The sequence below is a fragment of the Capricornis sumatraensis genome, chromosome 8 (assembly GCF_032405125.1).
Source record: "Capricornis sumatraensis isolate serow.1 chromosome 8, serow.2, whole genome shotgun sequence".
In the NCBI taxonomy this organism is placed as follows: domain Eukaryota; kingdom Metazoa; phylum Chordata; class Mammalia; order Artiodactyla; family Bovidae; genus Capricornis; species Capricornis sumatraensis.
Window position 1 is genome coordinate 10,621,124 of NC_091076.1, and position 283,067 is coordinate 10,904,190.

Consider the following 283,067-nt stretch of genomic DNA (forward strand, 5'->3'; position numbering starts at 1 on the left):
TCCAGTATCTCCACATTGTGCTCGCTGTCCACACTGGCGCCCTCCTGCAGCCTCCCTGGGGGAACCCCAGCCTGCGGCTCCTCAGGGCTCCAAAGCCCGTAATCAGTGGATCTTAGAAAAGAATTGTGGAACCTCTGATGTGCTTCCTTGTGTTCGGCGCCATGGTGGGGAGAGGACGGAGGGGGACGCCGTGGTGGGGAGAGTGGGGACGCGAGGACTTGGTTCTGGCCCTGAACTCAGAAATCTCGCAATTGGGAAGAAATACTATGGAAACAATACAGGACCTCATACGATGAACTGTTCAGTGCTGTTATACAGACTCCGGGAGATAAAGATGGGGATATCAAAAGAATGGTCCTGTGCAGGCCCCCAGCGCCAATGGACCAAGCTGCTTGGGATTAGTGCCCTAGGGAAAGGATTGCCTGGCTTAGAAAGCTGAATTCCTCTACCCTCCCAGGTTTTTGCCTAGTCTAATAACTAAAATGATATAAGATAATATCAGGAGAAAAACAAGCATTTAACAATATGTATACCTCCTGTAGGGCTTGCCTGAAGGCTCAGATGATAAAGAATCTGCCTGCAATGCAGGAGACCCAGTTCTGATCCTTGGGTCCAGCGAGATCCCCTGGAGAAATGAACGACAACCCACTCCAGTATTATTGCCTAAAGAATTCCATGGACAGAGGAGTCTGGTGGGCTACAGTCCATGGGTCACAAAGAGTCAGACAGGACTGAAGGACTAACACTTTCACTTTTTCATACCTCCTGTATACATGTGAGATACTCAGAAAAACTGAGTAACTCCCTGAAAATTGCATGGTGGAAGCTCTTCACCCTGAATACCATCTTCAGTAAAAAAAAAAAAAAAAAAAAAAAGATGCGGGACTTCCCTGGTGGTCCAGTGGTTAAGAATCCACCTGCCAATGCAGAGAACACTGGTTCGATTCCTGGTTGGGGAAGATCCTGCATGCCTCAGAGCGGCTAAGCCTGTGTGCCGCAAGTACTGAAACCCTTGTGCCCAGGGCAGGTGCTCTGCAACAAGAGAAAGCGCTGCAGTGAGAAGCTGGCACACTAGAAGGAGGAGTGGCCCCCACTTGCCGCAACTAGAGAAAGCTCATGAGTAACAACCAAAGGGCCAGTGCAGCCAAAAGTAAATACATATATATTTAAAGCAGAAGATGTAGGATTTCCCTGGTGGTCCAGTGGCTAAGACTCCGCTCTTCCATGAAGGGAGCCAGATTCCATTCCTGGTCTGGATCCCACGTGCCAAAGCTGAGTTCACATGCCACAGCTAAGTCCCTGCCCAGCCAAATAAATAAATAAAAATAAATATTTAAAACAACAAACAAAAGACGTTGGGGGTGGAGACCTATGGAAGGTCACCAGGAAAAGCACAGTAAACAAGGTTAGGTTTTGTGTGGATTTGAGGCTTTCTCTTCTGCACTGGACATGAGTTTGAGTAAACTTCGGGAGTTGTTGATGGACAGGCAGGCCTGGTGTGCTGCAGTCCATGGAGCTGCAAAGAGTCGGACACGACTGAGCGACTGAACTGAACTGAACTGAACTCTTGCACTGGTAAGTGTTTCTAGAAATAAGGTCATCTTTCTCTTCCCGATACACTGAGGGAGATACCCTTACAGATGGAGATTTCCCCTGTACATGTGAATGCCTCTTACAAAAGAGTAACTTCTACTCAGTTTTCAGAGCTTCTCATGGTCTGCAGTTTCTTAAAAGTAATCAGCCTGAAATAGCCCTATGCCAAAGAGTTAAATTCTGTGGTGGCAAATTTTGTTCCCGTATAGCAGAAAATTCCTTTGAAAATTTTCCAAGATGTCTCACAGCCCAGTAACTATTGGTCTGTACCACGTTGAACCAGTTTCCAATGGTGAGAATAGATCAGTTCAGTTAGAGTTATATACCTCATTTCAGGAGGTAAGTGATGCAACTGGGTCCCCAAAGTTAGCCCTATATTGTGCAGGAAATCAGGTATTTAATAAGAGGAATTTCTTTTTCTTTTTTAACTTTTAATTTTGTATTGGGGTATAGACGATTAACAATGTTGTGATAGTTTCAAGTGAGGGACTCAGCCATACACATATATGTATCCATTCTCCCCAAAATCCTCTCCCATCTAGGCTGCCACATAACACTGAGTAGAATCCATGTACTATACAGGAGGTTCTTGCTGGTTATCCAGTTTAAATCCAGCATCGTGTACAAGCAACCATACATTCGTTCTCCAAGTTTGTGAGTCTTAATAAGAGGAATTTCTAAGGAAACAAAGTGAATGATTGGAGCAAGTTATAACCCAATGTCTGAGTCCTGAGAACCGCCAGTGAGAGCTGACATCAGTTCTAGATGTCAGGCTGAAAGCATCTTCAGATGGAGGGCAAGTGGTGGCAATCAGATTCTCCTGATTCACAGTTTGAATGTCTGATGATAATCATCAACCATACTGGGGGCCCATCGAATTTTTCTGAATGGCCCAGACAACAACAAACACAAAGAAGATTGCCTAAACATGAGCTATTGTGGCAATTTCTCTGAAGTTTATATCAAGTCATTCAGTCTGTAGGGTTTCAAGGAAAAGAGCAGCTTTTGTTCTTAGTGATTCCAAGTCAGAAGGGTGAGAGAAAATTGGAAAGTTTAGTTTGGAGCATCATAACCAGATATTGAAGGAAACTAGTAGAATTCAGGATCCAGTTCAGTTCACAAGTAAATAACAAAATCTCAAAGACAATGAACAGCACTAGAGTCTGATATCTACAAAGGTGTGCTGTTGAAACAATTTTTCTCTTTAAAATCACCCTGTTCAGTTACTAAGCTGTGTCTGACTCTTTGCAACCCCTTAGACTATAGCACACTAGGCTTCCTTGTCCTTCACCATCTCCTGGAGTTTGTTCAAACCCATATCCATTGAGTCGGTGATGCCATCCAATCATCTCATCCTCTGTTGCCCCCTTCTGTTCTCAATCTTTCCCAGCATCAGGGACTTTTCCAATGAGTCAGCCCCTCGCGTCAGGTGGCCAAAGTATTGGAGCTTCAGCATCAGTCTTTCCAATGAATATTCAAGGTTGATCTCCTTTAGAATTGACTGGTTTGATCTCTGCTGTCCAAGAGACTCTCAAGAGTCTTCTCTAGCACCACAGTTCAAAAGCATCAATTCTTTGGCACTCAGCCTTCTTTATGGTCCTACTCTCACATCCATACAAGACTACTGGAAAACCATAGTTATACGGACCTTTGTCGGCAAAGTAATGTCTCTCCTTTTTAAGATGATGTGTAGGTTTGACATTGCCTTTTTTTCCAAGGAGCAGTTGTCTTTTAATTTCATGGTTGCAGTCACCATCCACAGTGATTTTGTAGCCCCCCAAAATAAAAGCTGTCACTGTTATTGCTTTTTCCTCATTTATCGTCCATGAAGTGATGGGACTGGATGCCATGATCTTAGTTTTTGGAATGTTGGGTTTTAAGCCATCTTAAAATCATCTTAATTTCTACCAAAGATAGACAAATTAAGACCAGTTTGTTTGCAAAGGAAATATAGCCTCATCAGACTTGGCCAGATTATCTACATAAGTGCAGCAAGAATAGTGATTGATCATGTAGGCTGTCTAAAACCTGGTTTGAGGGAACTTTACATAAGGAATCTTCAGAGGGAAATTTTCACAGCTTCTTGAGGTCAAGAAGCCAAGCCAAGGACCAGCCATTGTGAAAATTAATTAACAGAAACCTCATTTAAGATGGAGCTGGGAGGTCAGAAGAGGGAGCTCCCATGCTCTACCATTCAATGTCAATTGCAAACCCGATATAAAGCACTTTGACTGTATGTATAGTCCATGGGGTCGCCGAGTCAGACACGACTGAGCGACTTGCACTTTGCATCTCCAGTGGAAGAAGGTTACTACTTGGCGCCCAGCAGGAGGAAGGAAGAACGTCTCCTTGCCCTGCAACAGCCCAGCCAACGAGAGACTGACAACTCGGCCAATGAAAAGCCACCACATTTCAAACTTCCTGTTTCTTCCAATGGACTCTTTGTTTATATCAGCCCCTCCCAGCTTCCCTTTCTTTTCTATCAAAGAATGATTTTGAAACTGCTAGGTGGCATTCAGCAAGAGGCAAAGTGATAGCTAAGAAGTGATTTATCAGATTAGGACACTTGTGGTGCTTACAAGTAGGTAGGAGAGAGGATGCTGTGCCCCGAGAACTTAGTGGGCTACAGTTTTATAATCAAAGGAAAAGTGTGTGTGTGTGTGTGTAGGGGGGGAGACCACTTTATTCCTCATTCTTGAGTAGACGTCACGATTGTATCATCAGCTCCTCCTCCACGTTGGACAGTGGAGTTTTCATATCCCTACATGGTCAAGCTGGGACTGTCGTGGCACTTTGGAAAAGTAATTTCAGGTCTCAGTACAATGAGGAGCTTTCACTTTGAAGTGTCACCTTTCTAGAAATTATTGTTTTTCATGTGTGCAGAGAGCATGACCTGGAGGTCATTAACTCACTGAGCTCACTGGGCAGAGTGTGGGTCTCATGCCATTATTGTTTTATTGTTTTGAGGCATGTCTCATGCCTCTGTTTCATGGTTTTATAGTTGAGCAAACCTGCTTTCTTGAGTGATCATTAACTTACTGAGGTCTCCCAAAGCCCCCTAAAGTTCCCTCTCTAATTGCCTAATGGGATTTCTGAGCTAACTATTTGATTATCCTACGCTGTCCCTATTGGTTCTCCGCTTTGTTCTTCAGATTTGCTTGTGATTTGCCATAGGTTGTATGTACCAAATTGCAGTTCTTTGCTGTTCCCATATACACCCATTTTGCTGGTAAAATAACTGACTGTTTCGTTTTAGGTCAACACCATCAGACTCTCCTGAAATCCCTATAGCTTTGAGTGAGTCCTCTATTTTTTGAGGTTCCCCCAAATACCATGAGATTCCTGCCCCTGCCAGGAAGTGACAGATGAAGGCCTTATTCATCTGATAAACTTGCTGGTAATCTTGTAAGTAAGGTGCCAGGCCAGCTCTGTGAAGAGGCTTTATTGGCTCCATAAAGTCAATCTGAGTTCTTTAAAGCTGTCTGGTCAAATCTGAGTCTCTGCACATCTCTCAAATATGGCATTCCAGTCAAAGGTTTGGTAATATAACCAATGTTTCTCGTTGTGTCCTATTATAAGGAGAACAGATTCTTAGAAACTAAGAGTTTCTGAATTCTGGAGGGATCTTGTAGAGAGAAGACATAAATGTTTCATCTTTGTTCACAAGATATATTTTACTAAGTTACTGTAAGCTTAAGAGAAAGAAGTTTCCTTAAGTGTGGAGAGAGTGAATTTGTGTGCATGCATGCTCAGTCGTGCCCAAATCTTTGCAACCCCAGGCAGGCAGATTCTTTACCACTGCACCACCTGGGATGACTGAGTGTGAAAAGACAAAACCTTAAAGAACCTTAAAGCAATAAAACAAAGTCACAAAAATTATAGTCATTCTTATCAGTTTATTCAATTCCATATTATTAATTCTTGATCTTTTGTTAGCAATTTTATGAATCCAGTTTTTCCTTAGGGTTCTGTTAATTCTTGCCCAGTTCAGTTTTATGGTCTTAAGGTTATCAGAAATGTGTATTTGTCAGAATTCTTTTCCTTGAATCTCCTTGATTCTGCATACATTGGAGTGTTTTCCTTTTCCTCTGGCTCCATTTAGTTTAGGAAAAATTCCTGCTGGATCTGAATATCAGCTGTAATGAGTTCAGCCAGACTGGTGGCCTCTCACCTTATTTTCTTTCTGTTTGTTATCGAACCGTTAATCTCAGGAGGTAATCCACAAAAACTTTTGAGAATCCTTCCTGCATTTAAGGCATTCTTTAACTATGGCCCTTAGCTTGGCCTTTGACCGAGAAGTGAAAGGTATCTAAGACTGTCTGCAACCTCAAGTGGTTTTATTTTCAAAAATAATTGTCTAATAGTCTCTTCAGAGTGGAAAGGGAGTTCAGGCAAAGGATTACTACGATAAGCACTCAAAGGAGGACAGAGGGGAGCCGTAGGAGTTAAGTTAATCTCATGCTTGTTTTTTTTTTCCTTCTGTAAATTATCTTTTAGTTTAAATTTCTTGCGTTTGTTTGTCTGTTTTAAATTTATTTAGTTATTTTAGTTTTGGTTGTTCTGGGTCTTCATTGCTGCACGTGGGTTGTCTCTAGCTGCGGCGAGCAGGGGCTACTCTTCATTGCGGAGTGCGAGCTTCTCACTGCAGTGGCTTCTCTTGTTGCAGAGCACGGGCTCCAGCAGCTGCAGCACGCAGGCTCCGTCTCTCTGCAGCACGTGGAATCGTCCTGGACCTGGGATCAAACCCATGTCCCCTGCATTGCCCGGCGGACTCCAATCCACTGTGCCACCGGGGAAGTCCTAACCTTTTGTTGGGATACTTCTTGTATCTTTATTTTTCATTAGCCTTTTACAACAAATCTTTCAAGAGGCTATTTTGGAACCTTTGGGAGGCTTCCACATACCAATTAAAATAGGTATCCCTCTAACTGATTTCAGAAGCCCTTGCTTGTAAGTGTACTTCCTAAATGGTCTTATCTAATCAGAATATTCCCCACTTTGGTCATGGTAGTTCTAGGCTGTAATTTCTCTGAGGGCTGGCAGCAACTGGGTCGGAACCTAGCCACAAATGAAATGTAAGCCACATTTTCTGTCTAGCCAGGTGTGCTAAGTCACTTCAGTCATGTCGGACTTTGTGACCTCATGGACTGTAGCCCACCATGCTCCTCTGTCCATGGGGATTTTCCAACAAGAATATGGGAGTGGGTTACCATGCCCTCCTCCAGGGGATCATCCTAGGGATAGAACCCACACCTCTTATGTCTCCTGCATTGGCAGGCGGGTTCTTTACCACTAGCGCCACCTGGGAAGCCCTAATCAGCTTTACCTCGATACAAAAGGAAAAGTTAAAAAAAAAAAAAAAAGAAATGATTAAATATACAAACTAAAAAAGAAGAGGGCTGTGGCCCAATTCTTGGAAATCCCCAACACTTCCCCCAAAGAGTTGGAATAATCCTCCCACCCTTTAGCTTAGGAAATTACCCATCCTTATAAAGAGTGACAACGCTGTGCCCTGATGCCTCTCTCGCCTTCTGAGATGGGCCTCACTCTGTCTACAGAGTGTTTCTCCCTCAACGAACCTTCTTTCGCTCTACCATGACTTGCTCTTGAATTGTTTCTTGTGCAAAGCCAAGAACCCACACTTGGCAGCCATCCCAGGGACTTGCCTGAGACCTGGGACCTGACCATCTTCTTGAGCCTTCCTTTCTTTCCTGCAAGAGGCATCCCCAAGAGAGTGAAAAACATCCAGCCATCACATGATCCAGAAAGTTCACTCTCAAAGACAGCCTAAGAAGTAAAACCCTTTGTTGATACAGGTGGTAAGACTGATGCTGTGAAAATGTATCTCCAGTTTCCCATTAGCGAGCCAACTGATAATCTTTGACACCTGGCAGGTGCTCCCAGCATGGATTTTTTTTTTTTTAGCACTAACAAAGTAACAGAAGTTGACAAGACAAAGGCCTCTTATGGACAAGGACACCTTATGACAAAGTCGCGTAAGAGCTGGCAAGGATGAACAGAGATTGTGGAGAGCCCAGTTGTAAGCCCAGGTCATTACCTGAGCATCTGACTAACTGGCTGATTGGATCCATAGCTTATATGGTGTCCATTAGATGCACACTGGGACGTGCACCTCCCTGCTGGCAAGAGACTGGACAGGACATTCTCACTGGGCATAAAGTCCAGCGCGCAGGACGTGGATGACAGAGACAAAAGAGTAATCCTCCCTGGAAAGAAAGGGGTCAACAGAAAATTCATAACATTCTTAGCAAAATCCGGGAGTGCCAAGGAACTAATTCCACGGATATTTTCTCCTGCTAATCTAAATTTACACAAAGAAAAGGACTCACCTTTCTTATTTCCATCAGATCCTGCAGGCAGAGATCCAGGAGACTGATGTGATAAGAATTCTTAATTTCTGCCAGCTTTTGCCTGAGGCCCCAGGTTCTCTCAGCTGCAGCAGCCGGTTACACAGATTAAACTACCGGGGAGGCATTTTTTTCTTTTACCCTTCTAGGGTCTTGGACTAGTCTAATAATTTAACTGATGTAGGACAGATTACCCTGGTGGGTCAGATAGTAAAGAACCTGCCTGCCAATACAGGAGACCTGGGTTCAATCACTGGGTCAGGAAGATTCCCTGGAGAAGGAAATGGCAACCCACTCCAGTATTCTTGCCTGGAGAATTCGATGGACAGAGGAACCTGGCAGGCTACAGTTCACTGGGTCGCAAACAGTTGGACATGACTGAGTGATGAACACACACCGAGACAGATTAATGGGCTTCCCAGGTGATGCTAGTGGTAAAGAACTCAGCTGCCAATGCAGGAGACATAAAATAAGTGGATTTGATTCCTGGGTTGGGAAGATCCCCTAGAGGAGGGCATGGCAACCCATTCCAGTATTCTTGCCTGGAGAATCCATGGACAGAGGAGCCAGGTGGGCTACAGTTCATAGGGTTGCAAAGTCACACACGACTGAAGCGACTTAGCATGCAAGCACACAAGACAGATTAACAGGAGAAAAGCAAACCAAAAACAGCTTAAGAACATGTATACCTCCTGTGTGGGTCTTCCCTGGCCGCTCACTGGTAAAGAATCAGCCTGTCAATGCAGGAGATGTGAATTCAGTTCCTGGGTTGAGAAGATCCCCTGGAGAAGGAAATGGTGACTTACACCAGTATTTTTGTCTGGAAAACCCCATGGACAGGGGAACCTGGCAGGCTACAGTCCCTGGGGTCACAAAGAGTCAGACATGACTTAGTAACTAAAAGACAGCAACACCTCTTGTATACGTGGAAGATCCCCTGGAAAAATAAGTAACTCCCAAAATGGCAGAAATCCTCATCTTAAACATCATCTTCAGCTGAAGACAAAAGGAGTTGGGGGAAAAAGAATTTGAAAAAGATAATTCCCAGGTGATCCAGTGGTTAAGACTGTGCCTCCACTGCAAGGGGAATGTTCGATCCCTGGTCTGGGAACTAAGATCCTTCTTGCCCTGGGTGGCAGCTAAGACAAAAAAAAATAGAGGTGCTGGTGGTGAAGAATCAATTTGGGAGGTCACCAGGAAAAGCACAGTGAACAAAGGTTGGATTTTTCAGTAGATTGAATTCTCCTCTTCTGCACTGATAAGAATTTCTAGAGGTAAGGTCATCGTCCTCTTCCCAGAACACAGAGGGAGATACCCTTATAAATGGAGATTTCCCTTATACACATGTATGTCTCTTATCAAAGGGTAACTTCTACTCAGTTTTCAGAGCTCCTATGTCTGCAATTTCTTAAAATAATCAGCCAAAGAGATATATTTTGGGGTGGCAACTTTTGCTCCCCCATAGTAGCAAGACTGGGGATGAAGGGAGGACAGCTTAGGGACTGAATTAGGAGTGAGTAAGTGGTCCTCATATTTCAATGGGGTGATTTCGAAGTCCCTGAGTTGTGGTACCCTCAGATGGTAAAGAATCTGCCTGCCAATGCAGGAGACCTGGGTTCAATCCCTGGGTCAGGAATGTTCCCTGGAGAAGGAAATGGCAACCCACTCCAGTATTCTTGCCTGGAGAATTCGATGGATAGAGGAACCTGGCAGGCTACAGTCCATGGGGTCGCAAAGAGTCAGACATGACTAACACACACACACACTCATTAGCATCTCCTCCCAACCCTGTAAGGTGGTCAGGATCCACCCTGTTATAGCTACTTAAACATGGAGGGACTGCAGTTTAAGAAAGACGAAAAGTGGCATGGACCTCACACTGCCTCTCTCCTAATGGGCTGTGGGAGGAGCCATTGTGGAAACTGCTGGGTGCAGCCTGATGCAGTGAGAAGCTACGAAGGTGACTCTGGACAACAGGTGGGAGGGCGGGGCAATGGGGGAGCCACAGCGGGCCCTTTGCATGCCATCCCTGCAGTGGTCAGCCTCCTCTAGCAACGTCATGTCATGCTGGTCTCAGTTCCAGATGGCGAGAATGGACTTCTCTGGCATTGAAGACTGGGCATAGACATTCACGCCTAAAGCCTTGGTCACAAGGTAAGAGAGGATGAGGCAAACACTTGGGAAGAGTACACTGACTTTTATGCCTGTGCAAAGAAATAGAGGAAAAGAACAGAATGGGAAAGACTAGAGATCTCTTCAAGAAAATTAGAGATACCAAGGGAACATTTCATGCAAAGATGGGCTCGATAAAGGACAGAAATGGTATGGACCTAACAGAAGCAGAAGATATTAACAAGAGGTGGCAAGAATACACAGAAGAACTGTACAAAAAAGATCTTCACAACCAAGATAATCATGATGGTGTGATCACTCACCTAGAGCCAGACATTCTGGAATGTGAAGTCAAGTGGGTCTTAGAAAGCATCACTATGAACAAAGCTAGTGGAGGTGATGGAATTCCAGTTGAGCTGTTTCAAATCCTGAAAGATGATGCTGTGAAAGTGCTGCACTCAATATGCCAGCAAATTTGGAAAACTCAGCAGTGGCCACAGGACTGGAAAAGGTCAGTTTTCATTCCAATTCCAAAGAAAGGCAATGCCAAAGAATGTTCAAACTACCGCACAATTGGCAGTCATCTCACATGCTAGTAAAGTAATGCTCAAAATTCTCCAAGCCAGGCTTCAGCAATACTTGAACCGTGAACTCCCTGATGTTCAAGCTGGTTTTAGAAAAGGCAGAGGAACCAGAGATCAAATTGCCAACATCTGCTGGATCATGGAAAAAGCAAGAGAGTTCCAGAAAAACATCTATTTCTGCTTTATTGACTATGCCAAAGCCTTTGACTGTGTGGATCACAATAAACTGTGGAAAATTCTGAAAGAAGGGAATACCAGACCACCTGACCTGCCTCTTGAGAAATCTGTATGCAGGTCAGGAAGCAACAGTTAGAACTGGACATGGAACAACAGACTGGTTCCAAATAGGAAAAGGAGTCCATCAAGGCTGTATATTGTCACCCTGCTTATTTAACGTATATGCAGAGTACTTCATGAGAAACGCTGGACTGGAAGAAGCACGAGCTGGAATCAAGATTGCCGGGAGAAATCTCAATAACCTCAGATATGCAGATGACACCACCCTTATGGCAGAAAGTGAAGAGGAACTAAAAAGCCTCTTGATGAAAGTGAAAGAGAAGAGTGAAGAAGTTGGCTTAAAGCTCAACATTCAGAAAACGAAGATTATGGCATCCGGTCCCATCACTTCATGGGAAATAGATGGGGAAATAGTGGAAATAGTGTCAGACTTCATTTTTGGGGGGCTCCAAAATCACTGCAGATGGTGATTGCAGCCATGAAATTAAAAGACGCTTACTCCTTGGAAGAAAAGTTATGACCAACCTAGATAGTATATTCAAAGGCAGAGACATTACTTTGCCGATTAAGGTCCATCTAGTCAAGGCTATGGTTTTTCCTGTGGTCATGTATGGATGTGAGAGTTGGACTGTGAAGAAGGCTGAGCACCGAAGAATTGATGCTTTTGAACTGTGGTGTTGGAGAAGGCTCTTGAGAGTCCCTTGGACTGCAAGGAGATCCAACCAGTCCATTCTGAAGGAGATCAACCCCGGGATTTCTTTGGAAGGACTGATGCTAAAGCTGAAACTCCAGTACTTTGGCCACCTCATGCGAAGAGTTGACTCATGGGAAAAGACTCTGATGCTGGGAGGGATTGGGGGCAGGAGGAGAAGGGGACGACAGAGGATGAGATGGCTGGATGGCATCACGGACTGGATGGACGTGAGTCTGAGTAAACTCTGGGAGTTGGTGATGGACAGGGAGGCCTGGTGTGCTGCGATTCATGGGGTCGCAAAGAGTCGGACAGGACTGAGTGACTGAACTGAACTGAACTGAAAGGTTTTCTGGGACTTCCCTGGTGGTCCAATGGTTAAGAATCCACCTGCCAGTGCAGGGGATGTAGGTTCAATCCCTGGTTGGGAAGATCCCATATGCCGTGGAGCAACTACACCCAAGCACCGTAGAGTCCATATACAGCAATGAAAGATCCCAAGTGCTGCAAATCAGCCAAACAAACAGATTAATTTTAAAATATATTTTTTAAAAAGTTTACTGAAACAGTAACCAATATTGTTGATTTTTGAAAGGGGGATTAACACAATACATGGGGAAGAGGAATGAAAATGTTAAAAAGGTCCTGGAGCTCAGAGGAAGGAGTGCTAAATGAAGACCCAGGGTCATCTCATGGGGGAGCTTCACAGGCTGAGAAAGGGGCATATGAGAAGGTGCTGAAGCCCTAAAAGGCAGCCAGCACCTTTGGGGTGAGCAAGAAGGATGGATCGGCCAGGGGGTGGGGCTCCCAGCAGATTTCTGGGAACCACTACCCAGAGTAGACCCTGAAAATCATCTGATGAAGACACGAATGAATGAGTGAATATAAGAAGAGTGAGAAATGGCTCCAGGAGGGTTCTGGTAAGAACTGCTCTGTGTAGGGTTCAAACTGGGAAAAGCCTGGCAGGGTGCTGGAAGGATGGCAAGACTGTATCATGGAGGAAGCAGGGAAACTCCTAAAGTAGGAGTGTGCTAGACCTATGATCTATGATAGGTCTTTTTTAAGGTCATAGGTCTTTTTTAAAAATATATTTTTAAATTAATCTGTTTGGCTGATTTGCAGCACTTGGGATCCTTCATTGCTGTATATGGACTCTACGGTGCTTGGGTTTAGTTGCTCCACGGCATGTGGGATCTTCCCAACCAGGGACTGAACCTGCCTCCCCTGCACTGGCAGGTGGATTCTTAACCACTGACCACCAGGGAAGTCCCAGCAAACCTTTAGATCACAGACCCAGATCTATGATGTAGAAAGAGACTTTGGGGGACAAGTTGGAGCTGGGGTGGAATATAGAGGAGACATCCTACGAGAAGTAAGATCCGTTCAGAGGCACTGCAGCATCCCAGCAGAGAGAAGGGGAAGGAGTCGACTAAGGGAGAACTCTATTTTATTTTATTATTTTTGCCACATCACACAGCTTGTGGGATCTTAGTTCTGTGACCAGGGACTGAACCCAGAGCCATGACAAAAAAAACTGAAACACAAGGGAACGGGGCAGACACAACCTTTAAAAGAAGGACATAGACATTGTTGTTTAGTCACTCAGGAGTGTCTGACTCTTTTGCAACCCCATGGGCTGTAGCCCACCAGGCTCCTCTGTCCACGGGATGTTCCAGGCAAGAACACTAGAGTGGGTTGCCGTATCCTTCTGTGGGGGGTTTTGCTGACCCAGAGACTGAACTCATGTCTCCTGCATTGGCAAGTGGATTCTTTATCACTGAGCCACGTGGGAAACCCAAGGTAACATAGCCATATGACATGACAGACCCTGGTTAGAACCAACCAGGTTCAAGATAGCAGGTGAGCTGATTTCCAGTAGACTTCCAGCCTCATTAAACTCTCATTGTAATATATTAGCATATGCTGAATGACACGCCTACCAGGGTCATGGTGCTCTGTGCCCAACCGTAAGAGGTCAGAAAGGGAGAGGTGGCCCAATTCCTGGAAATCTCCATCCCATACTCCAAACAATTGGAAATAGCCGTTCCCTTCTGAAGGGGATCTTCCCAACCCAGGGAGAGAACTCAGGTCTCCTGCATTGCAAACAGATTCTTTACCATCTGAGCCACCAGGGAAGTCCAAGAATACTGGAGTGTGTAGCCTATCCCTTCTCCAGTGGATCTTCCCAACCCAGGAATTGAACTGGGGTCTCCTGCATTGCAGGCAGATTCTTTACCAGCTGGGCTACCAGGGAAGCTTCCCAGTCATTAGCTTATGAAATTACCCACCCCTATAAAAATTGACAACCCATACACCTTCTGAGATAACCCTCACTCTGTCTGTGGCTTGTGTTGCTCTCTATGCTCTGAATAAATCCACGTCTTACCTATCACTTTTTCACTGAATTCTTTCTGTGATGAGACATCAAGAGTCTGAGCTTTACTAAGTCCTGAAACGAAGTGTGTGATTGCAATTGAAAGACTGTGGGTTGAAGTCCTAACCTCGGGGCCACTAGGGAACTCCCCTAAGGGGGAGTTTTAGAAGGTGAAGCCTGCAGCATCACTGCCTTGCCCCTACCTACCTCCTCCTCTATTTTTCATTACTCTCACTGCTTGGATGGACTGCTGAGACTGTCCCCTTAGAGAAAATCCCCAGTTTTCCAACTGACTACAGCGTCCTTCAGGAATTAGGGTGATTTCAGAGAGGGATGAGCTTGCCATGGCATCCTCCAGCCCCACAGAACCCTACCCTGGCATACAGCAGTACCAAGGACCACAGTTCTTGGGGATCTTGTCAGGAATTCTTTGTGGTCTTTGCACTTTATCAGGGACAAACAGACCAGCATGGGTGGCTTGGAGCTGAGGTCGTCTCAGCCAGCCAAGTGGTTGAAAGGGTGGGCAGGGTGGGGCGGTTGCCCAGTAAGACAGAGCCTGAAAGGATGGAGCCCATGCCACCAGTCCCCGCAGAACTGGTGAGCGGGGTTTTCCGTCCTGTCCTCACCAGGAGTCTCTGAAGTCTGCGGCAGACTGGCGGAGTCCAGGTAGCCAAGAGACTGGTTAATCAGAGGGAGGGTGAAAGTCAAAGACAGCCACAGGGATCAGGCCCTGGGGCAGTGACAGGGCATGTGATGAGACATGGAGCACCTCACAGGCAGAGGACCAGCTGGCCCAAGCCAAAAGCTCTTTCTGGCCACTTTCGTCTCTTCCCTCCTTTCTGGGTCTACCTTCTGTCTCCTATTCATTTCTCAGATTGCTATAATCTTCTCCAGTTCTGAGAGTGGTGGTAACCATCCCTCCATTCTGTCTAGCATGTTCAGTTCAGTTGCTCAGTCGTGTCCGACTCTTTGCGACCCCATGGATGGCAGCATGCCAGGCTTCCCTGTCCAGCACACCAGGCTTCCCAGTCCAGCACCAACTCCTGAAGCTTACTCAAACTCATGTCCATCGAGTTGGTGATGCCATCCAACCATCTCATCCTCTGTCCTCCCCTTCTGCTCCTGCCTTCAATCTTGCCCAGCATCAGGGTCTTTTCAAATGAGTCAGTTCTTCCCATCAGGTGGCCAAAGTATTGTGCTTCACCTTCAGCATCAGTCCTTCCAATGAATATTCAGGACTGATTTCCTTTAGGCTGGACTGGTTGGATCTCCTTGCAGTCCAAGGGACTCTCTAGAGTCTTCTCCAACACCACAGTTCAAAAGCATCAGTGACCTCTATCAGGTTAGGGCATGCAAAGGGCTCTCAAGTGCACAAAAGCCCTTAGTCCAGTGCCTTCCTCCTCCTCCTCCTCCTCCTCCTCCTCCTCCTCACTCCTAAGGTAGCTACTGTGACTCCATCTTTGCAGAAGAGGACTCCAACGCTCAGGAAGATGACAGACTCTCAACCAGCAGATACTAAACAGAGTCAGCCCCCACCCAACGCTTCTAAAATCTGATCTGAAAAGTCACCAGCAAGTGTGGTCACCCCTTCTCGGCCCTCTGAGAGGCATCTGGCAGGCTGACATCCCTTCCCTTTCGCCAGGCCATGTCCCTTGGCTCTTGGACAAGACGCGGTCCTGATTATACTATTGAACCACCCCTTCTTTTACCTCTTCCATTTATTTCTCCTGCTCTTCCTCCCCACCAAATGTTCTTGGTCCTTGGCTCACTCAGTATTTTCACTTTCAAGTATTTTCACTTTTTACATCTATATCCATGTAACTCCCAAGGCATGCAGATCTAACCATCCCACTACCCCAGGTAACCTCCCTGAGTCCAGAGACAGGCCTGCCCGGGTGTGTTCCCTGGGTGTACTCAGGTCTAAACTTCACTGTTTCTGGTATAAGCCTGAATTTGTCCTCTTCCGTTCCCAAAGCCCTTCCTTTGAACACATCCGTTTCTCTTAATGGTACCACTCCTCTTCCTGTCATTCCATCAGAATTCTAGAGTGACTTTCACTTCTCTTGCTCCCCACTCTTGCAAAAAAGTTGTGTTTGGGGATCTCCCTGGTGGTTCGGTAGTTAAGACTCCCTGGTGCCAATGCAAGGGGTTTGGGTTGGATCCCTAGTCAAGGAACTAAGATCCCACATACCCTAAGGCACAGCCAAAAGATTTTAAAAAAAGAAAAAAGTTGTGTTCTACAGATTCTGCCTCCATCAGTGTTTCGCATCAGCCCCTCTTGTTCTGATGCCCCTGCTGCTGCTCCCACTGAAGGTCCTCTGAAACCCCCAGCTATGGATGCAGTGCTGCAGTGCCCTCCGCCTCAGCCTGGCTCTTCCTGGGACTTCTGCCAGAACACTTTCCATGGTTTCACAATGCCCTGCCCAGTGAATCAGCCAGGGATGAGGCAAGGAAGGAAAGGACATAAATGGCAGTAATGTTTCCTGAACATGTTGGTCTTGCCCAGACCTCCAGCTCAAAAGGCTAAAAAAATATAGGATGTCATCAGTGATGAGGGGAAATGACCTTATCTTTGTGCCAAATCACAGTAGAAACATCCTCTGTCATTCTGATCATGAGGCCAACTAATGACTAAGGAGGTGGGTGTCTTACTGCAAAAAAGATGCTCCTTGTTAACCTGCAGATTGAAAGAGGAGGAACAAAAAATAATAAAGGTTGGGCTAAGGGGAAGCACTAAGTCCTAGAATAAGAACAAAAATAGGAGGGGCCTCCTGGAGACCTAAAGAGGAGATCGAACACAATATATATGTACAAAAACAAGGGTGACTCTACCTGGTGGGGAACCAGGGTGAGAACGAAGGGGTGATGCTCAGTCTAGAATACCTGGGAATCTAGTATCCTTACTGCTCATTCTAACATCAGATATAAACACGCGTTTTTACAGAGCGTCGGAGTTAGGGAAGGACAGTGACATGAGCCATGGATCAGACCCCAGAGAATACCCGTATTACAAAGCCCAGATTCTAGCACAAGCGCTGGCCCCTATTGGCTGTGTGACCCTCCTTGACCAGGTTTCTTTATTCCTCTGAGCCTGTCTCTTCATCTGTTAAATGTAGGTAATACCTACCTCACAGGATCATGAAGATATAATCAGACAAATACAATAAAAACTAAAAACACTTGACCATCTATTAAGTAATATACACGATATAAGGGACATATGACCCTTGTTCTTTCTACTGTTTCGTCTCAGTGGTGCTGGAGCTCGTGTGCTCTTGCCATTGTTTGTTTCTTTGACTGTCAGGACCAATAAGGAACATTTCTTGAACATTTCCTGTGCACAAAACTCTGCTAAATTCTTTAAACCCAGGATTCATTTTACTCTTCATAGCAGTCCTACAAGGACCACTGAGGACACTAAGGCTTAGATAGGTTAAGTAGCTTGCCGAAGGTTCCACAAGCAGGGATGGAATATATCTGATTCTGTAGCCCATGCCCTTCCTATCAACATGCACTCCTTGGTGAGTGTCTAAATACTAAAGGGTAAAACCTAAAACCATTCAGTCATTCATTCATGCAACAGCTGTTGATCGAGGGCCCACTCACACCAGGCTCAAGAGAAACAAGGTGGCCAAAGTCAGTGGACAGAGCAGTCCTCAGGGGAGGAAGAGCTGCTCTGGGAACCTTGGGCTTGCAGCCAAATGTGCTAACTTCAAGTGCATTTGCTCATTTCTTTATTTTCCAGAAAAGAACCATTTTTTCCCCAGTATTTATTTGGATGTGCGAGATCTTAGTTATGGCACGTGAGATTTTTAGTTTGGGCAAGTGAACTCTTATTTGCAGCATGTAGGATCCAGTTCCCTGACCAGGGATCCCACTTGGGTCCCTTGCATCAGGAGAGTAGAGTCTTAGCCACTGGACCACCAGGGAAGTTCATACATTTGGTCATTTCAGAATGTCACAGATTTTAGAGCTCGGACAACCTCATTAGATCACCAAGACGGCTAAGGCCCAGCAAGCCTGAAGGCCTTGAACCAAGGTTGTGTGGCAAACTAGTGGAAAAATAAAGACTGGAAGCTCAGGTTTTCTGAAAGATCAAAGCTCTTTCATCAGCGATCTAGTTATGGACAGCAAACAAGACAGATTCCCATGGCAAGACTTCAACCAACATGACAAAACATATATGTGTGTTTGAACAGGAGGCTGATAGGGTCTCAGAGCTCCAAAGGGTCTCAGAGCCTGGATCCTGAAGGTTCCTCCTGCCTTGCCCTTGGCCACATCTCTGTCCTCTCTTCTCACCTTGTAGAGACCCAGGGTTCATAGGCTCCAATCTGCTGGGACTTACAGGCCCTGGCAGGCTAGTCTCCAGCCACCATCCCCACTCATAGTCTTTGGTTTGCCAGACAGCTGACTCCCATGCTTGTGCCCAAACATAGGGTGACCTTTGGAGGGAACGTCCTGAGAACTGAACATGCCCTTACTGTCTCCATTTTACAGTTGGGGGAATCAGAACTCAGTGAAGTTAAGTAATCCATATAAGTGGGATTTGACCTTTAGGTCTAATTATAAAGTACAGGCTCTTTCCAAACTAACAATTGATTAACCCTTTGGACACTCTGTTTAAAGAGAGGAAAAGGAAAAGATAGATACCATTAGATATCACTTATATGTAGAATCTAAAATATGGCACAAATAAACTTATCTACAAAACAGAAACTAGACACAGAGAACAGACTTGCGGTTACCAAGGGGGCACAGAATGTGGGGGAGGGTTGGATTGGAAGTTTGGGGTTAGCAGACGCAAACTATTGTATATCGAATGAATAAACAGCAAGGTCCTACTGTGCACCACAGGGAACTCTGCTCAATGCCATGTGGCAGCCTGGATGGGAGGGGAGTTTGGGGGAGAAGGATACATATGTATGTATGGCTGGATCACTTTGCTGTGTGCCTAAAACTATCACAATATTGTCAATCAGCTATATTACAAAATAAGACGAAAAGCTTTTTTAGAAATTCTAGATCTAAATAGGAGGAGCTTTCTGGAGATGTGAAGAGGAGACCAAACATAATGTATATAAAAACAAGGCTGGACTACCCTGGTGGTCCAGTAGACAAGAATCCAGCTGCCAAGGCAGAGGACGTGGGTTCGATCCAGGCCAGGAAAATATCACTGCTGCAGAGCAACTAAGCCTGTGCACCACAAGTACTGAGCATGTGCTCTAGAGCCTCTGCTCCGAGACAAGGGAAGCCATCGCAGTGAGAAGCTCGAATAGCCCCTGCTCGCCGGAACTACAGAAAGCCCACTTGCAGCAGCAAAGAAGACCCAGAGCAGCTAAAAAGAAAATAAATGTGTTTTTAACAAAACCAAACAAGTGTGACTATCTGGTGGGGAACCAGCGTAAGAACAGGGTTCATAGGCTTCAGTCTGCTGGGACTTACAGGCCCCGGCAGGCTAGTCTCCAGCCAATACCCCTACCCGTAGTCTTTGGTTTGCCAGGCAGTTGACTCCCATGCTTGTGCCCAAACTTGGGGTGACCTAAGGGAGAGAACATCCTGAGAACTGAACACGCCCTTACTGTCCCCATTTTACAGTTGCAGAAATTGGAGCTCTGTGAAGTTGAGTAATTCACATAACTGGGATTTGAACATTAGGTCTAATTGCAAAGTATAAGTTCTTTCCAAACTAGCAACTGATTAACCGTTTGGATGCTTGGCTTTCCCATTTGTAAAAACAGAGATTTGACAAACCTAGACACTGTATTAAGAAGCAGAGACATCACTTTGCAGACAAAGGTCCGTATAGTCAAAGCTATGGTTTTTCCAGTAGTCTTATATGGATGTGAAAGTTGGATGCTTTTGAACTGTGGTGTTGGAAAAGGTTCTTGAGAGTCCCTTGGACAGCAAGGAGATCAAACCAGACAATCCTAAAAGGAAATCAGCCTGAATACTCATTGGAAGGACTGATGCTGAAACTGGAACACCAATACTTTGGCCACCTGATATAAAGATCCAATTCATTGGGAAAGACCCTGACGCTGGGAAAGATTGAAGACCAAAGAGTAACCGGGTGTCAGAGGATGACATAGTTAGACAGCATCACCGAGTTCAATGGACATGAATCTGAGCAAACTCTGGGAGATAGTGAAGGACAGGGGAGACTGGTGTGAGCAGTCCATGGGCTCACAAACAGGCAGACACCACTTGGTGACTAAACAGAAACAAACAGAAAACAAAGATACATACACATAGCGCTCACTTCCAAGGGCTGCCCTTAATGAATAGAAAAGCACTTTTAAATTGTTTCAGAAGCTAATGAGATGATGCCGAAGCATATCTGTGTATGTGAAGTGAAGTGAAAGTCACTCACTCGTGTCCGACTCTTTGAGACCCCATGGACTTAGACCATGGAATTCTCCAGGCCAGATTACCAGAGTGGGTAGCCTTTCCCTTCTCCAGGGGATCTTCCCAACCCAGGGATCTAACCCAGGTCTCCCACATTGCAGGCGGATTCTTTACCAGCTGACCCACAAGGTATAGATAGGATGTTTATACCTATCTGTAAGGTTGGAGGCAATTCAGCATCATTAATAATATAACTGGGAGGTTGCTGAACCAGGACTACAATTTAGATATTTGGCTTCTAATCCAAGGGCTCCTTGCCAAAGAGACCAGCAGAACTGGGCAGAAATGTTGCCACTGTTCTCCAGGGCTCTCTTCCCATGACTGCTGTCAGGTTTGATAGATGGCCTCACAGTTCAGCTTCTGAGTGACCAGCTCTGAGAGGCTTCAGTTCAGTTCAGTTCAGTTCAGTCGCTCAGTTGTGTCCGACTCTTTGCGACCCCGTGAATCACAGCACGCCAGGCTTAGAAGGTGCCAAAGAAGCACTGGAGGAAGAGAGCCACAGGCACTGCAGGAACAGAGCTGAAACACAGGAGGTATGTGGGCCTGGGCTCTGGCATGAGATTCCCCCTGGGCTATCAGGCCAGGGTGTAGGCCAAGATGCCACAGGGTGGGAACTGTAACTTGGGCTGGAAAGGAGCCTTTTCTCACCTTATAAGAGAGGAAACAGGCCCAGCGATTGAGAAATCTGAGAGGTTCCTGTTCCTGATAGCAGTCTAAGCATCTGGATCTAGCCTGAATGAAATTAAAAATCTTGGATGAAATATATAAATATCACTAAAATGCAGCCACCACCAATTGATCCTCAGCTGTGCAGAGGCTTGCCAGACCTCAGGTGCCCCGTCCGTGTGTTGATGGACCACATCCTCACTCTGGGTCCTGTCCCCGGGGGAGTCGACACCCAGCCCTGGCAGCACCACGTGCTGTCCTTGGTCACCTCTGTCTGAAGGCTACGCGAGGCAGGGGACAAGCAGCCAACTGGGCTTCTGTAAGGGAGATACGACACCAGTGGGGGCGGAACAGGCCCAAGATCATTGGCCTCCCTGAGCTCTCTGGCTCTCTCCTTCCTTATAAGGAACGGATCGTCTCTAAGTTCTCTCCTAACCTCTGATTCTGCTTTAGAGACATATGATGCTTCCTGGTGAAGGCACCACTTGTGCTGCCTCAAGGAGGCTGAGCTGAAGAGGCAATCGGGCAATGTGAGCTGGGGCCAGCCGAGTCCCCATGCTGGCTGCCGAGAGGAGTCACCCACCAGCTTGAGTCACCTGGGAGTCCTGTTTGAACCGGCGATATTAAGGGAGAATATGCCAGGAGGAGAGGTCCATCCCGAGGCAAACGAGGCAGCTAGCCTGCCTCTCCTCACCTCCCACCCTAGCTCCTGATGCTGGGTGTGGCAGAGGACGCATCCTCCCTAGAGGCCACTTTTATGAGCCCCTACATGCAAACCCGCACCTTCTTACGCCCTCATAGTGATCCCACGTCCACCGAGCTCTACCTCTGATTATCTCCGAAGTGTATTTCCCCCCCAGCCCCCAAGGCACTACCGATGTCCAGGCATTCTCATCTTCCTGCCAGGGTTCTGAAGTCAGCGTGGAAGACCCTCCCTCACTTTTCTGGCTTGTTTCCTGTCATCCTGCCCTGCAGCCCAGGGAAGCGCTCCGTGTTCCCCCAGGATGGCCGTGCGTGACCTGCAGTCTTCCTGGTCCCTGCTCCTCTCCTGGACGGACTGCCACCACCCACCCCCAGCCTTGTGGGTGGGTTAGTCGCTCAGTCGTGTCAGCGTCTGGCCCAGTGCTGGGCTGGGCAGCCAGGGCCCCCTTCAGAAGTGAGTGTGGTAGAGGGGAGAGCCCTGCCCTCTGCTAGGACACATTCCTGAATGGCCTTTCAGTTGCCTGCTATGTGCCCCTGGACAAGTCACTTCTTTCTTTCATTCAGCATTTCCAGGTGTGGTGGGACTTTGGCGCATGACACCTTAGCTAAGGCAAACTGCCTTTCCTGGAATTCCCCTCCCTGTGGGGCAGCCAGGAGAGACAGATGTGCAGGACTTGAGGGCGCAGGGGAAGTGCAGCCCTTTTGTATTCTGAGGATGGAGCAGGGAGGACAGAGGCGGGGCGGCTCAGGCACACTTGTCAGTGGTGGGGCAGCCCCTGAGCCCACAGCCCCTGCACCCTGGGCTGGGAGTATGCGCCTCTGGGGTGTGGGGCCCCAGCTGGTCCCGAGGGTCTCCACAACATGGGCATCACACGTGGTGAGAGCTCTTCCAGTCTGCCCCTCATCCTCCCACTCCGTGTCCATCTTCCCTCCCGAGCTGGCCCCGCTGAGATGCAGAGAGGACCTTACCCAGACAGCAGAACCAGGCCACCAGTGCGGGAGCTCGGACCCCAGGTCAGACCCCGACTCTGGTTCTTAGCGTATTCTGTGACAGGTACCCTTCCAGACAATGGAAATAGGAAAACAAATGTCAGCCCCATTTACGGTCCGGATCCCCCATTGGTACGATGAGGAGAGGTTAAATGATCTTTAAGATCTCAGCTAGAGAAGGAAATGGCACCCCACTCCAGTATTCTTGTCTGGAGAATCCCATGGACAGAGGAGCCTGGCGGGCTACATGGGGGCTACATGGGGGCTACATGGGGTCACAAAGAGTCGAACACGACTGAAGCGACTGAGAATGCAAGATCCCAACTGTTCCACCAAATCTCTGATCAGAAGAGCCCCCAGTGAAGGTACTTGCAACCACTCACTGTACATCCCATGGACTTATGGAGCCATTCCCCTGGGACAGGGCTCGGTAGATGGAGAAGCACCCGGGAGTCAATCTTTATGTTGCTAAGGTTATGTCTGCCCAAGGCTGAAAGAAAGACCTTTGAGCTCTGTCCACTGTTAGCTCAGCCAATCAACCACATGTTAATTTTTCTTTAATCCTGAGGTCAAAGGCCTTCCACGCTGTGTGTGGGAGGTGGGAGGCACAAATCCAACTATTAATGGTGAAGGACTAGCGTTTCAAAATGAATTTCTAATCCATCACAGATCTATGCTTTCATAAAATACAATAAAAATGAATCATTAGAGTAATGAAATCCAAACCACCCAGTATCCAGGAGGAGAATGCTTTAGAATTAGAGATAGTAGGCACAAAATTCTTCCATCAAATTGCTATAAACATCTATAAGTTGTTGCTGTTCTTGTTTAGTTGCTAAGTTGTGTCCGCCTCTTTTGCAACTCCGTGGACTGTAGCCCACCAGGTACCTCCATCCATGGGATTTCCCAAGCAAGAATACTGGAGCAGGTTGCCATTTCCTTCTCAGGGGATTGTCCTGACCCAGAGATCGGACCCAAGTCTCCTGCGTTTCCTACCCTGGCAGGCGGGTTCTTTACCGCAGAGCCACCAGGGAAGCCCAAGCATTTCTAAATGCCAGGGCATGGACAGGCATCAAACCAAATCATGGCTGGTGAGGCTCCGGAGAGACCCGGGGTGCATGACCAGTTCCCCGGTTCTCCTGGGTAGAGGTTCTTAGGGGAGGCTCCCTGCGCATCCGGTGCAGAACAAGGAAAGGAAGCCTTGCAATCATCACTCTGCGAAGCCTTGCAATCATCACTCTGCGAAGCCTTGCAATCATCACTCTGTGACCTTGCTTCCAGTAGGACCTGTCTGGTCTCTGGTTTCTCACCTGTAAGATGGAACGCTGTCAGAATCGTAAAGGCTAACTGTGCAGACCAGCTGAGCCCAACTGGGATTTGGCTGCGGCTGCTGCTGTACCGCTGCTTTTACTGATGAGTCAGTGAAAGGGCTCATTAAAGAATGTATCTGGGGAGGCTTGAGGGCAGCACATAACTGGGGGTGTCTTGCTCAACCTGGGCTCACTTGGCTGAAGAATTTTTTTTGGCTGTACCAAGTGGCATGTGGGATCCTGTTTCCCAACCAGGGACTGAACGAGTGCCCCCTGCATTGCGAGCACAAAGTCTTAATCACTGGACTACCAGGGAATTCCCTGAAGGATGTTTTCATGGGATCTCTCTGGGATTTAAGGTGGCCATGCAGCCACCAGCCAGGGGACACAGAGGGGTGAAAAGTGGTGAAGCATGCACCTCCTTTCCGTGAGACATCAGCACCCTTTGGGGCCATCAGGTCCAGCTACTTTGGGAGCATGGGAAGGTGACCTTGGGAAGCACAGGGTCTTCTGCAACACTTGGTGGCCACCAGGCAAGTTCTTTCAAGAAGCCAAAGTGTGCAGGTCAGAGAGTCACAGGAGCTACTCTCTCTGGTCCTGTAATAAATGAGGAGGCTTTGATCTCAGCAGGGCAGGATCACTGCAAGGAGACAAAAATTGCCTTCTTAGGGGCTGAAAAAAAATCTTACTCTTTCTATATACAAACACAGATAGACAAGCGCAGGGAACTCTGCTCCATACCCCACAGCAGTCTGGATGGGGGGGAAGTCTGTGGGAGAATGGCTACGTGTATATGTTTGGTTGGGTCCCTTTCCTGTTCGCCCGAAACCATCACAACATTGTTAAACAGCTATTCTCCAACATAAAAAAATTAAAAGACAAACAAAAATAAATATAGATATACAAACAATAAGTGGACAGTCATCTATGGTATTAAACTTTCTAGATGGGATATGATTTGGGGATAACTGTCTAAAACGGATCCTTAGGGGCATGAGAATTAAAAAAGGGTTTGCACATACTAACCTGGAGAGTCCAAAGTCCTGCTATCATGTAGACCGATGCAGTGAGTCGTGGACTCCACTTAGATCTACACACCCAGGTCCCACTACTCATAACAAGAAACCCCAAACTTCTGAGCACCCCGCAAACAGGACCATCCCAGGAGCCTTCCCAGGCTGTTCCCATGTCCGCCACCCTTGAGCAAAGCCTTTGCAAAGGCCTCATGCAAAGCTTTGATTCATCTACCAGCCACTCTGGCTCGCAGAGGCCTTGAGGTTTCTTGCATTGTAAGAAGCTGCCAGCTCACCCCCGGAGCCCTGCAGGAGAAGATTTAGGAGGTCTGGCACAGGCTGGTTGTTTCTCACAAGTGAAGTCCCTGCTCTAATGCCAGCTTCCAGCAGGATGTTCCAGACACATTAGCTGAATGGGGAACTCTTCCCTGCCCCCACGCTCTCCCCAGAATCCTGTCCCATGGAGAGCCTGTCTGTAGCTGCAGCACCTCCAGACGCCCTCTCGCTCCCCAGCAGAGCCTCCTGACCCCTCACTGCTCCACTCAACTTGAACCACCTTAAAATACACCCCGGGTCCTGTCACCCGCCTGCTTGAGACCTTTCCCATTGCACTTAGAGTTGTCCAAACACCCCACTTCAAGCCTGCTTGCTGGTTTTGAAAAGTCAGGTTCTTTCCCCAAGTGTTCCTCCTCTCTCCCCACCCACGTCTGGCCCAAGTCATAGCTCAGCGGGATTCTCGCCAACCTCCCCTGCGCACCATCACCACCCCCCATCGCCCCTTAGCCTCGACCGCCCTGTTTCCTTCTTAGCAGCTGTCACGCTTCATTGACTGGGTTATTGCCTTTCTTCCCACTAGACTGGGAGCTTCCTGAGAGCGGGGACCAGGTCCTTTGGCCCCTCTACTGTGTGTGTCCCCCCTCTCAGAGTGCCCAGCGCGTCATAGGCCTCAGTGATTCTTGAGCGAGTGAACGCGTGGACAGGCGACCACCAGGCTGTAAGAAGCAGGTTGGGGTGAACACACACTGGAAGAATGTCTCCCTCTGGGACGCCCGCCCACACTCACGCCCAGCACTGCTATTAAGGACTCACATGGGCAGGTGACTGAAGAAGAGGCTAAAGCCAGAGACGGTGCTGCACAATATTGCCTGGGGGATAGGGCCTGGATTGAAACAGGAGGGAGGAGAGCAGCGCACAAGCTTTGAAAGAAGGACATAACCAAGGACATGGCATAAGCAGATTAGAATCAAATGTGTCCAAGATGGCAGACAAGTCAACTTCAACTAGACCTTGACCCTCAGTGCACACCCATTGTAACACATCAGCAAGGTAAATGGCACACCCACAGGCACCATGACAGTTCCAAGGCTGACCGTCAAAGACCAAAATGAGAGGCGGCCTAGTTCCTGGAAATCTTCACCCCTTCCCTAAGATAGTTGGAGTAATTTTCCCACTCTTTAGTTTTTGAAAGTTCCCGTCCACTAAAACGAACATCACCATATTTCAGAGCTCTATCACCTTCTGAGGTGGCCCACAGTCTGTCTGTGGAATGTGTTTCTCTCTAAATATATCCACGTCTTACCCACCCAAAGCAGGAATACTTTGTCTCTCTCTGAATTCTTTCTGCAATTAGACATCAAGATCCAGGGCTTCATTAAGTCCTGACACCAGGTGTGTGATTTCATTTGGAAGACCGTGGGTTTGGGCTAGATTCAAGTCCTGGCTGTGGGGGTTCAAGTCTCAGTCAGCGTTTTGGCTGGGTTTGAGTCCCAATTTGAGGTACGTGGTTTTAGAATGACCCTGGGAGAGATCACCCTGCTGATCAATCACAAAGCCTATTGATAATTAACCTAAGAGATAAATTACAAATTCTTACCTTCTCCCCAGGAGACCTGGTTGATAAGCTGGTAGGAAAGTGATTCCTCTTCTGTCTGTTCCAGTGAAAGTGTCCCCAGAACTGGACAGGGAAGGAAGAGGAGGCTGGGTCACCTTGCTTCTTCCAGCACCGGCAATGTTATGTTAGCAATGCCCACAGCCTGCAGTGTCCTCTTTCAAGACATTGTCTTACCTTTCACGACATTGTCACAACTTTTGCCCCATCTCCATGGACAATATCCCCCCAACCTGACCACGTGCATGCATGCTCAGTCATGTCTGACACTTTGCGACCCTGCTAGACTCGTATGTCCATGGAATTTTCCAGACAGGAATACTGGAGCAGGTTGTCATTTCCTATTCCAGGGGAGCATCCTGACCCAGGGATCGAACCCGAGTCTCCTGCGTCTCCTGCATTGGCGGGCGGGTTCTTTACCACAGCACTACCTGCGAAGCCCCCAACCTGATTCCGCCATGCTAACTCATTGTGCTCTTAGCAATACCGGTGGGTTTCTATTTTCAAGGAATGTTCATGTCTTTGATCTCCCTGATTCAGCCAACCTAATGCTATGATGAGCCAAACTGATCATCTACGCAGCACTCTGGAAGGAACTAGAAGAACAGCCAATAGTTAGTATACACTAGAACTATGCTGGGTGCCTTCCATGTATTATTTCACAAATGAGTCACTACCTGTGAAGTAGGTTTTTAAATTTACACTTTATAGAGGAGGAAGTGTAGACTCGGAGGCAATAGATAATGTCCTCCAAACCACAAAGGCACTAACTGAAAACCCATTAAGAGGTCTTCATCAGACTGTGTGGTTCAATCCTAAGGATATGTGATAAGGATCTGTATAAATTTAGACTTCCTCTGTGTAATCCATGATCAGGTGAGATTTCACTAGAGAGGATTCAATGTTAAAGTTAAATAGCATCTGTTTATCAGCCAGCAAATCTGCCTTGGGAGGCCTTGGGTGAGGGGGATTAGAGGAATTTCAGAGGCCTGGAATGAAACTCAGGAGGCCTGAGTTCTGGTTCAGTCTTATTTTACACAAATAGTGTGCCTTTAAACCAGTGCCTCTCCTCTCTGGGCCTCTGTTTTCCCCAAAATAAAACAAAGAGCTAAACACTATATACTACTTATAACATCCCTTCTGTTAATAGTACGAATGTTCTAGGAGTGAATCATTCATCATGTCTAAGACTCACTTTAACCTCCTTGGATACGCCAATTTCTTTCCCAAATTCTTTTCTGCCCAGTATTATCATACTTCCGGGCTCCCAGTGACAAAACACATGATCCCCATTGCCCTCTCTCTTCCTTCCTCAATATTCTTTCTTTCATGTTATTCAGATTTCATTGATTCCCATTCATTCCTGCCACCACCATCCTGCTTCTGGTTACAGTTGCTTTCTGGCTGGCTCCTTCCTCAGCCTCGGTTTATCTGGTCCAGCTACCACACTGATCTTAAGAGGCCACAGAACTGATTTCTCTGCTATAATCTTCAGTGATTCCCCTAAAGCCACAGCCTGCCAAGCTCCAGGGGCTGATCCCAATCTCTTTGCTTCTTAACTAATTCTGTGGACATAGAACTTCTTAAGGTCTCTCTCCTATAAAACACAGAGAGTGGATACTGTCCTGCTCAAAGTGCTTTTCAAGTCAAAAGTGCCCTGATTCTAGAGTCAGAATGACTTTTCTATTGCCTCTAGTGTTTTCTGGACCCCAGGCTGCCAGGTCACTATTCTGTCCAAATGTCTCAGGAGTCACTGGAGGTCTGCTTGGTGGCGAGAGTGGGAGGGTCTAGGGTCATGATCAGTGACAGCAGGTGTAGCATTTCACTCCCTGAACCTGCTCCTCACCTAAAAAAACCCAGAAAGTCATTCTTCTCCTCCCTCCCTACAGATCCACTGAGAAGATGAAATGAAGGAATGACTCTAGAAACAACCCTTCCTTCCTTCCTTCTTTTTTACTTCCTCCTTCCCTCCTTCCTTCATAAAATAGCAATAAAATGCCAGACGTTTGCCTTGGCATTGGGTATATGGTGGTAAAACAGACCTGTTTGGTTCCCACTCTCAGGAAGGATCTTACAGTGGAGACCAGCACTGTTCAGCAGTATTTTCTAGGCTGATGGAAATACAGGAGCCGCTAATCACATGCGGCTACTGGGCACTTGACATGTAGCTAATGTGACTAAGGATCTGAATCTTTCATTTTATTTAATGCTAACTAATCTAAATTTTTATTTTTGCATTTCTTTTCCATGGGGATGGTCTTGACCCCTGTCTCCTGTACAGCATCACGAACCTCCGTCCATAGTTCATCAGGCATTCTATCAGATCTAGTCCCTTAAATCTATTTCCCACTTCCACTGTATAATCATAAGGGATTGATTTAGGTTATACCTGAATGGTCTAGTGGTTTTCCCTACTTTCTTCAATTTAAGTTTGAATTTGGCAATAAGACAGCTCCCGGTCTTGTTTTTGGTGACGGTATAGAGCTTCTCCATCTTTGGCTGCAAATAATATTATCAATCTGATTTTGGTGTTGACCATCTGGTGATGTCCATGTGTAGAGTCTTCTCTTGTGTTGTTGGAAGAGGGTGTTTGCTATGACCAGTGCGTTTTCTTGGCAAAACTCTATTAGCCTTTGCCCTGCTTCATTCTGTACTCCAAGGCCAAATTTGCCCATTACTCCAGGTGTTTCTTGACTTCCTACTTTTACATTCCAGTCCCCTATAATGAAAAGGACATCTTTTTGGGGTATTAGTTCTAGAAGGTCTTGTAGGTCTTCATAGAACCGTTCACCTTCAACTTCTTCAGCATTACTGGTTGGGGCATAGGCTTGGATTACTGTGATATTGAATGGTTTGCCTTGGAAATGAACAGAGATCATTCTGTCATTTTTGAGATTGCATCCAAGTACTGCATTTCGACCTCTCTTGTTGAGTATCATGGCTACTCCATTTCTCCTGAGGGATTCCTGCCCACAGTAGTAGATATAATGGTCATCTGAGTTAAATTCACCCATTCCAGTCCATTTTAGTTCACTGATTCCTAGAATGTCGACGTTCACTCTTGCCGTCTCCTGTTTGACCACTTCCAATTTGCCTTGATTCATGGACCTAACATTCCAGGTTCCTATGCAACATTGCTCTTTACAGCATCAGACCTTGGTTCTATCACCAGTCACATCCACAAGTGAGTATTGTTTTTGCTTTGGCTCCATCCCTTCATTCTTTCTGGAGTTATCTCTCCACTGATCTCCAGTAGCATATTGGGCACCTACTGACCTGTTCAGTGTCCTATCATTTTGCCTTTTCATACAGTTCATGGGGTTCTCAAGACAAGAATACTGAGGTGGTTTGCCATTCCCTTCTCCAGTGGACCACATTCTGTCAGACCTCTCCACCATGACCCGTCCATCTTGGGTGGCCCCACATGGCATGGCTTAGTTTCATTGAGTTGGACAAGGCTGTGATCCATGTGATCAGATTGGCTAGATTTCTGTGAGTATGGTTTCAGTGTGTCTGCCCTCTGATGCCCTCTTGCAACACCTACCATCTTACTTGGGTTTCTCTTACCTTGGACGTGGGGTATCTCTTCACGGCTGCTCCAGCAAAGCACAGCTGCTGCTCCTCACATTGGATGAGGGGTAGCTCCTCACGGCTGCCCCTCCCAACCTTGAACGTGGAGTAGCTCCTCTCGGCCCTCCTGCACCCGCATAGCCACCGCTCCTTGGAAATGCAAAAAAGCAAAATGGCTATCTGAGGAGGCCTTACAAATAGCTGTGAAAAGAAGAGAAGCAAAAAGCAAAGGAGAAAAGAAAAGATATAAGCATCTGATTGCAGAGTTTCAAAGAATAGCAAGGAGAGAGAGATAAGAAAGCCTTCCTTGGTGATCAGTGCAAAGAAATAGAGGAAAACAACAGAATGGGAAAGACTAGAGATCTCTTCAAGAAAATTAGAGATACCAAGGGAACATTTCATGCAAAGGTGGGCTTGATAAAGGACAGAAATCGTATGGACCTAACAGAAGCAGAAGATATTAAGAAGAGGTGGCAAGAATACACAGAACTGTACAAAAAAGAGCTTCACGACCCAGATAATCACTCACCTAGAGCCAGACATCCTGGAATGTGAAGTCAAGTGGGCCTTAGAAGATATCACTATGAACAAAGCTAATGGAAGTGATGGAATTCCAGTTGAGCTATTTCAAATCCTGAAAGATGATGCTGTGAAAGTGCTGCACTCAATATGCCAGCAAATTTGGAAAACTCAGCAGTTTTCCAGGCCACAGGACTGGAAAAGGTCAGATTTCATTCCAATCCCAAAGAAAGGCAATGCCAAAGAATGCTTAACTACGGCACAATTGCACTCATCTCACACGCTAGTAAAGTAATGCTCAAAATTTTCCAAGCCAGCTTCAGCAATATGTGAACCGTGAACTTCCAGATGTTTAAGCTGGTTTTAGAAAAGGAAGAGGAACCAGAGATCAACTTGCCAACATCTGCTGGATCGTGGAAAAAGCAAGAGAGTTCCAGAAAAACATCTATTTCTGCTTTATTGACTATGCCAAAGCCTTTGACTGTGTGGATTACAATAAACTGTGGAAAATTCTGAAAGAGATGGGAATACCAGACCACCTGACCTGCCTCTTGAGAAATCTGTATGCAGATCAGGAAGCAACAGTTAGAACTAGACATGGAACAACAGACTGGTTCCAAATAGGAAAAGGAGTACATCAAGGCTGTATACTGTCACCCTGCTTATTTAACTTATATGCAGAGTACATCATGAGAAACACTGGACTGGAAGAAGCACAAGCTGGAATCAAGATTGCCGGGAGAAATATCAATAACCTCAGATATGCAGATGATACCACCCTTATGGCAGAAAGTTTACCACCTTTATGGCAGAAAGTTTAAGAGGCACTAAAAAGCCTCCAGATGAAATTGAAAGAGGAGAGTCAAAAAGTTCGCTTAAAGCTCAACTTTCAGAAAACGAAGATCATAGCATCTGGTCCCATCACTTCATGGGAAATATATGGGGAAACAGTGGAAACAGTGTCAGACTTTATTTTGGGGGGCTCCAAAATCACTGCAGATGGTGATTGCAGCCATGAAATTAAAAGACACTTACTCCTTGGAAGGAAAGTTATGACCAACCTAGATAGCGTATTCAAAAGCAGAGACATTACTTTATCAACAAAGGTCCATCTAGTCAAGGCTATGGTTTTTCCTGTGGTCATGTATGGATGTGAGAGATGGACTGTGAAGAAAGCTGAGCACTGAAGAACTGATGCTTTTGAACTGTGGTGTTGGAGAAGACTCTTGAGAGTGCCTTGGACTGCAAGGAGATCCAACCAGTCCATTCCAAAGGAGATCAGTCCTGGGTGTTCTTTGGAAGGACTGATGTTAAAGCTGAAACTCCAGTACTTTGGCCACCTCACGTGAAGAGTTGACTCATTAGAAAAGACCCTGATGCCGGGAGGGATTGAGGGCAGGAGGAGAAGGGGACGACAGAGGATGAGATGGCTGGATGGCATCACCGACTCAATGGACATGAGTTTGAGTAAACTCTGGGAGCTGGTGATGGACAGGGAGGCTTGGCGTGCTGCAATTCATGGGGTTGCAGAGTCGGACACGACTGAACGACTGAATTGAACTGAGTCTAAATTTAAGTAACTGATGGGGCTGGGGGCTACTGTATTGGGCAGTGTAGGTCTAGACATTTATGGGCAAGGAAGACATCAAAAGTAAATTGATTTTTCAAAAACTTGAGCATAATAGATAAGCAACAAGGACCTACTATAAAACACGGGGAGCTATGCTCAATATCTTATCAGTCAGTCAGTTCAGTCGCTCAGTTGTGTCCAACTCTTTGCGACCCCAGGGACTGCAGCACGCCAGGCCTCCCTGTCCATCACTAACTCCCGGAGCTTGCTCAAACTCATGTCCGTTGAGTCAGTGATGCCATCCAACCATCTCATTCTCTGTAATCCCCTTCTCCTCCTGCCTTCAATCTTTCCCAGTATCAGGGTCTTTTTCATTGAGTCAGTTCTTCGCATCAGGTGGCCAAAGTATTCGAGTTTCAGCTTCAGCATCAGTCCTTCCAATGAATATTCAGGACTGATTTCCTTTAGGGTTGACTGGTTTAACTAGTTTAGGATTGATCTCCTTACAGTCCAAGGGACTCTCAAGAGTCTTCTCCAACACCACAGTTCAAAAGCATTAGTTCTTCTGTGCTCAGCTTTCTTTATGGTCCAACTCTCATATCCATACATGACTACTGGAAAAACCATAGCTTTGACTAGATGAACTATTGTCAGCAAAGTAATGTCTCTGTTTTTTAATACCCTGTTTAGGCTGGTCATAGTTTTTCTTCCAAGGAGCAAGCATCTTTTAATTTCATGGCTGCAGTCACCATCTGCAGTGATTTTGGAGCCCAAGAAAATAAAGTCTCAGTCTTTCCATTGTTTCCCCATCTATTTGCCATAAAGTGATGGGACCGGATGCCATGATCTTAGTTTTTTGAATTTTTTTTTTTTTTAAGGTTCTGAAAACCCAGTCACCTGCTTTATTTCTAGATAAGGGTAAAGGGAAACAAGGAAATATTCACTTGAATTTGAGGGGCAGCTAAACTGAAAGCAATAATAGCAACAACTTTAGGCCTCTAAGGTTACTCTGATCCATATGTTAAAATTTCCTTGTTTGGAGATTTAAGGGTTTAATTTTCCTTTAAAGCAAGATCATTCACTTTGCCTGGGATAAAAGAACAAAGAACAGCAAACTCAGTAGCACCAAATGGGGTTTAACACAGAAAATCTGGCCAGGTTTCTCCTTTCAAATGCAAAAGTTTACATTAAAATATATTTATAAATATTAGTTGTTTTTCCTCCTGATTCAATCCTTCTCCTTCTTGTAGCAGGAGCCCCAGAAACCTAAACAGCATGTGCATTACTGACTAGAAATACAATCCAGCTGCCCCTTCCAAACTGGAATCTGATTACAAATGGACTGGCCTCGCTCAGAGCTGCCCTCAGTGACAGAAGTAATATCTACGCTCTCAGAGAAGACGGATACTGAGGATGCCACCAGTCAAAAAGTTGAACTCTGTGCACTGGGTCCAGGATGACTTGCACACCCTATTCACTGCGCAGTTTCTGACCACCACGGACAGGATAATCTTGGAACACCAGTCTCACTCAATGATGCTGCATGTCCGTGCTCACACTGATAGTAAACAGGGTAAATAGCATTCCCATGACAATTGGAATAAAGATGAAATTGAGGGTGGTGACCTGCAGTAGGCAGCAGTCGTGGTCTGGGTTGTTATGAACATCTTTGTACTGAATGGGAGGCTGCAGTCCTTCCATACACTTGCTCTTTAATCTTGGGGACTGTTTTTTGAACTTGAAGTTGGATTCCCACATTGGTTCCTGTCTGTTCCCAACAATCTTTCTGCACCAGAAAAGTAAGCATTTGGAATTCTTTAATATACTAGAAGTGCTTTTTGGAATGGCTGGATTCTTGGAGATTTGCGCAGCAGATGGCTCATACATGTGGTCCAGAGACCGGATCACACATGCCTGAAGACAGTGCAGCGTCTCCACTGACTCAGGTCACAGGTGCAAAGGCAGAGAGGCATCCAGTGTGCAGTGTCTTCCGTACAACCTTGTCCAAAAGGTAGCAGTGCAAATGAGAGTCCAGGCATTCTTACAAATCAGGGAAAAATTCACAGCGTTCTCAGGACAGATACAGGGGGCCAGCAATAGCCAAATATCGATGGGATGCTCTTCTCCTCCAGTCCCATCCAGTCTTCTCTTGTGCCTCTTGCTCTTCTTTTTTCTGGAGATAGTTCTCTCATGGATGCTTTCCCTCCTGGGCATCAGTCTCACCACTGCTATTTATGATGTCACAGGGCTCACCAGCTCCAGAAAGAGCTTCCACTGAAGGAAGCTGGGAGGCTTCCTGCTGAACGGCATTGGCGACAGCTTTCTTGACCCTTCCAGACCTCACGACGGCTGGATCTGAGTTGGCAGAATCCACCACGGTCACTCCGCCTGAGCAGGCATCTTAGGCCTGGCACTTGAGTCGCTTTCCTCTCTTGGGCATGGCGACAGTGTTGGGGCGAGACTGGGTTAGAGGGCCAGGACCCCAGGCCATGTTTCGGGCCAGAGAGTGGGATCTGTCAGCCTAGGGCCAACTCTGGCTGGTTCCGCTGCCATCCCACTCCCGGATGTTGAGTTTTAAGCCAACTTTTCCACTCTTCTCTTTCATCTTCATCAAGGGGCTCTTTAGTTCTTCTTCATTTTCTGTCATAAGGGTGGTGTCATCTGCCTATCTGAGGTTATTGATATTTCTCCTGGCAATCTTGATTCCAGCTTGTGCTTCATCCAGCCTGGCATTTTGCATGATGTACTCTGCATAGAAGTTAAATAAACAGAGTGATGATATACAGCTTTGATGTACTTTCCCAATTTGGGACCAGTACATTGTTCCATGTCCAGTTTTAACTATTGCTTCTTGTCATGCATTCTGGTTTCACAGGAGGCAGGTACGGTGGTCTGGTGTTTCCATCTCTTGAAGAACTTTCCACACTTTGCTGTGATCCACACAAAGGCTTTAGCGTAGTCAATGAAGCAGAAGTAGATTTTTTTTTTTACCAGCTGAGCCACAAGGGAAGCCCTGAAGTAGATGTTTTTCTGGAATTTTCTTGCTTTTTCTATGATCCAGAGGATGTTGGCAATTTGATCTCTGGTTCCTCTGCCTTTTCTAAATCCAGCTGGAACATCTGGAAGTTCTCAGTTCCCATTCTGGTGAGGCCTTGCTTAGAGAATTTTGAGCATTACTTTGCTAGCATGTGAGATGAGTGCGATTATGCAGTAGTTTGAACATTCTTTGGCATTGCTTTTCTTTAGGATTGGAATGAAAACGGACCTTCTCCAGTTCCCTGACCAGCGACCTTGGGATACCTATTTGCTTGCTCTGCCTGCAGCTTTGCATTTCAAGCCACAGGAAACGATCCAGATTTCTATAGCTGCTTTGGCAGAATCAAGCACCACTGGCCTTGTTGAGAGCATCAGCAGGCAGCTCGGAAGCAGGAGCATGTGAGGTGGGACCAGAGGCAGCCCAGCCAAGCCCTGATTGTTGGCTCTGAAAGGTCAGTTCAGGAAGCATCTATGTCTAGAGGGTTTTGACATCTAATCTTTCCAAGATCAAGGACAGCCTGTCCATCTAGGAAACTCCGACAACTGAAGATAGTCATTCCTCCTGCCCCTTCCCCACCACTCTAGCATGAGTGGAAAATGCTTTTTGAGAGAGGAAGTCTTTTCCTTTTGGGTGAGTTGGAGTGGTCTCTAGGAGGTGTTGGAGAAGAACCAATAGAAAGATCTTGGAGTCGGAGAGTTTGGCGACCTGGGTCCTAACCCTCATTGGATGACCCTGAAGCAAGTCAATTTCTGGGGCTTATCTTTTATATATATATATAATATTCATTGATTTATTTAGGTTGTGCCGGGTCTTAGTTGTGGCTCGAAGGATCTTATTGAATGCAGGATCTAGTTCCCTAACCAGGGTTAGACACCAGGCCTCCTGCATTGGGAGTGTGGAGTCTTACCCACTAGACCACCAGGGAAGTCCTTCTGGAGTTTATCTTGTAAAGTGAGGAGGAAGCCTGTTGGCCTGGCTGACCCACAAGTGATTGTAAAAATCAGGTGGGACTCAGAGGAAGAGAGTTGCACAGTGTGAAGCCTGATCCAGATGGCTGGGAACACAATGCCCTCCACACTGGCTTGTTGACAGTCACCTTCTATCCCTCCTGCCTGGCTCCTCTGCCAGTCCTCCTGGGCCTTAGCTCTTGCTGGCCCACCACACAGAGCACTGGGCGCACTGGGGAAATAGGGAAGGGGCGGAGCAGGACCCCCAAACCTAATATGTACAACAGAGCTTGAGCTTTCTTCTAGCTCCGCTGCTTCTTTTAAAAAGGTATTTGCTTATTTTATTTTTTGCTGGTGGGGTTTCTTTTTCCTGCACGTGGGCTTTCTCTACCTGGGGCGAGCAGGGGCCACGCTTCCTTGTGGTGTGCGGGCTTCTCGTTGTAGTGTGTGGCAGAGCAGAGGCTCCAGGTGCACGGGCTTCGGCAGTTGCCGTTGGTGGACTCTAGAGCAAGGCTCAGTATTTGTGGGGCACAGCTTAGTTACTCCTCGGCATGTGGGATCTTCCCGGACCAGGGATCGAACCCGTGTCCCTTGCATTGCGAGGCTGATTCTTAACTCCTGGACCACCAGGGGAGCCCCAGGTGTGCTGCTTGTGTGTCTTCTCTAATTCCACTGGGGAGCCACAAGAACCAGGACATTGTGCTCGTAGATTCTGAGGTCATAGCTCACTTTTCCCTCCATGGGAGCAGCAGGCAGTGAGCTGAGCAGAGAGTCTTAGATTTTCAGATGACTCCCCAAGATGAAGAGTTTGCAAGAAAGGAACTCTGCAAGATGTGGCTTCAATCCCTGTGTTGGGAAGATCCCTTGGAGAAGGAAATGGCAACCCACTCCAGTATTCTTGCCTGGGAAGTTCCATGGACAGAGGAGTCTGCAGGGTTACAGTCCACGGGGTCTTAAAGAGTCAGACAGGACTTGGCAACAAAGCAACAGCAACAGAATATGTAAAATCGTGTGCAGCCGTCACCTCCATCTAATTCCAAAAGATTTTCATCATCTCAAAAGGAAACCCCATACTGATCAAGCAGTCGCTCCCTGGTCCCCTTCCTCTCGGTGCCTGGCTACCGCCAGCCTGCTTTCCGTCTCTGTGAATTTTCCTTCCTGGCCATTTCATGTAAACAGAATCGCACAATATGTGCCCTTCTGGGTCTGGCTTCTTTTACTCAGCGTGATGCTATCGAGGTTCATGGGTCTGGCAGCGTGCATCAGTGCTCCACTCCTGCATATGGCTGAACACTTGCTCATCGTGCGGCCGTCCTGCATCCTGTCCTCCATTCATGGACATTTGAGCTGTTTCCACCTTTTGCTGCTTTGAACATTCATGGACAAGTATTTGTTTGAATACCTATTGTCAGTTTTGAGGTGCATATACCTAGGACTGAATTATTGGGTCATATAGGAAGTCTTGGCTTCCCTGGTGGCTCAGACAGTAAAGAATCTTCCTGCAATGCACAAGACCTGGGTTTGATCCCTGGGTCAGGAAGATCACTTGGAAAAGGGAATGACAACCCACTCCACTATTATTGCTTGGAGGATTCCATGGACAGAGGAGCCTGGTGGGCTACAGTCCTCGGGGTCAGAAAGAGTTGGATATGACTGAGCAACTAACACTGTACTATAACCCTATGGGAATTCAATGTTTAACTTTTTAAAAAAAATTTTATTGAAGTATAGTTGATTTACAATGTTGTGTTAGTTTCAGGTGTACAGCAAAGTGATTCAGTTACACACACACATATTCTTTTTCAGATTCTTTTCCATTATAAGTTATTAAAGAAGAGAAGTGAAAGGCAAAGGATAAAAGGAAAGATATATCCATCTGAATGCAGAGTTCCAAAAAATATTAAGGAGAGATAAGAAAGCCTTCCTCAGTGATCAATGCAAAGAAATAGAGGAAAACAATAGAATGGGAAAGACTAGAGATCCCTTCAAGAAAATTAGAGACACCAAGGGAAAATTTCATGCAAAGATGGGCTTGATAAAGGACAGAAATGGTATGGACCTAACAGAAGCAGAAGATATTAACAAGAGGTGGCAAGAATACACAGAAAAACTATTAAAAAAAAGATCTTAATGACCTAGATAACCATGATGGTGTGATCACTCACCTAGAGCCAGACATCCTGGTGTGCAAAGTCAAGTGGGCCTTAGGAAGCATCACTATGAACAAAGCTAGTGGAGGTGATGGAGTTCCAGCTGAGCTATTTCAAATCTTAAAAGATGATGCTGTTAAAGTGCTGCACTCACTCAACATGCCAGCAGACTTGGAAAACTCAGTAGTGGCCACAGGACTGGAAAAGGTCAGTTTTCATTCCAATCCCAAAGAAAGGCAATGCCAAAGAATGTTCAAACTACCTCACAATTGCACTCATTTCACACACTAGCAAAGTAATGCTCAAAATTCTCCAAGCTAGGCTTCAACAATATGTGAACCAAGAACTTCCAGATGTTCCAGCTGGATTTAGAAAAGGCAGAGGAACCAGAGATCAAATTGCCAGCATCAAAGGTCAACAAAGGTCACTGGGGTCCAGCAGAGCAACACAGAGGGCAGCAAAATGATGCCAGAAAAATAGACAGTCTTTGACCTGAGGTAGATCCTAGATCCCTTCAATGAACCCTGCAGCTGAGCCTTTGGCCCTGCCCTCAGCTGGCACAGAAAGTGCCAACCTGGAAAAAGCACCACAGGTCCCCACTGTTTGCTTGTCTGAATGTTACCAAAGTCTACTTTGTGGCATGAAAGGGATCAGAGGAGAGGTCAGGGGTTCATTTGGTCAGAGGCTCCAGGTCCCACAGATATAGGGCCTACCTCCCTTCAGCTGCAGGGCACAGAGCCTCTGGGGAAGAATGTTCACCCTCCCCGAACCCCGTCTTGTGCTGGCCCTCAGTCAGACTTGAGTTCAGTGAGGGGGTCTCTGGCAACCACACCCGGGCACTAATTTGCTATGTGACCTCACGCAAGCCTTTTCTTTTTGAACCTCTAGGTCCTTACCTGAGCGATGAGTTCTCCAAGATTTCTGCCATCCTGCTGGTCCACATTTCAGGGCAGTGAGCACTGGGCCATCCTCCAGGCTTGGACACCTGGGAAGTATGTCAGCATCCCACATCCTGGGGGAGTGTGGTACCCATGCCCAGGCACTCACACCTCTGCTTTTTCCTGCGGGACCACCGTGGTAGCAGAGCAGACGTAATACCGATGGCCCAGAGGACCCAAACCAGGTAGACTTGGCCAGTATTGTCTGGGCATCTGGCCTCAAGGCCTGGGCTACCACCCCAATACACAGAGGTCTCCTCCAGGGGCTTTATGATTAGCACAGGCAGGGGGTCTATAGCCCCTGGGTCCACAAGCAGGGGCAGCCGGCCAACAGACACCTTCACAACATTGTCCCATCAAAATTCTATGAGAGGTTTTACTGTATCTAATTTGATCACGTGGAGAAATAGCGATGAAAAGTGTGAACTGAGCAGCGTGAGGTCACACAGCTAGTGCTTGGTAGCCCTACATCTAAGGCTTAGCTGTCCATCTCCTGTCAGTGCTCCTGATCTATGCTGGTGACCGACAACACCTGTGCTTGCATCTCTGCCAGACTGGCTGCACTGAGAATCAAGAGCTTGCTTCTGGAGATGCTGATTCAAACGCACAGGAGTCTGGGGGCCTGGGTTTAATCTCTGGTTGAGGAGCTAAGATCCCATAGGTGGTGTGGTGCAGCCAAAAAAAAAAAAAAAACAAAGAGGTGGAACTTGGAGAAAAGGGGACTGCAGTGGGGTCCTGGCGCCAGCATTCCACGTTCCTGAGTACATTTCTTAACCTCTGAGTGTCTGAGTTTTCATCTACGAATAAAGATAATAATAAACACTTGCGGAATCGGTAACCGAAAGGGGACATGCTTCCCTGCACTGATTCCTAACCTCTCTGACCCCACCTGGGCTCTGGGCTGCCCCAGGCCTCCTGGGCTTAGGCTGTGCTGCAGCCATCTGCTCTCTGCCTGGGAAGGGGGGTGACAATGAGGCCCCAAAGGGAGGGACTTTCCAGGCTGGGCAGCCCTCAGCCAGCACCACTGGACTGATCATCCCTTCACTCTGCCCGTACACAACTGCTGAAGCCGAATACAATATTTTTTATTTACAGAGCCAGGTTTACGCTTTCTGACGAGCAAAGATTAGGTGATTCTCTAAGTCACTCCGGGTAGTACACCAGAGCGGGTCCTGTTAACCCACTGTACTTAAGCAGCAAACCGTGGTTGCAGGGGGAAGTGTCACCAAGAAGCCACTGGCAGGGCTGGGGCTTATTGATTTCCACCCTCTCTGGCTGCTTTGGTTTGCGTAGAGGGGTTGTGCTTCTGCTGGGAGGCTGTGTTGCCTGGGAGCCATCAAGCCGATGACTGTAAGAGAAAAGGTCTCTGAAGAATTTCCAGTCTGATTCCAGGGATGCTATGGTGGGTCTGTGCATAAAGTGCTCCCGAGGCTTCCAGTGCAGAAGAAAGAAGGTGGCATCCCAGACAGAGCCTGAGGGCTACGAGGGCTGCGGGCGCTGAGCCGGCAAGCATCTCCCCACCTGACTCCGCGGGACTCCTGCCCCCTCCACCTCCTGGCTCTGATTTGTCAGCTCTGGTGGCACCATGAGCCGAGCGCCTCAGGAGCCCCGCTGTCACCCAGGCTGCTGATTCGTCCCTTGGCTTCCTGCTCATCAGGGCTGAGTCCCCAAAACTCAAAGTCCTTCTAGAGGTCGGAAGAGACACTGACCTGAGCCGAGCGAGCCTGTCCGCAGCTCAGATGATGTGAACTTCTTCGCCTACATTAAGTCACTCATTAAGCTGCGGGGCCAGGACCAGATAAACAGCCAGGGAGGTCAGTGAAAGGCCGACCTTGGAAACAGCTGCATGGCCTTGCTCCAGGCTGTGGGAATTGGGCAAGCTGACCTCTCCCCAGTCTTGGGGGTTCTTAAGGTCATTGACTGTCAGCCTTTCCAGAGAGAAATGACCTTGTCAGGCACACGTGCTTCTCACCATGTCACAAATATTCTTACAGTGCCTTCTGGGGCCTCAGCATTCATGGCCAGGACAAATCCCTACAAAGCCTTCCCTTAAGAGACAAATCACAAGCCAGCCAATCGATTCCTAGATGGAATACACAAGAGACACGGGCGCACATGCCCGTCAGAAAAACGCAAGAATGATCAGGGCAGCTTTACAGCCTTACTCACAGTAGCCCAAACTGGAAGCACACCGAAGGTCCAGCAACAGTGGAAAGGATGAAGAAATTGTGCTGTGATCACGCAAGCAGTTGCATACATGTGTGCCCAGGTGCTTCAGTCGTGTCCAACTCTTTTCGACCCTAGGACTGTAGCCCACCAGGCCCTTCTGTCCATGGGACTCTCCAGGCAACAATGCTGCCATGGGTTGCCATGCCCTCTCCAGGGGATCTTCCCGACCTAGGGACTGAACCCACGTCACCTGCATTGCAGGTGGATTCTTTACCGCTGAGCCACCAGGGAAGCCCACAGCAGGCTACTACTGAGCAATTAAAAAGAACAAGCTCCTGCTATTTCCAGGAACTTGAGGGGACCTCGCAGGTATATGATGACTAAAAGAAGGCAGACATGAAATACTACACTCTGTGTGATTCCATCTTAGATGAAGATCAAGAATAGGAAAAACTAATAGCTGGTGAACAGGTCAGAACACTGATTACCTGTTAGATAGTGCTTGGAAAGGAGCTTAAGGAAATTCCAGGGTGTTGGGAAAGCTCCTTGTCTGTGTGGTAGTTACAGAAGTGTGTATATGTATATGTGTGTGAATTTTTCAAGTTGTATACTTAAGATTTGTGCATTGTACATGAAAAGATGCTCAGCATTGCTAGTTATCGTTCTTGTTTAGTTACTAAGTTGGGTCTGAGTCTTTGCGACCCCATGCACTGCAGCCCGTGAAGCTCCCCAGTCCTTCACTATCACCCAGAGTTTGCTCAAACTCATGTCCACTGAGTCTGTGAGGCTATCTAACCATCTCACCCTCTGCCACCCTCTTCTCCTGCCTTCAGTCTTTCCCAGAATCATGGTCTTTTCCAGTGACTTGGCTCTTCATATCAAGTGGCCAAAGTATTGGAGCTTCAGCTTCAGCATCAGTCCTTCCAATGAATATTCAGAGTTGATTTCCTTTTAGGATTGACTGGTTTGATCTCCTTGAGGACCAAGGAACTCTCAAGAGTCTTCTCCAACACCACAGTTCAAAAGCATCCAACTTTCACATCCATACATGACTATTGGAAAAACCATACCTTTGACTGTGCAGGCCTTTGTCTCTGCTTTTTAATATGCTGTCTAGGTTTGTCATAGCTTTCCTTCCCAGGAGCAAGTGTCTTTTAATTTTGTGGCTGCAGTCACCATCTGCAGTGATTTTGGAGCCCCCAAGATAGAATCTGTCACTGCTTCCAGTGTTTCCCATCTATTTGCCATGAAATGATTGAAGAGGATGCTTTTTTTTTTTAATCTTTATTTTTACTTTATTTTGCTTTACAATACTGTATTGGTTTTGCCATATATTGACATGAATCAGCCACGGGTGTACATGAGTTCCCAATCCTGAACCCCGCTCCCACCTCCCACCCCTGCTATGATATTATTTACAGTTTTTTAATGCTGAATTTTAAGCCAACTTTTTCAGTCGTCTCTTTTACCCTCATCAAGAAACTCTTAAGTTTCTCTTCACTTTCTGCCATTAGGGAGGTATCATGTACCTATCTTAGGTTGTTGATATTTCTCCTGGCAATCTTGACTCCAGCTTGTGATTCATCTAGCCCAGCATTTCACATGATGTACTCTGTTTGAAATAATAGATTTATCAGTGCTAACAAAGCAACAAAAGCATTTTTATTGTTAAGGAGCTACATTCAAGTATGTAATAAGATAAGCATGCTCAAGACCAGTGTTGTCTGAGTCTGCCATCTTTGTTAACTGTATTTGAAATTGAGACTTAGCTACATTGTAAAAACCTCTTAATTCAGTAAATAACCCTGTCAATCTTGTATTTAATACCCAAATGAAGAACAATATTAATGATGTAATATTTTAAGTGTAGACATCTTAATATAGATATTTATGTTTTAATGACTGAAAAATGATTCTTGAAAGACATTTATAATATAAAGTCATGCACTGATTACCATGTAACTTGGTTGTGAGGTAAGTTGGATTCTAGTGTTAAGTGTATCTGAAAAAATTAGTAAGCTAGTTTTATGAACCCTATGAGGGCCTGAGTTGTGACAGGTCTTTCTTGTGTATAGGTTTGTAGTACTATACATTGCCTACCCCCTTCCCCCCAATTATAAAGGAGAAAGTAATAGAGTTATTATTACGGAGATTATAGACAAGGCTAGGCGAAGGCAGTGGCACCCCAGTCTGGTACTCTTGCCTGGAAAATCCCATGGACAGAGGAGCCTGGTAGGCTGCAGTCCACAGGGTTGCTAAGAGTCGGACACGACTGAGCAACTTCACTTTCACTCTGCATATGAGGGCTTCCCTGGTGGCTCAGCCAGTAAAGAATCTGCCTGCAATGAGGGAGATGCAGGTTCGATCCCTGGCCGGGAAGATCCCCTGCAGAAGAGCATGACAACACACTCCAGTATTCTTGCCCAGAGAATTCCATGGATAGAGGAGCCTGGTGGGCTCCTCTTATCTTATCTCACAGGAATATGAAGATACAATCAGGCATATACAATAAAAACAAAAAACGCTTGACCGTCTGTGAAGCACTATACACAATATAAGGGACTTACGATTATTGCTGTTTCTACCTTTTTGTGTAAGCAGTGCCGGGCTTTGGCGCTCTTGCCACTGTTTATCTCTTTGGCTGTCAGGACTGATGAGGAGTAGTGTGAGCATTTCCTATGCGCCAAACACTATGTTAAATTCTTTATACCCATTATCCATTCTAATCTTCAGAGTAATCCTACAAGGACTAATAAAGACATCAAGACTCAGAGAGATTAAGTAGCTTGCCCAAGGTCCCAAGTCTATAAGCAGAGTTGGAATATGTCTGCTTCTGTGCTTTCCACCAAAATGCACTCCTTGGCTAGAGTGGTGTCTAAATGCTAAATGGTAAAGCCTAAAATCATTCAGCCATCCATTCATTTATGCAACAGCTATTGAGTGCCCACTCATGCCATGCTCAGCAGGAACAAGGCAGCCAAAGTCAGCAGTCCTCCTGGAAGAGCTGCTCTGGGGACCTTGGTTTGCTGTCAAGTTTACTAAGTTCAAGTGCAAGCTCAGTGTCATAGTTTTTAGAGCTGGGAGGATCTCATTGTATCACCAAGATGGATAAGGCTCAGCAGGGCTGGAGAGTTTGACCAAGACTGTGTGGCAAACTAGTGGCAAAAGAAAGATTGGAAGCTCAAGTTCTGACTCAAAGGTCATAGCTCATTCATCGGTGATCTAGTTATGGACAGCAAACAAGACAGATTCACGTGGCAAGACCTCATCCGACGTGACAAAACATACATGTGTGTTTGAGCAGGAGGCTGATGGGGTCTCAGAGCTCCAAAGGGTCTCAGAGCCTGGATCCTGAAGGGCTCCTCCTGCTTCATCCTTGGCCACATCTGGGTCTTCTCCTCTCACCTCGCAGAGATCCGGGCTTCAGAATCTCCAATCTGCTGGGACTTACAGGCCTTGGCAGACTAGTCTCAGTTACCACCCCTACACTCAGCCTTTGGTTTGCCAGGTAGCTCTCACGCTTGTGATCAAACGTGGGGTGACCTATGGGAGGAAATGTACTGAGAAGTAGATGTGCCCTTACTGTTCCCATTTTACAGTTGGAGGAATTAACTCAATGAAGCTAAGTGATTCATGCAACTGGGATTTGACATTTTAGGTCTAATTGCAAAGTGCAAGTTCTTTCCACACTAGCAGTTGATTAACGCTTTGAATGCTCAGTTAAAGAGACAGAAAGGTGAATATCATATAGTATCACTTATACGCGGAATCTAAACCATGACACAACAGAAGTTATACACATTATAGAAACAGTCTGGACTTCCTTGGTGCAGTGGATAAGAATCCACCTGCCAACACAGGGGACACGGGCTTGATCCGTGGTCCGGGAAGATTTCACGTGCCACAGAGCAACTTAGCCCCTCCACAACTAGAGTCCCCGAACCACAAGTATTGAGCCTGTGTGCTGCAGCTTTTGAAGTCTGCGCACCCTAGAGCTCGCATGCTGGAACTCCTGAGCCCGTGTAGTGCAGCTATCAAAGAGCAAGCACCTGCAGCCTGTGCTCCATAACAAAAGAAGCCACCACAGGGAGAAACCCATGCACGGAAACCAGAGAGTGCCCATCGCTCTCTGCAACTAGAGAAAGCCCATGCATAGCAACAAAAGACCCAGTGGAACCGAAAATCAATTAATAATTAAAAATAGAACAGATTCACAGACCTAGAGAATAGACGTGGTTGCCATGTGGGAGGGTGGTTGGTGGGGAGGCTTGGATTGGGAAAAGAGTATCAAAAAGAGTAAGAGAAAGAATGTGTGTGTATCGTGTATGGATCTATATATACATGTGTATATAAATGAATCACTTTGCTGTACAGTAGAAATTAACACAACATCATAAATCAACTGTAGTTCAATAAAATAAATTTTAAAAATATTTGTACATTTTACTGTATGTGTGTTATACCTCACTTTTAAAAAATAAATGGCTAAATATATTCAAAATTTGTCCTATGAGATATATACTCTGACTCTCTTTCCCACCAGGGGAAGCACCGCAGAAGTTCTTCTATTTGTCAACTGGATGCTGAGTTGGCCAGGTCCATAAATGATTATTCTGAGATTTTTCTCTGAAGCAGGTGATGCTCTGACAAAAGCTGCTCTTTCTCTTGCCTTCAGTCCCTTAAACCTCTGTCTGCCGGTGTAGAGTATCAACGGAAAAAGAAGGGAAAGATGGGGCCTGAGACAAGGGAAGCCTCCATGAAGGGAAGATTTGAGCAGGGCTATGGCAGAAAAAGGTTCTGGGACGATGTCTGCTACACTGGTAACTCTAGAATCGCAAGGAGAACATTTCACATTTTACTCCACATATTTCTACAATAGGGGCTTCCCAGTGGCTCAGTGGTAAACAATCTGCCTGCCAGTGTAGGAGACGCAGGAGACTCGGGTTTGATCCCTGGGTCAGAAGATCCCCAGGAGGAGGAAATGGCAACCCACTCCAGTATTCTCGCCTGGGAAATCCCATGGGGAGAGGGACCTGGAGATGGGATCGCGAAGAGTAGGACACGACTGAGTGACAGAGCATGCACCTTCTTTCTGCAATGGCTGAAGTTTTAAAATGAACACGAATTATCTCTGCATTTAAAAGTAATAATAGTACATAATCACACAACTTTCTCAGTTGACCAATAATGAAGGTGCAGGTGTTTTGCCTGAGATGACACCACTGCCCCCACAGCAGGCCAGGGCTGGTCATCAGACCTTCACTCGTGTCTCACTCTTGGGAACCTGTTTTGTACAAGACCTGGCCTGGAATCACAGTTGAATGCTCTTGGTTGCTAAGGACTTCATTTGTTTTTCTTACTCAGATTTTCTTGGGGGAAGGCCAGTGCATCTTGCAGGCTACATAATATATTAATCAGCTTGGACTGCCATAACAAAATACCATAGGCAGTGTGGCTTAGACAGCAGAAATGTGTTTTCTCACAGTTCTGGAGATGGGAGGTCTGGGGTCGGGATGCTACATGATGGGTTTCTGGCGAGAGATCTCTTCCTGGCTTGCAGACAGCGCCATCTCCTTGCTGTGTGCCTACAAGGCCTTTCCTTGGTGCGTGTGCAGAGAGAGGGAAAGCAAGCTCTCAGGTGTCTCTTCTGAAAAGGGCACAATTCTCATCAGACCAGAGCTCCACCAATTGACCCAATTACCTCCCCCAAAGCCCCATCTCCAAATACTGTAACAATGGGGGTTGGGGCTTCAACAGATGAATTTAGGGAGATGGGGGACACAGATATTCAGTCTATAACACACAATTATTTCTCCCTGATGCATAATGTGATTTTGAATCCCTTTTCCATCTTGAGCTTTCTTTTGGCTGTTTTAATTTACTCAACAAATATTTATAGGGCACTTACAGTGTTTTGAGCTTTTGAACAAAAAAGACCAAGATCCCTGCCCTCGTGGATTCTCTTTTAATGTGCAAGTGTCCTATGCCTCAGTCCTCGGTTCTCCTTCTCTTGTTTGACTCTACTTTTGTTGCAGAGAAGAAGCCAGTTCTGATTCCATATTGGAAATTGTTTCTTTCTCTAGCTTTTTGTTGCTTTTGTCATTATAATCAGGGCTTCCCTGATAGCTCAGTTGGTAAAGAATCTGCCTGCAATACAGGAGACCCTTGTTCGATTCCTGGGTCGGGAAGATCTGCTGGAGAAGGGGTAGCCACCCACTCCAGTATTCTGGCCTGGAGAATTCCGTGAACTGTATAGTCCACGGGGTCACAAAGAGTCTGACAGGACTGCGCGACGTTCACTTTCATTATAATCACATGTAATAGCCTGCCTCAGAGGACCCTGATGGGCACTGCCCAACTGTAAACTAAAATGCCTTTGTTCGGCTCATAGAGATATATTCTGACCCTGCCCACCCATGAAGAGCTACAACAAAAAGAAGAGATTATCACAGCCCTTCCAAAGGCCAGCCATTTCCTTTGGAGATGTTTTGGGAGGCTGAAGACCCTTTCACTTTACTTCCCCACTGCCTTTCCCTCTCTGTTCTGCCTTCTGATTTTAATTCCTCATTGCTTCTCTCTCTCTGACTCTATAAAAGAACTTGGCATCCAGACTCTGACAAGATGGTTACTCTGAAGCGTTAGTCTGCCATCTTCTCAGTCAGCCAGCTTTCTGAGAAAGGTCACATTCCTTGCCTCAACACCTCGTCTCTCTGATTCATTAGCCTGTCCTGTGGTGAGCAGAGCAAGCTTGGACTCAGTAACACTTTCACTCTCTTGTTGCTCTTATCCAGTCTCGTGACCTCAGATAACATCTTTAGCACAAAGACTTTTACCTTTGTGTTTCCAGCCCTAGGTATCTCTCCCAGCTTCAGACTTGTTGAATCACCTGCCTACCCAGCATCACTCGGTTGTCCTATCTGTAGTGGATGCTGTGAGATGCAGCTTGTATTTTCCCCCTTCAGGTTCCAGGCACTCATTTCCCCAGCTAAGCCCTTCCTCAGGAGCTGAAGGAAGCTGTCTCACCCAAGGTTAAGCCCTCTCCTTGGGGCAGTATGAATCTAGTGGCTGGTTGAGGCCGTAAGACAGAGGTCCAGACCTCTTGCTTCAACTTAAGTCAACTCTGAGGAGTTCTACCATTTCAAGTACGCAGTATGCAGCCATTAATAATGCTGACTGAGTTCTTTTCTATCCTTTCTAGAAGAAGGACTGGAAATTATTTACATTCACCAGAGCTGGACAGTAGCTTAGGGGATGGTTTTGCCCCTGGGCTGTGTTAGTTCTCTTTTTCTGTCCTGTGTGTGTATGTGTGTGTGTGCTCACTCACACAGTCGCGTCTGGCTCTTTTCGACCCCATGGACTGTAGCCTGCCAGTCTCTTCCATTCACGGGATTTTCCCAGCAAGAATACTGGAGTGGGTTGCCATTTCCTCTTCGAGTGGATCCTCCCAACCCAGGACCAAACCCCACTCTTCTGAGTCTCCTGCACTGGCAAGTGGATTTTTTTTTTTTTAACCACTGAGCCAGCTGGGAAGCCTTCCTCTGTCTTAGGATAGACTGAAAGGATCTGAGCCATTGGACATTCTGCAGACTATTTCATGGATCCACTACATCAGTGAACAAATGTGGAAAGTATTTAGGAAGCCTTGACCAGACCTATTTGTTTCAAAGGATGGGAGATAAATCCTATGAAGAGTAAAAGCCCAGCTGAAAATGTATCAGCAGTAAAAGCCCAGCATAAAAACCTGCATGCAGACGTTTATAGCAGCTTTATTCATAATTTCCAAAACTTGGAAGCATCTAGCATGTCCTTCTACAGATGAATGGATAAACATCCAGACATGGAATATTATTCAGCAATAAAGATAAATGAGATACAATGCATGGAGGAAGCTTAAATGTATTTGACTAAGTGAAAGAAGCCAATTGGAAAGGCTACATAGTGTGTGATTCCAACTTGATGGCATTCTGGAAAAGGCAAAACTATGGAGACAGTAAAAAAAATCAGTAATTTCCAGGGCCTATGGGGAAGGCAGGAATAAATAGGCAGAACACAGAGGATTTTAAGGCAGTGAAGCTATTCTGTCCCATACGATAAGGGTACATGTCACTATACATTGTCCAAACCCTTAGAATGCATATCACCAAGAGGGGACCTAATGTAAACTATGGACTTTGGGTGATGGTGTGGTGTTAAAGTAGGTTCATGGATCATAGCAATTGTGTCCCTCTGGTTGGGCACGTTGATAATGGGGGAAGCTATGCGTGTGTGGTGTAGGGGTCATATGGGAAATTTCTGTAACTTTTGCTTAATTTTGCTGTGAACCTAAAACTTAAGTAAAAAATAAAATCTAGGGACTTCCCTGGTGGTCGAGTAGTTAAGAATCTGCCTTCCAATGCAGGGGATGTGGGTTTGATCCCTGCCTGGGGAACTAAGATCCCTCATGTTGCTGAGTAACTAAGCCCTTGAGCTGAAATTAGGGAGGCTGTGAGCTGCATCTACTGAGACCGCATGCTCTAGAGCCCTGCTCCCCAACTGCAGAAGCCCGCTCACCACAGTGAAGAGCCTGTGTACTGCAGTGAAGACCGAGTGGAACCGAAACAAATAAATAAAACAGAGTCTACTTTGGAGGGAAGTTCCCTGGTAGCCTAGAGATTAGGATTCCAGGTCTTTGCTGCCTGGGCCCGGGTTCAATCCCTGGTTGGGAAACTGAGATCCCACAAGGAATGAGGTGTGGCCCCCAAAAAAGTTCATTTAAAAAAAAACAAGGCCCACTGCATTGGGTTTCCTTGGTGGCTCAGATGATAAAGAATCTGCCTGCAATGCGGGAGACCTAGATTCAATCCTTGGGTCAGGAAGTTCCCCTGGAGGAGGAAATGGCAACCCACTCCAGTATTCTTGCCTGGAGAATCCCATGGAGAGAGGAGCCTGGCACGAGCATGGAATTGCAAAGAGTAGGACACAACTGAGCAACTAACATTTTCCACTGCATTGGTGAAATTTTTAGGGATTCTAGGGCAATTTAGGACATTTTTTTCCGAGTAAAGGACAAAGAAAAGAACAAATTGTACTCTCCATTAAGAAGGAAGCAAAATACCCAGTAGTGTTAGTGGAAACGCTGACTGAAACCACTCTCCCTGACCAGGAAAGGTGGCAGCCACTTGCACAAGCTATCATACTGCAGAAGGTTCTCTTCAGGAATGTGGAACTAGTAAGCTGCCACCAACTGGAAGGATTCAGGAAAGGCCAAAAGGAGAAAGGAGAGGCCAGTCCTTATGTCCATATGGCCTGTCAACCTCCCAGGATTCTTTTTGCTGGAATCCATCTTGGGTGAACAAACAGGTGTGCTACCAGGAAGGACCCTGTGTCAGAGCGATTGGTCAGAGACAACCTGGAAATTTACCCCATCATCCTAAAACCTAAGATTGAGCCACATGGCAGAGCAATCCTCCAGGTTCCCTTAACCTCCTGCTCTCTGCCCAGGTGTCCCTTCCCAGTAAAGTCTCCTGCTTTGTCAGCACATGTATCTCCTCAAACAACTCACTTCCCAGTCTTAGACAAGAGCCCCCTCTTGGCCCCTGGAAGGGGGCTCCCTTGCTGCAACAGTAAGATTCTGCAGGTTCCGTAAGCTGCAGAGTCTGCACTTGGGAACACCACTCTGACCCATCTACTGATGACATAGGAGGATGGTTAGTTTTGATGGGGCTTAGTAGAGGGAAATATTTCTGCAGTAGATCCAGGCTGAAGGAAGAGAAGCAGTAGTTAACTCATGGGTAGTAGTGAATGGCTTGGCTAATTGGTCATGGGGCCTGGGGTGGAAATATTGGAAGAGCAGGGATAAAGAGGTCAGGGGAAGAAGCATGTGGGAAAGCCTGCGATGGTGAGCAAGGGGTGCAAATATCTCTATCTCATGTTGTCCCCCTCCAGAGTGCATCCACGGTGTAGGAGGTGTCAGACACTCAAGGGGTCAGAACGACTCACCTGGGTGATATGAGGTGCCTCCATCACCAGTCCTTCCAGGTCTAACACAGTGGTGCATGCCCAGTGTAGCCATGCTGGCCAAGATGGAGCAGGCACAGGGGTTGCACCTGTGGCCTCAACTTTCACTCTCCACTGCCATGGCTGAATATCCAACCTGCCGGCAGAGACTGTCCTGTGCTGGAGCCAGGCTGTACTAGCATGGAAGAGTCAACTGTTCACTTCCCAAGACATTGCTGTGTCAGTTGACATCATGTTGGTTGCTTGAAACTGGCTATGGTGGGAGTGTTTACAACATAGAGATCTTCAGATGCTATACAATTCAGAGTCCCCACTTGCTCAGCGATCAGATTGTTAGTTACCAGCATACTCCTGAATAGAGGACAGAACTGAGCCCTGCTGTGGTGCTACACCAATGAGCCCCTTGTAGGCAAGTTGATTACATTGGACGTTTTCCACCTGAAAAAGTGTTAGTCACTCAGTCGTGTTCGACTCTGTGTGATCCCACGGACTGCAGCCTGCCAGGCTCCTCTGTCCATGGAATTCTCCAGGCAAGAATACTGGAGGGTAAGCAATTTATCTGACTGTAACTAACACATACTGGAGACTCCTGCCCATGGGGCCACATCCAGCAACGTTATCTGATGACTTACAGGTTCAAGCCACAAGACCCTACAGCATCTGGTACAGGACTAAGGAATATACATTAGAGCAAAGGAGCACTGGGCACGTGACCATGGAATCCACTGGCCCTGTCACACAGAGTAGCACCTAGAAGCCAGGAGCCTGAAGGAGTGATGGAGCAGACTTTTGAAGGGACAACCAAGTTGCTATTTGCAAGCAATACCTTACAAGAATGGGGTGCCATCTGCCAAAAGGCAATATAAACTCTAAATTAATGACCTTTATAAGGTGCTATGTTCCCAAAAGGTGGAATTCCATGAGTCGAAGAATCAGGGGTAGAAGTGAGAGGCCCTGCTTAACCGCCAGTGACTCAACTTGGGGAATTTATGCATCCAAATCCCTCAGCTATGAGGAATGTGGGTTTAGATCCTGGTTTCCAGAAGCAGAGCTGCCAGCAGGAGACTTAACTAGAGTCTCATTAAGCTGTAAAGCTATGGTGTGTTCCTGATCACTTTGGGATCCTTATGCCCACAGATAAGCAAGAAAAGAGTCACTACCTCCATATATCACAGAGAGACAGGACTTTTGTTATACAATAAAGGCAGGGAAAATGTGTTTGGGACCTAGATAATCCACAGAGGGCATCTTTCATAATCCCTTGCCCAATTTTCTGGGTAGGCTTTATTGAGGTAAAACTTATGTACATACTGGGGCTTCCCAGCTGATGCTAGTGGTAAAGAACCTGTCTTCCAATGCAGATGTAAGAGACACAGGTTTGATTCTTGGATTGGGAAGATCCCCTTGAGGAGAATATAGCAACCGACTCCAGTATTCTAGCCTGGAGACTCCCATGGACAGAGGAGCCTAATGGGTTACCTTTGATTTGTCTAAGAAAGATCTAAAGCTCAAGTGAAGCTCAGTTTGTTGCTTTTCACTGCTGAATAGTATGCCACTGTGTAGACAGATCACAGTTAGCTTCTCCATTCACCAGAGGCTGGGTATTTGTATTGTTTCCAGTTTTTGCCTCTTATGAACATTATGTACAAGTCTTTGTTGTCGTTGTACAGTCACTAAGTTATGTCTGACTTTTTCAACCTCATGGACTGCAGCACATCAAGCTTCCTTGTCATTCACCATCTTCCAGAGTTTGCTCAAACTCATGTCCATTGAGTTGGTGGCACCATCCAACAATTTAATCCTCTGTTGACACCCCCTTCTACTCCTGCCCTCAGTCTTTCCCAGCACTGGGGTCTTTTCCAGTGAGTCAGTTCTTCACGTCAAGTGGCCAAAGTATTGGAGCTTCAGCTTCAGCATCAGCCCTTCCAATGAACATTCAGGGTTGATCTCCTTTAGGATTGCCTGGTTTGACCTCCTTGCAGTCCAAGGGACAGTCAAGAGTCTTCTCCAACACCACAGTTCAAAAGCATCAATTCTTTGGTGCTCAGTTTTCTTTATGGTCCAACTCTCACATCCATATATGACTATAGGAAAAACCATAGCTTTGACTAGACAGACCTTTGTCAGCAAAGTGATGTCTTTGCTTTTTAATACGCTATCTAGGTTTGTCAATGTTTTTCTTCCAAGGAGCAAGTGTCTTAATTTCATACAAGTCTTTGTATGAACTTTCTTTCTTGGGAAAATGCCCAGGAGTGGATTTGCTGGGTCATATAGTAAATCTATGCTTAACTTTATAAGGACCTCCTGTTTCCTGAAGTGCCGGGACCATTTTGCACTCCCACTAGCAGAGCAAAAGGGTTTCAGTTGCTCCATATTCCTGTCAATGCTTGGTATTCTCAATATTTTCAATTTTAATCATTCAGGTGGGTGCAGTGGCATCTCATTGTTTTAATTTGCATATCCCCAATGACTAATGATTTTATTTACTCTTCACCAAATATATATGATTCATATAAATGACTTTTGGGGAAGGTCTTATTTGCCACTTATATATGGCTTCCCTCGTGGCTCAAACAGTAAAGAATCCACCTGCAACGTGAGAGACCTGGGTTCGGTCCCTGGGTCAGGAAAATCCCCTGGAGAAGGGAATGGCAACCCACTCCAGTACTCTTGCCTGGAGAATTCTATGGACAGAGAAACCTGGCAGGCTACAGTCCATGGGTCACAAAGAATTGGACATGACTGAGCGACTTTCTCTTTTCATTTGTTTTTTGTTGAAGTATCTGTTGGAATATTTTGCCAACTTTCCTTAGGTTGTTATCTTCCTATAAATGAGTTTTGAGAGTTCCTTACTATTATGTATACAAGTCCTTTGACGAATATACATCTCACAAATATTTTCTCTCAGTCTGTGTCTTGATATCTCATTTTATTTTTGGTGTCATTTGAAGACAAAACATTTATAACTTTAACCTAATCCAACTTATTAATTTTTTCTTTTAGAGTTCATGCAATTTTGTGTAGTCAAGAAATCTGTTCCTATCTCAAACTCCCTTAGATTTTCTCCTATGTTTGTTCAATTCTTACACTTAGGTTAATGATTCTTTTACAGTTTGTTTATATATACTCAGATGGTAAAGAATCTGCCTGCCATGTGGGAGACTTGGGTTGGATCCCCGGGTCAGGAAGATTCTCTGGCAAAGGAAATGGTCACCCACTTTAGTGCTCTTGCCTGGAGAATTCCATAGACAGAGGAGCCTGGCGGGCTACAGTCCATGAGGTTACAAAAGAGTCAGACGTGACCTAGTGACTAAACAACAATAGTTTATTTATACAAATGAAAGTGTTTCCTCATCTTCTATTTTCTGGAATATTTTGTGTAGAACTGGCATTGTTTTTTCCTTACATGTGAGGTAGAATGTACTAGTAAAGCCATTTATGCCCAGAGTTATTTTATGGGACAGCTTAAAAAAAAGTCTATACTTTATTCAGAGTCCTTTGGTTTTAAGGTAACATCCATTTTCTGTTCCAGAATCTTATCTCCGATATCATGTTACATTTCGTCATCCCTTCTGCTTAGGCTCTTCTTGGCTAAAACAGTTTCTCAGACTTTCCTTATTTTGATGACCTTGACAGTTTTGAGAAGTACTGAACAGATATTTTGTAGAACATCCCTCACATGAGATTTATCTGGTGTTTTTCTCATGATTGGTATAGTGGTTTTCTCCACTTTCTTCAATTTCAGTCTGAATTTGTCAATAAGGAGTTCATGATCTGAGCCACAGTCAGCTCCTGGTCTTGTTTTTGCTGACTGTATAGAGCTTCTCCATCTTTGGCTGCAAAGAATACCATTCAGGTATGACCTAAATCAAATCCCTTATGACTATACAGTGGAAGTGAGAAATAGATTTAAGGGACTAGATCTGACAGACAGAGTGCTGATGAACTATGGATGGAGGTTCGTGACATTGTACAGGAGACAGGAATCAAGACCATCCCGAAGAAAAAGAAATGCAAAAAAGCAAAATGGCTGCCTGAGGAGGCCTCACAAATAGCTCTGAAAAGAAAGGAAGCAAAAAGCAAAGGAGAAAAGGAAAGATATACCCATTTGAATGCAGAATTCCAAAGAATAGCAAGGAGAGATAAGAAAGCCTTCCTCGGTGATCAGTGCAAAGAAATAGAGGAAAACAACAGAATGGGAAAGACTAGAGATTTCTTCAAGAAAATTAGAGATACCAAGGGAACATTTCATGCAAAGATGGGCTCAGTAAAAGACAGAAATGGTATGGACCTAACAGAAGCAGAAGATATTAAGAAGAGGTGGCAAGAATACACAGAGATGTACAAAAAAGATCTTCACGACCAAGATAACCACGATGGTGTGATCACTCACCTAGAACCAGACATTCTGGAATGTAAAGTCAAGTGGGCCTTAGAAAGCATCACTACAAACAAAGCTAGTGGAGGTGATGGAATTCCAGTTGAGCTATTTCAAATCCTGGAAAATGATGCTGTGAAAGTGCTTTGCTCAATATGCCAGGAAATTTGGAAAACTCAGCAGTGGCCACAGGACTGGAAAAGGTCAGTTTTCATTCCAATCCCAAAGAAAGGCAATGCAAAAGAATGCTTAAATTACCACACAATTGCATTCATCTCACATGCTAGTAAAGTAATGCTCAAAATTCTCCAAGCCAGGCTTCAGCAATATGTGAACTGTGAAATTCCAGATGTTCAAGCTGGTTTTAGAAAAGGAAGAGGAACCAGAGATCAAATTGCCAACATCCGCTGGATCATGGAAAAAGCAAGAGAGTTCCAGAAAAACATCTATTTCTGCTTTATTGACTATGCCAAAGCCTTTGACTGTGTGGATCACAATAAACTGTAGAAAATTCTGAGAGAGATGGGAATACCAGACCACCTGACCTGCCTCTTGAGAAATCTGTATGCAGGTCAGGAAACAACAGTTAGAACTGGACATGGAACAACAGACTGGTTCCAAATAGGAAAAGGAGTACATCAAGGCTGTATATTGTCACCCTGCTTATTTAACTTACATGCAGAGTACATCATGAGACATGCTAGGCTGGAGAAATCACAAGCTGGAATCAAGATTGCCAGGAGAAATATCAATAACCTCAGATATGCAGATGACACCACCCTTATGGCAGAAAGTGAAGAAGAACTAAAGAGCCTCTTGATGAAAGTGAAAGAGGAGAGTGAAAAAGTTGGCTTAAAGCTCAACATTCAGAACACTAAGATCATGGCATCTGGTCCCATCACTTCATGAAAAATAGATGGGGAAACAGTGGCTGACTTTATTTTTCTGGTCTCCAAAATCACTGCAGATGGTGATTGCAGCCATGAAATTAAAAGACGCTTACTCCTTGGAAGGAAAGTTATGACCAACCTAGACAGCATATTAAAAAGCAAAGACATTATTTTGTCAACAAAGTTGTGTCTAGTCAAAGCTATGGTTTATCCAGTAGTCATGTATGGATGTGAGAGTCAGACTATAAAGAAAGCTGAGCGCTGAAGAATTGATGTGGTGTTGGAGAAGACTCTTGAGAGTGACTTGGACTGCAAGGAGATCCAACCAGTCATCCTAAAGGAGATCAGTCCTGGGTGTTCATTGGTAGGACTGACGTTGAAGCTGAAACTCCAGTACTTTGGCCACCTAATGGGAAGAGCTGACTCATTTGAAAAGACCATGATGCAGGGAGGGATTGGGGGCAGGAGGACACGAGGACAACAGAGGATGAGATGGCTTTGGCATCACTGACTCAATGGACATGGGTTTGGGTGGACTCTGGGAGTTGGTGATGAACAGGGAGGCCTGGCATGCTGTGGTTCATGGGGTCTCAAAGAGTTGGACGCGACTGAGTGACTGAACTGAACTGAACTTTCTCATGATTAGACTAGGGTTGTGGGCTCGGGGTAGGAAAATCACAAATTGATCAGTTTAGGCAATAGTCATCAATGGTTTATGCTCCCACAGTGAAGAGATTCACAATGGGGGAGAAACAACACCCAAACTATACGGTGCTTACAGTGAAGTGAAGTGAAAGTCGCTCAGTCCTGTCCGACTCTTTGCGACCCCATGGACTATACAGTCTACGGAATTCTCCAGGCCAGAATACTGGAGTGGATAGCTGCTTACAGGAGACCCACCTAAAACAAAATGACCCCAAGAGGTTAAAAATTAATGGGATGGCAAATGCAAAGTAAAAAAAAATTAAAAAGCAACGTTAATATCAAAGCAGAGGGAATTCCCTGGCAGGAAGCATGGGTTCTATCCCTGATGAGGGAACTAAGATCCCACATGCCTCAGGCCCCACATCCCACCCTCACCTCCCCCCCTCCACAAAAGAATTAAAGCAGAAATCTTTATTTGATGGCAAAGATACTGTCCATTTAGAGGTATTCAAACTCCACTTCTCTACCCCTCCGAGGCCAGAACTTTTGTGGAAGTGAAAGGGCTGAGGCAGGACTGCCTGTCCCCCAGGTCATGCAAGTGGCAGGGCAGAGTCAAGGGCACACTCTGAGGGGATCATTGGTGCCCTCTTTTCATGCTCGCTTTGGCTGGCTTCCTATTGTCCACAAAGTTCTAACCCTTCTAACTCTGGCTGAATCCCTGAACTTCCTGTCCATGAACAAATGACTCAGTTGCTTTGGTCCTCCATTTCTCTACCTGACAAATAACACTTACCTTTCCCTACCTTGGTTATACAGGCAAACAAAAGGCCAGCTAAAAATACTTTGAAAGTTTAAGACATAAAGCTATACTCTTTTTTGTACATAAAGCTTTTCCTTTATTTAAGGTTCTTTAAAATAATATTATGTGTCCTTAGTCACTCAGTCGTATCCGACTCTTTGTGACCCCATGGACTGTAGCCCTCTAGGTTCCTCTGTTCGTGGGGATTCTCCAGGCAAGAATACTGGAGTGGGTTGCCATGCTCTCCTCCAGGGGATCTTCCCAACCCAGGAATCGAACTCAAGTCTCCCACATTGCAGGCGAATTCTTTACCATCTGAGCCACCAAGGAAGCTGAGTCAAGGGAAAAAAAATTATTACCATATCTCAAATAATTTTTTTTATTTAAGTATAGTTGATATACAATGGTGTGTTAATTTCAGGTGTATTATTCAGTTCTACATACATATGTATGTATTATATATATATTCAGTTACATAGTTATTCAGCTATACATATGCATATTTCTATTTTTTTCACATTCTTTTTCCCTTAGAGGTTATTACAAAATGTTGAGCGTAGTTCCCTGTGCTATATAGTAGGTCTTTGCTGGTTATCTATTTTATATATCAGTTCAGTTCAGTTCAGTCGCTCGGTCGTGTCCGACTCTTTGGGACCCCATGAATCACAGCACGCCAGGCCTCCCTGTTCATCACCATCTCCCGGAGTTCACTCAGACTCGTGTCCGTCGAGTCAGTGATGCCATCCAGCCATCTCATCCTCTGTCGTCCCCTTCTTCTCTTGCCCCCAATCCCTCCCAGCATCAGTCTTTTCCAATAAGTCAACTCTTCTCATGAGGTGGCCAAAGTACTGGAGTTTCAGCTTTAGCATCATTCCTTCCAAAGAAATCCCAGGGCTGATCTCTTTCAGAATGGACTGGTTGGCTCTCCTTGCAGTCCAAGGGACTCTCAAGAGTCTTCTCCAACACCACAGTTCAAAAGCATCAGTTCTTCGGCGCTCAGCCTATATAGTAGTTTGTTAATCCCAGACTTCTACTTTATCCCTCCCCCTGCCCTTTGGTAACTCTAAGTTTGTTTTCTATGTCTGTGGGTCTATTTCTGTGACACAAAACTACTTTTAAAAAATTTATTTTTTTTAGGGACATCCCTGGCGGTCCAAAGGCTAAGACTCTCCACTATCAATGCAGGGGGCCCAGGTTCAACTCCTGGTCAGGGAACTAGATCCTACATATTGCAATGAAGACTGAAGATCCTGTTTGCTGCAACTATGATCCTGCACAGCCAAATAAATAAATACATATTCTAAAAAACCTTTTTTTAAAAAAAAAAAAGCAAATAAAGCCCTTCTATAAATACAATCAATGTTATTTATCTGAGGCAAATACTCCTATCTCTATGTGTAAGTAACTACTGGGCTATGGGAAAGTTAACTGTCTTGCCTGAGGTCTTGCACAGCTAATTGTTTTCTGTTGTTGTTGTTTTAAAAAAAGAACTCCCTACTTCTTATCCTATGTTTTATCCACATAAAAATTGTCTTCTCCTGCCGTTAAATTTTTTTAGGTGTGATAATTGTCTTGGGCTTTTTAAAAAAATCTTTACGAGATACATAATGAAATGCTTACAGATGATGAAATTGTATGATGCTTGAGAGTTGCTTCAAAATTCTACCGAGGAGAAACGTGTGGTTGATTAAATGAAAACTGACCATAAAGTAAAAACCGTTGAAACGGGACAATGGGTACGTGGAGGTACATTGTGTATTTTTCCTCTACTATTGTATAGATTTTCTATTTTTCATAATAAACAATAAAATTAAAACTATCCTTTTTCTCTTCTGCTACACACTAATCGCTGACATCTCTCCCCGCCTCCCAGTAACAGGGATCACGTTTTCTGACATCTAATCTAGGTCTATAATCCAAGCACTGGGGTCACTGAAGGACAAGGGGAAGAAGAGCAAGAACAGAAAGCAATGTTGAGAATAGCCAAGTGGCAACAAGGGTACCTGATAAGTGACACCCATCATCTCTTAAGCCCTTGGAGAATTAAGCCATAGTGGGTACATGAGGGTTTGTGACACTATTTTCTCTAGACAGGGTCTAAAATGCTGGGCCTTCCCCAGGGGCGGTTGAGCACAGGTTGGGACTTGGCCTGTGCTTTGGGAACATTTCTGCTCTCCCTAAAATCATCACCAATGGTCCCATGTTGCAAAACCCAATGGACTCTGTTCACAGCTTCTTGGAAGCACTAAACATTGTTGCCCGCTTCCTCCTTTTGGAAACATGCTCTTGCCCAGGCTGCCAGGCCCCTGTGCTCTCCTGGTTCTCCTTCCATCCCAGCTTTGTCTTCTCATTCTCCTCTGCTTGCTGTCGGCCCAGCTCCTCATGTGGGTCTTCCCCTGGCCTCCTCCTCACTCTCACAGTGTCCCCGAGGTCGCTCAGTTGTTCCTCCATTCCACTCACCCACCAGGGGCCCACAGCGCCAAGATCTATGTCCCTAAACAGAGCTCCCTCTCCAACTGCTGACCAGACCATCTTGCCTGGGTGTCACACTGTTGCAGAAACCAGTATTCGAGAAACCAAGCACCACACTTTGAGAGTTGGAGAACTCAGGTTTATTATGCCGGTGGGCCCAGAGGAGTTAACATTCCTAGCTCTGAGCCCCAGCGAAGGGGTTACAGAGTTTTTACAGACAGACTCTAGTGCGCAACACTAGCTGCTAATAGGCTGGTTTAAACTAAGGGGTTTCACGCGCATGGGAACAGCAGTCAAGATGGGGAGAGGGATGCCTGACCTTTACACGGACAGGCATGATTAAGCAGGTTCGCAGGGGCTGGGCAATTGCAAAGAGCAGGACAAGGGTGAATGAGATGAGCTCCAGTTCCTGGTATTTTAAGTCCTCACTTTCTGAGACTATGTGACTTACGTGATCCAGAATTTGCAAGCAGCAAGCTGAGCTACAGAGGCAGAAGGAGCAGGAAGTTATGTAAAATGTTAACTTTTCCTCTTCAACACAAGTGTCTCATACTCAGAATATCCAAACCTATACTTCTCATATACCCTTGGCTCCGCTGAATATCCAGTTCCAGAGGGGGCCGCCTCCCCTTCTAAGATCTCAGGTGTCCTCTCCATCCACCCACGTGGCACTGTGCATCTTCTTTCACCACCTTCCTGCTCTCCAAAAGGTGGGTCTCAAGCCTGCAGGGAAAACTACTAGAACCAAGGCCAAGGCGGACCCTTCCCTGGATGAACAAAGCAAATGAACACCCTCATGTTTCTCCAGAAATCTTCTGACAGAGAAAAAGGAGAGACAGGGAGAAACATGTCTTTACTAGCAGACAGTCTACCTTTTTTTTTTTTTTTCACATAGGTGATCAAACTGAGGCCCATTGGTCATCAGGGCTTCTGGCACCCCTTTCCTTCTGGAGGTGGTCTCCAAGGATCAGCTAAGGCTTGGAAAGAGTTCCACGGCCCCTGATGGCACCCATGCCCTGCATTCATTCTGTAATGCTAAAAGCCTCTCAGGAAGACTCATGTTGGTGCCTTACCCAGTGTTCTGGTTAAAGAGCTATCAGTGGGACCCTGTCTTACCTGCCACCAAACAGTGAGGAGGTTGTTACTGAATTTTGACAAGATTTGGGGGAGCTCTAATAAAAGAAGAGCTCCAAAACCCACACTGGAAATTCCGTGACCCTGGATCTGGCCAAGCCTCCAGCACCCCCACCTCCCAATCCCTAAGAAACCCAGGCCTATTCTCCCCAAAACTCTGAAGTCCAGCAAACCATGTCTTCTGAATATGTCACAACTCTGTGACCCTGGAGCCTTCCCCAGGGCCCAGAACTACATTCTGGGGACTTCACCGGCATCACAGAAACAGACTCCAGCTCATCCCAGCTCTAGGGACTTCTCCTCTCGCTAGCACTGCCTTCAACAGGGCGGGTTATGTCTGACCACCGGCACTGGAAACAACTGTCTTGTCTGATTGCAGGACCAGATCTGATCACTCCCAGAAGTTTGAGATCCACAGGTCCTTTGCTTGGCTCTGCTATGCCCAGTAGGGTCTTTTTCTTTCCTTTCTTTCTTTTTCTTTTTTACTTTCCTTTTTAATATTTGTTTATTTGGGTGCACTGGATCTTAGTTGCTATACTTGGGATATTTAGTTGCAGCATGTAAACTCATAGTTGCAGCATGTGGGATCTAGTTCCCTGATCAGGGATGGAACCTGGGACCCCTGCACTGGGAGCAAAGAGTCTTAGCCACTGCTCCACCCAGGAAGTTCCCCAGTAGGCTCTTGAAGAAAGGCCAGCTCTGCATTCACCTTCGGACTCCAGAGCTTGTTGAGACTGCATTGCTAAGCTTTCTCTGCAGTTGCTCACCTCCCAAGAACCCAACGCTATGGTTTTTCGAGTAGTCACGTATGGATGTGAGAGTTAGACTATAAAGAAAACTGAGCCCCGAAGAATTGACGCTTTTGAACTGTGGTGTTGGAGAAGACTCTTGAGAGTCCCTTGGACTGCAAGGACATCCAACCAGTCCATCCTAAAGGAGATCAGTCCTGGATGTTCATTGGAAGGACTGATGTTGAAGCTGAAACTCCAATATTTTGGCCACCTGATGTGAAGAGCTGACTCATTTGAAAAGACCTTGATGCTGGGAAAGATTGAGGGCAGGAGGAGAAGGGGACGACAGAGGATGAGATGGTTGGATGGCATCAATGACACAATGGACATGGGTTTGGGTGGACTCTGGAAGTTGGTGATAGACAGGGAGGCCTGGTGTGCTGTGGTTCATGGGGTCGCAAAGAGTTGGGCATGACTGAGTGACTGAACTGAACTAAACAAGAACCCAAAGCCCCTGTCAGTTTGCTCCTTCAGCCTAAAAGCCCAGACCAGATCATCTCCAACCTTCAGAATTCACTTACGGACTCACAGACCAGAACCTAGGAAAGCTTGGAACCCACGTGACCGATAGTGATGAGTGCACATTGTGAGGGCCCTGAGAAGACGGGGGAGAGTCTTCCTTCCCATCGGGGAAGAGCAAGGAGCCCAGTGACTATGCCACAGCTGCACCTCTTAGACTGGGTGTCAGTGCCTCTGAGGGCACACAAGGCCATGGGACAACCATGATCCATGCCCAGGGTTCCCACTCACTCTCCTCTGCCACCGTGAAACTTCAGTGGGAGAATTCAGACTCAGTTCCCAGCATGTCAGGACTTCTCTGGTGGTTCAGTGGTTAAGAATCCACCTACCAGTGCAGGAGACACTGGTTCAGTTCCTGATCCAGGAACTAAGATTCCGCAAGCTGCAGGGCGACTGAGCCCGTGTGCCACCACTACCGAAGCTGGCGAGCCCTAGAGTCTGTGCGCCACAACAGGAAGCCACTGCAATGAGAAGCCTGAGCTCCGCACCTGGAGAGAAAGCCCTGCTCCCTGCAACTAGAGAAAGCCCACACGCAGCAACGAAGACCCAGCACAGCCAAAATAATGAAGCAATTTTTAAAAATTCCCAACACCTCTCCAGAATTGCCTGGGCACGTAATGACTGCCTTCTGTCTTCATTTATTCTTAAGAATCTACAAGCCAAGCATGGAATTAAGTATGTATTGCAAATAGAGGCTGATGTCCTGAAATAAGCTCGAATGTAAGTTCCCTAGGCTTCCCTGCTACTAAAGGCTGATGGAAGGAGATCATGATGAAGTTTAAGCTTCGTCGAGCACTCCGTGGAGACCTTGGGAGACAAGGGGCTATGGGAGGACCAACAGCCACCATACCTGAATTTCAATTCTTTAGAAGTATTCCCCTCCAGATATTTCAAAACTGAATGCAAAGTAGATGTTATCCCCAACTTGAGGCTTGGAAAGGGCAAACAAGTAGACCCGGGTCACACAGAAAAGTGATACAGCTGGCTTTAGAACCTGCTCCCAGCTGATCCTAGAGCTCATGTGTCTTTCCTCCCAGTCTCAAACCCTCAAAAAAAAAAAAAAATACTCTTAGTGCCAACCCTGGCACTCAGAAATCTTGGGCGAAAAAGGGCTTCTCTCCGGGGTGTGGATGGGATGGGGGATGGCGAGTGTCTGGTCGCTGAATACAGGGTTTCCTTTAGGGCTGATGAAAATCTTTCAGAACTTGACAGGGTGATGGCTGCACAACCTTATAAATAGACTAAATGCATTTAAAAGTGTACACTGAATTTTATAAAGTGGTTAATTTCATGTTACACGAATTTTGCCTCAGTTCAAAAGAGAAATAAAGAAGGGACTACTTGGTGGTTCAGTGGTTAAGACTGTGCTCCCAAAGCAAGGGGTAACAGGTTCAATCCCTGGTTGGGGAATGATGACCCTGCATGCCACAGGTGTAGCCCAAAAGCAGAAATAAAAGGGCTTCTCCTTTCACAGACTGGGCACTGTGGCTCCCTTCCCTCCCCGACTTGTCAAGTCACTGACATTTCCACAGGTCACAAAAAGCGCTCTGTTCATTTTTGGTCAGCCTTCTTTCTCTCCACTCTTCACTGTGGACAGTTTCTATTGACCTACTAGATTTTGTAGTTTTCATCTCGTGGAGTTTATTCACTGATTCAGTGCTGACAGAGATAATGAAATTAGCAGATAAGGATATTTGAAAAAAAAGAAAAAGAAAATACATCTGTTCCTCAGGTTCAAGAAGCTAGAGGGAAACCGGAGCAAGATGAGGAGAGAAATGAAAGCTGGTTCTTAAAAAGACCCAAAATAAACTCCACGAGATGAAAACTACAATATCTAAATCGCAAACTACACTGGGTGGGATAAACAGCCAGTGAGAGGCCGCGGAAGAAGAGATCAGTGAAGTTGAAGACATAGCAATAGAAACTGTCCACAGTGAAGAATGGAGAGAACAAAGGCCGACAAAAAATGAGCAGAGCATTTTTGTGATCTGTGGAAATATCCAGCACTCTCACATAAGTGTTAGTCAAGTTGCACTAGGAGAGGAGGGAGGGGGGAAGACAGAAAAAGTAGCTGAAGAAATACTCGGGCCACTTTCCTGATGAAAACCATTCCATCATTTTCCAGGTGCCTTCAAATACTGCCCATGTTCCTTACATTGACCTATAAGACTCTTCGCACCTCGCCCTGTTACTGCTTTAATTTCAGCGGCACCACTTCTCCATCCACCTCACTCCAGCCTCACTGGACTTCTCAGCTCTGCAAGCCTCCTCCCAGTCTGGGTTTTCTTGCATGCCATTCCCTCTAGCTGGAAGGCTTTCCCCCATTGCTAGTTGATTCCCACTCCTCTTTTGATCTTAAATAATTATCACTTCCTCAGAGAAGCTGTCCCTGACTTCCCAACCAGGCATGGTCCTCTCAGCTCCCTTAACAGCCACGCTTCTGGGCAGTGTTTGGGACAGTTGAGATGAAGAAATTTTGACTCTATTATCTTCTTCCTTAGAGTATTGCTCATCACCACAACCCCAGGGCTTAGCCTCATGCCCAAGCTTGCTCTTAAACCACTGTTGTGACAATCAATTTCCTGGGTTTATTTCTGCCTCCCCTGTCTCAACTTAGTCCTTGGTTGACTCTCTAATATCTACTGTCAAATACCCATCTTTGCCATGAGCAAAATAGCCCAGGAGTGCCCTTGGAGAGGGCCAGAGATACACATTTGTGTTAATGAGGGTTCTCCAGAGAAACAGAACATATATAAATATACATGGAGAGGGAGAGACAGAAAGAGAGATTATTTTAAGGAATTATCTCTCATGATAACAGAAATTGGCAACTCCAAAATCTGCCCAGTGGGCAGTCTGCAGATCTAGAGAAGAGCCAAAGTTACAGGTCAGGTCTAAAGGCCATCTATTGGGGAGAATCCCCTCTTGCTTGAGGGAAGTCAGTCTTTGGTCTTGCTGATTGTATCAGGGCCATCCACATTATGGAGAGTAAGTAATCTGCTTTTCTCAAAGTTCGCTAACGTATTTATTAATATCTATTGTTTATTCTGGCTGCCCTGGATCTTTGTTGCTACCTTCGGGCTTTTCCTAGTTCTGGCGAACTGTTCTGCCATGTCCCCTCCATTGGCAGGCAAATTTTTAACCACTGGACCACAATGGAAGTCCAAAATCCACTAATTTAAAGGTCAATCTTGGGACTGTCCTAGTGGTCCGGTGTCTAATACTGAACTCCCAAATCAGGGCACCTGGGTTCAATCCCTGGTCAAGGAACTAAATCCTATATGCTGCAACTGAGAGTTCACATGCCGTAACTAAGACCTGGCACAGACAAGTAAATAAATAAATACTTTATCAAAATAAATAAATAAATATCAATCGCATCCAAAAAGGAGAAGGCAATGGCACCCCACTCCAGTACTCTTGCCTGGAAAATCCCATGGACGGAGGAGCCTGGTGGGCTGCAGTCCACGGGGTGGCTAAGAGCCGGACACGACTGAGCGACTTTGCTTTCACTTTTCCCTTTCATGCATCACTGGAGAAGGAAATGGCAACCCACTCCAGTGTTCTTGCCTGGAGAATCCCAGGGATGGGGGAGCCTGGTGGGCTGCCTTCTATGGGGTCACCCAGAGTCAGACATGACTGAAGCGACTTAGCAGCAATAGCAGTATCCAAAAAATACCCTCACAAAAACATTCAGAAGTGTTTGACCAAATATTCAGGCTTTGCAGCACTACCCAGTTGACACATAAGATTAACTGTCACACCATCTGAGAACCCCTCAGATAAACTCTCTCTGTGAAGTCCTCTCCCATCCCTACAAGCAGAAGTGAGGGGTTGATCTAATCACTTCTGTGCTCTCCACCAAGGGCAGAGGAGTAAATGTTTCCTCTTCCTCTTTACTTCTTTCTCTGTTGGTCTGTCTTTCCCCCTCTAAGAAGGACGTCCCAGCCCCCAACGACCACCTTTGGCTTTCTGTGTAGGAATGGTTTCCTTTCTCTTCCATGCTGCTGGTCTTCATCCTTGGCTAAGGTTTTACATCTATCGAGGAAGGCAAGTTTGGTTATTATACATAGCAGTCAGTGAGCATTTCTCCTTTGCCCACACAGCCTCTCTGCTGACTGGTCCATCTATGTACCTGGATGGGACTTGTTGATTTCATGTGATGCTTTAGGATGAGTGAATGGGCGAAGAGCTAGCATTTGGGTTGTGTGAAACCTTAAACGGCAGAAAGGAGAGGCCTCTCCTCTGGAGCACCAACACTCCCTTTAGCGATAGTTCGTTCAGTTTCTTTGGAGAACATGCTTTTTGGCTAGGTCTAAATGGCTGGCTCTCTACTGGCACAGGAGTGAGGATGGAAGAACAGGGTATGGGAGTGGGGGCAGCTGATGGGTACGGTTGCTCAACAGATGGACTTTCATTATTCCCTGACAGCCTTCCCATCTCGCTTCCACTCTCTGTCGGAGGTACCCTACTTCCTGGCATTCTGTTCAGTGGGTTGGCTGTATCTGCCAGTACTTATTCTTGGCTGTGGTTTCTTACACTCCATCCATCAAGGCATTTCTACCCAGTTTATATCTTCCAGGCGCTGAAATCCACCATCCACTGATGGCCCATGCTGTTCTCCTCAATGACAGGTGTTTAGTTCTGTTTCTTTTTTTTTAATTTAATTTTATTATTGGAGTATACTTCTTTTACAATGTTATGTTAGTTTCAGCTATACAACAAAGTGAATCAGCTAGCTGTAGACATATATCCCCTCCCTCTGGAGCCTCCCTCCCACCCATCCCCCGCCCCATCCCACCTCTCTAGGTCATCAGAGGGCACTGAACTGAGCTCCCCGCGCTGTTCCTTTTTCTAATTTTGGTGGAGTATCAAGAGAGGAAGAAGACAAGTACATGAGTTTGGTTTGCTATACTGCAAGGGAAGTCCAGAGTAACCTTATAAAAACCTAACTTTCTTCTTTTTTACAAGGTTTTGATACATGCTGAAGTTCAAATGTCCCAAGAAAGGACATTTGGGACAAGAGAATGGACCACTTGCTGTTATGAAGTGTACACCCTTGTATAAGTGAAAGCTGTGAATGGATTTTTCTTCTTCTCTCTCTCTCTCTCTCTTTTTTTTTTTTCTTTTTTGCCAAGTCATATGGTTTATGGGATGTTAGTCCCCCAACCAGGAATCAAGCCTGGGCCCTGACAGTGAAAGTGCCAAGCTCTAACCACTGGGCCACTGGGGAATTCCCTGTGAGTGCATTTTCCAATCAACAGAGCAATAGATGTCTGTCTAGATGTCATGCATTATATGAAGCGTCATACATAACTCACTTTGCATGGAACCCTCTGAAGGAGGTGTTGAGAGTCTCCTTCCTGGCTGTCCAGTGGTTAAGACTCCCTGCTTCCACTGTAGGGGGCACAAGTTTGCTCCCTGGTCGGGAAGCTAAGATGCCACATGGCATGTGGTGAAGACCAGGAAAAAAAAACCAAACCTCCATCTTATAGATGAGGTCATTGGGGTGTAGTAAGGTAACTAATATGCAAAAATATTTGTTATTTTCATTTATTCAATAAATATGCATCAAGGGCCTTCTATGGGTGTGCTGTTTTAGGTGCAGGGGATACAGGAGTAAACAAGAGAATATTCTAGAACTAAGTACAGATGGATAATAAACAGATCAACAAGTAAATATATGCCTGGTCAGGTGGTAACTGTGCTATGGGAAAGAACGAAGCTGGAAAGGAGGGGAAAGCTGGGAGTTGAAGTGGGGTACTTTTCTTTTTTTTGCTACATTATGAAGCATGCAGAACCCTAGTTCCTTGACCAGGCATTGAATTTGTGGCTCCTGCAGTGGAAGCATGGAGTCTTAACCACGGGACTGCCAGAGAAGTTTCAGGGGGTACTCCTGTATTCTGGGTGGGAAGACCTTCTGGAGAAGGAGATATTTGAGAACTGAAGGAGGAGAGTCTGATCTTGGACAATGGATAACTGAAAGATGAGTCTCCTTTTGAGAAGGGAATCAGCTCTAATTAGGCTTCCCAGGAAGCTCAGTGGTAAAGAATCTACCTGCCAGTGCAGGAGATGCAAGAGATGTAAGGTCTGATCCCTGGATCTGGAGAATCCCCTGGAGTAGGAAATGGCAACCCACTCCAGTATTCTTGCCTGGAAAATTCCATAGACAGAAGAGCCTGAGGTGGGGGGGCGGGTACAGTCTATGGGGTCACAAAGAATTGGACACGACAGAGCACACACACACGGACACACACACACTAATTAAATAGAGACTTTGAAGGAAATCCTTGGACCAAAAAGGACTTTGGTTATTCAGATACAGTGCGGGTACTTCTGTGAGAAACTGGCTTTGCCATCTTTGAGAATTATACCGAGATCCTTGAGCAGCTGATGAGTCAGCGAAGACAAAAGTACCCAGTAAAACTCAAGTGAAGTCTGTTTTATTCTCTATTGTAAATTACAGACCCTTCCATTTCACTTGACATCAAGAGATAAGTCTCCTGTCCAATTGTTTGACAACAATCTGTCTTAACCATCTATAATATAACTTTTATGTTATAGTAGACATGAAGGCTTGTAAAACCAGTTTTAAATACTTAGGAAAAGCCATAAAACAGTGTGCTACCATTTCTGTAAAAAAATAGGAAAAAGTATAAACACACACAGAGTCGATGTACTCATGCTAACAAACATATGCTGTGGTAGACTGCAAAAAAAAGAAAAAAGCCTCGAATTCTATTCATCCCTGAATGGATGCCCTTTTGCAATGTGATTTTAAAGCTCTTTCCAGACTTCCCTGGTGGCCCAGTGGTTAAGTATCTGCCTGCCACGGACTCAATCCCTGGTCCAAGAAGATTCCATGCACTGTGGGGCAACTAAATCCACGTGCTGCAAGCAAGTGCTCTGCAATGAAAAAAGCCACTGCAATGAGAAATCTGTGCACTGTCACTAGAGAGTCACCCCTGTTCGCTGAAACTAGAGCAGGCTTGAGCACAGCAACGAAGACCCAATGCGGCCAAACAGCAACGAACAAACAACAAAAACAAATATATTTTAAAAAAGAAAAAGTAACGCTCTTGCCATCACAACATGGAGTCTATTTCTCCAGACCCCTTGAATCAGGACTTGGCCATTTGCTTTGATTTAATCTGCTTTATCAGAGGTTCATTAGCACATGTGATGAAGGAGGAGGCTCAAAGAGTGGTCGTGCATCGGACTGCGCCCTCACTGCTGGGAATCTCCGGTCGTCACAAGAGGGAGGCTGGACTAGCCTGCTGCATGTTGGGAAGTGGGTGTCTGTCACTCAGGCTGACATTGACATTAAGCCAGCTTCCAGATATGTGAAGACTCCCCAGTCTAAATAGCCTGCCAACTGCCAGACACGTGACTGAGGCCATTCTAGGTCATCCATCCCACTGAGTAAGCCTGGCCAAGAACTGCCCAGCTGGCCAGTAGAATCTAGAGCAGTTACAAATGCTTGTTACTTGAAGCTGCTAAGTTCTGGAGCAACTTGTCACGCACCAAGGACACGTGGAAAGTATCTATGGAAAGATTTATTTACTGGCTACCCTGGTTGCCTGGGGGCATAGGAAGAACTGAGCCAGGGACATGGATGAGAGGAAGAATTTTTACTGTATCTCTTTTTGTACTTTTTGAATTTTGAACCATAAGAATGTGCAGTTCAGTTCAGTTCAGTCGCTCAGTCATGTCCGACTCTTTGCGACCCCATGAACCGCAGCACACCAGGCCTCCCTATCTATCACCAACTCCCAGAGTCCACCCAAACCCATGTCCATTGAGTTGGTGATGCCATCCAACCATCTCATCCTCTGTCGTCCCCTTCTCCTCCTGCCCTCAATCTTTCCCAGCATCAGGGTCTTTTCAAATAAGTCAGCTCTTCGCATCAGGTGGCCAAAGTATTGGAGTTTCAGCTTCAATATCAGTCCTTCCAATGAACACCCAGGACTGATCTCCTTTAGGATGAACTGGTTGGATCTCATTGCAGTCCAAGGGACTCTCAAGAGTCTTCTCCAACACCACAGTTCAAAAGCGAATGTGCAGCCTGCGTTCTAAAAGACAAATGCAACTGTAAAACGTTAAAATTAGAAAGCATGACTGGCGGAGAAGAGAATTTTCATTCATCAATTGTCCTTTCTGTTATTATGTCAAGAGTGAGTGAACTGAAAATGAACATACAGTGCTTGTGGTTTTGTTTCCTTTTCTCAAATAGATCTAAGACCTTTGTCCTCCGGGACAATAGCAGCCTGAATGTGCTGTGGTGTTTGAGACAACAGCCCAGTCTCTTCTCCTCTCTGCAGTGAGGATAAACTGCTTCTGACAGTTTCTAAAGCTCAAATAGCATAACACATTGTTTTAGCCACATCTTGTCAAGGAGCTTACTCTGAAGTCCAAATTCCTTCCACTGCAATTTAGTGCCACTTCCTTCCCAGGGGAAGAAGAGCAGGATGGAAGCCATATTGGTTGCATGGGACTAAACTTGAATTGGCTCAGGAAAAAGGAGAAATTTGTTGCCTCCCTAAATCCAAGGAGAGGTGGGACAATCTGACCACTAGAAGGTGGGGATGGTGGGGATTGGGAATGAGCAGATGCAGGAGCTTGAAGGCTGGCGGGTCTTTTCCTCCTTTGTTCCTCCTTGATGTCACTTCCTTCTCATTCCTTGCTGACCAGTATCTGGTGGAGACACAGTTGAAAACTAAAGTCTTAGGTTTTACTGCTTGCTGCATTGGAAGGCATGCCCCCTAATCTCTTCGGGTGTAAACTCAGACCCGCCATGGGAATGTAGAGCAAAAAGACAGTTGTCTAAGAAGTGAACCATCTCACCAGCTGCCCAGCCTGCTAGTACCTTGATCTTGGACTTACTAGCCTCCGGAACTGTGAGGAATAAATTTCTATTGTTTATAAGCTAACCGGTCTACGGTATTTCTCTTATAGCAGCCCCAAAAAGACTCAGATATGTCTATCTCCTCACATAGTTCTTTTAGTGTGTGTAGATGGTGAGAACATTTAAAATCTACTCCCTAGCGGTTTTCAAAAACACAGTTCACTTTTGTTAGCTATAGACATCATGCTGCCAGATATGAGATCCCTATAACTTATTCATCTGTTAAGTGGAAGTTTGTACCCTTGACCACCATCACACTTTCCTCCCCATCTCTCTGGCTACCACAGTTCTACCCTCCGTTCTGAGTTTGTTTGTTCGTTGTTGTTGTGGTTTTTTTTTTTTTTGTAGATTCCACATATAAGTGAGTTCTTAACAGTATTAATCTTTCTCTGACTGACTGACTTCACATAGCATAATGCCCTCAACAGATGATGCTGTGAAAGTGCTGCACTCAATATGCCAGCAAATCTGGAAAACTCAGCAGTGGCCACAGGACTGGAAAAGGTCAGTTTTCATTCCAATTCCAAAGAAAGGCAATACCAAAGAATGTTCAAACTACTGCACAATTGCATTCATCTCACACACTAGCAAAGTAATACTTAAAATTTTCCAAACCTGGCTTCAACAGTATGTGAACCAGGAACTTCCAGATGTTCAAGCTGGATTTAGAAAAGGCAGAGGAACCAGAGATCAAATTGCCAACATCTGATGGATCATTGAAAAAGCAAGAGAGTTCCAGAAAAACATCTACTTCTACTTTATTGACTATGTCAGAGCCTTAACTGTGTGGATCACAGCAAACTGTGGAAAATTCTTCAAGAGATTGAAAACCAGACCACCTGACCTACCTCCTGAGAAATCTGTATGCAGGTCAAGAAGCAACAGTTAGAACTAGACATGGAACAACAGATTGGTTCCGAATTGGGAAAGGAGTACGTCAAGGCTGCATATTGTCACCCTGTTTATTTAACTTATATGGCGTGCTGCGATTCATGGGGTCGCAAAGAGTCAGACACGACTGAGCGACTGAACTGAACTGAAACTGAGTACATCATGCAAAATGCTGGGCTGGATGAAGCACAAGCTGGAATTAAGATTGCCAGGAGAAATATCAATAACCTCAGATAAACAGATGACACCACCCTTATGGCAGAAAGTGAAGAAGAACAAAAGAGCCTCTTGATGAAAGTGAAAGAGGAGAGTGAAAAATTTGGCTTAAAACTCAACATTCAGAAAACTAAGAATATGGCATCTGGTTCCATCAGTTCAGTTCAGTTGTTCAGTCGTGTCTGGCTTTTCGTGACCTCATGGACTGCAGCACACCAGGCTCAGCCACGGAATTCTCCAGGCAAGAATACTGGAGTGGGTTGCCATTTCCTTCTCCAGGGGATCTTCCTGACCCAGGGATCGAATCCAGGTCTCCCACATTGCAGACGAACTCTTTATCAACTGAGCCTCCAGGGAAGCCAATACAAGCAATCAAAGCATCAGGTTTCACCATGAAGCCTGAGGATAATTAAATGTAATGATGTGAACATTTAGGCCTTTCAATCTAAAATGACTCAGCTGTTAATTAGACTTCTTGTGGTGATCATTTCCCAATATACAGAAATTTCAAATCATCATAGTATATGTTGTTGTTCAGTTGCTAAGTCATCACCGACTCTTTGTGACTCCATGGACTGAAGCACACCAGACTCCTCTGTCCTTCACTGTTTCTTGGAATTTGCTCAAATTCATGTCATTGAGTCAGTGAGGCTATCTGACCATTTCATCCTCTGCTGCCCCCTTCTCCTTTTGCCTTCAGTCTTTCCCAGCATTAGAGGTTTTTCCAATGAGTTGGCTCTTTGCTTCAGGTGACCAAAGTATTGGAGATTCAACTTCAGCATCACTCCTTCCAATGAATATTTAGGGTTGAATTCCTTTAGGATTTATCTCCTGCTTTGATCTCCTTGCAGTCCAAGGGACTCTCAAGAGTCTTTTCCAACACCACAGTTCAAAAGCATCAATTCTTCAGTGCTCAGCTTTCTTTATAGTCCAACTCTCACATCCATACCTGACTACTGGAAAAACCATCACTTCATGGTTCCATCACTTCATAACAAATAGATGGGGAAACAATGGAAACAGTGAGAGACTTTACTTTGGGGGGCCTCCAAAATCACTGTAGGTGGTGACTGTAGCCATGAAATTAAAAGATGCTTGCTGCTTAGAAGAAAAGCTATGACCAACCTAGACAGCATATTGAAAAGCAGAGACATTACTTTGCCAACAAAGGTCCGTCTAGTCAAAGCTATGGTTTTTCCTGTAGTCATATATGGATGCGAGTTGGACTATAAAGAAAGCTGAGCGCCGAAGAATTGATGCTTTTGAACTGTGGTATTGGAGAAGACTCTGGAGAGTCCCTTGGGCAGCAAGAGATCAAACCAGTCAATCCTAAAGGAAATCAGTCCTGAATATTCATTGAAAGGACTGCTGCTGAAGCTGAATCTCCAATACTTTGGCCACCTGATGCGAAGAACTGACTCATTGGAAAAAACCCTGATACTGGGAAAGACTGAAGGGAGGAGGAGAAGGGGGTGACACAGGATGAGATGGTTGGATGGCATTATTGACTCAATGGACATGAGTTTGAGCAAGCTCCAGGAGTTGGTGATGGACAGGGGAAGCCTGGCATGCTGCAGTCCATGGAGTTGCAACGAATTGGACATGACTGAGTGACTGAACTGAACTTAACTGAATGCAGGAAATCTGGGTTCGATCCTTAGGTCTAGAAGTCCCCTGGAGAAGGAAATGGCAACCCACTCCAGTATTCTTGTCTGGAGAATCCCATGGACAGAGAAGTCTGGTGGGGTACAGTCCATGGGTCACAAAGAGTCAGACACGACTAAGCAACTAATGCGAAAAGAGTAGTAGAGGACACAGTAAGTCCTCTACATACAAAACTTCAAGTTGGAAGCTTTCAAAGATGGAAACATGTGTTTGCACGCCCAGTCACATAAATTAGTTCCTGTGTCTGGCGCCCATGTTCACGTGCATGCATCCTCTGCAAGCTGTGCGGCTTGCCTTCCGTCTCCTATTGCTGATGACCCTTCAGCTCTAGCATCTCTCACCTCCTCTCCCCCTTCCAGTCAGTAACCCTTGCTTGCTCAGATGATGCCAGCCCCTATATTCCAGCTGTCAAACTGTACTACTCTGCTTTGCAAGGTACTGTACTGTGAAGATTTAAAATGTGTTTTTGTGTGTGTGCTTTTTATGTATTATTAATTATGTATTATTTGTGAAAAGTATTATGAACCTATCATAGTACAGTATTATAGAGTTGATTGTATTTGTTGACTACCTAGGCTAACTTTGTTGGACTTATGACCAAACTGGACTTAAGAATGTGCTCTCAGAATGGAACTCGTTCATATGTATGGGACTTTCTGTAATGATTAAGTGTACAGCTCTGGGTTAAATTCCCAGCTCTGTCACTTACTGGCTGTGGGTCCTTGGGGATGTTACCTGGTAATTACCCTATTTGCAAAATGGAATATAATAATAACAACCACTTATAGAGTTGCTCTGTGAAGCACATGAGAACTGTCCTGGAACACAGTGATATTATTCTGTTATTAGCTGTTATTATTCCATATTCTTCCTATCACAAAAAAATGTTACAATAAACACTTTGGAAGTTATTTATTTGCATTCTCATGCAAGTCTACGTCTGGAATTCTTGGGTCAATGAATACATGCCTTTTATAATTTGATGGATATTGCCAAATGCTTTCTGAAATCACTGTACTAATTTACAATCCCACAACCTGTTTTTCCAAACTCTAGCCAAGTCTGAGAGATATGTGGCCAAGCCTCTAAATTCTGGCAACCTGACATATGAAAAGTGCTGTCTTTTGCCTTTTAAATTATGGGACAGAATCTGAGCAACCTCTTGTGTTTATTGATTGTGTGTACATTTTTTCTTGTGACTTTCTGTTGGTATCACTCATTTGTCTTAACTTTTTTTCTCATTGATTTTATTCATTCATCCAATTAATTGTATTGAGTACATATTAGGGATACAACAGTGAACAAGATAAGACCTCGTCCTTATGAAGCTTATAATCTGGTCAGGGAGACAGAAAATTAGCCAGGAAAGGACAAAATAATTACAATTCCTGTGAGAAGGAAATAAAGAGGCTGTTAAAATCATGAGTAAGCAGCAGTAGGGAGAATCTTCCTTAGAAAAAGTGGTAATCATAGAAAGATTATTTAAAGAAATGAAATTTAAGTTAGGAACAGATGGTTGAGAAGGGGTGAATCATGGAAGAAGCAGTGGATTACGTTTCAAGCAGAAGGACCAGCCATATGCAAAATCTCTAATTCAAGAATGAGCTTAGCATGTTTCAGGAACAGGCAGGCAACTGTGGCTGGAATGTCCTTGGTGAGGGGAAGAGAGCCAGCAGATGAGATGGGAGAGGTGGGCTGCTGTCACAGGACTAAGAATTTTACTTCCAGTGCTTTGGGAAACTGACACTAGGAAACTGATATGATCTTAAATACTCAAAGACCATTCCAGCTGTTCTGTGATTGGACAGGAGGGAGGCAAACGTGCATAAAGGCAGGAAGGCTAGTGAGGAGACTAATGCAGGAATCTGAGTAAGTGACCATAGTTTGGACAGAGTGGAGACATTGGAGAATGGGGCTTCCTAGGTGACACTAGGGGTAAAGAATCCACGTGCTAATGCAGGTGGATGTAAGAGACACGGGTTCGATGTCTGAGTCAGGAAGATGCCCTGGAGGAGGGCACAGCAAACCACTCCAGTATTCTTGCCTGGGCTTCCCAGGTGGCGTGAGTGGTAAAGAGCCTGCTTGCCACAGCAGGAGACAAAGAGATGCTGTTTTGATCCCTGAGTTGGGAAGAACCCAGGAATTGGCAACCCACTCCAATATTCTTGCCTGGAGAATCCCATAGACAGAGGAGCCTAGAAGACTGCAGTCCATAGGGTCGCACAGAGTCAGACACAACTGAAGCGACTCAGCAAGCACGCATGCCTTGGAGAATGAAGAAAACGAGTACATTGATGATACTTTGGGAGGTATAACTGGCAGGACTGGGTAATGAATCAACCATGGTGGATTGAAGTTGCAGAAATGACTCCCTGGTCTTTAGCTCTTCCCTCTGAGTCAACAGAGCACTTATAATAAGAAGGAAGACCACAGAGTGGGAGGTTTGGGAGTTGAACATGGTGACGGCAGGGTCAGCTTTAGACACACTAATCCGGATATGACGGTAAGACACCCCAATGGAAGTGGCCACAAAACATTAGATATGTGAGTTAGAAGCTCAAAAGAGTGATCTGGACTAACCATATAAATTTAAAGGGAAGTGTTCTTCGTGTTTCACCATGAAAGTGAAAAAGAGAATTAGTCACTTAGTGGTGTCCGACTCTTTGTGACCCCATGGACTGTAGTCCACCAGGCTCGGCCATGGAATTCTCCAGGCAAGAATTTGACGTGGGTAGCCATTTTTCTTCTCCAGAGGATCTTCCTGACCCAGGGATCGAATCCAGGTTTCCCGCAGTGTAGGCGGACTCTTTACCAACTGAGCCTCCAGGGAAGCCAATACAAGCAATCAAAGCATCAGGTTTCACCATGAAGCCTGAGGGTAATGAAATGTAATGATGTGAACATTTAGACTTTTCAATCTAAAATGACTCAGCTGTTAATTAGACTTCTTGTGGTGATCATTTCCCAATATACAGAAATTTCAAATCATCACAGTACATGTTGCTGTTGTTCAGTCGCTAAGTCAGCACCGACTCTTTGTGACTCCATGGACTGAAGCACACCAGACTCCTCTGTCCTTCACTGTTTCTTGGAATTTGCTCAAATTCATGTCATTGAGTCAGTGAGGCTATCTGACCATTTCATCCTCTGCTGCCCCCTTCTCCTTTTGCCTTCAGTCTTTCCCAGCATTAGAGGCTTTTCCAGTGAGTCGGCTCTTTACATCATGTGGCCAAAGTATTGGAGATTCAACTTCAGCATCAGTCCTTCCAATGAATATTCAGGGTTGAATTCCTTTAGGATTGACTGGTTTGATCTCCTTGCAGTCCAAGGGACTCTCAAGAGTCTTTTCCAACACCACAGTTCAAAACCACCAATTATTTGGCATTCAGCCTTCTTTATAGCCAAATTCTGTACATGACTACTGGAAAAACCATAGCTTTGACTTTATGCACCTTGGTCGGCAAAGTGATGTCTCTGCTTTTTAATACACTGTTTAAGTTTGTCATAGCTTTTCTTCCAAGGAGCAAGCATCTGAATTTTATGGCTGCAGTTATCATCCATAGTGATTTTGGAACCCAAGAAAATAAAAAAAGCGTGTCCACGTTTTCCCCTTCAATTTGCCACGAAGTGATGGGACTGGAGGCCATTATCTTTGTTTTTTGAATGTTGAGTTTTAAGCCACATTTTTCACTCCTTATGTTTCAATGCCTGAAATTAATACATGTCAATTATACATCAATTATTTTTTTAAACCTTTTATTTTGTATTGGGGTATAACTGATTAACAACGTTATCATAGTTTCAGATGAACAGTGAAGGGACTCAGCCATACATATACATTATACTTTAATTACTTTTTTAAAAAGAGCAAATTAAAAAAAAATAATGATTTAGCAGAGAAAGCATCTGGCACTTACATCAAGCCTTTCTCTCAAAAATGCAGTGCAGGGGGATTTCCCTGGCAGCCCAGTGGGGGACCTCGCCTTCCAATGCAGGGCTTCCCAGGTGGTTCAGACAGTAAAGAATACACCTGCAATGCAAGAGACCCAGGTTTGATCCTTGGATCAGGAAGATCCCCTGGAGAAGGGAATGGCAACCCACTCCAGTATTCTTACCATGGAAGAATTTCATGGACAGAGGAGCCTGGCAGGCTACAGCCCATGGGGTCACGAAGAGTCAGACATGAGTGAGAAACTAACACTTTCACTTTAAAATAGTCCACATCAAAAAAAAAAAAAAAATGCAATGCAGGGACTTTCCTGACAGTCTAGTGGTTAAGACTCAGTAAGGTTCCGTTCTTCCTCTGCAGGGGTGGAGTGGGTTCAATCCCAGGTCAGGGGACTAAGATTCCACATGCCACGTAGTGCAGGGGTGGGGTCGGGGGACAAACAAACAAAAAACCCACTGCACATTATCAAATCAGAATGGCTAATAAGAATGAGGAAGTGTTAAGCAGGAAGGAGGCAGGGAAAGGACTAGCTCCTTCACTGTAGAAGTAGCAGTAGTGGTGAAAGTCGCTCAGTCATGTCTGACTCTTGCAGCCCCGTGGACTCTAGCACACAAGGTTCCCCTGTCCATGGGATTCTCCAGGAAAGAATACTGGAGTGGGTTGCCATTTCCTTCTCCAGGGCATCTTCCTGATCCAGGAATTGAACCCATGTCTCCTGCATTGCAGGCAGATTCTTTACTGACTGAGTGTACTGCAATCTGGAGCCTTCCACTGGGGAGCCTTCCCTACCAGGGAAAAACTGAAACCCAGCCAGGGCTCAGGTGCCTGTGGCACAGAGAGCCCACCTCTGACAGTGGGAGTTTGCAGCAAAGTCAGGATTTATTGCAGAGCACCAAACAAGGGAATAGGAGACAAGCCTCAGATCTATTCTAACTTGGTCTTTGAGTGAGGGTTTTTTAAAAAGGAGAAGAATAGGACTTCCCTGGTGGTCCAGCGGTTAAGAATCTGTCTGCAATACTGGGGACACATGTTTGATCCCATGTCCAGGAAGATTCCACAGGCCATGGGGCAATGAAGCCCATGTCCCACAACTACCGAACCCGTGCTCTAGAGCCCCTGGTCTGCAACATGAAAATCAACCACAGTGGGAGGCCCTGGTACCACAACTAGATAGTAGCCCCAGCTCACCCCCACTAGAGAAAGCCCAAAGCACCCAAGACCCTGTGTGCCAAAACAAAGACCTAGAGCAGCCAAAAATAAATTTTAAAAAAAGGGGCGGGGGGACACTTTCCTGGTGGTCCAGTGGCTGAGACTCTGCTCCCAATGCAGGGGGCCTGGAATTCAATCCCTGGTCAGGGAAATAGGTCCTGCGTGCCTCCACTAAGCGTTCCATCCTGCAACTAAAAAATCCCACCTGCTACAACTAAGACCCAGGGCAGCCAAAGCAAGTAAATACATAGTTTTCAAATGGTGGGGAGAACAAAGAGGTGGGCATTAATCATCTTGCGAAATTTCTATGATATTTCTTAGGCGCAGTTTCAGGAGTCAGCATGTCTTTGATGTACAATTCTCTGGCTAAGCGGTACATTATTCAAGGATCTGTTAGCTTATCTTGCCCTGAAAAAACAACGGAGTTTGCATGTTTAATGATGATATCTAGATTCGAAATTTCAGTGGGTAGTTGATGTTATCAACCATGGTAATTTTAGTCATCTGACTCTGGCTGATGAATGCTCAGTTAGCACAGGATTGAGGTCAGAGGGGACAAGAAAGGGATGAAGTTCTAGATAGAGAGATTAATTATAAACAGTATGGGACTTCAGGGAATTCGGTTTTAGGGGGACTTGGTTTCAGAATCATTTGGCCACACTTTTTACAAAAATTCTAATCTCCTCAGTCTTTAAAAAAGATAGTCCAGATGTCATGGTACCTGGGAAAGGGGTTTCTATTTCCCAAGGTCCCCTATTCAGCCTTTCTGGGTTGAAACTTAGTTTTGGTCCAGTAAATAAGTGATGTGTTTAGCACACTGCCTGGTATACTGAAGTGCTCAGTGACTCCTTGCTATTATTAACATTAAAAGAAAGAATCCTGGTGCCTGAGAGTCAGAGGTTCTGGGTTCATTTCCTGGCTGCAAATAACAAAAAAGAAATAAATAAATAAATTCTAATTAGTGTAAAGAAACAAATAAATTTACTGGATCACCTAGCTTGGAGGACTAGCCAAAGAGCCAAAAAAAAAAAAATTTAAGTAAGATAGGTCAGAAATTATAGTTTCTGTTTTGCCATGAGGAAACTGAGAAACTACGATCAGGTGGTAAGTGATGGAGCAGGAATATTAGTGCGATCTGTGATTGCTTTTGATCTGAGACTTCCCAGAGAACTAAATCGCTTCAGAAGCCAGGGCCTCTGGAAGCAGCAATTCAGCAACTGATATTTGTCTCTGCTTTTCTTGCCCTGTTGGCCTGATTCTCTCTTACTGCAGGAACGTCATCTCAATGTGATAGAAAAAAATGGCTGCACCTAAAAGGAGTACGTCAAGGCTGTATATTGTCACCCTGCTTATTTAACTTATATGCAGAGTACATCATGAGAATCGCTGGGCTGGAAGAAGCATAAGCTGGAATCAAGATTGCCAGGAGAAATATCAATAACCTCAGATATGCAGATGATACCACCCTTATGACAGAAAGTGAAGAGGCACTAAAAAATAAAAAAACCTCTTGATGAAAGTGAAAGAGGAGAGTGAAAAAGTTGGCTCAAAGCTCAACATTCAGAACACTAAGATCATGGCATCTGGTCCCATCACTTCATGGGAAATAGATGGGGAAACAGTGGAAACAGGGTCAGACTTCATTTTGGGGGGCTCCAAAATCACTGCAGATGGTGACTGCAGCCATGAAATTCAAAGACACTTACTCCTTGAAAGGAAAGTTATGACCAACCTAGACAGCATATTCAAAAGCAGACATTACTTTGCCAACAAAGGTCTGTCTAGCCAAGGCTATGGTTTTTCCAGTAGTTATGTATGGATGTGAGAGTTGGACTGTGAGCACCGAAGAATTGATGCTTTTGAACTGTGGTGTTGGAGAAGATTATTGAGAGTCCCTTGGACTGCAAGGAGATCCAACCAGTCCATTCTGAAGATCGGCCCTGGGTGTTCTTTGGAAGGAATGATGCTAAAACTGAAACTCTAGTACTTTGGCCACCTCATGAGAATTGACTCACTGGAAAAGACCCTGATGCTGGGAGGGATTGGGGGCAGGAGGAGAAGGGGACGACAGAGGATAAGATGGCTGGATGGCATCACCAACTCGATGGACGTGAGTTTGAGTGAACTCCGAGAGTTGGTGATGGACAGGGAGGCCTGGTGTGCTGCACTTCAGGGGGTTGCAAAGAGTCGGACACAACTGAGCGACTGAACTGAACTGAAGGAACCCCAGCAGAATGCTTCCCCAGGCCCTGCTTCCCACCTGTATCATCTGGGACTGGCTTTAATGAGCTTGAGGTCACATTCTGACCCTTGGTCCAATTACTGTTGTCAGGAATAAGATTTTCTGCTTCACTAGGATTAGGTCACAAATACAGCAGTGGATCTGGGCTTTGCGGAGGAGTATGTGTGGAAAGTCACAGATCAAAAGCCATCACAGGTCCCAGTATTCCTGCTCCATCACTTACTGCCTGATGGTAGTTTCTCAGTTTCCTCATGACAAAATGGAGACAATAATATCTGATCTTATTTAATTTGGGTGGGAGGCAGGTGGAGCCACACAGCACAGCATGGAGGATCTGTTTCCTGACCAGGGATTGAACGTGTGTCCCTTGCAGTGGAAGCACAGAGTCCTAACCACTGGACCACTAAGGAATTTCTTTTTTTTGTTTGTTTAAATAATGAGGCTGAGAGGACACAGGTTGTATGAAAAGAAAAGTGAGGAAAAAGAAAAGTCCCTCAGTTGTGTCTGACTCTTTGCGACCCCACGGACTATACAGTCCATGGGATTCTCCAGGCCAGAACACTGGAATGGGTAGCCTTTCCCTTCTCCGGGGGATCTTTCCTGACCCAGGGATCGAACCCAGGTCTCCCACTTTGCAGGCAGATCCTTTACCAGCTGAGCCACACAAGGAAAGCCCTGTATGAAAAGAACTATACACATATTACCTTGGGTTTTCCTGGTGGCTCCGACGGTAAAGAATCTGCCTGCGAAATAGGAGACCTTAACACTATCAGTCTGGCCAAACTGCTGGAACCAAGTATACTAGATAACAATTTGCTAATTTGTGGTAAAAGTCATAATTATTTTTAAAATTCAGTAATTTTCAATAATAAAAATGGCAGAAGCTTAATAGGAGTGTCAAATTTGCATTCAGTGACAGGCAACTGTTGCGTAATCTATCCAGGAAAGGAATGATTATCAAAAGTCTTGTCTCTAAGTGAATACAGACCGGAGATATGGAATCTTAAGTAACACTTTCATCAAAAAACATATGGATTACTAGCACTGGAAGGAATCTGGCCTCTTTAATTTAGATATGGAACCTGTAACCAGAGAGGCTGACGTGACTTCTAACACATTACACAGCCGCAAGTGGAGCAGCGGGCTAGGTCCCAGGTCTCTCAGAGACGAATCCTTGCTCTTTCTATCACACTGCCTCCCTTCCTTGCTATGTCTTGTTGGAACTTGATAGAGCCTTTTCTAAGCCTGAAAGGCATTTAGAAGAGAATGTGCTTGCAAGTTGAGATTATAATTATTTGGATAGAATGTGGGGGACTGGTGAGATCCCAAGTGGTCGTGCTTCATTCCTGAATGTTTAGAGCTCACAGCGCTGGTGGGGAGACATTTGGCCAGGTAGATCTGCATTCCTGTCTTGTTCTGGTGTTGGCAGTTGCAGCGAAACTAAGTCACCCAAAATATGTGCTCAATAAACAAACTTTGCAGAGAAGCGACGTGGCAACTCTTAACAGGAATCTAAAAATGTTTTTATCATTTAGTGCACTAATTACACATGTGGAACTTATCCTAAGGAAATGCTTATAAATATAAATCAATATCTATGTTTAAAGTTTTTTCAGCATTGGAATTTTGGGGTTGGTGGGGCGGGGGGCATGTTGCTCAGTTTGCAGGATCTTAGTTCCCTGACCAGGGATTGAACTCAGGCCCAAGGCAGTGAAACAGCAGTCTTAACCACTGAACAAAAGGGGAATTTTCCTTTTTGCTTTAAATTTTCACTTTAAATATGGGCTTCCCAGATGGCAGTAGATGTAAAGAACCTACCTGCCTGTCAATGTAGGAGACATTAAGAGACATGGGTTTGATCCCTGAGTTGGGAAGATCCCCTGGAGGAGGGCATGGCAACCCACTTGTACTCTTGCCTGAAGAATCCCATGGACGTAGGAGCTTAGCAGACTACAGTCTATGGGGTTGCAGAGTTGGTTGGACATGACTGAAGCAACTTGGTATGCACGCATGTACTGTAAAGTTATATTAAAAGACCAGTAAAAAGCTGACATCGATGCCTGGGGCACTGCAGACTGGTTTCCTGGGGAAATCTGAAGGTCTGGGGCCTATCTGTTCGGGCCTGCCTTCTCCCATTTTGTACAGACAGGTCTAAAGGCTTGGGAGGAAGGTGACCAGAGAAACAAGGACAGCAACACTGACCCTGCCGCTTCTTTTTGGAACCAGGAAGGACTTATATTAAACCCGTTCATTGAATCCAGTTTAGGAACTCCTGCAGAGAGGAACTGAAAAGTATAAATGACTCCTAGGGTAAATTCCCGGCCTCAAATGTCCTATTTTATTTAAAGATGTTTTTATTGGAGTATAGTTGCCTTACAATATTATGTTAATATCTGTACAGCAAAGTGAATCAGCTATCTGCATACATGTATCCCCTCTTTTTTTAATTTCCTTCCCATCTAGGTCACCAGAGAGCAATGAGCAGAGTTCCCTGTGCTGCACACTAGGTTCCCATGAGTTATCTATTTTACATGTAGCATCAAGAGTGAATATATGTCAATCCCAATCTCCCAATTCACCCCATCCCCCCTTCCCCCTTGGTATCCATACTTTTGTTCTCTATTTCTGCTTTGTATATAAGATTGCTTATACCATAAAAAAAAGATTGCACATATATGCATTAATATACCATATTTGTATTTCTCTGACTTACTTCATCTGTTTGACAGTCTCTAGGTCCATCCACGTCTCTACAAATGATCCAATTCTGTTCTTTTTTATGGCTGAGTAATGTTCCATTGTATGTATGTAGCATATCTTCTTTACCTAGTCTTCTGTTGATGGACATTCAGGTTACTTCCATGTCCTGGCTATTGTCAACAGCGCTGCAGTGAACACTGGGCTGCATGTGTCTTTTTGAATTATGGTTTTCTCTGGGTATATGCTCAGCAGTGGGATTGCTGGGTCACATGGTAGTTCTGTTTTTGGTTTCTTAAGGAAACTCCATACTGTTGCCACAGTGACTGTATCAATTTACATTCCCACCAATAGTGCAGGAGGGCTCCTTTTTCTCCACACCCTCTCCAGCATTTACTGTTTGTAGATTTTGTGATGATGGCCATTTAACCCATGTAAGGTGATATCTCATGGTGGTTTTGATTTGCCTTTCTCTGATAATTAATGATATTGAGCATCTTTTTACATGTTTGTTAGTCATCTGTATGTCTTCTTTGGAGAAATGTCTATTGAGGTCTTCCACCCAGTTTTTGATTGGATTGTTTTTTCTGATGTTAAGTTGCATTGAGCTGTTTGTATATTTTGGAGATTAATCCTTTGTCACTTCATTTGCAAATATTTTCTCCCATTCTGAGGGTTATCTTACTTACGGTTTCCTTTGTTGTGCAAAATCTTTTCAGTTTAATTAGGTCCCCCCCTTTTTTAATTCTCATTACTTCAATATATGGCTCCTGTTCTTTGGATCTCAGTCTTATCTGTTAAGTAGTAGGTTTACTATACTGGTCTGTAAGGGTAAGAAGACAACTGTATTAAAGAAATCCCATGAGTTTATCCTCCACAAGCCCCTTGCCCTCCACTTCCTGTGTTACACAGCTAAGTTGTTGGGCATATTCTTTTTTTAAATGGAAAACTGGCTGAATCTCCATTTTTTTATCAAGAAATAAGGGGTTTGGGTTGAATGGATGAAGGTTCTTTCCTACCAGAAATCTAGCTGTATTTCTCCTAGTCTCCTGACTCCTACGGGCAAAGACCCTATTTCAAGTGCATGGAATATAGCCTCCTTTCTCTGGGCTGCAGAATCCCACTAGTATAATCAAAGGAGAGACAGCAGAGCCCAGGCGTTCAGAGTTCAGGCGGGTTCTCAGCTCAGTCCTTGCACTTGTGTAACAAAATACTTCACCTTCCAGGGGCTCCATTTCTCCATCTGTAGGTGAGGTTCCTACCTCAAAGTGTTGTTAAAGAGAATTAAATGAATGTAACATTCAAGATACTAAGAGAACATTTCATGCAAAGATGGGCTTGATAAAGGACAGAAATGGTATGGACCTAACAGAAGCAGAAGATATTAAGAAGAGGTGGCAAGAATACACAGAAGAACTATACAAGAAAGATCTTCACAACCAAGATAATCATGATGGTGTGATCACTCACCTAGAGCCAGACATCCTGGAATGTGAAGTCAAGTGGGCCTTAGAAAGCATCACTACGAACAAAGCTAGTGGAGGTGATGGAATTCCAGTTGAGCTGTTTCAAATCCTGAAAGATGATGCTGTGAAAGTGCTGCACTCAATATGCCACCAAATTTGGAAAACTCAGCAGTGGCCACAGGACTGGAAAAGGTCAGTTTTCATTCCAATCCCAAAGAAAGGCAATGCAAAAGAATGCTCAAACTATCACACAATTGCAGTCATCTCACACACTAGTAAAGTAATGCTCAAAATTCTCCAAGCCAGGCTTCAGCAATACGTGAACCATGAACTTCCTGATGTTCAAGCTGGTTTTAGAAAAGGCAGAGGAACCAGAGATCAAATTGCCAACATCTGCTGGATCATAAAAAGCAAGAGAGTTCCAGAAAAACATCTATTTCTGCTTTATTGACTATGCCAAAGCCTTTGACTGTGTGGATCACAATAAACTGTAGAAAATTCTGAAAGAGATGGGAATACCAGAGCACCTGACCTGCCTCTTGAGAAACCTGTATGCAGGTCAGGAAGCAACAGTTAGAACTGGACATGGAACAACAGACTGGTTCCAAATAGGAAAAGGAGTATGTCAAGGCTGTATATTGTCACCCTGCTTATTTAACTTATACGCAGAGTACATCATGAGAATCGCTGGGCTGGAAGAAGCACAAACTGGAATCAAGATTGCCAGGAGAAATATCAATAACCTCAGATATGCAGATGATACCACCCTTATGGCAGAAAGTGAAGAGGCACTAAAAAATAAAAAGCCTCTTGATGAAAGTGAAAGAGGAGAGTGAAAAAGTTGGCTTAAAGCTCAACATTCAGAACACTAAGATCATGGCATCTGGTCCCATCACTTCATGGGAAATAGATGGGGAAACAGTGGAAACAGTGTCAGACTTCATTTTGGGGGGCTCCAAAATCACTGCAGATGGTGATTGCAGCCATGAAATTAAAAGATGCTTACTCCTTGGAAGGAAAGTTATGACCAATCTAGATAGCATGTTCAAAAGCAGAGACATTACTTTGCCAACAAAGGTCTGTCTAGCCAAGGCTATGGTTTTTCCTGTGGTCATGTATGGATGTGAGAGTTGGACTGTGAAGAAAGTTGAGCGCCAAAGAATTGATGCTTTTGAACTGTGGTGTTGGAGAAGACTCTTGAGAGTCCCTTGGACTGCAAGGAGATCCAACCAGTCCAGTCTAAAGGAGATCAGTCCTGGGTGTTCTTTGGAAGGAATGATGCTAAAGCTGAAACCCCAGTACTCTGGCCACCTCATGCGAAGAGTTGACTCATTGAAAAATACTCTGATGCTGGGAGGGATTGGGGGCAGGAGGAGAAGGGGACGACCCAGGATGAGATGGCTGGATGGCATCACTGACTCGATGGACATGAGTTTGAGTGAACTCCGGGAGTTGGTGATGGACAGGGAGGCCTGGTGTGCTGCACTTCATGGGGTCGCAAAGAGTCGGACACGACTGAGCAACTGAACTGAACTGAATGTTCACAACGTACTAAAAACAGTGCCTGGCACATAGTACGTTGCCGGGGTCCAGCCCCGGTGGATCCAGGGAATTCGAAGGGTGGACGGCGTTGGCGTGGAAAGACTTGTTTATTGATTGATATTAGATTAAGAAACTATAGCGTAGTAGGAAGATTAAGTGGAGGAAGAGGGCTGAATAGCTTGGTTTACGCGGAAGACCAATAAAATTCCAGACAAGGAATTTGCACCATCTACGTTGGGCCACCGGCGCCCGCTTGAATATCTAAGCTCCCTTTCGCGCGGGTCTTTACAGCCAGGGCAAATAAGTAGACCTGGCGAGCCTCCGCGCCCCAGATGGAAATTCAGCCTGAAATTAAAGAGCAGAGAGAGGGAAAGGGAGAGAAAATGAGAGAGAGAGAGACACGGGGGGAGCCAGATTCCCCAGAAACCAGGCCGAGAGACTAGTTCGAGAAACTGGTCCGAGAAGCTGGTCCCATCCTTTATTGTTCAGAAGGCCTTTTATACTTTTGATAAAATATGGAGATCAATGGGTAACACAAAATTATGTAGCGTTCGCAGCCTAGACTCTGTATATCATTTTGTATACAAAAGGTCTCAGGTGACTTACATTATCTTCTGGCCAAGAGGCTTGTTAACACTTTTTGGCTCTCTTCCTTAATGAATGTTAATTTTGTTTCCCCTGAAGTGTTTTTCTTTAATCTGCATCTCCTTAAAAGCGCTAAAGTTACATCTCTATAGAACAAAGGCACAGTGGGTTATAACAAAGAAGGTACTTAACTCAAAGATCTAATGTTGCTAATACCAGGTCTACTATTTGTTTTTCTATATACCAACTATATCTAAAAACAAAGGATATGAAAATTTGGCAGCAAGCACTGACTCAACAAATGAAACTTTTAATCAGTCCCATTCTAAACTTTTGACTCCTCGGAAGCTCCTACATTCCTATGATGTTTTAAGCTTCCTGTGCCTCCTGCGGTCAGGAGGCCTCAAACAATCACATGCGCAGCTGTACGAGTCCTGCAGGCAGGCTAGAAAGCCATCAGAGGGGTATTTGGATTGAAACACTCTTTCAAATGCATTGACTTTTTCCAGAGAATGTCAGAAGAGTGGAAAAGCAGAGCACAAAAACCGGCAGATTTTTGTTGGGGTACATGCTTAGGAATTTCCAGAGGGGTCCCTGAAGTCTGAGCACGCCTTGTGTATGTCAGCTTCCTTCCTCATGACCTTGTCACGGGCGGGATATCTCACACTGGCTCCCGGCAGTACGTGCTTTGTAAATTGCTTTCTGAACAAATAAAATTTAACACATGAACTGAACTTCTTCATAACTCTAACAGCTTCTTGACTGCCCTCCGCCTCTCAACCCGGAAGCTTCTGTGTTCTTTTTCACCTTTTCGGAAAGCTCAGAGCTCCAAGCCCCTAAGCTACCTAAAGGCCTCCTGCAGCTCCCAGGTGCCTCCAGGATGGAGGAGGGATGCCTCAACAGGAAGGTCCAGGCTTTTCACTCAGGGCCTCCCAGAGACTCGGAGATGCTGGGCCACTTCCTTTTTTAAGGATGGCAGTTAATTGGGGGAATAAAAGAAAAGAAAACAACAAGCAAAAAAGGCAAACAGGTTTATAACATTTGTAGGGCATTTTTAATGTTATACTGAGCACAGTAAAGCATTAACCATTCCCACCCACCTCCAGAGCCAACACCCCATAATTATGCTTTTGCAAGATACCCGCCAAGGGTTCTGACTCTTTCATTCCAGTCACTCAACCGGTGGGGCTACATGCAGAGAAGGCGGGAGAATTCATCAGGTCACGGTCTGGAACAAGCGAGGATGCCCCCACTCTAAAGACGAGGCCCCTGGGACAGCCCCCTCCACACCCCCTCGCCAAATCCCCCAACCTTCAACCCTGTAGGCATGGCAGGCCTCCTTGACAACTAGGCCCGCCCTTCATCCACACTCACCAGGCTCAGCCTCTGCCCACTGCCCTCCACCCTGGCCGAGCCCACCTTACCCTAGAGGCCTAGGGCGCCCGCGCACTCGGTGGCCCCCTCCCCGAGCCGGGCCCCGCGCCAGGAATCTTCACAGGAACCGTTATCCAGTCTGCGGCACCCCCTGTGAGCGAAAGGCGCGAGTCGAAAAGTGGGATCCGGCGGCGACCCCAACAAGGTGCCCGCAAGGGGGCGCGCGTTCCGGCCCGCCGCCCTCCTGCCACGACCCTCCCAAAGCGCACGCCCGAGCGGGGCCGGCGGGGAGGCGGGGACTTGCTCCCCGCGCCACGCGGCTCGACCAATAGGAGCGCGCGCAGCAGGGCTCCGCGCCAACACCCCTCAGTGGCTGAAAAACCGGTGCGCGAGCCGCGGGGGTCGGGACGCGCACCAGCGAGCCCGCTACCGGAGCTTGCGAGACCGGCGCGCGCTACCCCGCGGGTCCTGTGCGCGCGCCTGACCGCAACCACCCAGCCGGCGCGCGTGCCCGGCCCCGATGGCCCCCGAGACCCCCGCCCAGGGGCCGACCCCGGCCCAGGGGCCGACCCCGCGCTATTTCACCTGGGACGAAGTGGCCCAGCGCTCTGGACGTGAAAAAGAGCGGTGGCTCGTGATTGACCGAAAGGTGTACAACATCAGTGAATTCGTCCGTCGGCATCCCGGGGGCTCCCGGGTCATCAGCCACTACGCGGGGCAGGATGCCACGGTGAGCACTGCCAGACGGGGGCACCGGAGGAGGCGGGACCGGACGGCTAGAGCTGGAGGCTCAGTGTGCGAGACAGGAAGTTTGGCAGTCGTGGCTGAACACTCTCTAGTTCTGGGAAAGGCCGGGAGGCGCAGGAGCGTACCTGTTGCTGGGTGACTGGGTGTGCTGCCAAATCGGGATGCAAGGGCAGGAGAGGCGGTGAAAAAGGGGAGTCTGGGGAGTAGGGACGGAGGCTGGCAATGTGCACGCACAGACAAAGGGCCGCGCCACCGCTCTGTGGGCTCTGTTTGCGGCCCGGAATCTGCTGTCTCGAAGCGTGGGCAGGCCGGGGAGCAGGGCTAGGAGGGAGAAGCTCCGGGGCGCGGGGCTCCCCGACGGCGGACCTGTCGAGACCGAGGGAGGAAGGGGTCAGTGGCGGGGAGAGGGATTCTTGATCTGTCTGGGTGGCTGGCAGGGAAGCGCAGCGGCGTCTGGACCGAGCGTGCCTGGCTAGGCTGGCGAGTGGAGGCAGGACGGAGAACTGAGTTGGGGGAAAGCCACCTGGCGTCCGCTGTCTTGGGAACCCCTGCACAGGGTGAAGACGAGAGAGGGGATGGGACAGCACTGGCCAGAGACGCCTAGCACCTGCTCGTGCCCAGGGAGGAATGGGGCCATTGTGCGGAAGGTGGGGAGCCTGCACCAGCATACACTTAGCTAGGACCCGAGAGCAGTCCTGGAATCCCGTGGGGAGGTCACTCAGCCTCAGTCCAGCAGGGTCTCCAGCTATTCGCCACAGCGGACGGCTGTTTGCACTCCTGGGCTCTAAGCCCGGTGCTGGTGGCATCCCTCCCTCGGGCCAGCGCGCTGTCCAGCCCCGATTCTGCCGCTTCCCTCTCCAGACAATCTGCTAGCACCTCCCTTCAGAGTTCTAGAGCTGGGGGCGGGGTGGGGGGGCCGGGGCGGGAGGTACTCCTTGGGACCCAGAGGTTGGAGCTTTTGCTTCGCTGAGTCCTCTCACCCTATATCCTTCGCCTGGCGCCGCGACCCCTGCTACTGTTCTCAAGCTTTCTCCCTGCTATCTCAGAGCGCCTCTCGGGCCACTAGGGTTCTTGTGATGTCGCGGTGGAGCCTAACCGTGTGAGGAGCAGCCCCTGCCTCGGACGCGGCAAGCCTGGGAGGCTGGCCTCGTCTCCGGAGAGACCACGGGGGCGCGCAAGCTGTGGCCGAAGGCGAAGATGTGGAGTGGCGCATGCGTAGACGGAGCAGGCCCGAACGCTGGGGCTTCTTGTAGTGTGATTTGGGGGCCGGGGCCGGCCGCAGCGGGGAGCGCGATTGGTCCGGACATGTGGTGCCACTGGCCGCCGGCTCCGCCCCGGCTGCCTCCTTGCTAGTGGCTTTGCCTTAGGGCCTGGGGGCTGTCTGACCTTCAGGACGTTAGTCTCATCAGTTCAGTCACTGAGGACCCCACCTTGAAGAACCAAAATTGGTGTGCCAGGGCCTGGGGTGTTCAGAGTGGGAGGAGAAATATGGAAGGCCGACCGGAACGGCTGTGGAGCAAAGGGAGAGAAATGCACAAGCCCCTAGTGGACACAAGGAGTCTCCCTCCTCACGTTTCATGAGCCATCCAGAGGAAAGGCCAGCCCAGGCGCGGCTTTCTGTGATCCCCTTCCTCGTGCTTCCTGTTCCTTGGTGTGGTACCCTCACTAGAACACAGATGCTGTGGGTGATCTTGAGTGGGGGACACTAGGGACTAGTCTGGGCAGTTTCAAAAGGAGGCTGCCTGGAGGGCGGTGGTCTCCGTTTGAACTTGGGTGCAGTGTCCTTGCAGGATCAGGAGGATGGCCTTTGGTGTGAGCCCTCCACAAGCACAGGGGGCAGGGTCGACTTCCTCACTGTTCTGTCTTCTCCCCATCCTTGCAGGATCCCTTTGTGGCGTTCCACATCAACAAGGGCCTTGTGAGGAAGTATATGAACTCCCTCCTGATTGGAGAGCTGTCTCCGGAGCAGCCCAGCTTTGAGCCCACTAAGAATGTGAGACCCTGTGGTGATGGAGGGGCAGGGGGTAGAAGGCAGGCCTCCATATGCTCACAGGTGACCACAGTCAGTAGTTCTTGCAGATCTTGAGATCCTTGCTTCTCCCACATAGTTGTTGGGTTTCAGGGCCTTTGGAAGCTGTGGTTCTCACAAGGCTACCACCACTACCATCACCATCCTCAACCCGAGACCAATCCACTGAGCACTTAACTCTGTGCCAAGTATAACATCATATAATCCACAGTTCCAGATGAGAAAACTGAGGCTCAGAGAGGTTAAGCAATATGACCAGGTATCACACTGTCAGTAAGTGGCAGAGCAGGGGTAGAATGATTCTGTTTCACTCCAGAGGCCACATGGTCTTAGACCTGATCCCACAGCACCTCCTGTTATCCTTGGCATTGTGGTACCTTTACCTAGGACTCTGGGCTTCCTCGGTTATCGCAGTGGGAGTGCCTTGAGCTTAACAGGGGTCTTGGCTCCAGTGCTGGGTTGCACTGGGGAGAATAACAGCCTTTCCATCTCCACTCTCCTACAGAAAGAGCTGACTCACGAGTTCCGGGAGCTGCGGGCCGCGGTGGAGCGGATGGGGCTCATGAAAGCCAACCCTGTCTTCTTCCTGCTGTACCTGCTGCACATCCTGCTGCTGGACGTCGCTGCCTGGCTCACTCTCTGGTTCTTTGGGACGTCTTGGGTGCCCTTCCTCCTGTGTTCCGTGCTGCTCAGTATAGTTCAGGTGAGAGCCCTGCCTCACCCAGCCTCTGTAGGGTAAGTTCTTTGTACCCCTTAGGAGGCCACTGAGGACACAGCGGGAGAGTTGGTACAGAAAGAGAACGCCTGTCCCGTTGTCTGTGGCTTCTCTCTGCTCATCTTCACCACACACGCACCTTCCGTTTCTCCCGCTGCCTCTAGCTGCTCCTCCCAGGGTTCCCTTCTTGCGGCATGTCTCCTCAGAAACTTCATGTTCAGATTCTGTTATGGTCCACGAGTGCCAAGAACCAAGGTTCTGGTTTCTCGGTAAAGCTTGGCTTCCCCCGCCCCCCACCACAACACCGCCCCAACACCTGGCTATCAGAACCCACTTGTTCATGAAGCCTCCTGCTTGCCTGAGTCTGTCACTCTGTCCCAGTCTGTAGTTCCCAGTATGTAGTCCATCAGAAGTCACAGAGGCCCAGAGCTGGAGACTCCGAAGAGCAGAGAAGGGATAGTGACTGGCCCCAGGTCTCACGTGAGTCAGTGGCAGAGGCAGGACCCAGACTTCCTGACTCCTTTCTGGACGTACTAGCACAGGCCAGCTGGATGAGGGAAGGGGGAGAGGCCGAGTCAGTTCAGATGGACGCAGGGCCGCTCTCAGCGCTAACCCTTCTCACTCAGGCCCAGGCTGGCTGGCTGCAGCATGACTTTGGACACCTGTCCGTCTTCGGGACCTCTAAGTGGAACCACCTGGTACATCATTTTGTGATTGGTCACCTGAAGGTCAGTGGGATGGGGAGGAACTCTCTGAAACTCGAGCCCGGGGGAGAGGGGACGCAAGGCTTTCATACTCACACCCCACTTTTCGGTAGGGGGCCCCTGCCAGCTGGTGGAACCACATGCACTTCCAGCACCATGCCAAGCCCAACTGCTTCCGCAAAGACCCTGACATCAACATGCACCCCTTCTTCTTTGCCTTGGGGAAGGTCCTGTCTGTGGAGGTGAGCAGAGGTATCAGTGATGGTCTTGGAGCACAGAAACCAGCCAGCACAGTGGGCTTGCGGGGAAGCGCTCACCGTGCTGGTCTGTGTGGGTAAGACATTGCGGGCCGGGCTGGCCAGGCGACTATTTGGAAGTCGTGGGAGGCCGTAGGGAATAAACAGGCTGCCCAGGACAGCCTAAGTCCTTTGCAGTGAGTTCAAGTCAGCAAATAGCTGTTGCAGAAAGGTACCACGTGCTGCCAAGGACCCAAAGGATGACCAGATTGCTGTGCAAACACTGCTCAGCCTTGAAGGAAGGCGATGGATGGTCCTCCTTGCAGGTGCTTTTTAGACACCCCCCACCCCAGGCCGTCAGCCCCCTGCACCTTGTAATCGTCCCAGTCGCGTCCTTCAGTGTGATCGTCTCCCCCACAACAGCTAGACTGGATCACGCCTCTGACGCCCATCACCTCAAATATTCATCCACTGAGTAATTCTTCCCGCCCACCTGATTCTAGTCTGACTTTCAGGGTGGTCAGCTCTGGGTTTGAGTTGCCATCTGAGGCTGTGAGCAACAATTACACTGCAGCCGCTACGGGATGAATTCCTGAGAGTGGCTGGGAGACCTTGGGAGCCTGTAGTGAGTGCTAAGCAACAGAAGGCTGTGAGTGGCCAGTGGAGTTCTTTGAAAAGTTGATTTAAAACCCTTTGTCCCAAGGCTCTGGGCAGTAGTCAGTTTTGCCAGGTCCCCCTCCCCGACTCCATGACATGCTGTGACATTTCAGCACACCCAGAATTAAACGGGTATTAAAGACATTTCAGTTCCAGGCCTGAATTCAAGACTGCCTGGCCCTCCTTCCTCTCTGGCCATGAGAAGAACTCTGTGGGAAAGTTCTGGCAGCACTGGCCGTCCTAGCCCAGGAACCCCTAGTTTGGGGCTTGTACTTCCTCTGACCACAAGGTTCTAATTTTCCCACTTCCTGAAAAGAGACTTACTTGGTTGCTATATGCCCAACACTGTGCAAATGACGTACCAGCCCTGGCCTCCCCTGGCTCGGGTGGCTCCTTAGAGAGCAGTGTGGGCTGTTTACTGGGCAGAGCATGAGGCTCCTGGTAGCCCTTCTGTTGTCACTATAAAGATTTTTTTTAAGAAGGGATGAGAGTCTTAAGTGGAAGGGAACCTTCTCACACCACTGCCTCTGTTGCTTCTTTTCTTCCCCTCTGTTGTTTCTTGGTACTCGGGTTTTTAGGAAATTCCTTTCTGTAGACACTAAAAATAGAGAATGCTCTGGGACCAAAATAACTCTGGTGTTTTGGGTTTTTTTTTGTTTGTTTTTTGTTTTGGTTTGTTTAGTTACAAGGCTGAGGATAGTCTGTCTGTTAGGAAATGCGTGGGTTATAGACTGCTTGGCTCTTGGTTCAGCTTCAGAGGGTCCAGACTGAGCACTGACCCCTGGGCTGACCCAGGAGCATCTGTCCCAGTGCCTCGCAGCTCCCCTGGAGAACAAGGTAAGTGTAGGGAACTCTTCATGCTAAAGATAACTTTACTGGCCTTCAAGAGCTGAAACAGTGGGGCAGTTATCAGCATTGTAATGGCCATTACAGTCTTGATTGCCATTCAAGGAGGCAGCCGGCAGACAGAGCTCCCTTCCGTAACAGTTCCAAAACAAGGCCAGAGTTCTACCCACCTACTCCACCAAACATGGCAGATGCTTCTCTTCCAGCTTCTCCCTCTTAGTTAATGTTGCCTGGGATGGGATGCTGCCTTCAAAACATATTCCCAGTCCATAGATGTCTCCATCTCCTCCGCCTCCCATCCCTGGGTCTGGTGCATCTCAGATCTGGAATACTGGTCCAGTCTCCTTGCTGGCCTCCTGTCAACTCTGCCTGCCCCCTGTGGTTCATTCTCCCCACCACGAGCCAGAGTGAGCCTTTAAAGTGCAAAGCAGATCCTGCCACCTGCTGAAGGCCAACCAGGGCTTCCCATCACTTTTGGAATAAAACCCAAACTCCTTCCTGTAGCCTTCCCAGGGCCAGCGAGATTTGCCATCCCTAGTTTTCTGGCTTTATTGACTGTTCTCCCTTTTATATTCCCAGCCGCACTGGCCTTCCTCTGTCTCTTGAACACCCCAAACCTTTGTCCCCTCTGCTTTAAATGCTTTTCCTCCCTGTGTCAGCACTGCTGGCTCCTTCTCGTCATTCAGGTCTCCATTCTGATGTCAGGGCCCCAAGGAGGCCGTATCTGACTATCCTACCCAAGACACTGCCTCCCTCCCTTTCGGTCATATTTTACTGTTTTTAATCTGTAATTATCTTCAACTCTGTCTGTAAAGTCATTACCAGCTTCCTCTCCTAAGATTATAAGCTCCACGAGGGTAGGAATTTTATGTTGCTCGTCTCTGTATCCTCACACCTAGAACAGTGCCACGCACATAGACACTTAACTTGTTGAATGAATCAGTTAACGTAGGAAGAATGCTGCATTTAGCAAAAGTGCCTGGCACAGTCTCAGTAAATGTTCTGTCAAAACAGCAAGTGGACTTATGAAGGAAGGGTGAGCTCTGGGGTATCCTGCTCTGGGGTAGAGCTCCTCCTGTGCCCTGTGGTTGTCTGGTTACTAGAACCAGTGGGGCACGTGGGGTGGGAGGAGCTACTGAAGGAGAGTGCAGAGCTCCGCTGTCAAGGGTTTGAATGCTCTCATTAGGGGGCCCTGGCTGAACTGGCAGCAGCTCGCCTTACCACCTGCTGGCTTGCCAGGACCTTCAGATTGCCAAGCTGTTCTTGGTATTCTTTCCACAAATATTTGGCATACATCGCTTAGCTTTCAAGGGATTTTATAAAGCTCATGTTGACATCTGAAGAAACCAAATGATTTTGGAGAAGGTCAGGGGCTTGGATATAGAGAGACTGCTGGCCCGTATAGGGGTGAAGATGGTTGTCTGCGGAGACCCTGGTATCAAAAAAGTACCAGATGGAGACAGGAAGGGGAGGTGGGGGCCCCTGGAAACCTGACAAGGGTGTCTCTGGATGAACATGAGGAGCCCTGAGGACCCCCAGGCTCTGCTGTGCTCATGCCTTGTACGGGTGTGAGCCACCGAGCTGCGTCCATGGTATGGCGAGCTTAGCAAGCCCAGCAGCTTGGGCTGCATACGCCAGGTGCTGGAGGTCAGGCTGGGCCTATGGGAGCCTTCCATGGCGCCAGCCACCTGACGGCCCCTGCCGTGGGCTTCTGCTCCTGCTCAGGGAAGAGCCAGTCACAACGGGAGGGGGATGGGGGGCTGGCCTGTGGGTGCTGATTTGTGCGTGCTTTTCCTTCCCAGCTCGGGAAACAGAAGAAAAAGTACATGCCCTACAACTACCAGCACAAATACTTTTTCCTGAGTGAGTATCCTCCTCCAGCACCAGGGGGCGCTGCTGCCTTGGCAGGGGCTGCCAACTGGGGTGTGAGTACGGGAGTAAGCCTCCTGGGATGACAGTGTTTGAGGTTAAGGCTGGAGGAAATTCTCCTCATGGAACAGGTTACTCCCTGCAAGGGAACAGTCTTAGCTTCTAAGGGACAAAGTCAACAGTTAGGCTAATGTTTGGTCAAAGGTCACTGGTGTTGGGATCAAACTAGTTCCTCCAGGCCCACCCTGGCTTCCACAAGGGAACTGAGTGGTGGGGAGCAAGCCTGATTCAACCTGTGAAACTTCACTTTGATTCGTCAAGCATACATCAGGGTCAAGGTGGGTGGGGCACAGTCCAACTCCCTGGGGGATGAAAGGCAGCTAGACTAGCAACGGGAGGACTGGACCGCAAGAGGGAGCGGAAGAGGCAACATTTCTATGGTTGTTTTAAGCTCCTTACTTCTTTTTTAAAAAATGCTCATTTATTTGGCTGTGTTGGGTCTCAGCTGCTGCATGAAGGAGCTTCGCTGTGGATCGCAGACTCTAGTTGTGGCATGCAAGCCCTGGAGAGCGCCAGCCTCAGCAGTTGAGGAGTGTGGGCTTAGTTACTGCATGGCACATGGGATCTTAGTTCCCTGACCAGGGGGCAAACCCAAGACCCCTACACTGCAAGGCGGATTCCTAGTCCCTGGACCACCGGGGAAGCTGTTAAGCTTTTTCTGAAGATTGGTGCTGCTTTAAAGATCTGCTCCATAACGCCTGTGGTGGTGATTTAGTCGCTAAGTTGTGTCCGACTCTTGCGACCCCATGGACAGTAGCCTGCCAGACTCCTCTGTCCATGGGATTCTCCAGGCAAGAACACAAGTGGGTTGCCATTTCCTTCTCCAGGGGATGTTCCCAACCCAGGAGTCGAACCTGGGTCTCCTGCTTTGCAGGAATGTTCTTTACCAACTGAGCTCCGAGGGAAGCCCTTCCATAAGGCCTAAGGAATTTTAAACGTCAGCCATTCCCCCAAGGCGGGAATGACTCCATGGATCCCATTTTAGTTCAGAGGAATTTATCCTAACTGCCTGGAATTCCATCCCTGTGGAGAAATGGGGATGGGATAGAAGGGTGGGACAGAAACATCGGAAGAAAGGCTAGAATCCATGGCGCGTCAGGATAGGAGAGCCAGGGGTGAGCGTCGTGATGCTGGGTTACAGGTAACGTCAGGCTCTGCAGAGAAGGGACACAGGGAGACCGACTAGCACAGTGGATGGGCCACTTCTTCAACTCCCAGTTCTGAGAGACGCTCTTGCGTCCCTTCCCACAGTTGACCTCCAGGCTGCTTCAAGTTGGGCGGCACCAGCTCATTTCCCTAGTGCAGGGAAGTGAGCTTTCAGCCTGTGGAGGATCAGCAGGGTCCCCCGACTCAACACACACACTTTCCAGCTCCTGTCCCTTCACCCGTGTGGTGGAGCAGCCAGGAGCAGGGGCCTGATGGCTGCAAGGATGGGCATAAGGCCAGGAGGAGGCAGAGGCAGAGGCAGAGGCAGGGCTGGAGACAGCAGCTCAACTCGGAGAGGGTGAGCAGCTCCTTCTTAAAGGCACAGGTGCAGGGCAGCTTCCACACCAAGTGAAGCTTGTTTCCCCAGCTGTCCTCTTCCACTGAAGAGGATGCCACGCCCTACCCCTCACCCTCTCAGCATCCATGGGAGATTCTCCTTTCTTCAGAGTGGCATTTATGCCCACTTTCAGTGCCTGGTCGGTCCTAATGGATTGAGGGGGGTGGCTGGAGGGGTAACAGGAGATGGCAGAGGGGCAGCCCTGTGCTGGAGGCCATCTGTCCCATACCAGCTGGCCCTTGGCAACCCTTCTGCGGCTCACACTTCCTCCCATGTCTCCATTTCCTCCCTAGTTGGGCCCCCAGCCTTGCTGCCTGTCTACTTCCAGTGGTATATTTTCTACTTTGTTGTCAAGAGGAAGAAGTGGGTGGTAAGTATCCATTGCCCCCAGATCCCACATCCTTTGTTGCCAGTACTCTGAGGGCTGGGAATGGGGTTCCCCAGGGAAAATCCCACTGGGGTTTACTCCAGGCTTAATTTAGAGCAAAGTAGCAGAACCAGTAGAGACCTCCCATATCTCTAGATGAGATGATTTGGCCTCAGCAGGCAACCTGACTTCTGATGCCCTATTTCATTCAGTGAGTATCTCCTAAGGTCACTGTGCTCGGCATAAAGCAGGGGCCAGGCTGGGTAGGGGGAAGAGGAACGAGAGACGGCCCCTACTCTCAGGAAATGTCTGATGAAGCAGGATGTGATTACGACCAGAGAAAAGGTATAGGCTGAAGGTTCTGGGATTCCAAAAGGGAGCCGACCGCACCTGGCTGGAGGGGAGGCATCAGAAAGGACTTCTTGACATCACTTTTCTAGCTGGCCATGGACAGGTAGAGGTCGGGAAGTGGGAATGGACTCTGAGCAGAGAAGCTGGGAATTAATGGGCGAATATGGTCACCGGACGAGGGGTGCTGGACTTGGGTGTCAGGGGAGGAGAGTGATGCAGGAAATTGATTGACAGTTTGATCAGGGTCCTGGCACGGACTGAGCTGTGGTCCTGGAAGATTCATTTGGCAGCCGGAGGAAGACCAGAGAGGGGTTAGGGGGAACTGGAGACAGGGAGACCTGGCACCTGGGAAGGAAATAAGCAAGGAGGGCTGGGGGCGCTGCTCGGAAAGGAGCAGCAGTGCTAGATGGCACTAGAGGGGGCAGCTGAGAGAGGCCGCCGTGACCACTCGTCTCAGGACCCAGGAGGGTGGCTGCTCTGTGCAGAGAAACGGGCGCTGCAAGAGGAGAGGCGCTCTGTGGCATCACAGGGCTCTCTTGCCTCTCGCTGCAGGACTTGGCCTGGATGATCACCTTCTACGTCCGCATCTTCCTCACTTACGTGCCGCTGTTGGGACTGAAAGGCTTCCTGGGGCTTTTCTTCATGGCCAGGTAGTACTTGATGGGGGAGCAGGGGCTGGTGCAGATTAGATGTTTGGGAATAACCAGTCTAGCCTGGGAGTGTTGGCTGGGGAAGGTGCTGGGCTGGAGCAGTTATTTGAGGGGGAGTGACAGCTCTGGGCACTGCTTGAACTGATTTTGTCTGGGTGCCTTATCCACCAGGTTCCTGGAAAGCAATTGGTTTGTGTGGGTTACACAGATGAACCACATCCCCATGCACATTGACCATGACCGCAACATGGACTGGGTCTCCACCCAGGTAAGGGATAGTCACTTGAAAGACCTGGGCATCACAATTAAAAGGGTGGGTGGGCACAGACCCAAACCTTGCCTCGTTAGCTGGACACTTCTCTCCGGCCACCAAGTGGGGAAGGGAGTGACTGAAGCAGGCCAGCTCTGCCTGAAGAAGGCTGGGCTGGCCCTTCCATCGGGTGCCCAGAGCCATGCTCCCCTCTGACCTTCCCCTCCAGCTCCAGGCAACATGCAACGTCCACAAGTCAGCCTTCAACGACTGGTTCAGTGGCCACCTCAACTTCCAGATTGAGCACCAGTGAGTAGGGAGGCCGGGGAGGCAGGGGCTTGGGGAGGGCTCACGTCGGGGGGAAGGAGGGGGTGGTGCAGGGACAGAGGAGCTGGACCCACTGACTGTCCCCTGTTGTCCCTGAAGTCTTTTCCCCACGATGCCTCGACACAATTACCACAAAGTGGCTCCCCTGGTGCAGTCCCTGTGTGCCAAGCATGGCATAAAGTACCAGTCCAAGCCCCTGTTCTCAGCCTTCGCTGACATTGTCCAGTGAGTATCTGAGCTTGGGAAGAGGGCAAGGTGGCGGGGTCGGTGATGAGAGTGCAGGGTGGGAGCCACCGCAGTGCTCCCCGGGTCTTCTGGAATGGAGGGTCACCCAGCAAAGGGGCCTTGCATCAGCTCTGGAAGGGCCTCGCTGCTGCACTTCTGGTGGGTGGTCTGCCTTTGGGCTCCGCTCTGGCCCATTTCCCTCACCACCTGCCTTCATCTTGCCCCCACAGCTCACTGAAGGAGTCCGGGCAGCTCTGGCTAGATGCCTATCTCCACCAATAACAGCCGCCTCCCTCTGCAAGAAGGGTTATGGCACCAAAGCAGACGGAAGCTTGGGGGCAATGCCACTACAATCCTAATATTCAGAGGGGGTGGGTTTGAGAAGACAACAGGTTTGCACTCAAACCCCTCCCCTTTATTTTCCAGGCATAGATCTAAGACCCAAAGGGGTGGGGGAAACACAAGCCCCCTGAAAGTAGGGGTGGAGCTTCTGGGACAGGCCTGTGAGTTTTCTTTTTTTCGTTTGGCAGATGCAGGTGCTGGTGAGCTAAGGGAGGCAGGAGGGTGTAAGAATAGGGAAGATCTACTGAGCCCAGAAATCAGGAAGAGACTTAGCACTGGAATTTCACCCAGGAAGGGGAGGCCCTCAGCCCACTGGTCCACTTCTTGGTGCCTTCTCTACCCTGGCTTGCAAACCTCAAGAGGTTCACGGGCTGGAGGAAGACAGAGCAGCTAAACTGCCTGGGCAAGATTTAGAATTCTCAGCCTGGCACAGTGCGGGGCCTGGGAGCTCAGCTCACTCTAGGGCTCGGTGTGACCCTTGTCTGCTTCAGCCTCCTCAAGAAGCAGCTTTCCCACTTTGAGAAGCAGGGTGGCAGAGGGGAGCAGAGCCCAGGGCTGTGCTGTTGGAGGCGTCCAGCCCTGAAGGCTGCTAACACTACTGGATTTGGTCTCGTGTTCGTCTAGGGTACCAAGGGACCATGAGGCTGCCAGTGGAGTCGCTGGCCATTAAAAATCCTTTCAGCTTTTGATTGGCCTCGTAACTATCACCCAAGGGACAGAACACTCCTAGGATGCGGAGTCCACTTCTTGCTCCATAAGCAAGCTGGGCATGTGCGGCACTCAGTCTTCTCCACAGAAACAAACGGGCTCCCAGTGGCTTCCCTGTACTCCCCTACTTCCAATTCCAAATTTAGTAAAAATAGCAGTCAGGTGAGCACAAGTGACCCGGCCGAGGGAGAGACTGGAATCACTAGCCATGATGAAAACACGAGTTCAGTCACAAAGAACATAATGGCTGTAAGAGATTTTCTATAACAAATTATGTTACAGCATCACTTTTGAGCAGGGGCATTGGGTAAATATAGTGACTTCATAGTTTTTATCAGAAATAGGAAGATAAAAAACAGAAGTCTGACCATCATGCCTGTCCTTTAGAATCCTTACTCTGGCAACTATGTTCAGGTGTCTTTCTCTGCTGGAGACCAGGTAGGAATTTAGGAGAATCTCTTAAAAGTGTATCAGTCTAACACTGAAATACAATTTTTTAATCCCTTTTTTAAAAATTGAAAACAGTTTAACCCATCTCTAGAGAGGGAACGCCAGGACTGTGCCCCCCCGCCGGGGTTACCAGCACCCCCACCCCCATAGCCTTTCAGTTCAGGTGAGATCAATTCACCTGGTCAACAGCATCTTCTCTAAGCATATTGAGTATTCTGGACACTGGAAAGAGAGAACCTTAAACTAGAAGAAAAAAGCAGAGGCCTGGGAGCATTCACATTTAGTTTAAGAAGAGAATGGCAAAGAGATGAGAGTGATAATCAGGGCGATGAAGGGCCTAGGGCATGTTGGGGTGGGGTTAGAGGCACCTAACAGGGTTTGTAGTTACTTAAAACAGACTTTTACATACAGACACACACAGGAAAGCAGGTTACAGATTTTAGGTCTTTTCCACTGGGGCAGAACAGCTGAGAGCAGAGTTGGAGAGTGCTTTCACCAGCTCCTTCACTCTGGAACAGGTGCTAAACCCAGCCTTTCAGCAGCTGGCTTTGGGCCCAGGCTGCCCAATCTGAGCAAAGCTAGTGGGTCTTACTGAGCCAAGTCCAGGTCCTCAGAGCACCTCAACCACTGCGGCCTTCTCTCCTTAGTCTGGCCTGTGGTCTCACATGGCCACAAAGGGACAGACGAGTAACAAAAAGCTCAGAACTGCAAGAGAACATGAGAGATCTCACAATGACAGGACCCACACCATGACAGGAGAGAACACGACTAGAGGGTAAGTTGCCTCTCTGGTCATAGATGTGGCAGCACTAACATTTGGACTCACTTTTTAAAAACTCCAACTTCTAGGCTGTCTTGTTACTTTCGTCTTCCTACCACTCTGCCACAGGCCTTTTAAGTAGACCCTGTGTCAGCATCCTTTTGGTGTGTACCAATTTTGTTACCACGTGCCGATGAAGTCAAACTGAGAAATAAAAGTTAATTTTGACCAAAGGCTCTTCATTTATAATCCATGATGCTTTCCTGTACCTGTTGATAGGGCTGCCTGTACCTCTGCTTCAGATTACTACCTACCTCTACGGCTCTAACCTTCTAGAACACGCGCCCCCTAGGGGTACAGGGAGGATCGTCAGGCCCCTCTGAAAAACAACAAGGTTCAGACGAACTGTGGCAAGAAGAAAGGCCAGCCCCTTCCCATGACACTCAAGTGTTTAAATGCTAGACTGCCTGTGTACACTAAGCAGTTTCAGCATTCAGTGTAGATGGCCTGCAAACACTAAGCAGTTTCAGCGCTCAGTGTAGACGGCCTGCATACACTAAGCGGTTTCAGCGCTCATTGTAGACGACCTGCATACACTAAGTGGGTTCAGCACTCAGTGCATCATCTCCTCCTATTGTGAGGCAGTGCCCTCACCCTTTTAAACTCATATCTAATCTCAGTGTAGGTGGTCTCCATAAGACTGCTTTTTTGCCAACTCATACCTCAGAGTTGACTGCAAAGCAATGCCTTTTTTTTTTATTTTTTTTTTTTAAGCAATGCCCTTTTAACCAGTGCCCTACTAGAACAGCTCTCCTCTCCAGGCAAGAGTATTAGAATGTGCTAAATAAAATGTGCAGGACTAATTCTCCCTGCAGTGGTTAAAACTTCTAGAAAAGACCAGGTAATTCCGAAGACGAAGCACTACCTGCCACCACAGGAGACAGGCCCTCAACTAGGGCTATTGTGTCAAGGCAGTAACTCCTAAGTCTTCCCACTTCTGGGCCCCCATCACTATCAGTGCAGGCTGGCTCCACACTTCCACTGCAGGGTTCAATCCCAGGTCAGGGAACTAACATCCTGCATGCTGTGCAACAGAGTCAAAAAGAAAAATGGAACTCAAGTTTTGTGACTTGGTCCAATCCGGAAAATTGGTTGGTTAACTGCTAGAAACAGACTAAGATCCCTGCCCTAAGGACAGAACTTTCTGTCTACACTAGTGGTTTAGAGGCCCCTGGTTATGGGATGTTCCTGGGGAGACTGTATCTCATTCCTGCTTCAACCAGAGGAGCTCTTACAGTCTTACATTTCATGTAAGATTTCACTTGAAAGATAGTTTACTCTTAAAATATCAGAACATCACTGGTCTTTAAAAGGATATACACCAACACATCACTGATTCACTTTGCTGTATAGCAAGAGACTAACACAACACTCTAAAGCAACTATATGCCAATAAAATTTTTTGAAAAGTGCATATAAAAACACAAAGGACCCCAAAGGGCCAAAACGATCTTGACAGTAAGATGGAGGCTTCACGTATTGATTTCAAATATATTACACAGGCACAACAATCAAAACAGTATGGTACTGGAATAGAAACAGGCAGATAGACCTATGGGCCAGAATAGAGCCCTCAGATAAACTCATACATACTGGCACAATCATCTTCACCAAGGTTCTAAGACTCCACAATGGGAAAGAAGTCTCTTCAACAGTCATACAGAATGGGAAGAAAATTTTAAAACCATATGACCGAAAAAGGACTAAGAAATAACTATAAATCAAGTTTCAAAAAAGGGCTAATAATTCAGTTTAATAATGGACCAAATAACTGAACAGATATCTCCCCAAAATTAAGTAAAAATGATGAAGCGATAAATGAAAATGTTCTCAACCTCACTAATCATGGGAGAAGTGCAAATCAAAATCACAACAGAGATCACATCACACCTATCCAGATATATATTTTTTGATTCATTTTTTACTTAAGTATAGTTTAATTACAATGTTGTGTGAATTACTGTTTTTAAAAAATTTTATTCAAGTATAACTGAATTGTTTTACTGAGGGTATGTTTTATTGATAAAAGTTATGTTGGTTAAAAAAAAAAAAAAAGAACCACAACAGTCCAACTCTATGAAGAGTAACCTGAAATTTAAGTCACAGAGGCAATAAGAAAGTGATAAAGTGGTAAAGTAAATGCCTGGATGCTATGATGTAGTTGACCTAAATTGTGAGGATTTCTCAAAGGAGCTCCTTTATCTCACACAGTAGGTGCAAAACTAGAAATTCATTCAATTGATTAAAGCTCCTTTCCCAGCAAGGTAAACCAAGCTTCACAGCTAAAGGACCCCCAACGCTGCCTTGGCCATCCTGTGGAGCATGGTGCCATCTTCTGGCCACTCTCAAATCAGCTGTTAATAATGTGCAATTCTAACATGTTACCTTGGAGTGAAAAGAACATTTTATATTGCTTGACGCCTGGGGCACTTGAGATGTCTTCAAATGTTCTCAAAGAACAGGACATTCTGGTTACTTTTTACAATTTTATTGAATCTTTTCTTCTCATACCTTAAAAAAACAGCACATGAAAACAGCATCTTATCCCAAAGTTTCAACTCAAATGCTTCATGAAGGCCTTGAGAGCCACTCCACCACCTTATGCCTATGAATTACCACTGTATAAAATTTCATAGCAAGTTCAAGTTTCTACCCACCCCAGGATACAAAGCCAGTAATCAAACCCTTGTTGCCAACTCCCGGGAATCCAGCTCTCTGCCTATCTTGCTTCTCAGCGGCTCTTCCCATCTGTTTAAGACAATGGGATCTCCCTGATGGCTACTCTTTAGGGCGGGTCAAGGCTGAGCCAGAGAGAGCAGCAGTCTGGTTCCACGGTCAACTCCCACTAGCCACCAGGTTGGCCAGGCAGGAAATCATCCCCAGTCTTTCATCTCTACCATTTATCTCCCTCTCTTCTTCAAAACTTCTTGCTTTCATGTAACAATGGATTCAGTGTCCATTAAACTGCCTGAGTGGCAGCTTGAGCCTGACATACTTTCCTGAGCTAAAAAGGAGACAATGACGTACCTCTGTGGTGTTCCTGCCATGAGATCAAGTAACAAACGGAAAAGCAGTACTGAGCAGGGTGGTGCCAGGGAAGCAATGAAAGCCCCTCCCCACCCCCAGGAAGGTTTCTCCAGCGCCAGCTCTAGCAAGTAGAGGCAAACATCCTGGGGTCACAGAGGTATCGTGAAGGGAAACCCGTTTATTTTCCTCTTTTGAACTTCCCTGCTGCCCCAGTCTTTGCCTTCTTCTTAGCGGCTCCCTTGGGCTCTGGCTCCTTGCGCTTGGCAGAAGAGAGGGAGCCGGTCACCTTAAAGAAATCATCCAGGCAGCCCTGGGTGCTGCCCTGGCGGCTCTTGCTCAGCCGCCTGACCCCACTGCGGATTCGCTCCTCGGAGAACTGCTTCTCCCCACACATGAACCTGACGAGCTCTTCTTCATTGGGCTCGCTCCACTTGAGCTCCACAGACTCCGGGTCCAACACCTCAGGCTCCAGGAAGAGCTGTTGGGCCTCCTTGTGGAGCCAGTTTTCTGGCACGGAGTACTTGTTGGGGTCCAGCCGCCGCACAATCTCCTCGATGCTCTTGTGCTTCTGGATGAGGTCCACGGCCCGCTTGGGCCCGATGCCCCGGATGCTCTCACAGTAGTCACTGCCCAGCAGGATGCACAGATCCACAAACTGCTCCTGGTTGAGGCCCAGCTCCTGCAGGATCCGGCTCAGGTGGAACTCCTGGATGGGCAGCTTCTTGGCCTCACTGGCAGTCAGGTGCCGCATGAGCACCGGGCTGCCGAACGTCAGGCAATCCATGTCCTCTGTGGCCGCAGCGTAGACTTTGCCGGCCTTCACCAGGGCCGCACAGCTAGCCTCCGCCTCACTGGGCGCATCGAGGTACGGGATGCCCATGAGGCTCAGGAGGTGCTTGCACTCATCGTTGTGTTGTTTGGTGACCTTCACCAGCCGCTTTGTAAACTTTTCCACCTCCGCCTCAGCCCCGGCGGCCTGAGCCTGCTGCAGCTGCTTCTCCGCCTCGGCCCGCCGCTCGCTGCGCTTGGCCAGCTCCCCGGACTTGAGCTGCGGCGGCTTGCCATCGAAGACGTACACAGGCTTGATGCCGTTCTCCATCATGCGGATGGTGCGGTAGAACATGCCCATCAGGTGGCTGGTGGTCTCCCCCTCCTCGTTCTGCAGCACATCCCCCCCTTGGCGAACAGCTATCAGGAACTGATAAATGCTCATGGAGGCATCGATGGCCACCTTGCGGCCAAAGTAGCTCTTAATGTCATTCTCTCGGATGGCACTGGGGGCCACGTCAGCGATCAGTTTGGCCAGTCCTTGAATTCCCATAGCAATACAGGAGGGACAGCTAAAAAAGAAAGGTGGGTAAGACAAGGAGGTACTTAAAGGATGCAGGAGGGTTACCAGGGGCACTATGTCATCAACGTCATGCCTTCAGCTAAACAAATTTAGCACAACAAATACCAAGGCATCAAGAAATGACAGCAAGAAAGTCTATTCAATTAACACTAGTCTACTCAGTTGATACTAAGGATTCCTGAGTATCAAGAACTAAACCACATGCTGAAAGGATAAGATAAGATGTTCAAGTCCTTGAGGGACTTAGAAGTTTTGTGGCTAAGGCAGCAACAGGGCTAGCATGCAAAAAGGGCTACAGCAAGGCCAGAGGAGGCGGCCAGGGCCAGCCTGAGGAGTCCAAGGACCATGATGGCAGAAATGCCTCCTGAATGACATGCAAATCCCGGTTACACAAAGGTGAGACAAGACAGATAAAAAGGCAACCAAATGTCTAAAGTGGTAAACAAACTTAGGAGTATCTGTCTTCTTGCCAACTCATGAACAACATATTCATTCCTCCATTGGATCTTTATTCCCAACTCACTCCTCCAGTTCACCTCCTCTCAGCAGCTCTGAGGGTTAGTTCTGTGTCAATTTGTCAAGGCCACAATATCCAATTATTTAATCAAACATTAATGCAGGTGTTGCTGTGAAGGTATTTTGTGGATGTGGTTAACATCTATATCAGTTGACTTTAAGAAAAGGAGACTTCATTCCACATTGAGACAAAGTGAAAACGTTAGTCACGCTGTCGTGCCCGATTCTTTGCAACACCAGACTCCTGTGTCTACGGAATTCTCCAGGCAAGAGGGGATCTTCCTGACCAAGGGATCAAGCCTGGGGCTCCCGCATTGCAGGCAGATTCTTTATCATCTGAGCCAGCAGTGAAGCCCACAACGTGGGAGGGCCTCATCAAATCAGCTGAAAGGCTGTAAGCACAAAAATGAGTTTCACAAAGAAATCCTGCCCCAAGACCAGTCATCAACTCCTACCTGAGTCTCCAGCCTGCAGACCTGACCTACAATTTTCAACTTTCCAACACCTACAATCACCTGAACCAATTCATTAAGGTCAGTCTTCCCATATATCCATATTCTAGATCCTGTCTGTTCTGTTTCTCTGGGCAACATAGCAGCTTTGAAGAACTGGCAGGAATAACATCTGTGTGAAAGTAATGTGGTTTTCACAACACTTCTCTAATCTCTCTTCAGCATCTGCTCAGCACTTCAAAGAGTTTCTACTTCCGTCATGCTGTTTTAAGTCTTTCCCTTTGTATTTTCTCTCCACCACTAAGTCTGAAATGTGAACTCCGCAGCTCCTTTTCCACCCCGAGTCCTGATCCAGAGATGCTACAGTCACTTAGCCCAGTACCACAGTTCTGTGGTTCAGATTCCTTAACAAAATATCTCCTAGGACAGTTATTTTCCAAACTTCAGTCAGGCTTAAAACACCCTCACATTTCTGTGCAACTTCCCATGAAAACCTATACTTTCATTCACTTAAAATTTTCTTCATATGGACACCATTTTCTAAAAACTAAATTGGAAAACAGAATTCATCTTAAGTAATAATACCTGTGCTTTATCAGTTATATTTTACTACATGTTAAATGCATGAATATTCAAAAGGATTTGGGGAACTTCCCTGGAAGTCCAATCGTTAAGATTTTGTGCTCCCAGTGCAGAAGGCACAGGTTTGATTTCTGGTTGGGGAACTAAAATCCCACATGTCCCACAGCCGCCAAAAAATATTTTTTAAAAAAGGATTTTGGGGGTGCCTCTTAAAGTCATCATGTATCCACTAGTGGTGTGTCCAACACGCTAACTTACCTTTACAGTCTGGGAACCTAAGACAAAGGCTGGGATAAGACTGCCCTGTCTCACTCTGCTCAGCTGTACCCTCCTCCCACCATTCTGCATCCCTTTTCTTCAAGGTCATCTCGTCTTAGTTCCTCTGTGAATGGCAGTGGCCTTGAATCTAGGCACCATTATTTACCACTTGGGTAACAGTGATCACTAGGTCACTTAGTGTGTGACATTACTATGCCATTTAGGATTGGTTTTCTCATCTACTAAGTAAGATAATAACCATGCCTACCTTGCAGAATTACTGCCAGGGTTAACTGAGATATCAAACGAAAACCTCTGACAAACATTAGGTGTTCATAAACGTTTCCCCAGTAGAACCCACTCGAACCTTTGGTTCGTGCCTCAAGCTACCGGCTTTGCTAGAAAGAGGGCAGAATGCCTCATTAGCTGGACATCCTCCCACTGCGTCCGTCAAAGACAGGGAGGAAAGGGATATGAACAAGTGCAGGTCAAAAAAGTATCTCCTCCAGGAGCTCAGTCACAATGCACAACGACCTCATGAGGTGGGAGTTACCTCTTTCTAAAATGAAGAAAGAGGCTCAGAGATTAAGGGACTGGGCCCGGACTCACAGCTGGAAAGTGGCGGGCCCGTCTGAATCCCGCGCTCGCTCCGCCCCGCGCGCGGCAGCCGCCCGCCTTTCCCAACAGCCGGCGCAAAACGGGCCCGATGCTCTGAGACGCTTCCCAAAGGTCTCACCTGGCCTCTGGGATGCTCCGGGGTGGCCCAGAACAGAACTAAGCCCGACTCCCGCCTCTGCCCCGAAGCCGCCTCAGCACCAGTCTCTGGTACCCTCTCGCTTCACCGCCTTCCAAAGCCCGCGCTCCAGTCACGTGACCTGCCGCGGCGCAAAGCCTCCTGGGAAGTGTAGTACAGGCCCCAGCCCCCTCGGCCAGCTTCTCTCACAGCAATTAGTCCCGCCAGGGCGGACGGACCTGCTCTGCGACCTGACCCTACCCTTCTCCACTGCTTGCCCCTACTCCACCTCGGGCTCCCGAAGGCCTCAGATCCCGCCACACCCGAAACCACGGGACTACAAGCCCCACAGTGCCACCCACGTGACTGCATTTCCCCTTCCGGTTGAACAGCGCGCCTGCTCCTGCCTACGTGTTCTTCCGGTAGCAGAGTGGCGGATTATCCTGTGCCCGGCAAAATGGTGAGAGGGTTGAGGGAAGTTCAGGACAGGGCTCTGGGGATCCCCGGGGTCCGTCCTGTGCCTTTTTCTCTCACAGAGGCGTCAGGTGCCCGAGGTCTAGAGGGCGGGAGGACCCTGGATCCTTCGATTTGGACTGAGGGGCGGGGAAGGGGCTGACTCCTTAGGTAAGGTTTTGATCGCACTGGGCTTCTGATCTCGCGATTTATAAGGATGAGGAGTGTGGGTGCATTTTTTAATACCTTCCAGCATTTAGCTCTGTTACCTGTGGTCAAACTGTTACCTCTATCTGACAGGTTTCTCGCTGCTGCGAAACTCGTACTCATACTACCCAGCCCTGGGCAAAAGTCACCTTCTTGGTGAAGCACTTCCAACTGTCTCGGGCACTTGCCCCTTCTGCCCTGGGAGCCCCCACAGCCTGTGTGCAGCCCTCTTGCCACGTGTCATGGACTTCTTTGTTATCTGCCACGCCTCCTAGTGACCACCATCTGACGTGCCTCTAGCCCTGGGATGATGTCTATTCATCTTTGTATTCCCAGTGCCAAACACGGGGCCTGCAATTGGAGGCTCAGTCAATGGCAGCGATTGTCTTTATCGTTAATGGGGGGGCATAAATGTTTACTGATTTGAATTCCAGCGTCTCTTAGAACAATGGGCTCAGTTTACTTGTCTAGAGTTGTTATGTTCTGGATTTAAACATTGGCTGCTGGTGACAATGGAAATTAACATTTGTACGGAACTTTACTTTTTCAGCCCTCTTTCACAAGCATTAGCTCATGATCTTCCCTATAACCTTGGGAAGGAAACAAACACCTATTGAGCAACTACTCTATGCCAGGCAGTGAGTTAGATGCTATGACGTTTGTCTTAAATCATACATCAACCTTGTGAGAGAGAGATTATAATCACTTACTGAGATTCATGGTATTTAATAGAGTTAGAATTTTGACTTACGTCTTTTGTTGGCAGATCCCAAGATTCCTTAATTGTGTAGTGGGAAGAATAGAGAATTAGAAGTTGAGGCCTGGGACCAGTTCAGAGTCTGCCTGTCAGTGGGGATTCTGAGCTTGGTGTCTACAGACATGGGTCCATAAAGCTCCTAAAATCATAAGCAAACTTTTTCTTTTTTTTTTTTTTTTTAAAAAAAGCACTTTATTTTGTATTGGGGTATAACCAATTAAAGAAAAATGTTATGATAGTTTCAGGTGAACAGTGAAGGGACTCACCCCTCCCACAAATTTTTTCTTGTATGTGATTTGTCCCAGGCAGAGTCCAGACCTTTCATCATGGTTTTTTTTTTTTTTTCCCCCATGATGATCAGTGGCCTCAGACAATGTTAAGGACCAGACTTCCCTGGCAGTCGATTGGTTAAGATGCTGTGCTTTCAATGCAGGGAACACAGGTTCGATTCCCTGGTCAGGAAACTAAAATCCCACAAACTGCATGGTGCAGCCAAAAAAAAAAAAAATGTTAAGGACTATTGATCTGTAGCTAATCAGTCCCCTTGTGTGTCTCAGCCTCTGACTCTTAGCTGCCCTTCTCATCTCCTACTGAAAAGACAAAGTGCCACCTTAGTTTAAGATGTCATCATAATCGTTGTCATTCCCAAAAGGTATCATTTGACAGTGGTTCTGTCAGGAACCAGGAAGGATGTCCCTGTCTCCCAGGCTGAAATAAGCTTCTTGCAGTCACAGCAGCATGAGGCTCCGATAACCTCGTAGTCCTCCCAGGTTGAAGTCTTGGGATTCTTTGGTGGCTCTGATCTCATACCTTCCCCTAGGAACTTGAGGCCATGAGCAGATACACCAGCCCCGTGAACCCGGCTGTCTTTCCCCACCTGACCGTTGTGCTGCTGGCCATTGGCATGTTCTTCACCGCCTGGTTCTTCGTGTATCCTTTGATTGAGCAGCCAGTGGGCCAGAGTTAGTGATGTGGGAACTGGAGTGGGGAACTACACTGGGTACGTGCACCCAGCCACTTTTGTTCTGGCGTGGGGAAGCAGGACAGTCAGGAAGTGAAGGGCTAAGGGCCATTGACATCCAAAGTCAGGCTGTGGCCTTAGAATTTTCCAAGTTCAGGTGAGCTTAGTTTGCTCTTCAGGTTTCATAGTGAGCGGAGGTCCTGGCTGGAGTGGAGGCTGGGCACAGGGACCTGAAGTTGAAAAGTGTTAATAGGAGTGATATACTCAGGTGTCAGGAGATCAGAGGGCTAGTCCCAGCTTTGCTGCTTATTAGCTATGTGACCTTGGGTGGTTGAAGGGTGTTGTGGAATCTGGAGTTGCAAAGCACACCTTGGAGGACACTCAAGACAGTGGAGTACAGTTTATTACTCCAGCAGGTTCAAGGGGAATCAGTTCCCAACAAGGACCCTGATGTTTCTGAGAGCCCCAGCTTTATACCCCCCACTACTTGACTGGTTACATGTTAGCAATCCCTTTGTTGTACATGATTGAGTTTTACAAGTAGGGGCTAGGAGAACAAACAATTAAGGTTGGTGGGAGGGGAGGCAGATAATGATTATGCATCAAGGGAGGATGTCTCCATGGTTAATCTATCAGGGGTAGCCTGACCTGACTCATCTCCGTGTGCTGTCTGTGGGGAGGAAGGTCTCCAGACCTGGTTTACACTAGCAGTGGTTTCCTCACTTCTTGGGCAGGGTTCACATCCTGTCTTTAAGATGGATGACAGGCTTCAAGATGCAGTCTCTCCTTCTTTCCTCACACTGGCCCCAACAGCAGGAGCACCAGGGTCTAGGCCATCTCTTGGACCCCTCTGCCCAGCTGCACGGAGCCAGACCAGCCTCCTGGAAAGCTCTCAGCCCATGCCTTTCTCCCAGAGATGCCCTGGCCGGGTTCCCTGCCCTGCATAGTCCACCCCTTGGCTTCTCCTTAATCACCCTGCCAGTTATGAGGTCACATCCACCAAGTACACCCGGGATATCTACAAAGAGCTCCTCATCTCCCTGGTGGCCTCACTCTTCATGGGCTTTGGAGTCCTCTTCCTGCTGCTCTGGGTCGGCATCTACATATGAGCTCCCAAGGGTAAGAGCGGTGACAGGGTGGGACGCTGGAGATACCGCCCCTCACCCACATCAGGGTCCTCGGGCCTGCGTGACCCCTTAGCTAATGGAGACAAACTGGGCAGAAAGGACAAGGACACCAGTCACAAGGACTTCTTTCCCTGTCCCCTGGTGGGAATCTGAGCCGAGTGGGACCTATGTCAGATCTGAGGTCTCCACATTGTCTGACCTGGGTCTGGCACTGGAATGTACTGCCTTGGGCTGTGGGCACAGGCTTCATGTGGTTCCACCTCTGTGTTCTTACACATCACACACAGGGGCTGGGGAGCCATTGGCAAGTGGCCAGGCAGGGGCCCAGGATCAGGGACTTGCTGCCAGGAGTTCCATTTTAGTCGGTTTCAGCGTTTGCAGCCATTGAGATAAATTTTGACTGATGTCTAGTCATTTAGTGGAAGGAAGCTGATGGAAAGATGGGTCCCTGCTCTCATTCTGATACCCTTCTCTTTCAGGTTCCAACTGGGCAGCTTCACGGAATCCCTACTTTTGTAAATTAATTTTTTTTTTTTTTTTTTTATACTGTGGCTGGAAGTTTCCCACCTGTTGCTACAATAAAGGCAGATGTGACATCCTGTCTGGTGCTGGGACCCATGGCTCCCCAGTCGCTCCCCTTCCTGTGTCTCTGCTGCCTCCCAGATGGTTCCTGTGGCTGGGAAGCCCTGCACTCTGCCTAGGAGGGAAATGTGGGGACTGTCTTATCCTTAGAATTGAGGGCTTCCTGTGGACAGGAAGGGACTGAGCCTGCCCTCTTCTGCGGCTTCTAGAGTAAACTCCTTAGGAACCCACACCAGTGAAGTCTGTCCCAGGGCCAGTCCCCTCCTCTGAGTGTAGCCAGGGACCCTTGAAAGGCTCAGCTTGTCCCTAAGGCGGCTCCTTCTAACCCAGGCCGGGCAGCAGTAGGTCCGTGGGGTGTGGCTAGTGGGAGGGGCTACCGCGTCCTGTTCCCAGGCCTGAAGCTACGAGGGATAATGGGGTACAGAGCATCTGTCAGGCTCAGGGGCTCCAATGGTCCTAGCCCCACAGATGACCCCATCCTCCCCCCACCCCCACCCTGCCCCAGAACAATTTTAAGAAGACAGGAAGCAAGCTCAGATACAAAGCAGTATTTATACATTTATTTATATACGTATATTTATTTCAGAAAAGAACAGGGGACAGGAAGCAAGCAGGCCTGGGGCCGCTTCCCTCTGCCCCCTCGAGTCAGAGTTGATACGATAAATACGAGTCAGCTCAGGGGAAGGGTGGCGGGGGGCAGTTATGTGGGAGGGAGGGGGTGCGCTATGCACATGCAGGCTTTCTTGGAGGCTGTAACGTGGACAGGGGCACTTGTGCATTGAGAGGCCCTATATACAGCTTGAAGCTTGGGGAGATTAGCCCAATGGCTACAGGGGTAAATGCCAAACGGGAGAGAGGAAGGGAGGGGTGGGTTGCTGGACCACGGGTAGGGGATAGAGCCAAGACACCCGCTCAGCAGCACCCGCTGGGCAGCTGTCAGCCTCCAGCAGGTGGCCCACTGGCCTTTCCTGAAACCCTTTTGCCTCCCTGGGCTTAAGGCAACTTTGGTCCAAGGTTGACCCCCCCGCCCACCCCCCCACCTTGAGCAGCTTGGAGCCCCACTTGGCCCCAGCCTCCACACAGAGGACCCCCTCCCCAGGCATGGAAACACCCAGCTGCTAACCAGATTGGGGCAATGCTGTGTCCAAGTGGCTCCAGGGGGCAGTGGAGGGTCACTTTCCAGTTTAAGCACTTTTAACTCCAGTTAAGGGGCTGTGGTCCAAGAAAACTACAGCCCCACTGAGGAAGCCCAGAATCCTGCCACAAGGGGCAAGGCTCAGCAGGTTCACGGCATTTAGGGAGGATCCCCGCAGTGGGGGGAGAACAGTAGTGCTAAGTAAGCTCAGCCACCTGTGTGGTGTGGTGAACTGAAAGTTGCTCAGTCGTACCCGACTGATCCCATGGACTACACAGTCCAAGGAATTCTCCAGGCCAGAATCCTGGGGTGGGTAGCCATTCCCTTCTCCAGGGCATCTTCCAAACCCAGGGACTGAACCCAGGTCTCCCACATTACAGGTGGATTCTTTACTAGCTGAGCCACCAGGGAAGCCCAAGAATACTGGAGTGGGTAGCTATCCCTTTCCCAGCGGACCTTCCTGATCGAGGAATCGAACGGGGGGGTCTCCTGCATTGCAGGCGGATTCTTTACCAGCTGAGCTACCAGGGGAGCAGTGGTGTGGGGAACCGTCTAATTCCTACGTCAGAAGAAGGGTGTGGAATCCCACTGTGGAGGGGCTGGGAGGTGCGGTATCCTGGCTACCCCCCATCTCGCCAGTGTGGACAAGTGCACATGTCTGTAGCAGGATGGGGCCCATGGTTCCTAGGCTTCTTTAGGATTCAGGTCTCCCCTGAAAGGCTCCCACTCAGCTGAGAACGAGAGGCAGGAGGGGCAAGGCCTGGCTCCCAAAGAGGCGGCAGAACATCACCAGGCGAGGACGGCAGTTCCGTCCACATTTCTGAACCCTCAGCAGACACTGCGCAGTGATTTCCAGTCCTTCCATGAGCCTGGCTGTGGCCTCAGAAGGCTCTAGATAGCCACTAAGAAAGGTTAATGTTGGCATTTGAGATAAGACTTTAGTAACCCAAATTCACTGCTCTGCTCCAGAGAGGATGGGCAGAACTGGGGCCTACTGCTGAGCACAGGGCCCCCAGCCTGGCAGGCCGAGCCCAGCATGGGGCCCTTGACCTGGGAAGGTGAGGCCACCAGCAGACAGGAGAGGGTGTCTCAAGGCTCCCAGGGACGGATCAGAGCCAGGGCCCTGCCTTTCAAGAGTCCGCCAGAGCTCTGGCCCACTTGGGACTCTCCATCTCCATTCTACTCCTGCCCTGGTTTAAGTGCATTTTAGTAACTACTTCATTAATAACAGCAAAAGCTATTTGCATCCACTCATCCACCAGCCAAGACCAGCCTGCTGCCTTGCAGGGATTCCTGCTCCTCTGCTCAGACCAGTGGAAGCTCCCTGGAGCCCAGGCTGTGTGACTGCACAGGGAACTTCCCTTTGGGATACTCCAGGTTCTAGGATCCAAGGCTTACCTGGCCCACCGGCCCCACCCCTGGTTCAGTCAGGCACTGAGTATATAGAAGGCACATGGTCAATCGCCAGCCCATCCAGGGCTGGCTTCAGCTGCCCTGGGAGCTCTTGGAGCCAAGCTCTTCCAGGGAGAAGAGACCTCCTGGGCCACGCTTAAAGCTTAGAAGTCCGAGTCCAGTAACAGTCAAACCCTAAAACATCTGCTCCCTAACCCTTCCCAGGGAGCAGCTTTGAGAGAGGGCTGTCCTCCCTCCACCGACTCTTGACTCAGCCAGGTCTCTGAGGGCTCATGCCAAGTCCCCGCCAGTACCAAAGGCGGACAGGTCCTCTCCCCAAAGAGGGATGGCTCCCAGTGGCAGAAGGGGAGGCGGGGAGGGTGGGCTCTGGACAGAGTCACAGCTTCCCCCGCCTCTGGGGCACCTGACATCACCAGGCCTGCATTGGCCATGTCTGGATGGACGTGAATTGGGCCCAGCAGTTCTCTCTCCAGCTCTGTCCGTGGTGTGGGGGTGCCGCCAGCGGGAACAGCAGCTCCAGCGTGAGGACTTCCAGTTTCACCAGGCATGGGGAGGGCCAGGCCGGCTCAGTCTCCAAAGAAGTGCCAGCGGCGGGCTCCAGTGTAACACCATTTCATCCAGTGTGGCAGGGGCACCTGGGAACCCCCGGGCCCTGGTGTGGCACTGCCTCCAGAGGGCAGCTCAGTCACACAGGCGGTAGAAGTGGAAGTAGTAGTCCGTGGCCAGCTGGCCTGGGGCCTCCGCACTGCAGTTGGCCTGACCCTGGGTGGAAGGGCAGGGGGAACCCGAGAAGTGGCTCCAGGGTCGGGCAGGAGGCAGTCCCCCTGCTGACGTCATCGCCTGACTCTGCCCCAGGTCCCACTGTGCGCTTTTCAACCCCCCCCCGCCCACTTCTCCCCCAAGCCCCACACTGAATGTCTTGGGGAGGCGGGGTGCCCTGCTCACCAGCAATGCCACCCGGAAGTGGTAGGTGAATCTGCGGAAGGACAGGATGGTTACTGGCCACTGGTGGGAGGTGCCCTGGGGAGGGAGGGGGAGAGGGGTCAGGACAGCGGCACGGCCCCCACCCTCATCCGGTCCCAACCTGCATCCCTCGCCAGGGCCATCGCAGCCCCGGGCTCTCTAGCAGGTTTTACAAAGGAAAGTGCAAGTCGCTCAGTCGTGTCCAACTCTGTGACCCCATGGACTATACAGTCCAAGGAATTATCCAGGCCAGAATACTGGAGTGGGAAGCCTTTCCCTTCTCCAGGGGATCTTCCCAACCCAGGGATCAAACCCAGGTCTCTCACATTGCAGGCAGATTCTTTACCAACTGAGCCACAAGAGGGGAGAAGCAGAAATCGGGAGAGGCTGGACGGCACAAGTTCTGCTTTGGGGAGCAGCAGGGGCCACCATCTGCATGCTCTGCCCGGCACTGAGGGCCCCCGGCCTCCTGTCTCACTGCCTTTCCTCTCACCACTGTGCTCCGGGCCCATGGAAGCGTCTCACTAAGCTCATCCTGGCTACACGCCGCTGAGGAGGTGCTGCTTACGGATGAGGACACTGCTGAGTTATCTGCCTAAACTCCCACGGCGACATGTGGCCAAGCTGGGGCTCAACCCTCTCTGCTCTCCCCTGTCTGCCGGGCCCCGGGGCCTGAGCCTCTTTAGGGCTTTCAGCACTCCATCCTCTACGCCAGCTACTTCTGCACCTCTTTTCTCGTTGGTGAGGGACTGCATTCTTGGAAGGCGAGGTCTTTTTTTACCCCATGTCTGGCTCCCCTCAGCTGGGCCCAGCCCAGGGCCAGGGACAGGGGAGGCCCCGAGAAATATTGATTGAATAAACACGCGAGTCGGCGAGGAGAAACTGCCTTAACTTGTGCTGAGCGTCATGTGGCCAGAGAGGAGCTGGACGGTGACTGGGTCCCAGCCGCCTGGTTCCCAGACCACGAGGCAGCCCTCTCCACGCAGCCCAAGACCTTCCAAAGTCACAGATGGGACCGAGTCACCGCCCACCCCCCCCCCAAGCCTGAGGTCCAGCCTCCTTCCCGGCTCCTCTGAGGCATGACCCTCACCGTGCTTCCAATTCTGCCGGCACGTCATGCTCGCCCTGGTGGCCCGGCCGCTGTACACGCTGTTCCCTGACTCCTGGGACACTGTCCCCTTTCCTTTCCCCGGCTGATCCCACATCGTCCTTCAGGTCTCGTCTTAATGAAGCATGACCTGCAGGCAGGTGCCCTGACCCTGCGACCCGACAAGATCAGCTCTCCCTGCTGGGCTCCCAGGACCCCCTCTGTCTCCTCCATTGTGCTCACCCCAGGCTAGGCCTTGGGCAGGGCAGGGCCGGGAGACACTCGCCATGGAGGGGTGCGTGCACACGCCCTCCCTGGGGCACAAAGGCCCAGGTCCCAAAGGGTCCCTTGTGGAGACGCCTTTGCTCTAACCCTGGCTCCCGCTCCTCGCCTACTTGGGGGCTCAGTTGTGCCGGGGAGAGGAAGCTCCAGGCTGGCTGGAGTAGCCTCCTACCTGAGTGTCCTGGTGGGCGTGAAGGCTCTGTACAATTCCCCCCTCTTCACACGGCTCCTCCTTTGACATCAGGCTGCACAGCACCACGGACACGGGGGACGAGGAGCTGGGGAAGGCCCAGTCAGTGGGGAGTTGGGGTTCCGAGCTCCTCCACCCCAGCCCCCTCCCAGCCAGCCCTCCACTCGGCCTCCCTCTCCCCACAGAAGCCAGCCACTGAATCCTCTCAGCCAGTCGACGAGGCACAGCCATCAAGGCCCTCGATGGCTACAAACCCCTTCCCAACCCCCGTCCCACACGCTCTTCACAGCCCATTTCACAGATGAGGAACTGAGGCCCGGAGACTGCTGGGTCACACAGCCAGTGAAGCACGGAGCGGGCAGGAGAGCCAGCAGCCCCCTCGGCTGCCCCCCACCTCCCCCAGGTCACCGGGACCACCACACCCCCATCCCCCATGCTGGCACTCACGTCATCTGCAGGGTCAGGCGGAGGTGCAGGGGGGTGCTGCTGCTAACAGGGATGTGGTAGGTGACGTTTCCAGGCCTGAAAGGGCCAAGCTGGCTCCTCAGCCCAAGGGCACCCTGCCATCCCACCCCTAATGCCCATCAATTCCTCAGCCCCCAGACTAGAGGGGAGCCTTTTGAGGGCCTGGAAGGGGCTGCCCCGCCTTGTAAGGGAACTTCCTCCCTGAGGGGAGCAAGATCTTGTCCCTCTGGCCTCATGTCACCCGAAGGAACCCGTCCTGGTGGGGGTGTAGGGAGGCAGCCAAACCCACCTGCAGGCATCCTCTGAAGCACAGTACTGGGAAGTAATGGGCATCGAATTCTCCAGCACCTGGATGGAGGTCAGGAATGGCACTGGGTCTGCAAGGAGAGAGGCTGTTGGGGCAGGAAGGAGGGTGACAAGTCAGGACACAAATGTCATTCACACTTTAGCATGAATAGATTTCAGGTTATTCTTTCCAGCTCCCACTTGGACTGAGGTCGCACCACCACCTTCCCCAGCAGCCCCAGGACTCCCCAGTTCCCGTGAGCCTGAGGTCTGCCTCCCTGACGGACCCAGAACACCCAGGAGCAGGGATGGGTCTTCCACACCCCCGGCCAGGAGCATCCAGGAGCCCACTCTTTAGCACTCTGCTCCTGACTGCACACATTTCTCCCCAACTTGGGGCTCAGGGATGTCAAGTTGGTAGCTTGAGATCAACCGTGGTAGGAGTATTCCCACACACAAGTCAGAGCCCCGCTGTCCTTCAGAGACTCAACTTCCATGTCACCTCCTTCAGGGACACCTCCCCTGATGAATCCCCACCTCAGTCCAGATTCCGTGCCCTCCCCAGTCGCCAAGCCACCTCTCTGTCCCCTCAGGACAGGTGAGGGGAGCCTCGCCACACTGCTGTTCGTGTCTGTAAGCCCTTGGGGGCAGGGCCCATCTGTCTCCATCACCCCCGGGTGCCCTGTACAGAGCCAGCCATAGAGCAGGGACCCAGGAAATGGTGCCTGGCGAGCATCTACCTCGTGGGGTTTCCCCATCACTTTGAACTTCAATCTCAGCAAAGCAGTTTCAAAGCTTTTTTTTTTTTTTCTTTAAGCCACAAAACCCATCAAATGAAAGTTGATGAGGAGGCCCAGTACCTAGAGCCAGAGGTGCCTGGTTGAAACCAGGAAGGTTCTCAGCCTCCCCTTCCACCTCCTAGGCAGCCTGGGGTGGAGGGTGGGGGAAGTTCGGAGACACCCAGTTTGAAAATGAATACAGTAAAGGGTTCTCTAGCTTTGCTAAAACCAAAAGTTTGAGGTTTGGAAAACTGGGGGAGGGACCACAGCACCCTCCTTGCCCTGGCAGGGTGACACAGAAGGAGCCAGGCAGACACGGGATCAAATTCCATCTCTGCCGCTAACAGACTATGATCCTAGGAAGTCACTTCACCCAAGTTTCCATCTCCTTGTGTGAACAAGGGGGATGATTCTGTTCTCACGGGAGTGTTCTGAGGATTAACCAAGGCCATCGATACAAGGCTACAGAATCAGCGTGGCCTGATTCCTGGGGCTCAGTCATATTCAGTGAATGTGGACTGACAACTCTGCACCCAGAGAGTCTGGTGATGGGCTGAACTGGGCAGAGGGTCAGGCAGGTACCTGACTGGCTCTGGGCCTGCGTGGGCTGAGCAGGGCTCAGGCCAGGCTCGGGAACCGCTCGGCGGCCCCGGCCATGGAGACCGAGGCTGGGGCCATTCTTGGCTTTGCCCTGGCCCCCAGGGAAGGGGACCACAGGGCTGGCCATGGGGTTCGAGCTCTTTGGATGCTTGAAGTAGCCAATGCCATTGGCTGACAGGCCCCAGGACTTGGCTCTGATGTTGGTGACGGGCAGCAGGGCCATCTGGCTGGGGCCTGTGGAGAGAGACAGGCTCAGGCTGAGAGGAGGGCATGGGCAACCTCCTATCCAGCTGTCTCAAGGGCCCCACGGGGCTCCAGGTCACTCCCTTCTGTCTCTTGGTCTCAGTCTTTTTCCAGAACCTTATTTGGGTTCCAGGAGATCAAACCCTCCCACTAATGGGTCTTTGGGGCCTTTCTTAGGCCTCATGTAAAAACCCCTCAAGCCAAACCCTGGGCCCCAGGTGAGCCATACCTGAGCGGTTGGTGGAGGGGCTGGGACTAGGGCTGAGACCACTACCAGGATTAAAGCTGGGGCCCAGACCAGGGTCGGTGGAGGGGGTGGGGCTGGGCGAGGAGCAGCAAATGACCGGGCAGGGGTGGGTAGAGCAGAGGTCCAAGGTGCGGAGCGCTGGAGCTGGGGCTGAGTGGGTCGGGCCAGTGGTACCTGAGGAAACCAGAGGCTGTATGAGCCAGAGGGGTCAGCACAGCCCCCCGCCCAGGACACACCCACTGCTCCCCGTCCTACCCCCTGCAAACCCACCCCCGGCACGCACCCAGCAGCAGAGAGGGCTGTGGGCCCAGCACCCCAGTGGTCACAGGGGACTGTCGGAGCTGAGTGGTCCCAAAGCTCTGGCTGGACCTGCTGGGGAAGGGTGGGCTGAGCTCAGAGGGGCTGGGCGAGCCTGGGCTGGGAGTCGCAGAGAAGCGGGAGGGATGCGAGGAGGTGGACAGGGAAGGCAGAAAGGAGGCAGCGGGGAGAGGGCTTGGTCCAGACACGTACCATGGGCACATGGCCTCGCTCCCCCCAGGGTGCTGGGGCCGGAGCAGGGCCAGAAGACAGGAAGTAGACACGGCAAAAGAGCTAAGGGGTGGCAGAGAGGAAACGGGGGCAGGCACGGGGAGGAGAGAGAGAGAAGACACGGTCAGAGATGGCCCAAGGGCTGAGGGTGACAGTGGGCAGAAGAGCCCAAGGCCCCACCCTGGCCCTCCTTCCCCCACCCCCTGCTCTGACCTGGGCCCTGCAGAGGCCCAGCTACCTGGAGAAGCACTGAGCAGGCCAGGGAGCAATACCAGCTTCAGCAGGACAGCGAAGCAGCTGCTCCCCCCCCAAACCAGGGGACCTTCTGACCCCACCACCGCTCCCCCCACAAACCCCCAGCGGGGTCAGATCTTGAGGTGGAACCCCCTTTACAGGAGACATTTTCCAGGGCTCCTCTGACCCTGGCCGCCCACCCAAGCCCCACCTGGCCTGGTGACAGCTGGTAGCCAGGCCTCCAGGGACATACCCATCACTTTCCACCAGATCCTCCTCGGTGCGCAGGCTCAGCACATACAGTGTGGACATGGACACCACGCTGGGAGCCGCAGAAAAGGGCCGTCGTTAGAGCCGGAGCCACGGCCCAGTGCCCTCTCCCCAGGATTGGGGCCTGTGGCTTTTGGTCCCAGGGGACAGGCTCCCAAAGGGATGGGTCTCCCCAGTCCCAGGGGGAGGAGGAGACAGGATGAGGCAGCCCCCCGCTCCTTCCCCGAGAGCTCAGCCACTTCATCTCCCAGGCCACGGCCTCCTGCTCCCCGAGGCCTGGGCCTGCGGGCAGCCCGACGCCCCGAGCCGGCCACCCCCAGAGTCTGGAGGACCAGTCACCTGAAGGCCATGACGACCACCAGGGCCACTATGGTTCCCTGCAGGAAGCGCTGGCTGATGCAGGCCTGGTCTGGGACCACAGACGATGACTGAGGACCAAGAGGAAAGGGGACAAAGGCCCAGACTTAGGGAGCCTGCGGTCTTGCCCACCATGGGCTCTGTTGGAGGTGGGGGACATCTCCCCATCCCCGCAGCGGACAGAGGGAGAGGGAGGAGGAACCGGGAGCTGGGGGAGCTAGAGGGTTGGCAAGGGAGAGACGAGGAAGTGCTTCCAGTCAGTGAACTGGGAGAGGCACCAGCTGGAAAGGCTCCATGAGGACGGGGAGGCCCCAGTGCAGCCTGCCCCCCATCCTGCCCACCCTCACCTTGCTGGCCACCTTGGGGGGCCTCTTCTTGTGGGGGACGCTGCCCGCCCGGCTGAACTGGCTCCCTGCATGGCTACAGCAAGAGGACCAGGTCAGAGGTGCCCGTGGGAAGGGGGTCAGGCCCTCCCCCAGCCTGCGCCCCCACCTGAAGGCGCCCGAGCTGCCGGTGGACTTGAGGCTGTCGAGACGCCGTAGCTTGGCCAGCTTGTGGCTCCAGCGCTCCAGCTCATCGATGCGCGTCTCCAGGTTGTCCGTCAGCTTGCACAGCTCCTTCACAGCACCCACGTTCTCCATGAAGATGCGCTCCTGCCGCGGGGAATGGCCAGTGTTGAGGGCACAGTCAGCCCCTGGGAGGCCCAGGCCCATGCGGGAGCAGAAGGGAGCCCTCGAAGCCCCACCAGGCCAGCCTCACCTCTCGTCCAGCCTCAGCTCCCCCAGCTCCCTGTTCCTGCCTCTGACACCATCCCACCTCTCCACCTTTCCCCACCCGTGGACAGAACTCTGTGGTCCTCAGAGCCTCCCGCCTCCATCTCCCCCTCTGATGGACACAGTGTCTGAGACTTCAGCAGAGGCCAAGACCTAGGGCATGCTCACTGGCACCCAGCCTCGTGCCAGGAAACTTACAAACATCATCCTCAACAAACCACGTACGTGTTTAAACTTTGCCATAACCCTATGACAGAGGATGAGATGGCTGGATAGCATCACCGACTCAATGGACATGAATTTGAGCAAACTCTGGGAGATGGTGAAGGACAGGGAAGCCTGATATGCTGCAGTCCACGGGTCACAAAGAGTCGGACGTGACTGAGCAACCGAACAACAAAACACCAAGAGACGTTCTCAGCTGTAACGACTGTTTCCCTCCTTTTGCAGGAGAGGAGGCTGACTCTCAGGAGGTTCCTCTTGCCCTTGATCACACAGCCACAGATGGGCCAAATCCTCATCTCCCACCTCCCCCTCTCCCTGTGGGGTGGGGAGGGGGCTCTAGAAGCAGCATGAGAGAAGACTGGGTTGAGGGGATGCTCCGACTCTCTGCACTTCAGTGCCCTGTCTCTGTGCGAGGGGCTGCTGAATGCCCTCCAGCTGGTCCACCCTTCTGCCTTTTGGGCTCCTTCCAGTTCCCCCACCCAGAGACCTTGTTCACCACCAGGAAGTTCTCTATAGTTTTCCCATTGGCAAAGACCACATCTCCTGTGTCCTTCACGGCCTCGGGCAGGATCTCCTTCACCTCCTGAGCGATGACACCTGGGGAGGGACAAACCAAGTGTGTTGGAGGGAAAACTGCCCACGGCACCATAATGTAGGCAGGGGCTGGGACTGGTGAGGGTGAAATTCTGGGAGCTAGAGATCTGAGATCCAGGGAGCCTTGGAGCGGGGTGGCAGTTCCAGGGATCAAGGTGTGGGGTTCCGAGGGGTAGGTGTGGGTAGGGGCAGATTCTCGGAAGGACGGACCACAAGGGAAAGGGGACAGAGATCCAGGAGAATAAAGGCAAGATTCATCCAGGGAACAGAGGAGCAGGGATCCCGGGACCACAAGTGCCGGACTTCCAATGTCAAAGTGCAGGGGCTCCAGGTGAAAGGGCAGGTCTCCCAGAGGGCCAGGAATCCCAGGGGCGGGGTTCCGTGAGTCGAGGGAAGGGGTTCTTGGAAGCAGAGTTTCCAGAGGACAGGGACAGGGGCGGGGTTACCAGATGCCAGATCCCAGCCCCTAGGTCTTTACCCGTTTCTGGCGCCGCGGCTTCGATGCCGGCAGTGGCGGCAAACTCCGGCTTGTACCTGTAGTGCACCAGCCGCATGCGCGAAATCCTCTTCAGCTGCTCGGTGGTGTCCACCTGCGCGGGAGCCAGGGCCCAACTGAACCCCTCCCCTCCTGGGCCCGTCCGGTGGCAGGAGTGTGGAAGGGGTAGACCCTGCTACCACCAGTGTGGCGGAATCCAGAGACCCAGGGCCAGCCTCCTCGAAGGCCTTTTCCTGAAGCCCCGCCCCTAGTAGCCCCGCCCACAAGATAACCCCGCCCCAGCCCGCCCCTGCCATATTCTCCTCCCCGCTCATGGAGTCCCCGCCCCCGACCCTGCCCCCACCTCCTGCACGTGCTCCTTGGCCCGCAGGTCGGAGGGGTGCATGAGCGAGCCCATGACCTTGACGTTGCCGTGCACCACCAGCGCCTCATCGGGCCGGTCCGTGTTGATGCCCACACGGCCATGGTGGAAGACCGTGTCCGGCACCTGCGCCCGCTGCCACAGCACCTCGCTGTCACTCTCAAACTGGCCTGGATTGGAGGCCTGGCAGGAGATGGGGCTGGATCAGTCCTGGGGGTTGGGGAACGCGCAGCGCCCTGGGAAAGGGCGAAACCCCACAGCCACCCCTCCAGCTCCAGCCGGAGCTCCTCACAGCCCCATGCCCAGCTTAAACTGTCCTCCCATGGCTGCAACTTTCAGGAAAGCCACCAACCGGGTCCTGGCCACCTCTACACTTCATTGTGAAGGAGACACTGGCCCTGAGAGGGTGGGAACCTTGCCCAGGGCCACACAGGATCAGCACTCCAGCTCCTGACCCCTGAGGACCCTGTATTTCTCCTGGGTGCTGTTTCTCCCAGGTCTGGGGAGGACTCTCAGCCCCTTGCGGGGAGGTGGCCCTCACCCGGACGATGATGCGCTCTGAGATCTGGGCGGCCAGTGTGTAGTTCTGATTTTGTGCGTGGGCTTGGAGGGCCACCACCAGCATGAAGTACCTGGACACAAGAGGGTCTCAGAGGTGCCTAGAGTCCCACCCCATTCCCCTCCCACCTCCACCAGCCTTCCTGGGTCAGATGTACAGTGCACTTGGTCATCTCCCCCAGGCTCCGGGCACCCTGGAGGAGAGCATGACCACCCCACCCTACAGAGGAGGGCCTTCCCACGCGGCTTTAGTGGTAAAGAACCCGCCTGCCCATGCAGGAGACAGAGAGATGTGGGTTCGATCTCTGGGTTGGGAAGACCCCCTGGAGGAAGGAATGGCAACCCACTCCAGTATTCTTGTCTGGAGAATCCCCATGGACAGAGGAGCCTGGGGTGGGAGGTGGGGGCTACGGTCCATGGGATCGCACAGAGTCAGACACGACTGAAGAGACGAAGCACGCACTACAGAGAAGGAACCTGAGTCTCCACTAGGGGGCGGAAACAGCTAGGAAGCCAGCTTCCGCTCTCCGATCCGTAAGTGGTAAAGGGCTCTGAAACCCAGGTCCCTCATGTGGGAAGTGGGTCAATCTCTGGGACTCCGTTTCTGGCATGCTATGCGCGGGCGGGGGCGGGGGTGGAGTGGGGGAGACACCCTCCACCCCCTGGTCTTCAGAAATGGAGGGGCTCCGGGGCAGGGGCGCAGCCCGCTCACCTCTGGTCGGGGTTGGGCTTGCCCTTCTTGCGCATGTTGTTGGCGGTGGTCTCGCTGAAGTGCAGCCTCCCCACAGTCACTTTCGTGACCTGTTCGGGGGGCAGATTGACCCTGCAGAGGAGGGGCAGGGGACTCAGGGGCCAGGGAAGAGGGGCTGCGGAGAGCCAGGCCACCAGGGGCCCCGGGGTCAGGAATGTGTGGGAGGGGCACGTTGTGGGTGCCTTTGGCCCTCCTTGGCTCCTGCCAGCGGAGCCCTCCTGGGGACCTCCCCGGCCGCGGCTCAGGCACTCACGTGACGGGGTTGAAGGGCCGCTTGCTTCGGTCCGACTGCGACTGCTCGATGTTGATGGACTGGTTCAGGGCCTCCAGCTGGGGGAGGAGCAGAGGCCAAGGGCACCTCAGGGCCTAGGGTCTCCCCACCTGGTCCTGCCCTCCTCAGCCTCTCAGCCCAGGCCCAGCCCAGCGGGAGCTCCTGGGGAAACTGAGGCCCACCCTCCCCTTGGCCCACAGACTCCTGTGCCTTCTCCTATACCGCCGCGCCCCCCCATGAGCCCACACCCACACCACTCTCCCACCTACGTGCACACACAAGCACACACACACAGGCAACTTCGCTGGCCACCAATTCACACCCACTCACTCCACTCATCTCCAAGTACACATCCCAAATCAGCCTCCACAAACACCTATGCGTGCATGCTAAGTCGCTTCAGCCCTGTCTGACTCTGCGACCCCAAGGACTGTGGCCCAGCAGGCTACTCTGTCCATGGGATTCTCCAGGCAAGTGGGTAGCCATTCCCTTCTCCAGGGGATCTTCCTGACCCAGGGATCGAACCCATGTCTCCTGCGGCTCCTGCCCTGCAGATTCTTCACTGCTGAGCCACCGAGAAGCCTATCCACAAACACCCAGTCACACCCAAAAGCACACTCCCGAGAACCCATCCCACTCCCAGGCCTCTCAAGCCCTCCAGAGCACAGGCTGAGCCACGGCAATGCCAGGCCCCACTCATGACATGGAAGGAGACACACGCAGCCAGGCCATCAGGGAGCTCGTGGGCTCAAAATCAACCACCACCATCGTGGAGGTGCTGGACAGTGAGGGGCCTCAAGTCAAAACGGGCCTCAGGGCAGGTGTCCCAGAGGAGGCAGCAGAGTGAACGGTGAAGGTCAAGGAGCGGTCAGCCAGGGGAGGAGGCAGGCAGTGGGGTTCAGAGTGCGTCCCAGAGAAGGAGCCGCCTGGGGGGGAGGCAGGGGCTGTGACTGGGCCCAGCAAACCAGGGCCGGGGTGAGGATGGGGTCCCGAAAGCCTCTGCTGCCTCAGCCTAGCAGTCAGGGCCTTGCTCAGGTGGATGGGGGAGATGGGGGCCTGGAGGCCTTAAATGGGGAATGTTGGGCCCACCTGTGTCTCAGGTGGAACAGAAGTCCGGCTGTGGGTGGTCAGATAAAGAGGGGGCTGGCCTGGTCTGGGCAGAGGTGCGGGGAGGAGAGGAAGGGACCAGGTTGTGGAAAGTTCCAGGAGAGAGAGCGGGGCCTAGTGCATGGTGAGAGGTGGGCAAGCAGGTCCCAGATTCATGGCTTGGGTAACCAGGGCCCCGGAGCCCCATTCCCAGAGAGGAGAGCCTGGGGAGGGCGAGTTTGCAGGGAGTTCATTTTGGGATGCTATACCGAGGCAGCTGACAGCAGGGTCAGGAGCGGGGTCCTGGCTGGGCACACAGACTTGGGGTCACAGGGTAGAGAAGGAAACAGGAAGCAGAACTGAGCAGAGGGCTGGGGGCATGACCCTTCAGGGGCGGGCACGGGGGTTCAGGTGGGAAGGGGGCTGGACTCAGCCCCCAGGAGTCTCCTCAGGACACACTCACCTGGCCCCAGGCTCGTTCGGCTCCCCCGGCCTGCTGCCCACCCTCACTGCCGAGCCCCAGACCTGCCTTCACTCCGTGCAGCTTCAGGTAGAAGCAGTCCAGGGGCTTGAGGCCTTCGGGCGTCTTGACGTACTTGGGCTCGCCCAGCATGCCGATGTACGCCGTCACCTGGAAGTGGTTCTTCTTCTGGCACACGAAGGCGTCGTCGCCCACCGAAAAGTTGAAGCCCTTATCGGCGTCCACGCGGTAAGTGAGCATGGGCCTGGGGGCAGGCGAGGACACTCGACCGAGGGCCCCCAGCCAGGCCTGCCTCACCTGTCCTGTCTGTGGCCCGTGTCCCCAAGCCAACTTCCTACCTGGTGCCCCCACCCTCAAACCTCTCTCAGGATTGCTCCCACTTCTCAGAAATGGAAACTGAGCCCCCCAGGAGGATCTGAGCTCTGGTGTGACAATGCCTCGGCCAATATTCCTCCCTTATATGCCTGGGACCACTGCGCCCCGGTGATGGGGGAGGCTGGGCAAGACCCTAGGACAGGAGTGAGCTCCTGATGAGGGGGCCTGACAGCCCCTCATCACACTTGGCTTCTTCCCAGAACACTGGCCGAAGGCCCCCTCCCTCCAGGGAGACAGGGTGAGAGGGGATGCGTCTGTGGAGCCTCACTGTGCCTGACAGCTGGTTGCCATGGAAACGGTGGAACCAGGCGCCGGCTCTGCACGGGCCCAGCCCCTGCCCACCAGCTTGCTCAAGCCCCTAGACATCTTCATCCTGACTCCTACCCGGTGGGGAGGGGGCTCTCTGGGCAGCCTGGACTCAGCCTCAGTTTACCAATCTGTTGCTGGGAAGGTGTTCTTGGTCTAGGCTCTTTGGGGGATCTCCAGGGGGTAGGACACGGGGAGACTGTTGGCCTGCCTTCCCCCAGGTCCCCAGGCACAAGCAGTGCCCCCGATGCCCAGGCCTGCCTGGAGGAAGCTGGGCAGGGAGAGTGTTTCCAAACTTGGAGAGGCCTTTGGGCCTGGCTAACATCTACGGGAAGATGCAGGGCTCACTGCTTCTCCCTCCCTGGGCTCCGCTCATCTGCCTGACCACCCAGGAAACACCCAGAAAGTGCCCGTACCACACTGGGATGGACCTCAGGTGCCAACTTCCTGGCCTTGAGATCTGGGGTGGCAGGGCTGACCTGAGAAGAATGGCTGTAGGAATGGGGGGTCCTCACCAGGCCATAGGGCTGGACATCCAAAGACCTCTCCCCGACACCTAGATAGGGTCTCAAAGGATCCTTTAGCCACTACGTTAGTTGGACAGCTCCTTGCCCCAGCCCTGAGGGCTTCGCTAACAACCCCACAAAGCCTGGGACCCCCAACTCCAGGATGCTGAACTAGCTGTGAGAAGGCAAGTCCCAGACACCCTGCCCAGTCCCAGCAAGGTCCAAAGTGAGCTGATGGTGAGCCATGCTCTCACCCCTCGCTGGCCTTCCGTGGGAGTGAGGGGAGTGAGGGGAGTGGTCCCAGAGTGCTCCTGGCTGGGTCCCAGGAAGCTGAATCCGCATGGGTGGGTGCTGGAGCAGAGCTAGGAATGCTGGGGCAGCCTCTGACCCGTCCTCCCCCACCCACTGGCCCCTGCCCTGCAGGGAGGGGGCTTGCTGGAAGGGCCTCCCTGACACTCAGCTTCCGGCTACCTTCCTGGAATGCAGGAGGAGGGGGGAGGGGGAGGAGGAGCCAGAAAACACCCCTCTCCACCCACTGCTGCCAGACTCGCCCCCACTGGCCCCTCCCTGGCTGACACCACCTTCTTAAGGAGGCCTCGGGCTGGCTCAGGACTCAAGAGCCCTGAGTGGCAGCCCTAGCTCTGCCCTGAGCCTGCTCTTCTGTGAAAGGGGACTGTCTTGTTCTGAGGGTGCTTCCAGCCCTGCTCTAGGATCCTGAAGCCAGGGCTGGGGTTACCCAGATGGCATGACCAGGAGGGATGGGTGGTGGTGGTGGTTTAGTTGCTAAGTCGTGTCCGACTCTTTTGTGACCCCATGGTTGGTAGCCCGCCAGGCTCCTCTGTCCATGGGATTTTCTAGGCAAGGATACCAGAGTGGATTGTCATTTCCTTCTCCAGGGGATCTTCCCGACCCAAGGATGGAACCCGGGTCTCCTGCGTTGGCAGGCGGATTCTTTACCGAGGGAAGGGGCACGAAGCACTCACAGCTCCTTGTAGTTAGCGTCGTACAGTGTCGCCCATTTGTTCTGCTGATGCGGTTGCCACTTGATGGACTGGTAGTTGGGGTCCAGGTAGGAGCCACTGAGGCTGTCACTGTCCTGCAGGAGACCTGGCGGGGAGAGGGAATGGCCATGGGCCCCGAGCCCCGGGCCCCACCTCCCCAACTCAAAAGCCTGAGCAGGCCAGCCGTGTACCTGGTGAGGGGGCACCTGGTGGATGCCAAGGGGGTGTCTGGACCCGGGCAATGCTGAGGGGCAGGGAGCCAGGCCCAGGTGAGAGCGGGCCCTGGGGAGGCCAGGGTGGGGAAGGGGCTCGCGCTGGGTGTGGGGGCAGGGCCGTCACAGTCCCAGGCTCCTGTTTGATCATTCCGTTCAGCATCTGGGCATTGAGGGTGTTGGGAGGTGATTCCGAGTGCTTCCTCTTCTTGGCGGGGTGTTGGGGGAGCCTGGGGGATACAGGTGTGCGTCATGGGGGGACCAGTGCCCCCCCGACCTGTCCCACTGGGCAGTACCCCCGCTCCCCTCTCTGCCCTGTTCCAGCAGGATATGCCCAGCCCAGTGGACACCTCCTGCAGGAAGCCCCGTCTTTACCACCTCTGTGCTCTCCCATCGTGCTGTGCTATCATCCTGTGTCTGTCCCTCCTCACTGCTCCCCAGGCTGTGGAATCCAGCAGGGCAGGGCCACACCGGACTCGCCCGTGTGTCCCCATCACACCCGGCAACTGGCCTGGTGCACCAAGTGCTCAGAATCGTTGGTGGAATGAGTGAGTCTGTCCCTTCCCTGTGGGGTCATTCTCAGCATCACCCGTTATAGTGAGGGCTCTTTGGAGAGCAGCCTCCAGAAACAAGCCAGAGGGCTTGGACCACCAAGGCTGGGAGAGTTTCCTGGAAAAGGGGCTGACGATTTGCGGGGGGCTACACAGCACCCCTTCCCCTTCTGGTTTACAAAAAGCTTTGCCAGTGGAATCTTTCCTTGAATGAAATCTTTCACGAAATCTCAAATGTCCAAAACTGATAAAAAGATAATTCTGCAGCTGGAGTCAGAGCGGAAGTAGTTCTGGGTCTACACCTAGAACCTCCTCAGAAAACTGTGGACTCTGTGTGGTTAGAAAGTCACTGCTGTGTGGGTAAGAGCACTGGCCCAGGTTCAGGCTGTGGCTCTGCCCCTTTCTACCTCTGTGACCTGGGCAAGCATCCCCTCCTTGCCCCCACCAGCCCATCTCTCCACCCCTGAGGAGGCTGCCCGGCTCTTACTCAGCTCCGTGTTGCTGGAGCAGCTGGTGGAGCATCTGGGACTGCTGGCCATGGTGGAGGTCGGTGGGCACCAGCCCCTGCCCCATGGCGGCGTAGGGGGGCATCGGAGGCTCGGCCTTCATGTACAGGTCCCGCTGCAGGACGGGGTAGTGCGGTGGGGGCGGCGGGGGCGGTGGGGGGCCTGGCAGGTGGGCTGGAGGTGGGGGCGGGTGCTCCAGGCGGGAAGGCACCCCCACATGGCACAGGGTCTCGGGGGTAATGGTGCGCAGGAGATGGGGGTCTGTGGGAGAGAGGGGGCAGGGGGTGGACATTAGGTTTCCAGGCACCAGCTCTCCTTGGGGCAGGGTCTCCTCATACCCACCCCCTCCTGAGCCCAGCCTGGGGGCTGCCCTCCCACCCATCCCACTGGGAGGAGGCTGGGCAGCCCAATCCCACTGCAAGCCTGGGCGGGGAGGCTAGACCCTGTCCAGGGGGTAGGCAGCCTTTCACCCCATCGAAGCCCTCTTCTTCCCCGGGCTGGGCCTGGCCCAGCTCCCCGGGGAGGACCCACGTCCCAAGGCTCTCTCCCAAGCCCCTCGCAGGTCTGCTCCTCCTCTGGGCTTCAGGAAGGAGTCTCCTGGGACCCCCAGTGCAGTCCTACAGCAGGGAGGTGGGCCCCTCCTCCCTCCGGCAGCCCCTCTACCAGGCTCCCAGGGGCCAGCCCCCCAGCATGAGGGGGGGAAGCCCCAGCTCCCTTTGTTCCCCAGGAGGCATTCCAGAGATGTTTCTGGTAAGATAAACAGAACTCTTGACCCCTCTCTGGGCCGTGGGGAGAAGGCTGCCTGCCATCCTTCTGCTCTTGGCCACCTGGGGGCCGCGGCAGTCCTGAGCACACCCCGAGGCGCGGTGGGCCCAGCCAGCTGCACCCAGGCTGCCTCCCCCAGCCATCCACTCACCGCTGAAGGGTGCGTCCATGATGGCGCAGGCGGGCAGGCGGGTGGCATCACCGGCAGGGACACTTGCTCAGAGGCCGGGCAGGCTCCCCACCCGCCCACGGGGAAACAATAGCCAGCGCCGGGGAGTATTTGACCAGCGATAATCTGGGCCTGTTGGGCGGCCACTGGCCCCCCACCCCCACCCCCGGCTCGCTCCCTCCCTCCCGATAAGGCCGCCCCAACCACTTGCCCAAACCCCAGAGGGGGAGGGCGGTGCCCGCCGGACTCACCATTCACCTGCTGGGGGGAGTAGGCCTCGGAGCCCGAGTCTGGGGGAGAGTCTGGCAGGGTGCTGTGGAGAAGAGGGAAGGGCTGTTGGCTGGGCCACGGGACCCCTGCCTCCCAGTCGGGCAGCACTTCTGCAGGGCAGGGTCCCAGAGACCCAGGGGCTGGAGGCCTTGAGGTCTCCTCCCCACTCCATTAGAGGCATTTCTCTTCACCAGCCCCCTGGGGGTGCCCGGCAGGGCCCGGGGCTGAGTTGCAGGTGGGGGGCCTTGGGCTCCCACCCCGCATCCCCTCAGACGTACAGGGCACTAGAGGGGCCTGTCCCTGGTTCAGGGATTCAAGGACTCCCTCCCCAGATCCAAGGGCCAGGCCAGCTCTTTTCTTCCTGCACCCACTGAAGCCCCACTTCCTGGAAACTCTAGGGGGCCTAGGGGGCTGGGCCTGGGAAACGTCAGTGGGTCACCGGAGGGGCTGCCCTGCCATGGGCAGGTGTGGGCTGGGCAGGGAGCCAGCTTGCCAGGCCTGCACTCATAGGCTTTGTGTTATCAGTGGTTTGGGCGAGCAAGAACAAACTCCACTCTGAGAGGTCAGCACGTCCTCCATGAACCCTGCGCTCGCCTGGACAGGAAGGCGGGCAGGGGGCTGGCTCTCTGGCCATCGTGGCCCCCACATCTGGGAAGACTGCCCTCCATCAGGCCCAGGCAGCATCTGAGGCAGCCCAGTCACTGCAGACACGGCCCTGGGCTAACTGAGGGTCCCCAAGGTCCTCTGGACAAGCCACCCCCCACCGGCTTCCCCAGGCCCCGTGGGTGAGGATGACAGGAAAAAGTGATGGGGACCGGGTCCTTGCTGTGGCCCTCATGGCCCGGTGGGCGGACCGGGGCCTCTCCAGCTCCGTGTCTGTCTCCCCGCCTGCTGCCTGCACTGCCCCGACAGTGGTCTTGTGTAAAGGCCCTTCTCTCTCTCTAGCCCCTGCAAACTCACATGCCAAGTCCACAGGACCTTGCCTTCTTCCTCCTAACTCCTCACAGCACTCGAGTTGCTGATTTACTGATTACTAACTCCCTCCTCAGCTAGACCCCCTGCAGGAGAGACAGGCCTGCCTTGTTTTCCACCTAGAACAGGGCCTGGCAGGGGTGGGGCAGTGGGAGCCGCCTGGGGCCCACGGAGTGTCTGTGTGGCTCTGGACACGTGCTTTCTTTCCCTGGGAAATGGCTTCAGTGGGCCATCCGAATCCTGCTGTGAGGGAGACCGGGCTCTACGCACAGGCTGGCTGGCGTTGGGGTCCCCCAGGAGCTGGCTACTGGGGCAGTTGATGAGCTCACATAGAGGCCTGGGGTACAGCAGCGGGCACCCAGCAGACGCTTGTTAGGTGGTGTTAGTTCTCTTCCCTCCCTGCCCTTCAGGGTCTGCAGCTTTAGGACAGCGTCTTGGCCTGAAGCGGCCAGCTGCCTTCTGCTGCTATGGCTCACCCTTGCCTGGCTTCCCCCCTATAAGCCAGGACATGGCCACTGTCCCCCAGTACTTCCTCTGGGCTTCCTTCCCCAATTCCCACAGTCACATGATGGGGCGGAAGCATTTGGGGCTCCCTTTACAGCTGGGGCTGCTGAGGCCCTAACCGAGGTTGAGGGTCAGTACCCGGAAGAATGGGCTTTCCTGGTGGCTCAGCTGGTAAAGAATCCGCCTGCAATCCCACAAGGCTGGGAATAGTGGAGCTGGAGACGGAGCCTGGCTGTCTGACGGGCGTCGTGCTCCCAGCACCCCACTATCCTTCCACTCAGAGACGGGGTCCCCTGCCTCCTGCCTCAGCCTGAGGGGGACCCAGAACTTTCTCTGAGCACCTCTGCAGGGCTTGGCAAACCCATGTTCCCCGCCTCTACGTGGGCTGGGCGGGTGGTTGCCTGGAACCTTGGGTCACAGCTGGGCCCAGGCTGAGCCCCGGGGTCAGGCAGGGACGTGGGCTCCTTGGAGAGGAGTGGGGGGCGGATCTGGGAGGGGGAGGCTGGCTTGTCCCCACTCCCCTGCTCAGAACCCTCAGCTGCCCACTGCCTTAGCACAAAGCCTCCTCGGCCTAGTCCTGGAGCCCCTCGCCCACCACCACCACCTTGCTACCTGCCCTGGGCAGCCCACCCCCCACTGCCCAGCCTCGACCCCAGGCCCACTGTCACTGTGCCCATGCCTTGCCTGGCCCGGGGCCCCTGCGTCTTAACCCGCCCGCCACACTCCCTGCCCTCACTCACCCTGGGGCATAGGGAGCCTTGGGCTCTGCCTTGATGGGGGGCCCAGAACCCCCCAGGAAGGGCTTGGGAGCAACACCCATGCCGTTGTTGTTGTTGCAGTTGAGCGGGGCGCTGTAGCTCGGGGGTGGGAGGGCCCCATGGCGCCCCGGGGAGGGTCCGCCCCCCGGGGGGCTCAGGTGGTGGACCCCGCTGGAGCCGGGGATCGCTGGCTGCCCATGGGGGTAGGAGGCCGCACTGGCTGGAGCAGAGATGTCAGGGAAGCAGCTGCGGAGAAGGGAGGAAGCTCAGCGCCAGCGGGGGCCCCCAGCCCCTCCCGGGGCCCCACCCGCAGGGCAGCATGGACCCCGCAGAGGGCTTGGAGGCTGGCAGAGGGGGAGGAGCAGCTTTTGGAGGCGGGACGTTGTCACGCCTCCCAGGTGAGGCCCGTGGGGCTGGGGGCGGGGCCACTCACAGGTCAGAGGCGTCCTCCTTGCTGATGTACTCCTCCAGGATGCTGGTGTCTATGTTGGAAGGCTCCAGGGCGCCGTTGATGTCGTGGCCTGCGGGGAGGAGTGGCCGTGAGCCACGGCAGAGACCCAGCACCCACCGCCCCCCGACCTGTGTCCACATGGAGGGAGAGCCCTTCACAGTCACCACCTGCCGCCCCTCCAGCAGGCAGGGACGCTGCTGCCCCCAGCCCACAAGGCCCCCTGGACTCCTCCAAGAGGGGAGGGCCCCACAGTCTGCATCTGGACGGACCCACCAGCTCCTGCCCCTCCATCCCCTCTCCCAGATGCATGACACGAGCAAGTCCCTTCGTCTTGTCTATAAGATGGGGTGAACGTGTCCCCATCTTACGGGGTGCCGTGAGCAGCAAATGAGGTGCCACCACCCTCACAGCCTCGGGCCCAGACTCGCTGACTGTCCTGCCCTGTCCTCCAGGTGGCGGTTCCAGACAGCCCAGATGCGGGCAGCCAGGAGCATCGGGCCTGGCCGGGCTGGACCACACATCCTGGGGGAGGTGGGTGGCGCATGGGGTTCGGGGAGACTCCTGCACCCCGGGCCCAGCTGCAGGTGGAGAGGGAGTCAGGGTCGGAGTCAGGAGCACCCAGCCCCCGCTCAGAGCGTGTGCCTACCACCCTCATAATGAGGGCGAGGGTGCTGAGCCCAGAGGAGAAAACAGCCTCAGAGAGGTTCAGCAGGGAACAGCGGGGGCCCTGGGCCCTCCCCCTGGCCTGGCCCCACCAAGTGGGGGGACTCTCAGAAAAGGCGCCCCCGTGCTCTCGGGCATCAGCAGGGGAGGAGTTGCCCTCCCCTGCTCCCCCCTCCCAGGGTCACCTTGCAGGGAGAGTTGGAGGGCGGGGTGATAAGGGGGCTGACGTGGGAGATGCGTCAACCCCGATAATGGAGGCTGGCCCCCCCACCCTGTTAGCCTGGGCTGGCTGGCCCCAACTGAGGCAGGAGGCATCCCTCCCACAGGCCCCTAGGCCGTGAGTCAGGGGTCTGATCTCATGCTCCCTCTCCTGGTGAACCCTGAGAACAGACATCAGGTCCAGTAATAAATCCTAGATCACCTACTGCGTGCTGTGTGACCTTGGACAGGTCACTCACCCTCTCTGAGCCTCAAGCTCCTCAGTAAAATGGGGACACGAACAGCTAACACTTTACAGGGTTGTCTGAGGATGAAAAAAATTAAGGTGTATAAGGGGCCTGGCACATAGTGGGTGCTCAGCGAACAGTGGCTGTCCTCACTCCCCAGCACCCAGAGCCCTGGGGTCCCCAGGAACCCCCGACTCAGGCCTCTCCCTGGCCCCAGCCGGCATTTCAAGAATGCTGAGCCCCGCTTAGGTGATTAATGAGTGGCTAAGCCCTCCTAGGAAGTCACGCGCTGCCTGGGATAGGCCCTCCTGCCTGGGCTCACCCAGCCAGGAACAAGGGACATCCACCAAGCATCGCCAGTGGCTGCCCGGGGCAAGGGGAGCTTCTCAAGCTGGGAGTGACCAGGCTGCAGGCCGAGATCCTAGGACTCCAGTCACACTCCAGCCCCCACTCCATCCTTCTCAGTTAACCAAAGGTCCCATTTATTGAGCGCCTGCTGTGCCCCAGGCACTTTTAGGGCCTAACACATTAATAATCGTAGGAGTTTATTCTATGCAAGGCAACCTACAGGCCCTTCCCGTGCAGTGAGACACTTCATCCTCCCAACCTGTAACGGTGAGAATGACGTGATGATGATGATTTTGACAGGGGCTCCCACTGAGTGCCCACCAGGCCCCAGCGCCCTTCTAAGTGCTTAATGGGTTTACCTCCCAATCGCCCCTGAAGACCTGGTGTTTGTTATTAGCCTCATTCTCTTTGTCCAGAGAAGCCAAGTCTCTTGCCCAAGGCAACAAGGCGAGGAGAGGCCAGGGGCACGGGCCTGACTCCAAGAGGGAAGGTTTGGTTGGCTTCCTGGCCATCCTGGGCGACCCCCCTGGACGCGGGATGGTCCCGAGGGAGGCAGGATGGCACAGGGAATGGGGAGGGAGGAGGTACTGGAGCGTCACGCCCACCTTGGCCGCTGAAGCTGCAGGTTTTTGAGACTGAACTTGGAATCCACAGTGAATGATGGGGTGATGGAGTCATGGTGTTGCTATTTATAACAGGCCACCCCTCCTCCCCTCCTCCCCCTCCTCCCCTGGCTAGGAGCACTCCTAATCACCCCTAATCCTCCTGCCCACCTCCCCCCACCCCAGGGATTGGTGGGGGGGGGGCTCAGACAGAGGCATCTTGGGAGACCCTAACGAGAACCAGATGTGGTTGGGGGGAGGAGAGGCCCTCCGGTGCCAGGGGCCGGGCGGACGGGAGGATGCAGGCGGGAGGGGTGAGCCACTGGGGCAGGGTGGGGGTGGGCTGACGGGTGGGAGAGAAGTATGAGGTTTGGGGGTTGAGGGGCCTCCTGAGGGACCCTGACCCCAAATATTCGCTTTCTCTGGGAGTCGTCGAGGCCTGTCTGGCCCTCTCCCCACACCAGCCATCCTAAAGGGTCCAGCCACTAAGCAGATGCCCCCAGTCTGTCCGTGAACCACACTGGAGATCTCTAACCAAACTTTCCAGCCCTGGGACTCCTGAGGCTGGAGCAGAGGCCCCCAGGAACTCAGGAGAAAGGCAGGGCACCCAGGGCACACTCTTGGGGGTGCCCCCTTCCCCACCACTCCCAAAAGAACCCTGGAAATTGCTGAGCCAGCAGCAGACACCTGGCAGGCAGGAAGCTAAGCGTGTCACCTGCTGATCCTCAAGACCTCCCTGGGAGGTGTGGAGGCTGCCCAAGGCCCTACAGCCTGAAGGTGGCACCACCAGGTCAGGTCCTTGCCCTGCCTCTCCCCAGACCCTCCAACTTCCCATTGCTCGGGACACCCAGAACCCTCGTGCAAGGCCTGGCAGCTGGGCCCCCTGCCTGCCCAACGGCTGCTCCTGCCCCAGTGCCCCTCCCCACAACTCTCCAGGGTCCAGCCCCAGCCTCACTCCCTCTTGGGACAAAAAGCCCCACTTGCTCTTCGGGGCCTTGGCACGTGCTGTTCCCTCAGTTCAGTTCAGTCGCTCAGTCGTGTTCAACTTTCTGCGACCCTCCCTGTCCATCACCAACTCCCGGAGTTTACTCAAGGTCATGTCCACTGAGTCGGTGATGCCATCCAAACATCTCATCTTCTGTCCCTCAAGCTGTTCCCATTCCTCATCACTCGTTAGGTTTGGCCTTAAGTGTAAGTTCCTCCCAGAGACCATGTCTGACTCTCCCAATGCCCAGCCTTCTCTCTACTTTCTCATCAGGCCCTTCACTCACACGCCCTAAGGGCAGAATTGGCCCTCTGCCCACCCACAGCCGCCATTCACCGAGCGGTCATTCTGCCCAGCCCCACGTCACACACTTAATATACAGCTCTTTTGGCGGCTGCACGGCATGTGGGATCTTGGTTCCTCGACTAGGGATCTATCCCATGCCCCCTGCCTTGGAAGCGTGGGGTCTTGAGCACTGGACCGTATATAACACATATATAATTCTTATAACAATCCTCCGGGGTAGGTGGTTTTCTTGTTCCCTGTTTCACAGATGAGGAAACTGCAGCTCAGAAAGGATAAATGTCTTTCCACTCCCTTGAAGGTATGGCAGCTGGGCTGAGTCCTCCCCATCTGCCCTGTGTGGCATTAGCATCTAAGCATACCATAGGCACACAATAAATGTTCGTGGGATGAATGAGCAGAGTGGCAAGCGGGGCACTGGGGCCAGGCCTGCCTGGGTCTGGGGACCTCCGCCCAGCTGTGCTGCGGTCAGGGTCCAGGGCTAGACGGGGCCCTCCAGGCACCGCCCCTGCCCTGCTGAGCTATGCACCCCAGCTGCTCCTCATTAATTAGGCCCTTTATTACCTGCTTTTAACAGGAGCCAGACACTGCTCCTTCCCAGGGAGACAGGGATCGGGGCTGTGGGAAGGAAGCCTCCTGCCCTTCTCTCTCCTCCTCCCTCTAAGGCCACCCAGCTGAGCAGAAGGGGAACCCAGGGGACACAAGCCAGGTGCGGGCTGAGGGTGTGTGGGGGCCCAGGTGGTCCTTCACCCTGCACCCTTCCCTTCCTCCCCCATCATGCTCACGCCCCCTCACCACCAGCTGTGGCTGCTGGCTGAGTCTCGGGCATTGTCCCGAGGAACGGGGGAGGGTGGGGACACGGCACAGTGGGAGGCTTGTGCCCTGTCCACACCCTCCCCCCCACCCGTCAATGGGGCACTTGTCAATTCATGCCCCAAACATGGCGGAAATCCCGTCGGCCACGTGGCTGTGGGCGGGGCAGGCCAGGGCCCAAGGATGCCATCCGGGACGAGCTGATCGGAACCCGGGGCAATCAGGGCACAGGTCTGTCCTCCCACTGTCGACTGTCCACCCCAGGGATCCTGCCTCCAGACGAGGACTGGCCCAGGGTAGCAATGGTCAGGAGACTGCCCACCTTGGCGCTCCCACAATGCCCTAAATGGACCCCTGGGGTCACAGAGACCTGGTTGGTAATGTGGGCCCCTCCTTCATTGCTGTGTGACCCTCAGTAAGTGGCCTGACCTCTCTGGCCTTAGCTTCCTTCTCTCTCAAGTGCAGGAGATTCCTGCACCATGGGGTGGTCGTGAGTCTTCAATGAGATGGTGGGAGAGCTCCTCACCCCAGGAGGCCATTCCTCAGTTAGTGGTAACTATCCTATCTCCATCAACCTTGGGATTCTCATCGCCTTCCCTGCCCAGGCACAACTGGTGCCATGTTGTTATTCTGGCATACCCGTGGCACAGTCCAGCCTCCAGGACTTGGCTGTAGCCATCCCCGCTCCAGTGGGTAGGACTTCAGTGACTGCCTGCCTGCCCTGGCAGTCCTTCCGCAACCACCCCAGTCACAGAGGGCCCCCGTGCTGTGGTTTCATCTCCCAGTATTGACTGAGCTGATCAACATGTGCCAAACTAGTTCCCACTGGGACAGGGCATATGGGCTCTCACCTCCCTTGGTCTGGACTATCTTTATTAATATGACCTATGATTAATATATGATAACTAATTCAGGCTTCAGATTCTGACCAGAGCCTTCTCACCCAAACTGCCTTCAGGTCAAATGCTTGATTCTGCAAGCTACCCTCTGCATCTCAGCATCGAATCCCCAGTTAGCCTGGGGCTGAATGACAAGGATGTGGCTCTGGAGTCATTGCCAGCAGATCCTTAAATCTGACCCACGGTTGTCTTTGTTCCCTCTCAACTTCTTGCCAAAAATGCAGTCGAGTCCTGCATCCTGTTTGCAGAGACCCTTCTACTCCAGGGGACCTGAAATCTTTAGCCCCCTCTGGGGTATAGCTGTGTCCTCCTTGGGTCCCCACACAGCTGCCATCCTGTCCTCAGATCCACACAAGGCTGAATGCTCAGCCCCAAGATGCTCCCAAGCCAGGTTCAACAGAGCTGGGCCCAGCAGCTGTGGCCCCTTCTTAGGGAACCCGCATTGGTCCCTAGGGATTTCCACTTTGCTCTGCGACCTCCAACTTCTCCCACAGCGACCAGGCCAGGCAGGCTGGGGAAGACCCCTCGCGGTAGAGGTAAAATAGGCACCCTGCAGCTCGGGGTGGGCTTACCAGGGTCACCCAGGCCCATTTGTGTTCACACACCAGCATGCCCCCCATGCATGTGTGCACACAAGGGCACACTCCCAGGCATGTATCCACTGGCACACACACGATCGTGTACATCCAAACATACACCTATGCAGAGGCACACATGCCGAACACTGACACACGCATGTGCACACACTGGCATGTTCCAAGTGTGCTCACTCATACCTTCACACGATTATTTACTGAGCTTCTACTATGTATCAGTCATGATGGTAGGCTCCGGAGATGAAGCAGTAAACAGACAAAACCTCCTGCCCTGTCCCGTTCGTGGCCAGGTAGGGGGCCTAGTCAGGGGACGACCTTGCCTTTGGGACCAGAGCAAAATAGCGAAGGGCAAGCTGGGGACACATGTGCACACCCTCTTCCCCAGGAGGGCCTGGGGAGGGTGGCAGTTTGCACAAGGAGCCCCCCACTTCCTCTTGGCTCCCCCTCACTTTCTGGCTGCCCCTCTCCCGGTCTCTTCACACCCACTCCCGGCCTGTCCCCGTCCCCTCTTCGGTATCAGGTTTGTTGGGTGTACATATAAATTGTGCTTTCCTTAAAAAAAAAAGACAAAACAAAAAAACCCTCCTGCCTACATGGAGCCGACATTCTGGATGCAGAGTCAGGTGACAAGATAGATGGGTAAAACCCACCGCATTTGAGACGGGGACAAATGTTACAGAGACACTAAAGCAGGGCGATAAGGCTGGGTTGCTAGGAGAGTGAGGAGCTGCGATTTGAAGCAGGATAGCAGGGAAGGCTTCACAGAGCCAAGCCAGGGAGGAGGTGAGCCGCACGGACCACTGGAAAGAGCATTCCAGGCAGCGGGGAGCCAGTGCAAAGGCCCTGAGGCATGTTCACATCTCAACACACCTCACATTTGTACACTCCTACCCACAGTGCTTCCCTGGTGGCTCAGTAGGTAAAGAATCTGCCTGCAGTGAAGGAGACTCCGGTGATGTGGGCTTAATCCCTGGGTCGGGAAGATTCTCTGGAGGAGGAAATGGCAACCCACTCCAGTCTTCGTGCCGGGAAAATCCCACGGACAGAGGAGCCCAGCAGGCTACAGTCGATAGGATCGCAAACAGTCGGACACGACTGAGTGAGCACGCACGCATGCCTGCAGTGCTCACTGACCCACGGTAGGCCCGGGCCAGCACAGCTCCCCATCAGCTCCAGGTGAAGCCAGTTCGCTGAGCGAACTCGGTGTGAGCCAGTCCAACTCCGTCACCAAAGGCAGCCTCCTCCAAGTTAGCAAAGCAGGGGATGAGGATTCCCCGCTCTCTCGAAGACCACAGACCCCAGGAGAAGAACCATGGTGGGGAGAAGGGAGCACGGGGGACTGAGGTGATGAAGAGGAGAGTGGGGGGGTGGTGGGTCCCCAAGCTCCTCAGAGAGACAGAGGCTGTGGTTATGCATTAGTGGGGCTGGAGGAATCTAGGTCAGATGGAGGAAAACCTTTCCCACCTATGAGCAAGGAGGCAGGGAGAGGCCAGGAAGCCCTGAAGCCAACTGTCCGTGGTCCAGGCCAGGGGCTGCTTAGGAGCCAATTGCCCCTCGACCCAGGGTTTTCCCTTCCTTCCTTCCTCCAGCCTCAACAGTCTTGGGGTCTCACTGCTTCTATCACACAACCCTGACCATCTGAGTGAGGAGTCTGAGGTCCAGAGAGGTCCAGGGGCTGGACAGCAGTCACCCAGCACAGCCGCACGTGAATGGTCAGGCCCCCCAGCACACAGACGAGAGGCCCCTTCCCGCCCCACTCCAAGCTGGCACCCAGCTGTGACGGGCTGCAGGTCAGGAGACGGGATCCCACCCAGCTCTGCCACCACAGTTGTCCTGAGGGAGTCTGCCCCATCGCCTCCTCCTCCTGCCTCAGCAGCCCCCTGTCAGAAGTGAGGGGACCCCAGCTGCACTTCACAGGGCCCCAGGACTCCTGAGAGACAACACATGCCTAAACCTCCGGCCTGGGTGCGGCTGGCAAAGACAAAGGATGGTCAAGTCCCTTCCCCCGGCCACCAGCCAGAGTTCCTCATCTCTGAGCTGGAGGGTGGGGCAGGCCCCACTGGAGGCACCGGGAACCAGGAGTGGCATCAGGACCAGGCAGGGCCATGTAGCGGCCTCTGAGTACAGGGTGCTCAACAAGGCGACAGCTTCCCTTCAGCTCTGGAACGAGCAGCCCAGAGAGGGTGAGGGGCTTTCCCAAGACACACAGCGCCAGCCACAGGCCCCAGTCCGACGCTGGGAGTACTGACCTACCCTCGGACCAATAAAGTGGGGAGCGTAGTACCTGGTGTGAGCCTCCCAGGGGAGAGCAGTCTCAGTCCAGGCCGCAGGCACCCCACCAGGCACCATCCCAGACCCCCTTTATCTAATCCCCACGGAAACCCTGAGAGGCAGGTACGACGCCTATAGCTGTGTTGCCATTCTACAGATGGGAAGGTGGAGGCACAAAGAGGTTTAGGGACAAGACTAGGAGAAGGCTAAGGACAGACCGACAGCCCACCTCAATGAATGCAGAAACCCACATGAGCTCAAGGGGCTGCCCAACATCCTGGCAACAGGGGCTGGAGACCAAGATGGGAGAGGATGCCTCTCCATACACACACCCAGGCTGCGGGGGAACCCGATGCCCAGAGGAGGGCTCGGTGAAAAGGAAGAAGGTGGGAGAAAAAGGGCAGGCAGCCTGGGTAGGGCAGGGCCGGCCCCGGTTAATAATGCAGTTAATGATTTCTTCTCCCCATCCTTATCGAGAGGGCAAAGTCCAAGGGCAGCAGCCAATCAGCAGCCCCCGCTGGGCGGTTACCCAGTGGCCTCTGCTGCCAGGGCCCCCAGTCCTGCGAGGAGTCAGAGAGCGGGGGCCAGGTCCCCAGGAGGGGGCCGTTCTGCCCAGAGCAGCCTATCTTTCCCCCCAACACCCTGCTTGGCTCTGCCTAAGACCCCCGGAGCCCCTCTGCTCAGGCCCCCAGACTCAGGAGAGGCCCTGGGGTCGGCAGGCTGGAAGCAGCCTGCTCCGCTCCTCTGCGCTGAACCAGGCCCCGACCCTGCCTCTGTTCACACAGTCATTGTTGCTTCCATCTCCTGCCCCCTCCCACCCTGTCCGGCCCTACACTGGGTGCTGGGAACAGAGAGATGAGTCAGTCGCCCACCCCACCACTGCCCCTGCTACCTACCACGTCCCCTCCAGCTGGAGTCAGGACCTAGGGAGGCGGGGCTGGGACAGCAGTCCTCCAGAGGGGCTCTGTGCAGACCCAGGAGGTACCCCATCTCATCCCCTTGAGAATCAGGGGTCTGGTGGTCTCCCCCACCCACCAACTCCCCGGAGCATACTGCAGACAGGTGGACTCGGGCACAGTGCCTGGTCACACACCGCATCTCAGCCCCAGACTCCCGTCCAAGGTGGGCATCCTCTTCCCGAGTGGTCAGGTGGGCTCCCCGGGGGCCTCCTCTGCAGGCAGACTGGGGAAAGCGGGCCATGCCATCCTTCCCCTTCCCCATCCAAGAGCTGAGGAAGGGTCAAAACCAGGATCTGGTGTTCTGGGGTTGGTGAGGAGCCCAGCGCCCCCTCCCCCCCATGTCCAGTGTATATGTCCTGTTGCGAGGTCAGGAGCTTGCCTTTGTTTGGTGGCTAAAAAGAATCATACTGGAAGCCCCTGCTCTGGTCCAGCCTACCTGCCTACCCCAGACAGGTAGGGGACATGAAGCCAGAGAAGGAAAGTCACCAGCCCAAGCTACCCATCAGGTCTGGAAGGAGTGAAAACCCAGCTCTCACCTCCAATCCTAGCAGGGCTCTAGAGGCCGGGGGAGGCACCCCAACCTCTGGGTGGCCTCTCCAGCACATGCTGGCAGCCCAGCTCCGCTCAGTCGCTTCCTCCATCCCCACCGGCTTTCCGAGGGCTGGCCGCTGTTCACTCACACCCCATGCATCCCTGAAGCCAGGGGCCAGCACCCTCTGCCTTCTAAAACATCCCTCTTCTCCAGGGCTGGAGGAGAAGGCTCATCAGAGCCCAGGGCAGCATCAAGACCTTCTCTGCTGCCCACTCCTGTCTTGCAGGTGAGGAAAAGGGGTCCAGAGAGGGCCACACAGCTCTCAGCGACCGAGCCCACCCCACAACCTCTAAGACCCCATAGGGATCCTCCGATGCCGCCTGGCCCTGGCCCTGACCAGCTCTGGGAGCCCCAGGCCCCAGCCAGTCAACGTGATTAGGAGGACACCTGCCACTGTGTCCCGGTTACCTGCTGGGAGCCAGTGCATCGTGCCCGGAGGGTCCACTCTCTGCAGGCCCTGTGCCCGCGGGTCTGGGCGGCCGTAGCCTCCCTCTAGGGGATTAGCAAGGCGGTCACGGGGGCCTGGCTGTACCAGCCTCGAGGGGGCCGCCCTGTCCCAGCCTCCCACCTGAAGCTCAAAGCGCCTTAGCCTCCAGACCCCCACCCTGGGGCCGGGTACAGCCTGGCCCCCTACTCTGTGCGGGCAGGACCCAGGACACACGCCTGATGTGCCTGGAGAGGGGGCCTTGCCACACGAGGGGCCTGGGCACACCCTGCCCCCTTCAGTCAAGCTCTCTCCTGTCTCCAAGCCCAGAGCTGAAAGCACAGACCCTGCGCCTATGTACCCACTGTCCTGGGGGGTGACCACAGCCAAGCAGGACCCGGGATGAGAGCTCAGGCGTCCCCCAGCCCCAAGGGACATACGCACCGCGTCTCTTCCCTCCCCCTGGAACAACACGTCCACCACGCACACAACAGCACCGCTGCCCACGCTTCCACACTTCCACTCATGAGCACACTCGCCAGCAACCCCCACCCCCAGGGGTTCCCTAACACCCACGCTGAGTCCCCCATGTGTCACTGTCCACCAGATTCCCGGCCAGGCCTTCCCCCCCCAAGCTGCCCGGGAGACCCCAGCCCTCAGCGCCTGCCCCACCTTCCCCCCATCGCAGGCTCTGGGAGCACTTTTCCAGCCCCTGGCTCCCTCCACAGACATTCTTGAGTCTCCTCTTATCTCTCTGGAGGGAGCAGCACAGCCTCCCCGCCAGGCCAGCCAGGCCAGCCGCATGGCTGAGCTGTGGCGTCAGCCCCCACCCCCACCCCCCACCCACAGCCAGGAGGGAAAGTTTGGCTCCGGAGACAGGGAGCCTGGGCCAGCCAGGCCCACCCCTCTGCCCGGGCCCAGGGTCCTGGGGGAGGAGGCGCGGGGATATCTGCAGGAAGCAAGGGGGTCTGGCTTGTGAGTCATCGGGACGTCTGGCACGCTCAGGGCACCCCCAAAAGAGTAGCCCCCCAAGCAAGGACGAGTGCTCCCTTCCTACCTCCCCAGGGTGTCCATAAAGCCCCTCAAGGCTCCTAAAGGATTAACAGGAGCTGGGGAGGACCAGAGCCCCTGGGACCGATGGGGAAATGTCAGGACCCTCAAATGGCCCATCCGCTCAGGATCAACCACTCAACCTAGTCCCAACCTGACTTCTTGGATCTGGGGCTGCGGGGAGCGTCCCAAAAACTGCAGTGGGGAGGCCTGAGGTTTGGGGATGCCCTTACCTGGGTTGTTTAGTAAGCTTTCTCCCTGTCTGTGACTTCTGGCTGGGGGCAGCAAGCAGAGTGGACAAAGGCTCTGACCCTCACACCCCGGAAGTCACAGTGAGAAACTGAGTCAAAGAAAGGCCTTCCTTACTTCCTCACAGGACCCCAAAGAGATCTGGGTGCTGGGCTTGAAACCTGGGCCCTAATTCCCTGCCCTGTGTGCCCTGTGGGCCACCCGCAACTCACCAGGGTTAGGTTCACACTGAGGGAAGGTTCTGGATCATCGAGTTTTGCATTCTGAAAGCCCTGAGGTGCAGGGTATGGGCTCAGGGACTGGGGAGCAGGTAGGGGCAGAGGGTGGGCTACCGAGGTGGGTGGAGAGGGACACGAAAGCACCCAGAAGGTCTGGCTAGATGTTCCAGCAAGGGTCTGAGAAGCCGGGGGGTGTCAGCCTGCGCCTGTCCCCCTCCCCCACGTTGTCCCTTCCCTCCTGACCTCAGCACCCGAGAGGAGGACAGCTTGGAGGAGGGGCGGAGGCTACTCAGGAAAAGGGGAGAGGAGTTGGTGAGATGAAGGTGCCGTGCCCCCAAAACCACTGCTCAGGAGCAGGGAGAGGGCAGAAGAAAACACTAGGGTGTGTGTAGATCCTGGCCCTGGCAAGGGTCCTGTAGGGTCAAGGTGAGGAGAAGAGGCCACTCTTGGGACAGGGGCACCGTCTGAGGGGGCAGAGCTCCAAGGACAGGTGTGAGACACAGCCCAGAGGACCCTCGGGGGGTTGGCAGGAGGCAGCAAGAGGTCTCAGAGGGCGGAGGTGGCTAACGCGGCAGGGGCAGCGGGAGGGGGGGGTGATGATGCCAATTTCAAGAAGGTTCCAGCCCAAGGAGAACATTGGAGGTGGAGGGGGTGGAATCCTGCCCACAGAGGAATGTCTGGGAGGGGTACCCCAGCCCCTAGTAAGGGAGGGGTAGCTGCTTCCAGGGGAAGTTCAGCCATGGGGGAGGAGGTGGCCTTGGAGAAGGTGGGTGACGGTCCTGAAGGGGGTCTCCCCGTCCTGATGGGGGTCCTAGGCTCCCGGAAGCACCGTGGGGCAGGTCCCAGCTCCTAGGAGTCAGGGGGCAGCGGGAGCAGGGTGCCAATCTGAAAGGCACAGCGGGGCGTCTGGGTCCTTGGGGAGGGGTGGGGGTCCCAGTCTCTGGGAGGCACCATGGGGTGCCAGCCTAAGAGGCATGGAGGACCTCCAGAAGGCGTGCTGGGGACCCCAGCCTAGAGGGGGTTCCAGCGAAGCACAGGGACGGTCCCCGGGGTCGGGGAAGTGTCAGAATTTAGAGGGGACTGAGGGTCCTGGAAGGCGTGAAGGAGGGCTGAGTAGGGACGGGACGCAGCTCCAAGGAAGTTGTGTGTGGGGGGGGGAGGCAGATCAGGGAGGGGGAACCCAAGTTCAGCGGAGGTGGGTATTAACCTGCAGGAGACGGAGGAGGGCCCCCGCCCGGAGCACGCGTTCTGGCGGGGTCCCGGCGTGGCGAAAGCACAGTCAGAGGTCCCAGTCCCCAGGCAGACCGGGTTGGGGGCTCCCAGCGCGAGAGGGTCGCCGTCCCCGCCGGCCCCGCGCGGTCCCTCACCTTCGAAGAAGCGCTGCAGCGCCTCCGTCTCGTCCACCACCTCCATGTCCGGCCTGCCCGGCGCGCACTCCGCCCCGGCCCCGCTACAGCCCGGCCCGGGGGCGCGGCACCGCCGGCGCGGCCAGCGCGACAGTCCCGGCTCGGCTCCCGCTGCCGTCCCGCCCGGCCCGCCGCCGCGTTCGCCCCCAGCGCGGCCCTGGCCCGGCCCCTGCCCGCCCCGCACGCGCCCCGCCCGCCGGCCGCGCGCCGCGCCCCCTGCCGGCCCGCCGCAGCCCCGCGCCGGGCAGGATGCGCGCGGCTCCTTCTGGGGGCGCTCGGCGCGGGGGGCGCTCCTAATCGAGTTGGGGGGGGTCGCTGCGCCCCCAGACCCCTGTGCTGCGGGAGGCCAGGACCCCCGCAGTCCTCGCCTGCCTCTGGGGTAAGAGAAGACAGCAGGCTTCTCAATCTCAGATGTTCAGAACCAAACTTCAGGGATAGCCCCCGTTTCCTCTGCTGACCCACTGCCCATCTCAGCAATAATAAGTTGCATTTCTCAAATATTCGTTAGGGGCCAGGCCCACCCTGAGTGCTCTACGGGGATTATCTCCGAGTTCTTCCTCTCAGGTACCCTACCAAAGAGAGACTACTATGTGATTTTACAGATGCGAACACTGAGGCTCAGTGAAGTTTGGTACCGTCTGAGGAAGTCTGTCCTGTACAACCTTGCAGTGATGGGGGAATTTCTCTCTGTCTTCCATCAGGGTCACTGCCAGCCACATGTGGCCGCCGAGCCCTTGAAATTTTTAGTTAATTTTAATTAGTTCAAATTTAAATAGTTATGTGTAGCTGCGGTATTCAACAGTCCAGGTCTAACGGTTTCAAAGTGATTAGGTTCAAAGGCAACATCAGAGCCAGGTCCTGGCTGACCTGGGAAACTGCCCCTTCCGTCATCCAGGAGGGTCCCGCGTGAACCCACCAGCCTTCTCTCTCTGTCTCCATCTCTGTGAGCGCCTCTCATTTCTTTCCTGCCGAACAGCACAGCCTCTCTCCCCACTGATCTCCTCTATAACCCTCCCTATCACTCTTTTTATCTGTTTTTATTATTTGTTTATTCTTTGGCCATGCCACACAGCATGTGGGATCTTAGTTCCCCAACTAGGGATGGAACCCCCCAACCCCCGTACCCCTGCATTGCAAAACACAGAGTCTTAAACACTGGACCACCAGGGTAGTCACCCAAATCACTCTTTTTAAAACGTAGATCAGATCATGTCACTTCTTTCCTAAAACCTGGGCTTTCCCTTTGCACTCCAAACAATATCTAGGCCCATCCATGCAGCTGCAAATGGCATTATATTTGTGGATGTATAACTGATAGACTTCCTAGTTGGTGCTAGAGATAAAGAGCCCGCCTGTCAACACAGGAGATTTAAGAGACACGGGTTCGATCCCTGGGTTGGGAAGATCCCCTGGAAGAGGAAATGGCAACCCACTCCAGTATTCTTGCCTGGAGAATCCCATGGACAGAGGGTCCTGGTGGGCTAGGGTCCGTAGGGTCGCAAAGAGTCAGGCATGACTAAAACGACTTCGCACACACACACAAGTATACAGCAGAAACCAACACAACATTGTAAATCATACTCCGATAAAAATTTAAAAAACAAAAACAATATCTAAACTCCCGCCCTGGTTTTCCAAGGCCACGTATGACCTCCTCCTGCCTGTAACGCTGACCTCATCTCCTACTTTTCTCTCCATTGCTAAGTCACGGCCACCAAAAGTCCTCTTTGCCATCACTCAAACATGCCAGACTCACACCAGCCACAGGGCCTTGGCACATGCTGTTCCATCTGTCTGCAACATTGGTTCCCCTGAGCTGGTTCCTTCGGAGTAGTTAGTCTCAGCTCATTCATCACCTCACTGGCCATCCTATTGAAAGCAATTCCCCCTGTGTGCATAAGTGCTAAGTTGCTCAATTGTGTCCAACTCTTTGCAACCCCATGGACTGTAGCCCACAGGTTCCTCTGTCCATGGGATTCTCCAGTCAAGAATACTGGAGTGAGTTGCCATGCCCCCTTTCAGGGGATCTTCCCAAGCCAGGGATCGAAGCCTCCTCTCTTAAAGTCTCCTGCATTGGCAAGCGGGTTCTCTACTACTAGGACCACCTGGGAAGCCCAGTTCCCCCTACCTAGCCTTTCTTTCTCACCACAAAAAAGATTTGTATCTACTCTTTGTTATCATTCTCCTCGGTCAAGAATGAAAGCTCTATGAGGGCAAGGGTATTTTCTGGCTTGGTCAGTGCTCTAACTTCAGCACCAAGAATGCTACTTGGCACACAGTAGATGCTCAAAATAGTAATAGATGTGATGAATGAATGACTAGGGTGGTATCTTCAAACTGCAGAATCTTAGAACTCTGAAACCTCTGAAGCAGGGAATTCTGGAATCCTGGACCCAGAGAATCATCTCACTACAGAGTGGCTCCGCTCACAGCCTCCCTGGGTCCTCAGACACAGCACGGGGGCTGGAAAAAAATCCACCCGACTCTTGTTGTTGTTCAGTTGCTAAGTCGTGCTCTACTCTCTAGGACCCCATGGACTGCAGCACACCAGGCTTCCCTGTCTTTCACTATTTTCCGGAGCTTGCTCAAACTCGTGTCCATTGAGTCGATGACGCCATCCAACCATGTCACCCGCTGTCACCCCCTTCTTCTCCTGCCTTCTATCTTTCCCAACATCCGGGGCTTTTCCAGGAAGTCAGTTCGTTGCATCAGGTGGCCACTGTATTGGAGCTTCAACCTCAGCATCAGTCCTTGCAGTGACTATTCAGGCTTTGTTTCCTCGGGATTGATTGACAGATGACAAAACTGAAACAGCGGCCAAGGAGGGGGTGGTGGGAGGACTCACTGGCAGATCAAGATGCCAGTCTAGCCAGCCCACCGGTGGCCCCTCAGAGGACAGTGGGGGATGGGGGGCGAGCTGGGCTACCAGGTGGAGGTGGCAGTGAGAGCCTGCAAAGCGGTTTCCACCCAGGCCACCCTCCTCCTCCCCACCAGCGGCCAGCCTTGGTGGGAGTGGGGGGGACAGCCGGGGCCTGAGCCCCAGATGTGGCCCAGTCAGCAGGCCCGTGGTGGCCCGCCGAGGAGGGTCAATGCCACGACAGTTCTGGGGCTGGGGGAGGGGGTGCCCAGGCCGGCGGGCGCCTCACAATGAGGTTTTGTCCCCCGGGGGCCGCTCTCGGAGCTGTTGCTCTTAGATATATAGAAATGGATTTTGCTGGAGGCCCCAGCTGTGTGTGCTGACCGGCGCTCCCCCCGCAAGGGCCCGACTGAGGGAGGGAGAGGGCCACACTGAGACGCCTATTCTTTTCCAGCTGATACACCCCAGAGGTTTTTCCCCCTCTGCAGCCTCCCTTAAGACAATTGTTATTCTCTGCTCTGCCCCCTCCCCCACCCGGGTCAGGCCCGCCCTGTGGACAAAGTAGACACCCGCCTACGCCGAGTGATTTTTTAAAATGAATTTATTTTAGGAGTTGCCCAGGACCGCCTGAAAAATCAGCTTCTTTATAAGCCTCCCCCATCCACAGGTCTTCCTGCCACATCCCACGTGGTGCCCAAAAAGTCTACCATTAGAAGACGGTCCCCATCCGTGAGCGATGCCTTGCCCTGGCAGTGGGTGGATGGGGCTATGTGAATTTTGTCCCCAGCACCCAAGTCCTCAGGCTGGGTTGTTGGGCCTTGAAGATGCATGCGGTGGGGTGGGGCTTCCTGTTCATCTCATGGGAGCTGGCCTCGCTCAGGGGGTTCTCGTCCTGCTGACTCCACTAAACCACTGAGCAAGGGAGCAGTGGTCCCCCGAGATCTTCATCTCTCCGCTGGGGGAGTAGGGTGGCTGAAAGGTCCCTGACTCCAGGGCTCAGCGAAGAGTCAAGACTGCCACCCTCCAACTCCATAATGAAGGAGGTTGAGGCTGGTGAGGGAGCCCCAAAGAGCCTTGCGTAAGCAGGACCTTGAGGGAACCCATCCGTGGAGAGAAGTCCCTGCCAGTACCCCCTCTTCACCATGCCACATGAGAGAGGGACCGAGATTTCTGTGCTGGCCGGGCAGACATAGCTGTCCCTGGGGCTGGCTCAGCCATTCTACAAGGCCTGTCCTCTGTACCTTCATCTCTGAATCAACCCATTATTCCCACCTCACGGTGTAGGTAAAGTACCAGGGAGGTGATTGATAAATGAGGCTTTCTCTGATTCCAGGTCAGTTCCCAGAGCCCAGCGCTGGCCCTTGAGGGGGCAGTCGGGTTAGGAAGAGGTGGCCACTCAGCAGGCAACCCTGGGGAAAGGGAGGCAGGGACGTGAGGGTTAATGAGTAACGGGCTGGAGGCTGGCCCAGGGGAGGGTGGAGCGCTGTGGACAGAACCCTCCCTACTGCAGCCTGCAGGACTCCGGGCCTCCTTGTGGACCCACACAGCCCTTGGCACCTGCCCACTTTGCAGAGGAAGAGAGGAGGGCCCAAAGGGTGGTGAGCGTGAACCCAGGGAGTCAGCAAGTGAGGGGCCCCTCGCGAGCAAGCAGGGTCATCCCTCTCCCGCCTCCCTCCCAGCTGAGATGGGACAGGCCATCCGGGGGGCCAAGTGGGGTCTGGGAGGCAAGGCGCTGCTCCAGTCCTTCCCCCATCGCTCCTCATGAGAGCCTCTCCCCGTTCCACACTCTGGCTGTGTGAGTGACCTCAGGCAAGTCACAGAACCTCTCTGATCCTCAGCTTCTGCTTCTGCTCCCCTGATAGGATAATTTGCAAACTAAATGAGACCACAAGGTGTGAAGAACCTCTGGAAACCATTAGGCGAGTGTGGAGGCAGGCCACCGTCCAGGGCTGGGAAGGCCTGGATTTTAGTCCTAGATCTGCCCCTGGGCCTGAGTGCCCTTGAGAAGGTTTCCACCTGTGTGCAGCCTCAGTTTCCTCTGTTCAAAGAGGCCTGGAGGAAGGCAGAACCACTCTGTCACCCTCCCCAGCCCCTCAGTCTGCACTCAGAGCTGGGAGGGTGGGCAGTGTGGGGAGGGGAAGGTCCAGGTCTGGTCAGACCTTGGCTGGGTCAGTGTCTGGGCGGCACTGGTGCAGGTCCCCTCGGGACTGGCTGGAGGAACAGCGCCATCTGCTGTGTGGAGGGGGCAGACCTGGGCACCGGGCTGGCAGGAGGCCTGGCCGCCTGCCCACCCTGGCCTTGCAGCCGCTCCTCAGGCCTCACTGGCCTGGGGCCAGGCTGGAAGGGGGTTCCTGGGCCTGACCAGGTCTTTTGCACTCTCCCTAGGGAGGGTGGGCTAGGAGGTCTCCATGAGGGTAGACCCTGAGTTCCAGCCTGAGTGCTGCCAAGATGGGCTTGCCTGGTGGCTCAGACAGTAAACAACTTGCCTGCAACGTGGGAGACCCGGGTTCGATCCCTGGGTCAGGAAGATCCTCTGGAGAAGGGAATGGCTACCTACTTGCCTGGAGAATCCCATGGACGGGCGAGCCTGGCAGGCTACAGTCCATGGCATCGCAGAGTCAGGCATGACTGAGCAACTAGACACTTTCACAGGGAAGCCCTCCGCAAAGACTTCCAGTGGCCCCTGCATTCCAGCGCTCCACCAACCGGCCACCCCCTACCCTTGGCTCACGGCAGTCAGGGTTGGGGGAAGGGCAGGCACTGTCAGACCTGCCTGGTTCCCCATCCTCTCTGGTCTTGGGCAGTTTCCTTACCCTCTCTGGGTCTCAGACCCCTCAGGGGGAAGAAAGGGCCCTAAAGTGGTCAGACAGATCCCCTGGCACGTGTCTGACACAGGCAGGGCCCAACAAGGAGCTGCCCCCATTCAAATGGGGCTTCAGGGGTTTTCCGGTCTCTCACTGAGACTCCGAGGGTGGTCCTGGACCAGGGCATTGACAGTGGTGACAGCCGACCTCAGGGGGATCCCTCCCGCCACTCTGCCACTGAGACCCACCCCACCCAGCCTGCAGGGAAGAGAGGTCACTCCAGGCGGCCAGCACGCTTCTACATCCAGTTTATACACAGCTCTATACAATATACAGAAACCTTTATATACAGACATATTTATAGAATAAGCTATATTAATGTCTCTTTTTTACAGCAATATTAGTTTGGATCTTTCATACATTAGGTACAAAAAAAGTCATGGGAGGATGGCACAAACAGTGCATGAGTGTCTGTGGGGCCCAGCTCTCACTACTGATTGCATATGGAGGTCGCCCAGGCCCCTGGGAGGACAGGCCGGTGCCGTCCGGGAGACCTTGTGCTGCGGGTCTGGGGGACAGAGTGGGGGGTCGGTCTGAGCCGAGCTGGGCTGAGGGGGGTGGCTCAGACCCCCCCAAGTGTGGTGCATGGAGGAAGGGAGACACACGCAGCAGGCCCAGCCTCCAGGGGCAAGGTGGGGAGGGGTGGGCTGACCCGGGGGCGTCCAGGGCTGAGTCCGAGCCTGCCCCAGCCCCAAGCCTGCAACCCTGTGCGGCTGCAGCCTTGGGGGTGGGGAGTCTGTCCCTGATGGCTCAGTCCTGGGCATGGGTGGGCACCACGCCCCCTCAGAAGTCCCAGGCCCACCCTGGTGGAGGAGGAATTAAAAGGCCAGATCCCAAGCACCCCTGCTATTGGCTGGGTTGCTAGTTGGAACTTTACTCTGATTTATGATTTGTCTTTTTTTTTTTAAACTCTTACAGCCACTGATTCCATCTTGCTTCTGTGCAGGGGGGGTGGGGGCCAGCCAGCAGGGGCAGGAGATTGATGGTGGGTGAAGGAGATTGATGCAGGTGGGAGTCACAGAGGCCAAGGGAGGCCCAGCTCCCAGGTCTCTGTCCCCATGTGGCAGGGTGGGCAGGGGTCCCAGATACCAGTGATTGTGAAATGGGGGTCTTGGTGAGGGAAGCCCTAGGCGACCCAGGGAGGCCATGGGTGGGCCCAGAGTAGGGGGGACCATGCCTCCGAGGAGATGAAGGCACAAGCAGGCGGTCAACGCCTCGGCACATGCCTGTCTTCCAAACCAGGGGTCGGAGTGGCCGGCGAGACAAGAGGGACGATGTATCAGAAGCTGAGCTCGTCCCGTGGCCCCTGCTGCATGGCGCCTCTCGTGTTTGCCGCCTGTTGTTTCAGCAGGCCGGGGCGGGGGGCAGCAGGCAGGGCGGGGAGGGCGGGGAGGGCGCCCCAGCCACCCCCGGCCCTGTCCTCAGGGACGGCGCACACTCATGCACGTGCACACACACGCCCCCGCTTCCCCAGCATGCACCACCCCCTGCTGGGCCTCCAGGGACAGGCAGGGTCTCCACCCCATCCCCCATGCTTCCCCAACCCAGCAGGGAAGGAGCCCCTCCAGTGGAGGCTGTACAGGCCTCAGGCTAAGCCCCTCGCCCTCCCGGGTGTCTAGCCAGGTCCCACAATACCCTACTCTTGGCCCCACTTCCTGACAACAGGACATGGCAGGTGGGAGAGGAGAGAGCCCAGCTCCCAGGGGAGAGCCCAGGGCCGGGGGCCAAGGAGAGGGAGCTGCGGGGAGCAGAGGCTTGTTTGGTTTCAGATCCCAGGGCCTGGGGTGCCGAGGCCTGGGGGAGGTGATTAAAAGGGGCGGCGGGGGTTGGTGGGACCTTCCTCTGCCCAGGGCACTGGCTCTGTAGCCAGGGCTTGCCCTCCACCCTTTAAGTGGCCAGGATCCTGGGGGTAGAGGGCAGACCAGGAAGGAACGGGCTGGCGGGGCAGGCAGGCCTGGGTACCCGGGACCCATCGACAGCGGGATCACCGTGAGGGACATCAAGCAGAGACGGGCGGGCCACCTCCAGGCCCCATGGCTGCCTTGGGCCCTGTGGAGGCTGCCCCCTGCCTGCTTAGAAAGGGGCGGCTGAACACACGATTGCAAGGGCAAGGGGGGCTTGTAAGCCCAGGACACTTCCTGAGCCCAGCCCAGCAGCTTCTGTAAACATACATGGCACTGCAGGCCACCTTGGTGGGGGGTGGTCACCCCACGGGGCTGGCCAGCAGGCACCAGATCTCGGGGTGGCCAGGGCAGATGCCAGCCTGGACCACAGATGAGAATATGTGGGGAGGGGGCCGCTCTCCATCTCGGCCCTGGGAGAGCAGCCAGAGGGCAGTGATGGGGAGTCAGCATACTCATGGCCTGTCCTGGAATAGGGGGTGCCAGGATGCCCCTGTTGGGGGGCAGTCAGGCTGGGAGGGCAGAGTATGGCCCTGCCCCGCCCCCCTGTGGCAGGCTGTCCCTGCAGCCTCCTCCCTGCTCCACTGCCCTCCCTGTCATTCCCGATCTGGAGGGCCCAGATCCCAGCTGCCTTGGCTCCGGGGGGGTCCTAAGCTGAGGTAAGGAGGCGGACCCCCCAGCTCAGCAGCAGTGCTCAACGCCTGAGGCGACACTGGCTCGGGAGCGGCCTCTCCCCAAAGCTGCCCGGCCCGAGGGGCAGCCACCAGGAGCCCGAAGGAGCCACCTGCTCTGGCCCAGGCCACGGTCGGTAGCCACTCCTGGGTGCTGCTAGCGTGCCGAGATGACCAGGTCGTCCTGCTTGGTGGGGCTGGCCCCGCGGCCAGCCGGGGTAGAAGTCCGGACCTTGTCCACTGCCAGGCACTCCTGGCTGCTGAGGCCCGTGGGGGTCAGGTCCATGAGCTCGCCCGAGGAGCTGAGTGGGAAGGAGGGTGACAGCGAGATGCCCGAGGAGGGGTCGGCTGAGCCAGCGAAGAGCCGTGGGGGCTTGGGCACCAGATTGGGCTCGAACTGGGCTCGGAGCAGGATCTCCTGCTGGCTGGGGGACTTGGGGCCCTCGGCGTAGTCGCTGGTGGGGCTCTCAGGCACCACCATGCAGTAGAGGTCCTGGAAGGAACTGCTCTTGCTGTCCAAGTTGAAGAGGCTGTCGATGAACTCGGCAAACTCCAGCACCTGCGGGCTGGGCGAGTCCCCCAGGCGCCCCTCCTGCAGCGCCAGCTCTCCACTGCGGGGGGCTGCCCCTCCGCCCCCTTCCTCCGGCTCCTCGTTGGCCGCGGCGCTGGGGGGCCGCTCGGGAGTGACGCCCCCACTGCCCAGGGCGGCCTCCAGGGGCTGCGTGTCCTGCGAGTGTTTGGACAGGCTGTCGGCTGCCAGCAGTTCGGTGCGCGAGCTCAGGGATGGGTTCTCCTCAGGGATGGCCGGGTCGATGTAGAAGAGGTGGCCCTCGTCGCGCTCCAGCACGGCATGGAGGCTAGGCGAGCCGCGGATGCTGCGGAAGCCGGAGGAGCGGCGCGAGTCGAAGCTGTACAGAGACTCCGTGTCCGACAGACTCTCCATGGTGGCCAGTGGCGCCCGCCGCGCCTGCAGCTCGGCTGCCAGCCGCTCCTGGGTAGACAGCAGCAGCAGCTCCACCGGGTCCTGGCGGGCCGCCGAGGCCGCGGCCACGGGGGAGAGCAGCCGCCCCTCCGAGAAGCCCTCCAGGCTCATCTCAGACTGGGACTTGCTCCTGCAGGTGGGGCAGGGAAGGGTGAGACTCAGAGGGGCGGGGAGACCCACCCCCAGGTCCTCTGGCTGGAGGGAACTTGGGGAGGGGAGGAGGGGAAAGTAGCTGAACGGTCTGGGGACAGGGAATCCTCATTTTTAAAACCAGCTCAGGAGACCCCAAGATAGAAGACAGGAGGGTTGGTGCAGGGCCAAGCGGGGCAGCGGTGGTGGGGGGGGCACTGGTGCCCGTCTCACGGCGCCGACAGGAGACGGAGGCCCAGAGAGGCTGGCTGCCCCAGGTCCCTGGGGGCAGAGGTGAAGGGGAGAGGGGGAAGGAGGGAAGGCAGGGAGGGAGGCGGCACAGCTGAGAGCCGCATCCACTGGGTCCAGCACGCTCCGGGCCAGCACCTAGAGGGGGTCCTTTCTGAGCTGCTGTCACTTCCTTCCTCACCCTGGGGTCCCTCCCACCTCTCCCAGGGGGTGTAGTCCTTTGCTGGATGGGGCCCCGGAGCCCCGGGCTCCACACACCGGCCTGCAGGGAGTGACTGAAGGACCAGGGATGGGGAGGCAGCGGTTACTGTGGCTGCACGGACACTGGCTCCCCCGTTTCTGTGTAGGTGCATGGGTGTCCACCTGTTTGCGTCTAAACGGCTAATGAGTGAATCTGTGTTTGTGACCCGGGGTGTATGCATCCCTAGACACCCACTGGCCCATGTGGGCTTCAGTGGTGGCAGGCTGAGGGGCAGTGGAGGGCAGAGCAGGAGCGACCCCAAACAGGGGGGCAATCCTTCCTATGCACACGGACAGAGCTGTGTGAACATATGAGGGCCCGGGGTGTGTATACGGAGGTCCACAAGTGTTCACGCTCTGAAGGCGCGCTTGGGACCCCTGCACGCACTCTCTGGGCTGGGGGACAGCGCTGACCTGATGCTGCTGTCTCGGCGGTCTGCGGCGGGCAGCTCCAGGGCCAGCCCGGCAGGCACGGGTGGCCCCGTGGGCAGCGGCTGCTGCTGGAAGATGAGCTCGGGGGTCAGGTCCACCTCTGTGGGGCTCACCATGACCTTCGCAGCGGACAGCAGGGCGGTCTTCCCTTTGTTGTAGTTCTCCAGCACCTGGGGACGGGACGGGGAAGTGGGCAGTGGCTGAGGGGTGACACTCATGTGTGGGCGCAGGGTGGCAGGCCAGGCCTCTCAGGCCCAACAGACCTTCATGGGGTCAGCTGGGCCCACTCTCCTTCCTACCAGGTCCCCGCTCCTCCAGGAAGGCCAGAGACGGGCCCTGTGATGGAGCCTCGCCCCACACATGGGCCAGATTGGAGCCTCCCTGCGGTCGGCCGTTCCATGGCTGGGAGATGGCCAAGGTGGCCCCTGCTTGGCTGTGTATCCGCCCAGCGCCAGGTGGCTTTGGGGTTTCTGAGCCCAGCCTGCTTCAGGGACAGGTCCTCACGCATATTCTAGACCCTCCCACCTCAGGACCACACGGTGGCGTAGACAGAGCCGGGTGTGGGGGCCAGGACACGAAGGGGCTCCCTGGCCCACTGGGTGTCCAGGGAGTGCACACTTCTGAGTGTTGCCACCCCCTTGTGTGTGATGCGGGGACGGGCCCAGCCAGCGGGGGGTGGGGGTGGGCGGCAGCTCACCTTGTTGAGCCCCTCCATGACCACGTAGGGGAGGTGCTCGTGCAGCATGGCCGGCGAGATGATCACCTCGTTGAAGGCCTTGTTGTCGCCCCAGATGGCGAAGTATGTGGGCTCCTCCTGCTCACAGCAGCTGAGGGGTACAGGGGCCAGAGGGAAGCCGGGGGTGTGGGCGGCAGCCTGGCCTTGGCCCCCAGGCCCCTGGCCCTGCTCTTGGCCCTGGGTGAATTTGGAGACCCCTTGTTTGGCCGGGCCAGCCGGGCTGTGTCCCTGGGCTCCTCGCTCCCCACCCGCGCCAGGAACGTCTTTGCCAAACAGAGGCAGAGAGGCTGACCTGGGGCCTCAGTCCTGACCCTCACAGAGTCTTTGATCAGTTGTGGTCTCGGCCATTCCTGCTCCACCCCTGGGGCAGGGTCCCAGCTCACAGCCCAACCCTCTGATAGAGCAGAGTTGGGAGAGCGAGGTGGGAGAAGTCTCTCTGATGCCCCCCTTCCTCTTCTCTCTCCTGTCCCCACCAGCTGACTGCCAGCTGATCCCAGCAGTGATGCCAACTGACAGCTGAGGTGTGGGCCAGCCAGGGCCTTAGGGTGACCCTCCAGGGCATTTGCTTTTAAATGGACGCAAGTGGGGAGAGCTGTCCTGGGGGAACACCAGGGAAGAGCTGACGCTGGGGGCATGGCCTGGCCGGTCATTCCATGTCCCAGGCCCAAGGCTGGGGCAGCCCCATGGTGGGGGCCCTGGGCCGTAACTGCCCAGCCTTGGTGACCGAATGAAGGTCGGCCCATCCCCCGCCCCCTGCCCCCTGCCCCGGCCACTGCCGCCTCCCAGTGGCCTGGGTCCCAGGCACCACTTACCAGCACTGCTCCGCTGGGTGGTTGTGGACCACGTGGATGATGCGGCCGGGGGGGTAGAGGGGAGTGCTGGCTGACAGGGCGATGGTCAGGTCGCTGGGGTGAGTCCAGAGCCGCGTGCTGGCCAGGGTGGTCACCTCCACCTCCTCGGGGAGCTCTGACTTGGGGATGCATTTGGTGGCCCCCACAATGATTCGCCACTGTGGGGACAAGGGGAGGGGCGGGGTCAGGGCTGAGCAGCGCCGGCCAGCTGGGGAAGTGCTCAGGAGGGTTTACAGGTGACGGGGCAGCTGGGAGGGGGCAAGGGAAGGGCAGCGCCCACTGAAGAGGCAGGGGCTGGAGTGCTTGGTGGCCACGATGGCCGAAAGGTGCCAGGGACAGCTGGGGTGGGATGGCTGAATTTTGGGTCTGCAAGGCCAATCAACCCATTGTGGAGCGACGGGAAACAGGCCCAGCGAAGAAAAGGGACTTGCTCTAGGCTGTAAGTCAGAGGCAGAACAGACCCTAAAGCTCAGGCCAGCTGCACCCACTTGGCCAGGTCAGCGTCAGGTCCCCCCCACGCACTGCCTCCTGAGCCAAACGAGTGCCTGGGAGGGGCAGCTCCACATCCTGGAAGCAGGCTCCTCCTAAAGCTCTGCTGCCTGCCCACCCTAGCAGCTGGTACCTGGCCCAGCGCCCTGCCTGCCAGACGGTCCTGGGCACCAAGGCTGGGAATGGTCCCACCTGGGCTGAGAGAGTGAGTGGAGTGAGGGCCGGCCTGGGGGCACAGAAGCCCTGCCTGCCTTGGCGTGCCTGGCCACAGCCTGCCCACCTTTGGCTTAGCACATTGAATGCCAGCTTGCTACAGGAGAAGCCCCCAGTGTCCTGCCCTATACGGGCCTGAGGGGGGGTTAGGAAGGGCTGGCCCTCTCCTCTCAGCTGCAGGCAAAAGCAGAACCCACTGCCCCCAGGTCCCCTCTGCTGGTGAACTCCAGCCTCCCTGAGCCTGGGGGATCACGGTGGGCTTTGGAGGAGGACTTCCAGTCACACGGGACCACTGAACCTTGAGACGGCTTTGGCCTGACTGCAGGTGGCTCTGGGCCCAGGGGCCAGGACTCAGGAGTCCTCAGCTCCAGTCCTGACTGTGTTACAACTGGCTGTGTGAGCAAAAGCGAGCCCCTTGCCCACTGTGGGGCTCAGTTTCCCCATCTGCACAAGGACAGGCAGGGGGCAGCTAGGGGGAGCGCAGAGATGCTGAGAGTCTATGAGCCTGAGGTCCCCAAGACACCAATCACATCCCAGTCTGGCCTCCCGCAGCGGGGGCCTCGTGTGCTTTGTGCTGAGGGGTGGGTGGCCAGCAGGAGGTCAGGGAGACTAGAGCCCTGGGTGCCCAGACGGGAGAGAGGGGACGAGCTCACTTTGGGCTTGGTGCTTCGCTGCAGGACATCCAGGAGCTGTCTGCGGAAGCCTTCCAGCTGGGAGAGGCCGATCCTGGGGGAGGGAGCAAGACAGAACGTCAGCCGGGATGGGGAGGTGGGGGTGAGGGGCAGCTGGAGCCCCAGGATCAAGGAGACTGGTCCATCAGGGTCACCGGGCAGGTGGAGGAGGGCCTGCAGCTCAGCAGGGCCCAGTCAGGAAGTGAGGCCAGGAAGGGGGGCGGAGCAGGCCGGGCCCACCTTGTCCTCTCACCCTGGACACGAGTGGCGGGGGTTCTGGGGTCCCTCAAGGAGGTGGGAATCTCAATGAGAAAGACGGGCCACCTGGGTGAGGGCCTGAGGGGGAGGACAGCCCAGACCAGGCCGGGGGAGAGAGGGACCAACTTGCCTGGGAACAAGGTCTTTGCCCAGAACCACAGCCGTCACAAACTCCTTGGAGTACTCCATGGCATCCTCGCTGCAAGGGAAGCCAACGGGGCGCTAAGGCAGGGGAGGGGCGAAGTGTGTTTCCTGGGGGGGCTCTGCTCCAGCATTCCTGGAGCCAGTGTCTTGACTCGAGACCCTCTGGGGGGAGACTTCCCTGGTGGTCCAGTGGCTAGGGCTCCATGCTCCCAAGGCAGGGGGGCCTGGGTTCAATCCCTGGTCAGGAAACCAGATCCCACATGCGGCAACTAAAAAGACCTCGCAGGCCACAAGGAAGCGCAAAGACCTCCAGTGCCACAGCTAAGACCTGGCACAGCCAAATCAAGAAATTAAAAAAAAAATAAGATCCCTGTGGAGAGTAGGGCTGGGGTCCCTGCCCCGCCTACCCTGTCAGCAAGGCGCCGCTGGGGCTGGATCCCATTGTGGGCCTGGCATTTGACAGAGCGCCTGCTTCTACGCTGCAGGCCATCCCCAGGTTCCCCATGACCAGATACCAGCCTGCCCAGGGCAGCCCCTGGCCCAAGCCAGCTCCCCCCACCGCCCACCCTTGGCCCCACCAGCCCCAGCCAAGCGCCCCCTGGACCGCTTACCTCAGCAGGCCCCCTGGGGGGGAGTAGGCAAAGCACTTGAGGGTTGGGTACTGGGGTCTCAGGAGGAAGGAGAGGATGGCGGCGGTCCCTGCACCCAGGGAGTGGCCCACCACAATCAGGCCATAGTGTTTGGTTCCGCGGCCCTGGGGGCAGAGAGCAGCCCTGAGCACCCCGCCCTGCTGCTGCCAGGCTGACCCCAGGGAGGCAGAGGGCGCTCCCCAGAGGCCTGGGATCACGTCTGTGCTGTGCTGGGCACAGGAAGAGCCAAGCTAGACGCCCATGGAGCAACTTCTTAGAGAGACTATTTAACAAACTCCTACTCATCCTTCAAAACCTTGCACAGAGGAGAAGCCTTCTCCTTGGAGAAGCCCCTCCTGATTTTCCAGGAGAGGCTAACTCCCTCCAAGACATTGTGTCTGTACCTGGGATTGTTGCTATTGTTCAGTCAGTTAGGTTGTGTCTGACTCTTTGAGACCCCATGGACTGTAGCCCGCCAGGCTCCGCTACCAATGGGGTTTCCTAGGCAAGAATACTGGAGTGGGTAGCCATTTCCTTCTCCAGGGGATCTTCCTGACCCAGGGATTGAACCTGGGTCTCCTGCATTGGCAGGTGGATCCTTCACCACTGAGCCACCAGGGAAGCCTGCACCCGGGACAGACCTTTGTATGAGTGATTACGCTCTATTATGACCATGTGGTCACCTGCTCCCATCCCTGGGCCCCAACAGCTGGACCAGGTCTCCTGAGCCCAGGGATGGCTTGGCTTTGGGAAGGGCAATTGGGAGCCCCTCGGGAGCTGCCTGCCTGCACAGGGAGGGGTGGGCAGTGGGCTGGGCTCAGATCAACCCAACCACAGCAGCGCCCCTTCTCTCTGCTCTGCAATCACATTCTGTGTTCTTTCTGCTCAGCATCTCAGAAGCCCAGGACCTGAGCCATCTTTGTGCCTCGGGTGCCCGGCACCAAAACGCGGGTGGGGCTGAGCAGAGGTGTCCAAGAGGAGCTGGTACCAAAGAAGAAAGGGCCAGAGAGGGTGGGAAGGACTGAGCAGCAAGGAGAGGGCTAGGGGCCTGGGATGGAAGGAGAGTGTCCGAGTCTGGCTTGTGGGGGTGGGGTGGGGAGGGCGCCATCATTCACCCATTCTGTCCCCAGCCTGTTGCCTCGCGGGAGGGCTTGCGGCATGAAAAACCCCTTACCAGGTCTCGCCCGAAGGCCTGGGACAGGACCATCTCCTGCTCCAGCTTCTTCTTGATGTACTCGGCCGAGAGGACCATCCCCTGGGTGAGGAGGAACAGAGGTGGGTGTCACTATCATGGGGAGGCACGAGGGCCCATCAGGGACCAGTGAGACCAGTGATGGGAAGCTCAGCAACCCTGTCCCGCTCGCGTCCCCCTTGGGTCCTCAGGACAACCTGGCGGGGGGCTGGGGGTGCTGGTGGACACTTGATCACATCATTTCCATTTCACAGATGAGAAAACTGAGGCTCAGAGGGATTGTGGGTCTAAGAGGAACCAGTGAGATCCCTTCTCTGTTGCCTCCTTGAGCTCTCTCTTGTGGGACAGGGTCTGGGCTGTGCAGGGCTTGGGGGTCCTGGCAGGTGGGGGGCAGTGGACGTTCCAGACTGATCCACACCACTCTGACCATCTCTCTCTTGGTGAGAGGAGTGACTCCGGAGGAGGCCCTGCCCCAACCACGGGCCAGGCCTGCCTGCTGGCAGCAGAGAGGAGAAACGTGGGGGCCCACGAGAGCAGGTGGGGATACCTTGTGTCCCAGCCAGGTGCCGTGGTGGCCCTCCACGGGGAGGCGCTCGGCGTCGCCAGTCAGGTCTGTCAGGGCATCCTGGGGGCAGGGAGGACGGTGAGGTGTGGGACTGAGAACAGGGAGAAGGAGGTGGGCGCCCCCAGGGGCTGTGAGGGGGCCCGGGGTCGGGCGGGGTCCCTGGGCGGCGTACCTTGGGGGACAGGGTTCCCCGGATACTGATCACCACCTTCTTCTTGTCATGGTCCACCGCCACGTAGAAGGGGGTTTCATAGACCTGGCAGAGGGCAGCGTGTGAGCCGCAGGGGCCCCTGTACTGGGGCCGGATGCGGGGAAGTGATGGGAGCAGATCTCCTCCGGGCCCGAGACTCTGGCTCCACTGGCCCCTGAGCCCCTGAGGCCTGCAAGGGTCACAGTAGGTCCCTCCCAGCCCAGCACCCAGCCTGCCCTGCCCTCCCAACTCCGCTGACTCGGGCACCCTGAGCACCAGGTCCTGCCTGCCTGGTCCGAGAGGCTGCCCTCTCCCCTCCCCAGTGCCTCTCCACGCCCCTCGGTTCCTTCCCCCAAAGGCTGGAGCCAGGAAGCCCCAACAGCAGGTGCAGGGCTGGGGTCCACTTCCTAGCTGCAGAGTGGGCACAGGCCAGGATGTGGGGAGAAGGTGATGGCCCAGCTCTGGTGTGCCCACCTAGGGGAGCGATGCCAGCCAGGCCAAGGGCTCCTGCCACCGCGGGCAGCCCCGCCTGCCCCCTGCAGCCTGCGCAGGACCCAGGCTGCGGGGAGGCTGTGGACCAGCCCGCCTGGACCCTCACCGCGTCATGGCAGGAGGTGTAGACAATGTCCACCGCGGTCATGTTCTCATCCAGGAAGTGGCGTCGAATGGCGATGGCGTTGCAGCCGCAGCAGTTGTCTTCCTCGATGGTGACTCCGGGGGCGAACCGGGGCCGGGCAGGGCACAAGCAGCACCTGGGCGGGTGGCAGAGGGCTCAGAGCCCAGGACCCCGGTGGAGCCACGGTCCCCCCCATCCTCTCGGGAACCTGTTCTTGCAGCCAGCCCCACGCCCTCTCTGAGAGCCTCCCTTGCAAAGCTCTCCAGCCCGTTCCCCAGTCCTCGCCTTATTCGGCCTCTTGACAACACGTGACCCAGGGGGTCTCTCCCGCCCCCTTTTACTCTCTCCATTCGGCAGGAGGCACCCCTCTCCTGGGCTGCTTTTCCTCATCCGTGTCTTCTCACTGAGACCAGAGGTCAGCCCTGGACCTCCTCTTCTTTCTAATGACACGAGCTCCCAGGGCCTCACCCACTCTTGGGCTTTAAATACCACCTGAGTGCCAAAGAGCCCCCCAGAACTGCTTGCATTCAACCGCCTATGAAAACCCTCCTCCCAGATGTCCCCCAGGATTGCAGTTCCCTCAGCCCCAGATCCCAAGGGCCCAGCCCCCTGTGCTTCAACAGTCCCCCACACCGACCCCTGGGCGTTCAGCCCACGCTTAGAGCCAGCGGGTCCTCAACCCACCTCATATCCCGTATCATCGGTCAGCACATCCATCAGCTGTGCCTGCAAATTCACATCCAGATGCCAAATGCTTTCCGTTTCTTGCCCCCATCCCCCCGCCCTGCTCCAAGCCACCTTATCCCTGCCTCCCTGCCTCAGAATGTCACAGGGGCTCCCGACTGGTCCTCCTCACTCACAGCCACCCCTTAACGTTCTCAGCCAGTGACCTTTTATGATAAAAGATGAGGCGGCATCCCTGGTGGCTCAGTGGTAACGAGTCTGCCTGCCAATGCAGAAGACATGGGTTCGATCCCTCGTCTGGGAAGATCCCACGTGCGTAGGACCAACTAAGCCCATCAGCCGCAATTATTGAGCCTGTGCTGTAGAGCCCGGGAACTGCAACTATCAAGCCCACCCTCTGCAACAAGAAAAGCCACTTCAGTGAGAAGCCTGCATACGGCAAGGAAGAGCAACCCCCATGCTCCACAGCTACAGCAACTAAAACCCAGCGCAGCCAAAAATAAATAAATAAAAGAAATTATATATTTTTTAAGATATAAGATGAGCTACATCACTGCACTCAACACCTTCCAATGCTGCCCTTCCTGCCCAGTATAAACGCCAGAGTCCAAGCAAGCACCAAGGGCCCAGCTCCATCTGGCTCCGTTCTCTGGCCTGTTGCCTCCCATTCCTCTTGGATGCACTGGGGATACATTCCTGCCTCAGCATCTCTGCACTGCTGTTCCCTCAACCTGGAACATTCTCCTCCTGGATACTGTGTGGTCGGACCCCTCGCTTCTTGAGGCCTCTGCACAGTTTATACTGCTGTGAGATCCTCTTGGGGCCACCTCATATGACAGCTAGCCCCTGCCCAGTGTTCCCCAGTTTGACCACACAGTCAGCTCAATTTTTCTCCAAAATACTCCTATGCTCCAAAGCACTGCATTTCCTTGTCTGTGCCTCCCCAGCACCAAAAACACAGTTGTTGCTCAGTCATTCAGTTGTGTCTGACTCTTTTCGAGCCCATGAACTATAGCACGCCAGGCTTCCCTGTCCTTCACAATCTCTCGGAGTTTGCTCACACTCACGTCCATTGAGTCGATGATACCATCCAACCATCTCATCCTCTGTTGCCCCTTTCTCCTGCTACCCTCCTTAGTCTTTCCCAGCATCAGAGTGTTTTCCAATGAGTCGGCGCTTCGCACCAGGTGGCCAAAGTATTGGAGCTTCAGCTTTAGCAGCAGTCCTTCCAATGAATATACAGAACTGATTTCCTTTAGGAGTGACTGGTTGGATCTCCTTGCAGTCCATGGGACTCTCAAGAGTCTTCTCTAACACCACAGTTCAAAAGCATCAGTTCTTCAGCACTCAGCCTTCTTTATGGTCAAACTCTCACATCCATAGATGACCACTGGGAAAATCATAGTCAAAGCTATGGACCTTTGTTGGCAAAGTGATATCTCTGCTTTGTACTACTCTGTCTAGGTTTGTATAGCTTTTTTTCTAAGGAGCAAGTGCCTTTTAATTTCATGGCTGCAGTCACAGTCCGTAGTGATTTTGGAGCCGAAGAAAATAAAGTCCGTCGCTATTTCCATTTCCCCCCATCTATTTGCCATGAAGTGATGGAACCAGATGCCATGATCTTAGTTTTTTGAATGTTGAGTTTTAAGCCAACTTTTCCACCCTCCTCTTTAACCTTCATCAATAGGCTCTTTGCTTTCTGCCATAACGGTGGTATCATCTGCATATCTGAGGTTACTGATATTTCTCCCAGCAGTCTTGATTCCAGCTTGCACTTCATCCAGCCTGACATTTCTCACGATGTACTCAGCATATAAGTTAAATAAACAGGGTGACAATATACACCCTTGACGTACTCCTTTCCCAATCTGGAACCAGTCCATTATTCCATGTCCAGTTCTAACTGTTGCTTCTTGACCTGCACAAAGGTTTCTCAGGAGGCGGGTCGGGGGTCTGGTATTCCCATCTCTTGAAGAATTTTCCACAGTTTGCTGTAATCCACATAATCATAGGCTTTAGTGTAGTCAATGAAGCAGAAGTAGATTTCTTTGGAATTCTCTTGCTTTTTCTATGATCCAGAAGATGTTGGCAATTTGATCTCTGGTTCCTCTGCCCTTTCTAAATCCAGCTTGTACATCTGGAATTTCTCACTTTACACAGTGGTGAAGCCTAGTTTGAATGATTTTGAGCATTACCTTGCTAGCATGTGAAATAAGTGCAATAGTGGGGTAGTTTGAACATTCTTTGGCATTGCCCGCAACACAGTTCAGTTCAGTCGCTCAGTCGTGTCTGACTCTTTGCGACCCCATGAAATGCAGCACGCCAGGCCTCCCTGTCCATCACCAACTCCCAGAGTTCACTCAGACTCATGTCCAACGAGTCGGTGATGCCATCCAGCCATCTCATCCTCGGTCGTCCCCTTCTCCTCCTGCCCCCAATACCTCTCAGCATCAGAGTCTTTTCTAATAAGTCAACTCTTCGGATGAGGTGGCCAAAGTACTGGAGTTTCAGCTTTAGCATCATTCCTTCCAAGGAACATCCAGGACTGATCTCTCCAAAAATGAATGGGTGAGCTGCTGAGCTGGGCACCCAGCCTGGGTGCAGTTACTCCTTGGGCCACCAGAGGGAGCGAGCGCCCAACATATGGGGCTCAGGGACCCAGAAAGCATGTGACCCAAATCTGCCCGCTTTCCTGTTGCCGTTCAGTCGCTCACTTGTGTCTGACTCTTTGCGACCCCATGGACTGCAGCACGCCAGGCTTCCTTGTCCTTCACCATCTCCTGGAGCTTGCTCAAACTCATGTCCATCAAGTTGGTCATGCCATCCAACCATCTCATCCTCTGTCGTCCACTTCTCCTCCTGCCTTCAATCCTGCCCAGCATCAAGGTCTTCTCTAATGAGTTGGTTCTTTGTATCAGGTGGCCAAAGTATTGGAGCTTCAGCATCAGTCCTTCCACTGAATAGTCAGGGTTGATTTCCTTTAGGATTGACTGGTTTGATCTCCTTGCAGTCCAAGGAACTCTCAAGAGTCTTCTCCAACACCACAGTTCAAAAGCATCAATTCTTCAGTGCTCAGCTTTTTTTATGGTCCAACGCTCACATCCATACATGACTACTGGAAAAAACATAGCTTTGACTAGACAGACCTTTGTTGGCAAAGTAATGTCTCTACTTTTTAATATGCTGTCTAGGTTTGTCATAGCTTTTCTTCCAAGAAGCAAGCCTTTTTGATTTCGTGGCTGCAGCCACCGTCTGCTTTCCTGATCTGATGGCTAAGATTTTACTAAGAATCCTAAATTTAGGTGACACAGAGAGGTCTGTCTTCACCGCAGCAGCCCCTGAGGGACTGATGCAGACCTCCCAACGGAAAGAGGCCTCCATGGGAAAACCCAGGGTCAAGCCACGTCTTGGAAGCGAGAGGGCCTGGGGTGGGCAACCACCTCCATTTACTCTGGGAGACCCCTCCCCTCTCCCCTGCCACTGCTGGTCCAAGTGGACACAGCTCTGGGTCTGTGGGCCAGGCTCTCATTTTCAGGCAGCTATCACTGCTCTCCAGCCTCGGCCTGGCCCTCCAGCACTGAGCAGGTGACTGCCAGCATGGCCTGGGAGACAGAGACCCAGGCTGGAACCCTTGCTCTGGTGGCCCTTCCTGACTGCAACGGCCTGGGCGGCAGGTGCCGATAGCTACTTCACAAGGCTGGCGTGAGATCAGAGGCCCAAGACGCAGAAAGAGCCTGGCACACAGCAGCCACCAGGGAGAGGACAGCCCCTGAGTCAGTGACCTGGGGGCTTGGGGAACCACGAGAGCGGCAGGGCCAGCAGCCTGGGAGGGAAGGGCCCATGGCACCTTTGAGGCCAGCACTCTCACCTAGAGGAGGCTGGGTGCTGAGGGGCTCAGAGGCCATGGGAGCCCTGAGCACGTGCTTGGCCTTTGTCAGGGCCTCTCCTGCCCACAGGAGACCAACCACATGTCCAGGGCAGGGCTGGGGCTCAATGGGGGTGTCCCCAGGGTTGCGGGGGGGGGGGTGGGGCATCGGCAGGCCTGGCTTGCCATGCTCTGCATGGGATGGGAAAACCACTCCAGGTGACAGGCCTGGGCCTGAGGCAGGTGGGCAGTCCTTCATCTAGCCCATGTTGGGAACCTGGGCTGCTGCGGACAGGCTGGGCTCGGAGAAGGTAGCCTGACCCTCTGGGCTGTAGGCTGAGACTTCAGGCCCGCCTCTTCTCTGCCTTCCAGCACCTGGCTCTTCTCAGCAGGGACCCAGCTGGGCATTCCCGGGTCTGAGGTCTTTCTGCTGCCTCTTCTGGCAGCTCTGAGAAACTGATATGAATGCAGCCTTGCCCCTGTTGGCAGAGCCCCTTAGACACCCAGACCACCAGGGACACCACCCCCCTGTCCCGGCTTCTGAAAGATCCTACTGGCAGGAGAGGCCTGCCTGTGCAAATGACGTCCCTGCCCTGCCAGTGAGTAGTGGAGCAGGGCTGTGGGATCCCAGGTCTCAGGACCCCTCAGGACCTCTCAGTGGCCTCAGGGGCTCCAAGGATGCTGTTTGTGGGTTGGCAGAGACAGGGAGGGGCGTGGGGTGCCCTGGTTGGCTCTATCAGTCACTGGGGGATGGTGACGACAACCCAAAGAGCCCCCTGGCTTTCTGGGGAAAGGACACTGAAGGAGGGGGTGGCTGCTGTGGGCCCCAAGGGCAGGGGTGTGGTGGACAGAAGCTGCCCGCCCAACATGCCAGCCTGTCTGAAAGAGGGAACCCGGGCAACCATCCTCCTTCTGCCAGGCTTGGGCAGTAGGTGGAGATGCCAGAGAAGGGGAGGGGCCCTCATGGAGCCGAGCCCTCCTCTGGCACACTTAGGAAGGCAGAGTCCACCCCGGCCGCCCCCCACCACCCCGCCCCCGAAGTTGGCCAAGGGCGGCATCCAGCTGAGGTCTTGCCAGCTCCTTGTGAACAGCATTGGAGCCGTTCACAAAAGGCCTTCTTGCTGCCTTTCCAGAGGCTTCTTTGGATTGGGTCTCTATCCAGAAAGGCCTTTCTTGCAGAAAGGCAGAGCACAGGAGGGGAGTTGGGGGAAGGGAGGAAGTTGGCAGAGGGGAGCGGTCGAGAGGGGTGTGGAGGGAGATGAGAGCAGCTCCGGGAGGTATGTGTTACCATCCCCATTTCACAGATAAGGAAACTGAGGCTTGCAGAGGTATGCTGACTTGCCTGACTCGGAAAGTGACAAAGTATGGGTTCAAACCCACAAAGTGTGATTCCAAAACCCCAGCCAGGATAACACAGAACCAGAAAGGTCCCGGCCCAGAGATGGTGCAGAAGAGCAGCAGCGTGGGCTGCAGGGGGCACGGTGGCAGGCCCAGTCGTTTAGGGAGACCCCGCCCCACCATGGGCTAGCCCGGCATGGTGACCTCAGCCCTTCTGCACTCGCCAAGGGCAGGCGGGGATCCGGGAAGGGCTGGGGTACTCACGAGCAGGACCGGGCCAGCTGGCAGAGGCCGCAGGCAGGCTTCCGCATCAGGTACATGGGCCAGCCGTAGGCAGCCAGGGCAAAGAGCATGTAATAGCAGACCTCCTTATAGCGGAGCATCTCGTGCTGGAAGTGAAGAGGCAGAGGGGGGTCACCTCCCGCCCTTCCCGCCTGTGGCCTCGGCGCCCACGGGCTCCCCTCCGTGGAGGCAATGGAGGCGGGAGCTGCCCTCCCCACAGGCTGCAGACCATGCCACCCCCACCCCGCTGGAGGAGGGAACACGCCTCCAGATGATAATTGCATTTCCCTAATTAACTGCAAGCAACCAGGGCACGAAACCTCCCGAGACCGGTCCTGTTGCTCCAATCTCAGAATTAATGGTTTGGGGACAGAAGAACACTCAGAGCACTGGATCGATTTCCTTGCAGGTTTCCCAAGAAGGGAAGAGAGGGAGAGGTGAGAGACACAATCACCGCCTCGGCCATCAGGCCCCGGGAAGGGCAACTGACCCCCGAGAGGCCTGGACCCTCCCCTCGGAGCAGGATGCCCAGGCCAGGAACAGCAGGGCCTGGCCCTGGAGATGCAGACACGCTGGGGGCCAGACCAATTCCCCCCGCCCTGCTCCGCACTCAGGGAGACCCTGGCTTGACTCAAGGGCGTCTGGGGCAGTCGGGATGGTTCTGAGAAAGGCGCCGGTTTGAAAGCCGGTGTCTGAGGCCGGTGGCTGCTGTTATCAGCTAGACTGGCCAGGGAGGCAGGCGGGAGGCACACGTGTCCCAGGGAAGCCTCTTCTCCCCAGTCCCGGGCGCCCCAGGCGCTGGGGGACTCCTGCACTTAGAGGGAATTAGTCACCTTGTAAAAGTTAAAGACGGTGATTAGTCATCTCTTGAAGTGAAATAAGCAGCACCTTAATCGGGGCCCAGAGGGATGGAACCGTCCCGGGCCGCTCCGTCTGCTCTTCAGGAAGGCGCAGGAGGTAATTAACCTCTGGCTCGCGCCGGAGGGCGGGGCTCTGGCACCTGGGGGCTCGGCGGCCCCACCCCCGCCCTGCCCCTCCGCAGGGGAGAGCGAGCCGGGCGGACATCCCCGAGGGAGGCGGGGACGGGCACCCGGGGGGCCTGCTATGGATGGGCTGTTTGGAGAACGCATGCAAATACCCGCCCGCTTTGTAGAGCGGGGTGGGGCCGGGGGATGGGGGATGGTGGCGCGATGGAGAACCGGCGTTTCCAGGGGAGTCAGATGTGAAGGCCGAATCCTTTCTAACTCTGTCCTGACGGGCACCAGTGTTCACTCATCCCCTCCCCACCAGGGCTCTGGGTGGAAGGTAGGCCCAGCACCGCTTCCGCTGCAGGAATAGGCTCAGTGGGGTCAGGGACTCGCTCAAGGTCACAGCCCACGGTGCGGAGCCACAGATTAAATCCGCTTGCTCCCAGCGCAGGGTCTGCTGTCTGGCTGCAGTTCCCGCCCTGGGTGAGGGGCTCCCCTAGCCTAGGACCAGCCCCTCCTTCACTGGGACACACTACGCCAGATTTTCTACTAAAGGCACTTAAGAAGAGCTCCTGCTACTCAAAAAAAAAAAAAAGGAAAAAAAAGAACCCTTGGAAACCAAGTGCTACGTCTTGCTGCCTTTCATAACAATAACAACCGTGGCAAGAATAACCGCAACTCAGCCCCTGGAAGTAGTTGACAATCTCAGGAGGCCAGGGCCAAACATTCTGAGCTCAGTGGAGCCGATTCAAGGGGTTTGCCTGTAGAACCAGAGCAATGTGCAGGGGGCAGGTCAGAGTGTGTTTGGGAGGAAGGGGGCTGCTTGGAGAGCCGAGGCGAGACCCACAGCGGAGCAGGTGCAGCCGGCGCCTCAGGCAGGCAGTCTGCTCGGGTGAGCCCAGCAGAGGGAGAGAGGGACCCGGCGCGTGCTGCGGGTGGTCCTGACTCACCGAGCTTTTGAGGTCGAGGTACTTGGTGTTTCGGGTCACCGGCATGCCAGACAGGAAGGCCAGGATGTCGTTGTTGGCCTGGAAGACAAGCACGTGAGGGTGGCTGCCCTGGGCGCAGCCGCATGGCCGAGAAAGGGGTCCGGGCCCCGGCTCTGCACTCTGTCTGCCTCCCAAGGCCCTGAGACCCCAAAGGGGTGTGTGGTTTCTAGCTCTTCCACGACCCGGCCCGCTTTCCAAATCCAAGGTCTCCTCATATTTCCAGTTGCTTCCCTTCCACCCAAAGCATCCATGCAGGGGGAGAGAGCCGGCCCAGGCCAGGAGAAAACATGTTTTATACGAGATGCTGGGAGACCCCAGCTAGGACCGGCGAGTTGCAGGGGGGCGGGTGATGAGGCAAGTGCAGAAGCCAGAGCACAGAGCTGGGGGTGTCGTGGGGCCCCTGTGCTTAGACGGTAGATGGGTGGAGACAGCCTCTGGGCCCTGCAGAGGGAAGCAGCTCGAGCAGAGACCCTGGGTGGCTAGCTGAGGGTGAGCTGAGGCAGGGAGGGGAGCGTGGAACCCGGGGGTGGCAGGGACAGCCTCGGTGGAGGGCAGAGTGGGGATGTGACCCGCGTGTGGGCTCACCTCGTCCAGCACAGCATTGCGCTTGGCCCGCTGCCGCTGCCGGAGCAGCACCAGGCCGGCGATGATGTCCGACGGCACAATGTCCAGGTCTCGGAAAAACTCGGCAAAGAGGTAGGCGATTTCCGAGTAGGCGTCCTACATGGTCCAGGGAGGCGGCGGGGGGCGGTGGCAGGGAGCAGGAGAGAGGACAGAGGCCGGGCGTGAATGTCCGGGGATGGGCGTCCGCAGGGACCCTTCTCCGGCCCCACTCCCCACCGCCCCCCCCCCCCCCCGCAACCCCCCGGGTCCTTGGCACTCCTTTGGCACTCAGGCACTGGCCTGATGCCCCTGAACCATTTCCTGCTCCAGGACTAGGAACCAAGGCCTGCAGGCCCGGCCTGTTTCTCCTTCCGCCCTTCCCTCCAGCAGAGGAGCCAAAACTGAGCTCCTGGCTGCTTTCCGCCCACGCTGTTTCTTCCCACCTCCCTCCAGCTGTGACCCTGAATGGCCCCACCCAGCGCCCTTTGGAGCCCAGGGTCTCAGGCCTCCCTGCCCCCCCCCACCATCCCCTCCAGCCCCCAGCTCCTGCCCACAGCTGGAGGTGCAGGGACCCCCACCATGTGCCTGGACCTGGAGAAGGGGCGTGTGATGCGGGGGCCCTGGCCCCCAGCTGGCCTGCAAGCTCTGTCCTCAGGACACCCGTGCTTGGGGCCGGGGGCTAGGGGGAGGTCGTGCGGACAGAGGCAACCCTGCCAGCCCTGTGCAGAGTCCTCTCTGCCTCCCGACTCGTGGGAGCCTGGAACCTCTTCCCTAACCTGTCAGGAGAGGCTGTGGTGGGAACAGACTCACGGCAACCCGCTTTTTCCTGCTGGGTTTTGAGTGTCTGGCACTTGTGAAAGAAGAAAAATCAAGGGCTGCAAACTCAAACGCCTAATGCAAGGGCCGAATCTAGAAATACTGAACTCGACACAAACGCCCCCGATTTTTAAATCCTGGCATCCAGTACAAATGTTTGATCAACACAGCATGAGCCGATCAAAACTCTGGGCGGGACCTGACCTGACCTGACCACCATCAGTGTTTGGTGGGACCCAGCTTCTGGGGAACCCCCTGCCTTTTTTGAGAAAAGACTTCTGCCTTTTCCCCAGGGTCCAACACCAGCCCCCAATCTGCCTGTCAGGAGGGGTGGATGTGCCCTGGATGAGACCCCCCAGAGAGCCTCCTGGGGGTGCTTCCCACCCACCAGGGAACCTCCGGGGGTGGGAGGGGCTTTCTTACACTTGATTACTCACTCTATGGCTCAGCAGGGGTTTCGGGTGGGTAAGAGCCACTGGAGCCTTTTCTGGTGGCTTCCATGGAGGGCACTGGCTGTCTGGCTCAGGCAGGAGTGGTCTCCTGACCTCACTGGCTCTGCCACTACCTAGCTGTGGGACGCTGAGCAAGTCACTCCACCTCTCTGGGCCTCAGTTGCCTGATCTGCAAAATGAGGGGTGGGGCTAGATGATCCCTAAGGACCCTGCCAGCACAGGAGGGGGCAGCACTCCACGGAGGGCTCCCCAGGGCCCTGCCTCCCCTCCCCCACCCGGGGGCCACCCACTGCTGACCCACCTTCCTTCTGCAGTGCCCTAGTGGGTGCGGAGGGTGAGGGCCACACTGACCTCATGGCAGCTGATTTTACAGAAGGACTTGCAGCTGGTTGTGGTTTAGTCTGACTGTTTGGCAACCCCATGGACTGTAGCCCGCCAGGTTCCCCTGTCCATGGGATTCTCCAGGCAGGAATACTGGAGTGGGTTGCCATGCCCTCCTCCAGGGGATCTTCCCAGCCCAGGGATCGAACCCATGTCCCCTGCATTGGCAGGCGGATTCTCTACCGCTGAGCCAGCGGGGAGGCCCTTGCAGCTGGCTTTTGTTTGTCTTCAGGTCGCCCTGATACTTGAGTACCTCTTCTCCTAGACTCATCTCTAAGTTCCAAGGGGGTCAATAAAAGGTCTTCCCATTTTTCTGTCCCCTGACAAAGGAAGGGAAGGGCTGTTTCACACGCAGGAGGGAGTCGGGCAGTGAATGACAACAGGTCCTCTGAGGAGCAGGCTGTCACCTCCTGTCCTGCTCAAAGCCCGGCCCCGCCCCACCCGGCAGAGCCGAGGACCCGAGCCCTGGGGCGGCGACTTCCCAGTACTTACTGACTGGGAGTCCTTCGTCCGAGTGCAGCAGAGGAACACTTTGAGCCGGCGTGACCAGCTGGTGGCCTGACCTTCTTCTAAGCGGTGCCTGCAGTGGGGGAGAGTTGGTATGTGTGAGGTCAGAGGGCTGGACCAGAAGAGCTGGGCCCAGACATTACAGAAACAGGGCAGCCTGTTCCCAGGGCCCCAGCAAAGGGCTCCCCGGCAGGAGGGTCTGGGGGGACAACAGGCCTGGGCCGGGTCAAAGCCGAGTGGCCAGCGAGCTGTCAGCCTGCAGGGCTTTCCCTGAGGGGCTCCTGCTGGCTGAGGCTGGGGCCTGTGCTTCCGGCTTCTGACACAAAGACACCAGCACACTCGGGGGCTTCGGAGCTGGGAGCCTGAACTGGGGGCCGCCCTGAAGCCCACTCCAAAGGCTCCAACCAAGGGCCCTGGGAGATGGCAGCAGGGTGCTGGGCCTCCCTGCCGATTTGTTCCACTTTGGGAGCAGACCTGCTGGCCAGACCTGTTCCCCTCTCAGAAAGGATTTCTCTCATCTCTGTACTTGGGGAAGCTTAAGGGGCTGAATGAGTTTAGCATGCTGCAGCGCCTTAGATCCATTATATTACAGGGGAGAGGGCCCTGTCCTTCATCTGCATGGCTGGCTCCTCTCCATTCCCCCACCTCCACCCCCAGCCCCAGTGGGTATAGCTGCTCTGATGGGGAGGCAGGGTACCCAGGAGTCTGCACTCAAAGCGAGAGTGATTGATTGGCCAGTTATCCAAGGAGACCCTTCCAATGCTGAGTGTCCAGAGGTCAGTGTGTTTTGAGCATAAAGATCACAGATCCAACATTAAAAATGTACATTTCCAGACTGAGCAAGAGGGGCTGGCTGGCTTTTGTGACATGCGCCCTCCCCGCCAGCCCTTTCAGAGCCTGGTGCTGGGTGGTCAGGAGGGGCAGGCTCTGAATGACCCTGGATGCCTGCAAGGCACTTAGCATCCATCAGGAGTGACAGGCCAGGCGGTCGCTGCCTCCACCTCCTCTCTGCAGCTAACAGCCACTTCCTGCTCCCATCCTGGTGCCACGGCGCTACGGGCCACAAGGACGGGGGAAGCCACAGGGCCATCAGGGCGACAGGAGGGGGTTAGGAAACAGGGCAAGGGACTTGCTGTTTCTGGAACCTGCCAGCTCTAAGGGACTTGGGCAGCCTCATATCCTAAGCCAACGTCCCCCCTCTACTGGTGGCTGGATGAAGGGACAGCATGTCGGCTAAGCTGAGTTCCCAGAGCATCGCGTTCTTTAACTCTTTCTAAACAAACTGGCTGTCAAACATTCAAAGACAATTTCCTCCCTTCCCTCTGGCAGATTAAGTCCGGTATACTCTACTGCCCTGGTGGCTCAGATGGTAAAGCGTCTGCCCGCAATGCGGGAGACCCGGGTTCAATCTCTGGGTCGGGAAGATCCTCCGGAGAAGGAAATGGAAAATTCCATGGATGGAGAAGCCTGGTGGGCCATAGTCCATGGGGTCGCAAAGAGTTAGACACGACTGAGCGACTTCACTTCACTTCATAATCTACTGCAGTACACTTTACGCCCACCAGGGGGAAGACGGAGCCAATGACATGTTTGGCCTAATGCCTCTGTCCCTCTGGACAGAAACTTCATGGACCCGGCACCCCTCTGGCCCTGGGGCTCACTAAAGCAAAGGGAGGGCAGACACTCCAGCAGAGATCCAAGGTCAGGTTCCCAAGGAGCAGTGGTGGGAAGAACCCATCCCAAACCCTACCAGATTTCACTGGAAGGAGAAGGGCCCAGGACTTGAGCAGCTCCCTAACTCCCAGAAACTAAAATAACCCACTGGTGTGGAGCAGCACGGCTTGTGCACAAAGCCAAACCTGGAAGCGGATGAAGGGTCAGCAGGCTTGAAAAACGTCCTTGTTAAGAAAAACTTCCCGTTGGTCTTAGAGCAGAGCACGGCGGCCGGGGGGAGAGCCGCAGAGGTAGTCACAGTAACCTGTCTGAGAGCTGGAGAAGCTGCAACAGGTGGGGGTCTAGGCGCTTGAGGCCTCTTACCACTCGCACAGGGCCCAGAACCGCTGAAAGACTTTCTAATTCAGATGACAGCCACCGCCAACCACCTCCACTGTAAAGGCATTGGCTGCACTGGGCCCCAAAGGCAATTATCCAGAGTAGGGGAGGGGAATTCCCCCCCACCCAGGGCCCCAGGAGCCCAGAAACCAGGTCAGGTGGGGGCACGTGCTCGGAATGAGCAAAATGGGACAGGAGGTGGTGGCCAGCTGTGCCGCTGGGAGGAACAACGGGCTCTGGGGCCTTGGCTCCCAAACCTGGCATTTGAGGCTGGGAGGTGGCCAGTCCAGGCGTGGGTGTGGCTCTGGTTGCAGGGCCCAGCTGACGTGGAGGGCCCAGCGGGGCTGGATGGAGGGGCGTGGGAGGGTGGGGTGGGGGCCTGGGAAGCCTGCTCTCCTGGGTGAGGGCTCCCAACCCTGCTGCCCTGGGCTGGGGGTGGAGTGCCAGCTCCACTCCCCAACCAACATGACCTGGGGCATGTGGTCTGCCCTCCCTGGGACTTGGACCGCTCATCTGTAGAATGGGTCTCACAGCTGCACCAGGGTTGGCCAAAGGATGAAATGGACTGCGGGTGGAAGTGCAGGACCTAACCCCGGACAGAAGCTCGATGAACAGGAGTGACTGTGGCCTAAGCTGAAAGCCCCTCTGCTCTTTTTCTTTCAATAAACAGGAACTCTGTGACCATCCTGGACGCCCTGCCTCATTTTCTCTGCCTCCTTCCTTCTCCAAAACACTGTACAAAACATCCCCCAACACCACCGGCAAGAAGCCTGCCTTGGTTAACCTCCTGCAGCCCCCTTAATCCTAGAGGCAGCCTCACCTAGTGGTTACGAGCCAGGGCTCTAAGGCCAGACTGACTGAGCTTGATCCTAGCCCACTGCTGGCCGGCTGTGCTACCTCAGGCAAGTCACATAACCTCTCTGTGCCCCCGTTTCCTCATCTGTATTATGGGATGACATGAACAGCGACCTCAGGGAGTTACTGTAAGTTAATATGCACACTTCCGGCTCGCTCGTCCGAGTGCTTCCTATTATTACTCTGGTGTTTTTAATCCTGAAGATGATCCGAGCATGAAGCTCCTGTGAGCGCCTGTGTTCATCACTCTGATAAACATCACGGCAGCTGCACGAGGCAGGAATGATTGCGTTCTCACTTTACAGACCAGGAAGCTGAGGTGAGCCTTGGGCCAGCACCTGGGGCTCATGCAGGTTGAGATGCAATGAGGGAGGCGTGGGGCCGGCCTCTGCCTGCCGGGGTCAGCGAGTCCCACCCCCGCCCGGCCACTGACCGCAGGTTGTAGGTCCGCAGGTTGCGCTGCCGCCTCTTGGTGGCCCTCAGCTTGACGAAGGTGCGGCCCGTGGGGTCGAAGACGCAGAGGACTGTGATGCACACGCTCAGGATGACCACCCAGTTGCAGACGACCATCCCTGCGGAGGAGCGGTGGGAAGCCAAGGGGCATGGCACTGGGGACACCTCTCTGACCCTGAAGAAAGGAGCGCTGGGGCCTTCCTACCTCAAAATGCTCCTGGGGCCCTAGAGTCAGACTCCAAAGGCCCCAGTCCCAGCTTCTGGCTACATGGCTGTCCCCTGGCTGAGCTGTGACCACCCCCACGCCCCCCGCCAGGCCCATCCTTGGCACAGAGCAGACGGCTATGTGGGTTTCCAGTGCCCTGGTCAGCTCTGTGCCTGCTGCTGTGCACCCCCAGACCAGGGCCCGCCAAGGCGGGGACAGTGGACCTCGGGATGAAGGCTACAGCCTCGCCCAGCCAATCCATCAGCCAAGCTCACAGAAACTGTTTCCTTCTCAAGGTATCTGAGCTTACTACCCTTGAACCTGGTCCCCAAGCCCGGATCTTGGGTTAGAGTTAGGGCTGCCCGTGTCCCCTGCACCTCAGGGTGTGTGAGTGCTCAGGCACTCGGTCACATCCAACTCTTTTGAGATCCCATGGACTGTAGCCAGGCTCCTCTGTCCATGGAACGTGTTGTTGTTTAGTCACTTCAGTCGGGTCTGACTCTTTGAGACCCCATGGACTATATAGCCAGGCTCCTCTGTCCATCGGGTTTCCCAGGCAAAAATAATGGAGTAGGTTGCCATTTCCTCCTCCAAGAGATCTTCCTGACCCAGGGATCGAACCCTAGTCTTCTACAGTGGCAGGTGGATTCTTTTACCACTGAGCCACTGGGGAAGCCCCCAACCCAGGGTTAAGGATGCTGTGTCCCTCCCACCGCCCTCTCTAACCTGGCCTGGCCCCTCCACCCCAGGCCCGACCAACGTACCGAGCGTGACGTTCTTGGCAGTGAGGTCGTTGCAGGAGGTGTAGTACTGGGTGAGCCAGACGATGCCCACGATGGCATAGATGAACTCGATCACCAGGATGGCTGCAAGCAGAGCAGGTCCTGGCTGAGGAATGGGGAGGCCCCGGAACCTGGGCCCGGTTCCTCAGCAGCAAACCACCCACCACCCCTCTCTCAGGCCTCGGGATGCAGAGGCCCAGGGAATGCGGCCGTCCCGTCCCCTGGTTTGCGTGCCCTCTGGCCCTGACACCTCTTTGAGAAGGTAACTGGAAAGGCAGATGAGGAAGAGGCATTTCCCTGCTCTTTCAGGAATTAAGAGTTGTACCTATGAACTTTGGAATCAGACAGGGGGCTTTCCTGGTGGCTCAATGCAAAGAATCTGCCTGCACTACAGGAGACCCAGGTTTGATCCCTGGGTTGGGAAGATCCCCTGAAGGAGGAAATGGCAACTCACTCCAGTATTCTTGCCTGGAGAATCCCATGGACAGAGGAGCCTGGCAGGCTACATTCCATGGGGTCACAGAGTCAGACACGACTGAGTGACTAATACCGTATCTTAGGCAAGTTACCTAATCTCTGAGCCTCCATTTCCTCCACTGTAAAATGAGAGCGATGAGGTCCACGGTTCAGGGCTGTGAGAACTGGGGGACAGGGTGTTCATTTCATGGAAATGGTTGTTCCCAGGGAGGCGGCCTCTAGCACTTGAGGCAAAAAGAGGGAAGGGGCGAACCAGCTGCCCAAGGCGCCCTGTCCAGGGCTGAGCCCAGGGCTGAGCCCAGGGCTGACATGGGGTTGGGTGTAGGGGGCAGGGGGGAGGACAGACGCCCCACCCCACCCCCGGGACAGCGCTGGAAGCCCCAGCTTCACAGGCAGCCCCATGTGGCAGCCAAGAGTCCAGGCTTTGGAGTCTGACAACCTGGGTTCAAATCTCTGACACCTGCATACTTGTTAGCTGTGTGACCTTAAGGGAACTAATTAACCTCCCTGGTCCCAGATTCTTCATCTGCAAAATGAGACCCACAAAGGGCTCCTCCCTGAGTTAACACAAGAAGAGGGCTAAGCTGAGGCACAGGAGCACAAGAGTGTCCAGCAGGAGTGACCGGGGGAGGCAGCTGAACCAGAGTCCAGGAGGAGGAGACAGGTGGGTCCTCAGGGAGCTGCTCTAGGCTCCTGAGGGGCCTCCCCAGGATGGGGAGCAGGGGCTGTTTGGGGAAGGATCACAAAGCAGCTGAAGAGACACACACAGCCTAGACAGAACAGGGGTCGGCAAGCTTTCGCCGTAAAGGGCCAGAGAGTAAATATTTTAGACCTTGTGGGTCATACTCTCCATCACAACAACTCAGCTCTGCCACGGTTGTGCAGAAGCAGCCAGAGGCAATAAGTACTAAATGAGTGAGTGTGGCTGGGTTCCAATAAAACTTTATTAAAAAAAAAAATAGACAGCAGGCAGGATTTGGCCCTCAGGCTGCAGTCTGCCCACCCTTGGTCCAGAAGTGGGTGCAGGGAGTCTGCCTGTTCGCTGCTGGCCCCTGGTGCTGGCTGAATGAACGTTGGGCACAGGAGGGGGTGAGGGTGGGGAGGGCCGGAATAGCCCCCCGCCCACGGTGGGTGGCCCTTACCCAGGCGCACGTAGAGCACGTACTGCATGGATTCGCGGGGCTCTGTGTAGAGGATGCCGCCGCGCATGCTCAGCCAGATGATGGCCATCTCGGCGATCATGCAGCTCAGCAAAATGCCCAGGTAGCCGCGGCCGTGGTCCACCAGGTTCAGGGAGCAGGCCTCGTCCGGGTTGTAGACCAGGCCGAAGAGCACCACGGACAGGATCACAAACCTGGGGGAACGCACACATGAGAGGGCTAGGTGGCCCCGCCCAGCCTGGACTCCGAGGTGGAGGGCTTCACTGATCTGGGCAGGGGACCACCGTCCACCAGGCAGCAGGGCCCTCTGAGGACACAGGCACCCAGGGACAAGGCAGTGGGAGCAGGGAGCCCAGGGCTAGGTCAGCTCCTAGAGTGGCCAGGCAGGGTCTCTGGGCTCTGCACGGGTATTGCCCTAAAGGGGGTGGATGTTTCAGCACTGACTCCTGGGACAGGGTCAGGACAGAGGGTCAGAAGGCCTCCCCCAGGCCTGTGATGCAGCCCCCCCTCACCCCGCCGGCCTGTGCATGGCCCTGAGACTCACCAGGTGGTATGCAGCAGGAAGAGGAAGATGGCTGGCAGGACGAGGTCATCGCTGCCCACAGACCAGCGCCGCCGGAACACCACGATCCCGGGCATGGCTGGCGGCTCTGCGGAGGCTCAGCGGGCCTGGCGCTCACCTCCTGAAACAGAGCAGAGGACCCCCAGGCTGCCTGGGCCACGGCCACATCCAGGGCCACCGTGCTTCTGGCCAGGCAGGCCCAGCAGCAGGCGCATCCTCCCAGTCCGACATCCCCAGGGCTTCAGTCCCATCCCTGGGCAGGACCCACCTCCCACCATATCCATCCCCCTGGACCCAGTATCAAAAACTGCAGTAGCCAGACACTGGCTTCAGTTTAATACCTGAGGACTTGCCTGTCCCCAAGAGTGGCACAGGCCCCTTGAGATCGGCTCAGCCTGGGGTTGCCCCAATAGGAACTGCTTAGCTCCACTAAAGACCTGGGCTTATTCCTACCCTCCTCCATGGGATCAGGGGACCCCCACCCACATATCCAGTGCCTGCAGTCCTTGGCATGGGGTCGGGGTTTCCCAGCCCAAGCCTGAGCCTGTCTCCCGGCATGAGCTGAGCCAGGGAGGTGGAAGGCTGAAGGCACTGGGGAAGGTGGGCTGTGAGCACACGCGTGGGGCTGACACACACGGAGGATGGGAGCACCCAGCACACAGTAGGTGCTCAGTAAATATCTGTTGGATGAGGTCTTCCGTTTTGTGCTTTGCTGGAATGCTGGGAGGACACTCTTATGACCTGATTTTGTACCCATCAGACAGAATCCCCAACAACAGCGATGCCCCTTGGTAGGGAAGGACCTGGTTGAGACGGGGCGGGGGCGGGGGAGGCGTCAGGAGTGTGGCTGGGGTGCCCAGCCTCTCTGCTAGAAGGGCAGTGGGCAAGCCCTGGGGGTATCCCATCCTCCTGGCAGCTGCCCTCCACCCTCCACGCTCCCCCTGAGCCCAACTCTCTGAAGTAACTGAATTCAAATTAGCCGCAGGGAAGCTTGGGGAGAAAGGGCCCAGGAGTCCGGTCCCCCCCTCCCAAGAGCCCCAGGAACCAGGGCAGTGGCGCGACACCGGGGAGGGGCTCAGGGTAGCCCCGCACTCAAATCAACAGAGAAACCCCAGCGACTGGAGGCTAGGTGCTGGTGGGCCGCTGCCCCCAGGCTGGCAGAGGCTTACATGGCACCTGGTCCTGGGTGGGCGGCAGGTCTTCCTCTCCCCGGTGACGGCTCCAGGGAAGGAGAGCATCCGTGGAGACCAGCATCACTCGGCAAGTGGCCAAGTCTCCCCGGCTGGTGGGCACGGCTCTTAGGGTGGGCCAGGGGATGTGGGGCCAGGTGGCCAGCCCAGCACATCCGGCCCGGCTGGTCTCCGTCGCCCTCTCCCGGGTGCAGCCGCTTCATCCGGCCGCTGCCAGGCTGCTTCCAGCGAGGTGGCGGCCTGGCGGGCGGGCGTGCTAGCCTGCTGGGGTCGTGCCTACTCCTCCCCCCACCCTCAGGAAGTGACATCATCCCACTCTCTCCAAGGAGGAGTCGGAGCGCGGATTCTGGGAAGCGGGAGAAGGATGGAGAGCCCGGAGCTGCGTGGCGGGGCGTCCGGGGGCGGGGGTCTGGGACCGCGGGAGGCCGGGGCTTCCAGTCGCCTGTCGGTGACGAGGGGCTGACCACGCCGCCGGCTTCAGTTGGAAGGAGCCGACGGGCCGGGTGGGAGGGGCAGGGACACCGTGGGCCGCGGCGGGCTGGGGGGGGGGACGGAGCTGCCAACAGCTGGGAGGGCAGCCGCCAGCCCCTCCCCGACGCCAGGTGGCCCCCGGAGGGTGAGGAGGCGCGTGGGGTTGGGCTCAGGAGTCCCTCACACACACGTGAAACCGCTGCGAGGTCCCAGCAGGTGCAGCAGCTGCTCTCAGCAGGCCAGACCCCAGCAGAGGAAGGGGAGGGCTGTCCCAGAGAGGCTGGCACGGGCTGCCCTGCCGGGAGCCCAGGACATCTCGCTTTCAGGGGTACACCCAGTGAACCCTTCCCAACCGCCTCCTCTCCCAGCCCTTTGCCTCTTAGAGTCTAGAAAGGCTAAAACTCCCTCAACTCACATGTTATCACCTCATAACCTCACGCGCAGCCCCACCGTCCGGCTCTCAGGTAGAAGTGGGGGGGCAGGGAGCCTGGCACCCCTGCAGAGGGGGTTGAAGATCTGTCAAGACCCCTGTAGTGATATGACGTGTGGCAGCTTCTGCCCCCCAGCTCGACGAGGAGGGGCGCCCAGCTGACGGCCAGGTGGTCAGTGCCAGTCCCACCTAGGTCACATGGCAGGGCGGCTGCGGGCTGACCCCGCCGGGGTACCTCGTAACAGGTCTGGGGGCCACACCCCGCAACCTCCAGGGCCAGCTCGCCACTGCAGAATCCCAGGTCCAGCACTGCCTGGCTCCCAACCCCGGCTCCACCACCTACTCACAGTATGACTTACTAGTTGTGCCTCAGTTTTCCCATCTGTAAAATGTCGATGGTCCCCACCTGCTAAGGGTCTGGTGCGGACCATATGAGAGGCCTTGGCAGCGCTGGACGAAGCCAGCAGCGGTCTTAGCTCAGGAGGGTGAAGCAGAGAGAGCGCGTGTGAACCGGGTGGACGAGCTGTGCCTCTGCCCGGGCCGGCGGGTTCTCCGGCTGGTCACCACCAGGTCATGGGAGGGGGGTGGGGGTGGTGATGACAGGGCCTGTGCTGCTGCTGGGGCTGGTAAGGATGGGCCCCGCTACTCCATGCGGATTCATAAATCTCAGGACTGCTATTTTTGAGGGCCTGAAAGACGCCCTTTCTCTCGAGACCCCAGCCCTTCACAATGGGGGCCTGTTCCCCTGCTGGGGATGTGATTTCATCTGGAGGAAATGTCTCAGGATGGGGGAGGGCAGAGGCTACTTCCTGGTCTGAGGAGGCCGCAAAGCATCTCCTCTGGCTCTCCTCCCCCAGGGCACAGGGGCCTCAATGGGGCAGGGGGCATCCAGACCAGCGGCACTTCCAGGGGAGGGGATGTGCCCCCTTCAGCGGCGGCAGAACAGAAGCATTGCTCGGTGCCTCCCATGCCCCTGGCTGGACAGCTCCCCACCACCACCACCCAGGCAGGTGTGAACGCCCAGGACGCTCCCCACGCATGGGTGGAATGACTTGAGTGGCACTCTGAGGCCGGCCCCTTCTTCCTCCACTCACAAAGCCCAGTTTCCTTGATAGAAATTCAGGCCTTTGATTTAAGTATGAACCATCCTCAGAGTTCCTCTTTCTAAAAACGCAAAACTGTTTTTCTAAAATGCACAGGCTGATCCCTACTTTAAAAACCATCCATGGCTCCACGGGTCTGCAGGACAAAGTCCAAGCCTATCAGGCAGCACCTAAGGGCCGCAGCAGCTGGCAGGCAGGCTGTGCAGCCTTGGGCAGGGGCCTCGCTCTCTCTGAGTTCTGGAGCAGGAAGTCACTCCCCAACCCCTAGGGATCCAAGGCACAGACAGGCACAGGGCTGCCTTCTGGCTGGGGAGGCACTCCAGTACCCCCTCACACTCCCTCATCCTCCTTTCCCAACCCCCAAACTTGCTGCTCCCTTAAAAACACCTCATTGGAATCTGTGTTTATCCTAGTTCCTCTGACAGGCAAAATCCTACTCATCTTTATAAGCCAACTGAAAGCCAGTCCTCTTTGAAACCCTCCCTGACGGCACCCCCTGGCCCTTCTCAGGCCACGCTCCCTTACGGGAACCCCTCATCTCAGTACCCTGGGTACCCTGGCTTACACTTGCTGATTCCTTGTTGTCCATCCTGGCTCTGCTCAATGGAGAGTCCTGGGGGGTGGAGGGGGGTGTGGGCCAGGCAGCGCTGCTCTCCTTCACACCACACCCCCGCTTCTCTTGCCCCTGGAGTGTGAATACAGCCCCTCTCCCCCTGGGCAGCCCCAGCCACTCCAAACCACTGCCTCTTCCTCCTGAAGCAGCTGCCATAGGGTGGGAGACATGACTCCCGCCCCTCTTAGCTCAAATCCTTCACTTTGGAGGAAAGGTCCCTCCCCAGCGACGCCACCCCGATCGCTCTCAGAGGGCCTCCCTCTCCTCTGGCTGTCTTAACTATTCTAGGGCTTCAGTTTCTCCAGCTGCAAAAGGGGGACAACCCCAGTTCCCCAGAGGGCTGCGGCGAGAGCGGGCTGGGACAAGGTCACAGAGGTCTGCATGGGTCCCGGCAGAGCCCAGGCTCCACTGATGGGTGGGTGGGGGGATTGTATCAACAGGGTTTCTGGTGGCTTCCTGGCAGGGTGACCTGTGACAGGTGCCAGCGTCTGGGCAGGCGTTGCTGGGATGCCCTTGATTGGGTCCAGCTGATCAGAAAGGGCTGAACTGAGCTGACATGAGTCGTAACAGGGTCCCCTGCCCTGCCATGGGCTTTGGGGGGCTACTATTTAGAGCACCCGGGCTGGGCCTCATCCCCTGACCCAAAGTTCCCCTTGGGCTGGGCCCCGGCAGCAGGCTTCAGGGAGAAGTGCCCCTCAGTAGTGGGTCCCAGCTGATGGGGTGCTGAGAGCTCCCGGGAGAAGGATGAAGGCACGGAGAACTCCAGCTCGAGCTGGCGGGAGGTGAGACATCACCTCGCTAGCCTGCAGTGGGGCCACGGCACCAGAGTCAGGCACAACCACAGGGGACAGGATGATGTGCTGTGGGAGGCCCATCCAGCAGCCTCTAGGTGAGCCCATGAGATTTCCTGCCTGGCAGAGGTGGCCTTGGGCATCTGGGCCCAAGGATAGGCTGGAAGTTGAGCCTGAAGGAAGGGATGACAGCTAGGTCCAGGCCACTAGGATACATCTGATATCAACTGAGCACCTTCCACGTTTTGAGTCCCAGATGAATAGCCTGCCATCCTCACAGCAGCGATGCAGGGTGACAGCCTTGCTCTCACTCCACATGGGTCTGGGTCCTGGCTCTGCACGTCATGGCTATGTGACTGTGGACAAGTTACTTAACCTCTCTGTGCCATGGTTCCTTATTTCTAAAATCGGGCTAAGAACAGCAGCTACCTCGGAACTGTCACAAGGGTTAAATGAGTCACGTACACTTAAGTCAGCACCTGTCACAGATGCTCAGCAAATGTGGCTCTTCCGCTAATATTTTCATTGAAAATTAGGAGGCTGAGGCTCAGAGACCCTGCCCCACACCTTCTGAGGAGCAGGAGGCTGGGCAGGCAAGAGACTCAGGTCCTTCCTCCTGCCATCCAAAGCCCACACGCACTGCAGGAATGTCGGCTTAGAAGGGATCCTGGAAACAGTCTTGGGGCCCCCATTTATGGGTGAGGAAGCAAGTTCAGGAAGGCCCCAGAGGCTCCCAGCTTTCCCATTATGTCCCTCCCAGCAGGAGCTGGACATGCAGCCAGAGTCGCCGAGCCGGCCCGGCCCTTCCCTGCCACACAGCATACGCCTTCTCCAACTCCTGAGAGCCGCTCCCATTAGTAGAGTGTTGCCCCAGGGAGCCGGGGCTGAGATCCTCTCTCACACTCTGGATACAGAACCCTCTCCAAAGCCGGCAAAATCCACATGAGCTCCCTTGCTGGAGATCAACCTGCAAGAAGGCATCAATCACTTGAGCAGTTTCAAGCAGACTCATCGGCGGCTAGCTCTCCACCGCCCGGCAGGTGGGGTCCCTGCAGCTCTGCAGCTCAGCTGGCAAAGGAGAGGAGGAGACCTTAGCCCCGAGCCCACCTTCCCTGGATCCTGAACAGCCCTGCCGGTTGAGGCTGGTGACCGGGCCAAGTCCAGCCACATTCCAGAGCTGCCAGTCCCAGACCAAGGGCAACATCCCCAGGACAGAAAGTCACCACCCCTCCAGACCTCAGTTACCTCTTCTGAAGAATGAGGAGCCTGGACTAAGGGGAGGCTGATGTTTTTTTATTTGTCAACATTCATTTGCATCCAAAGCTGCATGTGCCTATATAGAAACCCAAAACAATGAAAAGGTGGAATATAAATTTAAAAACAAACGAGAACAAAAACTAAGTAAATTGAAACAGAGGACTGGGGAAATCATCGTACATGTGCGAGACATAAAGCCCATCATAGGAGCTGCATGTAAAACTAGCGCTCGCCTCCATGCTTCCTGGTGGCCAAAGTGAAAAGGGAAAGTGGGCAGTCGGCACGCACTCTTTAAGGGGTTCCCAGGTGGCACAGTGGTCAAGAATCCACCTGCCAATGCAGGTGATGCAGGAGATGTGGGTTTGATCCCTGGGTTGGGGAGATCCCCTGGAGAAGGGCATGGCAACCAGCTCCAGTATTCTTGCCTGGGAAATTTTACGAACAGAGGAGCCACATGCGCTACAGTCCATGGGGGTCACAAAGAGTTGGACATGACTGAGCATGCATACGCATGCAAGGCCTCTTTCAGCACTCTGTAAGGTGCTGTATTCCTTGGGGCTCTGAGGGGAGGGCCCAGGACTCCCATTCCCATAATGAATGGGATGCCCCCATGCGACCGGGCTTAGAGAAGATGCTCCCAAAACGGTGAAAGGGACCTGCTGGGTCTGTCTTTGTTGGCCGATGAGCTTGACTAGTCTTGAAGGGTAGTCATCTGACTTGGAGGACTGACCTAAGGGAGGCTGGGCCCCTTGGGCAGCCTGCAGAGCTAGTGCTGGCCCCCCAGAGGCTCAGTCTCAGCTGGGGCAGGCTCACCAGGGGCTGCCCTCTGGCCTATATGGGCTAGCAGACGCCTCTTACCCTCTTTATGTCTGTCCAGAGCACGGGCTCCAGGGGTGGTGGAATCCTGGCAGAGCCACTACTACTCAGCTGTGTGGCTTGTTAGGGAGCTCCTTAATCTCCCTGCTGGCTTGTGAGACTTAAACGTGGAGCACCCGCAGAGGGAGGGGCGCGGCACCTCGTAACCAATTGTCTCCGAGGTTGCAGGGCGGTTCTGGGTGATGGAGGAGAGCTCCGCCCATCGCGAGTTGGGGACTCAGCCCCATTCTGCGACTTCCAGCATTTGTCAGTTGCCTATGGAGTCTTGGGCCTCCTCTAAGCCCTTTGTGCACATAACTCACTCAGTCCTCATTGGAGGCACTGCTATTACCGTATTTTACAGATGAAGTGATTTGCCCCGGGTCACCTAGCCTAGTTCCGCAGCCTGTGTCTTAACCGCCACTTCAGAGGAGCAGGAGCCAATTAAATGCTTTTCTGAACCCTGGGAGCAGGCTACTCATGTTCCCCAGCCCGGTGGAGGGAGGCGCCAGGGCTTTGGGGACCACAACCCACTCTTTGGGGCTTCCTCTGGCTCCAGACTCCTGGTCCCACCACTAGGGATACACTGTGAGCATTGACCCCATTCCCAGATGAGGAAAACTGAGGCCGAGGAGAGGCTGTTCCACGGGCTGCCTGCAGGTGCGTGGGCTGCGGCCCAGAACTAGAAACTTTATGTGTCCCCTTACTCCAGCTTCATCAGGCTGCACGGCTGGGATTTCAAAGCAGCCTCCTGGAGTTACTTCAAAGGAAACAATGTCTCTGCCCCTTGGTCTGATTCCTGCTTGCCCTTCGAGTCCCTCTGTCTCCCAAGTGTGAGGGTCCCGCAGAGGCTGGGCTCTGAGAGGTGAGGGGCGGGGGAGGGCGGCGGGGGAGGCAACAGAGAGTGAGAGTGAACATGCGTGGGCCAGGGGCGCAGGGGCCACCCACCTGGGCCCGGGTGTGTGCAACCGGAGTCCGGGCCTGAAAGCTGTTGCTTTTCACACGTCAGCTGTGCTGGAGCAGAAGGCAGAGGCGAGCCTGCCCAGGGCTGGGGATGGATTTCGGCAAGAAATGGGTCCTCACACGCCCAGGCCCTGGGACGAAACAGGTGCCTGGTGAGGCCCGCGGCGGGGCAGTGTCGGGGACGCTGCTGTCTCTGCTTTCACTCCACGCTGCCCCACCAGGGTCTCAGGCTCATGAGCACCTTTCCTGCACCGCCACCGCCCCCAACCAGGGCAGCCTTGAAGGACCCGGGGAGGTGCCTCCTACTCCCCTCACTAGGAGCCTGTGGGTGGGCAGGACTGTTTTCATGTCACAGATGGGGAAACTGAGGTTCCGAGGTTAAGCAACCTACTGAGTGAGGGGCCAAGTCAGGCTTTGAAGCCGGACCTCCCTGCGGTGTCCTCTCCACACCCACGAGCATACATGTGTTACTCAGTCGTGTCCGACTTTGCAACCCCTTGGACTGTAGCCCACCAGGCTCCTCTGTCTGTGGAATTTTCCAGGCAAGAATACCAGAGTGGGTTGCCATTTCCTTCTCCAGGGGATCTTCCTGGCCTAGGGATCGAACCTGGGTCTCCTGCATTGCAGGCAGATTCTTTACCATCTGAGCTACCAGGGAAGCCCATGAGCATCCGTGGTGCCTCACAAACCAGCACTCTGGGGCTTGGGCACAGAGTTCAGGGAAGAGGATGGAAAGAAGAAGCCCCACTTACTGGGGGCCACACCTACAGTCATGCTGGGCTGGACCTGGAGATGGCACCAGCAATTATTCTATCACCAGTGAGTAGAAAAAAAATTCTTATATAGCATTTCCTACATGCCAGGTACAGTAGCGAGCAGTTCATAGGTATCACCTACTTTAATTTCATCTTTCTAGCAACCCTATGAGCTACGTGTTATTGTCAACCCCATTTTACGGATGACGAAATGGGCCCAGAGAAGTTAGGTCCCTTGCCCAAGGTCACTCAGCTAGTGAGAGCCGGGCCGCGAGCTTCCAGTCTGTGCCCTCGGCCCCTCCCGACAAGCCCTCATCAGGGCTCCGTTTAGCACAGAGGCCCCAGCTTCTCGTTCTCACGCTAATTATTTTCCACTCGTCTACAACAAGCAGAATTTGCCATCTGCCACGGGCCCTGTCACTGACACCAGCCAACTCCCTGGGAATCAATTGAGGCCTTTCGTTTCCTGCTAGTTCTGAGAGGGAGGCTGGCTGCTGGGAGATGAGTTGGGGGGGGGGGGCACCGCCCCGAGAGGCAGCAGGATGTGCCCCCCCCACCCCTCCTTGCCCCGGGCATGGCAGTGAGGCCGGGTCTTCCTTCCACCCTGCAGTCTTCCCTGCTCCTCTCCTCCAGCTTTGTCCTGGGCCAGAATGGACTTGCTCTGGAGAGCAGAAGAGATTCCCCTCTGGCCAGTCCAGGTTTTGTTTCTGAATTCTTCCCTGGAGACGGTTTCTGTTCTTGAAAGTAGGAATGGCCTTTGCCCCACCCTTATTCTGGGTCCCAGGGCCGAGGTGCCCTGGGGCGGCTCAGCGAGGCCGGGCTCTGGTCTCCCAGCCCCTGGCCAGTTCCTTCCGCCTGTCTGTGCATGCAGGCAGGCGTCCATCTCAGGTTTGCTTCTATTTAGGCGGAGTCTTTCCTGCGCTGCCCCTGCGGTGGTGCCACATCCCCCTTCCCCTGCGACCCGCAGTCTCAAATGGCACACCTGGAGGGTAATGGCTCCTCCAAGGAGCTCACCACTGGCTTCCCTCCAGCCCTGAGGTGGGGCAGCCCTGAGTTTGCATCTTGGTTCTGTTACTTCTAGGTGTCTGTGACCTTCATTTCTCTGAGCCCCCGTTTTTTCATCTGCAGGAGAGGACAACGAAGGACTCCCCGCTTCACCGGGAGTCGTGGAGTAAATGAAATAACGTACTGAAAGCACTCAGCGCCTGGCAAGTATTCGTTGCCACCATCATTATTTATCCATCATCTTCTCCTGAGAGTGCTTAGACCTCATCCTCACGGCCCAAGTCCTTCCCCGCCCAAGCTGTGGCAGGGCTGCTGATCTCTGCGAGTCAGGCTTCCTGCACAGAAAGGCCCTGCTCTTCACCCCTGTGCACCAGGGTGACCCACGCCTGCCCTCACCCGTGCCAGTCTACAGGAGGCCCTGACCCACCTTCTCGGGCAGGGATGGCAGGAGTCCCACCTGCCCAGGCTGAGGCCTCACCGGCCCCCTGCCTCCTTAACCCAGGATGAGCCACGGAGATGAGAATCACCATACCACGGCTCAGGTCGGACAGGGGAGCTCTGGCCCAAGGCCACTCCGTGCTCCTGCAGATGCCCCCGGTCATCTGTCTGTCTCAGAGGTTCAGTGGGTCCCCTGGAGGCCCCTTCCCAGCCCAGACTCTGGATGCTCTGAGGGGCGGAGGCCCACTGCTCATGCCAATGTGCCCACTCCAGCGTCCTGCTAGCAGTGCCCCTTGTGGACCCCCTGTCCCCTCACCTCCCCCAGGGCCTCTGCTCTCTGGCGAGCCAGTCGCTGGGAACCCCACCAGGCAGTTCATCTGCAGCACTCTGGCCGGGCTTCCCAGAGCTTCCGAGAAGAGATTCCGTTTCAGGTGCTGGTGACACCTCTGGGAGGATTTCGCACCTCCACTTCATGAGGAGCGCCCTAGCAAGGCCGCTAATGAGTCTGCTAAGTGGGCACACCTCACCTGACACCTTCCTGCCGGGAACCCCGCCACCACGCCCTGCATACCCTGTGCCACCACGGTCCTATCGCACCTGCCTCTGCAGCCTGTACTGGGGAGCTCCCGACTCCGGGGGTGGGGGCTGCATGGGCTATGGAGGATCCGCAGAGGGGGGCCCCCTTCCCGGGCAGCATGGCCATCTAGGGCACAGCCCTGCGCTCGGCTATTGAGTTTCACGTCAACCATTCCCTGGGCATTGCAGAAGCAGGCAGGGATCGAGTGACTGCGTAACACAAGCTCTCTCCCAGGGGACGAGGTCAGCAGAGTCCCTGTGCACCACAGGAGCATCACTGGAGGTGGCAGGTGCTGCTCTCACGGGCCCTGGGGCCTCGGCCCAGGCCCAGCCCCTCTGCCCTCCTCTCCTGTGCCCAGCGAGTGGATGGCAGCGCTCTCTGAAGTGGGTTTCTCAGGCACCCCCAGATGAGGGGAGGGGGTCACAGCAGGCTGGGGCTTGCAGGCTATGCTGGTCAGAGTGGCTATTAGCTTTTTTACCCACTGGGGCTCCTTGTGACATTGTGTTTGAGCTAAACGGTCTCAGGGCTTAAAAACATTTGAGAAACCCCTGGAAACAGCCTGACCTCTCAGGTAGGCCCACTCTGGCCCTGGCTTTTAGAGTTCTACTTGCTGTTTGGGTGCTGGAGAGAGCCTGGGGCCTCCATCCGGGGTCTAGGCTAATTCAACCATCACTCGTGTCTGCCTGGCCTGCGCCACAAGGCGCCGAAGGAAATGGTGACCCACCCAGGTGCTCAGAGACTCCCTCTGGCCCCCTCACACCTCCTTGGGCATGGCAAAGCCAGGCCCAAGCACGTGACCCCGGGTCTCCAGGGAGGGCTGGGGGCTCCGAAGGCCACCGGATGGAGAACAGGGTAGACCTGCCTTTTGTTCCAGGGTCTCTGACCACTCAGGCGTGCACTGAGCAATGACCTTCAAACTCCGGACGAATCAACCACTGCTTTCTCCTCCTCAGTAAAGCGGGGCTGGTGATGACAGTGCCTACCCCGTGGGAGATGACAAAGTGGGTTCAAAGTTGTGAAGTGCTGAGAGCTGGGTCCTTCATACGGGGGATGCTGGGTAGCATTGGATACACACCCACACATCTTTTTACAGTTTTAACTTAAATCAACCCCCTCCTCACAAGTGCATTAAGACTCCTAAATTGCCCTGTTGTTGTTACTGCTTAGTTGCTAAGTTGTGTCCAACTCTTTGAGACCCAGTGGACTATAGCCTGCCAGGCTCCTCTGTAGATGGGACTTTCCAGGCCAGAATACTGGAGTGGGTTGCCATTTCCTTCTCCTGGATCTTTCCAACCCAGGGAGCAAACCCACATCTCCTGCATTGCAGGCAGATTCTTCACCACTGAGCCACCAAGGAAGCCCCTAAATTCCTCTCAAATAAGATGACAACGCCCAACCATTAGCTATCGAGCTCTGCACCAACCAGCCCCTCCAGCCCTGCTGTTGGGCAAGCCTGTTCCCTGCACCCATGTCCCTCTCCTGCTCATCAGTGGAGTGCCCCCTGTCTGGCGCTTCCTTCTCTCCGGACACCCGCTCACTTCAGGGGTTCCTCCCTGGCGACGCCCGGGGCCCATACAGTCGGCCTTAAGCCTCGGTCCTGGTTGGTCAGCCCACAGCTCATCAGTGAAGTTGCAGCCCACCATCCTATAGGCTCCGGGCCCTCCTGCCTCACCTTGTCTGTTACACTGGAGGCCCCCCAAAAGGTAATCCTGGCCTCCCCCTTCTTCTCCCCCCGGGCTAGGGGATGGGCCCAGCGGCTCAGGGCAACATAGACTGGAAATGGGGGGGCACTGGCCTCCACAATGGGGGTGATTCCATCAGGCCCCGAATAGAGGTCAGCCTTCTGCCTCCTCAGGCCTGGGCAGGACCCAAGGGCCAGCTCTGTATCTGGGCATGTGAGGCCTGGGAGGGAGCAGGGCCCGACCTGGGCTCCAGAGTAGGGTGTCACTTTCCTCCCCAGAGGACTCACCCTCAGGGCCTGGGGCCCCAGGCTCATCTCACTGTCACTCCTGGGGCCGGGGCTTCCAGGCCTGCTCCCTGGGGTGGAAGGAGGAACAGCCCTGGTGACCGCAGGCTGCCCGCCCTTCCTGCCCCCAGTGGCACTCCATGGCCATTTCGCAAGGTCATGGCAGGGAGGTGACAGGCATTTGGCGGGGTCTCTTCCCCGTCAACCTGGGGCAGGCGCCTGTGGCCCCATTAACTGCTCGCCACCAGCAGGGACGCACCTGGCAGCCCCAGGAAGGCTGGCAAAGCTGCCGGTAACTCCAGGTCCCAGACCTTTCAACCAGAGCTGATGGCACCACAGAGACAGGCTGGCAGGGCCGGGCGCTGAGTGCTATAACGGGATGCCCACCTGGGGTCCAGGAGACAGACAGGGTCCTGGCCAGACTGACTGGGGCTGAGGCTCCTGCCAGGCAGAGAGTGGCACCATGTCCCCACCGGGGCTTGGGGAGGAAGGTGACAAGGCCTGTTTCCTCAGCAGGCCCAGCCCTTCGCCGCTCACCCAGGAAGCCTCTGGAGTCGGGGGTGGCGGTGGGGGAGTCGGCGAGAGCTAGGGGACTGGAGGAGGTGGCCTGCGTCACGGCGCCTGCTGACTGCCCCACCCTCGGTGGCCGCTGGCTGCTATAAATATGGCTCCTGCCTCTGATGGTGCAGGAGGTGACCTAGAATTGTGGGCTCTGGGGCCTCCTGGGCACCCCTCCCCGCCAGCATCAGAGGCAGCAGCCTGACCAGAATGTCCTTGCAGCTCGAGAGCCCACCCCCACGGTGAGCACGGCCCCGGCCGGGGCTGGGGAGACCCCGGCACTGAGGGGGACGGCGGCTGCGGCTTCCCAACCCATGTCCCACCACCGTCCTTTCTACCACTCGGCAGCAAGTGCCAGGGATGCCAGGTCCCCCGAGATCGAAGGCCTGGCCAGGCTGCAGAGGAGACAGATAGGAGGCCCAAGACCACCCACTGAAGCCTCCACCCTAAAGCCCAAGGGCAAAGGCCCTAAGGCCATTTGTTCCGGGTGCCCCACCCCTCCCTCAGTCCACAGTTCCTCGGCAACGCCACCTGGCTTGCAAACCTGCCACGGCCCGGAAGCCACCCTGGATGAACTCGACTGTGACTGTCCTCCTTCCAGTCGGTGGCAGGCATCTGAGTGAGCCCATCCCCCCCCTCGAGGGACCCCAGCCGGGCCCAGGCCCCAAACCCCAGGGCTGGGCGGGCCTGGGAGCAGAGGACACAGCGTGGCCCCAGGCCTGGCTGTTTCAAGGACCCCCAACCCCCACGTGTGGCCAGTTTGGTTCCAGACTCCCTGGCTCAGGGTAGCGCTGGGACCTAAGAGGAGAGGAAGCCAGGATCAGCCCCAGGGGTGGGGCCCCAGGGTGTGAACACAGGTGAAACCTAACAATTAATTTCCCGCACACAGCCATCCTCCACCCTCCAACACACAATCAGAGAGCCCACTACGTGCCAAGGGGCCACGGCAGTAAGTAAAGGCCCAGGTGGGGCCAGCCCTCAAGGATCCGACAGGCCAGAAAGGAAAGACAGGCTGGAAGCTGATCTTCACATACGATTGTGAAAAATTCTACGACTTGTGCTCAGAAGAGGGGTCCTTGTCGGAGCCCCAGCAAAGATCTGAGGGGCAGCTGCCTGAAGAATTGGGAGCAGGAGCTGAGATCTGAAGGATAAGGCGGAGTAACGTGGCCACATGGAGAGGGCGGCAGGTCCCTGTGCAGGGCGGGTGGGGGGCGGGGGATGGAGCCTGGAGCGTGGAGCGAAGACCAGAACCAGCCAGACGGGAGCAGAGGGGAGGGACGCGCTGGAGAGGCTCCTGGGGTCTTGTGAGCCAGCTTCATCCTGGAGCTGGGTGGGAAGCTCCGGGCCACGGCAGGCATGATGCGAGAGAGGAGTGGGGGGCCAGAGATACAGCAGATGGCGGTGACCGACAGGCCGGGTGCTGCCAAGGACACCCCGGCCTGATGATGGTGCCCCCAGACAGGCCGAGGGGCCGACACCGCATCAGCCCTTAGAGCCTTGAGCCACCACCCGGGGCTGCCCGCCTGGAGCACTTCCTGCCCAGTCTCTTCCTGCAGGCAGGGGAGGATGGACCACGCCCCGCTCCACCCGCTCCTGGGGGAACCCACTCCCCAGTCTCAGCTCTGCCCAGTCGTGCCCTCAGTGGGTGCAGCAGGCCAGGGCATTCGTCCAGCAGGCACCCACTCAGGGGTGGTCCCTGGGCCCCACTCCCACAGCCGAGGGACCCCCATAGTGAACCTGAGGCTGGAGGCATTCCTCCTTCTGTGCTCATCTCCTCACTCTTCCGGCCACTGGCTCTGACCACAAATGCCACTGCGCGGGGGAGGGGGCGTGTGCTGCGCTAAAGCAGGGAAACAGGCTCGGAGAGAAGTCTCTGCCAGTCAACCAGCCTCCCCCCGCCCCCACACCCCATTTCCAGTCTCCATGCAGAGCTCATCACACGTGGAAAACACTCTCCTTCCTCTGCCGGCCGGCCTGCCCTCACCTCCACGCTGCCCTTGCTCACCACGCCCCAAGCACGTGGGCTCTCTCTCTGTCTCTCAGACAGCCGGGTGTGTCCTGTCTCCTGGACGCGCCACCCCCTCTGCCCACCCCATCATTCCGATCCCAGCTCACGCATCCCTCCTCCTGCCTTTCTGCCCAGCCTCAGGGCAGCCCAAAGGCCCTCTCCATCACATTACCATTTTATTTCCCTCTCAGCACTTTCCACCATCTAACCCTCTCTGGTTTATTCCTGTGTCGATGTGTTTACTATCTAAGCAGCAACCCACTCCGATATTCTTGCCTGGAGAATACCATGGACAGAGAAGCCTGGCGGGCTGCAGTCCATAGGGTCACAGAGTCAGAACACGACTGAAGTGACTTAGCACGCACATTATGGTCTAAGTCTCTGCACCAGGATGTGGCTCCTGGGCAGGGGCCTTGTCTGTCTCCTTCCCTGGTGTGTCCCCAGCCCTCGGCAAAGGGCCTGGCAGGCGGCACATCTAAGCACAGCCTTGCAGAATCCAGTGCAGAGTGGAACCCAGAGCCTAGGCTCCTGATTTCCAGCCCCAGCCCTTCCCATTCCACCCACACGCCGTGTGCCTTGAGTCCCAGCTCGGGCCTGGAGAGCTCTCCTACAGCAGAGGCCACGAACGGGGTCCCCTGGTGCCTGAAGACCACACTGCAGGCGAGGCCGGGGAGAAACGCGGCACCATCATTGCTTTGATGATGCAGAAATGCAGGGTTGGGGTGCTGGTGATCTGCTGGGGCGACACAGTGAGCAGTGGAGCCAGGATGTGGCCAGTTGTCTGGGGTGTCCTGTTGGCTAAGGAGCTTCACTGCATTGATGAACCTGCTCCCTGGGCTTCCCAGCAGGTGCCCAGGCCTGCCTGTCCATGGGAGGGTAGCCTGAGGCACCCCCCGCCACAAAGCCTGCTGCTGGAGGGAGGGCACACGTCAGTGGGAAGAGCACCAGGGCTTGCGTGTTCTCGGGGTGTGGCGAGCACTCGAGGCCCCTCCCCATGACAGGGTCCCTGAGAGACCCACATGCCTGAAGCCTGGGGGGGCCGGGGGGCTCCCCGGGATCTCGGGGACACTGTCAGCAAGAAGGAAAGGGAACGCCTGGAGAATGACTCTCCTCTTAGGGCCTCAGCGATCTCCCATTTGAGGCTTCCCAGGTGGTACAGCTGATAAAGACCCCCTTGCCAGTGCAGGAGACACAGAGACACAAGTTTGACCCCAGGGTTGGGAAGATCCCCTGGAGAAGGAAATGGCAGCCCACTCCAGTATTACTGCCTGGAGAATTTCATGGACAGAGCCTGGCGGGCTACAGTCCACGTGGTCACAGACAGTCAGACACGACTCAGCACACAAAGCACAGGATCTCCCATGTTCCCAGGCCTCACTTTTTTATTCCCCCTGAATGCTCACCTGCCAAGGGCCTTCAGCCTCTGCTTTGCAGACATAATCCTAGGAAAGATGCTGAAATATCGATACCACCGCACAGCTACCCTGGGCGGGAGATGGGCCAGGAATGACCGTTCTAGGCCCAGTGTTTTAGACCAATCAGAACCAATGCCAAAACCTAGGCCATCGGTGACTTGCCCATGACTGTGGAGCCTCAAAGCCTCTTTCCTCTCCAGACAATGGGCACGGAAACAGTGGCTGCCTCCTGGGCTGGGGGCTGGGGGCGGGGGGGACCAGAGGTGACCGGGGAAAGGGCCTGCCCTGCAGATCCTCATTCTGCCTCCTCCCTGTGACCCTCATCTGCTCTCTGCCAACTTCCTAGGAATGCGAGGAGACAAACAAGACAGAGCAGAGGCTTCTTAGAAGGAGAGCACTATAAAAAGCCTCACAACATGATTACTTTCCTTTAAGACAGAACCCTGGGCTTCGACACCCCCGCCCCCGTGGGGCCTCATCGGGATTCTCCCAGTGTCCCCCCTCCTCGTGCACAATCAGGAGATTGAGACCGGAGGCTGAGGGCAGGCCCAGCAGGAGACACGCCCCAGCATCCCCCTACTAGACGCAGAGGACCAAGCCGGGTCTGGACGGTGGGCAGGCTGGTTCTCGGCCCCGTGGCCGGCTCTGTGCGGCCCTCCCACCCTTGGCATCCGGTGTCCTCTCAGCTCTTCTGGGCCTTGGGAGGACACATGAGATCACATCTAGGAAGTGCTCAGAGCTCCTCAGAGAAAAAAAGCCAGAGGGATTCAAAGTGGAATGGATTATGTATCAATGGGCTCATTTATTAGCACTTTGTTTTAGGTCGGGGCAGAGGGGGGAGACACATGGGGTTCACTGTCAGAGAACCCAGGCTTTGTACTGCACTCGGCTTCTACTACCTGTGGGCAAGTTGCATCCTCTCGGAGCCCTGATTCCTATAAAAGGGGGAGGGGGACATAAGATCTGAGTGACGCTGGTTAAAGTACAGCCTGCAAACAGGGACTGCCAGGGTACCAGCCTCACAGTGTTCCCATGGGGGTGACAGTCGAGGGCTTGGCAAGAGACCGCATGAAAATGATGTATGTTAGGGAGCATCCTTCTGCTGGGGAAGTTGAGTCGTAGATGAAAGGCCTGAGGATGGGGCTGTCTGCAACGTCACTTGAACTTGCAGACCCTGTGTCCATCCCCAGGCAGAAACCGACCTGGACCAGCAGAAGGAAAGAAGGCTGAGCAGGGCCTGGCAGCCTCTGTGACTTAAATCAAAACCTCAGAGGACTAGCACTCCCCTCTTCCACGCTGGTCCTGCTCCCCAGATAAGAGGTGGTGGTAGAGACACCAGGCTGCCTCCCTGGCTCCAGCACACAGCCAGCTCCCCCAAGGCCAGCATGGGAGTGACTGGACAACCTCATACAGCCGCACCCACCTGGGAAGACCGTCCCCAGCTTGAGCTAGGATGCGCTCCTGGCTGCCCAATGGGTGCAGTCCAGCCACTTGGTGACAGCCTGATGGTCCTCACGGCTTGTCTGGCAGGCACCAAGGGGTGGAGTGACCACGGGCCATAGCAGAGGGCTTGCTAAAGGTCACAGTGCAAAGCAAGGTGGGCACCCCGTGGTGGGGCAAGATCCCTCATTCTCCCAGGACCCGAGCCACAGGCAGGACTTCAGGGAGTGGGGTGCCGGCTCCCTGTCCAGCTCATTCAGGCCTCTCCCTGGGGTCCCAGCTTCGGAGGAGAAACGGCTACTTCTCCACTGGGATGCCAGACCCTCCCAGCTTCTGTTTACCTAATCTGTTCCCCTTGGTCCCAAAGATCCAGCCTGTGACTTCAGGGAGCCACCAACACATTCCCCAGCCAGTGACCGCTCTCAGAAAGAGACGCGGGGTGGGGGTGGGGGTGGGGGCGGGGGCCGGCCCAGGCCCAGGACCAGGGAAGTTTCTGGTTCTGATTCATCCAAAGGAGGTGAGGCCCAGGGCAAGGCAGGCCTGAATCAAGGCAGACTCTCTTCGCTGGGAGGGAGAGCAGGGCCGTGGACAGGCGCAGCTGCCCCAGGAAAGGAAGGGACAGAGGTGTCCGGTGGGATACTCGCAGCTTAAGCCATGTGCTCCTCTGCCCCTGGCCGCACAAAAGCCCCATTGATGCCAGGCCTCGCCTCCACGCTGCTGCCCTGACTCAAGGGTTCTGGGGACCTCTCCTGCTCCTTGCTGACCATCCAGCTGCTGCCGCCGCCGCTGCCCTGGCACGCCAGGCATGCTGGGCCCAGCAGTGCAAAGTCACATGCTGTGCGCGGGCGAGGCCAGGCACTGCTGGGGCAGTGTCGGATTGCAGGGTGTGGCGCTCACGGGCAGCGCAGCCCTTCTTGGTTACACGGAAAAGCTGGACGCCAAAAGCAGTGGACCACTCGTCTGCCCTGCCCTCCAGTCCCACCTACTTTCCTGGAGGGCAGATCCTTGGGCAAACAGTCAGCCAGGTGCTGACGGCACGGCAAAAGCAGGGCTGGGAAAAGCAAACACTGCGGGCCACCCCCACCACCACCTTGCACACCAAGCCTTCTCCAGGGGACAGGGTACACAACCAAGCAGGAGGCTGCCAGGGAGAGTCAGGCTGACCTGGGCCTGGACCTTGGCCAGTTCCTGACTGGGTGACTCTGAACAAGTCTCGGGGCCTGGGGCAATGCCCACATGCGCCGCTCTTGTGAAGGTTAAATGGGAGGAGGCCTGTGTGGGAGCACTAATCACGGTTTGGCATAGACTAGGGTCTTGATTCATGGAGGCTCTGTCCAGTGCTACATGGATGTGGCGTGAAGCGGGGCAGGTCACAGAACGAGGGGCAGCACCTATGGAAGTCTGGGCACCACACCCTCCGAGGGCACGCTTACTCACAGCCCCCTTGTCTCAGCCTCTGGGAGAGACTTCTGACAATGGCCCTACCAGCAGGGGCTGCTCCACCAGCAAGAGATGCTCCACCAGCTGAGGCAGGAGGTGCTCTACCAGTAGGGGGATGCTCCACCAGCAGGAGATGCTCCACCAGCAGGAGTGCTCCGCCAGAAGGAGGTGCTCTACAGCGGGAGATGCTCCACCAGCAGGAGTGCTCCGCCAGAAGGAGGTGCTCTACAGCGGGAGATGCTCCACCAGCAGGAGTGCTCCACCAGCAGGAGGTGCTCCACCAGCAGGAGTGCTCCGCCAGAAGGAGATGCTCCACCAGCAGGAGTGCTCCACCAGCAGGAGGTGCTCCACCAGCAGGAGGTACTCCACCAGCAAAGGGGTGCTCCACCAGCAGGGGCTGCTCCACTAGCAGAAGATGCTCCACCAGTAGGAGGTGCTCTACCAGAATGAGATCCTCCACCAGAAGGAGGTGCTCTGCCAGCAGGGGGTGCTCCACAGCAGGAGATGCTCCTGCTGGCCCCAAACTCAGGGCAACCATGAGTCAGATCCCAGAACTCCCTCCAGCGGCCGAGGGCCCCACTGGCCCCCCATGCAGTGCTTCTGCTTCAGGCTGGCCCCGCCCACAAGCAGCCAGAGGGTCACTGTCTACTCCTCCCCACAGACCCTACTCTGGGGTTGAAGAGCACACGCTGGCGAAACAAGCTGGCTTCATCCGCTCTATTACTCACCACGGTCGAGTGCTCTGCGGCATCAGAGTTCGTCATGCCTCCGTGCCTTTGCACAGGCCATTCTCATGGCATAGGATGCCTTTTCTAATCCTTTGACCCGTGAACTCCTCAACCTACGAGGGCTTAGCCTAAACACGCCCTCCTCTGTGAAGCTCACAAAAGCCTGCCAACCCTGAGGCAGATCTGACTGGTGCCCCTCCATTTCTGTCCCAGGTACCCTGGTTCCCCACCAAGCTGGGAGCTCATAGAGGGCAGGACTGCATCTTCTGCCCGTGTCCTTGGCACCCAGACTGTGCCTGGTGCCTCGCAGCTGCTCAAGAAACATCAATCCAGGCCCAGGCCCTTGTTCTTCCGAGATCTCGCCGGTGGCCTTTTTGGCCAAAGAGACTCAGGCAGCGTGTGGGAACCTAGGCAAGACAGCTTCCCTCACGAAGCTGATGGGGGCTCGAGGATTCTTCGGCTTGGACACCATCCGCGCTCTGCGCACTAAGCTTCCCCACAGTCAGAGGCGGCTTCGGGGGCTGCAGGCTGCCTCCCCGTCTCCCAAAGCAGAAAGCAAAGTTAACAGGAGGGCGAGCACAGGGAAGGGAAGTGCAGCCGGAACTGCAGGGAGAAAGGGAGTCATGGCTGCCATCTGCTGTGCACAAGATGTTTGGAGAACACGCACTCCTCGGCTCGGAGGTCTCCCAGCCAACTCTCGGAGGGCGGCCGCCCCTCCGCAGATGGGCGCCGGCGGGCTCAGCCAAGCCCGAGAGGGGCCAGGCCCCTCCCACCGCCCAGACCTTCCAGCTGCCCCCGCCTGACCTCTTGCTTCTCAAGCAGGCTGGGCCAGGAGGTGAGGGGGAGACGATGCCAGCCCAGGACGCGAGCCACCTCTTCCATGGAGCCCCCCACAGGCTCTGAGGGGACAACTCCATCACAGTGATAATAACATTGCAGACATCATGATAACAAGTGTAACAACACCAACTACTGTTCAGTGAGAGCTGGATGACCTGCTGGAAGGCCTTGTACTGGCAGCTCGCGGCCACGGTCTCATTTCAGCTGTCACCCCAGGGAGGAGGGAGGAGGGAGGAGACATGGAGAGTCCAGGAGAGCACCTGTGCTCTGCCCCAGGGTGTGGGGTACCTGGCCACTGAGGCCCATTAGAAGACGGTCCTCGGGCCCTCCTTTATTCTCTAAGCTGGAGGGCTCAGTGAGCAATAGGAGAACATCTGGGTGAGAAGGAACCTTCTGGGCCACGGAGTCACATACCCGCATTTCAGGGAGGGAAGCAAGGGTTAAGGATGCAGAGACCAGCCCCGGGCCACCAGAGGTCAGTGGGAGGTGGGGGACATGAACCCTGGCCTGGGACCTGGCTCCTGGGGCCTCAGCAGGGTCCCGGGGCCTCAGTAGGCTCCCGGGCAGGGCTGTCCTCTGGCCTTTAAAGAAAGCGGCCCTCGGAGGGCTCAGGGGGCTGGCCCTGCCTCTAGGGCCCATCTCCGTTTGGACCAGGCCTCCCTTACCTTCTGTGCCCCAGGCTGCAGCGGGAGGGCCGAGCTGAGAGCCAGGGAAGGAGAGGCCTGTCTTCCTGGCTGTGCCTCCAGGCCTGTCCTAGACCTCCCCCTGGGTCACCCTGCCCAGAGCCTGCTCACAGAGGAATTCATGTGGCCAACAAGGCTGGGCATGCTTGCAGGGATGCTGGGTGGCCCACTCACCAGAGACGCTGGAGCTGCCCCATGGCACCCGGCCAACCACACCCGTGGCCTCTCACTAGACCAGGAGGGTGGTTTCTGCAGGTGGGCTGCAGAGAAGCCTGCCCGCCTAGACTGAACTGTGCCAGGGCTCTGAATGCCCCTCCGTGGACCTCACTCAGCCCTGGGCAGCCCAGCCCCTGGAGGGGTGGGGGGAGGGTTTGGGGGGCTGCCGGCCCCTGCCATTCCAGCCTGGAGAGGTTAGGGGCCAGCACCCTCCCCTCCCTTCGGCACCTGGAAGGCAGGATTTCTGGGGCAATCACCCAGAACTGTGCCTCCCGTCCCATCCCCAGCCCGGCTCGCCCCACGCAGCCTGCTGCAGCCGCCCCCACAGGCCTGCTCTCCAGCCGCGCGCTCCACGTTTCTGTCTGCTTGGTCCTCCCCCAGCAACCCCCACCCCCGTGCCATGATGGCAACACCGCCACCCCGCTGCCTGCTCTCTGGAGGGCAGCACAGGCAGCTGGTGGCCAGAGGGTCTGAAGACGGGCTCCGCGGGGCATCTGTGGGCCTGGAGATCGCGCACCGGCTTGTGTGAACTCTTCCGGGGGGCAGACTGCAGTTTTCTCTCCTTCTCCAGGGGCTCCTGGCCCCCGGGCTGGGTCACCGCCCTGGCCCCACTTCCTGCCTCTCAGTCCCCACCGGGTCGCCCTGGCTCTGAAGTGCCCGGGTGGATCAAGGGAATCAATGGCTTCTCTGTTCTCCGGAGGGAAGGCATTTCATCACCCTTAGGGGGAATCTTTCAGGGAGGCAGGGAGCAGCCAGGCGCCGGACCCCCGAGGCCTCAAGGCTCCTCGTGTTGGAAAGTGGGAGCCCTGTGCTTGACGGAGATGTCAGGGCTGGGGCTGGGGGGGAGGCAGCTGGGTGCGGGGGTCTGGGGAGACCTGAGGACTCCGTGGGCAAATCTGCCCCCGGCCGCCCGGGGCCCCTCGGCCCCAGCTCCCCTGGTTCCTGGGACACCCTCCGAGAGAGCGACACCTTCACAAATGGCTCCCGCCTGGGCTGAGGCACAGGCAGGCTGGGGTGAGTGAGTCAGCCAGGGGAATCCCAGCGCCCGCACCCACTGCTGGGTGACAGTTCCGCTGACACCTCCGGAGTGGGGCACCCAGCCCCTCCCAGCGCAGGGCGAGAGGAACACCCCAAGGGCTCCCCACCCCCAAGCCCTGTTCCCTGAGATGGGAGCCTGGCTGCGGGGCAGGGAGGAGTGACTGCTCAGAAAAGCTTTTCAAGTGGGGGCTCTGGGCCTGTGCCGTGCTCTGCAGCCTCTTCAGGGCTCTGGTCTCTCATCCTTGGTGCATCCGTCAGGAAGGAGGCGGGAGCAGGGTCGCCACGGCCACCGCCAGTTCCAGCCCAGCGCCCATCACCCTGGCCTCTGGGTATTCTGCTTCCCGGGGTCTCAGTATCTCCAGAGCGCGTTCCTGGTATCCTTGGTATCTCTCCCTTGTCCCTGGGGGGCCCTGGCCAGTCTCCAGCCCGGGCACCCCCACCACAAGCTGTCCTGGTCTCCAGGAAGGGCAGGGTCAAGGCTCTGTCCAGGAAAAACGAGGCAGAGCAAAGCGAAGAGCAAGGCCAGCAGCCTGAGCAGGCAGGCCAGAGAGGACGGGCACAAAGCCTGCTCCCAGCAGGACGTCCTGTCCCTCAAGAAACCCAGCCAGGTTCCCACAAACCCGCCAGACCGGGTTAGCGGCCACCTCACTGCTGCCGGCCGCCTGAGGGTGCTGAGGTGGGGTGGCCCCATTGGGCAAGAGCCTGCCTAGCGGGTGCCTCGCTGTCGACTCCGCCCACTCCGTTATTCCATTCCCTCCCAGTCTGTCACCTGCCCAGGGAGGACCACCTCTGGGCACAGGTGAGGGCAGGGAGATGTTCTGAGCATGCTCGACTCTCTGCCTCAGGTGGGCCCTCAGACCAGAGGTGGGAGAGCAGACACTGGCCCTGCCCTGCCCCAGCCGATGCACTCAGTGGGATCTTAAGAAGGAGCCTAGGGGCTGTGAACGTGAGGTGACAAGCCCCAGCCCTGAGGAGTTCTTGCTGCAGAATGATGAGGACACCCACACGCGGGTCTGTGAATACAGAGTTCTAATGCCAGGGACCCCGCAGCGAGGACAGCTGCTTAGCCCAAAGCAAGACAGAGAAGGCTTCGAGTCGGGTGCTGATGGCTGAGTAGGAGTTCACCACCAGGCCGAAAGAGGGGGTAGGCACTTGCCACACTTGTTCTCCCCCTCCTCCGGTGCTCATACACACTAGCCTCCCAGAACTCCTGGGGGGCAAACACAGCCTGAGCAGGGGCTGGGCCCCAGCCAGCACTCAGCCTGCCCCCATCACCTCTGCCCTGGAGGCGCTCTGGGCTGAGCATCAGGGCTAGCTCCCAACTCGGGCCTCTGGGTTGCTGCCAGGCAGGGAAGCTGGTGATGGGAGAGACCCAGAAACCCATCCATTTCTTTCAAAGAGCACTGAAGAGATGTGACCACAAATACCATGAATTTACTGAAATGTCTTTAAAGCAAACGGCTTGAATGGATCTCTCCCCCCCTCTCTCCCCACTGAGCCGCTCACTGAAAAATAGCAGCTCACAAGGTAGAGACTTGGGGCTGCTGGGCCTGAAAGAAACGGAGTCTCAGCTGCAAAGCCGGGCAAGAGGCACTGGGATAAAGGCAGCTCTGGGCAGGAGACGAAGAATGGCATCCGACCACGGGCAGAGCAAGGGTGATGGAGGAGGGCTTGTGGGAGGCCAGTATCAGATCCAGGAATGCTCAGATCCTCTCAAGCCCTCGACTACTGGTGGCTTTCCCAGCACCACGGGTCTCCCTCTGTCCTGATCCTCCCTTCACCCTCGCCTTGAGGGCCCTGCCCCGAGCAGCTGCTTCTGCACAGCCTCACTGGGCAGCCAGAACGGACAGGTGAGATTTTCCTGGACAGCACAAACTGCTTGCAAACCCAGGGAAAGGAGCAAGAGTGGGAAGGTATGTGACTCACCAGAGATGAGAGCTGGAAGGGCCCACGGAAATCAGAGTTCAAGAGTCCCTGAATCTTAGTGGTGAAGACTCTAATAGGCCCCGAGAGGTACGCTGATCTACTTGAGGTCACACAGCTATGGGTCCTTGTCCTGTCCCTGGCTTCATTCCAAGACTCATTCATTTCAACCATTACTCCTTGAGCACATCCTAGGTGCCTAGACTCTGGAATTTAGTCTTAGGCTTTTCCTAGATGATGCCCTGATGAAAACTGAAGTCTGTCCCCTGAGGCTTGCAAGCCAGGGGGCGGGGGGTCCTCCCATTGCTTGGCTGTCTCCTCCCCACTCATTCTTCCTGTGTAAAGAGGAGGAGGTGCCCTCCCATCATCAGGGGAAGACTTAAAGAAGGAAGGGAAAAAGTGGAAGAAACAGTGGGAAGGACTGGGGAGCACTGGGCACAGCCTGAAGGGGAAGGGAAGAGACCAAGGTGAAGGGCACTCCAGAGCGGGCAGGCTGAGCAAGAGAGACACTGTTCTGGGGGTCCTGGGCTGCTACCGGCGCCTGTGGCCTAAGGACCCTGGACCAGACATGATTACCTATCCTTCTTTTTCCTTCTTATCACAAAGAACATGTTCTCCATAGAAAACAGAAACAAACAAAAAAAAAACCAGAAATCATCCAGGATCCCTCCAGGAAAATTAGTAACTATTAAGATCTGCGTAGTTGTTCCCTGTTCAAATATAGGATCATTCCGTACCTGCCACGTTTTTTTTTTTTTTTTTACTGAGCCAGAGAAGGTGAATATTTCTCATTAAACATTTTTCTAGCCCAATCTTCCCTCATTATTGTACAGCAGTCCACGTGCCTGCAGTATGTGAGTTAATTCAACCAATTTCCTACTGGTGGCCATTAGGCTGTTTCCCCTTCTCGCTGTGAGAAAAGCCCCACAGCTGGACACAACGATGAGCCGCTCCGGGCCCCCAGGTGGGATGGTGCTGGCTACTGGGGGCTCCTGGCCCCCATCTAGCGTCCTTTCTCCCCCAGCAGAGGCAGAGCCTTGTGCGCAGTGTGGGGAGGTAGGTACAAGGGTCTTGCCCTTCTCCACCACTCTCAGACAAGGAGTGATTTCCAGTGACTCTCAAACTTGAATAGGCAGAGAGGAGGTGGGTAAATGCAGGTTCCCAGGCCCCACCAGGCATTATGAAAGCTGGTGGTCCAAGGTAGGGCCTAGAAGCCTACAGCTGAGCCCATCAAGGGCATCAAGGTCAACCCCAGGTGATTCTGAGGCTGGGTGAGCTTCCTGGCATTGAGAGATGCCCTCCGGGAGACGATGAGGCCCAGCCATGCTTCTCTTTCCTGAGTGAGCCGAGGAGGCACCTCAGAGCTGCTCGAACTGCAGAGTCCTGGGCCCCCCTCCAGAGATTCTGATTTAGTGGGGAGGAAGGGCGCCCTGAGATTCTGACCTTTCTAACCTGTTTTCAGGCCTTGCCGCTGGTGCATGGGCCACATTCAGGAGCACTCAAATTAAACTGGCGTGGGCACCGTGTGCAAATGCAGCGGGCAAGTGCAGGCGCTGGGCACCGCGCCTGGAAGGGCAATCACAGCAGGCACTACGCGAGCACTTCTGAGGCCTGAACACTGCCCCGGCCGCTCAAGCTGTGGTCCGTGAGCCTCGTCCCAGGGGCCAGGTCTGGGCCCCACCCGGCCTCAGAGGCAATCTGCGGGATCTTAGTTCTCCAGCCGGGGATGGAACCCGTGACCCCTGCAGTGGAAGCGTGGGGCCCCAGCCACCGGACCACTAGGGAAGTCCCTAAAGCAGCACTTTGCTGAGACCCGAACCCCGTCAGCCTGTGTCATCTTTCTGATACTCCTCCGATGCAGGTCAATTCCCGATTTTATAGCCAAGATTCTGCAGCTGTGAGGTTACGCGATGTTGTTATGGTCTCCCATGTGCCACCAGCAGGGGCTGCAACAGGAAGCCAGATGGTCCAGCCCCAGAGCCCGGGTTCCTTACTCCAACTCTCAACACCCCCTGCAGTTTTCTGTTCAAGCCCTATCATTATGGCAAGAGGTGAGACCTCAGAGACCAGGGGAGTCAACCCAACTCAGAAGTGCTCCCCGGGAAATGCAGGCGGGGCTGGGGGGTGGACTGTCTGCTGTGTCCATGCCCACGTGCTTCCCTCTGGGCCCACTGTGTTGGTGGCCCTGGTCTGGGTGGGGCTTGTGCCTCTTGAAACCTACAGGCTCTGTGGACACGGTCGGGGGTGGGGGGTGGGCAGGAAGCGGGAACTGGGGCGGAGCTACCAGGAGCTCAGTTTGGTCTCAGGACATTCTTTCTTCGCAGCCAGACCCAGCTCTGTGTGCCTTTTGAAAGGCAGTAGAGAATATCTGTGCTCAGCCCAACGAGGCTGGCCTCTTTCAACCTTCCCCTTGCTGCCATTTCCAATTACAACTTCAGAGGCGCCTGTAATTTATACATCTCAGGATGCACTGCTCCAGCTGCTTTATGATGGGAGTTCATTACACCATTAAGGTTAAACTTTTATAAAGTACTGAGCAGGTGGTGGGCTGGGCGCCCGGCTTAGTTACCACTGCCGGAAGCCTGCTGAATAGGGTTCACCTGGGGTGGAGGGGGGATCAGGCTCTCTGAAAGGGCCAAGAAATGGAGAAGGCGGTCCCAGAGAATGGGGGCCCTCTGTTAGCCATTTCTTACGCCGCACAGTGGAGCAGGCAGGCGACAAGGAGAACAATCTGCAGCAGCTCAGCAAGGCTGGCAGGGGGCGTGGGGGTGAGTGGAAGCCCCCGTGCGGCCTGCCAAGGCACAGGGTCTGAGCCCGGACGGGCCCACACGTGGGCAGTGACAAAGGAGATGGGAGGCTGGTCTTCTCAGCAACAGGGTAGCTCTGGGGTGGGGGGGGGGTCTTCCTTTAGTAGGAACCTGTCCTTCCTGGGGCTCAAGGGGTCCCCCAACCCGATACCAGGTCGGGGAGCAAGAAGGAACACCTCCCGCCTCCCCGAGAGCAGGGGCCAGACGAATGGGGGTCTGAGGCCCAGCCAGCCAGCTGCAAACACACGGCCGTGAGCAGGTTTCTTCAATTCTCCAAGGAAGCTGAGACCCTTAACCCATCCCTGAGCTGTCAAACGCACGTGCCTCCCTCCCAGGGCATGGCCCCAGCACAGAGCTGGGCGAGTGCCCACTGCACCAGAGCTGTGTCTGTTCTTCGCATTAAATGAGTTAAGGGCAGACAGAGCACTGAGGAAGGTGTGCCCAGCAGGGAGAGGATTCTTGGCTCTTTGTCGCTCTTGTTACGTGGTCTGTTTATGTATCCGGCCCTAACCTGGGAACTCTCTGAGGAAGCGGTGGTAACTTTGCTTACTCCCAGCTCCAGGCACAGAACTTTGGCCTGCAGTAGCTGCTTGACCAGGGTCCCTGAGAGCGGGTGGATGGGAGTTTTACAAGTGGTGGGGCTGTTCCTGGCTCTGCAGGCTGGCCTGGGTCCCGGGGACGGTGTCGGGCGGAAGACCAAGTTCTCTCAAAGGTATGAGGCTGAAGCCACCTCTTGAGAAACATTCCTTGACTTCCTAGGAGGAAAGAGACTCCAGATGTGGCTGGGTTTTCTGGCTCCGGGACACGGGGGTTGACTCCCCTTCTCCTTCCACAAGTCCCCAGAACCCAGGAGGATGAAGCAGGGTCTGCTGGCTCAGGAAGCACCGCTGCGGCCGCGCAGGCTGGCCTCCTCCAGTCGCGGGAGAGGCTGCCCCAACCGACAGGCTCCCAGGGCTGGACAGGACCGGATGGGACTCTGGACTTGTCAAGGTCGCCAGCGTTCTTGGCTGTGAGTCCAAGTCATGACCCCCATGCTCGGGGTGCACAGTCTCACCCACAGTCCATCTTCCCACAGTCGTGGGGAGGGGCGGGGGGACGGCCCCTTAGCACAAAGGGGTCAGAGACTCTCTAACGAAAGACTGGCCTCTCCCAGAAACCTCAGGGGAGGAAAAGGTGGATGAAAAAAAAGAAAACAAGGCAGCCGGATGGAAGAGGCGCCAAAGGGAAGGAAACCAAGCTAGGAGAGGAACCAAGAGGGACGGGCCGCCTCGGAGAGTGCTGGGGTGGGAACAGGGCTGGACGCCAGAGGGCCGGCGAGCCACTGCCAGCCCTGAGGAGCACCAGGGTTGCCTGGCTGCATGAGGCAGCCTCACGAAAGTGGGGGGGGGGTGTCCCCTGGGGGGACAGATGAGCGGACGGCAGGTAACATTTACAGTGCTCCCGGCACTGAGCAGAACGTCCAAAGAGGTGGCATCTCATTTGATCCCAACAGCTGCCCGGTGTGCTGTGTTCCACTAGACACCGCTCCCCCCCCCAACTTTAGAGACGAGGAAACTGAGGCTCTGAGAGTTGAAGGACTTGCCCACATAGCAGTGGACTTGAATGGAGCTTTATGCTAAAGTCCACGTTCACAGGCCCATGTTACATTGACTTTAAAGAGAGAGAGAATGAATCAGAGCTGGGTGATTGGAAGAATGAGAGGGGCAGTGTGGTCTTGGGAGGCTTGGCCATGCTGAGCGGGCTAGGTGGGCAGTGCCAACCAGGAGGCAGCATGTCCAATGAGACTGCAGAGGCCTGGACGGCCCGCTGGGCCCAGGGCTGCCGGGAGGACCCGGGCCAGCCCGAAACTGCAGCGGGGCAGCTGGCCCAGGGCAGCGCAGAGCTCCTATGAAGCAGAGTCTGATGTAATCCCCGCCTGCAGAGGGCGGAAACTTGGGAAATGAAACCAGCCGTCACCTCGCTGCAGCCCGGCCACAGATTTCCAACGGCCATGCCAGGCGGGCCTCGCCCCTGCCACAGTCAAAGGCCTCTGCCCTCCTCCCCAGGGCCCGGGGGAGCACCCCCCACCTTGCCCCCAGACCTGGTCCAGCACTGAGACGTGCTCAGAGTAAAGCTGATGAGAAAGCAGAGGGTTTCTAGCCAACGCCCTGGGAAGCCTGCCATCGGGAGGCTGACAGTCTCACCGCCTTCTGGAGCAGACACGGGGCTCACCTCTCCACCAAGCTTTCTGCATACTTGGAGGGGTGACAAGAGGTACGCAGGGCGGCATGGTGAGCCATCCTCTGTCCGCACCGAACCTGCCTGAAGTGACCTGGTCAGGCTGCCCGGGCAAGTGGCAGACGAGATGGGTGGTGAGGTCTGAATTCCAGGCCAGCCCCGTGCACTTCCATATGACCCAAGGCCCCAGGGCAGGCGGGGTGGCCTCCAAAGGACCCAGGCTCACTGGTCAGCCATCCGGGACACCAGACTGGGGCCTGGCCCCCTTGAGGGACCTCCTGCCCAGCTCTTGGCCCAGCAGGGTCCTCAAGCAAGGCCTTCCAGCTGGTAAACCACGGAATTCACTAGTCTGTGCGGGCAGCTCAGAGCGTGGGTGTAGATCCCTGGCCCAGGTATATGCCCAGTCGTAAGCATTCCTGGCCTTCATGCCAGCTCCTGAAGCTTTGAATCTCACACACAAGCAATTCTAACCCCTGACCAGCAGAGTGTCTTTCCCACCCAGCATTGCCTCTGAGCATGGGCACAGCCAGAGAAGGAGAGAGTAAATATCATTGTTGCTGTTATACAAATGGGGCAACTGAGGCTTGGAAAGGCTGAATGACTCATCTGAAGTTGCCCAGCAGAGCCAGAGGCAGGATCCAAGCCTGGCACCCAAGCCTGCCTTGCTGTCTCCCTAAAATCACCCATCTTGGGACCCTTGGAATGGGTGCTCCTGGTCCCCATGGCAAAGGAGGCAGCCCGACACAGGCCAACACATCAAACCAGACAAGTGAAAGGTTTGAGGCCGCTGGATAAATACACAGATATCAGATAAACAGGCCAGGGGAGATGGAGAGAGGAGAGAATTACGGGAGCATGAGGCCAGCACCCTGTATCTCAAGGCTGCTGGAGTCCAGGAGGCTCTGCCCTCTGTCAGCCGACTGCCTAGAGCACATTTCCACACCTCACCTATAAAATGGGTTAATACCACCTGCCTCTCGGGTGGTCATGGGGATTAAATGAGCTAATGCATGAAAAGTGCTTAGCATGGCGCCTGGCGTGTTCAGTAAGTGCTATTTGCCATCATTGTTAGTCTTCAGTGAGAACGTGCATTAGTGAGGGGGACAAGCCATGAACGTTTAACAACACACGCTCAGAAGGGCGCCTGTGCTCCACCCCCTGACCACGTCACGTAGTACAGTCCTGGTGTGCAATGGCGGGGGGTGGGGGGGTGGGGAAGCAAGGCATCACAGTAGATGAGGGAACTGTGCGAGCCTGAACTGTGCGAGCCTGAAGGGCAGAGCTCAGGGAGGAGAGGGGAGGGTCCTGGGCTCAAGCCCTGGCTTCCCACCTACTTGCTGTGTGTCCTTGGGCAGGTAACTCACCCTCTCTGAGCCTCCTATAAGACACGAGTGGAGAGGGATGGGGAAGTAGAGGGATATTTATCACAAGGAGTAAGTGGGATTCTCTCTGTGCTATATGCTGTCCCAGGTTGAATTCCCAGCATTCACAAAATGGCAACTATTGTTATTATTACTGTTATTTGGTGGCTGAGCAAAGGCTCCTGGAGACAGATGCCCTGAAGCCTCCCAACTCCTCAAACCTGAAAGGGTCTGGCCCTAAGGTGGGTGGGGGCAGGGAGCCAGAGGAGCGGCCTCGCCGACCTCACCCCACGTGAGGCCTGCCCAGAGGGAGTCGCCACGTGCTGGGAGGCGCAGGGCAGATGGTATATAATGAAGAGACATCAATAATAAATTAACCTCAAGGAAGTCCAGGAACATCAATCATAAATTAATTAAATGGCTCCAGGAAAGGCAAGGACAAGGGGCCTCTTTGGGGCGGCAAACTGCCTCACCTTACACGGCATGGCCCACCTTCCCGTCCCCGGCCCGCAGGCTCTGCAGCACAGGTATCTCCAGGTGGAGGAGCTGGTCCTCAGGAGCGGCTCCCCAAACACAGGTGAAGCTAAGCCCAGCTCTCCTCCCACCCAGCCTCCAGCTCAGAGAGCTCTCAGACGCCGAGAGGGTTTCTGATGAAACTTCCCAGAATAGTAACCTCCCGGGCTGAACTCGGGCAGGCAAAATTTCAAGGGGTAATGTGGTGAGAAAATGATCAGACGCCTGGCAAGAAGTGCGAGGAACACTGGAGCCCCCTTGGTGGGTGCTCGGGGATGAAGGAGCACAGCCTCCTTCAGGGCATCGCCGACAGCCTCCTGCTTGCACCCCCAACCTGGAACCTCCTCCCCCAAGTCAAAGCAGCTGGAAGGCAAGTGTGGGAGCCACATCTGAGTCCCAGAAGAGGCTCTGCCCTAGGCCCTGCCTCTTACTGACTAAAATGACAAACCTCGTGGCCTCCACCTTCCCAGCCTCCCGAGGGCAGCCCACTACCTGAGTGCCAGCCTCCCCATTCCCGCCCTCTGGCCCCTGGGTCCCTGGCACCTGCAGTGACACCTCTTCCCGGCACACTCTCGCTCAGAACACTGTGGTGACGGCCCATGTTCAAGGACCGGACCTTCTGCCTCATGGTTGTGGCTCTTAGGGACCCAGCCCCAGCTCACTTCTCAACCTTTTATCACTTCCATTTCCTGCTCCCACAGTCAAGCCAGACCACAAAAGGTCAGCCCCTCGCTTTCTCAGCCATATACCCTGTTGCTGCCGTTTCCTCTACAGCAGCCAGTCACCTGGCTGGCCCAGGTTAAAGGCCACGGCCACTTAAGTCTCCCCTGATCTCCGTGGTTTGAGTCGCTCTCTCTCCTTTGACCTCCGGTAGCACCCACCTCTTGATGTTACAGTGGAGACCTCTAGGTCCATCTCATAGCTTCTCAGTAGGTTGTAAACACCAGATTCCATACCTTATAGGTGCTGGTATGGCCACTCTGGCTTCCCAGGTGGCTCAGCGGTAAAGAAACCGTCTGCCACTTCAGGAGACGCAGGAGATGCAGGTTTGGTCCCTGGGTGGGGAAGGTCCCCTGGAGTAGGAAATGGCAACCCACTCCAGGATTCATGCCTAGGAGATCCCATGGACAGAGGAGCCTGGTGGGCTACAGTCCATGGGGTCGCGAAGAGTCAGACACGACTGAGCATGCATGCACGCGTGTCCACTTCATCTTCATGGCCCTCGCTGACCTCCGGCCCTCAGAAGGTGCTCAAGAAATAACTATCAGCTCCATCGGAGTGAGAACATACGCCAGGGGCCACAACGTTATCTTGAGTATGATTCTATTGACAGATACGCCAGATTCCATCCATGCCGAGCGTAGGGTGGAGCTAATTTCTCCTCATCAAGAAAAGGGACATGACCTATTGCGTCTCCCCTGGTGCTAATATATGCAGATCAGGATGGAGCTGCTTGTTTTGTGGGAAAGATCCTGAATGCAGGAGCAGAAGCACTTAGCGAGTGTGCTTCTCACCACTGGGCTCTCTCCACTCACCAGGCATGCAGTCCTCACAACCCCTGCTCCCTGTGGGAGGCTCTACTGTCCCCATCTTACAGATGGGGAAATTGAGGTGTAGAGAGGCACCAGGATTTGAACTTGGGTCTGTTTGCCCCCAGAGTCCCAAGTCCTAAGGCCCATGGGCTGTGCTGCTCTCTTCTGTCACCTGGGTGGACTGTCCCTGGCTGACTTCCCCGGGGGCCTGGGGAGGAGGCGGAACCAGGCGTTATGTGAACACATATGGGCATTGGAACCACTCCCCCCAGCCTGGGCTTCCTTCTAAGGAATACTGAGAAAGCAGAAAGGCTGCTCCCGAAAGAATCACACCAAGACGTTAAGCTCCCCCTCCCCGAGCTGGAAGGCGACCCCTCCCCCCGCCTCCCACTGTTCTCTCCTGCTTCTTGGGGCTCAGCAACACCCCAGCATGCACACCCACTGACACCAGGCCAGCCAGACACAGGAGCCCACGGGCTCCCCCGCCACCAGGCGCTCCTCCCGCTCAGCCCTCACTTCCCACAGAAACACTTGCTTACGGGCACACGCGGCTTGGCACACGTGCACTCACCCAGCAGCCCTGTGGCGGGAACAGCCCCACCCCTGCCCGTCTCCACCACGATTCTGCTGAGGAGTGGGGTACTCCTGCCCGTGGCCCTCGACGGTGGCCACACCACTTCCCTCCACATCACCTCCCCGGAACCCTCTCTCAGCGGCCCAGAGGACCCCACGAGGAAGACAGTTTCCTGCGTTCTCCTCACCAACACATCCAGTGCCCCGTCCACCAGAGAGATCCCGTGCAGCCAAAGTCGGAATCAGAAAGGAAAAAGGACAAGATAAACAGCCTTCAGCCATGCCCGCTGGGATGTAACCACATCCCACAACGTCCAGGGCTCCTCGGCGCTAGAAGATTTATTGTCTTCTGACCGCATGTTCATTGATAATTCCCCAGCGCCACATGCCTGGTCCGCTTGAGTGTGTGGGTGTGTGTGTTAGTCGCTCAGTCGTGTCTGACTCTTTGCGACCCCACGGACTGTATAGCTCTCCAGGCTCCTCTGTCCATGGAATTCTCCAGGCAAGAACACTGGAGTGGATTGCCCTTCCCTTCTCCAGGGGATCTTCCTGACCCAGGGGTCAAACCCCGGTCTCCCACATTGCAGGCAGGTTCTTGACCAACTGAGCCACCAGGGAAGCCCCTACTGGAGTGTAGGGCAAAGCAATGCCAGGGAGAAACTGAACTCAGATGGAGCGCTGGCCAACAGGCGATTGAACCCTGAGCAGGATCCCTCTGTGGTCCTGGAGAGAGGGGCTGTGGGGAGGGTCCGTGCCTTCAGCTGTGGCCTAGAAGCCTCTGTCCAGAGATGCCCAATCCCCTGGCACCCCTGCAGCTGAGCAGCTGGGCACCATGATTTGCGAGGCAGCTGAGGTGGAAAGGTTGCCAGGAGCTGAGTTAAGCAACTTTTGGAGAAACATGGACAAAGAAATGGGAATAGGACTGAGGACCAGAGTTGAAACAAACCTCGACTCCAGAGAGCCCTGGATGGCCACTCCTGTGTTACCAGTTCCCTACCCCCAGCTGGAATCTGCTCAAAACCATGATAAGGGGTGGTGGTGACTGGCGGGGCTCCTGGTGGCCTCAAACCCTGAGGACTCGCAAGACAGCCCTGCTCTGCTTCGGGCCAACAGAGGCTGGGTCCACCCGCTGGCTTCTCCCATCTCCCCCGCCTGCCACCCAGCTCGCCTGTGCAGAGTCCCAGCCTCCCAGGCAGATGGCAAGGGGTGCCTGCAAAGGGCTTCTGGATCCCCAAACCACAAGGCTGAGCCACCAATCAGAACAAACAGGCAGAGGCGTGGCAGGTGCGCTGAGGGGACATGATCGTTCAATATTCACATCGGGGAGGCCTGAGGCTTCCTCTTAATGGACTCTCACTAGGAGAGCATTCCAAGCAGGAGCTGAAGTGCTGGCAACTCCTGGGGAGGCAGCAAAAGGGGCCGCGGGGTGCACACATGATGGGTCTCCGGCACCCCGAGGATGACCCGGAAACAAGTGGCGGAAGAAGCGCCAGGCGGTGTCCAGGAGGCGACCCCTGGGAAGGCGCGGCCCTTGGCCTGGACAAGTCAGCTCACCATCCGGGACCTGGTAGGATATGTCCTCCTCCACCCCTCGTGCCGTGACACTGCAGCGTGGACACAGGGCAAAAACTTTCTGCCTCGGGGACCAAACTTGTGAAACGGGTTGCTGGCTATGGCGGATACTCGTGCGGAACGCTGGAGAAATGGGCCTGGGTTCATGGAATCTGGCCTGCCAGGGTGAAGCTTTTGAGCCGTGGGGTATATAATTCAGGCTCTGCAGCCCATTATTAGTAACTGGGCCCCAGTGGCAGAAAGTAAAGACCCTGGCAGCCACCCTCACTCATCTTCTCCACCTGGGTCAGCCCTTCAGGCAGAAGCGGGTCCTGGGGGATTCTGGCTACACCTGTCTGCTCTCAAGAGGCCCGCTCTGAGGGTGTCCATCACCCCTTCTTCTTGCCTCCGGCACCCCTCATGGCCCAGCCTCCTGCCATCAAGCCTCCGCCTCCATCACAGGACCACCCTGCCCCATCTCCTCTCTGGGGACTCTGACCCACTTGGCTTTCTTTAGGCCACGGCCCCCCCCAAAACGTGGATGTGGCTGCTGCTCACTCACATCCTCTGAACCAGGACCCAAAGTAAATTCTCAAGAGAAAACACACACGTCCAAGTCCTGCTCCCACCCGGGTACCCCAGATCTGCCAGCCACAGACACCTCCCAGCCCTGCGCGGCCACAGGCGCGTCTGCAACCCCGGTGAAGGGCTTCCTCTTGTTTGGTCCACTCCTGCAGGGCTCTCCAGTGGCTGCGGCCACGCTCGGACCGTCCTCAGGAGACCTGGGGCCTGGTTCCAGCTCAGCAGCTGACTCACAATGTCAACAGATCCCACTTTCCCCACCAGGAGCCTTTACACTCAGGGCCTCTAATTCCCTACAACAGGCCCTTCCTCCCCTTTCACATTCCACGCTTCCATCTCCTCGGCCTCTGGCCCTGATCTCTTCACCTGAGGATAATCCCTGACCCTTGGAAAGGTCTTCACAAAAGGTTTCTGTGAGCACCATCTTTCATCCTCTGCGACCACCTTCCGATGTGGCTGTGAGAGGTAAAGTCACCTGCTCAAGGTCACACCAGCGAGACTGGAATTCAAGTCTTCTGGCTCCAAATGTGCCGGACAGCACTCCAGCTTTGAGGAACCTCAGCAGCATCTCCAAGCACCCGCTTGGGAAAATGAGTTGCCAGCCCCACCCTAGTCTCCTATACCCTCAGCCTGGTCTTTTTGGACTCCTAAAGGCCCAACCTCATTTATTCTTCTCTGGCGATTCCACTTCCCCAAGAGACTCACAAAGACCTAACAATTTCCTCCCACATCCTAAGACTTCTCTGGGGGTGGGGTGGGGGTGGGTCTGTAAATTGCCCCTCTGTGAAGTAGGGCATATGTGATGCTGAGTAAGACCCTCACCCAGGGCTTCCCAAAGTATCCGTGAGGACAGACACAACCCCAACACACTCCTGGTGGCTGCAGACTCGTCTTTCAAACATGCCCCAAATGATCCTCTGGACCCAAAGGCTTCTGAGCATCACAGACACCATCACCCCAAGGAAAAGGCAGGGCCTGGGAGCCACAGACGGCTGGAGCCCTACACCTCCCCCTGCCCACAGACATGGCCCACCTCTCAGCCCTGCAAATGTCTCAGGACACATGTTCAGAGATAGTGAGCAGAGCTGAGAACCACCCACCCCTCCCCTCTTCCCCAAAGCTGGATGAATTCATGAGCCCAGCATGATGGTAGTGGCTGGACAGGTCTCCGTCTGGGTCACCATCAGGGTCTTTAAGGTAGAAGCATCTCCTGGTATCTCTCTTCCATGTCCATTATAAAGAACACCAACCTTCTCCCAGACTTCTGCATTTCTCAGTCCCCCAGTGTGCCCAGCAGACATTAAAGGTGGATCTCTGTGCCAGAAGCAATACCCCTCATCATACCCGGAGTGGGAGGACAGGTATTCACCCTGCCGATCCACCAGGGTCTGAGGGCCACGGATTCTCCCCTCACAGGGCCGGGCTGCCCCAGCACTATGCTGTGCCAGGGCCATTTCTTACAGTCGCGGCCAGCAACTCCTGCCATGCTGAGGACACAAATTCTTCAAGCCCCGGGTGCCATCACTCCAGACCATCTCAAGGCCAGAACCACTGGACACCTTACTAATGAGAGCGTTTCCTCACACCCCTGCCGGGGGCACCACCATGCGCCCACCAGCTGGCCACCGCCACCCCAGCACGAGTCCGATTGCCGTGCCCATCACCTGCCCGCAGAGAGGGCTGCGCCCGCCTCACACCTGGGCGGCCACCACCACACCAAGGTGGGGGTGTCTCCTTCTGACACCCGTGCCAGGAAAACCACGCTGCTCGGGCCAGACCCACGCTGCCCACGCCCGCGCCACGGGTGTCACCCTTCCCCATCGGTGCCAGGGGCTCCACGGATCCCACACCTGTCACGGGCGCGCGCGGCAGCCGCACCTCCGCCTGCGGACCCGTCGGGCGGGCCACTGCGCGCCCTGGACACTGCCCAGCTGCCGCGCCGCTCTCACCGCACCGGAGCCCGGGGCCCAGCCCGCCGCGCCCGCGTCCCCCTTTACCTCCAGCCCGCCGCAGGGCTCGGCCCGCCGCCACCACCGCGACCGCCACCTCCATCCTGGGCTCCCCAAGGGCCCGATTCACTAACGCCGCTTCCGCAGGGCGCCGGCGCCGGCGCGAAGGCCGCCTCCGCCCCCCGGGGGACGCTGCGTCCTTTACGTAAACCCCACTCCGCCGCCAGCGGTGACCATGGCGACGGCCGTGGGGTGGCAGCGCCCCCTGGTGCCAGGGAGGGGAGTGGCGCCGAGGCCGGAGGAAGCGGAGTCTTTCGCGGGCTGGGGCCCGGCGCGTGGGGGCGGTGGGCTTCGGGCTTCTGCCGCCGCTGGAGCTCCGTGGGCGGCCGGGAGGGGCACGACCCGCCGCGCGGCATGCGGGGAAGGGAGCCGCCTGGGTCCCCCTCCTGCAGGCCCCGCGTGACCGGGTTTAGCGTGGGAGAGGGGAAAAAAAAAAGCGTGTAGGATCACTGGAGAACTGGTTCATTTGGGGGGAGGAAAGAGGGAGCTGGATTCCACCTCCTCCGGGTGCAGAGCGCTTCTTGGAGTAAGGGGGATGGGGGGGGGGGGCAGTCAGAGCACACCTTCACCATCTGTGTCCTCTCGCCCTCCACCCTGCTGGGGCCCAGCACAGCGCCTGGCTTCCAAAAGGGCCCTTGGTCAATTTTGAATTCCTGGCAAAGGAAGAAAGTTGCCCTTCCTCTTCTGCTTCACACGCATCCATTCATTCCCCCAACACACCTTCCCTGAGAGCCAGCCTTGAGCAGGGAGCGCCACTGTCCGCGGGCCTTGTGCTAAGCTGGGGGAGTGAGTGGGCACAAAGATGAGCGGAACCCAGGCCCAGCCCTCCAGGAGTTGGATCTCAGGGGTACTAGACCATCACAGTACAGGGTGCTTGGGGTGTAGGAGCTCAGCAGAGACGGCGGGCGGTGGAGCTCTTAGACAGACCCTTAACCAAGCCCTGGGGGAGGGAGCTGGGTCTGGAGGCCAAGAGGACCTCGCTGAGTCTCAAAGCTGGAGTAGAATTCAAAGCAAAGAGGGGAGCCGCATATTTCAGCAAAGAGGGGAGCCACATATTTCAGCGAGAGCAGTGCCTCTAAAGTGTTGTCAGGGGCCCTGCTGTCATCCCAAGGAAACAGGGTGACCCACAGCAGTTTGGTGTAAGTGGGGGCTATGTGAAGAGGAACTGAAGTGGACCACCCTCCTGAAAATTTTCTGGACTTTTGCTTTAAAGTGAGACTGAGTCCAGGACAGCCTTCCTCTGTTGAAGCACGTGGGAGCTACTTCTGGAAGGAGTTCTGTATTATCCATGGTTATTTTGAAGGCAAACTCCAGTTTGCTTTAAAAAAAGAAAAATGGAGGCAGGGAGGACAAATACTGGGTTGGAAACCTTAGGGGATTCAAGAAAGAGGTGGACGTTCCTGCTCCCTGCTCAAGAAGAGCAGGTTATCAGGGAGGATTTAAGGACTGATTGTAGCATAGCAATTCAGGGACCTTCTGTCTAGATCACTGCAATGAATCAGAATCAAAACTGCCAAATTTAATGTTCCCTTGCTTCAAAGTTCCAGATTCCCAAAAGAAAGAGTTTTGTTGCTCCAGCTTGGACCATGGTCAGTTGTAGCAGCTACATTCCACCCTCTTAGCTGCACAGTGTATACACATGTATGCACACACACACACACATACACACACACACACACCCCTCCTCCCATTCATTCAGAGTCATCTTCACCAAACAATATTGTGTCCCAGTATTCCCTGGTCCGTTACCTCCAGACGTGATGTCATAATCAAGATCCAAGTTCAAGATCTTCAAGGTGATGTCCATGTCCATTTCTCCTCAAGGTTATGGTGATCCCATCTGAGCACCTAACAACTGAGTTAACATGTACTTTTAACTACCACCAACATGTTCTCTGAATTCTTGATGCTCGCAGGGTGGCAATAGCACCATGGAGGGGAGGGGAAGTTGCTTGTGAGAAATGCAGAATCTCAGGCCCCCACATCTCAGCATGTTGGCATGATCCCTCTGTTACGTATGCACATTACCATTTGAGAAGCACTGCTGTTCCAAATACGGATGGAAAAGGAAATACACGAAAAATGTGTTTTAATGGTGATCGTTGCTGTTTAAAAAGAAAAACAGGAGGGGTTATTTATTTGATCTTCAGCAACTCCAGTAACCAACAAGATAGTGGCTGCAGTCTTTATTTTTGCAACTGTTTGCAAACTCCTAAAAGGTGTTTATGACTTCCTTCCTCTAACTCCTGCCTGCATCGCATTTTCCTGGTGGACTGACCGAGCCTCCATCCTTGAAGGTGTGTGTTAGTTGCTCAGTCGTGTCTGGCTCTTTGCAACCCCATGGACTGTAGCCCGCCAGGCTCCTCTGTCCATGGGATTCTCCAGGCAAGAACACTGGAGTGGGCTGCCATTTCCCGCTCCAGGGTCCATCCTTGAGGAGAAGTGATCCTGACTGTAAAGGATGTCTGCCTTTACTGTAGGGTGGAGGGCGTAGGAGGTGCTCCATGGGGACCCTGAGTTCCACCCGTATCACTCATGTCTGTGTGTGTGTGAGATGAGGATCCCCAAGTGGCCCGGTGGTAGTCCCAGTCTCCAGTTCAGCGGAACCGTTATTGTGCCCCCTGGTGGAAACATCCCTCCCTTTAGTTCTGAAACCACCAGACAGTCGAAACTCAAGAATTGCCTGAACGGGAGGCAGGCAGCAGACATTTTGACGCTGGTGAAACTCACATCACCGTGTCCACCCCTAGTTCTGAGACCCTTTGGAAGGAATGTACCCTACCAGACGTCGGAGCACATGTTCCCTGGGGGCCTTACCTGGTCCAGCCACCAGCCTGCTCCCTCTCCACTCCAACATCCCATCTGCCCTTCCTGCTGAAAGCCATCAGCCTCGGTTCTGGCAGAGTCTGGCCAGGTGTCCTTGTAGTCGGCCACCAGAGCTGTGAGCAGACTGGAGTCAGGGAGGAGGCCAAGACTGAGGGCTTCAGGATGGGCGACGAGCCATAGACTGGTCCCGGTCCAGCTGCCAGGCTGTGTTCCCTCAGCTCGGCGCCAAATTCCCACTCTGGCCTCAGTTTCCCTCTGGGTCCCAGTGGGGATAATAACATGGCTCCTCCTTCCAGGGGGCTATGTAGATTAACTAATTAATGAGCGTGACATCGTCTGCTTCTGCAAAGGGGCTGATTAAATGCTGAGTGTTGTTATTAGAGCGATGAGGGTGTGTGACAGGCAGAGTCAACTGCAGACAGATCTACTCCCCTCACTCGCCTCCTCCCCGCCCCGTTCCTCCGTCTGCCCCACACTCTGCAAGCTGAGCATCTTGCAAGACAAAACCAAGATGATTTTTGGCACCCCAAAGACGGTGTCTAAGTTTTGCGTGTTTCCCCTGTACTGGAATGTGAGTCATGGCCCAGCTCCGTAGAGTAATCTGTCTCTGACAGCTGGCACAGCTGTGCCCTGCCTCAGACTCTCGGCTTCCAGCAGCTGCAGGGTGGGATGGCTAGGCCAGTGATTGCGTCGGGTTAGAGCTGCCTGCGGAAAGACAACTGCAGCATTCCTGAACTGGGCACCAACCCCCTGACTGCACTGCCCCACGGTCCCAGTGACTGAGTGACTGCCTTTCCTCACAGCCTGAGGGAGGGACAGTCATTGTGGCCTACTGGCTTAAGGCTTAAGTGGGAATTCAGAGCATGCAGCATTTTAAAGTATAAAATATCTGCTCATGGCTGCTGGAGATCCAATGACTACATTTTAGCTTGGATGCAGGGTATAGGATAAGGCATGAAATCAGCTCTGGGCATGGTGACTTTAGTTTGTTCCCAGATGCCCAAGTCCTGAGTGAAATGGTGAATCTGACTTTCCCAGTAGTTGGTGTGAAATCCTTGCCCACTCACCAGTGCTGGGTCCCCCATCTCTGAGTGTTGTAGGATGCTGGCTCCCACCCAGAATCCTGGCACCCACGGTGGGGCGGATGGGAAGGAATGGCTTAGTCCCACCACCAGGGAAACACCACCAGGTAAACATCTGACAACCACGGGCAATGTTGTTTACCCAAATAGCACAAACTCTACCTGTGGAGGGGAGAGAAAAGCTCTGGAGGCTGAGCTGTCAGACTCCCACAGGGAGAGAAATTAACCAGTTTTGAGGTCTAGGGAATGAATGCATGTGAACTGTGGTTTGGGACACCTGAGCCAGCTCAGGATCACCCAGGGTTTCTCATGGCAGGATTTCAGCCTTTTCTCCCCCTAAAAATTGCTGCTCTCCTGCCTTCTGGATCCTCCCACTATGAGATATAGGAATGGGTCATGGGGGCAGATAGCCTGGAAGTGGGGGCTGGACCCATGAGGATTAAAATCAGCTACCACTGGGATGTGCTGAGGTCTCGTGCAAGAAGCCAGTCGTCCCCTCCCACCCGAGGAGAGCCTGCAACCCATGCCTTTTACTTGAGTGAGCATCATTTGCAATCAGAGTCTCAACACATCCGTATGGTGATAGAGTGATAATGGTGGAGATACTGGAGGAGGTGAGAGTGTTGGTGGTCTAGGTGGTGGTGTTGATGGGGGAAAAGGACTGATGGCTTCCAAGGGGGTCGTTCTGGAAAGGTTTTCGCTTCCCACCTCATCCTCCATTCACTTGGGCATCACTAGTACTTTCACTGTAATGCCCAAAGGATCAGGGGATCCTTGCATCTCATTAAACCAGCCTATTTGTAAGTGTTTCTCCCTAACGGGCATTGTAGTAACTAGTTTTTCTCCTTGGGGCACTAGGGAGCTATGGAATTATAAACACAGATGTCTCAGGAGAAAGACTGCATGCTTATTGACTAGTGTGATTTATCTGCACTTTCTGGACAATGATAACAAGAGTAGAGAGTCCTCTTGAGGGTGTTCATCCATCCATCTACCCACTCCACCACCCACTTATTCTCTCACCTCCTCTTCACGCACATACCCACGCACCCACCCATTCGCCCACTCACCTTCTTCCACCCAGTCTGTCCGCAGCCCACCTACCTACCTACCCACCCACTCACTCCTCCATTCACCCACCCATCCAGCCAGCCATCCACAAATTCATCAGTCCATCCATCCATCTACCCATCACCTATCTGTCCATCAACTCTTCAATCTCTCCACCTATCCAACTATGTCCTAAACCTTGTCCTAATTATTATCCCTCCTAAATATCCTTGCAACTACCCACTTCTGTCCATTTCTACCAGTGCCACCCAGGTACGGGCCACACTTACCTCTCTTCTGGGCCACTGCCACAGGCTCCTCACTGCCCCCACTTCTCATCCAGTTTTTCCCCAACAGATAAAGTGACCTCCTATAAATGAACATCAGATTACATCATGTCACTGCTTAAATCCTCGCTGTGGTTTCTTATCGCTCTTAGAATACAGACTCCAATTTTTGTTGGGTGTACAGTGAAATGTACAGATGATGAATTTCCCCATAGGTGTATACCTGTGATCACACCCCGATTAAGACACAGAGTATTTCCAGTTCTTTGTGCTCATAAAAGTCAGTTACCCCGCTCCCCAATGTAGACACTAATTGTATGTCTACACCTTCAGTTCAGTTCAGTTCAGTTGCTCAATCGTGTCCGACTCTTTGCGACTCCATGAATCGCAGCACGCCAGGCCTCCCTGTCCATCACCAACTCCCGGAGTTCACTCAGACTCACGTCCATTGAGTCCGTGATGCCATCCAGCCATCTCATCCTCTGTCGTCCCCTTCTCCTCCTGCCCCCAATCCCTCCCAGCATCAGAGTCTTTTCCAATGAGTCAACTCTGCGCATGAGGTGGCCAAAGTACTGGAGCTTCAGCTTTAGCATCAGTCCCTCCAAAGAAATCCCAGGGCTGATCTCCTTCAGAATGGACTGGTTGGATCTCCTTGCAGTCCAAGGGACTCTACACCTGAGGTTTGTCTGTTTCTGAACTTCCTACAGATGGAATCATAGAGCATGGACTCTTTGGTGTCTGGCTTCCTTTGAGAAACTTTATGTCTGTGAGGTTCACCCATGTTATCACATGTACCAATAACTCACCGTTTTTTATGGCTGTGTGATATTTCATGAGGGTTTTCCTGGTGGCTCAGCGGTAAAGACTCCACTTGCCATAGCAGGAGGTTCGAGTGTGACCCCTAGGTCAGAAAGATGCCCTGGAAAAGAAAATGGCCACCCACTCGAGTATTCTGAACAGAGGAGCCCCGTGGGCTACAGTCCACGGGGTCGCAGAAGAGTAGGATACAACTTAGCAGCTAAACAACAACAGCAGCAACAATACTGCATGAGATAAGTATACTATGATTTGCTTGTTTATTCTGCTGTTCGGGCTTTTTCCAGCTTGGGGCTCTAGTGGATAAGGCTGCTACATTCTTGTAAAAGTCTTTTAGTGGATATTGCACTTATTTCTCTTGGGTTGGGGGTGGACAGAATAATGACCCTTAGTGATGTCCATGTCCTAATCCCCAGAACTTGTTATGTGTAATTATAATGTGTGTTTATATGCTAAGTCGCTTCAGTTGTGTCCGACTCTTTGAGACCCCATGGACCGTAGCCTGCCAGGCTCCTCTGTCCATTGGATTCTCCAGGCAAGAACATTGGAGTGGGTTGCCATGCCCTCCTCTAGAGAACCTTCTTTACCCAGGGATTGAAGCCACATCTCTTATGTTTCCTGCATTGGCAGGCAAGGATCTTTACCGCTGGCGCCACCTGGGAAGCCCTCAAGTATAATACAAAAGGGAATTCAGGTTGCAGGTGGAATTAAGGTCTCCAATCAGCTGATCTTGAGATAGCGAGATTATCCTAGATTATCTGGGTGGGCTCTGCGTAATCAAAAGCTTCCTTATAAGTAGGAGTGGAGAAGGAAATGGCAACCCACTCCAGTATTCTTGCCTGGAGAATCCCACGGACGGAGGAGCTTGCTGGGCTACAGTGCACGGGTCGCAAAGAGTCGGACACGACTGAGCGACTTCACTTTCACTTTCGTAAGTAGGAGAGGGAAGCTAGGTGAGAGAAACAGAGAGATGACAATGTGAGAAAGACTTGACCAGCCGTTACCGGCTTTGGAGATGAGCCAAGGAACTGGGAAAGGCAGGGAAACAGGTTATCCTTCTAGAGCCTCTAGAAGGAACACAGCCTTGCTGATACCTTGATTTTAGCCCTGCTGCTGCTGCTAAGTCACTTCAGTCGTGTCCGACTCTGTGCCACCCCATAAATGGCAGCCACCAGGCTCCCCCATCCCTGGGATTCTCCAGGCAAGAACACTGGAGAGGGTTGCCATTTCCTTCTCTAATGCATGAAAGTGAAAAGTGAAAGTGAAGTCACTCAGTCATGTCCGACTGTTAGCGACCCCATGGACTGCAGCCTTCCAGGCTCCTCTGTCCAAGGGATTTTCCAGGCAAGAGTACTGGAGTGGGATGCCATTGCCTTCCCCTGATTTTAGCCCAGTGAGACCCATTTTGGACTTCTGACCTTCAGAACTATAAGATAAATATTTGTTTTAAGCCACCAAGTTTGTGTCAGTTTATTACAGCAATAGAAAGTTAATACAGATAGATGTGAGGTTTCCGTGGTGGGGAAGCTAAGATCCCACATACCTCGGGGCAACTAAGCCCACTCCCCATGACTACTGAGCCCATGCTCTAGAGCCCGTGCTCCACGACAAGAGAAGCCTTCAAGCTGCAACTGGAGAAAGCTTGAGCATTGCGACAGAGAGCCTGCACACCACAACGAAGAGCCAATGAAGCCCCCCCCCCAAAAAAAAAAAATACAGGTAGATACTTAGGAGAGGAACTGGTGGAAGTGCTCGGTCATAGGACGGACGAAACCCTCAAATTCTTCTTCATGCCACCATCCAGCGTGACTGGCCCTGCCAACATGTGTGCCCACATCTTGGCCCACTCTCTGCTCTTCTGTCCGTCCTCCAGCCAGGCGAGCCTATCATGCTGTTCCTCAGAGGTGTCCCTGCGTGTGCTCTTCCGTCTGCCAGGGTGGCCCTCCCCCGCTCTCGGGCTATCAGTGCCCAAGATGCTTCTTCAAGGGAAGGAGGTCAAGCTCCCAATTACTGATAGGCTCTCCAAGCACTCTGGTGTTTTCCTCCAGGCCACTTGTCAAGGTTTCTTATTTAGCTGCTAAGTCATGGCAGCTCTTTGCAAACCCATACTGCAGCGCACCAGGCTTCCCTGTCCTTCACTGTTTCCCGGAGTTTGCTCAAACTCATGTCCACTGAGTCAGTGATGCCATCCAACCATCTTATCCTCTGTCGTCCCCTTCTCCCTCTGCCCTCAATCTTTCCCAGCATCAGGGGTCTTTTCCAATTACTTGGCTCTTCACATCAGGTAGTCAAAGTATTGGAGTTTCTGCTTCAGCCGCAGTCCTTCCAATGAATATTCAGGGTTGATTTCCTTTAGGATTGACTGGTTTGATCTCCTTGCTGTCCAAGGAACTCTCAAGAGACTTCTCAAGAAGTCAAGATTTACCGTGATATGTTCATTAAAGTGGAGGACAGGGGAGCCTGGCATGCTGAACTCCATGGGCTCACAGAGTCCTACACAACTTGGTGACTGAACAACAATTTATTTAAGTAGCTGAGTTTGCCCCCCATCCTTACGCAGCACCCTATCCACAGACTAGAAGCTCCCTCTGGGTAGGGACTGGGTCACTCTCGTATCCTTAGCACACAGCTCCATTGCCTGGCACATAGCAGACCCACAGCAGCTAACTGCTCCCTGTTGAATGAACGAACTTCTGTTTGATAGGGATGGGGAGATGTCTGGGTACAGGGAGGATGTCAGAGCAAGCGTGGAGAGGGGGATGGAAGAGGAAGAAAGGAAACAGGAGGAGAGACAGAAACACACCCCCCTGAGACCATCAAGCCCCAGATTCTACCCTCAATTTCAGTCTCATTTCACTGGCATCCCCAGGGCAAGAAGACTCTCGAAAACCATCCATGTGAATCAAACCCACAGGAGGGAAATGCTGATCTCTTAGTGAGAAAGGCCCTGTATTCCTTTAAAGACAGCTCGATGCCTTTCCAGGGACCTGTGACTCATACCTACTGCCTTGGAAACAGTCAGCCTGGCCCCTGAGGAAGGAGGGGTATTATACATAAGTCTGGAGCTGACCGCGACCCCAGGGCGGGTGGTGGGTTTCCGGAGGCTCCCCCAGCGTGTTAGAATCGCAGCTGGGATCTGAAACTGGAGCTCTTGACTCCCAGCTTTCTGGTGGGGTGGCGTAGGGTTGCCAGATTTAGCAAATTAAAAAACAGGATGCCCGATTCAATTTGAATTTCAGATGAACAACAAAAAAATTTTTTTTAGTGTAAGTGTGTCCCAAGTGTTATACGAGACATACTTATACTAAATAATTATTGTTGTTCATCTGAAATTCAAATGTAACTGGGCATCCTGTATTTTATCTGGCAATGGGTGAGGAGTAGGACTGCAGGGTGGAGGCGGGGGAACATTTAATCCCTGCTTCACTACCAAACAGGCCTATCTGGGGACCCGAGTCCCCACGCTCCTTAGAAAACACGGAGCCTGTTTGTCCCCTGGGCAGAGCTGGCCACACTCTGACCTCTTTGGCTTCCTTAACTCACCGGCTTCAGCCTCCGAGCAGACCCCGGCCTTCTGCCAGGACACTGGTTCTCAACTCAGAACCTTAGAATTATCTGCCCAGGCTGCACCCCAGGCCAATGACAGCAGGCTCTCTGGGGATTGCACTCAGGAATCGGGAGCTCTCAAAGCTCCCCAGGCGACTCCAGCAGGCAGCCAAGGTTGAGAACCACTGTGTAGCAGGACCCGCTTGCTTCTCGGCAGCGGAGGCCATGTTAGTTCTGCTTTTGTCTCCTGGAAGAGCCTTGGGAACCACCGCAGTCTCAGCCGCTGCCCTTTACAAAGCAACGTGCCGCAGGCCCTTCTGCCCTGGGCTTCTCTCAGCCCTTTCCGGCTGATTCTGAGGAGTTCTCCTTTCAGATGATGACAGTTCCTGTTAACCCGTGGCTCAACAGGAAGGCAGGAGTGGGGACCCCCACCCCCACCCCACCCCTCTTCTGGGATCCATGTGGCCCTACTGGGATCTGGAGCAACCAGAGAGCCTCTTGGGGATCCAGGGTCAAGGCCAGGCAGAAAGCAGGTTATTCTCTGAGCTGATTCTTTGGGCCCCATCCTTGCGGCTGGGTTGGCTCTGTCCGCTGTGGGTATCTGTTGCCCCTCCATTCTTCTCCCCCAGAGCAAACAGTGCGCGTGTGCTTACTTGTCTCTCTGTGTCTATCTTCCCCACTAGACCAGCCTTGGCTGGTGGCTGGAGCCGGGGCTCCATGAATATTTATATTCAGTGGCGGATGAACCCTTAGCAATTATGAATTCTTACCCTGCCCTTGTATAGATAAGGAAACAGAGGCACAGAGAGGGGCAGGGCCTCCCCCAGGTGGCTGAATGAGAACTGAAACTCAAGACTCTGATTCCCATTCTGGGGCTCTTTCCACTCAGGAGGGCCCCCATATCTACTCCCGCCCGTGTCACCCCTCTCAGCCCTGTTCTGAGTCATCAGCTTCTCCTTTCAAGCTCTCCTGTTGACAGACAGACAGACACACATGCATACGCACACACACTATATCCTGTCCAGAGGCTTCCCTCTGGAAAGAGTCAGGGGGCCCCTGACAGTGGGTGAAGACGCAGGCAGAGGTGGGAGCAGACATGTATTCTGTAGAAAACACCGGAAGTCCTTCTAGCTGAAGCCTCCTCTACCAGACTTCCAGTGAAGAGGCTTGCCAGGTGTGCAAGGACTTCTGTGTAGACAGGCTTCGCAGGGTGGATCTTGCCCTCCCCCCACCTCCTCTCACCTTGGAAGAAAGACTGAGCTGCCCCCCAAGCTCAAAGAGCCTCCTTCTCCCTAGAGCAGTCCGCAGCTTGAAGATCCAGAAGCAGGATTTGGAGCCGAGTAGCGACTTCACATTCACTTCTCACTTTCATGTACTGGAGAAGGAAATGGCAACCCACTCCAGTGTTCTTGCCTGGAGAATCCCAGGGACAGGGGAGCCTGGTGGGCTGCTGTCAATGGGGTTGCACAGAGTCGGACACAACTGAAGCAACTTAGCAGCAGCAGCAGAACTAACCCACACACCCCTCTCTTGGATGAGAGACCCTCATTGAAGCTCAGTTTCCTGATCAAGAAAATAATACTATTGCCCTGGACAGGCAGTGGTGAAGATGATTCGCAGGGTGCTGAGCTTCCTGTTATGTGCTCGGCCAAAGCGCTTTCCCAGAGCCTCTGCCCTGGGGTCCCAGCAACATTCTAAGCTGCACTTGAGCACAGTTAGCAGGAATTCAATGCTGACCCCCTAATTGGACAAATCGGTATCATCAGTCCCTTCCTGAGCTGTGCATCAGAAGGTGGCCTTTTTGGTAATTTCATGAATGATGATGGCTTCCCAATAGGCTCCAAAGAGACTGAGCTCCTTTCAGAGACTTCCCTGCCTTTTAAAAAATTTTATTTTATTGGAATATAGTTGATTTATAATGTTGTGTTAATTTCTACTGCACAGCAAAGTGACTCATTTACACATATAGTGTTCTTTTTCATAGTCTTTTCCATGGTTTAATCTCAGGATATCTGATGCAAAGGGCCAACTCATGGGAAAATACTGTGATGCTGGGAAAGATTGAAGGCAAAAGGAAAAGGGGACAGCGGAGGATGAGATGGTTAGATAGCATCACCAACTCAATGGACATGAATCTGAGCAAACTCTGGAAGAGAGTGAAGGACAAGGAAGCCTGGCGTGCTGCAGTCCGTGGGGTCCCAAGGAGTCGGACACAACTTAGCAACAAGAAGAACAGCTGAATATAGTTCCCTGTGCTATACAGTAGGACCTTGATGTTTTCCCTGACTTTTGAAGTCATGTCAAGAAGGTAAGCAAGCATTTGCACCGCAGGGCACCGGAGGCAGGTTTGCAATGGGTCTTCCTGGGAGGGTAGATGTCAGAGGAGACGGAACCTGACAGACTTCAGTGGGCAGGATGAACCCCAGAAACCTCAGGCGTGGCATTTGCTCTCAGACATCTGTTTCTCAGTAGTTTAAAAAAATGTGTGTGTGTGTGGTGGTGAAATATTTGTTGTTGTTGTTGTTCAGCTGCTAAGTCGAGTCTGACACTTTGTGACCTTATGGCCTGCAGCGTGCCAGGCTTCCCTGTCCTTTATAATCTCCTGGAGTTTGTTCAGATTCATGTCCATTGAGTCAGTGATGCTGTCTAACCATCTTATCCTCTGCCGCCCACTTCTCCTTTTGCCTTCAATCTTTCCCACCATCAGGGTCTTTTCCAACAACCCTTTTAACCATTTTTAAGTGTATGGTTCAGTGGTGTTAAATACATTCACATTGTGTGCAACCGTCTCCGGAACTTTTCTGTTCCGTCATAGTTCAGTTGATAAAGCATCGGCCTGCAATGTAGGGGACCCCGGTTTGATTCCTGGGTCGGGAAGAAGGGATAGGCTACCCATGCCAGTATTCTTGGGCTTCCCTTGTGGCTCAGCTGATAAAGAATCTGCCTGCAATGCAGGAGACCTGGGTTCGATCCTTGGGTTGGGAAGATCCCCTGGAGAAGGGAAAGGCTACCCACTCCAGTATTCTGCCCTGGAGAATTCCATGGACTGTATTGTCTATGGGGTCGTGAAGAGTCGGACACAACTGAGTGACTTTCACATCCTGAAACTCTATATCCTTTCAAGAGGGACTCCTCATTCCCCTCTCTCTCACCCCCTCCCAACCTCTCTCCTACTTTCTGACTGGATAAGTTTGACTGTACAAGGTACTTTCTCTAAATGGCATCATGCAATATTTGTCCTTCTGTGTCTGGCTTATTTTGCTCAGCATAATATTTTCAAGGTTCATCTATATTGTGTCATATGTCAGAATTTTCTTCCTTTTTAAGGCTAAATAATATACTGTTGTATATATAGACCACATTTCATCCATCAGTGGGCTTTTGAGTTGTTTCTACCTTTTGGCAGTAATAATGCTATGAACGTGGATGTACAAATATTTGGTCAAGTCACACTTTCAATTATTTTGGGTATGTATCCATGTCAAAATATAAACTGATGCATATTAAATTTTTTAAGAATTGAAAAAAGTGGATTCAAATCAGGCAGCAGTCAATCTAGCAGACAGAAAGGAGCTCTGAGGAGCTGAACAGAAGGAAAGACTTGTGGGCAGAAGGGAATGGGAACAAGCAAGTTACACGAGGCAAAAAAAGTGGGTTGGTTATTGCAAAATTACTTTCCTTCCGGGCTTGGCAGGGGTCAGTCAGGCAGATGACCTAACTAACGCTGATCAGACAATTCCTGATTGACTGGTTTAAGATTCCATTTCTGGGAGAGCCAAAACAGTCATTCAGTCTCAGTTTGGTGACATGGGCTTAAGCATGAACAACTTTATTTTGGTCCTGTCACCTTGTTTTTAACACCCAGAAGGAGGGTTGCTGGATCACATGCTAATTTTATGTTAGACGTTTTGAGGAACTGTCATACTGTTCTCCATAGCAGCTGCACAGCTGATACTCCCATCAGTAATGCCCTGGGGTCCCAGTTTCTCCACATCTGTGTGAACACTTGTTTTCTGGTTGGCAACTTATTTGCTCATTTGTTTCTGTTTGTTTTATATTTTGCTTTGCTGAAACATGTACTTGCTTTGTTTTTATTTGTTCTATTTTTTGTTTGTGTGTGGCGGTGTTTTGTTTTGACCATACCACATGGCTTGTAGGATCCAAGTTCCCTGACCAGGGATTCAGCCTGGACCCTCGGCAGTCAGAGCACAGAGTCCTGCTGTGAACATTTGTCTCTATGTCTTGGTGAGCACATGCGTGCACCCATTTCTGTTGAGCACATTCCTAGGGATGGATTTGCTGAGTCATAGGATATATGTATGTTAGGTTTGGTCAGTTCTTCCGGTTTCACAAAGTGGCTCTACCGACTTACAGTCCTGCCAACCATGTATAAGAGTTCCCATTGCTCCACATCCTTGCTAACACTTGGTATGGTCTCTCCTTTCCATTTTAATCGACTTTCCAGCCACTTTTTTAAAATTTAGGAATGTGACCCAATTTGTTTCCTTTCCCATCTCTTGTAACGACTCCATTGGTCAGAGCTGATAGCCCTGGGCTGGGCCCCAGTCTGAAGGCACCTCTATGTGGGCCGGACAGAAGGTCAGTTAACTCCCTGGTGGGGGTTGACCTAAGCTCCACCCCATGGAATCATTCTATAGTAAGTATTCAGTGCTGTGATTCAGAAGAAGTATACCCTTGGTCATTCATATGACTAAACTATATTTTTCCTGCATTTGGTTCCCGTCCATGGTGCTTGGCTCACAGCTCCCCAAGCCCTTGGAATTTCCTTTGCAATATGATCAGTGGGAGCATCTTTTTTAGTGAGTGATATGTGGTCTCTTGTAAATCTCTTCAGAGACAGAGGTGAAATGAGTGGTTGGTTATGTGTGTGTGTGTGTGTGTGTGTGTGTGTGTATGTGTGCATGTGTTTAAGTCTCTTCAGTTGTGTCTGACTCTTTGCAACCCTATGGACTGTAGCCCTCCTGGCTTCTCTGTTCATGGGATTTTCCAGGCAAGAGTATTGGTGTGGGTTGCTGAGCCCTCTCCAAGGGATCTTCCTGACCCAGGGATCAAACCTGCGCCTCTTACCTCTCCTGCATTGGCAGGCAGGTTCTTCACCACCAGCGCCACCTGGGGAGCTCTTTTTTATTCACAACAAACCCCTTTCCATTGCAACTAGGTTTATGTTAATGGGGTGACTTTTGTATAGCGCCTAAGGATGGAGGCTTGTTGTCAGGGGAACCACCGTGAATACAGGAGTGGGACTGATTTCCAGGTTGGGAAGGAGGAGGTTGAATCAACTGCCAATGGCCAATGCATTAATCAATCATGCCTAAGTAATAAAGCCTCCATCAAAAAACAAAAGGCGTGAGGGTTCTGAGAACTGACATGTAGGGGAATGAGAATGTTTCCATGTGCTACCTCAGTTCAGTTCAGTTGCTCAGTCGTGTCCGACTCTTTGTGACCCCATTGACCGCAGCACACCAGGCTTCCCTGTCCATCACCAACTCCTGGAGCTTGCTCAAACTCATGTCCATCGAGTCGGTGATGCCATCCAACCATCTCATCCTCTGTCATCCCCTTCTCCTCCTGCCTTCAATCTTTCCCAGCACCAGGGTCTTTTCCAAGGAGTCAGTTCTTCACAGCAGGTGGCCAAAGTATTGGAGAGTCAGCTTCAACATCAGTCCTTCCAATGAATATTCCGGACTGATTTCCTTTAGGATTGACTGGTTTGATCTCCTTGCAGTCCAAGGGACTCTCAAGAGTATTCTCCAACACCACAGTTCAAAAGCATCAACTGTGCTTCCTGGCCAGCCCTAAACTCCCCAAGGACAGAGGCTCGTTTGTTCGAGACTGCACCCTCTTCATCTGGCTGTTGAATTGGGTTCTTTAATATCCTCTGTAATAAACCAGTAATTTGGTGATTGAACTGGCTTCTTGAGTTTTGTGAGCAGAGAAGGCAATGGTGACCCACTCCAGTACTCTTGCGTGGAAAATCCCATGGACGGAGGAGCCTGGAAGGCTGCAGTCCATGGGGTTGCTGAGGGTTGGACACAACTGAGCGACTTCACTTTCACTTTTCACTTTCATGCATTGGAGAAGGAAATGGCAACCCACTGCAGTGTTCTTGCCTGGAGAATCTCAGGAACAGGGGAGCCTGGTGCGCTGCCATCTATGGGGTTGCACAGAGTCGGATATGACTGAAGTGACTTAGCAGCTAGCAAATTTACTGCACCCAAGGAGGAAACGTTGATTTACAGTCAGTCAGTCAGAAACACAGGTAACAACCTGGTTTGTGCCTGGTACCTGCAGTGGAGGGCAGTCTGGATGAACTGAACCTTTAACCTATGGAATCCGATGCCATCTCCAGGCAGATGGTGTCAGGACTGAACTGAATTCTCAGACACCCTCCTGGTGTGGGGGAATTCCTTGTTGTTGTGAAGAAGCCTTCTACACACACTGAAACTGGGGCCAGGAATCCCAGAAAGTGTGGCATTAGGACCACCCAAAGGCGTTCCTTGGGACATACAGTATCAGCAGGGACCAGATGACACGGGTCAGGACTGTTGTGGTGACCCTGAGCACTCCCGCCCTATGGGGTGACCTGGGACCTGGGGGATCGTGTGACTAATGCCTGCCTCTCCTGTGGCTTCTGGGCTTCCCTGGTGGCTCAGACCGTAAAGAATCTGCCTGCAATGCAGGAGACCCAGGTTCGATCCCTGGGTCAGGAAAATCCCCGGAGAAGGGAATGGGTACCCACTCCATTATTCTTGCCTGGAGAATTCCACAGACAGAGGTGCCTAGCCAGCTACAGTCCGTGGGATCGCAAAGACTTGGACACGACTGAATGACTAACATACACACACTTTATGGCTTTCATTTCCCACCTGTGCCCTCAACCCAGCAGTGCCTGTAGGTTCCACAAGCATTGTAGCTGGAAGGCATTCGGCTTCTGCATAGGTAATGGTTTTCAAATGTATGCGGATCCCTTTGTGGTTAATAACACTTGAATTGACTGAGAGCTTTTCAGTATTCACAGTCATCTTTTGTGTTATGTTTTCTCAGTTCATGACTTCACAAAAATACAACTATTAATAAATGGGGTGGGAATAGGTCAAACTGAAATGTACGAGTTCAGAAAACAAAAGAGATCAGAAGGCCTTGGATGTCAGTCAGTGTGGCCACTTGGAGGTTACCAAAGCCTGGGGGCTACCATGAGGTGCTGCAAACCTTTTACCTCCCTCCGGTCGCCCTGCCTTGAAAGATCCAGGTGAAGTGGCTTGAAACCCTCTTCTTCATACTTCACCACGCCTGCAAGTATCTCCAATGGATGCTCGTGATTGCTCTCTTGGTATCCCGTAGTCTAGATTCCTGCAACCTCATCCCAGTATCACCCCACCACACACACACCTGCTGCTGTGATTTCTCTCCAAAGTGCTTCACCCAAACACAGGCCTGGCCCTTGCTGATGGGGTGATTAAGCTGGACCACAAGGGCAAGACTGCCCAGGTTCAAAGCTCAGCTCTTCCATTGACAGACAGCTGACTGACCTTGGGCAAGGCTCTCTATCTCTCCGGGCTTTGATTTGCTCGTTATAAAATAGGGGCAAGTGTGGCCCCTCCTGTCCATGCTGGTTGACGGTCACATGAGTTGATAGGGGTAAAGCCTCCAGTGCCTGGTAGTTAGTTAGCCATCATTTTTATTCATCCCCTACCAAGTACTACCAAGGGCTTCCCTCGTAGCTCAGTTGGTGAAGAATCTGTCTGCACTGTAGGAGACACCGGTTCAATTCCTGGGTCGGGAAAACCGCTGGAGAAGGGATAGGCTACCCACTCCAGTATTGTAGGGCTTCCCTTGTGGCGCAGCTGGTAAAGAATCTGCCTGCAATGTGGGTTTGATCCACATTGGGAAGATCCCCTGGAGAAGGGAAAAGCTACCCACTCCAGTTTTCTGGCCTGGAGAATTCCATGGACTGTAATGTCCGTGGGGTCGCAAAGAGTTGGACACGGCTGAGCGACTTTCCCTTTCACCAAGTACTACTGTTTACAACTGACTTTATTTTATTGTTGATTTTTTTTTTTAACCTTTTGGCCACCTTTCTCTGCATGTGGGATTTTAGTTCCCCTACCAGGGATCGAACCCTCACCCCCTGCAGCAGAAGCTTGGAGTCTTAACCACCGGACCGTCAGGGAAGTGCCTGTAACCGATTTTATGGAAGGTGGACCGAGCAGGGGGATCACAGTGCAGCATCAGAACAACTTACAGCTGAACCAGAGACCTCACCGTGTTTATCATCTCTCGTCTGTCTTAGGAAGTGCCCACCAGCCTGCTACCTCCTCTGGCCCAGACCTGATGCCATTTCTTGCAGCCTGTTTACCAACCCCCTCTCCAGTTCCGCCCTCCTCTTAGCCATCAGAAGGTGCAAAGTTGATTTTGCAGGGCATCTATGTTTTGGTCTCAGCTGCTGTCTTGTAGAAGAGGCTCTAAGACAATGATACTCAATTAGGAAGGGTCTGGGAAAACTGTAAGGGTGTTTTTTTTTTGTCACAATGTGTGTGTGTAACCAGTTATTATATATACACACCAAGTAATTTTGTACGCTTCTGATATACACAGAATCTTCCAGGAACACAACTCTATTATGTACACGGAAGGAGAAGATTGTCCTTTGTTTTGTTCGGAATTTTGCCAGGACTCGTTGCCCATTTCACGTCACCAGCCTCAGCATGGCTCGTGGTGTGTGAGTCACCGTCAGGAGGACCACTTGGGTCTGTCTGTCTCTGTGGCTGTCACGTTCCCAGTGGGGCCACTAGGAGCAAGTGTCCAGGCTACGTCAGCCCATTTCCTCCGCAGTCGGCTCGTTTTCACCTTGAAATTATTTTATTACAAATGACTTTCCTTTAATTTCTTCTTCATACTATGGTCAGGATATCACATCGATTTGCTTTCAGAAAAACATGTGTGAGGGCATGTGTGATCACTTAGGAATTCCATTTCAGCTTGGCAACAGGGGAACAAAATATTTGCAGTGTTGCTGTTTAGTTGCTAAGTCATGTCCGACTCTTTTCAGCCCCGTGGACAGTAGCCCGCCAGTCTCCTCTGTCCTTGGGATTTCCCAAGCCAGAATACTGGAGTGGGTTGCTATTTCCTTCTGCAGGGGATCTTCCCGACCCAGGATTCAAATGTTCGTCTCCTGCACTGGCAGGCGGATTCTTTACCGCTGAGCCGCCAGAGAAGCCCTAAGATATTTGCAAAATATTTGTCTTCTGAAAGGGGCCTGGGTCTGCCAGGGTTGCCAGCTACCTCTCAAAGGCCCACCTCTGCATAATTTAATAACTCATTTTTTTCCCACACAAACAATAATTAACATTGTTTATTTTCAAAATTCAGACTTGTTATTCATCTCACTTAAATAGTAAATACTTGAAATCAACATAAAAAAACCTAGGTATTAAAAACACTCAATAATTTTTACCCCTCCCCTCCCCAAATAAATCCCTCCTTGAGCTCTTGCCAACCAGGAGTGATTGTTTCTGAAACGAAGTTCTCAACTCACTCGACTGGGGAGGCTGCTGCTGTCATTTATTCCTTTCAAAAAAAAAAAAAATTGGCTGCACTGGGTCTTCACTGTGGCATGCAGGCTCGGTTGTTGGAGCGCACAGGTTTAGTTGTGGCTGGTGGGGTCTTGGTTCCCTGACCAGGATTCGAACCTAGGTCCCTTTCATTGGAAGGCAGATTCTGAACCCCTGGACCCCAGGGAAGTGTGCATTTATTCTTTTAAGCAGCTCTTTTCTCTCCCCTGTAAATGCTCTGGGCAACAATCCCGCTGCTGGTCCCCTTGGTCCCAGATCACTTCCTTCTTGATCGAGGCTCACAGAGTGGCCCCATGAGATGGTCTCAATATCTGAAGGTGGCAAGGCCACATCTGGACCTAAGACTGTTCTGTGGCTCCACGTTGAAGTCAGAGCCCCTTAGCCTGGCCTCGCTGAGCCCGGGCACAGGATATGGCCTCCTCTCTGCTCACTCCTCCCACCCACCTTGCCATCCAGCCCCAGTGCCTGTGCCCAGGCTCCCTCCTCTGCTGGGTCCCCGAGCCCCACCACCACCTTCAGCTCCATCTACCAGGAATGTCCTATTCTCCTCTTCAGCAGAAACTCAGTCCTGAAGGTCTGCTGAGAGAAGATGCACTTCCACTGGGGCCTGGATTGAGCAGGAGAGCAGTGGCCACTGGGGAAGGAAGAGCGAGAGGTCGGGTTTTGGAGAATTCAGTCAAGAGCCCTCCTCTTCCCCATCCAAGCCTGGAACCCACTGGGAGAAACGCAGAGCAGCTGTGCAGACAGAGGTCAAAATAGTTCCCTCTGTGAGTTCAGATCCGTGGCCAAGGGCATTTCCTGTGACCTCACCCTTGAACTTGACATTCACCCACCCAAACCACCCAGTCCCCGGGCCCAAGTGCTTCCAAAAGAGAAGGGGCTGGGCTGGGCGTGCCCAAGCTCTTCTCCCAAACTTGGCCATCAGTCACTTCTCTGCAGGGGAGGAGGAGGGAGTGAACTACAAGAGAGAGGCTGGAAGATTATTGCAATTCAACGGACACTCCTCCGCGTGGAAACATGATGAGAGAGAGGGTGGGAGGAAGGGAAGCTATGTTGAAGATACCAGCGCCGGGTCAGTGTTGAGGGCATGCTGGAGACGGGGCAGAGGCCCACAGAGGAGGCTGAGGCCAGAGGAAACCGTCAGAGTTAGGGTCTGTGCAGAGAAATTCTCTAACTTAAAAAACTTTGATTATCGCCAAAGCTGTATATGTACATCGTAGAACGTTGGAACACATAGATAAGCAAAAATAAGAAGACAAAACCATTTCTATTCCTACCATCTGGGGAAGATCACTGTAAATACCTTACTGTCTGTCTTCCCAGATCTCTGTTTATGTGTCAGTTCAGTTCAGTTCAGTTGCTCAATCGTGTCCGACTCTTTGCGACTCCATGAACTGCAGCACGCCAGGCCTCCCTGTCCATCACCAACTCCCGGAGTTCCCTCAGACTCACATCCATCGAGTCCGTGATGCCATCCAGCCATCTCATCCTCAGTCATCCCCTTCTCCTCCTGCCCCCAATCCCTCCCAGCATCAGAGTCTTTCCCAATGAGTCAACTCTTCTCATGAGGTGGCCAAAGTACTGGAGCTTCAGCTTTAGCATCATTCCTTCCAAAGAAATCCCAGGGCTGATCTCCTTCAGAATGGATTGGTTGGATCTCCTTGCAGTCCAAGGGACTCTCAAGAGTCTTCTCCAACACCACAGTTCAAAAGCATCAATTCTTCGGTGCTCAGCCTTCTTCACAGTCCAATTCTCACATCCATACATGACCACTGGAAAAACCATAGCCTTGACTAGACGGACCTTAGTCGGCAAGTAATGTCTCTGCTCTTGAATACACTATCTAGGTTGGTCATAACTTTTCTTCCAAGGAGTAAGCGTCTTTTAATTTCACGGCTGCAGTCACCATCTGCGGTGATTTTGGAGCCCCCCAAAATAAAGTCTGATACTGTTTCTACTGTTTCTCCATCTATTTCCCATGAAGTGATGGGACCGGATGCCATGATCTTCGTTTTCTGAATGTTGAGCTTCAAGCCAACTTTTTCGCTCTCCTCTTTCACTTTCATCAAGAGGCTTTTTAGCTCCTCTTCACTGTCTGCCATAAGGGTGGTGTCATCTGCATATCTGAGGTTATTGATATTTCTCCCGGCAATCTTGATTCCAGCTTGTGTTTATGCATATATATATATGCATATATATATATAATCATCAAGACAAGCTCATAATGCCCTTGTTGCATTGTAATCTTCTTCCCCCCCCCAATTAACAATCTTGACCTCTACATCAAAACACTTTTGTCTTACCTGCACAGCACATATTCAAAATCCCTCTTTGTCCCCCAGACGTCCTTTAAGCCGAGTAGACTAGGGTGCTGCCTAGACCCTCTGGTTGGCTGCACTTAGGTCTCTTTTGGTTTGGCAAGTCTTTTTCTTATGACGGGCTTCCCTGGTGGCTCAGACAGTAAAGAGTCTGCCTGCAATGCAGGAGGCCAGGATTCGATCCCTGGGTCAAAGATCCCCTGGAGAAATGGCCATCAGTGTTGCCTGCATTACTGCCATCACTGCAGTATTCTTGCCTGGAAAATCCCCTGGACAGAGGAACCTAGCGGGCTACGGACCATGGGGTTAAAAAGAGTCAGACACGACTGAGCGACTCACACTTAACTTTCTTATGACAAAGACTTGTGAGGACTAGACTGGTTGTCTTGCCAAATGCTCCACCTCCAGGTTTCATCTCCTTGTTTCCCTCTGGCCTTGTTACGTTCAGTCTCCTGTGTCACCAGAAGAATGTTGAACTTGGGTGATGAGGCATTTTGGATGAGGGCATGTGGTGGGTGACAGTGGTCTCCTTCATAGAGCATCACACCAGAAGCCACGTTTCATCTTAGGAGTCATGCTGACTTGCACTGAGCATTTATTTCTTGCAGGGCTGGGCCAAGGCATCCTTGGGCTCCTTGTTCTCAATTTAGTGCAGAAACAGGTCCAGAAAGTGACCTCCTGAGGCCCAAGCCCTTAGCGTTTACAGAGGGACCTCTCCCTCCAGGGAGCCCCTTTGGAGCTTCCACATGGCCCCAAGATGCAGGAATCGTGACTCTCATTCCAAGGAAACTAAGCTTCTGTGTGGCTAAGTGACCAGAGCTGGGAAGTGACAGCTGGTCTCTGCCTCTGGGTCTTTTCTCTTTCCCCTGCACCAGGCCACAGGGCACTGCCTGCCCTGCCCTTTTCGGGTGTATTTGACACTGGAACCCTCTGGACTCAGCCTATGGGTCCACCCCAGGGCACGCTGACGCCCTGAGCAGGCTCCACACCTGTCCTTGCCTTTCAGAGGCACAGGCCTTTGCCTGGGCTGGGGGGCATGGGGACACAGCTGTCTCGACCCCAGAATGTGTCCGCTCAGTAGGGCTCAGATTTCCCTTGGAGGACAGAGCCTTTCGCAGGCAGTGGAGGACAGGAGGGAGACCTTGGCATTGGCTGCCCTGCCGTTCTCTGGCTCTCCTTCCTGCAGGCTCCTGCTTCAACCTGAGAGTAAACTGGGTCTCAGAGAGTCTGCAGAGCTGCTGGCCTAGGGATGCCCAGGTGGATGGGGCAGAGCCAGGACGGGAATGTAGGACCCTGCCTCCTAACCTAGGACAGCTTCCATGGCCTTCCATCCTCCCACACCATTCTGGGGGAGGTTCCCACTCACCAGCCAGTCCCAGCCCTAACAGCTAGGGGAAGTAAAGAGAGCACTGGATAAGGAGTTCTGGTCATGGTCCAGCCTGCTGTCCATCAACCAGGCCTGTTCATTCATTCGTCAACATGCCTCATTTCCTGACAGGCACCACGTTTGCTTTAAATGTACTGGATACAGAGATAAAAAATGTTTTGGAATGAGACGGAATTGTTTTCATACCTTGGCTCAGTGACTCACATGTTATATAACCTTGGACAAGTTATTTAACCCCTCTTAACCTCAGTTCCTTTATCCACAAAACAATGATAAGGTTCTCTGGTTGCTTTGTTGAGAGAATTAAATGCATGGACAGCGCTTAATAATAGGAGCTCACACTTATATAATGTTTACAATGCGTGCCAGGCACTGCTCTACACAGTTCAGACAAATTAATTTGTTTCATCTGCACAACAGAAGCAGACAAAGCAGCTTATTAACATCTTCATTGGACAGGTGAGGTACCCAAGGCTCAGAGAAGTTAAGTGACCTGTTCGGGGTCACACAGCATGTAAGCAGTGGAGCTGGGCTTCAAACCCAGGCAAACTGGTTCCAAAATAACCTATGCTTATAATCACGAGGCTTGGACTAAGACCTGGCCGCAACCTTCATAAACATAGGATGCTATCATTGGATCACAGAAGGGAAATGCTTTCTGTTAACACCCTTCTTGTCACCATGCTTGGTCCCTAATGTTCTCTGGGACCAAAAGAGCCTGTCCACTGCACAGTCTGGGAAGATGTATCAGGCAGTGAAGGCAGCAATTGTGCTGTGTAACAAAACACGCCCAAACTCAGTGGCTTATTTCTTTTGTTTTCCTTTGAAGGTCACCAGTTTTAAGGCTTTTTAGTTTTTCTTTCTTTTGCTGCACTGGGTCTTCTTTGCTGCACTGGGCTTTCTCAGGCTGCAGTGAGTGGGGGCCACTCTCCAGTCACAGTGCTCGGGCTTCTCTTGTTGGGTAGCGTGGGCTCTAGGTGTGCAGGCTTCAGTAGTTGGGGCACATGGGCTTAGTTGCCCCATGGCGCATGCGATCTTTCCAAACCAGGGATTGACCCCATATCCTCTGCATTGGCAGGTGGGTTCTCGGCCACTGGACCACCGGGCAAGTCCCCAAACTCAGTAGCTTAAAAGGACAATCACAACTTCTCACACTCATGGGTCTGCAGAGAGGCTGGGCTTGGCCGTGTGACTCTGCTCCACGCAGAAGGTGCAGCTCAGCTCAGATGCACGGCTCCTCCTGGGGCCCAGCCTGAAAGTGCCCACATCCGGATGTGTTCTTCCTTGGGCTATGGCAGATGTGCAAAGGGGGAGGGGCAAGCTCAGACAGGAAAGCAGGTTTAGAATCCCCAGTCACCTCATCCTCCAAAGGTCAAAGCAAGTCACATGATCAAGTTCACAATCAAGAGCAAGAAGGGCCCCTCTCCCACCACGAGGCCCCTGTGAAGGGGTAACATGCCAAAGCCACTACAGGGAAAGGAAGAATTGTGATTAAAATTTCAAACCTCCAAAGAAGGGAAGGGTCCGGGGTCGAGTGACTCAGCGTGGGGCCCACATCAGGCAGGAATCTCTCGTGAGCCCAGAGGCCCTGGGCTAAATCCTGTTTCGGAAGCTCCCAGCTTATTAAAAAAAAAAAAAAAAAACGGCTTACGATAATTGTGGCATATTTCAGATGTTTACATTGAGCAAATTAATGCTTTTAGCATGCACACAAATTGCTAAGCGATATAATTAGGCTGCTCACAAGAAAATTATAGGATTTATTAAAATTATTAATTGCTGGTCTATTAGAGGCAGCAGGGGCCAGCAGTGGGCCACAGGTGTGAAGTTTTCTGGTTCAGTCAGGCCAGCTCTCTGTCACCAGACAGATGACTTCCTTGGGAGATAATGCCCTAAGCCTAACCCTGAGACCCTTATTGTACATTAGAAGCACCCGGGGAAGCTTTCCTAAAATGCTGATGCCTGGGCCCCACCCACAACGTTTCTGATTAAATGGGACCCAGGGTAGAAGGGCTTGGGAATCAGACTTTTTTTTTTTTTTTCCCAAAAAAAACTCCCTGCGTAATTCTGATGCGCAGCCCCAGGATTGAGAACCATTGGATTACGGGGTGGGAAGTTCTAAGTCAATCTGTGTTAATAAGATGTGAGGTTAGACTTACTCAAAGCTTTTGAAGTTTTGGGGAAAGAATCTTCCTTATTTTTGAGAGAGATCTGGAAAGCTAAGTGTCTCTTCTGGTGGATACAGGCAGGAAACATACTGTTCCCTCTTACTAGGGACATCTCCCAGCTATGAGGCAAGCCAGCCTGAGGACAATGGGGTTACAGAAGAAAAAAACAGAAACAGCAAGAGCCTTGATCTCACCATACCTGAAACCTACTTACCTTCAGTTGTAAGAACCAATACAAATCTCTTCTTGCTTAAATGCGTTTGAGTCTGGTTTGTGTCACTTGCACCCACAGGCGTTGAATAATGAAAGCACTTTCCATGGGCTTCTCTGGTGGCTCAGACAGTAAAGAATCCACCTGCAATGTGGAAGACCCGGGTTTGATCCCTGGGTTGGGAAGATCCCCTGGAGAAGGAAATGGCAACCCACTCCAGCATTCTTGCCTGGAGAATCCCCAGGGACAGAGGAACCTGGCGGGCTATAGTCCATGGGGTTGCGAAGAGTAGGACACTACTGAGCAACTAAGCATGGCATCCCATGCAGGGCTGGGGGAAGGACCAGGAGAGATGCTACATGTGAGTGCACCATTGACGTTAGCTGCACGGGGTGCTGGGAGAACGGCTGCCCCAGGAGAAGCAGTCCAAAGGCTTGCTGCATGGCAGAACCTAGGCCTAGGACCTGTGCGAGGCAGGTGCTTAATAAATGTCTGCCCAACGAGATGGATACTTTATGCTTTCATTTCCCTTTCTGTAATGCCTGGTCTCTGCCAGATGCAGGGGAAAAAGTAATCTGATTATCTGATTAAAGTAATGTGGCCCTGAGTACCAGCAACTCCATGGCTTAAGCCACAGGGCAGATCCGTGTAGGTAAGAGGCTTACCACTCCAACAGTGAAATAATCAGGCCAGCAGGGGAGCAATTAATTAGACAGATGCTTCCTAAGAGCCTACTATGCGCCAGGCACTGTGCCAAGCAGCTGAGGAAGCTTCAAGACCTTTGCCCCCACCTGAAAGCCCTCAGGGATCTCTGAAGATGGAGGAACACTTCCGCCCCTTACCTATGCCCTTATCTACATGCCTGGGCCACGACAACGGAGGATGTCCTGATACCCAGCGCTCATGCAGTCCAAGTGCTCTCTCCTCCAAGACTTTCCCATGTCCTAGACAGGGGGATAGCAGGGACTGGAAGCCACGATTTTGCATGTGGTATTTTTGAAATCATGATTTTTCAACCAGGTAATTCAGTGCCATGAATCAAAACTTTAAACAGTGAAGATGGCAGAGTCTGAGAAGCTAGTCTTGTCCTTACCCCTGCCCCATGCACCCCACTTTCCTGTCTCTTAGGTCAGGCACTTCTTAGTTTCCTGGGTGTCCTTTCTGCAGTGGTGATAAGGCCAGTTGTGATCTGTTGTCAAGGAGATCCAACCCGTCCATTCTGAAGGAGATCAGCCCTGGGATTTCTTTGGAAGGAATGATGCTAAAGCTGAAGCTCCAGTACTCTGGCCACCTCATGCGAAGAGTTGACTCATTGGAAAAGACTCTGATGCTGGGAGGGATTGGGGACAGGAGGAGAAGGGGACGACAGAGGATGAGATGGCTGGATGGCATCACGGACTCAATGAACGTGAGTCTGAGTGAACTCCGGGAGATGGTGATGGACAGGGAGGCCTGGCGTGCTGGGATTCATGGGGTCGCAAAGAGTCGGACACGACTGAGCGACTGAACTGAACTGAACTGAATCTGTTGCATGCTAGCTGTTAAATATTCTGATTATCACCTTGCCTGCCAGCATCATGATAAAGTACAAGCAGACAAAAAATATTTTCTCCCTTCCTTACTTTCTCACACGGAAGTATTGTTATGAATACACAGTTCTGAATTTTGCCCTTTGCATTGAAAAAATATCCTAGTGGTCTTTTCCTAGCAGAAGAGAAAGCGTCCTCATTCTTTTTACAACTGTATAGTATTCCTTCCAAAGATTATTTATACACAGTGCATGTTTAATTTGCCTCCAAGCTTTTGTTATAATAAGCAATGGTAGAGGGAGTAGACTCATATTAATTTATGACCAACTCTGCTGCTGCTGCTGAGTCGCTTCAGTCGTGTCCGACTCTGTGCCACCCCATAGACGGCAGCCCACCAGGCTCCCCCGTCCCTGGGATTCTCCAGGCAAGAACACTGGAGTGGGTTGCCATTTCCTTCTCCAATGCATGAAAGTGAAAAGTGAAAGTGAAGTCGCTCAGTCGTGTCCGACTCGTCTCGACCCCATGGACTGCAGCCTACCAGGCTCCTCCATCCATGGGATTTTCCAGGCAAGAGTACTGCAGTGGGGTGCCATTGCCTTCTCTGATGAAAAACTCTACCTATAGGATAAAATGTAGGTTTAGGATTGCTGAAAAGTTGCTTAGCTGTGTCTGACTCTTTGCAGCTATAGCCCGCCAGACTCCTCTGTCCATGGAATTTTCAAGGCAAGAACACTAGAGTGGGTAGCCATTTCCTTCTCCAGGAATCTTCCTGACCCAGGGATCGAACCTAGATCTCCTGCATTGCAGGCAGATTCTTTACCGTCTGAGCCACCCAGGATTGCTGTGTCAAAGGGCAAATGCATTTGCAACTTTGATAAATAATAAGATGTTGCCCTTCATAGGGAATGCTTCAGATTGAATTCCCACCATCTATATATGAATGTTGTTTATTTTTCACAAGAACCAAATAAAATACTTTTCTTCCTGAAAATGAAAACATGTCCCTTGTATTGTACAAAACTGGGCAAATACAAACAGAGCAGAAAACAAAAATTGCACTTGCTCCGACTGAGCGGAGATCCCTCCTGTCCACAGTCTGGTGTGTCTCCTTCCAGTCTTGCTTGGTGCCCTGCATATTATTCCATAAACTGATTTATTCCCTGAACTAATATTTTGTGAATGGTTCCTCATGTTGGTAAATTTTTTTCTACCCTCGGAGAAGTGACAGAACAGAGACATTAAGCAAGCGGACCCTGGTTCAGAGGTTAGCCACACCGCTTTCTAGCTGCACAGCCTTGGGCAAGTTACCTACAGTTCTCTACTTTCATCTCCTCTTTTAAAATGCGGATCCTAAGAGCACCTACCTCATGTTTTTGTCATGAGGGTTGAGCCGTGAGGGCCAGCACATGTGAAATGCACAAGCAAGCTTGGGCACTATAATAAAAGTGAGCTGATACTGAAACATACCTGACTGCATGGTATTCCCTCGGACAGAAGTAGCATCGCTTATGGAAAGAGCTCCCTATTTTCTTGGACACCCAGGTTATTTCTGTGTTTCACTGTTCAGCTGTGCTGCAGTGATGCAGCTTTGTGGATATAACTTTGCCCAGGTCTCTGGTTATCTTCATGGAAGCGGGAGGAAAGAGTTATGGCCTACCTCTAAGGGCTGCTCAGGATTTGCCCCTTGGAGCCTTTTATGGTTGGTTTTCATATCCCTGCCCCTCTGGGTTTTCCTTCACGCAGGCTTGAGAGGCAGCATCCGGGCTCCCTGGTGCCACCCTTGGCCCCTCCACCTGGGTAAAGCCAGTCACCTCTCTCGGTCAAGAGAACATCAGAGCCTTTAAACCATCTGGCAACTGATGAATGGATGTTTTGAATGTGATGTCGCCATATGGAATTGGGACATGTTACAACAAGGATGAACCTTGAAAATATAAAGATAAATGAGAGAAGTGCACACAGAAAGCCGCGTACATTCCATTTATGTGAAGTATCCAGAAAAGACAAATCTGTAGAGACAGACAGTTGATTAGGGATTGCCGGGGGCTAGCAGGAGAGCTGATGGGGAAGGATTGCTCATAGGTACAGGGTTTCTTTTGGGGTGGTGAAAGCTTTCTGAAATCTGATGTGGTAACGTTTGCACAACCTTGTGGAACATACTAAAGCCCACAGAACTCCACACTTTGTGCTGTGTGTGCTTAGACGCTCAGTTGTGTCCGACTCTTCGCGACTCCATGGACTGTAGCTCACCAGGCTCCTCTGTCCAGGGGGCTTCTCCAGGCAAGAATACTGGAGTGGGTTGCCATGCTCTCCTCCAGGCGATCTTCCTGATACAGGGATCGAACCCCGATCTCCCGCATTGCATTCTTTACCGTCTGAACAACCTACTGAACTGCACACTTTAGAGGAAGAGATTTTTCTCTAATAAATAAATAATAAAAGGGAATTGAGCAGAACTGGATACAGGGAGATGGAGGAAGCCCCCTCCTGCCCACCCAAGGCTTAATAACACCTGGCAGAATAGATAAAGTTTAACCTCTGGGTCTTGTCCCAGTCTTCTATGCATCTCAGAATCACCTGGGATGCTTTGATCCCAGGATGCCTTTATCCCTGATCCCAAGGCCCAGGATGCACCAGACCAAGGGAATCCAGTGAGCCCCGTGCAGAGTTGGGACTGGGAAGCAGTGCCCACATGAGCCTAAAAACAATAACAACAAAAAACAAAGCAAAATATCTGGCCTGTATGATAAGGTCTCTGACGCCCAGAGAGGTGAGTCTGTTTGCTTGGCAAGTCATGGGCTACCCCACTTGGCAGATTCTCTTGCAAAGGAGCACGGATTCTGGAGCCAAGCGGACCTGAGTTCAAATCCTAACTCTTACTTAATTATCCAAACCTCCCTGAGCACCAGCTCTCTCATCCACAGGCTAGTCATTAGTAGCTGTTCCTCAGAGATCAGACGAGATGCCATATGAGTAAGCACTTATTTTATGCAAGTATCTGGCAGTTTCCAACGTGCTCAGAGAAGGGCAAGGGAGCATGACTCCTAACCCAAAGTGTCTGCCTTTTTATACCCTTAATAATCATAGTAAGTGTTGAATCTTGCTCATTCCAGGTGCTCTGTGGGAGAGGGGGTGTCTTGACCCAGGTCCCAGACTGACCCCCGCGTTCTCTTCCCTGTGGATGGATATCGGAGTACGAGCTGGCGGGGAACAGCCTCTGTAACTCTCCTGATGGTGGGTTTCCCTGGGGTGCTGGGCCTCTCTTCTCTCTGCTCCCACAGCACCTAGTGCCAGCTCTGGTATTTAATAGGTGCTCAAGAAAGATTGCCACACAGAGGAAAGTCCCCAGAGGAGCTCCGCTCCTGGTGGGTTTCCCAAGGAGACGGCAGTCCCCTGTGAGGCCACTAGGGGTCTCCACGCTCCACCAAATGGCTCCGCTAGGCTTTCGTCAAGGGTTCCGCGGGCGTTGGTCAGCTTGGGAGGAGGGTCCATCCCACTTGCCCTCCCCTGGGGTCAGATCACCAACGACGGTGAGGATCAGCTTCTCAAACCGCTCAATACAACGTCAGCATAAGGGGGAGGGGTCATAAGGTTGTCAGCATAAGGTTGGGGGGAGGCGTTCATGGTGATTGAACACCTACTACGTGCTAACTCTTTGAGCCAGCTCATTTTCTTTAATCCCCACAGCTACAAACCTGTGAAGCAGACATCGTTTTCTCCATTTTATAAACGAGGAAAACTGCAGCTCAGAGAACCAGAGCCGTTGATGGGGCTGGATTCCGGCTCTACTGTGCCTGGTTTCAGAGACTGCATGCTGTCTGGGGCCATCTGCTGCCCTCGTCTCCCCTGGGGCCTGGCTTCTGGAGGGACTGACTGTCCCTCACCCTACACACTCAGTCACTCAAACAGCACACTCCACACACACACACACACACACACACACACACACACACACACACATACACAGGCCCCCACCCAAAATTTCAGGGCCCAACTGAGACATCTCAGTCCCTGGAACCAGGGTTCTCATGGAGGAAGGTGAGCCTTAAGGTGTTATTACAACAAGATCAGTTGCTCTGATCTAATCTGTTCTATTTAAAAAATTTTTTCTTCCCTCTGAATGTACTTTGCATCAAGGGCTTGTCTTCTTGGTTCCTATGAGAACGCTGTGCTATTCCTTAACTGAAGGTTCATTTATGGCATTTTTTCCTGGTATTACGAAAGCAGTGTGTGCCATTGCACAAAACACAGAGAAGCCGAGAGAACAGAAACTCCCCTCCCCCATGCTGCAAACCCATCGTCCACACGGAAGACTGCCCTTCCCCACACACCCTTCTCCCACCACCGGGCCTGGAACCCCTGCTGCATCCCAGCTGGATTCAGACAGAACTCCCAGGCGAAATTCTGAGGCCGGGGTCTTCATCCTGCCTTGCCACAGCATCCTGTGTGTCCTTGGGCAGGGCCTGCCTGTCTTGGGGTGGGCCTGGGGATAACACAAAGGGCCCTAACATTCAAGGACTCTGGGCCTGTCTGGAAGGGCTCAAAGCCCAGGGGGCAGCCCCAAGGGCCTCCTTTCTCCTGATCAGGGCCAGCGTCCTGGGTGTCTAGCATGCGCAGAGGGTTGCAGAGGATGAGATGGTTGGATGGCATCACCGACTCAGTGGACATGAATTTGAGCAAACTCCAGGAGATAGTGAAGGACAGGGAAGCCTGGCGTGCTGCAATCCATGGGGTCACAAAGAGTCAAACATGACTGAGCGACTGAGCAATAACATGTCCAAGTCCTCAGGGCCCCAAGCTTGGGATCATGTTCCACTGTCGCTACCTTGAAATTCTTAACCATTTTTTAACAGGTACCCCACATGTTCATTTGTATAGGATTCTGCAAATTATGTAGCCTGTCTTGCTCCTAATAATAATACCTCTTACTGATATGGGCTTCCCTGGAGGCTCAGTGGTAAAAAATCCGTCTGCCAAGCAGGACACATGGGTTTGATCCCCAGGTCGGGAAGATGCCCTGGAGAAAGAAATGGCTACCCATTCCAGTATTCTTGCCTGGGAAATCCCATGGACAGAGGAGATTGGTAGGGTACAGTCCATGCGGTCACGAAAGGGTCAGACACGACTTAGCAACTAAACAAAGCAGCAACAAGTACAGCTCCAGATCTTGCTGTATGCCAGGTATGACCAGTTTCTCCTAGTTATAATTCATCTGTCCCCCACAGCGGCCGGGTGTAAATTGCTTCTCTTGGACTTGGTCAACTCAGATGATGATGTTTACTGGGAGCTAGGCATTTTTATATATGCTGACACTCCTAAGGCTCTTAGCAATGCCAGAGGTACTATGACCGTCCACATCTGATACAGGAGGCCCCAAGGCCCCGAGCGATTAAGCAACTTGCCTGCAGTCTGTAGGGTCACAAGAAGTCAGCCGCAGCTGAGCATGCATGCATTACAGTTATGGAGCGAGTGAGGAGTCACCTGCTATTTGAATCCACGTTCCAGACCCTGGTCCTCCTGCCACTGTGTGGGGAGCCCACTGATAAGCCAGGGGTCGTTCCAGGAGCTCAGCTGCTCTGCCCCCGCCAGCTTCCAACCCAGCTGTGGTGCTGGGTGCCCAGCAGGGCCCGGGTGGGTGAGCTGTCAGTTCCCATTCCCTCCACCTCCTGATCCTCTGACAGCTGCTGCGCTCTGCCACCTCCCGTGCCCAGGTGCGCGATCTGCTCCCCCGCTCAGGCGAGGACCCGTGGGGCCAGGAAGTGTCACTTTCCATTTCTGCCCGCAGTGCTGAGCTCCCCGCGTTCCCGGCTGCAGCTGTGGCTCCAGGGACCCTGGTCCGCCGGTGCCGGTTAGCACTGACATGACAACCCAGGCGGAAGGGTCTGATGCAGCTGGAAATGGGGTGGACAGACCAACGCATGCACACGCTGCTGGGATAAAGAGAGCAGGTTCATCAGTGAAGAATTTGGGGTCTGGGGCACACAGTCTTGAGTTCAAGTCCAAGATTTGGCATTTATCAACCATTTGACTTGGGTAAATTACGGAATTGAATTTCAGAGTCCCCTTCTACAAGAAGACAGCAAGAGGAGGCATCCTGGTTAAGAACTCAGACATAATGGGGGCTTCCCTGGTGTTCCAGTGGCTGAGGGTTCTTTCTCCCAATGCAAGAGGCCCAGGTTCGATCCCTGGTCAGAGGACTATTAATACATTCCACAAGCTAGCAAGCTAAGATGCTTCAGTCATGTCCAACTCCATGCAACCTTGTGGACTGTAGTCCACCAGGCGCCTCTATCCATGGGATTCTCCAGGCAAGAATACTGGAGTGGGTTGCCATGCCCTTCTTCAGGGGGTCTTCCCGACCCAGGGATCGAACCCGTGTCACATGTCTCCTGCATTGGAAGGAGGTTCTTTTTCACTAGGGCCACCTGGGAAGCCCCAATACATCCCACATATGGCCAATTATTAATAAGACCCGTTGAGGCCAAATAAATAAATCCATTAAAAAAAACTCAGACGGGATAGACTAATGGAAATTCAGATACTAGCTCTAGCACTTATAGCGCTTGTGCTAAGTCCTATCACTTTGCACAACTCATTTCAGCTTCTCTGAGCCTCAGTTTCCTCATCTGCCAAATAGAGATTACCCCTGTGGCAACCTCATGGTGTCCCTGGAGGCCTGACTCCCTTTTCCCAGTGCCCAGAGTTTAATACATGTTCAGTAACCCATTATTACGACCATGATCTCTCAGGGTCGTCGCGAAGACCTGATGGGATTGCTGAACGTCACAAGAACCGGTGCCCTGCTGGAAGGGTCTGTGTCAGGCCAGGCTGGGGAGGGAGTCGACCAAGGGCAGGGTATCCTTCACAGCTGGACTGTGAAGAAGACAGCCCATGTCCCACGCAGAGGCCAAGCCTTGGGAATTTGTAGCTGAGCCCCAGAGAGCTGACCAGGAGGCAGGTAACTGAGGGGCTAAGCCTGGAGTGCTGCACTTATTCAAGTTCAAGACCATGGCAGTGGAGTGGGCGAGACACACCAAGCCCACGCCAGCCTGGGCCACCTCCCCAGCCTCTCAACGACCTCTTCTTCCCTCAGCCCCCAGCCCACCCACTCTTTAAGCCCCAAAGCTGAGCTTCTAGAACTTTACTATTCAGAGGAACCCCAAGTGGGTCCTGAGACCCCACATTTTCTCACTGGCCCCTAAGTATACTGTTGCTGCTGGTTTAGGAACAGACATGAGTAACCAGAATTTAAAACACTGCATAAACGTAGGTCATGAAAATGAACAATAATATGGATTGTTGAGTTATTATCTTGTCTGACCTTAGCTGTCTTCAGGATCCTGTCTGAGAGACAATCTCCTCTGAAAGTCAGAGGGCGCTAGGATCTGATCTTCTCCTAGGAGCAAAGAGAAAGGGAGAGGGGTCCTTCCAGCTTGGGTAACAAGGACAGTAGTTTCCAAACTCTGGGCCACACTCCACCTTCATCTGAGCTACTTGGGGATCCGAAAAAATACAGAGGGACTTCCCTGGTAGTCCAGTGGTTAAGAATCCACACTCCCAATGCAGGGGGCCCAGATTCAACCCCTGGTCGGGGAACTAGATCCTGCATGCCCCAACTAAGACCAGCACACCCAAATAAAGAAAAAAAAATGTTTTTAAGACAAATGCTGCATGATTCCACTTAAAGGAGGCATCTAAAGTAGTCGAATTCAAAGAATCAGAAAGAAGACTGGGAATTACCAGGGCCTGGGTTGGGGTGGGGGTGGTGAGTTATTTAATGAGTGTTGAGTTTCAGATTTGTAAGATACGAAAAGTTCTGTAGATCTTTTCACAACAATGTGAATTCACTTAACATGAGAGATGGTACCCTGAGAAATGGTCAAGATGATACATTTTATGTAATGTCTTTTTTTTTTTTTATCACAATTAAAAAAAAAATTACTGATTCTGTCCCTGACTCAGAATCCTATTTTGGTGTATCCAGGTAGAGCTTGGAGAAGGAAATGGCAACCCACTCCAGTATTCTTGCCTGAAGAATCCCGTGGACAGAGGAGCCTGGTGGGCTGCTGTCCATGGGGTTGCAGAGTCAGACACGACTGAAGCGACTTAGCATGCATGCATGCATTGGAGAGGAAATGGCAACCCACTCCAGTGTTCTTGCCTGGAGAACCCCAGGGACAGAGGAGCCTGGTAGGCTGCCATCTATGGGGTCACACAGAGTCGGACACGACTGAAGCAACTTAGCATTAGCAGCAGGTAGAGCTTAAGAATCTGTTTTTCAAAGTCTCCCCGAGGGGATCGGGTGCATAGCCAGGCTTGGGTTCCACTGGTTGGCGCTCGGGGGAGACTATACCCTGAATATCTCCTGAACCTGCTCACCTCTCCTGTCTCAGCCCCCTATCCTGACAATTAGAAGTCCCATGCTCCCTTTCCCTGCCTCCCTCCACCAGGCAGCTCGCTGCCTCATGACCTTTTGAGATCACAAATCCGATCCTACAAGCTCCATCAAAACTGTTGCCCAGCCTCCCGTTGCCCTTAGTACAGAAGAGAAAAAAGCACAGCCCCCGTTAGCAGAGTCCAGAGGTTAGGTGCGTTCGGAACATCACACCAGGGAGCCTTTGGAGCTATGGCAGAGGTGTGTACATGGGCCCCAGGGCGCCAGGAGCCAGGGATTGATCCTGCATCAGAGAGAGGGTGTCAGGAAAGCTTCTCTGAGAAGAAGGCATTGGGATTTCCCTTCCAGTCCCGTGGCTAGGATTCCACACTTCCACTGCCAAGGGCCCAGTTTCAATCCCCAGTAAGGGAGCTAAGATCCTGCAAGTTGAGCAGAGTGGCCAAAAAAATAAAAGAGAGAGAGAGAAAGAGAAAGAAGGAAGCATTATGCTGGGTCTTGGAGGGCAGATTGATGTCTGTCAGGGACTGGGGTAAAGGGCCAGCTAAGCAAAGGTCAGGAGAGGTGACCCCGAGGGGAGGAGTGGGGGGTGAGGAGACGGGAGAAAAATGAAGGTGGAGGTGGGTCGAGGTCTGTAAGGGGCTGAGCAGGGAGGAGGCAAGAGCTGGTTCAGCTGGGATGGGCAGGGGGGAATTTCCAGGGCTGGCCCCACCCTGGCCTCATGGAGCCGTCGGATCCCCAGCGTGGATCAGTTTACCAGCTTCAGGCCTAAGTGAGTCCTCACTGTCCTGCACCCTCGTGAGGGCCTCCCTCTGCAAAGACACCTATCTGGGGTGTGGGGCACAGCTCTGTTTGCTTGGAACCCACACAGCGTCCCAACTATCCACTCACATCCCTGGCTTGGCCCACTTCCCAAAGGCCTGACTCTAGCTTTTGGCCCCAGTGTGTGTGTGTGTGTGTGTGTGTGTGTGTGTGTGTGTGTGTGTGTGTGTGTGTGTGTGAGTTTTCAGGGCTGTGTGGTCACACTGCCTCTTTGTGCAACTGTGTACTTGTGGGTGGTTTGTTAAAAGCTGGATATACGGCACATACGGGCTTCCCAGGTGGTGCTAGTGGTAAAGAATCTGCCTGCCAATGCCGGAGTCACAAGAGACACGGGTTCCATCCCTGGGCCAGAAAGATCCCATGGAGAGGGAATGGCAGCCTGCTCCAGTATTCTTGCCTGGAGAATCCCATGGACAGAGGAGCCTGGCGGCCTACAGTCCATTGGGTCGCAAAGAATCGGACACGACTGAGCTGCCGAGCACACAGAGCGTTTACAAATGTCTGAGTGCAATCCCTTCAGATTCTCAGTGAGGCCCCAGGGCCCTCCCAGGCTGAAAAAGGGGATTCTAGGGGCCACGGAGATATGGACCTGGCATGAGGGAGCCAGGGAGGCCCTCCAGCCACCCTGGATAAGCACAAAACCCAGGTAAAAAGAGAGAGCCCACTGTGCAAACACGGCATCAGGCAGGGCCAATTCCCCTCTGATCTCCTCCATGTCCCCAGGGTCATCCCCATCACCACCGCAGAGGAATTCAGGAGTGTGCGTTTCAGGAAGGACCCTTTTCATTAGAGACCAAGGAAACTCATCCTCTGAGGCTGGGGCTCCCCTTCTGCACCCCCCTTCTCCCTTGGGGAGGCCCCTTTTCTCCCCACCTTCACCCCACCCCCCTGTATACACATGCAGTTTCTTACCTGGAGCAGAAACAGGGTCCCACCTGGGGTCTAGTTGAGCAGGTCAGCCTTGCATGGGGTCACATGGCCCCAGCTAGAGGGACATGACAGACACCTCAGGGCTCATGGGAGGCTTCTGTCTTTTGGAAAGGAGATAGGAACAGAGATATCCAGCCAGCCCTGGAAAAGATATCACGTCCCATAACGGTTGGCAGGAAGGTTAATTGGACACAGCCGTAAGCGTGTTCTGACGGTGCTAAAACATCTGAAAACGTCTAGAGACACGAGGAGGAATTAAAAGGCCCGGTGAGTCCAAGGGCATACTGAACAGCACTCAGGAGTGGAAAGAGCACTGGACCGGGAGTCTGAGCCCCTGGCTCCTTACCCTGACTCGGCCACTACGCGCTGTGCCCCTCGGGCGAGCTCCTGCCTCGCGGGACCTTGAGAAACATCACTGTGTGCGAGGCACACGGAAACCTCGCTGTGGTCCCATGCCGGGGGTATTGTCATCATCAGCTCCGTTCAGGGGATGAGGAAACTGAGGTTCCCTGGGGAGAGGTGGCTTTTGCCAGAGCTGGCAGCGATGGGTCAGCACTGGACCCCGACTCTGAGCTGAGAGCCATTCATTACTAGAAGCTAGTAGAAGCTGGATCTAGAAGCCAGGTGACTGTGTCCTCTGCTCATGTAGACATTCCCTTGGTGTCCACAAGGGGGCGCCCCAGGCTTTCTCCTGGGCACGAGCACCTTCCTCCTCAGCCTGTGTGGTCTCCCCAACTCTGAGCTACGTCGGCGTGGGGGCCAGCTCCTGGGGCAAGGTCAGAAGGCACACTGGTCCTCCCTCTCTCTCGCAACCCACCCCTTATGGTGGAGCCTCTTTCTACGGGTAAGGGAGAGAAGAGAGGGGTCTCAAGCCCACAGTGCCCAATAGTTCTTTCCTGGGAAGGCTCATGTGGGTATGCATGCAGGCTCAGCCGTGTCCGGCTCTTCGCGACCCTATGGACTGGAGCCCGCCAGGCTCCTCTATCTGTGGGATTCTCCAGGCACGAATACTGGAGCAGGTTGCCATTTCCTCCTCCAGGGGACCTCGCTCCTCCTCCCGACCCAGGGATCGAAACTACATCTCGTGTCTCCAGCATTGGCAGGTGGATTTTTACCACGGCCCCCTCGGGAAGCATGCCAGATTGGGGTCAGCTACAAAGGGCAGAGGCTCAGAGAGGGTTAGTAACTTGCCCGAGATCATGACGCTAGGTGTGTCTGGTTCTAAACACCGGAGCCCGGCCCAGGTTCAGGTGAAGCTCTGGGCAGGTGTACTGGACTCAGGTGTACATGGCCCACAGCAGGCAGGAAGGTCCCAGTCAGCTAGGCCTGTGAGCCCTGGTGGTGACAAAGTGCCCCTCGGTTTGGGCAGTCAGGGACAGGCATGGAGGGTTGTGAAAGGGCAGGGTGGGCACTCAGCGGGCAGCTGGTGGCTGTCCTTGACGCTGGTGTTGGCGCCTTTAATGGAAAGTGGGGTGGAAGCGGGGGATGGGAACAGAGGGGGTGTGTGTCGGGCTCAGGACCCCCAGGTCCCTCTGGCTTAGAATTCAGATTTGTCAGGGCCCTGGGAGGAAAGGGGTGGTGCTGACGGGGGACTGGGGTGGGGAGAGGCCTTTGGGGATGGGGGTGGGAAGGCTGTCATTTGGGGAGGGGCTTGCACACAGGACGCGCTGTGAGTTGGTGTAGCCTTGACAGGATGGGCTGGGCTGGGTGAGGTGCCAGCGACGTTGAGTGTGGGGCTGCAAGACCCTTCTCTTCCCCGCTTGGCTTCCTGTGGTTTTTTGTTTGTTTATTTTGTTTTTGTTCATTGGGTTTTTTTTTTTTTTGGCTCCACAGCACAGCAGGTGGGACCTCAGTTCTCCAACCAGGGATCGAACTTGTGCCGTCTGCATCGGAAGCACAGAGTCTTAACAAACGGAGCATCAGGGAAGTCCCCTGCTTGGCTTTCTGAAGCAGGGATGCTTCTCTGACATCCAGGGTGGGTGGCCTGGACCTTCCAGGAAAGCAGGGGAGGAGGCTGAGTGCTGGGGGAGACCGCCTGCTTGCCTGCCCAGAGTTACAGCCAGCTCCTGCTGTCCCACCCAGTCAGGGCATCTCGGCCAGGACCCTACCCCAGAGCAGGGCTGAGTCCTCTCCCCAGTTAGATGGAGACATCTAACCTGAGCCTGTGGCTTACGGCAGCAATGGTGGAGGCAGGGTCTGGCCCAGGGCTGGACTCCGGCCTCCAGAGATGGAGAGGAGCACAACCCAGACCCCAAGGCACTCGGCAAAGCGGGGGAGACAGGAGACCATCTGCGTGCACGGTGATGGGGCTGCTCCAGGTGCGGGAGCTCCGTCTCCCCCATCTTCCAGTAGACAGATGGGTGTGGGGATATCAGGCCAGTGGTGCCATCCCAAAAACTCCGAGCCCTTCCGCAGGCAGGTCACAGAACCTGCTCTCCCAGCCTGGGGCCCCTCCCTCTCTCCAGGCAATGTGTCCAGGGGCACCTGACTTGAACAGGCTATAAATAGAGGGATGACAGAAGGCTCCTGAAGCCCAAGGGAGGGCAGGAGAAAGGGTTCTGATTCTCCCCAGAGGAGCCTAGGGAGGCTGCACTGACAGGACAACGTTTCCATGGTGAGTCTTTGGGGTTGAATAGGGGACCCCCTGGCAGACGAGGCATTCGGGCAGAGGGAGTAATCTGGCTTAATAGAGCAGGTGGGGGGCTCAAAGCCACTGGGCAAAGGCTGCAAGGGGTTATAGCAGGTGATGAAACCCAACATCCAAGAGCCTTGAATGCCAGGGTAAGGGCCGTGTTTCGGGAGCCAGGTCTTGCTCTCGGGGTAGTCCTGGTTTTGTGATGACGAGTCAAGAGTAACGCGTGAGAATAAGTCGAGGGTGAGCCCAGGGTGCCTGGAACACACTGCCGGAAAATACATGGCCAGTGGAACAGGAGAACATTACAGTGTGCTAAACACTGCTAACTACTCCCCAAAATCTGGGCTCCCCATCTTCTTTGCTGTAGCACTCCTGATTTTTCACTGGGCACATAACCATTTGAAATAAAGATATTTCCCAGCCTCCCTGAGAGCTAGCTATGACCACGTGAATAACCCTCTGCCACCAGGGTGTAAGAAATGTCATTTAAAGACAGAGGTTTTCACCCTTTCTGCTGCTTCTTTTCCACCAGCTGGAGTGTTTATGTGATTGCTGGAGCTGAAGCAGCTACCTTGGATGATGAGGTAGACACCACGTGTTAAGGATGAAGATCGAACAAGGAGGTGATCTGGGTTCCGATGTTCATGGAGCGGCCACATCAGTCCTGGACTAGATACTTCCAAATGTTTGCTTGGGAGAAAAGAGATGCTATATTATTCAACACATTATTTCTTTGAGCTTTTCTGTCTCCTTCAGCTGAACATAATTCTAAACAACACACAGGTTGTTGAGAACCTCAAGAATCCTTATACCCAGTTGTTCTGCCACTGAAATAAATCTGTAAACAAAGCCAAATGAAAAAGGAAAACCCCAGGGGCATTTACGCTTGTTAAGCAGTAACAACAGGCACAAAACAACTCTATTCCAGGTATCATCCTTCACCCACTGGATCCTTTCCAGTCTCCCTTCCCTGTAGTTTCAATAGAATGCTTGGAAATGTACCATCTTTACTGCAGATAATATCCAACATCCTGAGAGAGCTTGGTTCCCTGTGCCAGGCCCCATATCCAGACTGCCTGTTCTTCTGGATGCTGTCACTCAGGTACCCTATCCCCCTGCCAGAGAGTCATATGCCCAGAGAGGCACCAGAAGGTTGAGCCACTCACTGTTGGAGGAGTAAATACAGGGAAGAAACTTTCGTTACCCCTTTGGTATGCCTGGGTGGGTCCCTTTAACCCCTTTCTCAATGCACAGGGTTGTGTGGTCTTTTATCTCTGATCATTTATTTCAACATGATTGTGATGAAATGATCATGAGAACTGTGATGATAAGCTGCCACTTAATGAAGACCTTAAGTGTTCAGCTCTCTCTGAGAGTACTGGTCAAGTGGCCTCCACCCTCGGCTGGAATGGAAAGGGAGAATACAGCCCTTGGCTAAGGATTAATGGAGCCCTTTCTGGGAACAACCTTCTCCTTGCGTGGCTGCAGGAGTAGTTGTTAAGGGCCCCGGAGCTGCTCTTAGGCTCATACCACTTACTGGATCCCGGGCTGGAGCCAGGTTGAGAAAGGGAGGCAGCTGGGAAAACATTTCTAAGCCTCCTAAGGCGGCTCAGGTCGTTCTGTCTCTGAGTCTCGTGTTTACCTTCAGTAGCGGCTTGTGAGGCTCCCAGAGCTTTCAGCCAGGCCACGCCTGCAGAGGGAGGCGGGGTGGGCCAGCAGGGGCCCTGCCGGGAGGGCCTACCCACCCCTCCTTCCTGGCTGGAGGGGCAGGGAGGGCACTGCCTGGGCTGCTCCTCAGTACCCTGGCTGCTGGGAGAAGGTCCCTCCTGGTGGTCGGGACGCAGCTTCCCAACATGGGGGTGGACGGGGGATGTGAGGGGGGCTTTGCACCAGGTACAGCAGATGGGGCAGGAGGCTGAGGCTGGTGGGCTGGGAGAGGGATGAATGAATGACTGGAGCCAAGCTGCCTCCTGGGTTTGGTCCCGGCTCCACCACGAGCTCTAGGATTCACCCAGTGACTTATCGTCTATGAGCCTCAGTTTCCTCATCTGGACAATGAAGAAATTCACAATTCCCCTCCTCTTTGGGCTGTCATGAGGATGAAATGAGTTACATGCCAAGTTTTAGGATGAGCATGTAGTGTATGAAATGGGCTATTAGCTGCTAGTTGGTTTATTATTATTAGATATTGCAAGAGAGAAGCTCAACCCCATGAGTCCTCTCAGTGAAGGGAACTTCCGGTGAAGAATCTAAGTTCTGAGGTGTTACCTCAACACTTTGCAGCATCACCTCCCACTCTGTAAAGCTGTCTAATCACCCCAGCCCATCAGGGGAGAAGGGCTAAACCCATCCAGGGCGGCAGAGGCGTGTAGTCATTTCCAGCACAGACTCTGGGGCCAGACTGCCTGGGTCTGAACCCAAGTTCTGTCCTTCTGGAACATTCCTTAACCTCTCCGGGCCTCCAGCTCCCTATGGTGATGTAGGACACACAAGTGCCTCATCAGTGAGGTAAAAGTGTCTTGTGAGCCAGCGTGACAGCCTGGCGCTAAGGGTGTGGGGAGACCAGGGGCCAGTGCCATGGGACTGGCTGCCCCAGCAGCCCCTGTTCCCCAGCGTGCCCCTGAGGGATTGTGCCCAGGAGCTCCAGGGTGGCTAAGAAGCAGTGTGTATATGTGTGTGTGTGTGTGAGCTGTATTCAGGGAAATTGTCCAGAGGGCCCACACCTGCCTCATCGGGTGAAACAGGAGATTCAGACTCCACCCCACCCAGCTGGAGGCCCCTTCCACAGGGGGCATGGGGTGGGTGCCCAGTTGGCTGCCCTACTTCATCTTCTCTCCACCCAGAAGGCTGGGATTTACTGTCCCATTCTGCAGATGAGGAACTGAGACCCAGGGTCCCAGAAATGGGGGTGATCCCAACCTTACCAGTTCTGGCCCCTACTCTGACCAGGACATCTTGGCTCCTGGCTCCAGTGTGAAGCCACTGTCACCGTCTCTGGGGTGCAGAGCTGGGGAGACACATTTTCCCTCAGCTGACTCCCTTCCTCGGGGTCCAGCCTTTTAGTGCCACCTGCTGGCTCCCTCTTTGTCTGTTTATCTCAAAGAGTAGTGACTTGGAGTTTACTCCAACTCTCTCCTGCAACCTGGAAGACAAGCAACAAACAAGCCCTCCCCCTGAGGATCTTGTCCTGGAGCCTGGGAGGGAGCCATGGTCGGCAGCAGGCACACGCTGCCCCTGGGGAACAGGGGGGACCTGTGCTGGAGCCAGCCAGGAAGGCTTCCTGGAGGAGGTGGTCCTTGAGACCATCTGTTGGGCACCCACTTGGTGCTACAAGCTTTCCCTTGCATCCTTTCATTTCAATTTCATGATTACCTTACTTGGGAGATTCTGTGATTGTCCCGATTTTTCAGATGAGGAAATATCCCAGAGAGGTTTGCTGACTTGCCCAGGGTCACACAGTCGTCAGGTGGCAGGCAGAAGCTAAGAACCCAGGGCTGTCTGATTTCTGAGCCTGTGTCCCTAACACTCTGACCACTTTCTCTGACCCTCCCCCCCAGGCTTCCCCATCATTACGAAGGGCAGGGGGTGGGAAAGCGGTACTCTGCTCCATCATGACTCAAGGCCCCAGCTGTCAGCAGCAGCAGCAATGGCCCCTTCTGGAGCCCAGTGCCCCCAGCTGGCCTCTTAGCAGCATCCCTGACCCACCCCTGGGGCAGTGAGGAGCAGGTGCTGGGTGAGAAGCCTTGTCCTGGGGCTCATTTTCCTGTCTTTGCTGAGGGTGGGGGGCTTGATGGGGGAGGAGTCGGGTCCCCAGTGCCCAGGCTCTGCTGGCTAAATTTAGGCACAAGGATATAGAAGGAACAAGGGTAATTAGGGGTGTTGTGTCACTTTCCAGCTGCCTCTCACGTCCCCTGAGCAGTCACACGCCACTCGGGAAGGAGGGAGGAGGCGTGGGTGACATGGAGGGGAGGGGTGGATGGACTGTAGGGGCTGGAAGAGGTGGGGGGACCCATAGCCTTTGCCCCAAACTGGAGGACTCAGCAAGCAGGGGCTTCTGCCCTAGGACCCTGCAGTAGGGGTGACTCACAGGGAGGCGACTTTTAGCCAGAAATCACAACAGCTTCCTCCAGTTAATATCATCCGTAAACGGCAAGTCCTGCCCTGAAAGCTGTGACCCTCTCGTCCCTGGCTGTGCTCTGCCTAGGGGGACAGCCTCCAAGCACAGGTCACGTTCAACATGCAGCAGGATTTGTGTGTGTGTTCTTAGCAAGTGCTTCCAACAAGGCCATGAGAAAGGCATTACCGTTCCATCTCACAGAAGAGACACTGAGATGTTAGCTGCCCAGGTTTGCATGGCTGAGACTTGGGGGTCTGGGTGTGAACTAGGCCAGCTGGCTCCAAGTTCCCAGCTACAGGCTACAAGCAGCAATGATCCGCTGCAGTGTGGTCAGTTATCACTCTGAGAAGCAGGGAAGGATTACCAAGAAGGCTTTACTGAGAAGGTGAGAAGGAGAGGCAGTAGGAACCAGGTCTGCAACGACTAAAAGCCAATCTGGGGAATTCCTTGGCAGTCCAGTGGTTAGGACCCTGCACTTTCACAGTCAAAGTCCCAGGTTCAGTTCCTGGTTGGGGAACAAAGATCTAGCAAGCCACCCAGTATGCCCCCCAAAACAGGCAGTCTGCCCATCCCAACACGCACAGGCTAATATGAAAGGAAACATGTTAGATCCATAGTGATTGTTACTGTATCTTTACAACTATTAAAACCAGACTTGGCCTGGGAGCTTCCCTGGTGGTCCAGTGGTTAAGACTCCGAGCTTCCAACTCAGGGGGTGGAGGTTCGATCCCTGCTCCAGAAGCTAAGATCCCACATGCCATGCAGCATGGCCAAAAAATAAAAATAAATGAAAAAACCAGACCCAAATCACCTAGTTCAAAAACAGGCAAAGGAACTGAATAAGCATATCTCCAAAGAAAAGATCTGCAAATGGCTAAAGAGCACACGAAAGATTGGTCATCTGGGAAACAACACCAATGAGCAACACCATTGGTCATCTGGGAAAGGCAGATGGAACCACAGTGAGACCCACTAGGAAGGCTAGAGTCAAAAAGTCAGACAATAACAAGTACTGGCAAGGATGTGAAGAAATCAGAACCCCTGTGCATTGCTGGCGGGAATGCAAAAAATGATGCAGCCACTTTGGAAAATCATTCAGCAATTCCTCAAAAGTTAAATACGGATTACTGTGAAAGCATGTCAGTCGCTCTCAGTCATGTCCAACTTTGTGACCCCGGGGACTGTAGCCAGGCTCCTCTATCCGTGGAATTCTCCATGCAAGAACACTGGAGTGGGTAGCCAGTCCCTTCTGCAGAGGATCTTCCTGACCCAGGGATCGAACATGGATCTCTCACATTGCAGGCAGATTCTTTACCAGGGAAGATCCAGCAGTCCTACTCATAGGTATACACCCAGGAGAACTGAACTCATATGTCCACCAAAAAATTGGACATGAATGTTCATAGCTGATTCACAAGAGCCAAAAAAGCACAATCTAAATGCCTCTCTGTTGATAAAGGGATATCCACATGGTACATCCATGTGATGAAATGTTATTCAGCGTTTAAAAGGGGTGGAACTCTGGCACAGGCTACAACATGGATGGTCCTTGAAGATGTTACGCTGCATGAAAGAGGCAGACACTAAGGCCACATGTATATGAAATATCCAGAATAGGCACATTTATAGAAATAGGAAGTAGATTAGTGATATCCAGGGGCTCAGGGAAGGATGGGGAGTGACCGCTAATAGGAGCAGTGTTTCTTTGGAGGGCGGGGGTCATCTTCTGGGATTAGATGGTGAGTGGGTAGAGAAATAACTTTTTGAATATACCGAAAACTACTGAATTGTACACTTGAAAAGGATGAACTTTATGATATGTGAATTATATATCAATAAAACAACCTAGACCTATCTCTAATATTTGCGAGGGCATAAATGGAGATCCACACACCATATGCCTAAATATTTAAAAATCAAGCAAACAAGCTGTTAAATAAAATATGTTTCCTTCTCTTACCTTGACAAATATACCTCCATAGTGGTAAAATTGAAAAGTATGTATAAAGCTATGCTTTGTATATGCTTGGAAGCTGGAGTGTTTGGGTATTCTGTTGATGGAACGGCTGTGTTTGGACAAGTGATAAAATAAAGACATGCATTATTCATAAATTATTATAGTTTTATTCCACAAAAAATGTTCATGCCTTCATTTCACCAAAAATACTAATTTGTGTTCTAGTAAAAGGAGTGATCTGAAAAGACTAAAGAGACAAAATACGTTTTCATGACAATGATGAATTATAGTAAAATGTAAAAATGTTTTAAAATTTTTCAAAAAATATAAATTTCTGACATATTAAAATTATTTATTGACATTATAAGGCAGAATATAAATTCAATTAAGAAAACATCTAAAAGTCAAATTTGAATTTTTATTTTTTAATTAATTAAAATTAAATGTTATGAGACATTAAAAAAAATACTCTCAAGCCATTCTAGTGTTCAATGCCCATCTACTTGGTAATGTAAAGAATCAGTATCATACTCTGCTCATGTTATATCTAAATTTATCTGTACGGATATAAGAGTAATAGAAATTGTTTAAACACTGCAAGATAAATGTTCCTCAGCCACCACGGACATCGTTGTGGATACGGCATTAATTCACAGGAACCGCTGGAACCAAGAGTTACTACATGAAAAAGAACCAGAAAATGACTCTCGCCCCCTAGTCTGAGGGTGGGTTCATTCTCATGAGTGTTTTCATGCAGCTGGCACCCATTCTGCACGGTTGTCTAATCTATGTCTTCGGAGACGCAGAACATCTGAGCCAGGAGACACCTGGGGGCTGCTTCAAACGCTAGCCCAACGCCTGTTCCTTCTTTCTGGCTTGTTGCCCACTCCTCCACACTCCACGCCTCCATGTAGCACAGTGTGGCTTCTCAAACCCCAGGGCTGACCTCTGCTTACCCCCCGTCCTCCTCTCTCTTCTCTGCCGCTCACACTGCCGCTCTGAAGCCCTTCCCTGCCCAGCCAGCAGGCCTGGGCCATGAGGGCCCCACTCCCTGGAACCCTCCCTTCCTCCCTTCTCTGTCCTCAGCTCTCACGTTTCCCCAGCTCTCCTCCTCTGGAATAGGAGCTCTCCGGGCTGACCTGAGTGTGAGCCCTCGGAGGGCAGGGACCTGCTGCCTGGCTCAGGGCTCCTTCCCAGATCAGGCCCTTGGCCAAGTTGGCTGAGCAAGGAGGCACCAGCCCAAGGGGCCAGGAAAGGGGCTGGGCCTCTTTTCCTCCATAAGCTTTTCCTCTGTGGTGATAACTCTGAGAACAGTCGGCTCTTCCCAGAGGGGTCTGGGCCAGGTGAGCGGCACCTCGTGGTCCCGTCATGGTCTAGATCAAAGAGGCCGGGGGCCCTGGGGACAGACTCCTCGTCACCTGGTCCACCGTGAGTCCTCTGACCCCCTTCCTCCCAGATCCCCTCTTTCAGCCTCCCTCGACTTCCAGCCCTCATCCCAGACCTCAGCTCCCCAAGCTCAGCACAGTAGCCACGCTGTCTAGAACAACCATTCTTCCTCTCTAGCCTGTTCTTTGGGCAAAAGACAAAATGATCAAGCTGGTTTCCTTGACCCAGAAATGTGAGGAGAGGAGAACAGAAAGTGTGAAATGGAGACCACAGACACAGAGTAAATTTCAGCCTCAGCATCTGCCAGCTGTGTGACCCATTCTGGCCTCAGTTTTCCTCATCTGTAAAATGGGAACAGTTAGGGTTCTGCTTCATAGTGTTACTGTGAGGATTAAATGAGATAATGCTTCATATAAAGGGTATAGCAAAACCTCACTAAATGGGTTGTAATAATAATAGTAATAATGATATGACAATTATTATTATTCTCATAAACTTATATAAGCTTGATCCTTACTGTCCACTCAGTCAGTTAACAGGCATGTAATAGTGCCACAGGGTCCAAGTATCCTACAGTGGCCTAGTGCAGTGGAGACATTCACAGACAGATTTCAATCTGCATTGGTGAGAAAATAATTTGATCACTAGTCAAATAAAACCTGAAAACTGTGGCTTAAACATTTCAGGGATTTCTCTTCTCACATATCAAGGAATCTAAAGGTAAGACCATCCTTATATGTTGGCTTTCAACCTCATGGTGCCACAGCAGCTGCCACACCTCCAGGCATTATGTCAAGGTTCCTGGCAAGAAAAAGAGAAGTTGGAGTCAAAGGAACACGACCAGTTCAGTCTGCCTCTTATTATAAAAAGCAAAAACTTTCCTGAAACCCCACACAATTAACTTCTGCTTATGCTTTATTGGTTAGACATAGACTCATGGGAAATTGGGGAGGATGATTAGCTCAGGTTAGCCCTGATCCATCCATGGGGATGGGGGACAAGGCAACCCTTCACAAAATTGGAGTGTGGTTAGCAAGAGGGGGATGGGTATCATATGGGTAGTTAGCAGCGTTTGCCACAAGTCACAGGATGGAGGGGGCTTGAAGCTCATCCCCTCCATGTGGATACTAGGGCACTGGGATTTAGAAAGGGGAAGCGACTTGCCAAAGGTCACACAGCAAAACAAGGTAGTACTGGAACCCAGACCTTCTAAGGCCACAGACAAAACTCTTACGCCTCCCCTGGCCAACATGACACGGCTCCATTGACAAGCCCCCATCAGAGGACTCAGGAGCTGGGGACCCCAAGGCTCTGGCACCCAGAATCTTTCTGGAGGAGAGGAGACATTGTCCATAGGAGGAGGTGAAGGAGGACTTCTCTACTGTCACCATCTGCCAGGGGCAGAGGCGGCTATTCGGGGTGGCTAGCCGACAGGCAGTTAATTACCCTGGTCACCCACTGTTTTCTGGGAGAGACAGCCATATAATCTGCCTGTCAGCTGGAGAGAGGAGGGTCCCCCCTCCTCTACCTCCTGCTGGGGCTGACACTTGGCTGACAGGGGGGTGGAAGGGCAGCTTGTGAGGGAGGGGATGACGGGGGCCAGCTGGTAGGCAGATGGACAAGTGAGAGAAGAGCAAGGATGCCAGGCACCAGAGCACTGTTCAGTTCAGTTCAGTCGCTCAGTCGTGTCCGACTCTTTGTGATCCTGTGAATCGCAGCATTCCAGGCCTCCCTGTCCATCACCAACTCCTGGAGTTCACTCAGACTCATGTCCATCGAGTCAGTGATGCCATCCAGCCATCTCATCCTTGGTCGTCCCCTTCTCCTCCTGCCCACAATCCCTCCCAGCATCAGTCTTTTCCAATGAGTCAACTCTTCACATGAGGTGGCCAAAGTACTGGAGCTTCAGCTTTAGCATCATTCCTTCCAAAGAAATCCCAGGGTTGATCTCCTTCAGAATGGACTGGTTGGATCTCCTTGTAATCCAAGGGACTCTCAAGAGTCTTTTCCAACACCACAGTTCAAAAGCATCGATTCTTTGGCACTCAGCCTTCTTCACAGTCCAATTCTCACATCCATACGTGACCACTAGCCTTGACTAGACGGACCTTAGTCAGCAAAGTAATGTCTCTGCTTTTCAATATGCTATCTAGGTTGGTCATAACTTTTCTTCCAAGGAGTAAGCATCTTTTAATTTCATGGCTGCAGTCACCATCTGCAGTGATTTTGGAGCCCCCCAAAATAAAGTCTGAAACTGTTTCCACTGTTTCCCCATTTATTTCCCATGAAGTGATGGGACCAGATGCCATGATCTTCATTTTCTGAATGTTGAGCTTTAAGCCAACTTTTTCACTCTCCTCTTTCACTTTCATCAAGAGGCTCTTTAGCTCTTCTTCACTTTCTGCCATAAGGATGGTGTCATCTGCATATCTGAGGTTATTGATATTTCTCCTGGCAATCTTGATTCCAGCTTGTGCTTCTTCCAGCCCAGCGTTTCTCATGATGTACTCTGCATATAAGGTAAATAAGCAGGGTGACAATACACAGCCTTGACATACTCCTTTTCCTATTTGGAACCAGTCTGTTGTTCCATGTCTAGTTCTAACTGTTGCTTCCTGACCTGCATATAGGTTTCTCAAGAGGCAGGTCAGGTGGTCTGGTATTCCCATGTCTTTCAGAATTTTCCACAGTTTATTGTGATCCACACAGTCAAAGGCTTTGGCATAGTCAATAAAGCAGAAAGAGATGTTTTTCTGGAACTCTCTTGCTTTTTCCATGATCCAGCAGATGTTGGCAATTTGATCTCTGGTTCCTCTGCCTTTTCTAAAACCAGCTTGAACATCTGGAAGTTCACGATTCATGTATTGCTGAAGCCTGGCTTGGAGAATTTTGAGCATTACTTTACTAGCATGTGAGATGAGTGCAATTGTGCGGTAGTCTGAGCATTCTTTGGCATTGCCTTTTTTTGGGGTTGGAATGAAAACTGACCTTTTCCAGTCCTGTGGCCACTGCTGAGTTTTCCAAATTTGCTGGCATATTGAGTGCAGGACTTTCACAGCACCATCTTTCAGGGTTTGAAATAGCTCCACTGGAATTCCATCACCTCCACTAGCTTTGTTCGTAGTGATGCTTTCTAAGGCCCACTTGACTTCACATTCCAGGATGTCTGGCTCTAGGTGAGTGATCACACCATCGTGATTATCTGAGTCATGAAGATCTTTTTTGTACAGTTCTTCTGTGTATTCTTGCCACCTCTTCTTAATATCTTCTGCTTCTGTTAGGTCCATACCATTTCTGTCCTTTATTGAGCCCATCTTTGCATGAAAAGTTCCCTTGGTATCTCTAATTTTCTTGAAGAGATCTCTAGTCTTTCCCATTCTGTTCTTTTCCTCTATTTCTTTGCATTGATCGCTGAAGAAGGCTTTCTTATCTCTCCTTGCTATTCTTTGGAACTCTGCATTCAAATGAGTGTATCTTTCCTTTTCTCCTTTGCTTTTCACCTCTCTTCTTTTCACAGCTATTTGTAAGGCCTCCCCAGACAGCCATTTTGCTTTTTTGCATTTCTTTTCCATGGGGATGGTCTTGATCCCTGTCTCCTGTACAATGTCACGAACCTCCGTCCATAGTTCATCAGGCACTCTATCTATCAGCTCTAGTCCCTTAAATCTATTTCTCACTTCCACTGTATAATCATAATGGATTTGATTTAGGTCATACCTGAATGGTTGAGTGGTTTTCCCTACTTTCTTCAATATAAGTCTGAATTTGGTAGTAAGGAGTTCATGATCTGAGCCACAGTCAGCTCCTGGTCTTGTTTTTGCTGACTGTATAGAGCTTCTCCATCTTTGGCTGCAAAGAATATAATCAATCTGATTTCAGTGTTGACCATCTGGTGATGTCCATGTGTAGAGTCTTCTCTTGTGTTGTTGGAAGAGAGTTTGCTGTGACCAGTGCATTTTCTTGGCAAAACTCTATTAGTCTTTGCCCTGCTTCATTCCGTATTTCAAGGCCAAATTGCCTGTTACTCCAGCTGTTTCTTGACTTCCTACTTTTGCATTCCAGTCCCCTATAATGAAAAGGACATCTTTTTTGGGTGTTAGTTCTAAAAGGTCTTGTAGGTCTTCATAGAACCGTTCAACTTCAGCTTCTTCAGCGTTACTGGTTGGGGCATAGACTTGGATTACTGTGATATTGAATGGTTTGCCTTGGAGACGAACAGAGATCATTCTGTCGTTTTTGAGATTGCATCCAAGTACTGCATTTCGGACTCTTTTGTTGACCATGATGAGCACTGTTAGGATGGGTAAACTGAGGCAAGACCGAGGTTCAACCTCTGCCAGGGGATAGCGTGAGCTAAGGTATAGGGCCTCGCCCGTGCCTGGGTCTCCAGGCTCCTTGGAAGGTGTCCCTAGAAGACCCCGATGAGAGACACCAAAGTCCAGGTGGGGGTGGAGGGCAGGGCTGAGGATACTTCAAGTTGGAGGAAACAAAGAAGGGCAGGAAACGTACCCAGGCAGATGGGATGGCATGAGCAAAGGTGTGGGCACCTGCCAGCCTGTCAAGGCCTGTTTTGCTGCAACTTCCAGGGAGGGGAAGCCAGGGGCATGCGGTGGGCATGGGGACTATAAAGGCAGCACTTGCTGCAAGCGGGCACTTTTCACTATCTCATGGAACCCTCCCACAACCAGGCGTGTCCTCTTTGCATTCCCATTTTACAGATGAAAGGGCTGAGGCTCTGAAGCCACACAGCTCATCGGTGGCAGAACAGAGACTCAAGCTCGGATCTGCCTCCCTCTCGAGCCTGCCCTCTTAGCCTCCAGCTGACTCAGCTGCCGGCCGTCGGGAGGATGGATGAGGGGCCATATAGGGGAGCCTGGACTTTGAGGAAGGCAAGTCGTTGACGGTCTGAGCAAGAGGAGGTTATATGCCCCATGTGTAGTTTTTTATATATTTCTTCATTTGTATGGATTATCTTCCTTACGGCACGTGGGATCTTTAGTTGCGGTACTTGGAATCTTAGTTGCGGCATGTGGGAACTAGTTCCCCAACAAAGGATCACACGGTGCCCCCTGCATCAGAAGAGCAGAGTTCTAGCCACTGGCCCGGAGGATCCTTGGTTGTCCTTCTAAACGCCACCCACAATGTCTACATTCTTGATTTTCCTCCTGTTTCCTTCATGCGGATGTAGAGTGGTGGAGAAATGCATGAGATCCAGAGCCAAACTGCCTGGGTTCAAATCCTCTCTCTGCAATACGCCCACTGTTTAACCTCAGGCAATCTATCCAACCTTTCTGTCCTTCAATTGACTCATCTGTAAAATGGACATCCTAAGAGCACCACCTACTTCACAGTTCTGGTATGGAGGTTAAAATTGTTGTATAGGGACGTTCCTGCCGGTCCAGTGGCTAAGACTCTGCATTCCCAATGCAGGGGGCCTGGGTTCAAACCCTGGTCAGGAGACTAGATCCCACATGCCACCACTAAAGATCCTGCACGCCAGAACTAACACCTGTTGGAGCCAAATAAATAAATAAATATATTTCTTAAAATTGGTACATAAAAAGTCTTGTAACAGTGCCAGGCAGGGAGCGAACACTCCGTAAAGGTCAGCTACTGTTAGCAGAGGGCCCTGATTCTACACGTTTGTTAATGGGCCCCTGTCGCCTTGCTACACTGTAAGCTCCAGTGAACCAGAACAGTGACACTTACTGTATTCATTGCCTAGAGCTGCTGTAACAAAGTGCCACAAACTGGGTGCCTTACGACTGTAATAATGCATTGTCTCACAGTTCTGGAGGCCAGAAGTCTGAGGTTAACGTGTCAGCAGGGCTCTGGTGCCGCTGAAATTCGCTGGGGAGAATCCCCCCTGCCTCTTCTAGCTTCCACTGTTGCCGGAAATCCTGGCGTTTCTGTGCACGTAGACGCGTCTCCCCAGTCCCGGCCCTTGCTGTCACGCGGGGTTCTCTTCCTGTGTCTGTGCCTTCACACGGCCGTCTTCCCTTTTCTGATAAGGACACCATCAGTCATATTGAATTAAGGTCTGTCCTACTTCAGTACGATCCCCTCTCAACTTGATTCCATCTGCAATGACCCTTTTTCCAAATAAGTTCATGTTCGAATGTCTGGGAGTTAGGCCTTCAAAGTATCCTCTGGAGGTGGGTCAGGAGCGGGGGATATATTTCAACCCATAACACTCATCAAAGCAACCCCAGCACCAGGTTCTGGAGAGATCTGCGGGGTAGACGATAAACGTGAGTAAATGGGGTCTTCTGATCGTGAGCCCCCAGGAGCAGGAGTCACTGTTCCTGGAAGCTGGGCAAAGCCTGCTTTCTTGGAGGGCTTTAGATGGCTCAAATGGTAATCTGCCTGCAAGTCAGGAGACTCAGGTTCAATCTCTGGGTCAGGAAGATCCCCTGGAGAAGGAAATAGCAACTCTAGTTGCCCACTCTAGTATTCTTGCCTGGAGAATTCTATGGACAGAGGAGCTTGACGGGCTATAGAGTCCATGGAGTTGCAAAAAGTCGGACATAACTGAATGACTGTCACTTAGGTGGATTTTAATTCCGATGCGTCTGGGGGAGCTTTCCCAGCCAACTGCCTGACCAAGCCCCCCACGACAAGAGTCCTCTGGGACCGGGAGGGGTAGAGAGGAAACCTCAAGAGGTTTCTGCCCCTCAGAAGGGCAGGCCTGAATGCTGAGCCCAGAAAAGCTGCCACCGTGCTCAGCACTGCTGTCACTCAGGATAGATGGGGCAATCCCGGGGGAGATGCCAGCCGGGGGCGACCGATGTCTCAGTGACATTGCTAATCTGGGGCCCAAGCTGCCCATGAGTCAGGCAGTGACTGGGCGGGGTGGGGGTGGGGGGTAGCTGACGCTGAGTCAGGGGACAGTGGGCTCCCCCTGCCTGGGTGAAGAGGTGGGCCCCACCTCTCAAGCCCCCTGCCCAGCAATCCCTGGCCCCCCTGCCTCTCCTGCTATTCCAGAAGACTCCAGCATCCGAGGGACGGCCAGCCAGGCTGTGCCCAGAGGGCTTGACAGGAAAAGGAGGACTCAGGCAGCGGCTGTAAAGGTCAGCAGCCCTTGGGGCCAGGAACATCCACGATGCAAATGTGGAATTTACACTCCTGGGTGCCCGCTGGCCAGCCTGCCTGTCTGTCTGTATGCCAGCCAGCAGTTCTGGGCAGCACGGGCACAGCAGATGTCCTGGGCCATGCCCGGAAATGGGTGGCTCTGGGATTCCCCGTGGCTGCGGGCGCCTCCCCACGGAGGCCCCGGGCGTGATGGGGGAAGGGCCTCAGCAGTGGCCTGGCTCCCTGGGGGCAGGGGTCGGGGGGCTGCTCTGGCTGGTGTGGACTGGGGCCCATCTGGGTGGACTCTGGCTATCTGCCTGGAATTTTCACCACCAGCTCCCTTGGCTCCATGGCTGAGAGATTCTAGGGGCCAGACAAGAACAACTAGACACCAACCAGCCCTCCTTTCTGCTTATCTGGCTTCCCCCAGATTCTGTCCGGGGCCAGTTCCATTCTATGAGATTGTACTGACCTTCCCAGGCAGAATCGTGGAGCCCTGCTACAGGCCAGAGGTTTTTCTTTAAACTTGCTAACATCTTGTTGTTATCCTGCTGTCGCAGGAGACGAAACTGAGGTTCAGAGAACCCTGACAAAATCACGCGTGTGTGGAATGGTGGGGCTGGAACTCAGACCTGGGTCACTGTCATCTCTGACAGGCAGCGAGCAAGTCTGTACACTTTCCTCAGCCCCCACCATTCTCGCCCACCCTCCCTCCATCTGCTTAGCCCAGCAGACCTGAAAAGATGCCCTCCGCACCCCACATCAGGCACTGAGAGTCTGGGCATGTGTTCGGCTCAACTGCATGGTAGGCAGTGCCTTGCAGGGAGCACTGGGCCAGGAGTCCTGGGCTCAGGACTCGACATGTATCCGGCTTGCTGAGCGACCTCAAGACCTTCACCTAGCCTCTCTGAGCCTCAAACTCAGCAGAGACCCAAGAGCGACAGGCAGGGATCTTTCTAAGTCAGTTGCTCCTCCGTGTGTCCGGAATCCCCTGGGGCTGAAGCCACCTTCTTCTCTCTTTGCTTTGTGAGCTCCATGTGCCCCCAGCAACCAGTGACAAGCTTGACACCCCGTGGGTGCTTGATAACAGCTCATCCTTGCCTGAGTGACAATCCTGCCACTCTGAGTCCCCCGGGACGCCGTCCACAGCCTCCTCGGAAGACTTCCAGGCAGAACACTTCCCAGGGCTCAATCTTCATTTGCAAACTTACTCATTCTCTCTCTCCGTCTCTCTCTTTCTCCCTACTCCACACACACACACACACACACCCCTGCCCTGGGGAGCCCTTCTCCACCGCTCTATTGGTCTGAACAGGCCAGGCCAGAGTTCAGAGTTTTGGGTGTTTGGAGCCTGAGGGAGTGGAGGAGGGAAAAGGCCTGAAGGGCTCACAGTACCCCCAAGAGCCACCTGGTGGGTGGTGTAAGGGGATTCGCCCCTCCTGGGCAGCTGGAGACTCCTCAGCCTTCTTGGACGGAGGCCAGCCTGGAGGAGAGGGCAGGTCAGGGAGGCACTTGACACTTGCAGGAGGTGTGGGTGCGGTGAGGCCAGGGAGGCAGAGGGGCCAGCCCAGGACCACACAGTGAGGTGGACTCCTGACCCCTGGCTGAGTGCCTTCCCTCCCCCACCTCTGGGCCCTTGAAGGAGAATCCAGAATTGCTCCCCAGCTGATTGCTGGTTGTGCCAGAGACACTTGGGGGCGCGGACTCAGAGGGCAGAGGGGCCAGGCCCAGGGGACCCACTGCTAAATGTGGAGAGGCCGCTGAGGCTGTGGGTTTCCTGGGGAGGACAGGAGGGGAGGACTCCGGAAACGAGGAGGCCTGGGGGAGCTGCCCGCAGAAGTTGCTGCTGGGAAATGAACCCCCATGAGTGCCTGCCGTGGGAGCTGGTATTGGCTCTGCCTTCTCAGATGCCACCTGCCTGGAGCTTAGGACCAGCGAGCTACCCTCTGCTGAGCCTCTGCCCAAGGAGGGCAGAGCAGGGGTGCTGGGAGTCCTTCTCAGGGAGGCCCCACCCCTGGGCAGGACTGTAGGGACCAAGTCTTGTCCATCACCCACTCCTGGGAAGCAACATCCTGGGGGGGTGGGGTCCCAGAGCCCAGGTGGGATTGGGGAGGGATAGGAGCGGGTGGTCCTCACCCTGGGAGATCCTGGGCAGCCCAGAGCAGGACAGCAGCCAGAAACAAGAAAGGAGCATGGGCTCCCGCCAGACAACCTGGGTTCCAATCTCCCTTCTGCCTCTTGAAGGCTGTGGGACCTTAGGGAAATACCTAACCTTTCTGGGCGTCAGTTTTCTCCCATATAAAGTCAGACAACTGCTATCTGTTTCCAACAGTTCTCTGTGAGAAATGAGCATAATGTCACGTGCAACACGTGCTTGGCACGGTGCCTTCCTGCTCAGTAAACAGCCACCGATATAATTGCTGTTTCAAAATTTCTAACCACAGCGACAAACCATTATTCAAATATCTGATTGGCAAAGCTCACAGAGTTTGATAAAGCACTGTGCTGGCGAAGCTATGGGAGAACAGGCAAACGCAGGCACGACCAGCGGGAGGGGAGGATGAGACAGCCTCAGCGAGGGCAATTTGACCCCCCTCCTTTCCTTCATGGGTGCTCCTAGCCACGTCCCAGCCCGCCGTTCCACTTGTGGGAGCTTGTCTACAGGCTCACTGGCACACATTTGAAGCGGCACACGTACACGGTTGTTTATTATAATATTTAATGTAATTACCCAACACTAGAAACAAGCTAAACGTGCATCAGTGGGAGATCAGTTAAATAATTTGCAGTCCTTCCGTACAATGCAGTAATCTGCAGCCATAAAATAAGAACGGGGAACCAGTTTTCAGCTGACATAAAACAATAACCAAGAAATAGTTTTAAGGGAACAAAGCCAGGTACAGAGCAAGATGTTTATGCATTGAAAAAGAGAACAAATAAGAACAGGTGTGAACGTGATGGCTCTCTGGAACCGTCTGGAAGAACACACAGGAGCCGGCAAGCGCTCCTTTCTAGAGAGGGGACCTGAATGGGCAGGCCAGAGTGGAGGAGCGACCTTCCCTTGAACGTCCCTTCTGAATTTTGCCTCATGTAAGTGCATGATCCACTCAAAAATACAAAGGTGAACTATTTTTAAATTAATTTTTGTAAATTATTTTTTAAAGTCTATTTTTAAAATTAGACTCTTATGGGAATTCTGTCAAGGTCCAGTGGTTAGGACTCTCTACTTCCACTGCAGGAGACATGGGTTCGATCCCTGGTCGGGGAAGCCAGATCCCACAAGCTTTTTGGCATGGCTTAAAAAAAAAAAAATAAAACTAGACTCTTGGCTGAGACCAAGCTTCAGATGTGCTTTTGGTTCTGTGTACCCAGCGGTGGGAATGGAGACCAGGGAACCTCAGAAGCTACACCCAGGGTCCTAGGCAGTGAGGTGGGACCTCCCAGGACCTGGATGGGCCAGGCCTAGGACCTCAAGTCTGCCCCAAAGGTGGGATAACACTAGGACTGAGGAGCTATTTAGGCACCTGCTCAGCCATGGCCTCAAAGCTGGTATAAAGTCCTAGAGTACAGATCGGTCCTCGTTACATCCTGCCCACATCCGGCGGAGGCTGGCACAGAGTGGACACACTGAGGGGGGGAGGGTGGATGTGAAGAGGTGTGGGACGATCCTGGAGCTGGAGTCGCCACTGCCTCTTGCGTGAGGGAGCACTGAACGTTGGCAAGTGCCACTGTCAAATCCAACGCCTGCCCCCCTGGTTTTCTGCCCCTGCTGGCACCAGGGTGTTCAGAATCCATCGGGGAAGGCTCTCCCCAGTCTCCGAGCACCTGCATGCCAGCTGCTCTCCCTCCCAGTGGGACAGACCCGGGGCAGCCAGGACCGCCGTCTCACCTGCCCCCGCTGCCATACTGTCACCTGTCCCCCCTGGCAAGGGCGCACCCTGGGGCTGGCCCTGTCTCCAGCTTCCCTGGCCGGACACCGGCCACTCCGAGGGTCCAGTCAGTCCTGGCGCTTTGGCGTCAGCATCGCAGACACCCATGCAAGGCGAGCAGCCGAAGCCGTGCTGCCAGGAGACCGTCTCCCTGGATTCTGACTCTTTGAGGAGACAGCAGTGTGGGGGAGGAAGGGTGCCGTCCACCCCCTCCCAGAGCGGGGGATGGCTGGTGCTGGGCTCTTGGAGATGGGGGTGGGCCCTCCGCTAGGACCGGTCACTGGGTACCGAAACCCCTTCCCAGCTTTGCTATTAGTGGTGGGACCAGAGCAGAGAGGACTGAGGATAGGTGCTCCCTAGAAACAAGGGCCTCAGGTGATGGCTTTTCCTGCATTGCCAACCCCAGAGGGTCTTTGCTGAACTCCACAGATAGAGGCAGGATCACCCTACATCTGCCCCAACCGGTGGTCATAGACCTGCTATATCGGGACCACCACCTCCATCAGCGTTAGACCTTATGAGAAGCTGGGATGAACATTCCTATTTTATAGAAACTGAAGCTCAGAGAGCTGGTGACTTGCCCTGAAGTCACATACCTGTCCCTCAAAGCCCCTGATTTCTTTTCCGCCTCTCCCCCCTACCCGACCTTCTCTCACTGTGCCTCTGGAGGGGCTTGAATATCCTGGGTCAGCTCAGTTACACAGACCAGGGGTGCTGGAGTCAGTTAGAACCTACAGCAATGAGCAAGCATTCCAGGAAGAGGGCACAGTCCACGCGAAATATCTAGAGGGGGCACCGTTCATAAAGTGGACGAGAAGTGTGAGATGTGTGCTTGGCCTCTACAATGTGCAGGATGAGCACGGGGTTGGAAGGAGGTCGGGAGGCCAGGAAGAATGGGATTCGAAAGCCAGGATGGGAGCACTGGGACCCCACAGGGTGTTTCTGATTGCAGGAACAGGCAAAGGGAGAAGTGTCTTTCTAAATGATTCCTAGAGGAGGTGATGTGGGCACCAACTCAGGAACAGAGGCCCTGAAGCGGGTGCAGTAACAAGCAGAATATGGCAGCTGAAAGGGAGGCTTCTGGAGGAAGGATGCTGGGACTGAAGCCCAGCTGTACTGCCCAGCTGTGTGATATCTAGAGGGGGCACCGTTCATAAAGTGGACGAGAAGTGTGAGATGTGTGCTTGGCCTCTACAATGTGGAGGATGCGCACGGGGTTGGAGGGAGGTCGGGAGGCCAGTTACTTAACTGCTCTGGGCCTCAGTCATCTCATCTATAAAATGGGGATGATGGTAGTACACCTCCTAGGGCTGTTCTGATGACAGAGGGAATTAGGACATGTCCAGCACGCAGAGCAGAACCTGTTAGCACGTAGTAAGCACGAAGTCTCAGGTGTTCTTTTTTATTACTGCCACCCTGGCGTTCAGCCCTAAGTTACGTGACATGTTGGTTCTCTCTTCCTACTCTGGGAGGAAGCAGATGGGAAGACAGGAAGCCAGTGGGGAGGGAGGACCTGCCCTCACTTCAGACGACAGCGTCCATGACCCGGATCTAAGTGGTCTCCTCTGTTTTCAGACGCCTGGTCAAGGCGACCAGACAGGCAAGGACGGGTCCTGCCACAGCCTGTCCTGCCCCACTTCCAAGCAGATGGGGGCACTTTATACCAGTTTCCCTGCACGGGAATCCTGTGCCCACTTACCAGTGCTCCAAGGCAGGCTTCAAGATCCCCCTGCCAAGCCTGGGAGGTGGTGGAAGGGCGAAGTCAGGGCAGAGAGCTGGCAGCCACACCCACGAGGCTCTAATGAGGCGTGCGAAGGCCGCAGAGGCCGCCTCGGAGTCATGGTCACGGGAGGACAGGGGCGCAGCAGGCCTGGCGTGACGGCTGCAGAGTCGCGGTGATCTGCCCTTTGCTGGCGGTTGCTGGGGTGAGCTAGTGCGCTCCGAGTCATCCGCCTGTAATAACTCTAATCCGCTCATTACCACTCCCGGGGCTGCCAAGGGTCCTTGCCTTCCTCACCCCCATTTGTTCCGCCTCCCTCCACCCCTCACATCTGTGCAACAGCTGGGCTCCGAGACAGCCAGTTCTCCGCAGGCCCCGCACCATCTGCTTCCCCTGGGGAGGAGGCTCTGCAGAGGGTGTGCCTGGGCGCTCCTGCCCCTGGAAGGGCAGGTGGACCTGAGGTTCACTTGGCCTGGTGTTTGGGGCTCTGAGCCTCGCTTTGCCTCCCACCAATGGGCCAGGGATCCAGGCTGTGGGCTCAGGAGGCTGGGGTCTGTCTCTGGCCCCTAATAGACAATGCTTCTTTTCCCTGACACTTGAACCTCAAGGTCTCATCTGCACAGTGATATGGCTGTCCGGCCCCCTCCCGGCTTCTCCAGCCAGCCAGACCTAGTGTGTGAAGGTGTTTCCCCTATGTGTCTCTCCTGGGGCTCCTGTGTGTGTTAGGGGCCAGTAGAGGACACTGAACTGCTGACTTCTCTGGGCTGGGGATGGGGTGCAGTGGAGAGGGATGAAGGCAGAAGCACCTGCTGGCTCCCCCCCATTCCAGGCTGCCCACCACTTCTGGGGTTCTCAGTTCCCTCCGTCCTCCCCCTGCCCGGATGACGGGACGTGTTCTTCATGGCTGCCCCTTCCCAGAACTGGGAGGAGCCGTCAGGACCCTCAGGAATAACAACAGCAGCTGGGCTCCCAGGTGGCGCTAGTGGTAAAGAAGCTACCTGCCAATGCAGGAAACATAAGAAACGAGGGTTCAATCCCTGGGTCGGGAAGATCCCCTGGCGGAGGAAATGGCAACCCACTCCAGTACTCTTGCCTGGAGAATCCCCGTGGACAGAGGAGCCTGGTGGGCTACAGTCCATAGGGTTGCAGAGTCAAACACAAACGAAGTGACTTAGCATGCATGAGGCTTATGG

At 53.0% G+C, this 283,067-nt stretch overlaps 5 protein-coding genes and 1 pseudogene across 5 annotated transcripts; 2 read left to right on the forward strand and 4 right to left on the reverse strand.

Moving 5' to 3' along the window:
- Positions 1-33,975: 33,975 nt before the first annotated feature.
- LOC138084519 (transmembrane protein 183-like) lies at positions 33,976-35,083 on the reverse strand (annotated as a pseudogene).
- A 55,635-nt stretch (positions 35,084-90,718) lies between these two features.
- FADS1 (fatty acid desaturase 1) lies at positions 90,719-104,224 on the forward strand. Its single transcript, XM_068978106.1, has 12 exons — positions 90,719-90,928; positions 92,828-92,938; positions 93,480-93,677; positions 94,316-94,417; positions 94,507-94,635; positions 97,935-97,995; positions 99,898-99,974; positions 100,875-100,972; positions 101,144-101,240; positions 101,452-101,531; positions 101,649-101,774; positions 102,005-104,224. Exons 1-12 carry the CDS (start codon positions 90,719-90,721, stop codon positions 102,054-102,056), a joined length of 1,341 nt encoding a protein of 446 aa, XP_068834207.1. The 3' UTR covers positions 102,057-104,224.
- Positions 104,225-106,643: 2,419 nt separating this feature from the next.
- FEN1 (flap structure-specific endonuclease 1) lies at positions 106,644-111,118 on the reverse strand. Its single transcript, XM_068977878.1, has 2 exons — positions 111,017-111,118; positions 106,644-108,461 (listed from the first exon to the last, which is right to left on the reverse strand). Exon 2 carries the CDS (start codon positions 108,440-108,442, stop codon positions 107,300-107,302), a length of 1,143 nt encoding a protein of 380 aa, XP_068833979.1. The 5' UTR covers positions 108,443-108,461; positions 111,017-111,118; the 3' UTR covers positions 106,644-107,299.
- Positions 111,119-111,430: 312 nt separating this feature from the next.
- TMEM258 (transmembrane protein 258) lies at positions 111,431-115,117 on the forward strand. Its single transcript, XM_068978430.1, has 4 exons — positions 111,431-111,473; positions 113,251-113,360; positions 114,374-114,510; positions 114,998-115,117. The coding sequence occupies exons 1-3, from the start codon at positions 111,471-111,473 to the stop codon at positions 114,498-114,500; spliced, it is 240 nt and encodes a 79-aa protein (XP_068834531.1). The 5' UTR covers positions 111,431-111,470; the 3' UTR covers positions 114,501-114,510; positions 114,998-115,117.
- A 1,092-nt stretch (positions 115,118-116,209) lies between these two features.
- Positions 116,210-147,024, reverse strand: MYRF (myelin regulatory factor). The gene is made up of 26 exons (XM_068976652.1): positions 147,006-147,024; positions 137,103-137,190; positions 136,652-136,915; positions 134,417-134,478; positions 133,213-133,492; positions 132,154-132,404; positions 131,945-132,068; positions 129,823-130,018; positions 128,190-128,266; positions 127,898-128,008; positions 127,169-127,259; positions 126,610-126,810; positions 126,249-126,360; positions 125,664-125,773; positions 124,671-124,831; positions 124,526-124,598; positions 124,161-124,249; positions 123,805-123,873; positions 123,073-123,161; positions 122,772-122,963; positions 122,282-122,533; positions 120,925-121,012; positions 120,618-120,692; positions 120,153-120,258; positions 118,594-118,668; positions 116,210-118,410 (listed from the first exon to the last, which is right to left on the reverse strand). Exons 1-26 carry the CDS (start codon positions 147,022-147,024, stop codon positions 118,330-118,332), a joined length of 3,336 nt encoding a protein of 1,111 aa, XP_068832753.1. The 3' UTR covers positions 116,210-118,329.
- An 11,370-nt stretch (positions 147,025-158,394) lies between these two features.
- DAGLA (diacylglycerol lipase alpha) lies at positions 158,395-222,147 on the reverse strand. The gene is made up of 20 exons (XM_068978202.1): positions 222,091-222,147; positions 184,237-184,375; positions 183,675-183,886; positions 182,038-182,139; positions 181,049-181,187; positions 177,694-177,781; positions 175,535-175,669; positions 174,911-174,988; positions 172,975-173,099; positions 166,806-166,959; positions 166,190-166,273; positions 166,000-166,077; positions 165,435-165,515; positions 164,243-164,385; positions 163,618-163,686; positions 163,212-163,284; positions 161,818-162,014; positions 160,967-161,096; positions 160,252-160,439; positions 158,395-159,349 (listed from the first exon to the last, which is right to left on the reverse strand). Exons 2-20 carry the CDS (start codon positions 184,329-184,331, stop codon positions 158,395-158,397), a joined length of 3,126 nt encoding a protein of 1,041 aa, XP_068834303.1. The 5' UTR covers positions 184,332-184,375; positions 222,091-222,147.
- Positions 222,148-283,067: the final 60,920 nt, after the last annotated feature.

Coding starts and splice junctions, on each gene's coding strand:
- TMEM258 (XM_068978430.1), top strand. Junction 113,361..114,373: donor TTCACCGCCTGGTTCTTCGT/GTATCCTTTGAT, acceptor TCACCCTGCCAG/TTATGAGGTCACATCCACCA.
- DAGLA (XM_068978202.1), bottom strand. CDS start 184,331: ATGCCCGGGATCGTGGTGTTCCGGCGGCGCTGGTCTGTGGGCAGCGAT. Junction 183,887..184,236: donor TTCCTGCTGCATACCACCTG/GTGAGTCTCAGG, acceptor GCGTTCCCCCAG/GTTTGTGATCCTGTCCGTGG. Junction 166,960..172,974: donor CAGCTGGCCCGGTCCTGCTC/GTGAGTACCCCA, acceptor CCACCCGCCCAG/GTGCTGCTTGTGCCCTGCCC.
- FADS1 (XM_068978106.1), top strand. CDS start 90,719: ATGGCCCCCGAGACCCCCGCCCAGGGGCCGACCCCGGCCCAGGGGCCG. Junction 93,678..94,315: donor TGCTGCTCAGTATAGTTCAG/GTGAGAGCCCTG, acceptor CTTCTCACTCAG/GCCCAGGCTGGCTGGCTGCA. Junction 94,636..97,934: donor GGAAGGTCCTGTCTGTGGAG/GTGAGCAGAGGT, acceptor TTTCCTTCCCAG/CTCGGGAAACAGAAGAAAAA.
- MYRF (XM_068976652.1), bottom strand. Junction 134,479..136,651: donor AAGGCTCCCTATGCCCCAGG/GTGAGTGAGGGC, acceptor TCTTCTCCACAG/CACCCTGCCAGACTCTCCCC. Junction 123,162..123,804: donor GATCTGGTGGAAAGTGATGG/GTATGTCCCTGG, acceptor ACCCTTCCCCAG/CAGGTCCAGCCAGAGCTTTG.
- FEN1 (XM_068977878.1), bottom strand. CDS start 108,442: ATGGGAATTCAAGGACTGGCCAAACTGATCGCTGACGTGGCCCCCAGT.